This window comes from Misgurnus anguillicaudatus, chromosome 9, assembly GCF_027580225.2.
Source record: "Misgurnus anguillicaudatus chromosome 9, ASM2758022v2, whole genome shotgun sequence".
NCBI classification, from domain to species: domain Eukaryota; kingdom Metazoa; phylum Chordata; class Actinopteri; order Cypriniformes; family Cobitidae; genus Misgurnus; species Misgurnus anguillicaudatus.
The window spans coordinates 26669744-26958101 of NC_073345.2; the positions used below are offsets into that span (position 1 = coordinate 26669744).

The following is a 288358-nucleotide window of genomic DNA, read 5'->3' on the forward strand; positions in this document are numbered from 1 at the left end:
GCAGCCAGCCGCCGCCAGCTGCTCATTGGCTGCAGCCAGCCGCCGCCGGCTGCTCATTGGCTGCAGCATCTTGCTTTTATACTGTAGGCTCTCATTTTGCTGGCAGCAGTTAAAATCTCCGCGAAATATGCTGACGTTGTATTGTTTCTATTAATTTATCTAATTCATCTATATGCACAAAGACAATAGGACCTTTTTGTTTTATAGAGTTGACTAAGAGAGCGAAAGTTGCAGCAACCGCGAGGACAGTTGAAAGTGCAGGCATTGGCAGTCAGTCGCGTGAAGGAGTCAGATTGGTCGAGGGCACGCAAAGCACTTTGTTAAAAAAATACTTCTATACGTATTATATAAATTTATACGCATATGTACTTACTTAATTAATAAAAATATGATTAGTTCAGTAACTTCAGTTTGAAATTCCTTATTTTTATTATATTATTATATTATTATAATAAAATAAAGAAAACTATTATTGTATGAAGTATTATTGTATAAAGTATAAAATACTATACCCAGATAGCACACGTACGTCTCAGATACGTATCTGCGAGGTAATCACTCAGATTTCCATTCCGTCTGGAAAACGTATTATAAAGGTCGTTTGCCCATATGAATTACGTATCTGAGACGTACGAGCCCAGCCGTTTTGAAGACGCTTTTAAGATCTTTTCAAGACGCTTGATATTTAGAATGATGTTAGCAGATGTATCTAAGATATTTCCAAGATGTTTCTTAGATCTTTAAAAGATCTTTATAAGAGCTTTAATCGAGCTCTTTCTAAGATGTTTCTGAGAGCTTTAAAAGACGATTAAAGATCATTAAAAATAAATTGCTCTAAACTACATCTTCTACACAGTTATACACACATATTATTACAATATATCATTAACAACAATTAAAACAGTATTTTCAATAAAACAGGCAGTTGATTGCGTAAAATTTATTTAAATTAGACAAAAGAAAAACATTCATAACATGCATATTTACACGAGTGTATGCAAAAAAGCAACGTTTTTCTATAACATACAAAGAAACACAATATCTTTAAATTAATCAAATGCTTCCTCGGGCAAAGAACATCTTGGAAGGAATTTCCGCGTCTCCTTCAGTGGTAGACGGACGGATTCTTCTTCTGCAGCAGCTGCATTCTAAAAGAAACCATTACAAAAAATAAGGAAAAATTAATTTTACAAACTATGTCATATGTTTTCTTTGTTTCCTCAATATAACTCTGATTAGAATGTCAAACAAAGATAAAATCATCCGTATTAATCGTCAGTATCGTGTATATTATTAATATGAACGTCTTTGCGTTACATTCGTGCTTCACCATGCACTTATATCGACGTCGCAATGCAAAAGAAGAAGGGCAAGAAAGAAACCTGTCCTGGTCTGGCGATTTAAGGGAACATCTGTTTAAGGTATGTAGTAATAATACATTTTAATAATGCTGAGTGTGGGATCAGTTAACTAGAAATTTCGTTGATAATAAGCAATGTATGTACAGTAACTAGCTAGTTCACGTTAGATATTTTATTCACGTGTCTGTGGTTATTTTAGGTTTTTGATAGTTAATTTCACTGATAGTTTGAGCCCGTGTAAATTTCTTAAAAAGCTGTAATTATTATTTTATTTAACATTATTATGTTTGCTGTCAAGACTGATATTTATTTATATATATTTATTGACGTTGATATGTAAACTTAACCTACTCAGTTGTACTTGACTAATGCAATAATGAAAGGTCCACCTATTTAAGTAAATTGTGAAACATTTGAACATAACAACATTTGGACATAACATACACACATTGTTTCCGCCTGCATCAATTTAGTTGTATAGCTGCATTGCTGGTTAACACCTCTGGGCAGATTCTCCATGTTCTTCTTTTATGTGTAGCTGCTCACCTTAAACAGATACAGTACATTGAAGTAATGTTTAAAACAAATTAAGCCCTATAATATTGTTTATGTTTACAATAATTGGTAAAAAGTTTGATGGATAAAATGGTTCTTACCATTCTCTATATAAGCCCCTCTGTTAACTTTTGTTCAAGCCTGTCTAGATCTTTTATCAGTCTAGAAAGATGTTGGAGAAAAGACATCATCCTCTTCTATAATCTCCATCTGTAATTGGACTAACTGGACCAGTGAATGCAGGTGACTCCAAGATTGTCTCGTTTACAGCTGCAATATCAAAAAATAATTGAATTGAGGCTTTTTATATACATTTAGTATTTTTTATTAAAATTCATAATGAGCATATGTATACATTGATTTAAAACAGTACTCAAGACTGTAGATTTACTGTGAGGTTTTGAATGTTGGACAGATTATCAGACCTGCATCTGCCTCAGACATGTTGATGTTTAGCTAATGACGATTTTAAATACATTTATTTTTATTTTTTTTAGGCAACTTACTCTCCATTCGACCTTGCAGGTCACACCATGGTCTCAAGAGGGAAAATGAGTGCTCTATGGATTGAACAGAAAAGGTAGTATTAAACAGTGTTATATATTTAAATGCCATGAACAATGCGTTTATGTTTTCTTCCTAATTATGTCAACAAATGCTCTTTTACCTTGCATGGTACTTTAGGAGAATCAAAACTCCAACCATCTGTATGAGGGTCTGGATGGATAAAGGATGCCCACTGGAGCTGGAAATGATGGATCAGGTCATTTTCATTTGTCACATTTACAAAGAAGCACACTCTAAGGATTGCGTTACCCTGTCTGTGGCAAATACACTAGACAGAAGTATTGGGAGGCCTCATTCTGATGGACATGTTTATTTATTCCAGTGTTTCCAATCAAAACAAATATAAATGCTATACCCTATAATACAACTACAAAGAGTTTTGTTTTTTCATTTTTGTTGCAACAGTTTTGTAAGTGCCTTTTTCTGTTCCGAAATGACTACAGCTTCTTGTACAAGTCATTGATAGGTTTAGGTGATGAGTTTTGGGCTAAAAACCTTAAAGTTAAGTTAAGGTCTGGGCTTTATTCAGACCAGTCAAAGTTCTTCCACACCAGACTGAATCACTCATTTTCTGTTTGAACCTTACTTTGTTTGTAGGGTCATTCTTAAGTTGGTATTGAAAAGGGCCCTGCCAAAACCCTTTGCTATAAATTTAGCATCAAACGGTTTTTCTAGAATATCATATGCTGTAGCATTAAGATTTGTGCTCATGGAAATAAGTAAAGTATTTAAACCTGTTCATTAGAAGGAGGCGTCGCAATAGTTATGTCTATATAGTTTATGTTTAACAAGCCAAAATAACCAGGGCTGCTTCTTTTTAAGAACTTTTGGGTATTTTTAAATCAGACAGAGGAATAACAGTCCTTAAATGTGTAATGTACTGCCATAATTTTGATCAAAACGTGAGGTCAGATTCTTGTTAACCTACTGTGTTCTTTCTTGATGGTTAGCCGAGTGTCCCAGGACAGAAAACCTGTTTCGTATGGATCAGAGTCAGACATTAACATCTAATATGTAATATCTAGTGATATGTTTTCTTAGATAATGCTGTGAACAAATGCTCTTTTACCTTGAATATTAGGTGGATCCACACTTTAACCATCTGTAGGATGATCTGCACCCACTGGAGCTGTAAATGGTGGAGCAGGTAAGTTTCACAAGTAAACAAACTCAAATCCTATTCAGACCATTCATGATTCCAGCAATAACCAAGTTTTCTTCTCACAATAAGACTGCATTTACATTGCAAATCTTAATGCACAGATCAGATTTTTTTACTATATTCATTTTTTTTCCTGCTCTTTTTATATTTACATAAGACACGATTCATATCTGATAACTGTTACAATAATTGCCAAAACTACAGTTTATATTAGTGTCATGATTTGCACTTGAGTTTTGTATCGACAGGGCCACTGCCAATTTAGGCATGTTTTAATTATGACACTTAAACAATTGTATATGTACATCGATAAAAGTTTTTGCAATCATGGAAACATAAGTGAATTGCAGACAGCATTCTTGTTTTACGAATGTAAAATGGCTGGAGTAGTGATGTCACTAGCTAGATTAATTTTCATTTGACCTCCCCCACAGAAAGACACAGCACATCATTATATCGTTGGCTCCGCCCACTGGTGTTCAGTCTAAAGTAGTAGTTGTTGACAATCATAAAGTTGTAAAAACAGTAAGATTGTGATGTCAGACAAACATTGTGCTGTTGCTGGCTGTGGGAAATTAGTGTCTTTGTGAGGGTCGCAAATAATTTGAAAATATTTATGTTTCAAAATATTGCCCCCCTACCATGAACTAAACTGGACTGTCGCAGAGACCAAGTGTAGTAAGGTACGGAGCGCTCACACTAGTCACACCAAACTTTGGAGGTAAAACATACTTTGGTATGATACAGTATGCATAGTGTGAGTACCCCATAATTTTACTGTAAACCATGCCGCTCTTTAGAGCTTACTTCTATGTATATTTAAAACATTCTTCATTCTCTTGTGATTATTTTTGCAGGTTTCTGAATTGATGTCAGATGCAAAGCAGAAGTTTATTTTCTTCCAGTTTGGCTTCATTGTGGAAAAATGCTGGAAACTAAAATGCAGGTGACATTCTTTTGTTTATTGAAGCTATGACAAATAATTTGTCTCTTTAGTTAATGTTTTATACAATGTAACTGTTCCTAAACATTGTTCCTCGAGGTCCTCTGCTATTCACATTTTGTATGTCTTCCTTATTTAACACACCTTATTCAAATCATCAGCTCATTAGTAGAGATCTTCATGAACTGAACTGAGGCTGTGTCCAAATGTTCACACTTGTTGTCTTTGCACTAGACTACTATGACGTTTTTTTGTATTTGGCCTAAGTATTTTAGTGGGCGTGAAGATCCCAAGCGTGCATGTAGAATTAACATTCGATGGGACACACTTAGCATGCGTAAAAATTTAAATCCAGATAGTGCCAGCAATTTGCACCAAAACGTATTTGTGTTTTATTAACTACTTTAAATTTATATTTACCATTTTTAAGTTTTTCTGTAAATAAAATGAACACTCTGAAATGAACATTTGCTTATATCAAACTTTTAGATGCAGAATTCTTTGCTCCTGTAAAAAAGCTCTTGGTTTTGAGTATGTAGCTTTATTAAAGTGTATTATTTATTCAGTAGTCCCTAAATAAACGACACAATGTTGCAGTTGCAGATGTTTCACAAAATACATAACAATAATGCAGAAATGTAGAAATGTTAACATACAATTAAAAGTCTCATGCTTTACATCCAGAACATGATGCACGATGGGATGCACAAAGTGATATTTGGACGCAGCCTCAGTCTGTCAGATCAAAGAGACATACAGAATTCATAGAGCAGTGGGACTCCATGAACAGAGTTGAGAACCACTGGTGTAACTCATTATGCTTACCTGACTCATGCAGAATTCTGGCCTGGTGTTTGGTCCACCCTTTCTCTGGCTTGTGTCTCCGTCTCCATCATCATTATACTCTTGTCAGTGTTATAGTATTGTCGTCTGCGTACCAGGACTTTGTTTCTCAGCTGTCCCTTCTCCTTCAAGCTACATTTTTGTCAAGCTGCAACAAGTTGGAATACATAATTATTAACGTTTAAGGATTTTGATGTATGAAATATGTAACAAAAGCAAAAAATGTACAGACATTCTATTAAGAAATTACCTTTTTGTTGTTTGTTTACTGACCTTTCAACCATATTGCATTTAAAATTGATCATCATACCTTTGGTCTACTGTTAACAGACTACTGTAGAAAACTTTGAATAAAGTAAAAAAAAGAGAAAAAATTATAAATGCTGAATGTGTCTCATCTTAAATACATTGTTGTTGTTTTTTTTCATTGAATTTGGATGTTTTGATGATTTAAGGAAAATTTACGTAGCATATATATGGATGTTTTAATTCAGAGTTTGTTAATGACACTTAATCATTAACAAACATTTAAAAAGGTTTATTACAATACTAATTGATAATATTAAATTAATGTAATAATCTTGTTTTGTTACACCCTAAATCACTGAGCGCACAAACGCTACCCCAGTTACAAGCATGGATGGTTGACTTCATGCAGACATGCGCAGACATCGAAGTACCGCGAGAGTGATTCAAAAGCCCACGAAACAGTGTAATCACGCGGTCCTGTGACGTCATACTGGTTAACGCTAAGCCACGTGAAGCGCCCGGACACAAGGGCTGCACTAATCTTTGGGCTGGAGTAGCCTGTGGCTTACGTGTCTCGTCGCAGAACGATTTATTTCTCTTTTTCACCTCGATCTTTGGCCTCTTGTGATTTAACAAAACCAACATGTGAAGTTACAACGCTGACGAAGGAGTTTAATCAGTAACGTTAAAGGTAAGTAACCAACTTTATGTTATGCATGTAACGTTAGTGGATCTACAGATTGATTGTCGTATATGATCATTATTTTTTTGGTTTGTTTGTTTGTTTGTAACGTTTATCAATGCAAGCCAAAATCGAGCTGCAAATCCTAAAGGCAAGGCACGTTGAACATGTAACGTTAACCGCTTTTCTCAGCGGTTGTGGGGTAAACATTAGCTAAGTTAGCCTAGACCAGCCCCTGTTTAACTTAAAGTTACTTGAGTTATAAAATGTATCAATCTTTCCGCCCGACTTGCTTGGAGTAAGTTAACGTTATGTAAACGACCTGTAATCACAAGAAGCCTTAAAGTTTTATAGCGAAGTGGTTTGATAATTGAGTTAATATTTTATCAGTTGTATTAGCTATAAAGTTATTTATATCTGTGAATTAATTCGTATTTTTATCAGTTTCTAACAACACATACATGACAAAAGGCTGACGTAACGTTAATAACGTTAAGTTACTTACCAACACGAACAAACTGACAGACAAATTAACTTAAAGCCAACAATTACAAAAAAAAAAAAAACATTATAAATGAAAATAAACGTTATGTTTACGAATTATATTATTTATATGCTAATAATGATGTTAAATGCGAAGAAAATGTTGAAGTGTGCCTGAGGAAATAACGGTAAAATGATGAAAATGGCGCTCACATGACGTAGGAATGGCCTCGCGACCACTGTCTATGCTCGCGACCAGCTCGCGCTTGCGCGACAGAAGGGTTAACTTCCTGCTCCAACCTGCAATTTGAATGCAGGGATAATAACAAATAACCAAAGTTTAATAATATTGCTGGGTTTTTTATAATGCTTAATAAATGATACGTGTAAATTTACACACATTTATTACGTCACTGACATTGTTTTTTATTGCGTTTATTTCTTTTATATTGATTGAAAATTAAAACCTTATTTAATTTACCTAAAATTTGTTTGTGTTTAACACTGATTTATGTTTTTTTTCTGTTTAATATTAGTGTGTCCTGGTAAACGTGTGCTTGGAAACATGCAGATTACAGTATTTACAGAGCCGACCTTGAGGCTATTTTTTTTGCATGACATCCACTGATGGATAATCTGTTTACCTAAAAACAGGTAATGTATAAACATTGCAAATATGAATTCACAATTATATAACTTCACAAATATTAAATATTATTTACAATTATTATTAATGATGTACATATTAAATGACATGTTCAGTTGTTATGTTAAGTTATTTGAAGGATATGCATGGTAGATCAATTAGATTATCTTTCTCACTAGCTATAAGCAGCATGCTATATAAATGTTCCACTTAAAGGTTTAGCGGAGGATTTTCTCGAATTTTAGAAAAGAAACGCCGTCTCCGCTTTTTTTTGCGCAACACTCCAGATTGACAACAAGGAGGACCAATAGTCTTGATGATCCAACCGGAAAACCTAAATTCTCTGCAATACCTTTAATGTTTAATGCTCTTTTACCTTGATTGTTAGGGTGGTGTTCATACAAAGCAACTTATTGTTCATCTGCTTGAGAGAAAGTTACTGCTGGGGCTCTCCTGCTAAGGTTGTCTTAATTCTAAAAAGAAATTAAGTCATTTAGGCTTAGGTCATAGCAAGTTTTGAATGAATGACTTTACAATCTGTTTTAATAATGTTTATTTACAATGTATTTTATTCCACTTACCTGAATCGTGCAGAGGCTTGATGTTTAGTCCACCGGTTGTCTTCTCCAACCTCTGAGTAAAGCCACCACGAGTGGTCGTGTTAACCAATTTTTTTATCTTAGTGCACATTGTGTCTACATAGTCTAAACGCTTAATAAACTGATAACGTGTAAGGTCATTTAAATGCATAAAACGGTTTTCTTTTATAGGGTAAAGCCCATAAATGGCAAAAACTGATTGGCGCAGGTAGTTTTTTGCTCTTAACCCAGATTTTAGCGTCTTTTTGCCGTTTCGTATGTGCGTATGTCTCCACATGTGATAGATAAACTTCACAAATAAAAGTAAATTAAAACGCTTGAAACATGTTAATGTCATAAGCTGATTTTTATAATATCAGCTGTGAAAGTGCAGGCCAAAAATCTTCCTTCACATGTAGATAAGGTAATGAATTATTTGGTCACTGTTTCTGTCACTGGTGCAAAATAACTGCCCTAGAGAACATGAAGAATAGCCAAAACTGTGGTATTGCGCTAGCCCTAAAAATTTGAGAATCTTGATGTTTCTAACACTTGGTACAACCGCTTAGTAGGCATGGGCCGGTATAAGATTCTGGCGGTATGATTACCTTTAGCAAAAATACCACGGTTTTACAGTTTTGCTGTATTGCCATTGCTACACTAAAATTTGTTATTTTTAAATGCCAGGTAAAAATAAAGCCTTTAAATTATATTATATATAATATTTTCAAAATGTATATAACATGTAAACATCAAATCAATCACATGACTTAATGATTTAATGAATTTTGTATAAATACAGTTCATACCTTGGAGACGGTATCACAGACCATTTTAGTGGTTTTGTAACCTTGACTGTTTAAAACCTCGGTATACCTTAAAACCGGTAACCTACCGCATAGTACAGTGTTTCCCATACATTTATTTATTTGTGGTGGCCCACCACAGAATCAACACTGGCCCCCACAAATAGAATTTTCATGATTCCCATTTACATTTTTATTTCACTATTTAAAACAGCTTAATTCGGCTTAAAATATAATTTGATATATAATACAGATCAAATACAAATACAGATCAAAGAGTAGAAGTGAAACATATTTCAGGTGCCAACACTAGATCAAACGCAAACACGACATGATGGTGTCACATATATGCTAATTAGCAGGTGACGTCATCACCACCACAGTCTCTCAAAATCCTGTGGGAAACACTGCAGTGTCTATTATTTAGGTGGTTGACAGGTCTGTTTGCATGTTATTGTGTTGGTAATAATTTATTGTTTATAGTCCAATATTGATTGTGAGAATTATTTCAATTTCCTTAAAAATGTTCTAACATCTTTTTCCTTTCTTTTCTTAATGCAGCACTTCAGGAGAAACCTGCCTGTGATCTGCTAAGATGCACAGATTCAACTCTGGCCCATTGTCATCCCAACACCTTATCTGCCATCAGTTTCGTTTAGTGTCGATCTATTGCAAAAGTTCTTATAAACTTTAAATGAGACTTTGTGTTAAGCAGGGGTTTCCAAACTTTTAATTTCACAACATATTAAGCCCAGGATACACAGCAGGATTTTTGCAATCCAATAGACCTTATCACACTGTGTGACAAGAATTGTTTAAACTTTAGCAGTAGACTGTCGATGAAGACACCTATTGCATCTGAGGCTGCGACATCCGTCATCAGCATGCGCTAGTGGTAAACAAATACAGGTATGCAGGTCGTAGAAGCAAACACGTTGTTGATGTGCGTTGATCATGCTGAACTTCTTACACTGTCATAAAACTATCGTAGGTGTCTTTGGTCCCAGGACTGGGAAAAGAGGTCTTTAAACCTCTCACACTGTATGAGATAGGACCACCAATTAAGAGCCACGATCACAGAAATCTCCACGATTGTTTCACGATTGGTAATCTTTCATCTGGGACAGCCAAAAATCGTGCCGTGTATTATGGGCTTTAGACATGTGTAATCTTATAGTATATCAAAACCATTGCTAATAATTAATTGGACAAACCATCACTACAATGCAACACTCGCTATCTTACGGTGCGACCCACAAGTGGGTCTTCACCCACAGCTTAAAAACCCTGAGTATGAGTAAGAGTATGTTGTATTGTAATTAAAGTCACATCTAAGTGTTATGGAGCAGTTTGTCATTATATTCACAGTATTACATGGTTCTTTCAGCAGTTTCTACGTTACAATGCTCTTAAAGTGTCCTGATCAGCTTTGGGTCTTGTGAAGTAATGTAATGAGAATGTGATCAATAGCTTTGCAGTATTTTTGGTTAAACATTTTATTCAAATTTGGTAAACAATCTAGTCAATATAATTCATGCTGTGATGCTGGATTAAACCTGGTCAAATGAATGTGTATTGTGTTTTCAATTTTTTATGAGGTTTCTTCATCTATATATAAACATTAAAGTTAAAAGTTTCAACCTTAGATATATAACTGTTGACAAACACACTTAATATGAGTCACACCCAGTAATTATACTAAGCAGGAATTGCAGAAAGCATTAAAGCAGGGTCACCTTAAGATAATCAGCTTGTTGGCAATTGTTTTATTTATTTAAATGTATAACTTTTTTCATTTCAGACTGATACAACAGTCAGAGGGGCAGTGGCTGTTGGCAATGATGTTCCTGTGTGTTTTGTATTTGTTAATATTTTGTAGTCAGAAAGAGTATGAGATCACCTTTTCTTGTGCATGGTGCTTTATCTAAGTGCCTTTTTAACGTTTTGGACTAAACGCAAAATGTCTATATTGCTTTTTTGTTATACGTGATATGGGCTTTTATATTTAATTATATTTTTGCTTCAAAATTAATGCCAACCCTTAAAAACCCGTTAACTATATTTTTAAAACAATTAAACAAGACATTTATTTAAAAAATGAAATGAGTTGGAGGTCTTTGCTGATTCGTCTGCGTTTGATCGGATTCAAGACCAAACGGAGATGCATTGCAGGCAGGTAGGATTTAGAATTTTTTTAAGATCTTAAATACGTCTTGTAGAGATATGGAAGACGCATTATTTAAAGACGATCGTCAGCAGATGTAAAGATCTTTACAAGACGTATCTGAGACGTACGTGTGCTATCTGGGTATGTATTATATCAATTTATTTATAAGCATATGTACTTATATTAATATGATTGATTCAGTTTGAAATTCATTGTCTTTTATTATTAAATAAAATTAATAAATAAAACTATTATTGGATGACCCCCCCCCCGTTACGTCTGACCCCCCCCCCCCCACCCCGTCCCGAATTTCAGCCAATATCATCTGGTCACCCTAGCCACTTGTGTTTTAACACATGCATGCTGAAGTGTTCCACGCATTACTGTTCCCAGAATCATTTATTTATTTATTCATAATTCTCGTTATTATTGACATTATTTTATTCCAATTTACGATGATTGTTGTACATCTACAGCATTCACCTGGGTTTGTTTGTGTGTTCGGCTGCCTTTTGAATGGTTTAATGAACACAGCCGTGGTATTATTTATACACAAAGTGCGTTTCATTTTCCAATAAAGATCAACTGTGAGAAGGAACACTTTGTCTATTATTTCCTCATCTCTGCCAAGTTTGCGGTGCTTTGTGTTAGGTACAATTCTCATTAACTTTTAATCAGAGAGATAATGTACTAAAATATGAAGTAATTCCCTGGAGCCATGATTTGAATCCCATTTGAACAAACCGTTCATACACCATCTCTAACACTTATGATCATCTGGGTTGGTTCATTAGCTGCGAACAGGAGGTTTCTTGTGGTTTGTTATTCATCTGGTGTCAGAGCACATAGAAAATCATTACAGGTTTACAACACAGAGTAAAAACTACATTAAAAACAATGCATGATAGATGAGTAAAGTAAAATTGAAAATCTGGATTCATTTTTAATATGCTGACATTTTTTGTTTAGGTTGTGTTTGCATTACAAATCATTTCAAACAACAGCAGCATTAAAGTGAGATTTTTCATTATATTGTAATAAATAAAGCGTAACAATTTTGATGTTTTTGATTATTGCCATATCTATAAACATTACTGCTTCATGTGTGTTGTGGTAGAGTGAAGGTTTTGAATAATAATGTTTATCATTTTGAACGAATATTATGAATAATTACCTGTAAAACTGTGTAAATACATAGACCTCCTTAAAAAAGCACACCCAGGTATTTTTATTAGATGAGTTTGGGTGATGTTTTTTGAGACTGCTCCTAAATCTGGCTAAATGACACCTCAAAGTTGAAAGCCCATTTAGACAAGCATAAACCAGGTTAAGGTGCTTTGCTGGTCTTAGTAACGTGTTTTGGTCAGGTAAATATTTCTTCAAAGCATGGAATACCATGGTATTTTTTACGTGATGCTTTCTGACTGGGAATTTGTTCAGTGATGACTGATGGCCAAAGAGTTGAGCTTTTCAAAAGCCATTACATGGCTCCATCATGTGGCTGGTCATGGTATTACAAGATTACTTATATCATCTTGGAGTGAGTTAACTTTATTTTAGACATAAAAGTATCAGTAGTACAACTGCTGAAAAAAACAGCATAGACCAGCATGCTGGTTTTGTGCTGGTTTAGATGGTGGACACCAGCATATTAGCAACGCTGGTCTTGCTGGTATGACCAGCATGGGATGCTGGTGCTGGTATGCTAATTAATAATGACCACCAGTTAAACCAGCATCAAACCAGTATGGACTTGCATGGGAATTATGCTGCACCAAAACACCACATATGCTGGTCTTGCTGGTAAGTATGCTGGTTTTTCTAGCAGGGAACACAGTAAGGTTACACTAAGGTTTCAAACTACATCGTTTCAATTATGGTCTTTAACTAAGTGCTTTAACTAAGTGCGTTATTTGTGACCGCTTCAAATTCGAGTTTGGTATAGCTAGAAATATGTATATCCATGTATATTTGTTTAATAAGAAACTGTCTTGTTTTAAAAATGAATTTAGTCACCTTGAAACGGTTTAGTTGGCCAGCTCCCCTATGAAAATACGGTCGTGTTGACCACGTGAATGGTCTACATCTTTTGACCCCGCCTAATTCTACTTCCAGCCAATCACAACTTTGGATTCAGCGTCGTGTTGACTTTGACAACCAAGCCCCGCCCTCGACTCGCGTTTTATTTTTAATGCAGGACGGCTAATTAATCCAACTTATTCGTTGTTGCTTTTTCTGTTAAAGTTGAACTTTTGCCAGTTTAGAAGAAAAAGGACTAACCAACACTGCTTCGAGCTCGACTACTTTGAAATGAGCCTAAATAAAACTGGTAAAAGTCAGTTACAGAGATTTCGGATCGCGAGAGCAAAACAAAGCGCAGTATTCCTCACACGAAACGCGAGATGTTACATGCACTGAAAGCGACTTACATCTTAAAGTTGCATGTTTTTCACAAGAAGGTGGTAAGAAGTCCCTTTGTATCGTCGCTTGGTGATAAAGGGGCGGGTTGGTGGGGTTTGTGTGCGGTTCTCAAGGCAACGGTCTGAAGTTCATGCATTCATATGAAGAGCTCCGGGTACGCACTTATTTATGAGGTAAGTATACAACAATATTACATTTTGCTTCTTTGGAATCTTTAATAACTTATTCAACGTAACTAATATAGAAAAGAGTAGTGTAAGTAAGCGTTGACTCGTGTTCACCATTGACATGTAACTTAACTTATGAGTTACTACTACAACTTGTCAAAGGAGGTTTACGTTTGTCCTGATCAACAGGTTAAACCTCTCTGCAGGTCTTTCAGTCAGGCACAATATAATTTAGTATTTCACTACTTTGAGATAAGACAGTACAGCTAAAACACAATAGTAATACATATTTGAGTATTTATATTGCCTTGGCCCATAAGGAGCTTAGTGCAATGTCTGTCTAGTTAATCCATTTTAAAATCTGCATGTGTGTGTTTGCTCTGTTATATGGGTCAATGACAAAACTAAATGCGTATTGTAAAAATCTTTTAAGATATTTGCAATATTTTTGATATCAGGTGGTACAACCAATCATTGTTTGCCAGATAAGTTTTATGCAGTCCCTGTTTCATGCTGATTGTTTGTTTATTTGATAGTGGCATTTAAAATTATAATCCTAAACATTGTTTGAAGATTTCAAAACTATATATTTAAGAACAATCTTTTTTAAGTATAATAACAATTATAGACAACCTTAGCTTGCATTTAAAACTAAAATTATTAGCTAAATTATTAGCCTATTTAAATTATTTAGCTTAATGTTTTTTATTTATTTATTTCTATGGGCATTCTATGGGTGAAATCTACAAACTTTTCATTCAGCCATAAAGACCACATGGGGTTCACTGAATGATTTGATATCATGTGTTGTTAACTTCTTAATAAAATGTTTGCGGTTGTAGTCCCTTGACATTTAAGAACATACAAATTGTTGGACAAAAGTTTTTCAATTATCTTAAAATCCCAACAACTACGATATTTTTTTTTTAAATTTGTTTATAGGAAATGTTTTAAATGTAAAATAATGCCAAAGTATTTAGTTTTGAATTTTTAATAATTTAAACTCAATTTTTAACAATCATATGGCCAGATTTACTAAACGGGGCAAATTAGCGTGAAAGCGCAATTCCAAAAAAGCGCCGATGGGAGTGGTAATATCTGCTGGCTATTTACTAAATAGGCGCAAATTAAGGTAATTTCCATAATGACCAACGCAAACTGTCACATGTAAAAAAAAAATCCTCTGCCTTGCCCTTGTACAACGTGCTCTCTGATGCCTCTTCTATCAGCTACAATTTCAGCCATTTCAAGCGCAAAATGATTTAAAACATGCTTTTTTTCGGCGTTAAATAATGGCACACGCGCAAACATTAGTAAATCTCGTTGCATGAATCATTTAAATAATCTCCTCCCATAAATTTTGTGTGTAAAAGGGAAACTCCAAGAAATACATTTGCAAAAAGTTCTGTTGCAAATATAACTAGACCACACCTTCTCAGTGCTAATGATCCACTGCGCGCCTTTAGTAAATCCCAACCCAATCACGGCAAGTCGTGTTATAGTCACAAAATATTTGATTAATTTATTTGTGTTCATGGACACGATTTCTTTTTCGTCTCAGTCAGCACAAATTTCTATAAATAGTTTTTCGTGTTCGTGGCACGACTTTCTTTTTCGTGTCATTTTATGTATTGTTTTCCTCATTCTTTTTCCTGTTTTTAAATCATTGTCGCTTGGGGTTGGGGTTAGATTTGGGGTTTGGGTTAGGATGTAATTTTTTGTATTGGTTTCTACATGTTTTTCTTCCGATTTTAAAAGTATTTTTGCTTGGGATTGGGGTCAGAGTTGGGGTTTGGATTATTAAGATGTCTGAAATGTAACAAAAAGTCATTCTAACCCCAACCCCAAGCGACAATGGTAAAAAAATAGGAAAAAATTATGAGAAAACAATACATAAAATGACACAAAAAAGAAAGTCGTGCCACGAACACGAAAACTGTTTATGGAGATTCGTGTTGACTGACACGAGGGAGACATTCGTGCTCAATGCAACACGGGTGAATTAGTCAGATATTTCGTGACTGTGACACGACTTGCCGTGAGATTGGGTTTTAAATCCCGACAGTCGTTAAGTATTTAGGGCTGGGGGAAAAATCGATTTTCCGATTAATCGTTTTTTAAACGTGGTCGATTAAAAATCGATTCTCAAAGAGCAGAATCGTTTTTTTCTTTCATATTTATTTCCGCAAATATTGAACGTAAGATTAACTTTAATCTAATTACTAGTCTTCTTCAACGTTAGTGTTGTGGCTTTTAATTTTTTGTTATTAATTACCCACTTGTAAACTGCTGTTCACTGTTCTTTTTTATAAATATAGTATTTGTATTAAATCTATATTCATTGAGTTGATTCGAGAATCGATTATAAAAACCTACCCGAGAACCGGAATCGAAAATTTAATTGAGAATCGAAATCGAATCGATTTGATACCTTGTGAATCGAAATCGAATCGATCTGGAACATCTGAATTGATACCCAGCCCTAGTATATATTATTAGTAGGTTTAATAAAATAAAGTGACACGTCATAAATGTATCAAGCTATTTTTTTACACAATGCCCCCAGAGACAAAAATATGCATGTCATATGTATATATGTGTTGTTTTGGCTGAGCTCACTGAATGGATGCTGGAGATCTAGACAAGCGTTTAATTAGTGTATGTTACAGACAGCATTTCTGCTACACTCAGGAGACTCCCAGACTCCCTATGTGTGTTTGGATTGTATGCTGACAGATCCTTGCAGTGTGTGTCCCTGTGTGTCTCTATGGTATAGTTCCTCAAAACACAAACAGCAGGTACATCCACCTACAGTAAACATACAGCAAGCACACAATTATGCGTGTGTCCATGCTTACTGTACATTTGTGATTGTAACCTTAATTATATCATCCTATGGTCACTAGGGCTGTGTATTGCCAACAATTCCCCGATACGATACGTATCCCGATACAAGGGCCCCGATCCGATGCGCATCACGATACAAGACTATTTTGAATTACTTTTTGTTCAGAATTTAGTAACATTATTATTATATTTTTATTATTATCCGTTTATTGTACATTGAATAAGCATTGTTGTAACAGTTGTGTGTTTGCCATTCATTTATTAGCTATTAGAAATACTTAAAATCCCAGAGTAAGTACTTAACTTATGTTTTTATAAAAGCAGTTTTACAAAGATGGTGCCTTACTCTTCTCTCATTATTCTACATCTATGAATATATCTATAAACATGCAGTTCGAGTTAATACTATTTAATAGAAATCAGATTATTAATGTGACAGCTATAGTTTGAAGTAGCTCTTTATCTCTTCTCTAGACGTTCACTTTTCACATGTTTCTTCTCAAATGCGTTAATACTGTTTTATAAAAGCGTGGCTAATAAAGCCCTTTGCAGTAGTATAGGCTAAGATATCTGCGCCTTCATACTGAACTCATTGACTTAAATGCGCGCGCGCGAGAGAGAGAGCGCGAGTACGCGGCTCACTATGCAGACACGTGCGCCAGCGAGACAGACACGCAAAGTGAAAGTATACCCCGCTACCTTTAACTCTACGTACTCCGCGGGACACATAAGTCCTTTCCATATGGATTACGGATCAACAGCAATTCGTCACGTTACTTTCAAAAGTGCATCCGAATCGATACGGAAGGTGCTGTATCGATGCGCGCATCGTCAGGGGTCCATGACGATGTATCGTCGTATCGATATTTTGAACACAGCACTAATGGTCACCATTGCACCTTAAAAAGTGTCCTTTATTAATCCAAAATAATGAATTTGGGGTGGTTTAGTATTACAGTATACGTCATGTAAATCAGTTTCGGTTTACAAAAAGAGGATATATAAACTTATTACACGGCTCTCTGGAATGCTTGATTCTGATTGGTCAGTTGAGACATTTGCAGGTTCGTTCTTTTCAAATAATAACCGCTCCAAAGTAATAACGCATAGCCGGTACTACTTGTATGTTTTAAATCCCTCCGCGCCAACAAAGATTAGGCTACTGTTTGGCGCCATCTTGTGACAAACACTGGACAACCACAATTAAGAATGGAACATTTTGACATTCATTTTAACTTGTACTGAAAAAACTAAACATTTAAACAGTGGATAGAAGAACGAACAACGTCTAGACACAGAGAGCTTACTGAGACTGAACTTGACAAAATAGAGCATGACAGCTACAAAGCCAACACACAAAAAATACAGAATGGGCATTAAAACTTCTCAAAGTGGCTAAAAGGGAAAAAAATGGAGACAGACAAGTATGAAGCAGCGGATCTTAATAAGGTATTACGATCATTTTATGCATCTGTGCAAAGTTTTGCGGAAGGATAAAAATGTTAATTTAAAACAAATATGCCAATAAAATGTTTCAAATTCATATTCATGTCCAGTTTTTTTCTTATGTGGCAAGTAGCCGTGGTGTAATAAGCGGGATAATGTAGAGGCAGCCGGTAGTTATCGGGTAAATAAGCCCCTTCAGTGTGATACAAGACCCTTAATTCCCGATAACTACCGGCTGCCTCTACATTATCCCTTACATAGTCAAGTGGAAATTGTGTCTTTCGTTTTTTTTTAAAGATTATCTTCATTTTGCATGCATGAGTTATAGAGGTTGTCTCATTTAAAGATTTTTTTTGAAATGTAACATTTATGTCTCTTATCACTGTAATTTCTTTCTTCATTTTAAATGTAATGGTTGCATTTTTGATAAGACAGCATTGATGATGTATGGAGCTTTAAGGTTGCAGCCTTCAAAATGAGATGCCGTTTTTATCTCAACTCAGCTATTCATTTTCACTGTGTGTCAGTAATCTGAAAGCTTATTGGCTGGTTTTAGAATGATGCCGTGACCAGCACCACATGGACAATTTAATGTTATGTGGTCACCATGCAACCATTGGCCTGTGCTGTTTTTGTGTATTACATAGTTAAACCAACCCTATTTACCAATCACCACCAGAAACATCATAACTTATATGCACCGGACCTGCTATTTTGCTTTCCTAAATGAATATTCTGTCTCGATTGGAAAACATGATGCAGCACTCTACATAATTTTGAATTAAACATCAATATCTTCTGACTGGCTGTGGTTGTGCTTGTAACTGGAAACTTGTTGCGCTAAGCGTGGTTAAGACAAGTTGTTGCACGGTTATTTTTAATTCAGATGTTTTGGGATTCCACTTGGGATCAGATGTTTACAGACAAGCATTTGTGTTGCCTTTCATCATGCATCATTAACACTGTGCTACAGTACATAAATGATTGCACTAATTACACTTTTGTACAGAAACCATTTCTCTTTTAATGTCTATTCTTGTGGCTTAGATGTTTTTGAATATTTGTTTTGCTAAAAGACATTGGTTGCTATTTAAGTGCACTACTCTAAACCTTCTGGTCCTTCCTATTTCCACTGTCTTTCAGGTAGTTGTACATGAGTGTCAACCCCTGAGTGGATAATAATAAATTAGTAACTGGTCTGATAATCTCATATCTCATAATCAATATAGCTATGACCCTGAAAGATCTCATCATTGCTGCTGAGAAGGTGCGGGTGCTACAGGGGCTCAGGGTGAAGTGAGAGATAAAGAGGCAGCTGATGGAGCGGAACAAAGGTGGTACTGCAGGAGTTTTGGTGTGGACACCAGCCCCTGTATACTCCTCTCCCTCAAGCCCAGAGGGGTCGGACTATAGCTGGAATGATGAAGCAGAGGAGGACTTCCAGAGCCAGATGGATGAGAATGGCATTATTGGTCTGGCAGAAAGTCAAGGGCAGCTGGAGGTATCAGAGATCAGTTTGACTGATAACTTTAAAGTTAAACTGTTTACTAAGCACTGCTTTAAAAATACCACTTAACAACCCTATGTAAACGATAAGAAACAGCTTTTAGTCGTTGTATTGTAACACTTTAAAAGTTTATCTACAGTAGTTAAACTAAATGTTACAGGCCAAGGGTAAAATGTTGCTGCCAATGGTTGTTTGTTTGTTTGACTTGAAGTATTTAATTAGTGTGCCTTGATCAGGTGGAACATAGGGAAGAGGAAATGGCAGATGACATGTTGTGGGATGTGAAGACCCCAGAACCTGAAGATGGACCACCACCATCTGCACTTGAGGAGATAAGCTGTCATCTTAGTGAACTGCTAGACTCTGAACCTTTCTCTCAGCCCACTTATATGCGTAAGACCTTAATTTAGTACACATCTTCAACTGCATTTAATTGAAATCTTACAGTTGTTGTGTATTCAGAAATGCAACCAATATGGATAAATTTTGTTACTTACATCTTTTCTGATGATAAATTAGATGGACAACTGGATGATAAATAAGTTGTGCTATAGAGGTGTTATTGGGTCCAAAGAAATGTACCCAACCCCAAATGACCTGAATCACTTTTTACAGTACCTGAGTCCGACCCGACCAAGTGGCAATTTTTTTAAACCGACTGGACTTGAATGTAAACGGCACCAACGTGTGTGCAGTCTGCAGCCCCACACGCACCATTCAATAAGAAAATCTGACTCAACAAAAATTAATCTTCCCCAATCACACAATGTCGGAAGCTTTTTTGGCAAACTGAGGGAGGGTTGGAAAAGGACTCAATGCACACGGGTGATTCTTGCATTGAATCACCCGTGTGCATTCAATGTGTGGATTTCATAAGAATCATCCACACATGCAAGATAGTTTGTGTCTTCTCTGAAAAAACACATTCATTTTAAATTACCCGAGGCCACTAATATTATACTTGTGTTGACCCATGTCCGATGCACACGTGAAAATATCAGACTTGAACCCGCTCTGGTCGGACATCGGGTTTTCTGCTCTAAGTGGCGTGTTTATTGTGCTATTGGTTGCACAAGGAAATATGCCAAGGTTATGGTTTTATTTCCAGAGAACCCATTGACTACTAAAATTGCTATACCCAATTGCATAGATACCTCATCCACATTCCTTATTCAGATATTTTCTAAATGCACAAATGTAAATGTACACGCTGCAGCTTTAAGGGACACTCAACTGTTTTTGAACATATGCTCAAAGACTTTGCTGCTGTAACATGGCTGCAGCAGGCGTGGTTATATTACGCACTGCCCGAAAATAGTCCCCTTGGTTGCTTTCAAAAGCAGGGGACTATTTTTAGGCGCTGTGTAATATCACTACGCCTGCTGCAGCCATGTTACAGCACCAAAGTCCTTGATTATTACGCAAGAATGAGAGTATAGTTCCTAGCCATATCTGCCTAGAAAATCATAACTTTTAATTTTCCGTCTGTGTAAGTACACGATGTATCTACAGATTAACTCTAGGGAGCTGGAAAAAAGTGGAATGTACCTTTTAAAAGCCACAAAATCTTTATCTTTCTTTTTTTGTTCTTTAGAAGAACAGATTGCAGATGATGACCAAAGTGTTTTATTGGAGGACTGGACTGATGACGAAAACGAGGATGCCAGGATGCCAACAATCCACATAGAGGAATTTAACTCTTTCCCAGAGAGAGACAGAACATTAGACATGACAGATGAAGATCTAGAAGAAAACGACACAAGTGAAGACATTCAGAGACACACAGATCAGCCATGTCCTGTCACAGAAGAGATAGCACCTCACATCGACAGAATTAAGGGCCTTGATTTCAGTAATCGTAGGAACGAGGATTCCCAAAATATTTCAGATTTAGAAATTCCTGAGCATTTGGAAGAAAGTGATTGTGAGGTACTTAAGAAAAGCAGGGTGCGTTTTCCTCCAACCACACTTTTTTCCTCTCCAAATACTCTTCATACCTTTCCTCATTTGACCTCAGAGAAGCAGATATGTAACTGGGCGGTTGATGCTGAGACATTTCCAGATCGAGCTCTCCCCAGTAGCAGGGTGGAGTCATCTCTGAGCAGTCACCAAAACTCAGCCTCAAAAACTGTTATATCTAAGGAGGAAGGGCTTAAACCCAAGGTCACACCTCAGACTTTAGCGAAAAGTCCTGTAATGAAAAGCAGACTTGAAAAAACAATCCACGATGGTATGAGTGAAAAGGAATTAGAAAGAAGCGTGCACACTCCTTACCACAACCACCAGCTTCCATCTTCCTCTCCCAGAAAAACAAACTCAGATTCTCAGGAGGATCGTCAGGTTTCCAGTCATGCACAGTTGTTTTCTAAAGCAAGCATCTCCCACTCAAATTGCTCTCCAGTTCCTGTACCTCACCGTTCTTCAGCTAAAAATAACCCAAGAATGTCCAAAACCTCTTACACTGATCCAGATGATGTCAGGTGAGATTGACATCAGAGGTTCACAAAATGTGACAAAAAAACTCTATTCTCCAATGCTAATAAATATTCGGCGTAATAATCAAGGACTTTGCTGCGGTAACATGGCTGCAGCAGGCGCAATGATATTATGCAGTGCCCGAAAATAGTCCCCTGCTATTGAAAGTTACCAAGGGGACTATTTTCGGGCACTGCGTAATGTCATTGCGCCTGCCACTGCCATGGTACGGCAGCAAAGTCCTTGATTTTTAGGCCAGAATGAGAGTTTAGTTCCTCCTAGCCATATCGGCCTAGAAAATCGCAACTTTTAATTTTTTGTCTGCTTTGTACACGATGTAACTACAGAAGAGTCAAATTTAACACAGGAAAAAAATATCGAAACTCTTTGGTTATTTTTAAGCGCTGCTAATAGTCTAATCCAATTCAATGGATTCTGCTAACCTATGCTAAAAGTGGAGTGCCCTTTAAATGGCAGAAAAATGGTGGAAATTGGGGGAGTGAGCCAAAAAAAAATTTCTGAATCAGAAAGCATTTCATTGCCCTCAACATGTTTGGGTTCTTTATTTATTTAGCATTACCTCCACTGATTTTTCCTATGCATATTTTCTTAGGAAAGGGCAACTGAGCCACCCATTACCAGATTTCTCTAAAGTGGAGCCAAAGGTTCGTTTCCCAAAGGGTGGATACAAGCCCCCTAAAAGTCGTGCAGTTGCTTATAGCAAAACGTCACACACAGATCTTCCTATAGTGTTCAAATCTCCTGCCGAGATTGTGCGAGAGGTCCTGTTAAGCAGCACTGACGAACCTCCAGAAAGTCCAACATCCAGAAAGCATCTAAACAGTACGGTACCAGAGGAGTTTCGCTGCCCCCAACAGGCCAGCACACTTGTACAACAGCTACAGGTACTGAGACTGTTTTCACAGTTACTTTTTTACTAGTTTTGTTCATTTTGATTTCTTGTCAAAACTTTGAGGTGCAGAAAATCACCTTTTCCTAACGCAGATTCAATGCATAAATTTAATGTTGTTTCTAAAAAGTTCATGGACATGTTATATGTCAACTGCCCTCATGCTGGTATGTCTCTTACTCTTTAAGGAGGACTATAACAGGCTGCTGACCAAGTATGCAGATGCTGAAAACACGATTGACCGACTCCGTCTTGAAGCTAAGGTTGGCTTTTTCTGTTCACGCTGTTGTCTGTTGTGCACAGTAACATTTTGCACCTCCTAATGATTTTAAAAGCTTTCATCTGAAGGTTCAATTAAATTCACTGCCACGCACTCCCTTGTCTCCATCTGAGATATTTATAGACTCTTCTGGCTGAGTCTACACAAAATAAATTTACAATTCCGTTTGTGACACCCATAATCACAGCCCTCGGGTCAGCAACAGCACTGTTTGTCTCAAACCACTGATTCTGATGTTTCAGCTCAAATGAAAGGCCTGCAGAAGGGTTTACCTCAAAGCATATTGGATGCGTTAAAAAAAAGACGAGAGAACAAACACAAAGGAATAAACAATGCGTTTCTTCACTCCTATTGGTAGTCGCTTATCATTTGTATAAAGTTTGAACTTTTGTCAACTTTGTTGCCTAGGTGGCCACGCCGACTTTCTTTCTCCAATGGTCACTTAACCCATTTGCATTAAGCTTTGTATAGTTAGAACCCCAGTCATGTTTTTGAATGGTCATGCATCATTTCCTTAGTTTCCGCTGAGACAGGAGAAATACAGATTTCAGTGTTGCACTTCCTTCTTTCAATGATGTAAAAATCATCACTTGGCATCATTGAAAACAGAAAGTCCAGTATCTTTGTTGAGAGGGTGAGACTACAAACACCCCTTTTCTCGGTCAAATAGGCATAAATATTGGAAATGTATGTTACATTTCGACTACAAATATGATGCACTTTCAACAAAGATGAATGTTTCTTCAGGTGAAATGCTCCTTTAATAGTGAAAAAGAAAAATCTGACTTTTTTCATGTTTAAGTGCTATAAATGGGTCCACGGTGCTTCTATCAACCTAGAAAATATAAAAAAAACAACAACAACTCAGTAACTTCGTTTTGTTAAACCATTCTCTGCAAGCATGTGAAAAAAATTGTTTGAAAATGGAATTTGGCTCCCCTTGTGATATCAGAAGAGGATAGTACCACCCCTTAATCTGCACTATCCAACCACGGCACTGCTTTTTAGTGCAGAGATCAATCCATTTGCATTTAAAAGGGCACAGCATATTTTTGCTCACACCTACAAAGTGGTAATTATAAAATGCTATGATAAATTATCTGTGAGGTATTTACTAGAACTTCACATACATACACTGGGGACACCAAAGATTTATTTGACATCTTAAAAAAGTCTTGTGAAATGTTCCCCTTAAAACAGGATGTGGGGTCATGCATGTTGACTGATTATTAGATCACCAGTCCTGACATAATCTAAACTGATTTCAGCAATGCATCACAGCTTTTCAGTGATTTATACCCAGTAATATTGGTTTTATTTAAATGAGGCAAATTTTATACTGTTGTCATATTATTGTTTAGTTCTGCATCTACCTATGCATTTAGTTTAATAGTCATTAAGTGCAGCTTCCCCCACATGCACTGGCCATCTGTCTGTCCTTTGACAGACACAAAAGCCTAAGATAAAGAAGGTTTATTCACTAAGCCCTTATCTGGTCAATTTGTGACTTTCTTATGTATGGAGGTATAGGGGTTGGCAATGTGGTTAAACAATAAAACACTTTTCTAACACTTTTGTTGTCCCTCTGTCAAACATTAAGAAAAGAGATTACATTAGGTGTTTTCCCTAAATAACATCTGAATTATTTGTTATTAGTTAATAGATACAGATTATATGAGACTTTTATATAGATGTAGGGCTCTTTTACAATGTCTTATCTTGCAAATAATATTTTCTAAAAATACCTAATGATTTTTGATGGTAATGTTTTAATAATATGTTCTATAATTATCATAAACAGCCATTCAGAAGATCTTATGTGTGCTATGAAAGCACTACTATTGGGCAAATAATTCTAGGCTAACTGTAATAAGCCATGATAATAAAAAGAGAGAAGGCTAATTTCTTGTTTGCATAAAAATGCCACACAGATACCATTTTCAGACACTTTTATCCAAAGTGACTTACAGTGCCTGTAAAGGTGCATTGTATAACTTTTAGAAGTATCACTTGACAGAAATGCTATAATATACATAACTATATTTTTGGTTGTGTATAAAGACATTACATAATGAACTGTTTTTTTTATTACCTTAGGATGTAATTTTTTATCTACATACTAGTGTTGGGCGATTTGCTCCATTTTGCGTCAGCCTATGAGATCGCCGATACACGATAGAGACAGAGCGCAGTGCGTCATAACCTGAAAACCACGCCCACCGGGGGGGAAAACAATCCAACCGTCTCCAGTCTCCCTGGTGGGCGTGGTTTTCAAATTTGCATAACTGCACTCTGTCTCTATAGTATCGGTGGGCGGGGCAGTAGTTTACTTATTTATGTATTTGTTTGTATTTATGTAATTTTTTCACTTATTTATGACAAGTCACTTGGTAGACAAAAAAGAAGCAAGGGCAACACTGTCATAATCACAACCTTCTTAAAACTGATGCCATTAGTTCATCGGAGTCATTATATAACTCTCTCGCGCCAAGTAAAGCCCACAAACTCTCTCATGCGAGGAAAAGCATGCAATGCGCATGGTAATGTGAAACTATGATGATGATAATAATAATAACTATCGCCAACTATCATCATGAAAGCCCGCTATTGGCGATATGTCTGACGATCGTCGATACGCGATACTATTGTCTATCGGCACAACTTTACTACATGCATTGTGGGTCCCCTTACATTGAAGTCGCTAGTTCGCACCGCCATATTTCTACAGTAGCCCTAAACGGACAAACTGCCCTAGATTATGTTTTGTCACTACGTTTTCTCAGACAATGACATGTTTGTCCTGTGGCAGCTACTGTAGCTTCTCTATGCGTTTGGAAAGAGAGTGTGAGCTGTTGACAGAACGGGTGTGCCTCATACATCTTGAAAAGTAAAGCCGCTGGCTCTTTGATCGCCCCCCGGTGGCTGGCTGCAGTACAATTCATAAACCCTGCCCTTTCCATGCAAACAAACAGGACTCAGCTCCTAATAAAATGTTACACTTCTAATAAAATGTTGCGAAATATGGTTTTGGTCTTTTAAGGTAGTTGTTATCACGCTGATATGTTCAATTGTTCATTTTTGTGATCCGTTTCATTTTAGCTAGTAATCTGATGCTATGGAAACGGGGCGTGTCGTTATGATTGCCGTGGTTGAATTGGGCATGTAAGAGCTTGATACCGCGTCTCCGCCTCTGGCTCCACGGACGATATCTTCTGCGTATACCCTGGCTCCAAACTGACGTTTTTACGTAACATGGCAACGCTCATGGTCGGACATTTTTGGCTTCAATTCATTACAACGGAAAGAAGTAACATTGCGTCTCTTTTTTTTACAGTCTATGGACAGAGCCGTTGGTTGCATTCACTATCTCACCACTAGATGCCGCTAAATATCTACATAGTGGACCTTTAAGATATAAATATTTTATCGGTATTTGTGTTTTCTAGGAATTAAACCCTTGACCTTAGCGTTGCTAATGCAATGCTCTACCAATTGAGCTTAATGAATAGACTGCACGATTTACTGGTTTTGATCCACTAGTGTTGTAATAAAATATAAATAGGTGCTTTTTATTCAAGAGAATCAGGGGTCATGTAGAGGTTAGAGTCAGTATGATTTATTGTTCTGGGACTTATCGAGGAAGGATGGTCATTGAGTCTTCATTAGACTTCAGGCAGCATCCAAAGCCATCATAACACACCTACAGTATGTATCCTCATTAGTGTGTGTATTAAAGTGTATGAAGAAATCAGCCTAATGTTATTGTGAATTCAGTGTGTTTTTGCATGTTGTTATTAGATGTGAGCAAACCCAGTCTTATCAGCAAGCACAGATGTCTCTAGGCAGCAGTAAAAACACCCATTAAAGGGCAGGTTTTATGTGCTCACTATTGTATGTGAGTCTTCTTTATCCTCTATTGTAATTCAGTCACCAGACTGCAATAAATCTATGGAAAGGTGGGTGGGTTCTGATTGGCTACCTCTGCACTAATACTGACCGCAAAAAGTATTGGTGTGCTTGCCACTTAATGCTGGAAAAAAACTTGCTTATATATGATAATTGCCAAATGATATGACTTTTCAACATTGTGACATGCTATAACGGTATAGCTTTGAAAAAAGTTGCTTATTTGTTTGTCATATACTGGCCAGACGAATCACAAAGCCATGATTTTCATGTATGTGTTTGTCTGTTTTCAGGTAGGTCTTTATTCTGACTCTCCCAAACCCAGTACTGCTATCCTGTCAGGTGTCATTCAGGAGGGGTCAAAGGTCATGACCCTCAGCTTTCCTCAGGCACAGAGGGTAGTGTTTGGTGCAGATTCTGCTAATGTGACCCTGCAGAGAGATAACTCAGGTAAGCCACAATGAAAATCCACCGGGACATTGTGTACTACTGTATATAGTTGCATGTAAAAATCACGCTGCAGTTAAACCCAAAAAGTATTGCTAATATGCTATTCATCGTAGAGAATGTAACGATTATCGGTTTATTGGCTAACCATGATAAAAATGTCTAACGGTTAGTATCACCACGTCATTTTTTAATTACGTTTAACCGTGCCAGTGTCATGGCTTGAAAACCCCGTCCAGCAACAACCACTTAAAGCAATGAGACAGACAGATTCATTCATGTCTGCTCCCCATGTGTTTGTGATGACAGTGATTTCCTGACTGAATTTAAATCCAAAAAATTTTCACATTAAGGAAAATCGAGTTGTACTAACACATGTTTACGTAATATTTCTTAAGATGGATAAGTTTTTTCTATAGACTTTACATTAAATTATGTGATCTGATGAGTTTAAAGCTTATTTTTACTATGTTTTTACTATGTTTATTTTTATTATGTTTGTTTCTTCCTCGATTGCCGTGAGCGCAGGTGTCGTGCAGCTTACTCCTGGTTCATTAACTACACCCGATTTCTCACAACATACGCAGACAGATGACTTGCTGATTTGTCTTGCGTTTATATGAAAATCTGATTTACTCACTTGTATTTTATCTGAACTAGATTCGCATTTACCCCACGACCCCAAATGTGCCGTGATTAATGTTTATGTTATTTATTTGATGTTTATGCGAACAAAAGTGCACTTAAATCTAAAATTAATTTAAAATTTGATTTGCATCAGTACTTTTTTTACATTTCTAGAAATTGTTCGCAAAACCATGATAATATTCATAACCGTCGTGATTTTGGTCACTATAACCGTGATGTAAAATTTTCATACTGCTTCTTCTCTAATTCATTGTTATAGGAATATTCATCATGAAAATTGTAAATTTATGATCAGCTTGTTTCAATTTTAGTTATTAGTGTCTAATAACATTTTTGATAATAAATGTGGTTTTCAGTCAAGCAAGAAAGTCCTGGTCGTGCCTTAAAGGTGACATAGAATGATTGAATAGAGTAGACAAACTATTTTTTGTTTGGGTCTGTAATGCCTTAGAAGCTTCCTAAAAACCTCTCTCAGATAGCTCTATTCGGGTGGGGGATTTTAAACAAGTGGTTTTGCACCTATTTGGCTCCCCCTACTGGCTTAACTTGCAATCTCATTACTGATTGGCTGACTTTGCTGCCACTCAAAAAATGTAGCCAATTATTTTAAAGTGGAGGGGCAGTTAGATACCTGTGATGTCATAAGCATCAGTTTTTCAGATTGGGCTGTTTTCTGGCTGACATTTCTAAAGGAGGAATTTCTATGAGACTGAGATGTTTAGCATGTTTTGCACTTTTTGTATGTTTGTGAATGTAGGTAGACTACCATTATTCAACAAAGACAAAAATGGTTTTTTATTCTCTGTCCCCTTTAAATTCCTGAATTGCTTTGCTCACATTTTAGAAAACTCCAAAAAAGCCCCAACTCGCCCATCCTCCGTGAACTCTGTCTCCTCCAGGTGGTCTGGATCTATCGGTGTGACTGCAGAGCATCTAACAGAGACTCTGACCAACCAAACCTGCAGATTTCAGCTACAGGTAGCTTACTTTAAAGTTCCAATGAAATCAAAACTGATCATTCTTATTTTAAAATGTAATATTGCAGTGTTTATTATAAACAATTTATCCGTGTAAGTACTTTTGTTTTAATTCATGTGCCCTCATAAACTTCAATCAAAATCTGCAAATGAACGTCTGCCCTCTTGAGACGTTTATTCTCAGATGACGTCAGACTGCTCGTGCGGGAGCATTGGTTAACCCCGCCCCCTCAAACTGTCAGTCTGCTGCTAGTTCTATTTCTGAATGAAACGCTTACTTTTTTATATTCCAATCAAAGAACAGTGGAAAACACAAGCCACGCCCACTATTTTCCTTACGTTAAATTCTGTTTTACTCGGAAATATGTTATAACCCAGAAGTAAAGTCGGTCGCGACTTTCGGTTCATGGGGACTTTAAACTTTGTTATTATTATTATTGTGTATTCTTCTGTTCTTATACTATTTGCTTGAAATAAATAAATAAATAAAATTATTTACTTACCCAAATTACAAGCCCACATGACCCAACATTAAGCACCACTTATAGTGCTTTTGAGTCATACTACATAAAGATTAAAAGCTTCGTTCCTTATAGATAATGCATATAGATAATTGTCATTTGGGTTTCGAACATCCTAAGTGAGTAAATGATGGCAAAATTATCATGTACGTTAACTACTACTTAACTCAAATGAACAGCAGTCGTTCATATCCTGAATCATTTTGTTTCGTTTTGTTTCAGGTTGATTCTTTTGAGCAACTACTGAAAAATGGGAAACTGAAGCCCTGTGAACAGTTTAAGGTATTTTTTTTTTCCATTCACTTTGGTACTGAAAAAGTTCATCAATAAAAATTATGGTTTCTGAATCCTCTCCAGGGCCTGTCCACACTGGCTGAGGGACAGGAGTCTCTCGAGAGGGCTTACCTGGATGCACGAGCCCAGTTTCAGATGCTACAGCAACGTCAAAGCAGGCCTTTGACCTTTGACCCAGACAGGTGGCTGTATTTTTTAAATTGCTTGCTGAGCACATTTCCTTGCTGCATGTGTTTGTAATACTGTGTTTATGTGGGTATGAAACAGGGAACTAGAGGGTCAGATATTCAAATCAGGGATGCGATTGGAGGAACTGAGGGAGCGAGTAAAGCAAAACCAACCCACTTTTGAACCTCCTTCGACGCCGCCTCCTCAGTCGGACATGCTATCTTTGTCCATGCTGGAGACTGAACCATTACCCGAGGTAGGCCCCAAAATAAGTTGTTACCGTAATTAATGCAAGAACACCACAATGAGTCTTTCTCCTGGTTTTCCAGAGCCCACTGGCAGCCACACATCCTGAAGCTTGTGTTGGTGTGGAGGTGAGTTCAGTTAGTGGAGAAAGTGATGAAGACAGAGAGGAAGAAGAAGAGATGCTTCCATCCCATCTTCATCCTTTGTATGACAAACATCAGCGTGTGGAGAAGGACTTCGGTAACCTAATTGATTGGTGAGTGGCTGCAAACATCACCAAGCAGCTTTGCATGTATATCAGGACTTATGAATCTAAATCTCTTGTTGTCTTCTCATCCAGCTACCAAAGTTTTAAAGAGCTCCCAAAGCTGATGGACAGAAGTATCACTTTGATGAGCTGCGACTCAGTGGATTTTGAAGACTCTTTTTCTACCAGGAATGGGTGTTTAAAGGACAGACAGCGACACAGGGCAACCACTGAAAGAGAGAAAACGATATCTGCTCGCACGTAAGTTCAGAGCTGCTTTCTTATAATATTAAAGCAACTTTATGAGATTTAGAAGGATACAGGGTTCCCACAGGTCCTTGAAATCCTTGAAAGTTTGTGAATCTGGGAAGTTTTTGAAAATATACATACGTAGATACAGGTCATTGAAAGTGCTTGAATATATTTTATGCAAGAAGTTTTCTGGGAAAAAAAATCCATATTATTCCCTGTGTGTAGTGTAGGATATCATAACATTTCTAGCCTTTTAAGCACACATGCTAAACTGTTCGCTTTAAATGCTTATATCTTCTGTATGCGAATGTTGATTCATACCAAAATGCTTTTTGCATAGTTGCGATTGACACATGAAAACGTCTCGGGTTACGTATGTAACTGTTGTTCCCTGAGAAGGGAACGAGGCGCTGCGTCTCCCCTGCCATACTTCCTGCGTCCCTGTAACGCCTTCTTTGGCAATATTTCAGATAGAGATATACTTTCTGGCTCCCGCATCACCCTGTCTTTGTCGTTAAGCCTCACCATTGGTTGAATTTGATATACACATTCAGACGCACTTACCCCTGGAAGCGTCCCCAAAGTGTCATCGCAGTGACACAGCGCGAGTTCCCTCGAAAGGGAACTGTTACAATGTACCTTAAAAGGTAACACAATGTAACCTTGCTCTCAGCTGAAATGTGTCCCCACATTTAGTCCTTGAATTTGAGGGTTTATTGGACCTGGAAAGTCCTTGTATTTGAAGTTAACTAAGGTGTGGGCATCACACCATTGAGCATTATTTTGCTAGCGAGTGTTGATATCTGGTTCATGAAAGATGCAGAGGTGTTTATCTCTAGGTTGTGCTTGACAGCTCATGGCACATAAATAACATTTTATATGCCGTTTTTCCTTATTTAAATTGTTTACACACAAAATAGTAAAGAAAGTTGTTTTAAAACAGTTACCTAGAATAATTTTTTTTGTTTTACATGAATGAGATTTTTTTGGTGGGCATGTAGAAATCGCATGACAAGCCAATTCTCACAACTTTATTTTGGTAACACTGAAACAATGAGGATATTTGTGCACTTTTGATCCCAATAATCAGTTGTAGGTTGCCGTAGGTTATTGAAAAAAATGTTTAATCTACAGTATAGCTGAATGTGTGATATAGATATATCAAACATGTCACCATCTTACTCTCTTTGTATAGGCAGCCTGCAGCAGATTTTGGCCCTCCCTCTGGCCCATCCGTGAGGTCACAGGTGTGTGATGCTGTGGAAACTCGCCCCAAGGCTCTTTGCCACTCCTCTCTGTTGCCAGGGCGACCGGGCAGGAAGGCGAAAACAGCAGGAAATCGAAAAGATCTCAGCCGCAGCCTGACCAGCCTGCCCGAGAGCACAGAGACTGGAAATATGCTCTTAAAAGCAAAGCCCAAGACTGTTGTAGCACCCCCTCTGGTAGTTAAAATATGATATGAATCTCACACTATATATCATATGTAATGAATAAAGCATTTGTTCATAAATAATAAAGTGTTTCTGATACCATAGGATGGAGTTGTGTCTCCAGAGACAGACAGTGGTTTTATAGGCTCTGATAGCAGTCGACTCACTCCTGCAGTACACAGTCCTCTCCAGCAGAGGACAGTAGTAAGGTACAAAGCTCATTGTAGAAAATTTCTGCCTGAATTTTTGCACTATAACGTTGTGATGGGATATTTTTTGAAAGTCTAATTTAAGGTTTATTGTACATCTTAATACATTTGTGCCATCTAATTCTCTGTTTGGGGTCTTTTCCAGTTGTATGAAGCCATCTGGTCCAGACATAAAGGACACCGTAAAACCAGACTCTGCTCCTCCCACTAGGCAGACTTTGGTGTTTAACCCCTCTCGCTCCCGACCTTTTACGAATCACCCTGCAGAAAACATCAGTACAGGAGGATGTCCAGGTTCTGTTAGGAGGAGAGAAAGCGAGGAGAGATGTTCTGCTTCCAGCCTGGCTACCTCTGCCTCCCCTCTTCATTGGCCTGAAACCCCCCTCCAACCCTGGCCGACCAACCTCACCAGCCAATCGGAGAATTGGAGTGATCAGGGTATGTATCACATATAGAATAGCTGTGACACTTTTTAAATTTCATGGCACCTGACCCTAAATTTTCTTGCACCTATTTGATAAATAGGTCTGGAATCTGAGGGTGCAAAAAAGTCTAAATTATTATCGCCTTTAAATTAAGTCCTTAGCAACTGCATCAACTTACAAAAATAATGTTTTTATATATTTACGGTAGGATATTTACTTAATATCCTAATGACCGAAAATTCAATAATTTTGACCCATTCAATGTATTGTTGGATATTTCTACAAATGTATCAATGCAACTTAAAAGGCACATTTCACAAGACATTTTTAAGATGTCAAATAAATCTTTGGTGTCCCCAGAGTAAATATGTGAATGTTTTGCTCAATATAACATATAGATAATTTATTATAGCATGTTAAAATTGCCACTTTGTAGGTGTGAGCAAAAATGTGCCGTTTTGGGTGTGTCCTTATAAATGCAAATAAGCTGATATCTGCACTAAATGGTTGGATAGTGCAGATTAAAGGGTGGTATTATCCCCTTCTGACATTACAGGGGGAGGCATATTTCAATGATTTATTTTTTCACATGCTTGTAATAATAATAATATTAAGTATATGTTTAATTTTTATAGCGCCTTTCCCAAGCTCAAGGTCGCTTCACAAGTTACATAATTTCAACAAACGTAGACAATACAAATTCATATTCGTCGGACATTTGCCCAGGACGAGAGTTGTAGAAAATGGTTTACCAAAACTAAGTTACTGGGTTGTTATTTTTCAAATTTTCTAGGTTGATAGAAGTAATGGGGACCCAATTGTAGCACTTAAATATGAAAAAGTTAGATTTTAAGATTTTAATTTTTTTGTCACTTATAAAGTGCATTTGCATTCAAAAGGCTGCTTAAGACAAGATACATTTTCCTTATGTTGAGTAAGGGGGCGTGCATACCAAAGCTTTACCACCTGCGGCCGGCGCATTTTTTCAATTGTTTCCAATGGAAGCTCTGCGTTTTTCAAATAAGCCAGCAGCTAGTGGTTTTCTTCCGCGCTGAAAACCGGCGCCTGCCGGTTTTTCCACGCTCAACGCTAAGCGCCAAGAGTTGAAAAATATTCAACTTTGGATGAAAAGCTCCGCTCGTCAATGTCAGTTCTCACGCGGCCGTCCAATCACAGTGGAGGAGGGGCGGGACAAGTATCACAGCAACCAACCGTCTCACAACTGACGTATAAGAGCTACCAAAGCGCTTAGCTGATGAAAGCTGGCACTCAGCTGAAAAACAGCTGGCATTCCGCATTGTCCAGGCGTTTTCAGCCGCGTTTAAAAGTTTTGGTGTGCACAACCCCTAACACTGATAATGTAACACTAAATTAACCCTGACACTAAACTCTTCTTGTTCTCTTTTTTGTATACTGCTTTCACCCATCCTCGCTTGGTCCATTTTTTATTAGGAGAAGAAAAGGCACAAGAAAAACCATACCCACAAACAGCCCATCAGCAGCTCTGCTTTCAAAGAGGCCACTCCCGCCGTGTACCCCATCACCACGGTGACCTCAAAGCCCAAAGTTCTGTCCAGCTAACAAATCATCAGTGAGTTGCCTATAGGCTGACATAGCGACTGCACTAACACAGATTTATTGCTGCTGTTTTGAGCCGAGACTCTAAGAGCTCTGCTGTTGGAATAACTCCAGTATTGCAATAAACTCTGTCCCTATGTAATCATTTTTCACTGCACTACACTCCAACTTCCATCTGGATGATTAGATTGAATTTTCTTTTTTTATCTTTGCTTGTTTTTAGAAAGTTTCTCAAATAGACTAGATGAAGTGTAAGCGGTAGGTATTCGGCTCCGCATGATGAGATCAGCCTTAATAACCAATATCTATTAATACATAACGCTGTGTGTGTTTCTGGTGGTTTAAAAATACTCACCTACCCACATACACCTACCACAGTCAATGCCTGTATATCCTCAGTGAAATGATACTTTTTATAATTTAGGGTTTAAAATATCTATATAAAGACCATCATAATACCATAAGACTTTAGGTGACTTAAGACATTCAAATAAAGCATTCACCATTATTGTTAAATGGCAGCTGATATTTTAAACAGTAACAAAAAAGCTGACATACAGTATAAGCATGTTACTAGGTGGTTGCTTGCTCAACAAACCCTAGTGATGTTTGTTTAAAAAAGCAAAACTAATAAGCATGTTTGGGCATGGTTTGTTTCTGTAGAAATAAAGCCATAGTCCTTCTTGGTTTGCTATAATAAGCACTATTCTTATTTGTAAAAAGCACAGTTATTGATTTATTATTGATTTTTGTGGTATGTGTCATCTCTGTGTTTCAGAGAGGCCTTTCAGTCTCTACAGCAGGAAGTGAACAAACTAAAAGAAAGACTAGAGGGAAGTCTGAGTGTCTCCAAACCAGCAATCCCTGTAAGAGTGCCCTCTACCCTCACGAAGGACAGCAGGAATCACACATTTCCACAGACCGCCACACCTCAGTGGCTTGATTTAAGGTAGGCTCACTTAACTGTGTTAGATTGTAAACTGTCCTAAAAAGTTACTAAATTAACTCTTTCCCTGCCATTGACGTGTTATCTCGTCAATTAAGAGAAGATGCTTTCCTGCCAGTTTTTACGAGAAACTGTATTTCTGCTATTATCCGCCAGGCGGTGCTCTTACCCAATTTATAACTGAACCATACACTGATCCAAAAACAGTAAAAACTCCATGTATGTTTTGAATATTGCTTTTGATCTTAGAAGGAAAACACCACAGTTTTTCAGTATTTTACTATGTTCTTACCTCAACTTAGACAAATTAATACATACCTATCTTTATTTAATGGTGCGCTTAATCTTTGTACAGCGCGTCGTGAATGTTTTAGCTTTAGCCTAGCTCCATTCGTTGCTTAGAATCCAAACAGGGATGAATTTAGAAGTATGAAGGCACAACATAAAACGTGGTGATTTTTTAAGTGGATAAAAATGAGAACTATATTGTATGGCGGATAAGCTCAGCCCGAGGTCGAAGTGCTACAAACTAAGTGCTCTTCCGCCATACAATATAGTTCTTATTTTTTATCTGCTTTAAAAAATCGCCACGTTTTATTTTGTGCCTTCATACTTACTCGTGTAACTACTCATGTAACGGTCTTTAAATAGGGAAAACATGGAAGTGTTTGGTGGCTTCTAAATTAATTCGTGTTTGGATCCTATGGAATGAATGGGGCTAGGCTAAATGCTAACACATTCACAATGCGTTGTACAAAGATTGAGTGTACGCACTGAAAAAAGATAGGTATGTATTAATTCGTCTAAGTTGAGGTAAGAACATAGTAAAATATTGAAAAATGGTAGTGTTTTCTTTTAACAAAAGTCCTTTACAAAAATGCAATTTATCTCAGCTTTTTGCTTAAAATGTTTTTATTGTTTGAAAGCAGAGGGTCTGTTCTTTCATTTGATATATTGTATGTTTATATATTTAAAGAAAAACATTTTCGGCATTAAACTTTTTTAAAGTCATAAAAACTGCTGGCTCTGACTGTCAGCTTTAAAAAAAAAGGTGGTTGGGAAAGAGTTAAGATGTAAAAGGGGTCATATTTTCATAACTAAAATAATTAAGATAAAATGTGTATGTCTCTTATTATTTAGGACTTTAGAGAGAAAGGGAGGGCATATGCAGATGAGGAGAAACAAGGAGACAGAGGAAAATTTAAGAGGAAGCACATCACGACCAGCCCCCAGGAAGAGATCAGCATCTTTACCTAGAAACAGATCTGAATCCAATACAAGTATGTTCATCTGTAAGCATGCACATTTGTCTTAGTGACTCGAGTATACATATATTTGCAACAAAAATTTGATGTTATGAATAATTGAGGGAAAAAAGCATTTTGTGGAAACTTTTTTTATTTGAGTATACTCTGTAATATTGAGATACTGAATTATGCTTAATTTAATTGCACCCTTTTATCAACTACAGCAAGTGATTCTGAACGTGTTCAGTCTGAGCCGAGATCATCCACATTTAGTTATATCCCAGTGTCACCTACGACGTCAAGAGAAAGAAGACAAATCAGATCAAGATTCGGACCTCACACAGACTGTAATAGTGAGAAAAAAAATTTGTTCAATTTTACTGTGAATTGTAGCTTTAAATGAGACTCTCAAGGTAAATGTGTGGTCATTTTTAAGTGTGTTACTGCGTATAATATGGGATATCAATATTCATTATCATTAAAATTATTTAAATGGCTATAATTATGATGATTCTTTCACTTTTAAACTAGAAACAATTGCTAGTTCTTCTCTGTATGAGTAGTTTCAGACTGAAATAAAACTAGAAAATCTTATTCTGTTTTTAAGTACCCCATTCAGTGCTGTAATGTCTGCTTAATAGATTTAACAAAGCAAAACTGAAACCTTTTATTTAGTCAACCATAAAAAGTGCTATTCATGTCAGTCTTGTTCTTAATAATCTTTACATGAAATCATTTGTGTGTTTCAGCCCAGCATAATAGCACATCAGAGGGCGGATCTGATGATAATGATGAAACTGAGCCAAGCCGAGTCCCAGATCTGACCTGTCCACACTGCATGTCCAAGCGTACTGCTGCTTCTGCACGTAAGCATCTTCTCTCCATCATAATAACAGGCTCTGAAATTGAGCTCACTTTTTAACTTTGCTATATTTTTCTCCTTCTGTCTTTAACACCATTTAATACAGGTACAGTGAGAAGTTCTCCACGTCACGCCCAGTCCCATTGCAGCCATTGTCCATTGTGTGGTGCATCACAGTTCAGTCAATCAAGAATCCCTCAGTCAGGTTTGATGCTTCATTACCCACAGTATAACCTCACAGGACCCATAAATTATTGTAATATTTGTCCTCTGTAGAGGACGTTGGTTATTAGTGAATTTCAGTGAGATATGACATGCAGTTTTAGTTAGTGTAATTTTTTTACAGTATGATTTTAATTTCTAAAGATGTTTTAGTGCATATGTTTTCACATGCTGGTTACATTACAGTAGATGCCAACAAAACCTTTTCTTCTTTGCAAAATTGCATTGCATTATGCAGTCTTAAAATTTGCCCTACAGTTACAAATACTGTATATATAAGGCTGGCAACAAGATGCATATGAATGAAAATGAATTTATTATAATTTTGTACAACTTTCAAACATAAGTTTTATATTTTTGTTTACATTTCTTAAAGGGGACATATCATGAAAATCTGACTTTTTTCATGTTTATGAAATAGTATATTATATATATTATTATATATATGTATATTAAGTGCTATAATTGGGCCCCCAGTGCTTCTATCAACCTAGAAAATGTGAATAAAACAACCAAAAAACGTAGTTTGGGTAAACCATTCTCTGCAAGCATGTGAAAAAATAGGTAATTGAAATTTGGCAAGATCGCTCTAATCTGACGTTAGTACAATTTTCTTATTTTTTGGCTTAAAATTTGCACGTGTCTTTTCATACTTTACCTGACGTGCTATGTTGGCTCCCCTTGTGATGTCAGAAGGAGATAATGCCGCCCGTTAATCAGCACTATCCAACCACGGCACTCATTTGCACATACCACAAGTCAGAAAATCTGACTTTTTTCATGTTTAAGCGCTATAATTGGGTCCCCAGTGCTTCTATCAACCTAGAAAATGTGAATATAAACAACCCAAAACTTAGTTTGGGTAAACCATTCTCTGCAAGCATGTGAAAAAATAGGTCATTGAAATTTGGCTCCCCTTGTGATGTCAGAAGGGGATAATACGCCTGTTAATCAGCACTATCCAACCACGGCAATCATTTGCATTTATAAGGACACACCCAAAAAACGGCACATTTTCGCTCACACCTAGAAAGTGGCTATTTTACCATGCCATAATAAATTATCTATATGGTATTTTGAGCTAGAAAATCACATACACACTCTGGGGACACCAAAGATTTATTTTACATCTTAAAAAAGTCTTGTGAAATGTCCCCTTTAGGGCAAATCCACTTTTTGATTTCTTTTTTTACAGTAGCTCTCCACTTTTGGAGGTTTGTGTTAATGTGTAAACTGGTTTCTTCAAAATATGTCTAGTATACTAGTTTTATTACAAAGAATGATGTTGAACTATAAAAATCCTCTCCAGAAAATCAGGAATCAGTCCACACCCTCAGATGGAGTCAACCAATGAGGGCCTCACAGAGGAACAGAGTGGGTGTGAACATTCCAGTGGCTCCTCCCCTTACAGCGATGGGAAGTGTTCCAGTCGTCCCATATGTGCCAGTCTATCCTTCAACTTTGTAAGTAGTCAATAACTAAACATTAAATAAATAATGTACAGTGATTATATCATGATAATATGAAGTATTGACTTAAAGTAATTGATTACATTTACAAACGCAATATACTGCACAAAATGTGCACATACATTTGTGGGTCTTTTGGTTGAGCCTTACAGAAAAAATAAACCGTACTTTTACTTGTGCAACCGTAGGGTTTCATTACCCGACACAGTTTAAGCAGCATGTTCTCTCATTTTATTGTCCAGAATGAAATAAAAACATTATTTTATCCTCCTACAGTTACTTATCCAGCCCTGTAGCAACACAGGCCCACTCACAATCGTTTAACATCTTGCCAAGTCCCTCCAGAGATGAGAGGTCAGAGGTTAGGGGTCATCGGCGGCGTTCTCTTTCTATGGACCTTGAGGAGTCTTCTTTGAGCAGCTCTCTGACACGTGCCATCTCGGTAGCTAGAAACATGAGGCGGGTCTCGCGTCACATGACTCACTCTCTGGCCTCAGGACTGGAGAACATGAGTTACCTCGCTATGACCTACTGATGCCTTTGTTTACATGAACTCATTTAGCAGAGGCTTTATTCCAAAGTGACCTACCAATATGAGCAAAACTACAAAAGTGACACCTGTCTCTATTTCACAGCAGATGGAGCTCATTCATTTTCACCTAGATCATGCATGGCGCTAGTCATTTTTTGGAAACGAACTGATAAAACATTAAACATACTCATAGGTTGCTTTGGATAAAGTGTTTGCCAAATGCATTAAAGTTGTTATTTTTTTATTGGTTTACATATAAAGATTTCTTTGTGAAAGCAATTTGTGATGGGAAGACATGCAATCCGATAGATGATGATGTAAAATGTGAAATGTCTCAGGTAACACAGTAACACCATGTATGTAGCTCGTCATGTGTGTGGTTCGTAATTTCAAAATATGTGTTCTGCGCGTCAGGAGATCCTGTGTGCATCACGTGTCTTGTCACAATAAGTGCCTGCTGCAGACGCGTCTAAAGGGTTTATGATAGAAGAGACGCTCGCGTTTGCCAGATACTTGCATAATCTCACACATAATCAGAGTTTAGTGTTAAGGGAGTGTCTTGCGTGTATTTTGTGAACATAAGCGTCTCTTAATGGTTTTGACGCATGTGCACATGGTTCACATGACGCAACAAACACATTTTTTGAATTTGCGCCCCTCGGATGAGCAGACACGAGCCGCCACTGATCAAATGTATGTTTACACGTTTTTTTTTCAATTTTACATTTTGATTGTGAAGATGTTTTATCTTATAAATATGTCCGTGACAGATTTGTAAATTCAAAAAAAAAAATTAATGGTGAAAGAACAGTGCTGCTTTAAAATATGCTGATCTATTGTTTGTTTTATTTGTTATATGGTACCCTTTGACTTGTATTTGTTCACCTGCATATAGCAAATTTGAATCTGGATAATTGTTTTAAACTTGTGCCTTTACTGTACTTTTAACTTTACAGTCAACATCAGCAGATATTCAGTGCAGTGGAGTGTAGACAGTCCCAAAATACTTTGAGTCACAAGAGTTTGTAGCAGCATCAAGGTCAGTGTTCAAGGACCAGCATGCATTTCACTTTGTGAACCACAGTCTAGGGACTTTTTCTCAATATATATATATAAAAAAAATTGTAGTAGCCTACTTAATTATCATAAATGAACAATTGACTAGAGACTTGGGTCATTAGCTCAGTTTCCATCCAAACGTGAAGCGAATCTTTTCAAAATTCACAAACAAAAGAAATGCGAATTAGATGCGTTTCAATCAAGTTGTTTGAGCGAATGATGATGATATTGGTAACCTAGTAATCAACTGTAAACAAAACAATGTACGCGTGAAAAATGGAGACAGGACTGCATGTAGTCACAAATGGGGCAAGTTATTAATGTATTTGCCGTGCAGCTTGTAATTGCCAAACTGAATGCTGTGCACAGGGAAGGAATGCAGACTTATTACTGTATGAAGGCACTAGCTGCAAGGACATTGCGATGATGCCGAACCCCATATATAGTCAAGACGAAAACAGCTAGACAGTCAGTCCCGTTGGTTTAATGTTCGCTACATGAAAATTTATTCGGCAAATCCATTTCCATCTCACATTTTTCACATTTACTCTTTTTCACATAAATCAAAAACCACCTCAAACGAGCGTAAAAACTTTTTTGCGAATCAAGGGATTTTTATGTAAATTTGGCGTTTCCATCACTTGGGGTTTTCGATGATACTTTTTTATGCGATACCTCTAAATGCGCATAAGATGGTGATGGAAACATTGCTATTGATAAATTAGATTTTGAATGTCACTGACAGTGTTGGGGAAAGTTACTTTTAAAAGTAATGCATTACAATATTAAGTTACTCCCCAAAAAAGTTTTCTTTTACTTACTTACTTACTTTTCATGGAAAGTAATGCTTACGTTACTTTTAAGTTACTTTTGCATTACTTTTTCTTATTTTTCATGTGTTTTTTATGACTGAGAATTCTGCATTTAGAAATTGCATATTTCCATCGCAAAAATGTCAAGCTCTGGTCTGCCACACGGAAAAGAATGATTCATTCAATTTACTCAATTTTTTAAGGAAGGTGGTCGCAATTAATTTATTTAAGCTAAATTTAAACAAATAAAGAAAATAGAAAAACAAAACAAAAAACTTCTGTTTAAATTAAATGTAGTTTAAATAAAGTGATTGCGACCACTTACCTTAGAAAAGTTGGGTAAATTGAATGAATAATTTTTTTTAGTGCATCTCCATTTCTGACTGAAACTGTTCACGCATAGAGTGTGTAATTCTACGTTAATACGTTCAGTTTAATGCAGTACATTGTTTTTTTACATCTAATTAATTAAACTGAAAAGTAACTTTCATTACTTTTTTAAAAAAGTAACTCAAATATTAATGTGTACATTTATAAAGTTATGCGTTACTTTACTCGTTACTTCAGAAAAGTAATATTATTACAATATTTTGAATTTGCGCCCCTCGGTAGGGGTGCACCAAAATTTCGGTCGCCGAAAATTCCGGCCGAAAATGCCATTATCGGTTTCGGGCCGAAATAAAAAATCCAGCCGAAAATGTAAACCGAAAATGAATGTCAACCGCGCCCCTCCCATCTGTGCGCTATCGCTTGGGTTTCACTCACGGTGATCAGTCGACTGAAACTGTTCATGCATAGAGTGGTAATTCTACGTTAATACGTTCAGTTTAATGCAGTACATTGTTTTTTTTACATCTAATTAATTAAACTGAAAAGTAACTTGCATTACTTTTTTAAAAAAGTAACTCAAATATTAATGTGTACATTTATAAAGTAATGCGTTACTTTACTCGTTACTTCAGAAAAGTAATATTATTACGTAATGCACGTTACATGTAATGCGTTACCCCCAACACTGGTCACTGATATGCACGTTTATATTGTATTAGCTTTTAGCTAAAATTATGAGTAGTTATGAATAAGATGTGAGATTTTTTTAATCCTATAGGTTGTGCAATGAAGATTACATTTTCTTCTGAGGATTTAAAGACAGAGTTAGGGCAAGAAGGGAAAATGCTTTCTGAGGTAAATGTCAGAAACAATAATGTGTTTGATGTTTTATACTTATATAGTTGTAATTGTAGACATTTATTTATGATTATAAAATGAATCTAAAATATTTTACATGGTGTGTTGTCCTGTTTTCTGTTGCCCTGCCTCTGTTTGTCATTTTTTAAGATAAGGAACAGGATCTTTCATGTGGCTTCTTTCAAGCAATCATTGCTGCAGGTATTTGTTTGGAGGTAAATCAAACAGTCCATGCCAGCACTTACATTTTTAATTTAATTTCCATATTAATGGAATTCCTACATTACACTGCATTTAAAATGTATTTCTGAAGCATGCAGTTATGATAGATGAAGAAGATGCTTAAAGCATGCCACAAAATTACTAAATTCCATATTTGTAATGGAAGCCAATTTATTAGACAGCCTTAGTACATCGGTACACATGAAGTATACTTTAGTTTGTGCTTCAACACTCGCAAACATAGATTCCCACAGATTTAGGACGCACTACGTTCTTATTTATTGATATTCTTTGAAAAATAAATATAATAGAAATCAACCAAGTAGACACGGTTGAGTGCTTGACAGCAGCAAACCCAAAATAAGGTAATAAAAAGAGAGCAATAACCATAAGCATTTGCATCACAAAAACGTTTAGTGCAATATACATCCTGTCTGCCAGAACAGAGTATTAGAGGATAACAGAAATGTTTAAATTGGGGGTTGCGATCTTTGCAAAGCCATTCCACAGTGGAAGATATAACATTGTACCAGAAATAAACTATTAGACGTACAAACAAAAGATAGATAGTGCCTATTTTTCCCCAGTCTATCACTACAGCTACAGCTAACACATCACAAACACATTGGCTTCACATTGGCAAATAAATGTTTTACTATTTCACAGTCAGAAATTTGCACCAGTCAACAGTGAGACGAAAAACGGTAACATATGGCATATACAACAACACGCTACTCAGTGCATGGCCCGGTTAAACATTGTTACTAACCAAGGATAGGACTTAATCAGACGAGATACAATACTGAAATACAACTGGCCCTTTTTTTTTAATTCCTTAAACATTTGCAAGCAATGGCCTTCTTGACATTAAATCATGGAAGGAGACATAAAAAATAAAAGAGTAAATGCTCCCAGAATCGTGGTGGGGTTGACGTCTGCTATCTATGTACAATGTCCATTTCACTTTTACTCCTTTTTTTGGCTTCTTCACCACTGGAGTCCCAGAAGATAGTCATCGTTTCATTTTACACGTTTTTTAATTTTTTCTGTATTTTTAAACATGTCAAAAGGGGCCACATAGTAGCGTCCGTGGCATGCACATCTAAAAGGAGACAACACCTAACCCCCACACGTTTTTTTTAACTGGTCCATCAGCTTATGAAATGATATGCGTTATTTTACCTCACTGGTTCATTTTGCATATTAACCAGTCCCTCCCCAACCCACCATCAAACTATTAAAAAACACACCGAGTTAAATAAACAAATGCAAAATGATATACCATTTACACATTCTAGCAGGTTCCATAACATACAATATAACATTTGGTACTTATAAGGTTTTAAATGGCAATTAGAAATGAAAACTCATTTCGACAAAGTATTCATTTGCATCCATTGTAAAGCAGAAGAATACTTGCAATGATTCTTTAATTTCAATATACTATATATATATATATAGTATTTATAGACTTTATAACTTCACCGATCATTTTTTTCCTCTCAAGCAAGATGCATACACAATTTATATAGGAGCGGGTGAGACATCTGGAGTTATGGGAGAAGAAAGGTACAGTAACTGAGACATGGGGTTGGGGGGAGGAAGTTGCGATTTTAACTTGTCGGCTCCTCGTCGGGTTTGTTCATGGCCTTGAGGGCGTCAAGGAGCATCGTGGGGGAGACGATATGGGTCGAACCTGTAAAGGTGAGCACCATGGAGAAAAATTAAAAGAAATGCATTAGATATGAACATATACTTTTGAATACACTTAAATACACTTACTATTCACATGTGTTTTCAGCTGTCATATATATTCAAAAACTTTCCAATTTAAAAAATCTATATATCTTTATGATTAAAATATAAATTACATATATTACAACATACTGTAAGAGTTTTAAATGGAATATACACTGTAAGGGTCAAAAGTTTTGAAACACTTGAAATGTTAAAGGGACAGTTCACCCTAAAATGAAAATAATGTCATTAATGACTCATCCTCATGTCGTTCCAAACTCGTAAGACCTCCGTTTATCTTCAGAACACAGTTTAAGATGTTTTATATTTCGTCCGAGAGCTTGTTGAGCCGTCATTGAAAATCTACGTACAGTATACTGTCCGTGACCAGAAAGGTAATAAAAACATAATCAAAGTAGTCCATGTGACATCAGTGGGTCAGTTAGAATGTGTTGAAGCATCGAAAATACATTTTGGTCCAAAAACAAATAACAAAATTACGACTTTATTCAGCATTGTCTTCTCTTCCGCGTCTGTTGCGAAGCGCATGCACGAGACCAAAGTCACGCGACTGCAGTGACGCGGATAACGTGTTATCCTTAGACATTTTTGCGAAGTTTTTTTTTTTTAGATAACATGGCAGCCGCGTCGTACGTCATCCGCGCCACTGCAGTCACGTGACCCCAGTCCCGCGCATGCGCCCCACAACAGACGCAGAAAAGAAGACAATGCTGAACAAAGTCGTAATTTTTGTTATTTTTAATGATATTTTTATTACCTTACTGGACATGGACAGTATACCGTACGTAGATTTTCAATGAAGGGTCAACAAGCTCTCGGACTAAATATAAAACATCTTAAACTGTGTTACGAGTCTGGAACATCATTTTTGGGTGAACTATACATTTATCTATGATCTTAAAAAATCTTTTAATCTAAAGGTGTATGTTTAAGTTTATTATTATTCTGTAATGTCAAAAAATAAATAAATAAAGGACGAATGAGTTTTCGAAAACTTTTAACCGGTAGTGTACATTAAAAAGGCCACAAAAATGAAACAAATACAAAGGTTTATCTATAAATTGTACCTTGTAATGATGACATTAATTAAACAAGGAAAGAATTTGATTTAGATACTTGGCTGAAGACACATTTCCATCACACATTACGGACAAACTATCAAAAAAAAACTTTTGTGCCACAGGGCCACCAGAAAACCCCTTTTATGTGGTATAGTGGCCCTAATCCCAACATCTGATTGTTGGCACCCTGTGAAACAAATGTTGTATTCTGATCCCTGTTACAGCAAAACTACATTATGTTTAGCAAAGCTGCATGTTCATCATAATTCTGATTAATAAATTAGTTTTTATTAATCAGATAAATTTGTTCATATGTTACGAGGTGGCTAACTCGTATGAAATCATACAAAGTAAATTGTCCCAAAACAAATGAATTTTATTAGAAAAAATAATGACACCTGAGCACTAACCCCGCCCCTAAACCCAACATCAAATTGGTGAAATCGAATCGTACACAAACTTAAAAATTTGGTCGAATGAATTCATACAAATTAGCCACCTTGTAAAATACGAACGAATTTCTATGAAATTGTCTTTATTTGGGTCCCAGCTGATATGATTGCAGTGGGAAATAAACCTGCAGCTTTGCTAAGTACTACTGTAATACACAATGTGATTTATAGCTCACAAACTAGATGACCAGATCTAAACTAAACAACTAGAATGGAAACGAACCATATTTTTGTTCAGTAATGACTGAAGTAGTCAAAGAAGTGTTTAATGCTGCAGTATGGATTGGAGCCGGCATACTGCATGGTGATCATTTACAAACACAACAAATCAACAGAAAACAAAACACTTAAAAGGGATATTGCTTTAGAAAGCTTACACTTTGTATTTTTTATAGGTTCAAGCAATGATCATTACTGTTTCTTTATATTTGTAAGTACACTCTGTATTACAGGACCTTTTTTGTGCAGTTTATTGGGTTACATATTTTTATCTATTAAGGTGATTTATCTTTCAGGTATCGCAGTATTGGGAGTTGCTGCTCAGTTTAATGTGGAACAAGGCAAAGTCTGAAGGTAGGTTTCACAAATTAATATTAGTCATTTATAACACTTAAAGGCACAATATGTAAGATTTTTGCATGAAAATATCCAAAAATCACAGTTCACATGTGTACTTTCAATGTTTGAATTGAGAGAATTTGCAGATGTAACGCCCATTCATAGGGTCGCTTGTCAATGCCGTCATGTCCGGGTTATCCTCAGTTTCCACTAGGGATGTTAACAATTAATCGATCTTCGATTAATTGTTGATAAGAATTAAATCTATAAAACTTACTGATTGTCGAAAAAGCAAGCATGTGTGTGCGGCGCCTGCGCAAAGCACATACAGCCGGCGAAAAAATGAAACAAGCGCGCAGAAGTTAAACTAGCCATGATCACAATGATGCTCGATGCCAAACACACACCTGGGCTTTTTAACATCATGCGAGACGAGACTGGCTGCTAACGCAATGAAATGGCATCCGCAGTGGATCTTATTCGGGTCCATAACATTGAAATTAACATTAACCAATATTAATAAATGCTGTATAAGTGCAGTTCATTACTAGTTCACTAATGTTAACCAATGAACCTTATTGTAAAGTGTTACCAATGAAACTTTTATTTTTTATGGACGCACAGACTTTCATACAACTGTGCAGAGTGCCCATATGAGGCGGAGTTATACTGTGTCTATTAGTCATTATATTTCATTACGAGATTAAATTGATGATTTTTATCAAAACTTCAACTACATTGACTCATTTTACAATCCCACTAGCATGTTATTTAGACAAAATGAAATCTTTCAATTTGCGTGAGTAAGCACACTTTAAAGGCGGAGTCCACGATGTTTGAAAAACGCTTTGGAAAATTAGACGGGCCGACTACCAACACACACTTATAGCCAATCAAATCAAATCAAATGCCGGGTTGCGTATGTGTGGGGCGGGTCTATCAACAGAAGGTCCAGATTCTATTGGGGTAGGGGCGTGTTTGTTTAGGTGATTTCAAATATCAACATTGGCTTTCAAACATCATGGACTCCGCCTTTAATGTCCAATGGCTATATATGCCACTGCTGTGAAGGCTTATTGCACTATTAGAGTAGTCGATTCATTGATGGTTAATTTAAACGATCATCGAATATGGGAAATTGCATAAATTGACATACCTAGTTTCCACATTTGGTGCCATAGAAAACATGGATGTTTTCGACTTCATGTGGCATTGCGTAATTCAGTCGGTGTATGACATCAAAGTATGGCGAGAGCGATTCAAAAACAGTACTATTGAATCGCTCTTGTGATACTTTAATGCCATACGGCAGTCGATCTGCGCAACGTTGTATGCGCAAGTAGTACTTGCGTCTAGCACGTCACTTTGTTGCTGGTTTTATCAAGCTACACGGTGGGCTTATATTATAACGTAATGGTTAAAAAAAAATTCATTACATTATCCATGAACTTTTTATGTGAGTCCTGTCAGAATGATTCCTTTTGACAGTGTAAAGGTAAAAACTACAAATCCTGTTGTTCCACTACGTCATCAAGCTACGCTGTTGTTGTTGTTTAGCGACCTCTAGTAGTGAAACTAACATATTGTGCCTTTAATTTGGGGTATGAACTGTACATCTGCACAGGAATTATAGTGCTGTAATATAAAGTATACAATAACTTGCATAGTAAACTAAACATCATCCTTGCTTATGATTGGAGACCACAAATTGTATTTTTTTAAAGTGTGATGTTCTGGTCAGCTTCATAAGTAACAATTTTAGTAGAAAAAATACCTGTGGGATAATGTAAAGGTTGCATAACCAGGTTAGGTTAGTTTAGTTATGTTAGTGTTTTAGGGATTTTGTGGTGAAGCGTTAGTGCTAAAGCATATCTGAAGAACACCGCTACATTTCAAGCTTTGGCATCTGCAGAAGAATTATACAGACAAGAGCCAGGCGTTCTGGCAAAGGTCATTTTAACACATTCTTTGCAGACAGCCACTTGGTCATGTAGACGTGATGTGAGGTTGTTTGTTGAACTGGACTGGAAACAAAAGAGATCAGAAACCAAATTATCCTGCATTGAAATCCCACATCAAATCAATAACCTCTCCAAAGAGAAAAACGTTAATATGAGTGATTGCTTTGGATTGTTATTAGGAAATATGGTGAGTCGAAAGGGTAGATTAAATCTGCGGGGAAAAGTTTTTAAAGTGATATTTGTGAGAGAGCAAATAAAAGTAGCCCTTCCTCGTCCAAAAAAGAGGCACTATTGAATTAAAAGGTGCATATTGGGAAAATGCAGTTTAATCCACCCAGCTGAGAGAATGCGAAGTCAACAGGGATGTGGTCGGGACCACCACTGCATCTGTCACTCAAAAAGAGGCTCCACCCACCACAGTTCTAAATGAGTACTGGTAGAGGGCGGAGCCTGAGTGAGACTCGCAGGTTGGCCAGACTCTCATCCCTGAGACGTGGTGACACTGTAAAACGGTAGAAAGTGGTAACAGGAGCAAGAAGAAAAGAAATCCCTTGTGCTGTGGGGGTTCAGAAAGGGTTTCTTTGTTCGGCTTTGTTCTTTACTTTGTCAGAGTGTGATTTCTGTCTCCCTCCCTTCCCTGTTTCTTTCTCACTCGTCTGAGGGGTCAGGGTCCTCAAAGGACACCCTAGTGGATTCTCGGAAGTCGGGGTGCCGCAGGTCCATTAGAAATTTGGTTGGGGTGAGCATGTGAGTAGAACCTGCGGAGGAACAAAGGTGGCTTCACGCTCTGAATGAATCTCACACCGCACACTGCGCTCTTTCACCACCTTTCAAACGAGGGTTAAAGGTACACTTCACTTTTTTTGAAAATAGGCTAATTTTCCAGCTCCCCTAGAGTTAAACATTTCATTGAATTCATTCAGCTGATCTCCGGGTCTGGCGCTACTACTTTTAGTATAGCTTAGCACAATCCATTGAATCTGATTAGACCATTAGCATCGCACTAAAAATAACCAAAGAGTTTGGATATTTTTCCTATTTAAAACTTGACTCTTCTGTAGTTACATTGTGTACTAAGACCGACAGAAAATTATAAGTTTTGTGATTTTCTAGGCAGATATGGCTAGGAACTATACTCTCATTCTGGCGTAATAATCAAGGACTTTGCTGCCGTAACATGGCTGCAGGAGGTGCAATGATATGACCCAGCAGCCGAAAATAGTCCCCTTCGTAACTTTCAATGGCAGGGCACTGCGTAATATCACTATGCCTGCTGCAGCCATGTTACAGCAGCAAAGTAGTTGATTTAAAGTCCTTGATTATTATGCCAGAATGAGAATATAGTTCCTAGCCATATCTGCCTAGAAAATCACAACTTTTAATTTTCTGACGGTCTTAGTACACGATGTAACTACAGAAGAGTCCAATTTTAAATATATGCTAATGCAATGCTAATAGTCTAATCAGATTCAATGGATTATGCTAAGCTATGCTAAAAGTAGTAGCGCCAGACCTGGAGATCGGCCGAACGGATTCCAAAATGGCAAAAATCAAATATTTAACTCCAGGGGAGCCGGAAAACGAGCACATTTTCAAAAAAAAGTGGAGTGTCCCTGTAAACAACCATCTGCTGAACCTAAATTTTTCATTAAAGAAATATTCCACTTTCATCAAAAAATGTCTGATAATTTACTCACCCCCATGTCATCCAAGATGCTTTTGTCTTTCTTTGTTTAGTCGAGAAGAAATTCAATTTTTTTAAGAAAACATTCCAGGAATTTCTCCATACAGTGGAGCTCAACAGTTTACAGTTTCAATGAAGTTTAAAATTGCAGTTTCAATCCAGCCTCAAAGAGCTCTAAATGATCCCAACCAAGATATAAGGGCCTTATCTAGCAAAACGATCATAATTTTCGCAAAATAAAATAAAAAATATGTATTTTCAAACCGCAACTTTTCGTTTTGCACTAGCTGTGTGACGCGCCAGCGTGACCTTACGTATTACATAATCATGTCGAAAGGTCACGCATGATGTATACAAAACTACCACCCCAGTGTTTACAAGTGTGAAGAATGCTGTGGAGACTGTTCAGACGCTGTTGTATGTGGAATGATACTAATGAATGTCTTTGTGTCAATTGATTGTTTAAAGTGGGCTGCAAGTGTGCATTTCACATATGTAATGCGTCACCTTTCAACATGATTATGTAATACATAAGGTTGCACTGGTGGATCACAAGGCTAGTGCAAGACAAGAAGTTGTGGTTAAAAAGTATATATTTTTAATTTTTTGGTGAAAATGATGATCATAAGACCCTTTTGCGTCGGTTTGGATTGTTTAGAGCCCTTTGAAGCTGTATTGAAACTGTTGTGGTAAACTGTTCCACTATATGGAGAAAAATCATGTAACGTTTTCCTCAAAAAAACGTAACTTCCTCTCGACTGAACAAAAAAAAAGAAATAAACATCTTGGATGTTTTTAATGAAAGTGGAGTAATCCTTTAATATCATCCTAAAACTTAGGGTCGAAGTATCGACAACCAGCAAAGCGTCCTTTGGTTAACTCAGTGTCGTCATGTCAGAATACTGCAGTCGTATGGGAACATCTTACTAGAGCCTCGCTGAGCTCCAGTCATTTTAATTGCTGTGAGTGTGAACAGCCTTTCACGCTTCCGAATTGTCGTAAATAAAAAATCCTGGCAGCAAAATAAATGTGTATATCTTGTATAGTCTAACACACACACAACACGTACACACACACAGAAAACTTACGAACATAGACTTAAGAACACAGCAGAGGCTCACAACTGCAATTCAAAAGCAGTTAAAACAAGACAGCACAAAATACAAGACAAGAGCACAGGAAATGTTATACAAGACAGACTCCCAGTCTGGGATATAAACTGATATCATATGACAAAACAGAGCAACAATATTTATCTGGGGTTTTAAAGGGTGTTTGCGTAAAATTTTGAATACAATGAAACTATATAGTAAAGAGATCTTTTGCAGACTCACCAACGATGGCCTCCCATTTGCCACTGGCCTGTGTGACCTCATAGGCACAGCGCATCTCGCTGAAGGACGCCCCTCCAATGATGAAGACCATGACGCGAGGGCCTGTACGGTACTCTCCAGGGGTTTTGTTCTTGTGCCAGTGGCCATATCGGGCACTACCATAGGAAAAAAAAACATGAACAGGCAAGACACATTTACATCAGCTTTAAAGTAACACTCCACTTTTTTAAAAAATATGCTCATTTTCCAGCTCCCCTGGAGTTAAACATTTAATTCGTACAGTTTTGGAATCCATTCAGCCGATCTCCGGGTCCGGCGCTACCACTTTTAGCATAGCTTAGCACAATCCATTGCATCTGATTAGACTATTAGCATCACGCTCAAAAATAACCAAAGAGTTTCAATATTTTTCCTATTTGAAACTTGACTGTTCTGTAGTTACATCGTGTACTAAGACAGACTGAAATTAAAAAGTTGCTTTTTTTAGGCAGATATGGCTAGGAACTATACTCTTATTCTGGCGTAATAATAAAGGACTTTGCTGCCGTAACAAGGCTGCAGCAGGCGTAGTGATATTACGCAGTGCCTTAAAATAGTTCCCTGCTATTGAAAGTTACTAAGGGGACTATTTTCGGCTGCTGCGTAATATCATTGCGCAGTGATATATCATAGGAAAAATATCGAAACTCTTTGGGTTTTTTTTAGCGTGATGCTAATGGTCTAATCAGGTTGAATGGATTGTGCTAAGCTATGTTAAAAGTGGTAGCGCCAAACCCAGAGATCGGCTGAATGGATTCCCAAACGGTAAGAATCAAATGTTTAGCTCCGAGGAGCTGGAAAATGAGCATATATTCAAAAAAGTGCAGTGTCCCTTTAAAGTAAAATCTTCAAATTGTTAATATGAAGCAGAGAGTAACGTGAATGATGAACAATACAGAAAACATACAAATGAAAGATGAACGAAATAGACGATCTGAGACGTAAGGTGGGAGCAAAACATTCTCACATGAAAAACTATAGTAGATACCATAGTATTTACTATAGTAACTGTAGTAATATTTCATGAAAACCATTATACGTCATCGACCCAGAATGCACTATGCGCGAAACATAATGGTGGCCTTCACAGCTTGAAATGAGTATTACACCTTGGTTTTTTTTGAAGTAATGAAAATGTTTTATGTGTTTCTATCAATGGATTGTAGTAGTACAGGCAAATATAAAGTATTAAAGCATATATGTCTTTATAGTTGAGGATCTGTGCTGTTAATGCTTACAGTAGGTAGTAAGTAGAGATGCACCAATATATCGGCCAATAATCGGTATCGGACAATAAAAGCAATATTTCACAATATCGGCCAATAGTTTAAAACTGCCGATAGTCATGACCAATATCCTGTCAATCAAAAGAGAACAGGAAAATGCTATGAATTTGAGCTCTGTGCATAGAAAATGTAAAGAAACATCACTAGTTTAATGTTCAATATTAATGGTCGTTATATAATTGAATAACATTCAGAAAACGTAATCTTTTAGTCTGAATAATCGGGTATTGTATCGATGGGAAAATTTTATATTGGCGCATCTCTAGTTATAAGTATTATTGTCTGATACTATGGTACAATATAATTGCATTTGCATAATAAGAGAGGAAATCCTAAATCCAATCAATAACCCACAGTATGGGACCCAGCAGCTCCCAAATCTCCCCCAACATGGGACTTTCTGCTTTCTCTCATCTGCTGTTTACAGCCGCTATACAGGTTCAGGGATCATTACTGCTGACCCTGAAAAATAGCCCACTCTTTTGCACGTCGTTCACCCCCGCCTGACCACCAACCAATCTTGATATTGATCTGAATGTTCTCCCAACATCTCTACACAAATAATTATCAGTCCAGTGATTCTCTCTTTGGTTTGTGCAACACAAAAATGCATGCATACACCTGTGTATTAGGGAGCTGAATTAATGATACAATATTCAGTTTTGTGTGCATGTACCTGACTGCAGAAGTGCTGAAGGAAGAGGAAGAGCGTGTTGAGATGTACGGATAGTGTTTGGTGTCCAGCTTATCTTCAACAGCATCCTGCAAGGTAAGAATACACATTAGAAAGGATCTGCATGTGGTTAGTAGTAGTATTATGTAAGTATTACTATATAAACATTTACCTCCATGATATCCTTGATCAGTGGGGTCCAGCGAGAAAGCTGGTAGGTCTGCTCGCTCACACGCTCTTTACGATCGAGCTTTTTGCCCCGGCGGAGGGTGGACTGCAATACACAGAAGTAAAAAAGAAATTCTATGTGTCAGAGAAAATGAACTGTCCTTTAACTTTAACCTAGGGAAATTTGTTTAATAGTTGCTTACATCTGTGATGATGGGGATACCCAGGTTAGCCATATTAGTGATGATCTCGCTGTCCTCAGGAGGGATCTGGGCATGTTGGATCAGCTTGTTAAGGTTCTCCTCTGTGATTCCGTTTTTACGACATTCATAAGACACGTTACAAAATGGCCGCTCGGGGGGCGGGAACGCAAGCTGAGATGTAAAATGGCTGCCAAGGAACAGAACTGTTTCTCATACCGTTTTTGAGGAAAATGTAGAGCAGGATGATGCGGATCTTGTCGTAGGTGCTGACGTTGGCATCCAGCAAGATGGGCACGATTGCCCTCATGGGGTCTTTAATCTTTTCACCCTCTGCGTCTGTTCCCATAGCAAGATCCTGTGAAGTAACCAGATAGAATGCATTCAATTCGCCGACTATGCCCTAAAAGTATGTACTGTTTTTAAAGTATGGGACTAACAGAGATGGGACTGATGTTCATTATCACAAAACAGAGTCCTTTAGGTTGATACGAGACCTCTTTGCTTGTTTATTATCTGATAATGGCCCGATCACTGTAAATTTTTCTTTACTACAATGCCAAAAAGTCCAACAGTAAGTGTTTCTTGTGTAAAACCATGGTAAATATTCATAAAATGCTATCTTTTTACAGTAATATCTGGTGTGATCTGTACCTGTTCTACACGGCACAGCTTGTCCACGGTTCCCTGGTAATGCTTCATGCAGTCTTCGGCCAACTGCAGGTGAGTCGAGTACTAAACAGACAGATTATAAGAGTCAACAGTAAATATATGACGGCCTGTGGCGTATCTCTTGTACTTTGGGACATAAGGATTTTATTCACCTTGCTGAGCTCTTTCTGGTATTGTGGCATCTTCTTAAGCATTTGGGACAGGTCCCTCATGGTTGTCTAAATCACAGAATAAACATACAGTAGGTCAGATCGCACATTACTGCATGTCTGCTGGAATATAGTACATCACAGCAAAAATGTATGCATGTTTGTATACGATTGTGCTGCGTCAGTAATGTCAATCAATATACTAATCCTAGTCTAGCATCAGATTGATTTCAAATGATTTCAGCCATCACAGTTTGGATTCGGCTGCCAACACAATCTCATCTGCCAGGCTGTCCTACTCTACCCCCTTCCCAATCCGACTCCAGCATACCTTCTCCCCAGTGTTCATCCGTTTACTGGCTGAGAATTCCTTCAGGGATCGTGTGACCTCTCTGCGAGTAAGGGGAATAATAAAAACATCCATTTACAAAGAATATTCATGAAAGAGAAAGAGAGGGATTCATGAAAGAAAGCGGATCTAAAAATGATGAGGTTTTACTCACTGAGACACCTCGGCGATATGTTTGTGTCGTAATGCCACCCAGAGGTCATCGTCTTCATGCAACAGGACTTCCTTCTCACGAGAGTCACCTACTCCGGTGCTCTCATACCTAACATGCACAAACCAAACAAACGGTTTGAGTTTCCAACTTACAAACCAACTAACTAGTGATAAATCAATATATCGGTCCAGCCAATGTCTGGCTATTTTCAGTTTATAGGTTAATAACAATGGCTGCTTGGCAGATAAACAGAAGTGTTAGCACTTGCCTTGTTTCTAGTTTACTCTTGTTTTTTAATGTGACACTGTAGCATGGGTATATTTGTAGCAATAGCCAAAAATACATTGTAGGGGTTAAAATTAATACATTTTTATTGCCACAAATTATTTAGATATTAAAAGGATAGTTCACCCAAAAATGAAAATAATGTAATGTTGTTCCAAGCTCGTAGGACCTCCGTTCATCTTCGGAGCACAGTTTGAGATGTTTTATATTTGGTCCGAGAGCTTGTTGACCCTTCATTGAAAATCTAAATATGGTATACTGTCCATGTCCAGAAAGGTAATAAAAACATCATCAAAGTAGTCCATGTGACATTATTGGGTCAGTTAGAATGTGTTGAAGCATCGAAAATACATTTTGGTACAAAAAAAAACAAAAATTACGAACGACTTTATTCAGCATTGTCTTCTCTTCCACGTCTGTTGTGAAGCGCATGCGCAAGACTAAAGTCATGTGACTGCAGTGACGCGACTGACGTGTTATCCTCAGATATGTTTGCAATTTTTTTTTCAAACTTACAGCGTGCGTCTCCCTCAGACTGTAAACGAAGCCCGGCCGCACAAAAAAAAAAAAAAAACAGCTGGGGCGCACCAGATAACACGTCAGCCACGTCGTCCATTTAGACTTTAGTCTCGTGCATGTGCTTCACAACAGACGCGGAAGAGAAAACAATGCTGAACAAAGTCGCAATTTTTTGTTACTTTTTGACCAAAATGTATTTTTGATGCTTCAACACATTCTAACTGACCCACTGATGTCACATGGACTACTTTAATATGTTTTTATTACCTTTCTGGACATGGACAGTATACCATACGTAGATTTTCAATGAAGGGTCAACAAGCTATCAGACTAAATATAAAACATCTTAAACTGTGTTCCGAAGATGAACGGAGGTCTTACGAGTTTGGAACGACATGAGGGTGAGTCATTAATCACATTATTTTCATTTTTGTGTAAACTGTCCTTTTAAGTAAAGATCATGTTTGAAAAATATAATTTGTCAATTTCCTACCGTAAATATATAAAAATGTATCTATCATTAGTAATATGTGTTGCGAAGGACTTCAAAAACGTATATATTCAGCTTTCAGATTATCTAAATTTCAGAAAATTACCCTTATGACTGGTTTTGTGGTGCATATTATAACATATATTTTGTGTGGGTTGCATCAGCAGTCACCCATTTTGTGATACGCATACAAATGCTTGTTTTTTGGGCATGCGAATTTGTAGACTCACTTGTAGACATCATTCTCGATGGGCAGCAGGTCGTAAGCCATAGCCTGAAAGGTGAGCTCATGCAGGACGGGGGAGACGGGGTCGAAACCTCGATCCAGAATAATGAGCTGAGATCGGGCCTTGTCTGGACCCTGCAGAAAGATGTCGTAAAGATGTTCAGAAAGCATTTTTAGCTAAACAAATCTACTGTTCTGACAATGGACATGACTCATATGAATTGCCCAGCATAGTTTCTTTTTCTGCAGTGTAAGGTGAATAACTACAGTAAGAGATGTGCTGCTCACCTCTCCCATTGTGGGGTCATCTGCTTTATAAGCATCCAGTTTGTCTTGCAGCAACTGAGCCAGAGTTGCATTGTCTTTATACTCCCTAAGTACACAAAGAATCAGATTATTAAAAATGTAGACTTCATCTTGATCTTGAAAGTAGCTAAAATCCATTCCAGAGATAACTGCGTCTACTAAATCTGTGTACTTTTTTGATAACTAGGATGTAAGTAAAAGGAAACTGTTATCAAAAATGTAAGATAATCATACAAATTTAGCACAAAAAAACAAGAGGTTGTTGCTCTGTATTGGTTTCATTGGATTTTACAGCAAAAAGTAGCGGTACAGTAATGTGTGTCTTACCCTCGGTATCTCACAGCAGGATACTCCTTCAATGTGGCACACAGTGTGGCCAGCTGATCGGCCAGTCGCTCCATCACAGGGTTCTTCAGCTGTGTCTTATGGGGGCTGTAGAAACTCTGAAAGGCATCAGGGTTGTCCAAAGAGAAAACCTAAACACACATTCATATTGTTAGTGGAATAAATCAATAGGTTTTTATAAGTCATCATTCTGTGTATGTTGCAGTCAAAATTGTTAACTGTATGTGGGCATATACACTCACCTAAAGAATTATTAGGAACACTATACTAATACTGTGTTTGACCCCCTTTCGCCTTCAGAACTGCCTTAATTCTATGCGACATTGATTCAACAAGGTGCTGAAAGCATTCTTTAGAAATGTTGGCATATATTGATAGGATAGCATCTTGCATTTGATGGAGATATTTAGGATGCAAATCCAGGGCACGAAGCTCCCTTTCCACCACATCCCAAAGATGCTCTATTGGGTTGAGATCTGGTGACTGTGGGGGCCATTTTAGTACAGTGAACTCATTGTCAAGAAACCAATTTGAAATTATTTGAGCTTTGAGACATGGTGCATTATCATGCTGGAAGTAGTCATCAGAGGATGGGTACATGGTGGTCATAAAGGGATGGACATGGTCAGAAACAATGCTCAGGTAGGCCGTGGCATTTAAACGATGCCCAATTGGCACTAAGGGGCCTAAAGTGTGGCAAGAAAACATCCCCCACACCATAACACCACCTGTCCAGTGATAACAAGGCATGATGGATCCATGTTCTCATTTTGTTTACGCCAAATTCTGACTCTACCATCTGAATGTCTCAACAGAAATCGGGACTCATCAGACCAGGCAACATTTTTCCAGTCTTCAACTGTCCAATTTTTGTGAGCTCATGCAAATTGTAGCCTCTTTTTCCTATTTGTAGTAGAGATGAGTGGTACCCGGTAGGGTCTTTTGCTGTTGTAGCCCATGTGCCTCAAGGTTGTGCGTGTTGTGGCTTCACAAATGCTTTGCTGCATACCTCGGTTGTAACAAGTGGTTATTTCAGTCAAAGTTTCTCTTCTATCAGCTTGAATCAGTCGGCCCATTCTCCTCTGACCTCTAGCATCAACAAGGCATTTTCACCCACAGGACTGCCACATACTGGAGGTTTTTCCACACCTTTCTCCGTAAACCCTAGAAATGGTTGTGCGTGAAAATCCCAGTAACTGAGCAAATTGTGAAATACTCAGACTGGCCCGTCTGGCACCAACAACCATGCCACGCTCAAAATTGCTTAAATCACCTTTCTTTCCCATTCTGACATTCAGTTTGGAGTTCAGGAGATTGTCTTGACCAGGACCACACCCCTTAATGCATTGAAGCAACTGCCATGTGATTGGTTGATTAGATAATGGCATTAATGAGAAATTGAATAATCCTTTAGGTGAGTGTAGACGGTTTTAGCGGCAACAATAATTAACTTCCCAAATTAACTTCCGGTTGACTTTCGCATAGAATCAATAACACAAGAGTCTCTCTAGAGTAGATTATTTTAATATCAAGCAAAATAAATTAATTAAATATTTAACCAAAGGTCATGGGTTTGATTTTCAGGGAACACATACATTAACTCTTTCCCCGCCATTGAAGAGTTAACTCGTCAATTATGAGAAAACGCTTCCCTGCCAATGACGAGTATTTCCGGCTTTCTGCAATTCCGCAACTTATAAAACCCAATAAGGCACACAGCTGTATGTCCGTGTAAGTTTTTAAGGATCTCTCTGCATCTGATCTCTATCAAAAGTCCTTCAAAAAAATGCGATTATCTCAGGTTTTGCTCAAAATTTGGTGTTTTTGAAGAAACATCCACATATTTGAGAGTTGATAAAAAACTAATGAATGTAGGATGAAAATGTTTGTTTGTTTGAAAGCAGAGGGTCTGTTCTTTCATCTGATATATTGTATGTTTATATATTTAAAGAAGAACATATTCTGGGAGGCATTAAACTTTTGTGAAAATAATGAAACATGCTGGCGCTGGCTGTACACTTTGAATGCACTGAAGGTCACTTTGTGTCACATAGTTTATTTTAGTCATGTCTCCAGCATTTTCTTTCTATCACCATCTATCACCAATGTTCTTTTCTTTGGTTTAATTGCCTTCATGATTCACAGTATGAATCTGTCTTTCCCCTCCTATGGATCAGTGCTCAATCCCAGCCATCACCCCTCCCCACTCTCTATCTACACAAGGTCACATGATTATCCTTCTGCTTAGCAGATGGATGCTCAGTGTTTGCCCCCGCTCATAAAGTCCTCTGATTGGCTGCTGCTTTCTGTGGATGCTGTATCAGCCAATTATATGCTGCTGAACAAGGCACACTGAGCAGCACAGTAGGGGGAAGCACCGTGCTTCAGACTCTACTGAATTAATCATAGCAGACAGCATCAGCAGCAATGCATTATGGGCCGGACTGCAACATCCCCTCCACCCTCAGCCTCAGAGCTGTTCTCGTACACTCAGCTACGCTGACTGTATAACTCAGAGAGACGTTTCTGGAAGCTCTGTATGGATTTTGGTCGTTTTCCATTATTGTCATCTTTCTCTCGTTTTTCATTGTTTGTCTAATTTACTCACCTGGGACTCGTATGGCAGAAAAGCAATGTTGATCTCATTTAGGGTTTTAATGGTTTTAGATGCCCGGCTCTTCACCACCTCATTAAACAGGGGATCTGGGCAAGCTGTGAAAGATGCACACAGATTAAAAAATACATCAACGGTGACCTTTATCATATGTTATTATTTAGAATTATTATTCATCTGATGACTTATTACTTATCACTTATGAATTCGTATTACATGGAGATATGTGACCAGTAAAAAACCTATACGTCACAATGTGACCTTTCTCTGTACTGAAAAGCAAAAATGGGCAAAGCCAAAGAACTTATACTGACCATGTGCTCTCCGCCATATTCGCATTAGCATCCAAAAATATTTGCAATCTCAAATTCTAGTGTGATCGCTCCTTAACACTGTTTACTAAGTTTGTTAATTCATAGAAATCATCTGGCTGATTTTCTGTGTAGTAGTAGCTTAGTGAGTGTAACACTATCACTGCTGTAGTGTTAATGTATTAAGGTTGCAGGGCTCTTGTAGTACAGTCGAGTACCCTCACATACTCACAGTCAGTAAAGAACACATGAGCCGCTTTATATTTCCCAGAATGAGGATCTTTGAAGTCATTGATGAGAGTCTGCACAGACTGTGGAGAGAAAAATAACCACACTTAGATCAGATTGTGCAATATGTGCCTATTTTATGAGGTGGCTCATTCATATGAATTTATACAATCTCATTAGTAAGTTTTAGCACGATCTGCAAGTCACGATCTGGCGAAAATGCCCCAAATTTACAAAAATAAATCATTGCTTATTTTACAAAATGTAGCACGATAATAGTAAAACCTGAAATTACGTATATTGATATGGCCTGTTAACAGTTCCCACAGGGTAAACAGTTTAAAGTTTGTTCCTGTAGCTTAACTGGTACTGCATTGTGTTAGTAGTGCAAAAGGTTGCCGGTTCGCATCCAGGAGCACACATACAATTTATAGCTTGAATGCACTGTAAGTTACTTTGGATGAAAGTGTTTACCAAATGCCTGGATTTAAATGAACAGTAATGTAAAAACTGATATAAATTATGTTTTGGTGCAAATACTTTCAACGAGGATTAGGTTAAGGAGTATAGTCATGGGATAAAAAAATCTGACCCTGGACCATTTGAAAACCTGCATTCTGAGGGTGCAAAACATCAAAATATTGAGAAAATCACCAAATGAAATCCTTAGCAACACATATTACTTATGATAAATTAATTTTTGATATATTTATGGTAAGAAATTGCGTAACATGGATATTAAATGTTTAAACTAATGATTTATGGCATAAAAATGTATAATTATGACCCATACAATGTATTGTTGGCTATTGCTACAAATATGCCCGTGCTTCTCATTACTGGTTTTGTGTTACAGGGTCACAAATATCAGCTTAGTATAGACGGTTTCAGCAGTAACAACATAAACGAGCGGCTGTTGCGGTCTGCATGTAACTTCCGGTAAACTCTGCTAATAATAAATAACAACAAAGTACTTTAAACATAGTTTATTTATAAAACAAGCAAAAAAAAAAACAACACATAGATTACATAGGAAACCAAAACATTTGTTATTTTCGACGAGGCATTTGTTCAAGAGATCAGTTTAGCAACTAGTCAGACCATTAAAAAAACGAAACCGGAAGTTCGGATCCAGACGTGTATCACGTGCGTCTGATGAAACCGTCTATAAACCAGTACAATTCAACTACAATAGCAACTGCAGTGACCAATAGAAAAAGTGAGGGTTACAGCTGTCTGTGCAAGCTGAGTCAATACTGTTTGCTTATGTGTGTGTGTTAGTGAGTGACATATGTTTAGTGTACACTGCATAAGGGTTGTGCTGTGAGATGACAGTCTGTCTGGCTGAAGGTGTGTCACTGTATTAGCATCTTATGAAACCAGCGTGTTCCTTGCGTGTACCTTGTCAGTAGGAGTGATCAGGTAAATTGCCTCTAGTGAGGGTAAAGGCTCTCTGCGTTTGTTGATGTCTTCAACAACTGCAAAGATAAAGAGAAAACAGCAAGTCAGCCCAAAAACAGCTTCCAGAATAGCACATGTACATTGCCACAATGTCTCGGTCAACAAGAAATCAATACCATACCATCTTTTTGTGTTTATATGAGCAAACTAATGTTTTACTCATTTTTACATTGCTTAATGTACTATTATCATATATATCATACTATAATGCATAATGTACTATTAAAGCACATTTAGTTTGTAGTTTTTGTCTAAAAATGCTTTACAATAAGGTTGTACTTGTTAAAGGCGGGGTGCAGGATTTTTGAGAAATGCTTTTGTAAAGGGAGTCGGGCTGAGTACCACAACACACTTGTAGCCAATCAGCAGTAAGAGGCATTTCTACTAACCGACATCGTTGCCTGGATTGCGTATGTGTGGGGCGGGTCTATCAAAAGAAGGTCCAGATTCTATTGGGGTAGGGGCGTGTTTGTTTAGGTGATTTCAAATGTCAACATTGGCTTTCAGAGATTGTGCACGCCGCCTTTAACATTAGTAAATGCATTAGCTAACACAGTATAGTACAATATAGTTATAGTAATGGTAATTTTTTTATGTTTATTTTAAGTTCATTGTGCTTTAACTGATGTTAACAATTACAACTTTTAATTTTTAAAATGTATTAGTAAATGCTAAAATTAACATGCATTAAGATTAAATGATGTAGAAGTATTGTGCGTTGCTAGTTCATGTTAGCTAAAGCATTAATTAATGTTAAAGGGACACTCCACTTATTTTAAAATATGCTCATTTTAGAGCACCCTTAGAGTTAAGCATTACATTTTTACCGTTTTGGAATCCATTCAGCAGATCTCCGGGTCTGGGTGTACCACTTTTAGCATAGCTTAGCATAATCCATTGAATCTGATTAGACCATTAGCATCACGCTAAAAATAACCAAAGAGTTTTGATAGGAAAAATATTTAAAACTTGACCCCTCTGTAGTTACATCGTGTACTAAGACCGACAGAAAATTAAAAGTTGCAATTTTCTAGGCAGATATGGCAAGGAATTATACTCTCATTCTGGCGTAATAATCAAGGACTTTGCTGCTGTAACATGGCTGCAGGAGGCGCAAAAATATTAAGCACTGCCCGAAAATAGTCCCCTTGGTAACTTCAATAGCATGCTAAAAATGGTAGCACCAGACCCGGAGATCAGCTAAATGGATTTCAAAACGGTAAAAATCAAATGTTTAACTCTAGGCGAGATGGAAAAGGAGCATATTTTCAAAAACAGTGGAGTATCCCTTTAACAAAACAAACTTGTTGTAAATATAACATTACTCAACATATGCAGATCGTCTGTTTTTACCAAACTGACCCATTCAGGCAGATTAAGGGAATGATTGTGCACATGATGTTTTGTCATCTTTGGCAAATATATGGCAAATTACTGGTGTCACTTACTGGTGATACCCTCTGTCATGATATCAGTCATTTTGCAGCAGGATGATAGCATCCTCATGCTAAGCTGGTCCACTATAAGAGCCTACAGAGAGAGAAGAGATCAAATTAAGAGAGAGAGAGAGAGAGAGAGAGAGAGAGAGAGAGAGAGAGAGAGAGAGAGAGAGAGAGAGAGAGAGAGAGAGAGAAAGGATCAAGAAACACAATTCTAAGCAGTAAGGCCAGTTTAACTCATAAGCATCTTATAGGCCATCTCATGTTACTACATTTAGTATTTTTTAATAATATAAAATGTCAAACAAGCTTAACAAGTAAAGATTAAATTGTTAAGACTTAATCTGTGGTTCGGGATTCATTAAACTTTAAGACTGTAGTACCGTACCATAAGGATGATGCAGTTACTATGGCGATGAGGTAAATGAGTTCCCCTTACCTTCCATTCTCCCTTCTTCTTTACCTTCTTGATGACATCATTCATAATCTCTGCAGAGGAGAATAAATCTAGTTAGTAGCAAATCTTTTTCGTCTCCTGTCTCCAAATAGTAAAATACACCATAAATTGTTCACCATATGTCAGTATTCACAACATAAGCAACAGCTCTAACATCTCTTATAACAGCTCTAAATTCATCATAGATCCTAAAATTATTTGGCAATTAAGGGCAGCATATGTAGTATGTGGCAACAAAACAGCTTGTATGTTCACAAATGATGTTTAATGATGAGGGTTCCTGTAGCTCAACTGGAACCGAATGGTGTTGAAGGGCTCAATGCCAAGGTCATGGATTTGACTCCCAGCCTAGGAAACACATTATCTGATGAAATGTGTATGTAATATACTTTAATTGTCTGCCAAATGCATTAATTGAATTGTGTTAATACGTAACTGATGTGTGGGAGATAAACGAGCATCCGCAAATATTAAAAGGCATGAAGGCATTAGTGATGATGACAATGTTATGCCCTCTGTCACTCCCTCTATTATCTCACTATGGCTCACATACAAAAACACACCTGCTCACTAGTCATCATGGTAAAATGGATTATCTTTTTATAGTAATACTACAGTATTCTTTGAAGAACTTTGGAGTATCATGTCTGTACCATAGTGCATATTGAAGCAGCCCAGGAAGTGAAAATTGAATCTTCTTGTAAAACTATCATATCTGCTCTATGGTCTCTCTCTCTCTCTCTCTCTCTCTCTCTCTCTCTCTCTCTCTCTCTCTCTCTCTCTCTCTCTGTGATTTAGTCGAATGTAAGTAATCCCATCATGCAGGGATTGGGCGGAGGCTACCATGTTTGTATGTTAAGGCCAATATTAGCAAGATCGCAATGCTGGCCATCTGGTTATAGTGTTGGTATAAATGTACTCAGGGTGATCTAGTGGTTTTGGTGCAGGTGCAGTAGTAGAGTTAAGCCCCAGATGGATTACAGTATGTGTGTTTAAACAAACTGTATGTTTTAGTGAAGAGATTAGCAAACCGTTTAAAAGCTGAAAGAAGATTTACTTTGATTATATTCCCATTCATTCAATGTTACCATTTAGAGATAAAGTAAGAAGTGACCAAACACATCAACGTTTTTCCTATTTAAGACGAGTAGTTATACGAGCAAGTTTGGTGGTACAAAATAAAACGTAGCGCTTTTCTAAGTGGATTTAAAAGAGGAACTATATTTTATGGCGTAATAGCACTTTTGGGAGTACTTCGACTCGCCTGAAAAGTCCGCTCCCCTTCTCCCTCTCATAATGGGAGAGGGAGGGTGTTAAGGGCTCGTTATAGTCATGCGTAGGTCCTACGGCGTAGCAGCGACGGCGTAGGTTCCGCGTCGGTTTTCATTTATACTTTTGCGTCGTCCTCCGCGTCGACGTGCAAACACACGCGGAAACCGCTGGTAGGCAGTATCCACGCGTGTAACCACAGTAGCAGTGCGACCGTCGGAGAAGAAGCAGCTTGGCAAGTTAACCCACAACCGAAGAAGAAACAGCAACTTGTTGTGTATGATTTGAGAAGACCAGCAATGATGGAAGTAAATAAACAGCGACTTATGTTGCAGTTTGAGTTAAATCACTCCTCAACTTGGCTCATCTTTGTTTTCACCGTCTGAAACGGAAATACCTATGACGCAGTTTTTTTTACCTGACGGGAGAGGTTCTGGTGGACCAATCACAGCGCTTGCGGTCCGCGTAGAACTGACGCGCTGTTAAAAATTTTGCGAGGTGCGCGTCAGGCTACGCAGAGCTACGCACAGGCTACGGATAGTAGCTACGGCGTAGAACCTACGCACGACTATAAATCGCCCTTTACTGCGCCGAGTCGAAGTACTCCCAAAAGTGCTATTACGCCATAAAATATAGTTTCTCTTTTAAATTCGCTTAGAAAAGCGCTACGTTTTATTTTGTACCACCAAACTTGCTCGTATAACTACTCGTCTTAAATAGGAAAAACGTTGATGTGTTTGGTTACTTCTAACTTTATCTCTAAATGGTACAATTGAATGAATGGGGCTAAGCTAAATGCTATCGAAGCGTCGCAGCGCGCTCCGGCGCTTACGTGCACACACACAGATGATAGAGGGATGTATCAACAATTCTTAGTTAAGGTAATAACATATTTTAATATTGAAAATGAGTAGACTATTCCTTTAATCTGCACTATCCAACCACAGCACTGCCATTTAGTGCAGAGATCAGCTCATTTGCATTTTAAAGGACACACCCAAAAACTGCACATTTTTGCTTACACCACAGTGGCAATTTTAACTTGCTATAATAAATTATCTATATGATATTTTGAGCTAAAACTTCACATATGTACTCTGGAGACACCAAAGATTTATTTGACATCTTAAAAAAGGCTTGTGAATTGTTACCTTTACTATATTGTAATGTAGGCCTATACATTCTCAGGTACAAAAGCTGTCACGGGGGCAGTACCCTTTAAAAAGGTCGTAATATGTACCATTTAGGTATACATACATGTATACATTTGGTATCAGTGACAACCCACCAAATGACAATGCAGAAACGCTTTTAAAGAGCCCCAATTATGCTAATAAATTGGCACGTTAGCACGTTATTGCAATATCCCATAGTACATACATGTTATTAAAACTTGAACTAATGCACTGTGAGTCTTATAAATTGCTTACATACCTCACAGATTTCCCACTGTCTGAAAAACGCTCGGTTTAGTTCCTGTCTCCGCCTCCCAAAATGTCTAGTGTAATCGGATTGGTCAGATGACTACTCAACTGTTATTGGTCAGCTGGGTTCGTCGTGTGTTTGAAAGGTTACGCCCCCGACTACGTGTGGGTTGACACACGGTTCTGACTGAGAGTCACGGCCTCAGAGGCAACGTAAACAAGCGTTATATTTCTCTATAAACGATGGTGTCTGTACTGCCTTACCACTTCGAGCTCGATCCAGAGAGTTCAGAAGGCCGTTACGATATAAACGATCTCCGTCAATGAATGCGATTGGATTTAACTTTTTTAGGTGTCCTTAGCTCTGCCAGAATGCTAAACGAAGACGAAAATGTGTTGCAAAAACATCCAAAAGGTAATTATAACGTACTACATAACTATATGGAAACACCAAATGTAGCACATAGAAAGTATTTGTTGAAATGATTATTAAACGATTTCACTTGGTAATTTCTACATTATTTTACTATAGTAAAATGTATTATAAGACTGCTTACATACTATATTACTGTGCAAACTATATGGACACACCAAATGTAGCACATAGAAAGTATTTGTTGAAATGATTATTAAACGATTTCACTTGGTAATTTCTACATTATTTTACTATAGTAAACTTTATTATAAGACTGCTTACATACTATTTTATTGTGCAAACTATATGGAAACACCAAATGTAGCACAAAAAAAGTATTCATTGCAATGAATGTTAGTTCTACATTATTTTACTATGGTAAACTTTATTATGAAAGAGCTTACTTATAAGTGATATGTTTTTACTTATTAGGTTTTAAGGAGAATGCAACAGGTTCCAGGGCCTCTTACCTGCGTGATTCATCATCCAGGTTTTGCACAAATTGTCTAAATCCCTACACACAGAACATTTATTGTACCGACTATAAGCCTTTGAGGTTCAGGACTAGAGTAAGTTTTATTACATTTTTAAACCCATAACACTAAAGTATTATTATAGTAACAAAGTACCCAAAAGAACAAAAGATGTAACTTTAAAGAAAATATAGTAGTCAGTCAAAAGTTTTTTTTATTTATTACAAATATATATTTAAATGTTAAACAATATACAAATAAACATACTTTAGTAACCATATTGTGCTCTTCTCTCAAAAATTGTTCAATTCACTTCTTACAGCTATCTATTCAGATAAATGGCATATCAAAGCTTTGTCAGCTGGTGCTATTTAAGACGACACTTTAGGGTTATCATCCTGTTGTGTGTTGTTCTCCAGATATGCTTGGAGCTTCCTGATCGGAATGTTGGCTTCCGACGACCCCTGCACTGAAGATGGCATGCAATCACGTCCTCCTTTGAAGGTCTCTCAAACTGTGATGCCAGGTCCATTGGAATCGGGGTTTCCTTCAGCTTATCTTCAAATACCTCATCAAACACAAGCCTGATCACATCATCCACATAACTGTACAAATATTGCAGTCAATAAATATTTTGTTTTGATCATTTATTTCCCTGCTTCATACAGTAAGTTTTTAATTATGAATGTATTTGAAATAAAACATTACTGCTACAGTATGTCACTTGTGTGTTTTGGGAACATAGCCTTGTACTTTCCCTCTCCTGCTTTTGTTACGGCTTGGTGACGTTGTAATGGACGGCTGTAAGGTATAACCTGTAAAAATATAAATAAGCAATACATTTATTTTAAAAGTAAACACTACCGTACTTTATTTTAAGACAGTTACTAAAATACTTAAATACCTGCACAGCATTCCAATAAATGGGGAAGTCACATTTTTTGCTGCAAATCTGAAATCTCAGGCTACGGACGGCAAAGGCATCCACTGATGATGGTGATTGAAACATTGTGAAACGATGCTACTGCCTGGGTTCCTATGATTATGCAGAGAAAAAAACTTTGTCATCATCAGTTATACATTTAAGACTGGTAGTGGTTTCACTAGCTAAATATATCATATGTGTTACACACCTTTGCTCCTCATATGTCAGTCTGACTCCTTGTACTGTGTGTAATGATGTTGCATGTTTGCATACAGTGTAGAAGGATGTGTCCAGCTGCGAATCTAGGATATACACAAATAAAACAAACATGTATTTAGTCAAAAAGACATATTATAACAATAGAGTACAACGATTATAAATCGTTAGACTATTCATTAAAACGTTAATGTATTACATGGCCCAACATTAGCAACACACATTACGTGTTTACTTCGTTTCAAAATCTAAGAAAGCTTCAAGTAAAAACAACAGTAAAATACATATAACGTTAAACAAATCATCTGTACTTTGAGTTTCTTGAGTTTTATCATGAGAACAAACTTTACCGGTAACAGTTTAGCTGGAACAGCTTAGCAAGTTTGTAAACATGTCTAAATAAACATCGATAAAAACGATAGTCTGCATAATTCAACATACACGTGTGTAAATATGGTACGAAATATGTTTATGAAATACATTATTACAACACAAAACAATTAGCTTGCAAGCTTAGCTCTAAGTTACATATAGATCTATATCTGAGCTCTACAAGCACATAATGTTAAGCTCCGGTTACCGGTAACGTAACTTACAGTAAAGGCAAATAATAAACATGAATACTTACAGCCTGTGATCCAGAAGTGCACGGTAATCCAACTTTCAGGAGGAGACGTCGCGCAGCTTCGGTTCATGAGAAGCAGTTATTGTGAAAACTCCGTGAACAACTTCTGACTGGATTTTTCCGGAACCGTATTAAACATGATGTCCTCTGTGTAAGTCCATAAAGTGCTATTTTGCCCTTGCATCTAAAGAGACAGCGTCTACTCGAGAGATTTAATCGCTTAAATGATGAAACAAGAGTTTGCAAACAGAGTCAAAGCAGGGACTCACAACCTCCGCCATTTTAGCTCTCTTCTGACTCAGCGCTCTCCACCCCCGTCTTTGAGGGCGTACCCAAGCGAAGCAGAGAGGGCTGAACTATGATAATGTTGGTCTTCTCTACGTCACTAATCCCAGGAAGTAAACTGTTGCCTACAATCCGAGTGTTTTTTGTAGTCCTCGAACGTTAGAGACGATAACTCGCGTCATCGTTTTCTTTGAGGTATGTACTTTTTGAATATCGTTAGCATGTACTAATACACACTTACACATAAAAGGATGTTTAAAAACGTGTATCTCATAATAGGTGCTCTTTAAGAGGTTTGCACTGGACCCTTTCACTCCCCCAACCCAAACCTAGATGTCTCAAGGGGCTTTTATATCAGTCATGTGAGATCAGCACTTCCCCCATTAGCCCCGGTTCACTTTTGCCCAAGCCCAGTTTCTGGGACTGAGGTAAAAAAAAGTTTTACTGTACAAATACTGCTACAGAAGGGCACGATGAATGTCAAAAACAGCCTTAGGTAAGGCTTCTGCAGCATCTCTTAAAGCTAAACCGCTAATCACCATGCATTAAAAAAATCTGCAGCATCTTGTAAAATCTTATACAGTGACCATTCAATGTATGGATTTTACATCCTTGCTGAATTATAGCATCTTATTTGACATTTTTTTGCAAGAAAAATATACAAAGACCTAATATAGAAGAGTTGAATTCAAGACAAACCAAGACGCTTTATTAGAAGAATTATATTATACTGTACAGCCTAAGAAACAAACCTCTGTTTTATTTCATATAGGGTAATATATATATATATATATATTAATTGTTCAGAAATCTCGTTTTTTGGTTGTGCATTCCAATTAATTTCAATGCAACTGCAGTTGGTTTGTTTTGATTTAAACCTTCATGGCTTAAAAAATACAGCTAAGTAGCACCATAAAACAAAATAATAACATGATAACATAATAATAAACATGTTTTGACAAAAATGTAAAAAAAAATGAATTTATCTCGTTTTGCAACGAAACTCTTCATATATATTTACTGTTTATGGTAATAATATAATTAATTATTAATGTATTTTATTAAATGGTCCATTTTATGTGTTATATGTGTGGTAAATGTTTTTGCCTTCCTAGCTTAACTGGTAACTGGTGTGGTTAGCAATTCTAAGATCATGGGTTTGATATCCAAGATATGCATATGAAATGAATGTAAGTTGCTTCGGATAAAAGCGTCTGCCAAATGCAAATGTAATGCTAGAGGCCTGAATGGGCTTTTCCCTAAATTATAACGTGTACAAAAGTAATAGCCGTTACCATGGAGTCAAACTCTTAAGAGTTGAAAGGGGGTGTAAAATAAGTGTCACCAGAGCAGAAGTCAATAGGATGCGAAGATACCATTTTCTCTTCTAATAAAGTGATTTGCTTCAGTGTAAATACAAATGCACCAAACCTCAGAATTAAAGCATTTATCTACAACAAGGGCGATGACTCTTTCTGCCCCACAGCCCCCAGATTAATGATCCAAATCTGCTCACTAAAATTAAGTAGAAACTGTAGTTTGACATTTGGGTAAACTTGGGTATGTTTTGCTGTTGTAATCACACATACAGTAGCATTCGTAAAGATGTGTATATGATTTGTATAACCACTCACTGCTGTAGATTTAACCCTCTCTAGTCCAAGGATCCCGCAGGGCACTCTCATTTCATGACCCACTTTTACATTCAGGATTTTAACAGCCATTAAACTTAAAGAGACAGTCAGCTGTTTTTCTTATTTTGGTTAATATGTATCACTGTCAAAATTTGGGGGACTGGAGAAGCACCGCAAGTACGGCAACTGCAACAATTTGGCTGAAAATAGCAAAAGAAAAGCATCACACTGCTAAGTCCGACATTTTTTCTGCATTTATAAAGCGTGCCTCTTACCCTATAGGGGGTTGCTTTTTGATTTTTTTTTCATCAAAAACGTTATTGTTCTGTAAATATTTTCTGACTTTTAACTTATTCAGCCGAAAAATCCTTTTGTTTTGCTATTTTCAGCCAAATACTTTTAGTTGCTGAAACATTCGGTGCGTCCCTATCCTAATCCCCACTATAAAAGTTGATTATTCAAATTATTGCACTGACATAAACTTTACTTTTTTATAAAAAATGTGATTTAGTTTATAAAAAAAGATTTGATATTTTTAAGTTGAAACAAACCTGTTTTAAAATGAGTTATAGAGTTTTCATCAGGATTTCATCAGTAAGGCAAACACAGCTTTGCTAAATCTTAATGCTAATTTTTTTTTTTTATACACATTCTGCCTCTGCAATTCAACGCGTTAGGCTTTCTGGGATACCCTTTAAAATTATTTCCATTAAATTGTTGTATAAACCTGTCAATCATGAAGTTACGGCCATATATCAGTATGACTGTCTGCAGTCTAATGCCTGTGGCCGATGCTGATATTCATTCATGACGCACTTTAGCTTGTGTGATGTTACGTTTTTGTTTTTGTTTCTGACAGCCGTTCTGCTGAATCCCAACCAACGTCATTGAGTCCAAGGACAGAGCACCAACCCACACATACACGCATACACCGTGCTGTCCTGCTGGTATAGAGTTACAGCTGCTGCTGAGTCACTACACAACACTTCTTTGACTCGCCGAGCAGACCCATCCAATGACAGCCAAGTATTTTTGAAAGAGGAATGATGATGCGTTTGTCTATGTCCCTCATCCTCCACGGCAACCAAAAATCAGATGTTATCATGCAGAAACTACTAAGCTAGTAAGCCATTCATACTGTACAGGTAGGTTGACTTTGCTATGAATCATAATTACTACACTGGGTTATTTTAATTTTTTGCATTGGGTCAAAAAGGGATGAACCCATGTATGCTGGGTTGTTTCAACCCAAAATGTTGGGTTGTTAAAACCCATTGTTGCGTCAAATATAAACCTAAACTGGGCTTGACCCTTTTTTACCCAAAGCTGGATTAAAAATAACACAGCATTTTTAGAGTGTATGGCTCTATAAAACTTTGTTTTAATATCTTGACTATCCTGCATAAATTTAGGAATGATCAGATTAGCTGACCAGTGGCAGATGTGTTGGATGTCCAAAGCATCTTTTTGCCATTTGATAAGGTGATGCCATTGGTTGATAAATGACACACTTCACTTTAAAGTCTGTTTTGATTGCGCTATTTAGTCATTACTAATGAAATAACAAAAATAATTCAATTTTCGGTTGTTCATATATTGGTGGAATGAATGTTTACTGCATATGGCAAAAATCCACTCTCTGTATATACAATTATGCATTTGGCAAATGCTTTTTCCATACCATACTTCAGGGGCGGTTTACATTTCGCGTGTTTACACGAGAACGCTCGAGAGTGAAAACGTAAAAATATTTTATCGGATGCGGCTTTCGTTTACACGCCGACGGCGTTTTGGGGGCTTAAAAACGCAAAAAAAAAGTGAAAGTCTTTCCAGCAGTTGTACGAATTATTCACAGCAAGTATTACTGATCAGAGAAGGCGCATTAATTACCTCAGTGAAACTGTTGATGCGCCAATTTGTCAGAGGCAAACCAGACGGCTTTGGACGAGACCTGGGAGAACCAGGAAGAAGGTTGTACGCAGGCACATGGACTTGGTGTTGTTGCGTGTCAGTGCTTCACATTGCCACCTAGCCGCCTTGAGTGCATACTACATCGAATATCACACACTTTTGCGTCACCATATGCACGCAGATTTCCTCCTCAAAATGCTCGTATAAATACGGAATAAAAAGTGATAACGCAACACCACTTTTGCGGTTTCTTTTCAGATCGTTTCCATGTAAACGTAGCCTAAATCTGCGCGGAAAACGCGACCGGTGGTTGGTTCTTGTCACATGATCTGCGATGCGCTTGTGCAATTCTAGAAAGTAGAAATGTTTTAACTCAATGCGGGCGCATGGAAAAAACGAGCGCGTCGCACAGCGCGCGCGTCACTTCCATTATGAGCGCGCATACCGTGCGCCTACATTTAAAATAACGAGGTTGAGCCCCTTACAGTGCATTACAAGGCATACATTTTTTTACATTTTCTTATACTACATGTAAACATTTAACAGCTTCATCTGAGTGTTTTTTATCTTCTGTGAATTTCCATATTTTATGTGCAAACTTTAATAATTTTGTTAATTTCATATTGTAGTATATAGACTGTTTCATCGGACGCACATGCGGTGACACGATAAGCGTCTGGTCCGAACATTACTTTCGGTTTGTTTGTTTAATGGTCTGATTAGTTGCTGCCTCGTCGAAAATAACAAATGTTTTGTTTTGTAGGTAATCTATGTGTTTTTTTATTTTGCTTGTTATATAAATAAACTACTTTAAAAGGACTTTGTTGTTATTTATTCTTAGCAGAATTTACCGGATGTTACGTGTGTTGACCACGAAAGCCACTTGTTTATGTTGTTACTGCTGAAACCGTCTATACTGCAGTTGTTCGCTTAAGCTCTGTGCATGTCTGTCACAGTGGCTGCACAACAGGGACTTCTTTTTTATCCTAAAATTTGATTTATATGTCCTCAGAGCTCAATTTGGACTGTTTTCATTGGATTCTTATAGTCCCAGGCTGTGTGAGAGTTATTTTGGGTAATATATTCCCCACAGAGATGGCAGGGAGCTAGAAATAAGCATCATCTTTCTTGAACATTAACTTTAAAAAAAAGTGGGCAGAAACCCAACAGAGATAGAGGGGACGAACGGAGCTCGTACCAACGGTATGGTGAGATCGTAACAAGGGGGCGTGGTGAGCTTGAACCTGCTTACGTCACGCGGTACCGCAACATCCAATAGGAAAATTCAACTGCAGTAGCCACCGTTCAACCTGAAGAGGGCAGCACTCACGTTTTTACACCATATATTGTAGCATTGAAACATTTCATATCCAAATGTAAAAAAGTTACTCAAATCAATGAACAGCACTATTAAAGCCCCATTCTTACAGATCATTAACTAAAAAATTTTGGTTTAGGGTTTAGTTACTCTTTAATGACGGCGACATCCAAAGAAAAGAGCAAACCAAATCTGATCTAGCTATTAACAGGGTCATAGGTGATCTAAATATAAATGTATAATTCATGCAGAGATTAAAAACTTTGCATCCTTGCACAAAGCTGAGGCATTTACATTTATGGATCTGGCAGACGCTTTTTATCCAAAGAGACACGCAATGCATTACAAAGTATATATTTTATTAGTATGTGTGTTTCTTTTGCGATTATCTACCATTGAAGGAACTGTAAGACCGTGGTGCATTATAGACCTGGAACAAGCTATGCATTTGTACGCCACTACACAGGTTGATTTATGTCTTTAATGCAGTTTTATGGCTTTCCAAGACAGAGCTGGTCATACGTATAAGAACATGAGTGACTGTCAACTAGAATATTACAGAAGCATGTTTAATATAATCCTGTCCTTCTGTTTTATTGCTTTGTCATCACAAGTGCCTTGCAAACACCCCCAACATACTCTATGGGTCTGTTAGGATTGTATACGAGCATCGTTAACATTTCATCAGAAAATCAGTAAAAACCTGTTCACATTGATTCTTGTTTCAATTCTACTCTAACCATCATTTGACCCTTCTTTCACACTTTCTCTCATCCATTCGTATCATGGCTTGGACAGCACCGCCAGCCAACAGACAGGAAAGAATCTGACGCCAGAATTGATCATCATTATGTGCTATTTCAAGTTCCTGGTGTTCTTTATACACAAAATAAAGGAGGTTTGCTTCTCTGGTGGATTGGAAGTTAAAGGGGACATTTCTTTTTTGAGATGTCAAATAAATCTTTGGTGTCCCCAGAGTACGTATGTGAAGTATTAGCTCAAATATCGTATAGATAATTATAGCATGTTAAAATTGCCACTATGTAAGTCTGAACAAAATGTGCCGTTTTTGGTTGTGTCCTTTAAAATGCAAATGAGCAGATTAAGGGGCGGTATTATCTCCTTCTGACATCACAAAGGGAGCCAAATTTCAATGACCTATTTTTTCACATGCTTGCAGAGAATGGTTTACCAAAACTAAGTTACTGGGTTGTTCATTTACACATTTTATAGGTTGATAGAAGCATCGGGAACCCAATTGTAGCACTTAAACATGGAAAAAGTCAGATTTTCATGATATGTCCCCTTTAAAAGGGAAACCTTGATCAGTAGCCTAATACAGGACCACAGTTAAATAATCCTCTATACATTGGCATTAAAGTGACAGGGCTGTCTCTCCTCCAATAAAGGAGTTATAAATGTCCTCACTTTAAGTCAAGCATGACTTACACGCTTACAGTTTGCCTTGAGGCACACTGACTGTCCTCTCTTCACTTGCCATGCATGCACAAATTTACACTATGTCTGTGATTTAGAAATCTTGCATCAGCTCAACTGCTGTTGTTATGCCCTTGAATGCTGTTGAGAAAAATTATCGTCGTCATGTACCAGGTGTTGTGTCTGTGAAGGTGTATCTGAGTGAGTGTTATGAATACCATCTCTTTCCTTCTAGAAGTCATTGAGGGACATCAGTAGACTCAACTAAAGACATTTGTGACGCGCTGTTTTGGTAAATTATGCTGGGTGGGAGTCAGAATGATTTATCATAAAAATGAAATCATATTTTGACAATTTAATGAAATGTTTTGCTGTAAGCAATTCTGATATTGGATGTAACACGACTGAGCACTCCTATTACTTTGAACAGAGGACAATGCAATGCTCAATATTAGTGATGGGTCGTTCGCGAACGAGCCGTTCTAAGAGCTGATTCTTGTAGCGAACGAGCAGAGACGAATCTTCAGACGCAGGCAGGGGTGGGACCGTAAGAGCCGTCTCTTCTAAGGGAGCCGAGCCAGAAGAGCCGAATCTATGAAAAGAGCCAGACTGCCATCACTAAAATGTAGAGCCGGAGCTTGAGCCGAAAGAGCCGAATCAATGGAAAGAGCCAGACTGCCCATCACTACTCAATATGGCTGCTCTGGCTATAAAAGTCCCGCCTTCCAGTTAAAAAAACCAATCATCAGTAGATAAAGACTGATTATTGAGTTGCATGAGCCACTTGCCTGCCTTGATGTCCAAATCACATCTGGTTCTATGTGATTTGGATCGTCCAAATCACATCTGGTTCTATGTGATTTGGACAATGTCAAGTTACACCCCTTCTTCAGATTACGTCCCATCCTGTTACGCCCTGTCTTGCAGTCCACAGAACAACATGTGTTTTTAGTGAAATTTGAAGTTAACAAACAAAAGTTATGTTATAGATTTAATTTTTGGTCAGGAATATGACGTTAAATTGTGATTTCAGCACATCATTTTTGGTAGGGAAGAGTTCCAAGCCCCAGCTGTCCCCAATCGCCCCAACAAAATGGTAATCAAGTAGGCTTTAAGTTTAAGGGGCTGGACACACCAAAACTTTTAAACGCGGCTGAAAATGCTTTGAGGACACCGAATGCCAGCTGTTTTCCAGCCAAGCGCTTTGGTAGCTCTGATACTTGAGCTGTAAGCCGGTTGGTTGCTGTGGTAATATCCCGCCCCTCCTCCACTGTGATTGGATGGCCGTGTGAGAACTGACATTGACGAGCGGAGCTTTTCACCCAAAGTTGAATCTCTTTCAACTCTCGATGCTCAGTGCCGAGCACGGAAAAACCGCAGAGCGCAGGTTTTCAGCGTGAAAAAAAAACGCTAGCTGCGGCTTATTCGAAAAACACGGAGTTTCCATTGGAATCAATTGAAAACATGCGCCGGCTTAAAACATAACAGCATCAAACACTTTCAACAGAGAAAATAAACATGCAAATGTATTGCACTTTGCATGAAATAAGACTTTGTTCAAAAGTAAATAATGATAATGCAACGTTTTGGTTGATTAGGTCAGTGGTTCTCAAACTGGGGGCCTTCAGATGGTGCCGGGGGGGGCCCAGTTTTATGTCATTTTATAAAATGCATTAATTTATCATGAATTCTGTGTAATTAAACCTCAGAAAAATAAGGCTATGAACCAACAGCACTACATTGTATATTTTAATAAGTTTCGTTTAATTCAAATTTTTATGTTTAATGTCAGAAATTTTCTTTGGGGGGCCATGAAGGGCAGAAGTGGGGGTCACCGTACACAAGGGTAAACGCTGTGCATGCCGAAAAAGTTTAAGAAACACTGGATTAGGTCCACTGTCTATCTTGGTTTTCTCTGCTTCTTTTCACTCTGTGTAACAAACATATCCATTTTTAACTTTAATACCCGCTACAGCCTATTAATAGAGATCACAAACATGACAAAATTTCCTCCCGTTTGTCTCGCCCTCCAGTTTGTCACGTCCCGTTTGGCCCTCCCCACACTTTGAGAAACGCTGGCCTTAAAGGACTTTGGTATTGCCTAAAGCAGTGGTTTCCAACCAGAGGGCCGGGGCCCACAAGGGGGCATCAGCAGATTTCCAAGGGGGCCTCAAGATGACTTATAATGATTAAAAATTGGACGAAACAAGCATTAAAATAAGCTAAAACAAGCAAACATCAACATTTTTCTTATTTTGTTGCCTATTTTAGTAGCAAAGTCTAGTCATTCCAAGTTCTATTTAATTTCAAGTGGAAAAAATTGAGTGAGTGGGGGGCCTAAACTCACACAGGCCTAAACTCAATTCAAGAAAGTGGATCAATCATTCGAAAGACAGTCGAAATCTATCCAGATCCATACATTTATGCAAGGATGCATATTTGTCCAGACCAGTATTATATTATCCTGAAACATCACTATCTCCTATCGCTTTGCTCTGTACCGTGTTTGGATCTGTGTGATGGTACTGGATCTCTGGATCTAAAAACACAATAACCAGCATCTACACAGAAAGCGCATTAAACCACACCAAAAGCAATCCATCATGCCGTGTTAAGAGCAGAGGATTGAGAGCAGGTGCTCACAGCAGTTGTGTCTTTTCATCGATGTAACGATCAGATTTCAGTCAATATAGAGCACACACGTGTGTGCACACAGTCTTTACCTCTCATTTACACTGGACAATGCAACTGTCCATTACAAAATCAGTGACGTTTTTCATGTTTCTTTAGTGGTGACTGACATGTTACAAAATTACGAAAATAAAAATAGAGAGTGTTTAATGCGGTTTTTTCAAGATGTATGTAAAAACGAATAATAATAAATTATTATTATTTGTGACACATGTTATTATTAATAATATATAAAACATTGTTTAGCATTTTTATATCAAATTATAAGCATACGAGGCCCGACATTTATGTTTGAACAACCGTACAGAAGACACTTAAGTATCGTGCCGCATTAATAAAAAAAATGTAGGCCTATCTAAAATGAAAGCATCTTAAACCACCAACAATCTGATATTTCCTAAACACTATTCTGTCCCTAAAATGATCTTTCTGTTAAAACCGGCCAGTATGTTTTATGCATGACAAGACAAACATGGAAAGCGGAAATTACAGCTTCACAAGTGAATGATGCGCATTCGGTGCTCTCATTACCACTAACATGAATCACTCCGCCATTTAACCATCCATCTGGACATTCACAAGGATGCAACCCAGCTGCGTTCATGTTAAAACTATTGCTACTTCCTGTGCACATCAGATCACCGGCTGGAGTTTTACGCAATGTAATATATTACACTGACGATCAATCACAGGGGTGAGGCTTTGCCAAAAAGCATACATTAGATGCATCTTTAAATTTAGCAGGTGGAGTTATACAATCATCTTTTCAAATCTATCCTCATTAGTCATTAATATCAATCTGATACAATAAAATCGCAGTTTTCTGTCGAAACAGTTATGCGTAATTCAAATCATATCCATGTCCTACGTGCAGAATAAGGGCGTTCCTGTATTGGACCATCTTAACAGCAGTAATAAACCTTATTGGGGTGGTCTGATTTCATGCTACATGTTAGTGACTAAAATCCAAAAATGCATTTGGGATAAAAACGCATTTCTGTCGTATTCGACTCATGCACTATGCGCATCCGCAACGGCGCGTCCCCGAGAGCCATGTCCTCGCCGTACAGCACAATGGCAGGGTAACAACCAGCCGCATCCAGGGGGAACCAACGCAAACGAACAGTAAGGAAGCATGCAATGGGCCTACAATAAAACACCACGCACATTTGAATAAACCTGAAAGCAAGACTACGAAATTTTTGTAGTTGATGATTAACATGATCTTACTTTCGCCAACGACCGCCTTTAATCCAATTGGTGCCATGATGCTCCTGAGTGTTCGCCCGTGTGCTGTATCTTTTCCTCTCTCTCTCCTCCTGACTGTCTCTGGCAGCTAGATGGTGCGCACCTCACACAGCAGCCGACTGCGGAGATTTGCCCCTCCCTATTGCTACTACCGACCGAGCGCCCTTATATTCTGCGTATTTGTCAAGCGCGCAGACGCCGCAGATTTCCCATTGATTTTCAAACTACGGTGAACAATGATTAGTGATCTTAAAATATCCATTCTTTATCCATGATTTTTTTCTGAATGTCAACACCACAAGTTAATAGTCATCTGGGAAAAAAATAAATAATAATAATAATAATTCGCATGTAATTTTAATGTCACTATAACCGTTTTGCTGTAGTGTGTAGTAAAACAAAGCAATTGTAATTCATATTATTGATTTTAATTACAAATCTTAAATAAATGACCAAATATAATGTTTCATATTTCAGTCTTGTCAGTGTGATGATGATAAACGCTGGGTGTAATGCAGCATTAATGCTGCGTTCCACACAACTCGGATTTACGATATTTCCCACCTCAACCCGGAAATAATGTTTGGAACGGCGCTCTTTAATGTTACTAAACACTCTCAATGTTTTACTGTCACTAAATTATTTGTAACATTCATGTTTTAATGGTACTTTATCCAGACGTTATTTCTGGTTTTGATGTAGGGAAATATCCTAAATCCGAGTTGTCTGGAACGCAGCATTAGTCATTTGCCCAATATGTCCACTAGGCGGCGGTACAGGTCTAAACTTAAATGCTATGTTCTCATATAATACAATTTAAATATCATGCCATTTAAATTTGTATAAAATAATATTATTTTTGATTATTACGATCTTTTGTTTTAAAGCATTTATGTAGAACATAGCATATGAAATGTGTACTTATTAGTAAAGTTTGTAGAAATTATACCATATTAAATTATATTAAACTATAGGGTTATTAAAATGCATTTCTTTTTCTGACTTCATCATTTGGTCTCTTTTGCTAAAATAAAGAGAAGGAAGTTTTATATTTTGTATTACATATTTTTTTATTTTATATGAAATATCGACTGGTGATAAATAAACGAGAAAGACGAATTCCAATTCTGTATGCAAATGAACTAACTTTAGTATTATTTCATAAAAATGAAAGCCTAAAAAGTATTAAACATCAAAAATAAAAATCCCACAAAACAAAATAAAAAATATCTCCAAAACATTAGGCTTGTTCAACAAGAACCGACAGCCGGGTGACGTCAAAGTACCGCGAGAACGATTAGAGAAATCATACGATGTCTAATTTCGTCTTGCTCTCGCGGTACTTCGACGTCATCCGGCTGTCGGTTTTTGCGGCGCCGCATGAAGTCAAACAAGCCTCTTATTTGCAAAATTTGTGAAGTATAAGAATTAAATAGCGGGACTATAAATCTCAGCAAAACTTGATTCAAACGAAATCAAAGATTTTTATCAATCTAAAACGGGATTTTCTCTAAACAAGCATAAAAGCTATTTATGTCAAACATTTTCTAGATCATATTCGACTCTCTAAAGTGAACTGTGATTAAAAATACACCGAGAGTTTGGGTGTGTCATAGTGTCGGGCTATGTAAACCACACCCTCTTGACTGTCACTCATTTGACTGGGGAACTTAAAATGATCGGTTTCTCACTCGCAGGGCGTCACGAATAAGAAAGTGCAGGGGTTTGCGACTGTCGTTTTATAATCTCTTGTCAGTGCTGAAAGAGGACAGCATGCTGACATTATCACCGGTCTGATGGAGAGGCTTTTCTTAGACGCAAGGGACACATTTCTCCAGCGTTAACTTACCCAGCGTTTTTCTAAGTTTCACATCTCGAAGAAGTTTCCACTGTGATCCACGTTTAACTCACTCGCCATCATGGGTGATGTGATTTCCTCCAACCTGGACGAGGGCAAACGGGAGATGATTACAGGTGAGACACGAGATTACGAAAATTAACCTTTTTTATGTTTTATTTGTAGTACAGCATAGTAACCACATTTACCATGATATTTGTAGTAAAGCTTTGGTTTTACAAATGGTAATCAGTCCGCCAAAAATGTTTACCCAACTTTTACTTTACACATGTATATTTTTGGGATTTACTGTGCCGTACTAACAGCAGTACTTTAAACACCTTTTATGTGTGTTTAATCGGTATTGTTTTGTTGAAACGCATGTAAGACAACAACCCCAATTCATTATAAGTTATCATTTTATTCTTGGTAACGTAAAAGGTTTGATACAAAATGTGTTTGTACGCGTTCTGGCTTTCAGAAGCGCAATGATATTTACAAACAGACGCTTTTATCCGGGTTTTAAAAATATTTAATATTGGAGCAGAGTAATTTCAACCAGATACATTGTCACCTGATACAGTAAGGTGCACCGGTCGAAAAAATGTGTACATGACGCGTTGGCCAAAAAATGAACTTTATTCACAAACGCCCCTAAAACATCTAGTGTGGGTGTGTGACTTTCTGGGCGCCGCACTGAACATTAGCGTGTGATATTAAAGTATCGCGAGAGCCAACCGAAAGCGCAACTCTAAAATTGCTCTCGCGAGATTGCGATGTCATACGCTGATCGGTATGCGCAGGGCCCAGTGAAGTTGTGCACACGTTAGACTTTCAGGTTTAAGTGAACTGGTTTTAATGGAATGTGGAGTAACGCTTATCTGGCATCACTTTGATATCGTACTGCTTTGAATGTACTTATTCTCATGCCACTTAAATGTTTGTTTAACCCTCTGGCGAAACCCAAGTTTGTCAGCTGCACTTAACTTAGTTTGTTTTTGTGTCTCTCGCTCTCAATAGACTAACCTTACAAATATAGGGGCGGTTTCCCGGACATGGATTAGTTTAAGCCAAGACTATGCCTTAGTTAAATTAGGATGTTTAAGTCATTTTTAAAAGCATACTTTATAAATAAACATTACTGGTGTGCATCTTCAGACACAACACTCGCACTGATATATTTTAATTTTATCAGAGCATTTTTTTTTTGTCAAGGCAACACTAACATTAAAAATTAGTATGGGACTAGTCTTAAGCCCTGTCATAAGATCATAAGGAAAAATGCATACTGGTAAAATGTATAATTTGTACTGCACTATAAATCGCTTTGGATTAAAGCATATATCCATGTTATGCTTTTTGTTTTAAGCTTCTTTTAAAAGCAATTTTGGCTTTTAGTAGACAACTAATAATTGTCTTTTACCTGAAGATACAAGCTCCTAAAACAAGCACTGTATGTTTGTTTCTCTTTTGGGCATCTTTATGTTAGATGAGAGACATGCACAATCCCACAATTTTGTAAGACAAAGTTCACTTTTGTTTCATCAGCCTTTTGGAGTTTTCCTAGACATTCCGAATTATACCGTGCCAAGAGGTGGAAAACGAAATGTTTCCAACCCATAATTTGTGACGTCAACGGTGGTTACAGGGTTTTGGAGCTGTGGCTTTATTTCCTCGTGTCAATCGTAGAAAGTATTTCTAGACGAAAAAAATTACTTGACAAATATAGCTCAAGCGTTCCTCAGAGTAATTTTCTGTTGTTGAAAAGCCTGTTTCAGTTTGAGATATTTTCAAGATGAGTGTAATCTTCTTATGATTGTAATCTATAAAACGGTTTATATATATGTATTATATAGAGACTAAATTTAGTCAATATATGACGACAACTCTATGTTTTGGGAAACAGAAATTGCATCCCAGAATTCAGGGAAGACAATTTGATTGGAAATTCAAAATGAACAACACACAGATACTCTTGGATCAAGTTGAGACTGGTTAACAAATACAGGTTTCGTTGTTGTTGTTGTGTTTGAAGTATCAGTCACAGTCAGATTTATGTCCGTTGAAGGGTTGCCACTTCATGAGACTTTTCATGATCTCATTCTGAGTTGGTTTCTCAGAAGCGTTTTAATGCAAGTGGATTGTGTCGGACCCCACGCTCCAAAAATGCTGAACTTGTCTGGTGACTCAGCCCTGAGGGATGACAACTTAAAATCCACTCCCGGTTCGAAATTAATAAAGGGAGAGTCTGTGTGGGTGGTTGTGTATTCTGGAGCTTAGGGCGGTTGTGAAGATGCTTGTGGTAGATGTATAGGAGGTCAGAAGGTTTGGCGTTTTAAATGCTGAAAATTCCTCAATATTTTGACCTCCCTTGTGAAATATTTGACTGTTAGAGCAACACGTTGCTGAAGGAGTGAGAGCAGGTATGGACATGTTTCGAAAGATGAAGGCAGTGTCTTCTCAAGGTGTCCTCATGCTCTCGTACTTTCTGTCTGTCTGTCTGTTTCCTCATTTTTATGGACAGTAAGACTAATCTGCTGACTTTGCATATATGATTGGCCATTGTCAGCTTTTTGTTCAATGTGGTGCAATATTAGGGTCATTCAAAGATTATGGGTTCAAGTCCCACCAAAGTCTCAGATTTTGATGGGTCTTGTCGCATTGATACATGGAAAGGTGTAGTTTTGAGTACCTTAAAGGGTTAAATGAATAAATGACTGCCTGACCAAAATAGGTCTACTAAATGACTGTTTACTATCCTATGTGGCTTTTGTCAGTTCTTTCCTTTATACTGTCAGATCTGATAAAACGGTCTCTTGCACACCTGTTTGTGTCTTAAGTCTTTCCTTGTAATACTTAGTTTGGCAGGTGTCCCTTATGTTTTTCCTACCTTGAAGTTGAGCCCATCTTAAGATGTGATCAGAGATAAACGCCCATATGCTGGATTCAGTCTTAAGCTTTTTGTAGGCATTTATAGAAGTTTCTAGTTAACCCACCCAGCCACCCAACTGTTTCGGTCTGTGTGCCAATTGAGCGTCAAAAAAGTGTTTCTGTACATAAACATGGGAATGGATACTGTGCAACAGTGAGCACTTCGACAAGGCAAACTGAGACTACAAGTTATTCTAGTTTAATACAATAGTGGGGCTGTTAAAGAATGGCCTTCCTGACAGACGCATCGACTGCCGCATTCACGCAAACACAATAACATGCTTTTCATGTGAAAATGTCCCGTAACGAGGCTGTAAATCTGATGGAGTGCTTAAAGAAATAGTTCAGCCAAAAATGAATTTGCTGTCTTTCCGCATCCGGTCCAAACCTGTTATTGTTTCTGATTCCCATACAGTGGCAGTACATCAGTCTGTGAAGCTCCAATATTATAGAAGTACCACAAATGTAGTTTACTGTTATGTTAACATTTATTTCGGTAAATGCTTTAATCCGAAGCAACTTACAGTCCATTCAAGTTATATATTTTATCAGTATGTGTTCCTTGGAACCAAGGAACCGAATCTAACGCAATGCTCTTTGAGTTGAGTTACAGGAAGAGTTTTTTCAGAGCCAATGACTTTTAATGTTATTGACCTAGACTGACCTTTTTGGGTGTGTCCCTTAAATGCAAATGAGCTGATCTCTGCACTAAATGTTAGTGCTGTGTTTGGATAGTGCAGATTAAGGGGTGCTATTATCCCCTTCTGACATCACAAGAGGAGCCAAATTTCAATGAGCTATTTTTTCGCATCATTGCAGCGAATGGTTTACCAAAACTAAGTTACTGGGTTTTTCTTTTTTACATTTTCTATGTTAATAGAAACACTGGGGACCCAATTATTGCACTTAACAGGGTTCCCACCGGTTCTTGAAATCCTTGAAAGTTTGTGAATCTGGGGGAAAAAACTCAAGGCCCTGGGAAGTTTTTGAAAATATGCATGCATAGATACAGGTCATTAAAGTGCTTGAATCATTTTATGCAAGAAGTTTTCTGGGAAAAATCTATATTATTCCCTGTGTAGTGTAGGATAATATCCTAAAATTTCTAGCCTTTTCATCACACGTGCTAAACTGTTCACTTTAAATGCTTATATCTTCTGTATGCGAATGTTGATTCATACCAAAATGTTTTTTACATAGTTGTGTTTGACACATGAAAACATCTTGGGTTACGTATGTAACTGTTGTTCCCTAAGAAGGGAACCAGACGCTGTGTCTCCCTTGCCATTTTTCCTGCGTCTCTGTAATGCTGTCTTTGGCAATATTTCAGATAGCGATATACTTCCCGGCTCCCGCGTCACCATGTCTTTGTCGTTTAGCCTCATCACCGGTTGAATTTGATATACACATTTAGACGCACTTGCCCCTTGAGGCATCCCCAAAGTGTCACCGCAGTGACGCAGCGCAAGTTCTTAAAAGGTAACACAATGTACCCTTGCTCTCACTTGAAATGTGTCCCCACATTTAGTCCTTGAATTTGAAGGTATTAGACCTGGAAAGTCCTTGAAAGGTCCATGAATTTGAAGTTAACTTAGGTGTGGGAACCCTGACTTAAACATGGAAAAAGTCAGGTTTTCATTATATGTCACCTGTAAGAAGTAAGGGATGCCTAAGAGGTGGAGTTTTTAGTGTTGATTTCGATTTTGCTTAAATATTTCCATAGAAAAAGTTTTGTTTACAATAAATGTGTTGGAATGCTAAGCTCTCCTCTTATGTTGTGTTTTATTATACGATGCAGTAAACCGGAATACCCAGAAAGCCATGTGTACTGTACTGTTAAGAGTTTTGTACTTTTAATTCACGTGAGATGATGTCACGATCTTAGATATGGCCTTTGTTCTTTTCCGTTCTTGGTTTGCCTTCCTGTTTCTACCTTCTCTGACTTTTGCATAGCAACTTTTTCTCTGATATAGCTCATGTACCCTAAAACTCAATAAAGGCCAGATGACTAGAGACCCTGTTAGTCTCTTAAAGATTAGGGCTGTGTATCGGCAAGTCTTACGATACTTATCATTGCAGTTAGGGGTGTCACGATTCTCCAAATCCTCAATTTGATTGCATTTCCGATTCTAAGGTCGCGATTCGATTCTCAATTTTTACTTATTTTGCTCTGTTCTAATTGAGTTCAGCTAAGGGCTGGAGGCGCTTGCTGTTTGTTTGTTTCCCATGTAAAGAGCAGCTCGCGTGGTGTCTCCTGCATCTGCCATGCTATCTTTAACTGGCTGTAGCTAGCCAAGTTAGAGGAGGTTGACTCGCGGCACTCAACATATGTTTTTTTTCCCGCTTGGCAAGCCGACCGGCCGTGACATGGGGGCTTGGCAGCATCGACGATTCCATTTTTAATTCGAAGTTCAAGTTGTGACTTAATTTCTATCGATTTTGATTTAAAATCGAAATCGTGATACCCTTAAACAATATATTGGGATATTATATAATAGGATATCATTTTAGCCAAGCTTTCATTAAGAACACACCACCATATGCAAACCTCAGCAAAAATATGTCATGCCCCTATGCTAGTACTTCCTGTCACTGTTTAAGTTCAGAGATAAGAAGAATGCTATCTAGTGGTTGGGACATAAACTCCAAATGAAACAACTGTCATGAATTGTGTATGATTTTTATATTTAAAATATCGATATTGTTTCCCATTTCTTATTTTGGGGGAATCCATATAGCCGATATAATCGTTTGCCAAACAAAACATCACGCTCCTCACATGTTGATGTGTTTTTTTTTTGCACCCCTATTAAAGATACAGATCACTGAAATATGAAATGTAGCACATTCTGTAAAATTATAATCTTGATATCTTTAATATTGACTGAGTAAAGTCATGTCAAAGATTAAAACGAATGTAAAATCAATGATAAAAATCAAACTTTCTCCTAGTAGAATTTTTAGACTTTAGCCTGGATTTGTTCATTTCACAAACAGGGTCACATGTACACCCGTGTACTGTATTTTGCTTGATCCATTGAGGGAACATAATGAGAGGGTTTTTATGTTTTAGCTGTACTTTTAAATGTTAAATGATGTGGACATCCCTTTGCAGTAAAACTAGACCGCAAGACGATTTAAATGTGGTATTCAAATGTGATGGCCTCTTATCATTTTTTTCCTATATTAAATTTCTCTCTATAAACACATTTTCTTCATAGCACTTTCTTGTTTCCACAATGCCTTCAAAAGACTACAGGTTTGCTTTCTTTCTTCATTACAAAGCAATAGGAGGATGTATGGGAGGTATGGGGAGGGCAGTGATCTCATAGACTTCCATTGAAGCAGGGACTTGACCCATGTCAAGAGACCACCTGGATGTGGGTTGTTTGGACTTGACCAGCCACCTCACAACCACTCAAAACCCTGTATCACCCACATAACAACCACCCGCAGTGCTTTTGCGTGAAGCCCGTCTCATTTTTCCGCATGAGTGTTGATGTACTGGTGACCACACTGTCGGCAGAATGTGCAAACTAAGACTTTAGCGACTCCTTTGAATGCCTTTCTAAAACACAAATACACACACAGACTGATGATGAAGGGTTGGCAGTAGACCATAAGCCATTTTATTTCACACACTAGTACTAGCCAAGTAAAAATTTTGGATCGGGTTACAGTTGATTGTATTGTTTGGCAGTGCGAGAGTGTGGGTTTTAACAGTATGTTACTGTTAGTTTGCTTGATTGCTATCGGTAACAATTCACAATCAAATGACTCAGACTAACTAAACCGGTTTATGACCGTATTAATATTTTGTGCTTTTTAAGTGTTTGTACTGACTTCAGTACTATAGGCCATTAACACATAAAGGCAGTGATTTGTTAAGCAGCTATAAAGTGATTTTTCTGTGGTGTGGTTCATAAAAATCTAACATTCCCATGTCTCTTGTTTCAACCAGCCCATACCAGGGCCGTGATGAAGGAGTTTGGCAAGGTTTACGAAGAGCAGTATGCCGTGGCTCTCTTCAACAGCGTACGATTTGAGATCGAAGGTGGTGGGACCCCACAGACGCAACTATTACACAGAAAGGTACACATTTTCAACCAATTTGTCATCTCTAGAGGTCCAAGAAAACATCAAGATGTCAACATTGTAAAAGAGTATGAAGTGGAAATGTCACCACAAGATTATGTCACCCTGGAGCACAAAAACAGTCATAAGTAGCACAGATATATATGTAGAAATAGCCAAAAATTCGTTGTATGGGTCAAAATTATAGATTTTTTTATTCCAAAAATCATAAATATATTAAGTAAAAAGTAAAGTTCAATGTGCAATTAAAGTAACACTCCACATTTTTTGAAAATATGCTCATTTTCCAGCTCCCCTAGAGTTAAACATTTGATTTTTACCATTTTGGAATCCATTCAGCTGATCTCCGGGTCTGGCGGTACCACTTTTAGGATAGCTTAGCATAATCAATTGAATCTGATTAGACCATTAGCATCACGCTAAAAAATAACCAAAGAGTTTGGATACTTTTCCTATTTAAAACTTGACTCTTCTGTAGTTACATTGTGTACTAAGATCGACAGAAAATTAAAAGTTGCGATTTTCTAAGCAGATATGACTAGGAACTATACTCTCATTCTGGCGTAATAATCAAGGACTTTGCTGCTGTAACATGGCTGCAGGAGATGCAATGATTTTACACAGCAGCCAAAGATAGTCCCTTGTTATTGATAGTTACTAAGTGGACTATTTGTCTGGAAAATTGCAATTTTCTTTTAATTTTCTGTCGGTCTTAGTACACGATGTAACTACAGAAGAGTCAAGTTTTAAATAGGAAAAATAGTGAAACTCTTTGGTTATTTTTGAGCGTGATGCTAATGGTTTAATCAGATTCGAGGATTATGCTAAGCTATGCTAATGCTGCGTTCACACCAGCCGCGGTAGAGGCGTCAAGCGAGAGTGATTTCAATGTTAAGTCAATGTGAAGAAGTGTACCTGGAGGTCTCTCGGCGCTAATGAGGCGTTTAGCGCGTCGCGGTATATGCGAATCCGCCTCATTTGCGCGTCTAGCGCGAATTGAGCGTTGCCGTGGGAAACGCGAGAGTTGAAAAATGTGAACTTTGGCGGAAAAATGCGCCGCGTCAACCATCAGGAGCTTGCTCTACTAGTTACGTGATTACAGGAAGCGAGCAGAGTCGCAGAGCCCCTCTCATGACGTGAATTTCCGCGTGAAAGTCTCGATGACTAGAATTTCACGCGCGAATGAAGTGAGTAAACTCAAAATGTTTAAGTGGCAAACTAGACACGGTAGACGCGAATTTGACACCTCAAACACGGCTGGTGTGAATCCACGGTAAAAGTAGTATAGCAAGACCCAGAGATCGGCTGAATGGATTCCAAAACGGTAAAAATCAAATAAAAATTCAAAACAAGAATATTGAGGTAAAACAATTATTTTGCAATTAAAGTATAAATTGCGTGTTGCTGGACCGATGTGTTTGTAAGGCACTTCGAAGGCACCACTGCTTTGACACGTTTAGGCTGTTGTAACACTAGCTTAATAAAACGGTTAATGAAAATGCATGTTTTAAAGACACTGAGTAATTGTGTTAAATAATATATATATATCATTAGTATTATGTGTTGCTAAAAACTTCTTCATTTGGGCAATTTCAAAAGCCATTTTCTCAATGTTTATTTTTTTGCAGCCTCAGATTTCAGAATTGACCCTTATGGCTGATTTTGTGGTCCAGGGTCACAAATAATTACTTTACTTGATAGCTATATGTCTAAAGTCTTTTTCGGTCTTCTACACAAGACCGTTTCCCTCTTAATATCGAAAGCTTTGTGCAGTCATGCTTATTGCCGCAAATTCATCAAAGAGGAAATGAAACTCATTTCACAAGTTAAATAACTGTAACGAAGGCCTATACAGTAATAAACACAGTGAAACAAACCAAGATCTCGGGCACAAAATAGGTTTCGACTTGGCTTAAGAATAGTGCACGTTCGCTTTTGAAGTTCCTCTATTGTTGTTAGCCAAGACGGATCTGAAAATATGTGTGTGTGTTTATTAATATTTGATCTTTTAAAGATTAACCGATTAACTGTGTTCAAAGCTCACCAACGTTAAATATCAAACCACACAAAGTTGTGGTCTTGACTGTATACATAATAGTAGCTGAATGTCTTTTATGTACCACCCATTTTTTTTTTAAATCGCTTTCAAGTATTTGTGTTATTCCAAGCTATTGGGAATGTTTCACGTGGGTCTAAATTGTTTTATTTGTCATGCTTTCATTTCGTAAAACAAGTGTTCATTCCTCCGCAGGACCCTCTGAAGAACAAGTCCATCTTTTCTGGAGGTCTCTTTAACTATCTGGAGGAGAGCAAGAAATGGAGGAGTCGGTTTTTGTATGTGGGCGACACTTACAACATCAGCTTGTACGAGAGCAAGGCAGTAAGTGTGAAACGCACATACAAACACGCCCGGCTTTGATAATTAAACATAAACAAAAGCGAAACATGCTTGAGGCCTGGAATTTTAATTTTGAATTTTTGAAACTAACTTTGTTGTGGTGTTTCTAAACAAAATGGCTTTACACTTTTTTTTCTGCAGCATATGATCGAGGTATCCAGAGTAAAGGGACTATTAATTGTGCCGGGTACAGAGCCTTGACCTCTATGGAGGAATACTTGGGACTCCTTAACAACAGCCCGAGTGGTGAGAAATGAAAATGTCTTATAGTTATAAAACTAAACCAGTTTAGTAGTCATTTCATTGAATTTAAGTGTAATTTGGTCATTTGTGATCCGTTCCCTGCATGTGTGTATCTTGAACGCCGTGTATTGTCTGGTGTGTTGCTTTAGATGCCAAGGCCAAAGGTGGCACTGCACAATTTCTAAAGTGTCCTACACAGTATCCCCTCATCCTGTGGCACCCGTACGCCCGCCATCACTACTTCTGCGTCATGACGGAAAAAGAACAGCAGAAGTGGCATGCCGTCTTCCAGGATTGTGTTAGACACACCAACAACGGTCTGTCACAATCACAAAGACCAAAAAAACATACTGTTTATAGATTTACGTCACGTCCGTTTCCCTTCATGCATGTCTGGTTTAGGTTTAAAGTAACAGCCTTTTTGTTCATTCGCACATTATTTTGTCACTATGTTTCAACACAATCCATGCGTTCAGAAATCTTTGCATGCCTTTTAAAAAATATTCACGGTATTATGTTATCATCTCCACCTTTTTGAATCACTCGTCTTATCTGTCACTGACATATTTCACATCACCAAACAGGGTGTGTGTTTGTGTGTCGAAAATGTGTTTCTGTCACAGCATGAAATGTTGAATGCCATTCAAATGACTTAAAGGTGTGGAAGACTTTGACATTTCAACTGTTTGTTTTTTATGACATTTTTAATTTTTCGTATTGTCTTTTAGGAAGTCATATAATGTTTTTCAAAATTAAGCTAATATGTTGTTTAAAAATGAATCTCTTAGCTGCATTTCGATTACATTTTTGCGCAAAACTTATGCTTTTTTTACTTTTGTAAAAATAATGGCGTTTCCACTAAACGATTATATGCGACTAAAACATAGTCGTTCCTCTTGTGATAAGTCACTCCAAATATCACGTTGACTGATGTCGGTAGGTTTACAAATATCACATCCACCGCACAAGCCATTTTTTTTATCGAATTAGGAGGGTTATCATAACATTAATGCTAAGGAAAGCCCTTTATACTCAGGAGCGGCAATATATGAGGTGTTTCTTGGAGGTAATAGTACATTATTTTAAATATAAAGAGATGTAGGACGGTATTTAAACATTGTTTGCAAGGAAAGCATCTTATATTTGGTAACAGACACGTATGAGGTGTTTCTGGGAGGTTTTAGTACATACCGTGTCATCTTCAAACAATAATTACTATATGTGACTTGCATACATCAGGTGACCTCAATTTTGCGTAATACGCCTTTTCCGAATTGCCTGAAAGCAACCTCATGCCCGCATAAAAACTTTTTTGTGATATATGAGAGTTTTCCGTATTTTCGAGTTTTTCGAAAGTTTGCCATATTTTTCGACAGGCCGACATTTACATGTCAATTTGCGCAATTTGAAGGGTACTTGAAATGCAGCTAGTGTCAAACACATTTATGCACTTATGAACGTGCATGAAAGAATTTTACAATGCAAACGGCACGACAAAGGTTTTTTGTTCGTCTGTGTATACAATTTGCCTTGATATTCCCTCTATGGAATATCTAACATTCTTTAAATAGTTTTGAACTGTTGAACACTGTTACGTTTCTTTGCGATTAAGTTTAGAGCAAACCTATTTAGTATTTGGAGAAATTATATTTATTAGTCAAATTGGAATTGCACACCCTAACTTGCAAAACAGCATAGCTCCCACATCAAGCTTTAATTGGACATTCTCTGACCTTTACGTCAACACCTTCCCATGATGCCCTGGGGTTGATGAGAAGCAGTCTTAACTGGGCTTGTCAAGGCATGACGGCTAATTATTGGCTCAATGGATTACAAATGATAATGACAAACTAGATAACATGCAATTTATGCAGATGTAGATGATTTGATCCTCTCTGTCTGTTTTGGGCTTTATTACCTATCTGTCCATGTTAAGGAAAGTCAGTCCTCCCTGCCCTCCACCGGTATTGATCTTTTTAAGGTGGAATATTGAGGTTACTTATTAGTCAAGGGCTGCAGGCATTCATCTTTCCAGATGACGTCCATGCAGAAGTTGTGCAATATTTTTTTAGTTATTTTCCTTGTCTTGATTCAGCCTCACGCTAAGGTCAGGATTTTTCATTCTTTAGTTTGATGAATTTATGGATGACACAAGACCTTTAGTTCAAAATGTTGGGCAGGGATATATGTTATCAAGGAGTTGATTGGCTCATGAAAGTAGATGTTTCTTACCGTATCAAAGCTAGAACTACATACAAGTTTGCAGTTTAAAGTTGAAGTGTGCAGCTTTGTTCAATAGAGTGCCGCAGGGATGACATAATTTGTAGGCCAACCCGAAAGTTAGCGGACACTGGTTCCCTTGAAAAAAAGCCCATTAATGTTTCCCATTGACTTTTGGATTATTAAAAAACAAGCTCTGTGTTTAACAAAAGATTGACACCTAAGGTAATCTTCACAGATGAACAAAACTTTTATGAATTTTGAAGTGTAAATGCGTTTATTAGAATTAAAACGCTTACCTTAACTCTTTCACTGCCATTGACGAGTTAACTCCTCAATTAAAGGAATAGTCTACTCATTTTCAATATTAAAATATGTTATTACCTTAACTAAGACCTGTTGATACATCCCTCTATCATCTGTGTGCGTGCACGTAAGCGCTGGAGCGCGCTGCGACGCTTCGATAGCATTTAGCTTAGCCCCATTCATTCAATTGTACCATTTAGAGATAAAGTTAGAAGTGACCAAACACATCAACGTTTTTCCTATTTAAGACGAGTAGTTATACGAGCAAGTTTGGTGGTACAAAATAAAACGTAGCGCTTTTCTAAGCGGATTTAAAAGAGGAACGATATTTTATGGCGTAATAGCACTTTTGGGAGTACTTCGACTCGCCTGAAAAGTCCGCTCCCCTTCTCACTCTCATAATGGGAGAGGGAGGGTGTTACTGCGCCGAGTCGAAGTACTCCCAAAAGTGCTATTACGCCATAAAATATAGTTCCTCTTTTAAAAACGCTTTTCCTGTCAGAGTTTTTCTGGCAATCCGTATTTGCACTCTTAACCACCAGGTGGCGCTCTTACCCAAATTCTAAAACCCAGAAGTATCCCCTTAGGGCAAACAGTTCAAACTCTGTGTATGTTTTGATCATCGCTCTCAATCTGATCTCTTTTAAAAGTCCATCAAAAAACCACAATTATCTAAGCTTTTTGCTCAAATTTTTTTATTTTTGATGAAACCTACTCCTATTTGAGAGGCGATGATAGAGAGAACAAATAAAGCTGCCTTAGATTTTGGGTAAAGCCATCATTTCCTTTTTTTAAAGGACAACGTAATCGGACTAAAAGACTTCTATTTTGATTTTGTGCGAAATAACATGCATTAATGAATCATGCGCAAGAATGTGAATGTGTCCGTTTTGCCTGTTTATTGACTAAAATTAGCATGTTCATCATCCTCAACCTGTTTCGCATATTGATCTACGATTAAAATATAACACGCCGCTTGGTCCCTAGTCAATATCTACAGCAAACATTGGGATGTTATCTTAATGTCTTTAGGCCTTTTGAACCTTAGAGCAACATGACTCAGACATCTCATGAGTTATTGAAGTTACACAGCGCACACCATTTGCCTTTGAGGCAGCAGGGAAGGGCTCTATAAAATCCCTAAGATCCAGTCGTGGGCTTGAATAGCACAATGACTGGAAATAGTTGCTCTGCAAACGTGGGAGCAAAGCTTTGGCTTCTGGCTGGAGGGCTTCCAGAGGATGAGAACATCAACCACATGCAAAGCTGTGGTATTACAGCAGGTGCTCAAAGCACTCGCTTTTATCGTCGCAATAGAACGAGATCCAGGAGGATTACACACAATCGCACACAAACACAAGTCGGCCTTTCATATGGGCGAGATAAAGCAAACCACACAGTGCATACTATTTTAACTATTTGAAGTTGAATTAAGGCTGTTTAAGAGGTATGCCGATGAAGAGGGAAACAGTTCAGTTGATATTTTGCATTCTGAGCATTTTTATTCATTTAACAGTTGCTGTTTTGACAGTCTGTGGTGGTTAGTCATTGTTTTGTTGTAGTCTTAATCCATTTCGTTGGTAGTCATTCATACCACACCCACTGTGACATCATTGTACGGGAGATGCATGACCAAAAACAGGTTTAAAATGAATCCTTCACATTTCTCTTCTCAATTTGGCGGTGTCTAAAACCTAAGGCAGCTGACTTGATGCCTTGCTGCCACATGAGGCAATAACTTTTGCCAGTGTTGGGGGTAACGCATTACAATTAACGTGCATTACGTAATAATTAGGGCTGGGCATAGATTAATCTAGATTAATCTCATACAAAATAAAATAAATTTTTTGCATAGTATATAAGTTTGTGCTGTGTGTAAATATTATGTATATTTAAACGCACGCACGTACGTACATACGTGCATACGTACGTATGTATGTATGTTTTTTTATTTATATATAATATAGAATTTATAAAAATATAGAAATGTAAATGCACATGTAGATGTTTCTTAAATACATACATGAATGCGTGTGTATTTATATATACATAATAATTACACACAGCACAAACTCGGATGTTATGCAAAAAATTACTTTTATTTTTTATGAGATTAATCTATGCCCAGCCCTAGTAATAATATTACTTTTCTAAAGTAACGATTAAAGTAACGCATTCCTTTTTAAATGTACACATTAATATTTAAGTTACTTTTTCAAAAAAGTAATGCAAGTTACTTTTTTAGTTTCATTTATTTGAAAAAATAAAACGTACTGAATTAAACGTAGTCACATTATGCAGTCTATGCATACACGCCTGTGTGGGAACAGTTTGAGTCAGAAACAGAGATGGCCAGAGTTCGACATTTTTGTGATGAAATATGCAATTTCTGAATGCAGAACTTTTCAGTTATATAAAACACCTGCAAGGCCTGAAAGAAATTAAGCCTCAGCCAAGAAAAAGTAACGCAAAAGTAACTAAAAAGTAATGTAAGCATTACTTTCCATGAAAAGTAACTTAGTAATGCATTACTTTAAAAGGTAACTTTCCCCAACACTGATTTTGGCAGCAGCTCCAGGAAACGCATTCGGACAGCCTTTATAGGCAGCGTAATGAAATATAAAATCAAATATAAACAAGAGAGCACCTTTTGTGATAACTAATTCCATATTTAAAAACTGCAATACTGATTTCTCGCAAGAAATGCAATCAAAATGTGTAAAAATCTATATTTATTTACACTACATTTGTGATCCAGCCGCTTTCTTGGCCGCCATTTTAATTTTTTCGACCAATCTCATTCCCCGCAAGCACACGCACGCATATAATTGTGGGACAAGACGATGAAGTTATCTCAGTAAGGAAGTAAAGCAAACATTGGATTCGGACGTGCCTTGATGCCTTTCTGCTTTGGAATGCTGCCTACGAATGCTAGCTTGTTTTGTTTTTAATTGGGTTTCATTATCGAGACATTTCTTTCGAGTATCGAATCCCACCTAATTTGTGATGTCCTGAAGCATTGAGCCGGAATGGAAATGCTACAGTGAATGAAACTATATCAGGAACCGCACACACACACACGTAGTGGCGGAGGAGCCCTGGGAACCGGCCATCCCAGGAGTCTCAGCTAACCACCACACAGTCATGTGCCAGAAGCGGCCCACGTTAAACTTTACCATATGCACTATTTATTGCACGAACGTTGGTGTTTTTCAGGCCTGACAGTTTTCCAGAGCTGCTTTCTGATCCTTGAAAGACTTCTTTTCCACCAAACACAGACTGAATAAAGTCCTTTGAGTCAAGCTGAGTATTATTGGAGAGAGCGCTCCTATTTAAGGGACGTGAAGCTTATTTTCGGTTAATGTGTTTTATTGAGCACTAAGCTCCTAGCAGACTGCTGACAAATGCAACTTGTGTGTTGTGTTTCTCATGGGGGTTTATGCCAAGAAAAATTTATTTTCTGGCTTTCTCTGAAAATGGATGCTGAGGGGGTTTCCTGTTCCTGACAGACTCTTACACACTCCATGCCCTTCGTCTCTCACTGCAGACTTCCTCTCTTTGTCCAAGTCTCTCGAACACAACCAGTCACAACATACATGCACAGATACACACTCTCTCCGTCACCACCGGTCGTGTGTGTGTGTGTGTGTGTGTGTGTGTGTGTGTGTGTGTGTGTGCAGCTTGCCTATGCTCTCACCGTCTACGTGTTTGTCTTTCCATGTCTGTCTATATGGCCTCATGAATCACACACTTCCTGTTGGCAACAGGAAAGCCACTCCAAAAGGTTATCTTAGTCCCAAAAAAAACAGCTGAAATCACCCAAGATAAAAGCCTTTCTTTTATTGCAAGAGCTTTTTTTATCAATAAAAGATAATCATATCTTCATTTAGGTCTCTTTAGGTCTCTTTTCTTAAAAAAACAGGGTATACTGTCTGAATTAAATTCAGATTACCAGAATGATCGCAGCCAATAGCTTCCACAGATTCTCACCAAGCTGATTTTGTCGTCGTCTTTCTCCTTGCTGGGAAAAACAGATCATGCCAGCTTAATGCCAACATGAAGTAAATATTGATCAGCCATGTTTACTTGCTTAATACATGTTCTTGTTTGCGTTATTCATTAGTGCACGCTATTTCAAATACAAAAATATTTGTCATTATGTCACATCTGAACTTTTGTTTTAGATGGTAACACCTTGGTATGGTAAATAGTTTGAATCAATAGCAAAATAGCTGTTTAGAGCAAAAAAGTAACAGAAATTATTGTACATCTGTCTTAGAAATGTTACACTGCAATACATTGATACGTGAACTTTGACCTACAGTTACAAGTGGATGTCTAGCTTTTCCATTTGAGCAACCATCCTAAACCAGCTTTGATCCTCTGACCATTAAAGGGATAGTTCACCCAAAAATGAAAATAATGTCATAAATGACTCGCCCTCATTTCGTTCCAAACATGTAAGACCTCCGTTCATCTTCGGAACACAGTTTAAGATGTTTTATATTTAGTCGGAGAGCTTGTTGACCCTTCATTGAAAATCTATGTACGGTTTACTGTCCATGTCCAGAAAAGTAATAAAAACATCATTAAAGTAGTCCATGTGACATCAGTGGGTCAGTTAGAATGTGTTGAGGCATCAAAAATACATTTTGGTCCAAAAATCCACTCTTCTGCGTCTGTTGTGAAGCGCATGCAAGTCACGTGATTGCAGTACAACGCGGCTGACGTGTTATCTGGTGCGCCCCTGCTGTTTTTTTTTACCCGGGCTTTGTTTACAGTCTGAGGGAGACGCACGCTGTAAGTTAAAAAAAAACTTTGCAAACTTGTCTGAGGATAACACATCATCCACGTTACTGCAGTCACGTGACTTTAGTCTCACGCATGCGCTTGACAACAGATGCGGAAAAGAAGACAATGCTGAATAAAGTCGTAATTTTTGTTATTTTAGGACCAAAATGTATTTTCGATGCTTCAACACATTCTAGCTGACCCACTGATGTCACATGGACTACTTTGATGTTTTTATTACCTTTTTGGACATGGACATTAAACCGTACATATATTTTCAATGGAGGGTCAACAAGCTCTCGGACTAAATATAAAACATCTTTAACTATGCTCCGAAGATAAACGGAGGTCTTACGAGTTTGGAACGAAATGAGGGTGAGTCATTAATGACATTATTTTCATTTTTGGGTGAACTATCCCTTTAAGGGCCATTCACATTATAACGATAATTGCAACCATAACTATATTTAGCATCCATGGCACAGTACTTACGAAAATCATTTACCTTCAATGGCATTAACTAATATCGCATATTTCCTTTAATATTTCCTCTTGCTATTGTTCACATGTCATAAATGTATAAATATGTTGTTCTTGTTGCATTTAGCATTGATTGGCTGTCATTGGTTTATCGTTTATTAGCTGAAGAAAAAAAGCTCGAAGTGATCCCAATGATATTTTTCATTGTATCGTTATCATTATAGTTTGGTGTGAACTCTGCAATTCTCTTTGAAATTAAACTATTTTTAAACTATTTTTTGTAGTAATCGTTATAACGTGAACGGCCCTTTACTTATCTGCTTGATCCAGCTAGAAACCATGTCAAACCAAATACCCTCTGCATCTTGGTTTAGCTGAATTTTCCATCAGGAATGATCATTTTCCCTCATGTCTGTCTTGAACTCAAAACATGGCTAATCTCTTTTTGTTAGCGTGAGGTTTTTGAGGTTCAGTTAAACAGATGGTCGGGATGGGGGAACTTTTCAGAAAACGTTTCAGTTTCACGTGTTTCCACAACAGCTAAGACGTCTGAATTTGTCATTTCTTAACTTTCCAGGTCTGTCAGAAGAGTGCAAGGTCGCAACGCCAGCTTTCACAGACGCCCTTCGTCTATACAGACAGGCCAAGGGTCATTATGGCACATGGGACATGATGTGTGGAAACCAAGCACAGGTCAGTAAAGATCATTAATGTTTGTTCAGCTGAGATGAATCAAACCGCATCTGACAGCCATCAGAGATAGATCATTCATCATTCAAAACAATCTGTGGGCTGCTTTGAATATAAAATATCATTCCAATAATCATGATTTAAGTCATTCTTGCTGCTGATAATACAATGTATCTGGTGATCTTAAATAGTTCACCCAAAAATTATAATTTACTCACCCTCAAGCTGAACACAAAGGAAGATATTTTGAAGAGTGTTTGTTACAAAGCAGATCTGGGGCACCATTGTCTTCTATAGTAGCAAAAACAATACTATGAAAGTGAATGGTGCCCCAGATCTGTTTGGTTATTAACATTCTTCAAAATATCTTACTTTTTGTACAGCAGAACAAATAAATGAATACAGGTTAGTAACAACTTGAGGATGAGTAAATGATGACAGAATTTTAATTTTGGGGTGAACTATCCCTCTAACATCGCCCTTTAAAGCTTTAGTGTACCCAAAAATATTCAACTTTCTTTCAACAAAGGGATGTGAATAAAGTCACAATTTTCATGTTTTGGTTGATAATTTCTTTAAAGGGATCCTTTGTGCTTGTAATGCATTGTAAGGATAGCAGGCCTTAAATACTTGCTTTCAGGATTGGGAACGGGCGAGTTATCAGAGACTCCTTGAAATGGAGAGAAGGGACAGAAAGAACAGTTAAGACAGCATTTGTCTTGGGTTTCCTCCTAGTGTCCTCAATTCAGTTTTATCCTGTGCCCCAGACCTCAAACTTTGGATCGGGTCCGGCTAATACTCTTAAAGGAGCCGTGAAGTCTTTTTATAATATTAATCAAGCTCTCTGACCCTTAAGAGAGTAAAGGTAAGCAATAAAGTGCGAGAGGCTGTGCTTTGCATTGTGTCTTGACTTCTTACACATTAATGCACACCCTCTCATACTTTAGTGCTGTATTACCACACAACACAATTATTAAAATGAAAAAATAAGTACCAACTCAACATTTAGGAAGTAAAATCACTAAAAGCCTTCCTTCCACTAGAAAAAATTGTCCCCGACTGACAGCAACTGAATGTTTCACATATTTTTACAATGCTAAGGGTTCAGTGCAGTGATATAGCCAGGGTGCGATTTGCCGGGGGGGATGCGTGGGATTTCCCTCTTTCTGGTCAATGTATCCCTGCCTCTGCTTAATTATTTTGATCCCCGGTGGGGATAAATGTATCCCCCCCTAAAAGTGATCAGTGCTACTACACTAGTGGCGAGACTGATCACAAAACTAATCACGGATCCATGGTTTGATTAAAGTCAATTTTGTTTTAAAATGCGCTACTTTGGCTGGCTCTGATACAGCTGCCGCGCAGCCTTTCTGTATTCACTACTCTGCAGACTTGCTCAATGTCCCGCCCGCGGCGCTATCTGATTGTTTACACACCCGGTTACATCTCACGAGTAATAGCCTATCAACACTTGCGAGATGGTTATGGAGCTGTGTGTCGAAACGATGAAATGCAGCATATTCAGCCGCATATTAATAAAGCGGGAATAAACATAACAATCTGATTATCTGTTTATGATGACAAGCAGAGTTAGTGTCCCAGTCACACCACTGAGAATGGCCGAAGTTACACATGATACATGCCGATGAGGCGTTTAGCGAGGAGCGGGCGCGTCCAGTTTGCGCATATGAGACTAAGTGACTAACACATAATGCATCAGATTTTTCTATCATTTCACTGTAGCTCAGCATCGCGGTGTAAAGTTAATGTTATTACTTTAAAAGCAGCATTAAAACTGTTTCTACTGTAATGGTTTAACTTTGCAATCAATACATTGTTCATATTTATGTTTAAGTTGACACTACCTTGTGCCATATAGTTTTGCCATTCAAGATTTAATTCTTGCGTGTTTTTCGTTGTGCATGATCACAGTTCATATGTGTGGGCAAAGATAAGCTATTAGAGTAAAAATATTGCGTTAGGCTGCTTCATAAGTTAATAAGAAAAAATATTTTACAATTCCTGCAAATGCAGTGATGAGTTCATGTTCTCATGATTTATTTTTATGAATTAAAATGTTTTGAAATGTGCTGTGGACAGAGACGCATTATGTCAAGAATTATAAAAAAAATCGTCAATAAGCTCATAATTTGTGCTAAAATAGTATAAATGTTTAGTTTTAAAACCATTTTGAAAAGCTGGTTATATTTTTATGTTTCTGCGCAAGTTCAGCAGACAGTGAGGTTCGGGTTTGTTCCGATCCAACCCAATATATATAGGGTTGTCCGATCAGAGGTCGTGAGCGTAGAGCGCATTTCTGAATATTAGAAATATTTTAATTACAAATATATAAAATAATAATAATAATATAATAATGTATTTTTGTTAGGTCGGACAATGATTACCAAATTTCTCTCTCATATTGCTCTTCATAACCACTGAAAACAGTCAAAAAAGTTAAAACTAATGGTGGGTACAAAATGACTCATGACGAAATATGGTGGTGGGTACCCACCGTTGCCGAAATCGATGCCTATGAAAACATCCCCCCCTCTGTTTTTTTCACAAATCGCACCCTGGATATAGCTGTGTCTTATCATAAATTAAAAGCAGCTATTGACCAATCAGAATCAAGGACTAGAACTAACTGTTTTATGATAAATAAATCTTTTCTTCCCTATTCAGTTTAAAGGCGGAGTCCATGATGTTTGAAAGCCAGTGTTGATATTTGAAATCACCTAAACAAACACGCCCCTACCCCAATAGAATCCGGACCTTCTGTTGATAGACCCGCCCCACACATACGCAACCCGGCGATTGATTTGATTTTATTGGCTATAAGTGTGTTTTGGTAGTCGGCCCGTCTCCTTTCCCAACGCGTTTTTCAAACATCGTGGACTCCGCCTTTAAACAGCCGTTTTGTGCTGTTGTCTACTGTACCTTTTAAGGCTTTGACATTATTTGTACTATAAGTTATCCACAGAACAGACAGACAGCTTGGGGGTTTGTCATTATAGAGATGAGTTAACTTAAGGTCACATCTTATTTTCAATATAATGCAGAGGAAATAACCATTCATTTTTTAATAGCTTTGTGAACGTCCATCTTGGTCACTTTCTCACACACATATTTTTAATAAAATGCAAACAGGCAATCATTAAAATTAGCTGGCTGGCTCTCTCTCTTTCTCGCTCTCGCTCTTTGCTGAACATATTCCATTCAAACACTACAGCCTTTTCTCGTGTAGATGTGCAGTAACAACATCAGTGGAGTCACATCACTATGGTGATGGCTTGGTTGTATGGTTATTGTTTAGGTTTACTTGAAACTGCTAGCATGCACTTACAATTACTGTGTTGAGGGCCGATTACACGAAATGCGTTTATGGCGGTTGTATGCGCCTTTTTTAATGATTTTCTATGGGAAGTGAGTGTTATGCGTGCTGTTTGTGCATACCGAATGCTTGCGTTTTTTCCGCCTGCCGCTGCACTCATTTTTTAAGGAGTGCTGAGAGCAGGAAAGCGGCCAACATCGCTTGCATCTTTCTATTGTCCAATCGGATGAAGGGGAGAGACGGGCCTTCCGTTGTGGTGATGGAAGTTTACAGTTGTTTGAAACATCTGGACTGGTCTCCTGTGTGTTTGTGCGCCTTTCACCCTCGATTAAGGTCAGAGCAAGCGTCCTTTTTTAAAGTAATTTTTTTGGACCATTTTTGCCTTTATTCGTTAGATAGTCATTAAGGAGATGACAGGAAAGTTTAGGGTGAAGAGAGGGGTATGAGATTGGCAAAGGACCTCGAGCCGGGATTCGAACTCGGGTCGCCAGAAGTGCGTCTGCACCATGTGTCCACTACACCATCGGCTCCGACAAGCGTCCTCTTTTTAAAGTTTCTGCTAATATGATGGTTAACAGCAAAAAATTCAATATTTTGACAAAACTGCTGCATCGGTGGTTTCCTAGCAATATAAAAAGCCGTGCCGCATTGCTCTTTTTTTTTTAAAGTGACAAAAGAAGTGACAGAAATAATCCCCTTGGAAACTTTCAATAGCAGTGGACTATTTTCGGGCACTGTGTAATATCGTTGCTCCTCCTGCAGCCATGGTACGGAAGTAAAGTCCTTTATTATTACGCCAGAATGAGAGCTTAGTTCCTAGCCATATCGGGCTAAAAATCGCAACTTTTAATTTTCTGTCGGTCTTAGTACACGATGCAACTACAGAAGAGTCAAGTCCTAAACAGGAAAAACATCGAAACTCTTTGGTTATTTTTTTTGCGCGATGCTAATGGTCTAATCAGATTCAATGGATCGTGCTAAGCTATGCTAAAAGTGTTAGCGCCAGACCCGGATATCAACTGAATAGATTCCAAAACTATAAGAATTAAATGTTTAACTAGGGGAGCTGGAAAATGAGCCTATTTTCAAAAAAAGTGGAGTGTCCCTTTAAGAGGTTATAAGTTTATTCTTATTAATTGCGGGACAAGATCTAAGGACACAACCTGAGCTTATCACATTACCTAAACCTTCCTACACCATACTAAATTTCTTGTTGCACTTTTGCAATTTTTCAGTTTAATCAACTTGAATTTACGATGAATTTAAACTTTCTTGACTAGTGAAGAGTTGCTATAAATTATAAAAAATAAATTGAAATAGCTTAAGCTAATTTTATAACTTTAGCATTAAAGTGTTTTTTTAGACATTAAACTATTTTCTTCAGTCAGGATACGCCCTGGAAATGTTTCTTATAAATGAGCTTTCTGTGTATTTATGTATATAGTAGTTGGCACAACTATTTATACACTCTTAACAGGAGAATAGACTACTAAAGTTGGACATAAAGAGGTTATTGATTTTTGTGTTTGTGACATGGTCATTATTTATGAGCTTTGGATTGCGGCTCCTCTTACAGCTTTATGTTTTGGGCGGTCTGGAAACAGTGTGGGTTGTTATTACTACTGGGTGTGGGCTTTGTGTTTATTTTCCAATGAGGGGTCTGTATGGTGGTACTGTCCACCTGGCCCCAATGTTGCCATGGAAACAGGGCGAGTTAAAGGGTGTGAACGATGCTGTACTATTTATTGCCTGATAGCAGGGCTCATAAATTTAAGAGGAATCCAGGAAGTGATTAATACAGGTCAGTTAGGGAAGCCTATAGTGTTAAATGGAACAATTTGATTTGCCTTTGACTGCATTTGAGCTTAGTTTACGTTTACAATTTTTTTTTTTCATTTTTACAAGGTAATTTTTTTATCAGTATGTGTATCCTGGGTTTAAACACACAACGTTTTGTACAGTTTGCATTGATAATGGTTTACAATAAGCCCCGAATATGTCACCACAGCATCACAGGCAGATTGTAAAGAAGCTCCACCCAGTGACCTCATGACATCTTTCACCATCAATTTTTTACAATATTTTGGACAAGAAATATTGTTACATGTTCCCCTGGTCAGACAAGGCTTAAAGCTAGTCCAATACTAAAACACATGTTTGAGCTGTCTCAACTGACAATATCTTGCATTGATAGATCTTAAAATATGCCATTGCCATTTGATTTATCTCAAATCAGTAATGTCTTTTTGTAAGGCATGTTTGCAAAAGACCTAGTCCTGGCTTTAGCTAAGCCTTTTCTGTGAAACCAACTCTTAACTTAAAAATACATAAAACAAGTACACACTCTTCAGAACTTCAGGTTTCCCACATTAATGATTGTTCTTGATGGTTTAAACGCACTTTAATAAAACGATAAATCTGTCTTATTTGTTACTTACTCAAAATGATTAAATACAGTCACATGTAGGGCTGCATAACAAATAATCGCAACTAATAGTTTGCAGAATAAAACTGTGAATGTCTTTAAAAGAATAAATGTTTTTACATCATGTGTGTGTGTAATAATAATAATAATATTATTATTATTATTATTATTATTATTATTATTATTAATAGTTATGTATATATAAATACACACACATGCATGTAAAATTTTTAGAAAACAATGTGTATATATTAAATACTCATATTTATATATAAATTATACAAAAATGTGTATTTTAATAAATTTTGTATATTCACATATTCACAATTATTATACACAATACACAGACATGTATGATGTAAACAAAAGCTTTTATTCTGCAAACGATTAGATGTTATGCAGCCCTAGTTACATAAAGCTATAATGATTTTAAAGGTTTACCTTTTTACGTGCATCTTGGCATAACTTGTATTTTTGTGCTTGTTTCTAGATTCTTGCTAACCTTGTGATGGAGACGTTGCAACCAGAGTTGAAAAATATGATTGTACCGCGTTTGAAAGGGAAGCCGCAGCAGAGACAAAAGGACTGGATGTTGGTCTGTTCATATATAATCATCTTAAGCTTTAAACATTTCATATGTCCAGCAACTTTTACATTTGAATAAACAATCTGTAATTCAAAGATTTGCATGCCTAAAATATATATAAATTATTATGGTAAAAATATTATTTCACGTGAATTTTTATAAATTAAAAGTCCACATCATCCACCTCATCAGTAAAAGGGACAGTTCACCCAAAAAAGAAAATTCAGTGATTATTTACTCGCCCTCAAGTTGTTACAAACCTGTATACATTTCTTTGTTCTGCTAAACATAAAGGATGATATTTGTGAGCAAGCAGAAAACAGGAGCACCATTGACTTCCATAGTATGAAAAACAAATGGTATGGAAGTGAATGCTGCTCATAAACACTTTGGTTACAGACACTGCCCAAAATATCTTCCTTTGTGAAACAGCTATGGCATGACGTTTTATTTTTTGGGGAAAATATTTCACCTCACTTTTTGGGAGCTTTGGGTGTCATGTCACTGATAAAATATCTATCATAAAATGTATCCTCTTACCACCCTTGATCCAGAATTAGTTTTGTTTCCACAGGGCAACGTTGTGCTATATTTTCCACATTTTCATATAAACATATAAACCAACAAGTGCGTGCGTGTGTGTTATGCATAATTTTGGCACAATATTGCCTAAACAAAAGTGGTCTAACTGCACAATGTTGCCAATATAACTAATTAGTTATGTTTGTGATACTGGAATCATTTGTGATTGTTGTTTATTACAGTTAAACTGCCTAATGCATAAATTGCTTCTTACTTTACCGGTATGTAACTTTTCAGATAGAAAACTTTGGTGTTTTAGTACCCTTATAGCACAATGCTGCTCTGGGGCAACAAACAAAAAACACGGTCTAAGTATGAAAAGACAATCAAACGTACTTCTTTACATATTAATGCACACACGCACATTTTTTTCTGTACAGTTAGTTCAATTTAAACATGTTTAACACTGATATTTATCCTGCATCCTATATGGCTTTGCTTCCAAAAAGCATTGTTTCACCCCCATACAAAAGGTCACAACCACTTCAGCCCCTCATTTCATTGGACCGACATATCAGATGATAGATACATACATACATACATACAGAATTTTCATTTTTGGGTGAACTATCTCTTTAACTTACATTACATTTTAATAGAAAAATCATTGTTGATTCTCAAATATCAGTAAAATATCAGAAAGCAGTATGTGTCTGTCAAACTGCAGAAGATTGAAGTATTGTATATGTTTTGTCAGATCTCAGATGCGGTGTACAGACAGGTGCTGTTGCAGACACGAAGTCAGCACGAGGCTCTGGTGCAGTCATGTGAGGTGCAGCACCCCCGTCTGGATGCGGCTCTTCGTACAGACATGGACCAAATCATCACATCCAAAGAACATGTTACCGGAAAGATTCGTGGTAAGAACAGATTTAAACAGAATGGACAGCACTAATTTTACATTAAATGTGGTGTGGGGTCAATGACGTATGACGAGTAAAAGATCTTACGGTCTGATGATTTTTTTTGCGTTTTCATGATTCATCAGCGCTTGACTGTATCTTAATATGATATAAAGATAATGATGCAATTATTCTTAAAAACGTTTTAAATTTTTATTATTTATTAAATCCACCTTGACCTTAGGCAGTCAGTATTAAAGATATCAAGGTTGTATTGTCACAGAATCTTCTTTATACTAAATCACCAAATAATGACTTTAGCTGTTATTCATATGTGAGCCATAATATATAATGTAATAAATGTAATAAAAATCCAGCATACATATAAATATAAAAATATAAAAATATATAAATAAATAAATATATTCCTGGCCAGCCTTTTATTGATTTTGCTGTGTTTTGGAGTTTATAACTCTCTATATTTGAGTCCATTTGTGTGTTGGTGGGTGGGGATAAAGATGTGCCTTATTCTTTTTTGAATAATAGTAGTGCTTGTTTTGACGCACCGAACAGGTGCTTTCCCAGAAACACCTGTTTGCAGACACAATTGTGTGCCCTTGACTCAGTAAATAATAGATTTTAATTGGGCCTTTCAGCTTTTATAATTCTGTGTCACTACTAAAACAAGTCCTAAAACATTGGTGTTGAGTGAACAATTAAACGGAAATCAATGTGTCATTTAAGGACATAAGGAGTGGCGGCTCATGACTTATTAAAAATAAGTGTTCGAGTGTCATGTGTGTTGCTTGTGTTTTCAAAATGTGTGTTTGTTGCGTCATGTGATGTGTATCGCGTGTTTTGTCAGGATGGGTGCCTGCTGCATACGCGTCAAAACCGTTTGATAAGAGACGCTCACGTTCACAAAATACACACAAGACGCTCCCTAAACAGTAAACTTTGATTACGCATGAGATTATGCGAGTATCTGGCAAACGCGAGCGTCTCTTTTATCATGAACCCTTTGGGCGCATCTGCAGCAGGCACTTGTTTTGACAAGACACGTGATACACATATCACTCAACGCGCAAAACATATATTTTGAAATTATGAAGCACACACATGACGGGCTACATACATGTTGTGACGAACTTCGCATTAAGCGCCCTCGAAAAAAGAAGTCACCGGCTGCCACTGGACATAAGTGAGACATAACAGAGAATGCGAGCAAATGCTATGATGTCTCCTTAAGCGATACTCCAGCTAAATATGAAAATTACCCCACGATTTACTCACCCTCAAGACATCCGAGATACACGTCCATCATCTTTCAGACACATTTGGATTTATTTGAGTAAATGTTCTTGCTCTTCCAAGCTTTATAACGGTGGAAAACCCCAAAAAAGTGCATCCATTTTTCACAGAAGTAATTTGCACGGCTCCAAGGGGTTAATAAAGGTCTTTTGTGGGTAATCAAAGCAGTTTTTGTACGAAAAATGTCCATATTTCAAACTTTATAAACTATAATAACTAGCTTCCGGTAACGATGCCATCTTAGATTGACGCAATACACAAAATGGGTTTAGCGTAGTGAGCGTTGGTTGCCATGGGTACTTTGAGTCCAAGATGGCGTTGTTTCCAGAAGCTAGTTATTATGATAGTTTTTATAGATATTTTCGCATCGATTAACCGCAGAAGATCTTTTATAAACACTTGGAGCCATGTGTATTCAAGGAAATTGACTTAAATGACCCCAAATGTGTTCATCTGAAAGATAATGGATTGCTTGAGCTGAGTAAATCATGGGTTAATTTTGATATCTGGCTTAACTGTCCCTTTTAATATTCTGAATAATATGTTGAGTAAGTCTCTTAAAACCCTTGAATGCAAAAATACATGTGAGTTTTACATGTGATCCTACTGTTTCACTTTTCCCAGTATGGTTTTAATGGAGTGCTAATGTTCTCCTGATCTTCTTGAAGCTTTTGTGTTGCCACGTGCAAATCAGCTTTTGAGTAGCAGCGTTCAACCCTACATCAACTCCATTCTGGAAGCCCTCATGGAGCCAACCAGCAGAGGATTCGCTGAGGTGAGGGAGATCCTCTTTCGGGAGCTGGTGGAGGTCAGCAAGAACGTGATGAATGACAGCAGCAAGGAGAAACTGGTAGAGGTGAGGAATGATATATGTACATTATTTCATGTCTCCTTGCGTCTTATAAATGTCACATTTAAATGTAACCCATCTCCCCTCTTATTCCCAGCATATGGAAAAGATTTCCATGTTGGCGTTCCACCCTGTAAAGATGCAGAGCTGTTACGAGAAGATGGAGATGTTGAACCTGGAGGGGCTCCAGCAAAGATTTGACGTTTCCAGCCCATCTGTGTTCATCCAGAGAGCTCAGATTCTTATGAGACAGGTGTGTCAAGTAGATTATCTAACATTGAGAAGTTTCACAATACTTGGCACCAGCACTTAACATTGAATTTATGATTTATTGTATAGCCTGCATTCATTTCACAAGTGCCAGCTGTGGACCACAAAAATGGAAAAACTGTATTTACTGTAGCATTGATTCAACAATAAGGGCCAAGATCTTAAATCAATGAAGAATGTTTAAACGGCAAACTGCAGCAGTCCATGGTAACACTATTATTGTTAATGAGCGCCACCCTGTGGCCACTTCAATTGTAGGTATAATGACACACTGAGGTGTTCAAGAGCAGCTGAGACTTGTTGTTTATGCCAAATAGATAATTGTAAACTGTCAGAACATTGACACGCGGATTTATACACATGCACAATATTTAAGTAATCATTTAATAAGTGTGGACTTATAAATGACCACATTTAAAGGGACAGATCACCCCAAAATGAAGATTTTGTTATGATTTACTCACCCTCATGTTGTTGAGAACCTGTGTTGATTTCTTTGTTTTGCTGAACACACAAAAAAAGATATTTTAAAGCAGCATTGGCAACCAAACCGTTTTGAGCACCATTGACTTCCATAGTAGTATTTTTCCTACTATGGAAGTCAGTGGTGCTTTTGTTTTTTGCTTCCATACATATCTTCCTTTGTTTTCAGCAGAACAAAGAAATTTGTGCAGGTTTGTAACAACATGAGGGTAAGTACATGTCAGAATTTTCATTTTTGGGTAAACTATCCCTTTAATCCAAGTTTGGGATATTAGAGTTAACTAATTTGGCTTTGTACATGGAGTTAGATTAAGTTTTTTTGGATGGAAGTACATTTCACATGTATAATAACTGTTATGATCACCCCATCATTCCTTTAATATGCATGTTAATTTAGCGAATAACCTGTATTTTCTGATATAAGCATGCATTTTCTGTAAATAAGCTTTGAAGAAATAGACCTTTTGCATGCAAACAGAGATGCCGTTTTTTGTGGGCGGAGCCCAACTGGCGGCAGAAAGTGACTGCTCTGCAATAGCGGTATGAAGTGTTTTAGGGTTAAACTGTGATTTTTATGGATCCGGTGTTCTGACGAAGTCTGTTTCCCCATGTTTCTCTTCAGCGTAATGTTTCTTATAGCATTTTCACCACGTTTATTTTTTAGATAAATTAAAAGTTTAAATGACTTTGTGTGTGTGTGTGTGTGTGCGTGCGTGCGTGCGCGTGTGTGTGTATTGTTGTTTATTGGTAAATTAATTATTTTTACAGTATGAATCGCTAAAGTACATATAAGAGCCATACTATATCATGTGTTCTATATAATACCATTCATTAAATATTTCATTATTTTCCTGTTTTCTATTATTTCTTCCTTATATTTATAGCCTACGTGTTTGTTCTGAAACTACTATAAAACTATTCCGTTTATAAATTAATAACACTTTATATCGTGTGTGTGTGCTATATTTATAAATTTATTAAGTATGTAAACATAATAATTTTAGAACAAACAGGAAGAAGACATAGATATAAAGTAAAAAGAAGTAATAGAAAACAGAAAAATTATGAAATATTTCATAAAGGGTGATATTATTGATATTATGAACTCATTCAAATCTTATATCCTTCTAAATAAATTATAAATGTAAAGTAATGAAAATGCTATAAGAAACGCATAGAGGGATCAGACTTCGACAGAACACCGGACATCTTCTCAAATTATTTTCTATTCTAATTATTAAAAGATTTCCGAATGATTTTATCACTCCAGTCTGTCCGTTTAAGTGCTTATTGCAACCATAAACTCCTACGTTTATCTTCAATGGTGTCTTTGACGATGGTATACTATATAAATAAAAGGTCATCTTTTTTGGCCTTCCTATTCTGACACTCAACAGCACAAGAAGACATTTTCTAGTGAGTTATCTTGCTTGTTTCACTCGTGTATAATTCATTTCCACTGTTTTTCTGCCACCACATTGTGCGCGCAGCTTGCAGTGACGTAACTGTGACGTCTACTCGCAAAAGGTCCATATGCATTGTGAAAAGCGCATTCAGAAAAATGTGCATTAAGGGAATTCTTCTGTAAAAATCCTGCCTTTTATTTGATTGGTTGGAATTCCTGCTCGGCTCTGTCATTTTATTTTCTGGAATTTGCGCCCTTGACCGCGCACTTGTCAAACTGCGACTGGTACATCTCTGCTGTTTCAAATCTATTCAGATAAGAAGGTGTGGAGCTTAAGCTCCATACTGACAGAAAGTCAGTCTTATAAGCAGATAGTATATTTTCTTATGGCTGGCTTGTTATGTGGCATAAGATTTATTTTGGTAGAGCGTTAAGAGAGAGCCCCAAAGCGTGTCTCGCGCCAAATGCATAAGAGTTGGCAACCCTGGTTATATTGATGTTTGGTTGTATAATATGAATGAAAATTAAAACGGCTGATATTTTTCTTCTAATGGATGTAGCAAATGGACAATGGAGTGTACACGTTTGAACAGCTGGTACATCAGAGTCTACAGGAACACAGCGGAGAAGATCTGTGCAAGACCATCCAGCGCTGTCAGGATCGCGTGCTTAAGGTGAGTGCAGTGCATTGATGTGTCATTATTTACTCATCCTCATGTGGTACAAATGCCTGATTTGTGAACAAATTTTAAGCGCTTCACTGTTCATGTAATAGAGTAAGTCCACTCCCTGATTTTAACCGTTTAATACCCTCAGAAATACGACTATGACAGCAGCTCGGTGAGAAAGAAGTTCTTTAGGGAGGCTTTGTTACAGATCATCATACCATATATGCTGAAACAACTCTCTCCGTCCTGTTCACCGGTTTGTAAAAGTTTGCCTTTGTGTGGAGTGTCCTGTTTTTTTTTATTGACATTTCATACCCACTCACATTAAAAGCAAGTTTGCTTGTCCTACAATGCCACAACATCATTTGCTTTTACTGCAGCAGACTTTTGTAAAATAGCTTTTGTCTGTGACTTCTAGGATCTGCCCAAGTTTAAAGAGCTCATCTTTGAGGACTTTTCTAGATTTATATTAGTCGAAAACATATATGAGGAAGTGGTCCTGCAGTCCATCACCAAAGACATCATGATGGGTGAGTCAGTGTTCATATTTAGGATTGGAGTTGTCGTTACCAGACATGCAAACCTTTTAAAGGAAAACACCACCGTTTTTTAACATTTTACTATGTTCTTACCTCAACTTAGATGAATTAATACATACCTATCTTTTTTCAATGTGTGCACTTTTAATCTTTTTACAGAGCTTCTTGAATGTGTTAGCATTTAGCCTAGCTCCATTCATTCATATGGCTCCAAACAAAAGTTTTATTTTCTGCCACCATACTTACTCGTGTAACTACTTATGTAACAGTCTTTAATTAGAGAAAACATGGAAGTGTTTGGTGGCTTCTAAATTAATCCCTGTTTGGATCCTAAGGAATGAATGGGGCTAGGCTAAATGCTAACACATTCACGAGGCGCTGTACAAAGATTAAAAGTGCACTCACTGAAAAAAGATAGATGTGTATTAGTTCGTATAAGTTTAGGTAAGAACATGGTAAAATATTGAAAAACAGAGATGTTTTTCTATGAAGTCATTTATACCAGCTTAAGTTTAACAAGTTGTTTTAAAGTCATTTTAGGGGATTTGTAAAGTCAGGTCCTCTAAAGTTTGCAAAGGTGTTGATTTTTTTTTTAACCTTACCATAGTAAATATTAAAGCATACTACATTATTTTCTACAATTAATTGATTCACTATAGTTTAGACTACACATTCACTGCAAAAATGACTTTCCTACTTATATTTTTGTCTTGTTTTTAGTAGAAATATCTAAAAAATTCTTAAAGCAAGATTTATTTTCTTGATGAGCAAAATTACCTAAGAAAATAAGACCAAATATATACAATTTAAGTAAATTTGTGCGTAAAACAAGCAAAAAATATCTGCCAATGGGTTGAGAAAATTTAGCTTGAAGTAAGTGTTTAAGAAAAACTAAAACTTATTTCAAGTTTTTTTTCTCACCCCATTGGCAGATTTTTTGCTTGTTTATAGCACAAATTCACTTAAATTGTATATTTTTTTTGTCTAAAAATTATATTTATTTTCTTAGGTAATTTTGCACATCAAGAAAATAAATCTTGATTTAAGAATTTTTAGATATCTCTACTGAAAACAAGACAAAAATACTAAGTAGGAAAGTCATTTTTTGCAGTGTTGTAAATGTATACTACAATATTCAGCAGTAATTAATTTGTAAAATATATACTACAATTTACTATAGTGTACTATAGTAAATACTAAAGTATACTATATATTAAAAATCATAGTCCTTGCAAAAAATGATCTTCAAGAAAAAAATCTTAGTTTTTTTGTCTTGTTTTCAGTAAAAATATTTAAAAAATCTTAAATTAAGATGCTTTTTCTTGATTAGCAAAACAACCCAAGAAAATAAGTCTAGTTTTTAGACCAAAAATATGAAATTGAAGTGATTTTGTGCATAAACCAGGCAAAAAATCTGCCAATGCTGTAAGCAATTTTTTCTTGAATTTTTCTTGAATTCAGTGTTTGAGGAAAATGTTTGGGATTTTTTTGTTTACCCCATTAGCAGATTTTTTTTGCTTGTTTTATGCACAAAATCACTTAGATTTGATATGTTTGGTCTAAAAACTAGACTTATTTTCTTGGGTCGTTTTGCTCATCAAGAAAAAGCATCTTAATTTAAGAATTTTTAGATATTTTTACTGAAAACAAGACAAAAATACTAAGAAATTTATTTCTTGAAGACCATTTTTATAATTGAAAGTTTTTTTTTTTTTTTGTAAAAATGTGTACTTGTATACTTTCAAATGTTTATTTTTTTTCTATCAAATGCAGTACATTCCTACATTAAGTGTAAATTTGGCTTAAATTCCTTAGCAGGTCATTGTATATTTGCATACTTTAGTTATAAAGTTAGCGTATTTCGTGATTAAACTTGATTACATCACTTCCTCTGTTTCTCCACAGCTGTAAAAGAGGCTGCAGTCCAGAGAAGACATAACCTGTACAGGGACAGCGTGGTACTGACCAACAGTGACCCCAATCTGCATCTGCTGGGAGAGGACGCCATCGACTGGGCTGGTCAGATTGAAGGAGCTAAAGAAGGTGAAAAGCAGGGCGGTGAAGCAGCCAAAAGGAGACGTAAACAGATAGTCTCCATGATCCATCTAGAAGGTATGCCTCCACTGCCCTACGAGTCTTGTCAGGAGGTGCCAGGTGTGGATAATATCCCAGAGGAGAAAGAGGGCTGGGAGAAATTGGAATCTCAGAAATTGGAAGAGTCAAAATTGGAAGCATCAAAATCAGAACCCCCAGAATCGGAACCTTCTGAGGTGGAATCTTCAAAATTGGAACCCTTGGAATTGGAGTCTTTAAAATCGGAACCTCCAAAGCCAGAATCTCCAAAACCAGAGGGACAGGTGGCCGTGAAGACAGACCCGGGGTCTCCTGACAGCATAGGCCAAATCCGTCACCTCATCAACCCTGTGCTGGAGGTTGTTGGCCTTGCTTCTGAAGAAGACAAGTCTCAGTTGACCAATGGGGTGTTTCCTCTAGAGGAGTGTGATGAGGTGAAGCACGTCGTCACAGTAACTGAAACGGTGCAAAGGCAATCGCCAATCGGCAAAGGTTTAATTGATGAAACAAAAGATGAAACGCATGCGGAAGTTGATGGAAGGTCGGATGCGGCAGGGAAAGATCAGACTTCAGATACAGACCTCTCAGAAGACCAGCAGGCTGTGTCGGCCATCGAGAGCGCCATTCAACAGATCGTGAACGCCGTTCGGGAAGATTCTGATGATGAATTCCCCCAATCATCATCTACCAACTCCAGCCCTAACCACCATGATGACAGCGGCTTTCAGTCTCCAGCCAATGAGAATGTAGAAGGAGAGCCTCAACCAATCACAGTGGACGCGGAGCAGGTGACGTTAACTCTGGTGGAGGAAGCGAAAACACCTCCTTGTTGATTTTGGTCCTTGAGAACTTTCGGTCGCAGGACAGAAATCGAAAATTAATGCCGCTTGCTTTGAGATTGAAACGCAGGCCACATGAAAACACAACTTGTTTTATAACTGAGCTGAGACACTTTTGATATGTATTTGTCTCTGCACATCCCTTTTTATGGTTGATATTTCAGCCATGTTGAGTTTTTTATGTTATTTTATTTCTTACATTTGCAGTTAATTTCGATTCTTTCTTTCGGGGATGCAATCTGTGTGTATATATTGAATATTCTCATATATACATTTATATGAACTTTAGTATCTTAAACTTATGACTCCCACAGTAAATATTATTTGTGGTTGTTTTTCTGTTCCTGTTCTCTTCAACTACTTCTGCACGACTAAGCAGATCTTCACATTTGGTTACACGTGACTTAACCACAACATCCCATTACATCTGCGAGGGTTTTAGTATTATTTGTGTTACCGTCATGAGGAGATAACCAAACTAATGCAGATATACATTAAAGTGGCTTGGTGCATTAGACAGGATCTCGGAGTTGCAGTAAACTACAGTGATATTTTATAGGGGCAAGCTGACATGTTAACAGTGGGTGTTGTTTGTTTTAGTTCTGTGATCTATTTAAACACTAATGTATTAATGTTGCATAATTGTGCACTTATAATTATAATTATGCAAATGAATTCATAATAAATTTAACATTGCTTTTAATGTCGGTAGTTATCACTTTTGTTTTTAAAAAAAATACAAAATGACTTTATTACTACAGAATGCATTCACAGTGACCATTTACATGTGCATGTGTATATAGCGCACAGATGCAAGAGTTTGAGCTTTTGCATATTGAGGTCAGAGGATTGGGGTTATTATTACAGCTTTTAGTTGGTTTTGTTATGAACTAAAAAGCCTCAAATACACCTACACATGAGGAACTTTGACTCTAATGGATGGATTTATGTTGGTCAGGTGGGCAAACGTGCGCTGGCATTTTGGTGTGGGATTTACTAATGGACAAATTTATGTTGCCTTGTTTTATAAAGACACATTTTTGTTGCTTTATCTTAACATTTTTATTCCATTTACATAAATTTCAGCTGTCATATCTTTATTTATTTAGTGTGTTTGTTCTATTTTCTACAGCCTGTTATTTCTTTGTAAGGCAATTGTGGATTAATAAATTACAAATTATTTTGAAATAGTATGTGTGTTGTATAAATGTATAATATAAAATTATGCTGTTGGTAATTTTAAATGTAAAGTAAAAAATAAACTACTAAACTCTAAAAGCGTAATAGTCATTATATGTAACCTTGGACCACAAAAACAGTCATAAGGGTGATTTTTTTATACATCATCTGAAAGCTGAATAAACAAGCTTACCATTGATGTATGGTTCGTTAGGATATGATTATTTGGAAATCTGAAATCTTGAGGGTGCAAAAAATCGAAATATCAAGAAAATCGCCCTTAAAGTTGTCCAATGAAGTCCTTCGCTGCACATATTAGCAATGATATTTTTTTTTATATATTTACAGTAGTCAATTTACAAAATATCTTCATGGAACATTATCTTTGTTTAATATCCTAATGATTTTTGGAAGAACAAAACAATAATTCTGACCCATTTGCTATTGCTACAAATATACCCATGTGACTTAAGACTGGTTTTGTGGTCAAGGGACACATATATTAGTCTAAACGTATATAATGTAACATTTAAAAAGTAATAATTTCTTTTTTTTCCCCGATTAATCAGGTTTTTTTACGTGGTCGGTTCAAAATCGATTTTTCCCCCAATATTTATTTCTGCAGACATTGAACATAATATTAACGTTAATCTAATTACTAGTCTTCTCCACTATATTCATTCAGTCTATATTCTAATATAATAATCTATATTCATTGAGTTGAATTGAGAATAGAGTATAAAAATAGGTCCGAGATCCGAACCAAGAATCGAATCGATTTGATAGCTTGTGAATTGAAATCGAATCGATCTGTAACATCTGAATCGATACCCAGCCCTAATTTTTTTTTAGACTCCATAAAGCCCAAATTACATTTTTTTTTCTGACTGATTATAAACATCTGTGCAGAAACCACGTGAATAAAAAAATGTTTTTTTTTGTAAATGGCTATGACTTTGCATATTGATGCTTAGACCATGTTCAGACAAACCAAACAGTTTAGACAAGCTTTAAAGCCATTTTAATAAAACACATCATGCCTAAAAACAAATAATTGCACAAGCCTTGGAAGCAAAACAATTATTGCCTTGTTTTATTAATATCGAGTTGAAAAGTGGTGAGGATTGTAAGTTTTCCACAAGTGCAATAATTTTCTCCAAATAATTATATGAAATCAAATCTCACCTTCTGTGTTATGCTTGAATTTCTGCTCTCACTAACCTCTCTGTACAGCTACAGAATATTAACTCAAGCCACATGATTTGTATCTCTTTAAATTTAAACCAGTGACTTTTGTTCCCTATTCAGCTGTAATGCCCAATGTGATCTTGATGCACTCGTGGTTCAAAATTGATGCAATTCCACAAAATAAGAGCAAAACCCCAGCAAATCTCACAGTACAATTTAAACATTCCTAACAGAAATGAGCTTATTAGTTAAATCAGTCAATACAGTATACAGCCATTTAGTACAGTGCTGAAACGAACTGTTTAAATGGGAGATCATGTGATCACATTACAGCATCATGACAGGTTTCATAACCTCATATATGAAATCACATGCTGTGATATATTACACCCTCTCAATGAGGTATAAAATCACTTCTACAGCACGTCTTTACAAACAAGAATGCTGCCCCACTTTACCTCGAGTAAATTTCAATTTCAAGCATGATCTTTAAAATATTCTCTTTAAAAAGTAAAAAATTACGAATTATCCAAAACAATAAACCTCTCGCACAGCTTATTGTTTAAAATAATAACTCTAACCAGCTTGCCATCATAAATGTAATTTTAAAAAACAGTTCCCCATCGCTCATGAACTGGAGGTTTCAGTGAGACCACAGGCATTTAGGGCCGTCGCATCTTCTTTTCCATCTTTTCTTCCTCTCAGACGTGATTCAGAAGAGGGAAAGCCAAAAAGTATCCCAAGACGGAGCCCATGATGACCCCCAGAAAGATCCACACGTTGTAAGACATGACGCAGAGCATCAACAAGTAGCCTAGCGTCACTTGCAGGATGTGTATGACTGTCTGGATGCTGTGAATGAGCCAGCTGGACACAAAAAGAGAAAAACAGACATTTAAGGATCTTTGCAATTTATGGTAAACACAAATAAACTGCACTTGATTTTTACGCATTGGGTATGCACCAATACAAAATTTCTGTGCCTATACTGATATTCAGTTACTGCAATGCTATCTCACGAGAACTCATACATATTTTACAAGTTTGCTAACAAGTTTGATATTTACATTTGTACATTTTGGTATGATTTGCCTTGACCCCTTTGGTTCGGTTTTGTTTCTCATAAAAATAAAAGTTTTTTGCACGATTAACTTTGTATGAATTCATACGAATTAGCCAACTCGTAAATATGTAAAAATTCTCGTGAGATCAGGCTGGTTATTTGCAATAACATTTGTAGATATAACGATAATTGTGCTTGTTACACCTTTTATTAAATTATTTTTGTTAAAGTCACCCAATCCAAAATAATCCCACAGAATATAGCATCAAGTTCTGCCCTGTTTTTTTTTTTAACAGCATTGTTTGCCTGGATATAATCAGCACTAAACATATTTCATTTTAAACAATTTGCCCATACCAAAGTAATCAAAAAATAGCTTTTATCTGCAAGTACAGATTTTATCGGTGCCGATACATTGCTGCATCCCCCTAATACTCCATTTTAAAGTGATCCTCCAGCCAAATATCAAAATGACCCAATGATTTACTCACCCAAGCAATCTGAGATACATAAGGGTGATTCTCACGAAATCCAGACTTGGGTGTCCAGCATCAGATTTTTTGCACATATAATATTAAGGTCTGAACTTACTATAACCATTATTTTTAGAGGATTTAAAAATTTCCTATAGAATTGTCATTATCAAAAATTATAATTACAGCAACATGATATTACATTAAATACATGCATTTACAAACTCATGTTTCGGTAATGAGAACTAAAAAGTTGTCTAGGTACTATGACACACACAAAATTTTGACTTTTATCTGGAGAGAAAAAATAAGAACTGCTTACCTGGTAGCCTTCTTGAGTGTCACAGTCAATTATATCCCTTCCAACAATTTTTTTTTGAAAATGTTAGTTTTTTTGAGGGCTTAAACAATGATTGAAAATTGTTGCGGAGGATGAGAAACTTTTTCTTGGATACACTTATATTCCTTATTATTGTCTCTACATTTACCAATGATCACCAAATACCAAATGTTTCTTTACTGTAAATGTTTATATAGTTTAACATGCACTGAAGCTTTTTTAGATTTTTTAATTATAAATTTTCCATGTCAAAGAACCCAAATAAAGTCATGGACACGTTGCGGTAATAAAAATTTCCCCCTTAAATGTGGAAAAAACAACAAAATTGGTTTGTATGATGTCATTTGAAATCATGTGCAAAATAGTACATGAAGAGATGTTTGTAACTGTATGCTTCTTATTTTGATACTCTTATTTTCCATTTACTTTTTTTATAAAAAACTTTCATGACACCTCATATGTCTAATTTTGCGTGAATCACCCATAAATCTATCATCTTTCAGATGAACATTTTTGAAGTTATTTTAGTAAATTATGCTCTTCCAAGCTATATAATGATAGAAAACAGGGATCAGTGCACAACTTCTGACTTTAAACCCTAAAACAGTGCATTCATCCTTTACAGAGGTAATTCAAACGGCTCCAATGGGTTGTTAAAGGTCTCAATGCAATTTTGCAAGAAAAATATCCTTATTTTAAACTTCATAAACTACAATAACTAGCTTCTGTTAGCGACGCCATATTGTAATTCACATGAGAGTTTAAGTTTTGAGGATGAGTACATCATGAGGGGTAATTTTGATATTTGGCTAGAGTATTGCTTAAATGACAAAATGCATCTTGGGCCACTGTATATCCACACAACTCAATGTTTGTTTTTATACCCGTCATGATGTAACTAAGTGCCTAACAGTTCTCAGAAAGCGCTGTCTCAGTTGTTTACAGAAATTGCTTGAGCATTACCTCTTAGTCCTTGTTGTGGAGCCAGCAGTTTCAACCGTATGCTCAGTGGGAGCTAATGAGATCTCTGAGGGACTGCTGGCCAGATCAGAGCTTCCACCATGACACTCGGTGACAGGAGCGAAGCAGGAAGAGTTGGTTGTGAACGACACCGGATTAGAAGAATGTGCGATGGGAGATTGCATCCGTTTTTCCAATGTGATCTTCCACACTTTTAGAAGCTCGTATAACATGGTGAGCAGTAAAACCACAAAGACCGACAACACCATTCCTGCATAGAGAAAGAGAGAGATGGACCTCATTTAATAAACCTGTTGGTAGTTTTGTAAATGATTTACATAAAGCTTTGCTATGCAATCAATGACATGGCTGGGTTAAGCTAGTAAACTATTGTCAAACCCTGTCATTTCAATCCGCTCTGATGTATTTCTTATTGAAGCCTGTAATAAGTCTAATGAAGAATGAAGAAAACAAACATGTTGATTCTGGGATTCACACAATTATGTAACCTGAGAACTTTCGTCTATTGCGAAGCACTTCTATGACAAAGTGCCTAATGTTAAAACTGTGTGAACCGATTATCCTTATTTTCTGCTGCTGTAATCATATAGCTCACCACTGTACACTGCAAAAAATGATTTTCAAGAAAACATTTTCCTAGTATTTTTGTCTTGTTTTCAGTAAAAAAAATCAAAAATTCTTAAATTAAGATGCTTTTTCTTGATGAGCAAAATGACCCAAGAAAATAAGTCTAGTTTTTAGACCATTAATATCAAATTCAAGTGATTTTATGCATAAAACAAGCAAAAAAATCTGCCAATGGGGTAAGCAAATATTTCTTGAATTTTTCTTGAATTTAGTGTTTAAGAAAAATGTTCAAGACTTTTTTGCTTACCCCACTGGCAGATTTTTTTGAAGTCTAGTTTTTAGACCAAAAATATCAAATTTAAGTGATTTTGTGCATAAAACAAGCAAAAAAATCTGCCAATGGGGTATGCACAAAATCACTTAAATTTAATATTTTTGGTCTAAAAACTAGACTTATTTTCTTGGGTCATTTTGCTCGTCAAGAAAAAGCATCTTAATTTAAGAATTTTTAGATATCTTTACTAAAAACAAGACAAAAATACTAAGAATTTTTTTTTTATATATTTTTTTGCAGTGTACTACATTGTGCACCTGCTGTGCATATTTCACTAGTAAACCATGCATGCAAGCAGGCTAAGCAATTGATTCAGAGTGATATAAATGCCAAGAGATAGCTTTGCAGAGTCATACTGTAGACATATGCATATTGTATGCCATGATCATGCCAGGTCTTGTTTGTAATTCCCATGTACCTGCAGGCCCGTGCACGTTCCAGAAATCAAACAAGAGAGTGACGCTAGTGGATCCTTCAAAGTGCATCTGTTAAGAGCAAAGAACAAAGGACAGACTTGTAATTATCAACCCATTTCCACAAACTCAACTTTAAGCACCTGCTGAAGCGATGTGGTTTCCCACCAACGACCAAGCAGACTGTAAATGGGTATCAAAATAAGCGTCATCCTACCCATCTATGTGTGTGGCCTTTGCTGTCAAAAGTTTGCAATAACCACTTAGATTATCCAAGTGACAAGAGTTTGTGCAGCAAACATGACCTCATATAGTTTTTGCTTGATTTGCTTATATTATGCTAAAGGTTTTAGTAAGTTCCAGAGCTCCTTTTTGTGTATGCAAACTTTTTTTTCTCATTTTCTATGTAAAGCACTTTGAATTATTTCTGTGTATGAAATGTGCTATATAAATAAACATGCCTTGTCTGGATCAGAATGGTGCGATGACTTCTGCATGGGCTACCAATAGAAATATTTGTGACCCTCCCTGTGAAAACCCAGCTAAAGTCATTTTTTGTGCAATCAATGTAAAAAACATTCTGTCACTATATAACCTTGATATCTTTATTATTGGAATCAATGTGAGATCAATGAATATTCAAACTTTGATGTTCCTGATCTCATAAATAGATTATGAAACTTAAGCCTGAATTTCATTTCACAGACACGGTCGCATATGAAATCTGGTCCTGGAAGACTGGTATGTAAACTTGTAATGACAAATGTAGACAAAACAAAGTAGACAAGGAAGGTCCTGTTAAGTCTACCGTTCAAAAGCATTCCATGTTCTGCCATAATCAAGATCACATCTGCAGTCCTGTCTTCAGGAGTAACATTTCACAATCCCATCACATCTTTTCCCATTACTGAAGAATTCCATTATATGCCAATGGAGAACTCTACACGTTGTCTCTTGTACAGCAAATCCTCTGTTCTCTACATAGTATTGCATTGGCCAACCGTAGACAAACGCCTTTTGATACCTCGCTACCATATCAAGAAATTCTCAGTGTTATCTCAGAGCAGCTGTTTAAACTCTCCAATGAATCATGCATTGTCCTCATTATAAATGAATATTTTAGCCACAAAACAGCCACAGTTCATAGTAAAAAGGTAATTAAAATGGCCAAAACATAGATAACATTGATTCTGTCAAACATTCATGAGGAAGTACTAAATGAACAGCTGCTCGTTCACACAAGAAAAAAATACTGTACTATTGTATATCATAGTAATTACCACACTTTGTTAACATACTGTATTCCGCAGTATGCACTAAACATTGTAGCATACTTTAGTATTTACTATAGTAAACTGTAGTGAATTCCCTAAAGTGAATTTATAAACTTGTAAATACTAGTGTGTATACTTTAATATACTATGGTGATGTTTATAAACACTATCATATTAAGGAATTTTACTACAGTAAATATTGAAGCATACTACAGTATGTTTTCAGGTCGGCACGAAATTAAAATGAAAGCAAAGTGAAATCTAAAGCAAAACCAAAATATCAAAAATGGTTTCGTATATTGCATCAGGATTTACAACTTAAAGCAAGCATTGTTTTAACTGCAAGGAAAGTATAACACACTTTAAAATAAATTCAATTTGTAAATGTAATAAACTTGCACATAAAGCAGTTTGACAGTGAGCGCTGACATGTGCGGAACTTACATTCATGGTGAATTCGCTTACGCGCAGCCCTCTTAACACAAGCTTGTGAAATGTTAGCTTCCTTCAAAAATAGAGAAGAAATGTCCTTTATGGTGCGGACACAATTCAGTTTCCACCTTTACCTCAAAAGACAACTTCGCCGCATTTTCATTCGCCTTTTAAACCGAACAGCTGAGAATCTCGCAGCCCCAACAAAAGAGTGCCGTTACATCACGAGGGCTGAATCCCAAACCGCCTACTTCCATACTATATAGTATGTAAAAAGCGCTACTTTGCGTACTATATAGTATGGAAGTAGGCGGTTTGGGATTCAGCCGAGGATTTATTTATATTTGCCGCAGAGGATTCTGGGAGTTGAAGTCTTCTCCCTCGAGTGACGCGTAAATTACTACTTTTTTCTTTTGGTTATTATTGACGGTTGACACTACTAGGTTTATTCACTCGATTACTTTTAAATTTTTTTGCAAATTTAAGTGTATTCAATCATAATATACACATTGTTAAATGAAAAAGCGTATTTGACAAGCTGGATGGCCTCTGTTCTCCATAAGACACGTAAAACTCGTTTATTTAGTTGGCTCTGCATTTACATATGACATGGTTCATAGGTTGTGCTCTTAACCATAACCACAAAATGCTGAGAATATAAATATGTTTAATCAGATAAATTAGTGGGAGTTGAAAACCTGTTTTCATTGAGTTTATTTTCTAAGAGTTCATAGTTTTACATCCATCCAGTTTTAACGTCTATTAATTAAAACATAAACAGTTAATATACATTTAATCTACAATTAAAACTTTTTATTGAAGCTCAAACTTTACATACAAACAGGTATCGGAGAAATACAGAATACAATAATGAATACAAAATGTATATATTATATTGAACATTACCATAAAATATGTGACAACAGAATTTTTTTTATGAAATGTGTAAGAAAAAAAAACAAAATAGCAAATAAATGAAAAACAGATGCTAGACGGCTCTTGGTGATGGCGTCATCAGCTCGCGCCCAACTGAGCGTTGGTCAGTCAGGTAAACAGAACGGAATGGGGAATGTTAAAAAATCTTGATGAGATGGAGATTTTTCGGAACTGGACGCCGTCGATTCTCCAGGATATATGTGCAGAAATTTCAAGAGGGACTAAAGAGACCATAAATACTACTAACAAGTACATTTGTGCGCTAATGCGGTAGTTAGCCGGATGGCTAAACAGTGCGACTGGTAGACAAACTTAGTGTTGTAAATAAGGAAATAGTCAGACTTTTCAATCCAAAGTACGGATGAACTTGATTCGTCGTTTATGTGAAGAGCTGTGCAAACCTTTAAAGCAGAATGTTAATTCAACAGTAAGTAAATACATAGGATAAAGGGATCTACAGTCTCTTTAAGTTAAAAAATTATATAGGCGGTTGTTTATTTTTAAGAGGCTACAAAAATCTGTCCTCTTAAAAATATTTCAAATGGGGAGAAACTGGATCAGAAGACAAGCAAGTTGTGGTTTTGTCATGGTGCTGGCAACTGTGATCTTCTCCTGCTTTTTGATTGGAGTCACTGGTCAAGATGGACAGGCCATGTCTGCAGAGGAGAAGTCCAAAATCAGGTAACTAAGCGTTACTTTTTATTAACATACGCTGACTGATATGTTTTTTTGTTGGTTAGGGTTAGCATTGAGGTTGTCAGTGTACGTAGATGCTGGCATCTGAAGACTAATATGGCAGTAGGGCCAAACCACCATTACCATACAGAAACTTGGGGATGATGACAGCTTGTAATTTTTGTCAGAGATAAAGATGAGCTGTTGGCAATGGTAGACATGACCAAAATACTAATGCCATTTTTGTTTTGTCCACCACTAATGATGTTGTCTTTGTGTATTTTCAATCAGCAGTTGACTTCATTGTTTCTTTAGTTGTGTGTGTGTTGAATTGGCAGAGGATTGCTTCACAAAACGATGACGTAACAAACATTAAGTCAAGCTAAGGGTTGGGCTTTTGGTGTAGTTGGCTGATTCATTCTAATACCCGTTTTAAACAAATGAGGTGTTGTCTGTCCAAAAATAATATGTCCCTATTATCAGGGTGTCGACATAAAAAGCTGCTGAGGACATTCTAGAAAAGTGACACTAGGGCTTGGCTGCTGTATTAAACTGTATGTTGAATGTAAATTAAACTTGATCTTTCTTCAGGTCCACCTGAATTTCTGAACTTGAACACCAACATGTACACAAATAGCTGCATAAACAATGTATTTAAATAGACATAATGTAAAGGTTTACAAGTCAAATTTAGTATTTCTGCATGAGGCTTTTACCAGAGCAGTATCAAACAATTAGTGCTAGTACTCACTGTAAAAATAATTTCAAATCAACATATATTTTTATTACATATATACTTATTTGCATTGATATATATAAATATGTATAAAATCGTACCTATTATATAATATATTATCCTGTATAGAATCAGCTATGTCTGGCTTGCTCTCAAGAGTTTTTTCTCCTAGGGTTTTTGTTCAACTCCTGGGGAGTCAGCTGACATTGGATTAACTTAGCACCCTCTTTTATACGTTACATTATTACTACGTTCACTAGTACAGTTGTACTCTGCTGCTTATGTTGTGTATGATTTTTTTGTGTTTTCTCCTAGATCTATTAATTTAAAGCTGCTTTGAAACAATTATACAATTGTAAAAAGCGCTATATAAATAAATTTAATTGAATGTTACCTTAAAGGATTAATCCATTTTCTTTAAAAAACATATCCAGATAATTTACTCACCACCATGTCATTCAAAATGTTGATGTCTTTCTTTGTTCATTCGAGAAGAAATTATGTTTTTTGAGGAAAACATTCCAGGATTTTTCTCACTTTAGTGGATTTTAACTCTTTCACCGCCAGTGTTTTTAAAAAAGTTGCCAGCCAGCAGCAGCGTTTTTCATGATTTTCACCAAAGTTTAATGCCTTCAAGAAAATGTTCTTCTTCAAATATATAAACATACAATATACCAAACGAATAAACAGACCCTCTGCTTTCAAACAAAAAAAAAAAACGTTTCATCCTACCTTCAGTCAGTGGTTCTTTTGTAATCAGCTTTTGAATATGGGTAGGTTTCTGCAAAAACACCACATTTTGAGCAAAAAGCAGAGATAATTCCATTTTTGTGACGGCCTTTTCATAGAGATCCCATTCAGAGCGATTTTTAAAACAAACACAGACATGCAGCCCCTTGCCATAGGGCAATACTTCCGGGTTTAAAAAGTTGCGGAAGGGCGCCACCTGGTGGATAATAGCGCTATTGCGGAAAGACGGAAAATCTCGTCATTGGCGGGGAAGCGTTTTCTCTTAATTGATGAGATATCTCGTCAATGGCGGTGAAAGAGTTAATAGACCCCAACACTTATCATTCGACATACAACAATGTCGGAACGGTCCTCTTTCTCGATACGTCATCCGTGACCTCTTGACGTGATGGCGTATTACGTGAGGTCACGCTGGCGCGTCACATGACTGGAAGACGACGAGAAGTTGTGGTTTAAAGAGATCGTTTGGAGTCCTTTGAAACTGCAATTTAAAACTGCATTCAAACTACATGTTGGGGTCCAAGTTCATTAAAATGTGAAAAATCCTAGAATGTTTTCCTCAAAAAACATAATTTCTTCTCGACTGAACAAAGGAAGACATCAACATTTTGGATGACGTGGTGGTGAGTAAATTATCTGGATTTCTTTTTTTAAGAAAATTGACTAATCCTTTACCTTAACCATTTAAGTTAAACAATTTCAACTTGTGTTTCTAAGTTATGTCAACTTATCACAAGTCAAAACTAAAAATAGTAGGTTGAATTGACTCACAGTCGACTCACTGTTATTTTTTGTTTTAGGGACCAGATTTTGGAAATGTTTGATCATGCCTATAACAGTTACATGGTGAGCAATTCCGCATATTACTGGCTTTAATTCTGAAATTATACGTTTTTTTTAAAATATGCATGTTGGACCACAAGACATCAAATGTTATTGTTTATAAATATAAAATAAGTAATAGAATTAGTGTCCTTAAGTTTTGTACTTTGTTACATAGCTACTTCTACATACGTTTGATCAGTGAATTGTTTAAAGACTAACTGAGATTATGTATTATTCCATTATCTGTCATCTATCAGAAATATGCCTACCCAGCAGATGAATTAATGCCCCTCAGCTGTAAGGGAAGGGTGAGAGGGCTGGAACCAAATCGAGGGGACATTGATGACTCTCTAGGAAAGTGAGTCTAAACATCTCTCTCTTTGTAACTTTCTTTACCCCTCTTTTCTCCTTAACTTCTTCTTTTGCCATATGCTTTGTTAAAAAAAACTAAGGAGCTGTAAAGTAATTTTTGTCCCATATGACTTTTTTCGCAAGTTGTTTTGTTAAAATGTATTATGCTATTTTTAAAAAGTGCTATTTTTAGTTGCACAAGTGAACTATTAAAAATTGAGGATGTTTTTTTTCAGCGTTTTCTTCTTTGGGTCTCTAATGAAAAATCTTTGTCTATTTTCAAAGGTTCTCTTTAACGTTAATCGACTCTTTGGATACTCTTGTGGTGAGTTAAACCTCTGTCAAATACCATTCTGGGTAGTATTTGACACCTGTCATGTTAGCGGATGCTTAAAACTGTTGTTTCATGTGTTCCTGGGCAGCTGCTTAACAAACTGGATGAGTTTGAGGAGGGTGTGAAGAAGACGATCAGTGATGTGAGATTCGACAATGACATCGTCGTCTCTGTTTTTGAAACCAATATCCGTGTGCTTGGGTACGGTGAAGTTTCATTATAACGTTTCACTTACTTTATACATAAATAGCATTAAATGGCAAGCTACGTTTTAGTTGATAGGATTATGCAGTATTTTGTAAAGCCACATTTTTGCAAACAATATCTCTGGTTGTTAAAGTTAAAGTTCACCAAGACAATAAATGATCATATGCACCTATTCATTTGACCCTGTTCCCATGCGATTGGATTTCACTGAGGATAAAAGTTTGATACATTTATTTTGCAGAGTTGTGTTTTGTAGTTTTATAACAACAACAACAACTGGTTGTTGACTGTAATCCCTCCCTTAATTATATATAATGTGCCATTATTACATAATCACATATACATGCATTCAAAACACACAATGAACCATAACAGCCATATACAGCCAATAAACATCTCACTCTAGTAATAACTACAACAAACTATATTACATACAAATTAGAACTTGAAATTTGTGTGTTAAATATAACTCAAACATCATTTAGAAAAATTCAAGTAATGCTTTTCCTCTTCCTTCAGTGGCTTGTTGGGTGCACACGTGATGGCAGATGTTTTAAAGCAGCGAGGAGAAAAGATGCAATGGTACAGAGATGAACTGCTGCACATGGCCAAAGAACTGGGCTACCGCCTCTTACCTGCCTTTAACACCACCAGTGGCCTTCCTTACCCTCGGGTAACTCCAGTATTAACTCATCTTTAAATAGTAGGAATTTAACTTGTTGCAACCAATGATCTTAACTAAAATATTCTCATTAGGTAAATCTGCGCTATGGAGTAGTCGGCCCTCTTTCCCGTACGGGCACCGAGTCGGACACCTGCACTGCTTGCGCAGGGACTATGATCCTGGAGTTTGCAGCTCTTAGTCGTCTGTCTGGGGACACGATATTTGAGGTAAACACCAAGGGGGGAGTTTTGTTAACACCAGTAAAGACTAGTTAGCACAACTGCAATTCACAAGTCGTTTCCTCTCTTCGCTGTAGGATCACGCTCGGAAAGCTTTGGATGTTCTCTGGGAGAAAAGGCAAAGAGGAAGTGACCTTGTTGGCACGGTGATCAACATCCACAATGGAGACTGGGTTCGCAGGGGTGAGGCTTTGCATTGGATCTGCTGTTGTCACTTGTTGTGCTTGTTACATAAGTTAAAATAGATTCGGGGTGTAAACCAGTAGAGGTATCTTTAGCATCTAATTTTCTCAGAGATTATATTCCCATTAATGTCTTGTATTTCCCATTACAGATAGTGGTGTCGGTGCTGGTATTGACTCTTATTATGAATACTTGATGAAAGCTTATATTCTTCTTGGGGACAAAGTTTACCTTGAGAGATTTAACACAGTAAGGGTTTTTATTCTCTGAATATAATAAGGAACTTCCTGTAGGGCTGATTTACAGTTACAGTACACAACTTTTAAAGGATTAGTTCTAGGATTCCAGGATTTTTCTCATTTTAATGGACTTTAATGGACCCCAACACTTGGTAGTTTTAATGCAGTTTGGAGTGGCAGTTTCGGGGGACTCTGGGCGATCCCGGACGAGGCATGGGGGTCTTGTCTGGTGAAACGATTGTCATTTTTGACAAGAAAAATAAAAAATATGCACTTTTGAACCACAACTTCTCGTCTATCTCTGGTCCTGTGACGCGCCAGCGCGACCTCACGTAATTCCGTAATGCCGTGGAAAGGTTACTTGTTACATAATGAAACGCACATTTGCGGACCATTTTAAACAATAAACTGACACAAAGACATTAATTAGTATCATTCGACATACAACAACGTCGGAACGGTCCTCTTTCTCCACATTTGTAAACACTGGGGCGTAGTTTCGCATACGTCATCCGTGACCACATAACATCATGACATATTGCATGAGGTCACAGAACCGGAGATGGATGAGTCGTTGTGTTTTAAAAGTGCATATTTTTTATTTTTCTTGTCAATAATGACAATTGTTTCGCTAGATAAGACCCTTATGCCTCGTTTTGGATCGTTTAGAGTCCTTTGAAACTCAGCTGAAACTGCAATTTTAAACTGCATTAAAAGTGTTACAGGTTAGGGTCCATTAAAGTCCATTAAAATGAGAAAAATCCTGCAATGTTTTCCTAAAAAACATAATTTGTTCTCGACTGAACAAAGAAAGACATCAACATTTTGGATGACATGGTGGTGAGTAAATTATCTGGATTTTTTTTTTTTTAAATGGACTAATCCTTTAACATCACCCTGCGACTGAGGATTACACACAACACATGACGCTTGTCAGTTTTTTTACAAACACAACAAACCTCCCAGCTAATCTTCATTATCACGTGTAGTTTTTCATTGTCTGGGCCAGCTTATGACGTGGAATGGAGGTTCATACACCACAAAATTCTCTTTAAAGTTTGCCTAATATATCAAACATGTCCTCATACTATAAAATCATAATCTGAAGATAAAACATTTAAGAGTCATTTTGCAACAAACATTACACCGTTTTCTGACTAGAGACCAACAATCTTGGGTAAAGTTGTGTAGAGTAATTCAATCTTTAATCACACAAATCTCATTTTACCTCACTTAAATTGTCACATGATTTGTTTTCCTCTGTTGTGACAGCACTACAGTGCCATTATGAAGTACATCAGCCAGCCTCCTCTACTGCTCAACGTGCACATGCACAACCCCACCGTGCACGTGCGCAGTTGGATGGATTCATTACTCGCCTTCTTCCCTGGACTGCAGGTTCAGCTATTTGTTCTCATTATAAAAAAATCTTACGTTTATTTTTTTTAAGAAATAAAAGTAATTGAGTTTTGTCTAAACACATTTAGGTTCTGAGAGGAGATTTAAAACCTGCCATTGAGACTCATGAAATGCTGTACCAAGTGACAAAACAGCACAAATTCCTCCCTGAAGTAATACATGAACAAACCACACAGTACATTAACATTAGCCAACAAAAAACTCGATCCACAAAGTGTCTTTGATTACAATTTTGATCAATGATTTTAAATGATCTGTTGTCTAACAGGCCTTTACCAGCGAGTTCAGAGTTCACTGGGGGCAGCACCCTTTAAGACCAGAGTTTGCTGAAAGCACATACTTTCTTTATAAGGTAAACACGACCTTCTATACACTTTGTTTGACTTGTACAGTTATGTCAATGTGTATTTTTTGTCTGTTAAATAAAGTTAACTGCCTCATTTTCAGGCCACAGGTGATCCGTACTACTTGAAAGTAGGCCAGTCTATAGTTGAGAAGTTGAACACTCATACGCGGGTTCCATGTGGCTTTGCTGCGGTACAGGACGTGAGGACAGGCTCGCACGAGGACAGGTAAGAGCTATTTGATCTACATATTACCAAATATTAAAGGGGTCATAGCGTGAAAATCTGACTTTTTAATTTAAGTGCTATAATTTGATCCCCATTGCTTCTATCAACCTAGAAAACTTGAAAAAGAACAACCCAGTTACTTTGTTTTGGTAAACCATTTTCTACAAACATGTGAAAAATTAGGTCATTCAGATTTCGCCTCTTTTGTGATGTAGAAAGCAAGTCTTATTACAAAAATACTGCCCCTTAATCTGCACTCTCCAACCACGACACTGCCATTTAGTGCAGAGAGAGAGCGAGAGAAAAATTGACTTCACAATTCAGTTTCAATTTCAACAAACCATCATTATGGCGATTAGTGCTTGCATTTTATCAGCTCATTTGCATTTTAAAGGACACACCCAAAAACACATTATTGCTCGAGTCGCACCTACAAAGTGGCAATTTTATAATAAATTATCTGTGGAGTAATTTAAGCTAAAACTTCACGTACATACTCTGGGGGCACGAAAGATTTATTTTACATCTTTAAAGAAATCTCATATGACCCCTTTAAGAACTTTTAAGGATTTATCACATATCTAAAGGGATTTATCATAGTAAATTGATTTTTATGTTTGGTTTATTCAAGGATGGATTCCTTCTTCCTGGCTGAGATGTTTAAGTACCTCTACCTTCTCTTTTCTGAGAAGAGTCAACTGCCAATAGACATTGATGATTATATTTTCACTACTGAGGCTCACTTGCTCCCAGTGTCTCTGTCCAAGGCCCAGCCCCCCTGTCATAGCAACAATACAGTAAGAGCCTGCCATTTTTTTTCAAACAGGAATTAATGTCAAAGATGCTTTTTAAGGATGAACACAACTATTGGTCACTTTTAGGGTTAGACTTTTTTAAAAATTAAAGCAACCAAGTCATATATAGGGACCAGATCATTCAGTGAACACCCAAAATTTACAACCATAGTTAGCCAACAGTGCTTTTCTGGAAACACCCCTGGACACCACAACATGGTGGCAAGCCATGCACAGGCAAACACTTCTTACATTTTCTAGTTTTTTTATTCCCACGGGTCCTTGAAATCCTTGAAAGTTCGTGAATCTGGGGGGAAATTCAAGACCCTGGGAAGTTTTTGAAAATATACATACATAGATACAGGTCATTGAAAGTGCTTGAATCTATTTTATGCAAGACGTTTTCTGGGAAAAAAATCCATATTATTCCCTGTGTAGTGTAGAATAATATCATTAAAATGTTAGACTTTTTAAGCACACGTGCTTAACTCTTCACTTTAAATGCTTATATCTTCTGTATGCGAATGTTGATTCATACCAAAAAGCTTTTTTGCATATTTGTGTTTGACACATAAAAACGTCTCTGGTTACTTATGTAACTGTTGTTCCTTGAGAAGGGAACGAGACGCTGCGTCTACCTTGCCATACTTCCAGCATCCCTGTAACGCCGTCTTTGACAATATTTCAGATAGCGATATACTTCCTGGCTCCCGCGTCACCCTGTCTTTGTCGTTAAGTCTCACCATTGGTTAAATTTGCAAAACACATTCAGACGCACTTACCCTTGGAGCCGTCCCCAAAGTGTCACCGCAGTGACGTAGCGCGAGTTCCCTCCAAAGGGACCTGTAACAATGTATCTTAAAAGGTAACACAATGTAACCTTGCTCTCACTTGAAATGTGTCGCCACATTAAGTCCCTGAATTTGAGGGTATTGGATCTGGAAGGTCCTTGAAAGGTCCTTGATTTTGAAGTTCACTAAGGTGTGTGAACCCTGTTTTAAAGTTGCATCTAATATCAGTCATTTGCTTTCCAAGTCTTATATTTCCACAGTGTGACCATCTCTATTTGTCATCTTTCTGTGGTATTACTGTTTATATTCATATTATTTACTACTACTTATAATCACAGTGATAGCTAAGTTTTGTGTTTCTTTCAGGAATCTCAAGCATCACGTGAAGATGATTTGTTTTTATACTCCTGTCCCAGCGCTCAGACTCTGTTCCCCAACAACCCCACTTTTGCCAAGACTATTAGGGACGGCTACAAATACCTCACGGGTGTTGGCAGATCTCAGCAGACTGCACCTATCAGGTGAGTAATAATTGGTGCTGATATTATTAATATTTACAGTAAACCCAATTGTTAAGACTGTGTAAGAGGACAACATGTACCGGACAAGAGTAAATAATAAATACTCAATATTGTACACCAACATTTAAAAGTTTCAATTTTAATAAATTTTTTATCTGAAGGCAGATGTCTGAATGTTTATAAGTAACGGAGAATAATACACTAGCACAAACATATCAATTTCTTTCATTACAAAACTGAAATTAGTTTCTAATAGATGACTTTATCCAAATAAAAAAGCAGCAAATAAGAGCCCAGAGTAGATGGGAACTCCTTTAAGACAGTTTAGAAAGAATCCCAGGTTTTGTAAAGTATCACATAAGAAATGAGTGATGGAAATGCCAAATTGCAAAAAAAAAATTGCAAAACCTCTTTTATGCTTTCCTGATGTGGTTTTTGACTAATGCAAAAAAAGAGTAAATGCTAATAATGTGAGATGTTAATGCATTTGTCGAATAAATTCTGACGTAGCTGCACTGCTAGAAAATGTATAACTTGCCAAATCGTAACTAAATGCAGTACTGTCCCATTTTTTAAATGTGCCTTGTTTTATTTATATATCGGTTTAGAGCTGCCTAACGATTTGTCGCGACTGCAGAATAAAAGTTTTTGTTTACATATTTAATGTGTGTGTAATGTGTATAATAATTATGTATATATAAATGCGCACACATGCATGTATTTATAATATTTAATATATATATATTTATATATGCATTTGTAATTTACATATAATTTATATCATATATAAATATAAATATTTATTATATCAATGTATTTTTTCCTTAAAATTATACATACATATGTTTGTATTTTTATATACATAACATTTGTTGATGTACTGTGTATAATAATTATGTAAACAAAAACTTTTATTCTGCAAACGTGGAAGTGCACCTAATTCGCATTTCTTTGTTTTTTTTGTTTGAAAAGGTTTGTTTGTGTTTATTATAGTTATGTGTTTATCATATCATCATTCTGTTCACATAGTGGGATTGAGCTGCCTCTTCATGACACAGGCCTGGAACCTCTGGAGTTTCTGAAAAGCATTGGTATCTCTTTAGCGCCTCTCACTGAATTGGGCTCCTCCATCCGAGCATCAGCAACCCAGGTGAGCATGCAGTGAATGATTGTTGATTGTCTTTAAATCCTTTCCTGTATGGCTATTGATAAAGCTGTATCCATCCACAGGACTCTCAGAAAGGTGTGTACAAGTTGAAGCTGGTCGCGGAGGTGAGCCAAGCCCCCGAGCAGGAAGAAGTGACACCGCTAATTGTGCAGCTCATTTCCCCTCCATTTTTGGGTAGGACTGTACTTACAGCTGGACCAGCGAAGTTTGGAATGGACCTTACCAAACAAGAGCACGGGGTAAGGATGTTGGGGTGAATGATTTCGAAACAGCAATTAAGTTATCATTATATGTACATTTATATATTCTTTATGTATGTGTTGCTGTCAATTGTGCATTTAGATGTGTGTCTCACTTTCCATAGAGAATAAATATGTCAGCTCAATGCCAATAACATAACACAATTAATTCTAATAAACTTTATTTCTCTAAGGTGAAGGGCAGTATTGCAAAAAGTGATCCATACACGGCGTGCGGGCCCATTCAAAACGCTGTAGAGCTACAGGGACACATAGCACTGGCATTGAGGGGAGACTGCATGTTTGCTGTCAAAGCTCGACACCTGCAGGAAGCCGGAGCAGTCGGGGTGATCTTCATTGGTAAACCAAATAAAAACCAACCATCTTCTTTGTATTTTAAAAGAATTTTGTGAATAATTTTTCATTTGGTTTGAAATGTTCTCACAGATCACAGAGAGGGCACCAGCAGTGTTGAGACTCCGCTCTTCCAGATGGTTGGAGATGGAGACTCCACAGATGACATCACAGTTCCCCTGGTGTTCCTCTTCAGCAAAGAGGGAGCTACACTGACTGCCGCTCTACACGAACATCACAATGTAGACGTTCTCCTACTGCCCAAAGAGAAGCAACTGGGTAAAGGTAACACTGATCATATAAAACACATTGCAGATATCATAGACCCTCATCAGTCTTATTAGAATTAGGCACAAAGCAAACTGTTTGTATTCCCATCAGGGTTCCCACGGGTCCTTGAAATCCTTGAAAGTTTGGAATTCAAGGCCCTGGGCCCCAGGTTTTTGAAAATGAAGAGTTTCGTTGCAAACATGTTTAGAATTATGTTATCATGTTATTATTTTGTTTTATGGTGCACTTAGCTGTATTTTTTAAGTTATGAAGGTTTAAATCAAACTGCAGTTGAATTGATATTATTTGGAATGCACAACCAAAAAATGAGATTTCTGAAAAATAAAAAAAACGAAGATATCCTGTTTTGCAACGAAACTCTTTAAATATACATACATAGATACAGGTCATTGAAAGTGCTTGAATGTATTTTATGCAAGAAGTTTTCTGAAGAAAAAAAATTGAATTCCCTGTGTAGTGTAGGATAATATCATAAAAATTCTAGACTTTTTAAGCACACATGCTAAACTGTTCGCTTTAAATGCTTATATCTTCTGTATGCGAATGTTGATTTGTACCAAAATGCTTTTTTGCATAGTTGTGTTTGACACATAAAAACGTCTCGGGTTACGTATGTAACTGTTGTTCCCTGAGAAGGGAACGAGACGCTGCGTCTCCCTTGCCATACTTCCTGTGTCCCTGTAACGCCGTCTTTGGCAATATTTCAGATAGCGATATACTTCCTGGCTCCCGCGTCACCCTGTCTTTGTCGTTAAGCCTCACCATTGGTTAAATTTGATATACACATTCCGACGCACTTACCCATTGAGGCGTTCCCAAAGTGTCACCGCAGTGACGCAGTGCGAGTTCCCTCGAAAGGGAACTGTAACAATGTATCAACCCTGTACCGGGTCCAGAATTATCTTATTTTGACTTAATATAAAATATTCCTTTAATTTATAATGGTCTGTCATGGACCCAGTACCACATATGAGATACTGTTTGAAAGCTTAGACTCTCTACTTTCTGCAGATATGCATCACTTTGAGATATGTTTTACTGTAAGAAAGTTAGTTACACTTAATTTACACTATCACCCCCCCCCCATATTTTTTAATATCATTTAATATTCACATATTTCATATTTTTCAAGTATGACAAACATGGGCAAGTCTTATATCAAATGAAAGCTCTCACTCTCAGGAATAAGGCTGCAGTGTTATTTTTGTCCTATTATTATCACATATCCAACAATCGTCGAATGAATAATGATGTAAAAAATCGTCTTTTGTAAACATATGGGAAACTTGAGTGTGGACTGCCTCAGATAGCACAGATAGCCACAAATGATACACCATCTTTTCTCTTAGGTCCTACTCTAAAAAATGAGTCCATTCACAGCATTTTCTTAGGTTGTGTGCATAATTAATCCCTTGCTTTTTATTATATGTGCAAAACAAAAAATGTATATTTATATGAAAAATGTTTTTTCGCACACTTCAGTAAAATGAGAATAACTTTTGAATGTGACTTGCTAAAGAGTTCATTCTTTTTTGGGGTGTTTACTGTCTGCTGCTGCTAACAACCAGAACTTTCTGCAGTCTGCTAGAGCACCCAGAACCAGAGTTATACACTATCAGAGACAGTATTTACAACATAAAAAAAGAAAATTTGGTGTTTTATCATATGAAAAACCACATAAATAACAATATTTGTCACAAACAGCAGCTTTTTATGTAACATCAAAGGGTTTTCTGCAAAATGATATAAAGATATTGCATTTATTCCACTGTATGTGGTTATGGTAGCACTTCAAATGTTTTTTGGCAGAAATTGTACACCATAAGCGTATTATTCCTCCCATCAGTTGGAGTAATATAACTTTTGCATTTATTATGATAGAAAAAAAAATTCCTTTTTCCTCTGTAAGCTTGCAATTGCAGGAATCAAACAAAACTGTCTGCAGGTTTCGTTACCACTCAGGGCCAGAGTTATACACTTTTAAATACAGACTTTAGAAAAAAAACATCAAAAAGCGCCTATTTATTTTTGTGTTTATTAGAGGACTGACAACACATACAACCATGTTGAACACTTTCAACAGTGTTTTATGCAATGTCAAAGGGTTTCCTGTAAAATGATACCAAACTTTTGTATGTGCACCTCTGCTTATGGGTATGAGAAGCTTTTGAAATTGGGTAGGCCAAATCCAGGCGAAAATCCCCAAAATAGCCTCACAGTGTAAGAGGTTAAAAGGTAACACGATGTAACCTTGCTCTCACTTTAAATGTTTCCCCACATTTAGTCCTTGAATTTGAGGGTATTAGACCTGGAAAGTCCTTGAAAGGTCCTTGAATTGGAAGTTAACTAAGGTTTGGGAACCCTGTCCCATATTTTCTTTTTTTTTTAAACAGTATACCCAAAAATAAAAATGTTGTCAGTTTATTGACCCTCAAGCCATCCCAAATGTATATGACTTATTTTCATCCTTAATTAATCCAAATGAATCCTATGGGTTCATAAATGTCTTCTGAAGTTAAGTGATATCTTTGTGAGAGAAAACTATTAATATTTTGCACTTATTTTGCTGTCTCTGAATAATTGATTATTCCTCAAAATCTGTATCTTCGTCTGATACAGGCTCAAATATAAGGTCTGTTTGCACACACACAGAACTACTGAAATGAGCCGCTCTAAGAAACAGCCAATCAGAGCAGAGCTCAACATTATTATTCATGACCCTTTTAAAATAGGATAATAACAGACCATTTAATTCTGGGGACAAATCCTGAGGTTTGTAAGTGGACATTTAAAACCATGTCTGGATCATTTTTGCACTTAATAAAGTCACATACCTTCTATGTATCAGAAAACAATGTAACATATTGTATCAATGCATTTTTTTTGCACCTTTACACTGAAAATTTGCTTGGCTCAACAGACATGGTCTAAAGGTCACACAACTAAGTTGCTTAATTTAGATTAGTTTTACATTTCTTTAAAATGATTTTTTTTCTCCTTATAGAGAAACCTGAGAAGTTGAACATAAAGTTTCGTCTGACCAAGGAGGGAGAGTTTGGTGAAGGGGAGGTGGAGAGCACTACAATCAAGTTCGTGCTGGAGCAAAGTGAAGTGACTACAGAGACTGATGCTGAAGGAAAAGACGCTGCTGCTGCTTCCTCAACAGGGACCTGCACCCCTCCACAGAAAGACCCTGAACTCAACCCCTGACAAAAGGATCAACCTCGGACCATGATTTCCTTTACAGAACACAGAGCTGTTGCTCCCTGACCTCAGATCAGAAAACACAGGAGAACCTCTTTCTCCTACGCTTTGACTGTACCTCCTTACAGGGGAGGTCAAATGTCCAAACTCTTGCTTTTCTCTGTGAATATGTAAAGAGGGTCTTACTTTGTATAGTTTCTAGATTGAGAGGGTTAGACATGCAAATACTGTCTGATATCGTGCTACTGTTGTTGCAGGATGTTTTGTACTGTTGAGATGTTCAAGACGGCAGGATGATAAAATAATGTTTTCTCAAACCAGTTATTCTAAATCATAGTTTATTTAATGTTTAATTCTTATTTTAAGCATCTCGAAGTCTTTATAACTTCCTTAAAGAGACGGTTCATCCAGAAATGAAAAACTTTTCATTATATACTCACTCTCTTATCGCTTCAAACCTTTAAGACTTTCTAATTCTTTTTATGATTATATGTTTTATTTCATGTTTTTCTTTATAGCAGGGATTCTATGACCAAACCCCAAAAAACAGTGTTATAATCTATATATAACAGATAGTGTTTAATGAGGGAGAATGGAGCAATATAGTTTTTATATACAGTTTATAGACCGAAATATCAGGGACATGAAACACCTATGACTTGAATATGTTTGCATGTGTGTGTGTTGGAGATGTGAGGTAGCGTTGGTCATTGTTACAGACTGTGCATTTTAACATACGCCAATATGAAATCTGTGTGTTTGTTTATGTGTGTGTGTACAAATAATCAGCTGATGTGTTTGTCCTCTACACAAAGGAGATTTTGCCTTGCTACATCATCTACCCTGAACACAACATTGCCTACAGTATCTCCCACATTTGAAGCTTTCCCCGTCTCTTTTATGACAGAGCGGGACACGCAACACATCAAACTATCATGAGGTTTACATGATGATATTTATTTGTGCAATGATAGACATTTCATCTGTATAGTGTGTGTACTACTCTATGTACAGTCTTACAATCAAGACAGAAAACACATGCTTTATTGCCATGACATAGATCAGACTGCAATGTCTTACTAGATGTCAAACATAACTGTTATTTATGGTCCAGTGTCAAAAGGATGTAATCTTTACCTCTTATTTTACAAGGGCTTATGACCAATTCACTTGCGTGGGGACCGTGGGTACATAGTACAAATCAGATGGCATTATATTTATTAAGATATTTTCTGTACATTACTTGAGATTGTAATTGTTTATGCAGGACCAAAGTCATGAAATGTTTAAGTGCGGTGAAGGTGTGAGATTTTAATGGTGTCTTTTAGGAGCTGTTTTTGTATGACTGATAAAAGAATGATCGAGCCCTGCCATTAAAATCAAGTTATCGAAACTGTATGACCCTTCAATTTTTTGTCATTTACAGTTATTTTTATTATTTACAATAATATTACAACTCCTTAAATAATCACACCCACTAATAATAATGAATTCAGATTTATATTTTAATGCTTATTTAGATAATACAGTTGTAGCATTGGTTACGGCATTTTATAAAAATGATAACAATAGGCTTGTTCAACTTCATGCTGCGACGCAAGAATCGACAGCCTGATGACGTCAAAGTACCGCGAGAGCGATTCGCGAAATCATACGGAGGAGTTTGCTTTAAAATCCCTCTCGCGGAACTTTGACGTCTCCGGCAATCGGTTCTTGCATGAAGTCGAAAAAGCCTATTGTTTTGACGGCATTCAAACGTATCGACATCGACATAGCGTCGCGAGTAGTTTTGTGGTGTTGGATATAATTTCAAACGTTTTATTTTTTTATAAATTCCGAAATGAGTCGATTTCAAAAAGTTTGCGGAGGTGATGGGTCGCTGGACCACATTATTTGTCAGGTTTTGAAGATTCATCACCCCAGTCTGAGCCGGGTAAGGATTTGATCAGTTTTGTGTGTGCATAACTTGTTTGAAATCAAACATTAGATTAAAAACTGTGGCAACAGTGCCCCACTAAAAGGTAAAAACGGATGTGGCTATTTTAATGAGATTCATTTTGTCAGGTTGTGGTGTTACATAACTTTCTAATTGAGTTATTAAATGTTGATAACTGTGTTTTATATGATTTCACGGGCAACGCTGCTTTAATGCTTTTCAGGGTAACGTTTAATATTTAGGTAATTTTCCAAGTTAAATAGTTGTAAAATGAAATATTTTGCAGTTGACATCTCTCAGGACGGTCAACAGATGGCGCCCCGCCCCAAAGAATCATTTTGACCTTTTGCGGATGCGCGCGCCCCCTGCCGCGGATTCCTCTGTTAAAAGTGTTGATGCCTCGAGAGGTGAGTGAGCTCCACATGAGAGACATATTTCTTAGGTAAATAATATTTTTTCTAAACCAAACATTGTTTGATACCGTAGTACCTCATTGCATCTTGTAAGATTTCAGAGGTCCACCTACTGGAGATGGTCAATTCATTTTATTGTCTTAAATCTGTTTGGTTTTCTGTGTCACTTCCACGTTTGGGGAGCTTCCCACCCTCCATCATTAAAAGGCAGCCTGAGCAAAAGGTGAATTTTATTTTTCATAAAATATAAAATTTCTGCCTAAACTTTGTATTTGATTCAATAAACTGAATTGTGCAGGTTCAGTTTATGTATTCGTATAACTATTGTGCTTTCGCAGTTTAGATCTTCCATGGTCAACAGAGGGCAAAAAGTTCAGTTTGAACCTCTGTTCACCCATGTGCAACCATATACCGGGACTTCAGGTCTGAGTACCTCTGTGAGTCTTTTAACTTCAGTTTAAAGTATAGCACCTTAATGTATCTAATCAGTTTTCACATCAAATTTTGAGGTCTGCTTGCTGCAAATGGACGAATAATTTAATTGTCTTGAATCTTGTGGTTTTGCAGTATCCCTTCCACTTCTGGGTAGCTTAAAGCCCCCCAGACGTCGGCAACCTCGTCCACCCTTGACAATACCAAAGAAGACTCTCAGTACTGAAGTATGTACAGTACCTCAAGTTCTCACTACCAACATTACATTTGAATTATGTTTGTCATGAACGTTTCAGACCTAAAATATATGATGGTGGTATAACTTTTTATATTTGTGTCAGCATTCAGGCAAGCACCTCGGTCTCTCTGTGATCAACAGACTAGCCACATAGAGGATCCGATTGCAAGAGAAAAATATTTTTATTTGTGCAGAAATAGAAACTGTGCAAAAGAAAAATCTGTATATATGTTAAAAGAAAAAAGTTTAAACATACTTTTTTGTAATAATAATAAAATGTATTGTACTAAAACAGTGGTTCTCAAACTTTTTCCGCGTGCGGCCCCCCTTTGTGTACGGTGCATTCCTTCGCGCCCCCCCCCCCCCCAAGAAAATTTATGACAAAAACTGTTCTAAAATTTATTTTTTAATTAAACAAAACATATTAAGTTATACAAAGTAGTGCTGTTGGTTAGTAGCCTTATTTTTGTTAGGTTTAATTACACAGAATTCATGATAAATGAATGCATTTTATAAAATGTCATAAAACTTCGGCCCCCCTGGCACCATCTCGCGGCCCCCCTGGGGGCCCCGGACCCCAGTTTGAGAACCACTGTACTAAAAGATAGGTACTGTGTGTGTGTTTTGTTTTTTTAAATGCCATATAAGTTACATACAGCATAATTTGTTAGAAATCATCCACAGCAAGTCAAATTTTGTGGCTCCTATGAACGGTCTCTGCTTTCTACATTTCTGAACTGTTCTTTAGTGGAATATGCTTAAACAGGATCCACTATGCTCTAGATCAGTGATTCTCAAATGTTTTCAGCCCCCCTTGTGTACGGTGCATTCCTTCGCGGCCCCCCAAAGAAAATCTGTAACAAAAACTGTTCTAAAAAAAATGAAACTATACAAAAAAGTAGTGCTTTTGGTTAGTAGACTTATTTTTTTAGGTTTAATTACACAGAATTCATGATAAATTAATCTATTTCATAAAATGTCATAAAACTGGGCCCCCCCTGGCACCATCTTGCGGCCCCCCTTTGAAAACCACTGCTCTAGATGTCACACGCTTTTAGTTTCCAATTTTTAAAAACACTGGTGGGACTTGCATTTTTGTTAGATATATCATATTGTGTAAAGCAACCTTATCAGAACTTTTGTGTTTAAAGAGCACCTATTACATTGCTAAAAACAATGTTATTTTGTGTATTTGGTATAATGAAATGTGTTGGTTCAACAAACACATTATTCAATTCAATTCACTCAATTTGTCATTGTTTACTTTGGGGTATGTAAAGGATGTGTAAAATCATGAATCGTAAAACAGGTGCTCCTTAAATGTATTAGAAAGTAACTGTGTACAGGAAAGGGAAGTTATTGGTCATATTTTAAACAAAAAATACAGGTTTGGGTGTGACAGGTGTGAACTGTAAGTGTGCAATATTTCCAAGAGGAAAACTAAAATATGTTTTAACTGTAACAATGTAAAACTTCAAATCAATCTATTTTTGTTACTTTAACTTAAGAAATTAAGTTAAACAATTTTAACTTGTTTTATAAGTTATGTCAACTTATCACAAGTTAAAACTTAAAACAGTAGGTTGAATTGACCAAAACCAAGTTGTTTTAACAAGCTGCATTTTTATACATTTTAAAAGGTTTATTTTAAGGTTTATCTTTACCAACTTCTCACTCTGTGAATAAAGTATACTATATATAATATTTTTTAATACATTTTTTGTTTCTTTACATAGGCCTACTAAATAGACATTATTAAGTATCCAATGTGATTTAGATTAGACCTATTGCAACAAATAAACCCTGTGGTTATGTGTATTGTAAGGATGATAGTTTAATATAGTATAACTTATATCGTTTTTACATTTATTACACGTCTCCCTCACATTGTGCAATGTCTGTGTCATTGTAGCTTAACAGGTTTAAATCACACATTAACATTTTGGTACAATCTTACAGGTTTATTCACGTCAGGGGTTGATCACATCCACCCATAACGGTCGGCCACACAAGAAACGGGCGAGTAACAGACACATCTTGACGCCTTTACGGTAAGCAAACTATTGCTGACTTACAATTAGCGCCAATATTACATTGTAACAAATATTATTTTGTAATAGTACTTACTCCTGTTTTATTTTGTAATTGTTGTTTCCCTTAAACCAGGCAAAATATTATCATGTTTCCACTGCGTCTATTCTCAGGTAAGTTAAAATGTCTATACTTTATATAGAATACATTACTGTAAATACAATGTATTTGTTTATTCAAATATATTATTTATACAATATGTGTTAAATTGGCAAAATATTGTAGTTATGCTTTGTGGTAATAAACTTAACTTGTACCCTGCCAGGGTTTATGACCCTCGCCTTATGTGCCTCACGTCAGTATGTCTTTGTGAATGAGAACAAGACATGGACAGAAGCTCAGAGTTACTGTAGAGAGAAATACACTGATCTGGCAACCCTTGAAAATGAACAAGAGACGATCCAGTTACTCAACATGATGGATGACCACAATGATCTGGCCTGGATTGGACTTTATGATGATATAAACAGTTGGAAATGGACTCTAGAGGACACAGATTTCTTTAAAGAGGCAGATAAACAGTTCAGAAACTGGCATAACCCGGGACCAGGAAATTACGGAGGACAAAATCTCTGTGTGTATATTGAAAATGGGATATGGATTGAAATAAGATGCAGTCTACAGCTTCCTTTCATTTGCTATGATGGTAAGCATCTGACAAAACAAACTTTTCCTTTAAAAATAATAAATACACACCCTTTGTCTAAAGTTGAATATTTTATCAATATCTTTTAGGAGGAGTAAATGCTAGTTCTAGTTATGTCAGTGTTTATCAGTACAAAAACTGGACCGAAGCTCAGAGTTACTGCAGAGAGCATCACACAGACCTTGTCAGTATCAGGAATGAGACTGAAAACCAGAAGATACAAATTTTATGGCAGAACATTGGTCCTGCTTGGATTGGTCTGTACAGAAGCAGATCTTGGTCAGATCAAAGTAACTCTTCATTCAGTAACTGGATGCCAGGACAGCCAGATAATGCTGTAGGCAGTGAATACTGCACCGTTGTGTCATTGGGGGACTCTGGGAAATGGACAGATGAAAACTGCCTTCATAGGTTTCCTTTCCTTTGCTACAGTGGTGAGTACATATCTGTTAAACTGATATCTTTTAAAACTTCAAACGGGGGTGCTCCGATAAATGCCGATATGCATTAATGATACGTGGCCGATAACTATTCTGAATCCCACAGCCGATATTTTTCACAGCTATTTCATGTACTACAGCTTTTGATCAGTAAGTCCTTATCGATCTGAAATCACTATTAAACGACTAGTTGATTCATTTGTTTTTTTAAATGTCCCTTTACAATACCATTTTGGAATGAAATTTCAAGGTTGATCTTTACATTCTTTAATGAACTTATTGACTTCACTTAAGAAATAGTCTTGTTTTTGTCATGTAACACTGGTTCTGTTCCTTTAAACAATACTATAAATATTCTTTCCTTGCTTGGAAAAGGTCATATTCATAAGTGTAAAGTTACAATCTCAAATCCTAATTTTATTGTATTTTGCTCCGAATTAAAAAGTTTAACTGAATCCCTATGTAAATTAAAGCAAAAAAAAAAAACATACCAGATTTTAAATAATGTTTTGAATCACCTGCATGTTTTTCTGATCTTATGTAACTTAAAGTGACACCATGTAATTTTTCAACCTTCATAATAAATTTTCAAGACCCTTGTGATAGTACATCGACTTTAAATAGGTTGAATGACATGTCTACCATAGCCTGACGGGGTCTGTATCACTTTTACTCGTATTTTAAAACTTAGGGTTTCTGGTAGTAACCAGAGCACCAAAAAAACTACAAAATTCGACTGCTTTAAGGCATACGTCACTTCCTCCACACAATTTGTTTTTAACGTGAATTTTGCTGGAGGCTACTTAAGGAGTGTAGAGAGCAACTTATAGCATGTGACTCCGTGGCACAGTTTTAGTGTCACGGACCTATAACACGGGCGGCCCGGGTTCGATTCCCCTTTAAGGCAATTTTTTTATATAAACTCACGATCTTGATTCATACATAAATACGATCTTCTTTATAAATGACGGCGATTATCTTGCTTATAGTTCGCTGTATTCAGATGCTGTGTTCACGTATTTACCTTTCTTTTACTGTGTCTATGGTATTTACATTACAATCCAGGATGCTACAGCAGTCAAACTTGCTCACAGTGTAAAACCAAACCCTACTCATTCACCAATCAGATCCGAGCGTTTCTCTCTTCTCTCTTCCTCATTTGCTGCGTTCCGCTGTCACTCGCGTGACGTATTACAAAGCGGCAGACTTTAGGTCTGCTTGGATCACATCGGTTTACTTGGATTTGGAGCAACAATTTTCACACAAAAGAGAGAAAAAACGAGCGCCATTGCGGAAAATCCTGGTGGCGAGGGAGAGAGAGAGACGATGCAACAATATTTGTTTGGAAAAAGGCAAGGAAATATTTCTGGTCGTTTCTCAATTGGAAGGCTGCAGCCTCCGGAGGTCAAATATGGAGGCTGACCACGTCATCAAGCCTGGTTTATTAAGGTAAACTGAGCATTACATTCGCAAGTCATAAGCATACTGCAACAATTTACGATTAACTAAGTACAATAGTCAACTTTATAATTGTTAATATTGTGAAATAAGAGTCTTGATGACGTATGCAGCTTAGAAATACAACATTCGGAGGCTGCAACCTTCAGACTGAGAAATGGCTTCTGCCACGACAAGTTCATCATCAGAAAGTTGTAACATGACTGCGTTTCTCCCTGTTGTCTCAAAATGTTGATCGTTTAGCGTTTTAAATGTTTAGTTTTTAGTTTAGTTTTAAGGTTGGCCAGTTCCTTTCCTTTGCGACAGTGCTGCGGCGCTTGTGGCCTCTAGGGGCGCTAGGCGTGAAAAATACATGTCTAGCACCCCCTAGTGGCCAAAAAGTTTCATGGTGTGCCTTTTATTCATTTGAGTAACATCAACTTAAACCATTTAAGGCAATCAGTTTCCTCAAACCATTTGAGTAGCTATATAGTTGGGTGAACTTATTCATTTGAGTTAAATCAACTTAAACCATTTAAGGCAATCAGTTTCCTCAAACCATTTGAGTAGCTATATAGTTGGGTGAACTTATTCATTTGAGTTAAATCAACTTAAACCATTTAAGGCAATCGGTTTCCTCAAACCATTTGAGTAGCTATATAGTTGTATGAACTAAATAAAATGTATTAAGTGAACTTAAACCATTTGAGTGGTATAAACTTAAGCAAACTTAATATATTTGAGGAAAGGTAACTCAAACATTTTTAGTCATGCACTTATAATTTACAGTTTACAGTACTCATATGTATGCGTTTTAAAACCTAAATGGTTTAAGGCAATCGGTTTCCTCAAACGGTTTAAGTTGAGTTAACTTATCGGGTTTTACAGTGTGTAAATTGAGATAAAATCTTTAGATTAACTTTTCTACCCCCTACTTGAGTAAAAAAATACTTATTTATTAATAATTTTTTGTCTATGTATGTATTTTTTTATTCTAAATCCCTCATAACAGAATGTTTGTTCTTATTCATTTTATACTAATATGTTTTCAAATGTCAAATGTTACTAGCATAATGTTAAAAAAGCATAATCTGCCGATCGATCGGAGCATCCCTACTTCAAACATGTAAAATTTGTCACTTTTTTGCAGTGTCATCTTTGGCATCATCCCGTCAGTATCACTTTATATCTGTGAATAATAGCTGGTCTCAAGCTCAGACATACTGCAGAGAGAAATACATTGATCTGGCAACCATTGATAACATGGATGAAATGAACAGTCTGATGAACACAGTTAATGGGAGTTATAATGGATCAGCGTGGATTGGACTGTATGATGATCTGAATAGCTGGAGATGGTCACTGGAAAACAATGATTTCTATCAGGAAGGAGAGAAAAACTTCAGAAACTGGTATCATCAACCAGATAATAATGGGGGGAATGAATTATGTGTTTATATGAAGACAGATGATGGGACCTGGTTTGATTCAATATGTGACATCATGCTGTCATTTATTTGCTATGATGGTAAGAACATTTTACTTACATACTTTTTTTAGGTGCTTTTACTGTTACAGTTACTCAACATATATTTCATTCTCTCAGGTAGAGAGAATGCCACACAGAGATACATCACAATCACTGAGAAGAAGACTTGGACAGAAGCTCGGAGATACTGCAAAGAACATTACACAGATCTGGTCGGAATAAGAAACCGAACCGAGAATCGGAGATTGCTTCAAGGCGCAGATGCTATGATCTGGATCGGCCTGTACAGAAACAGGATTTGGTCAGACCGACGTATTTCCAATTATCAGAACTGGAGACCAGGAAGTCACAGACGTGAGATGTCAAGAGCACTTGGGCCGAAGAGTGGTTTTCAGACGTGTACTGCTGTTTCACTTGGCCAGTTGGGTCAATGGACATATGAGAGTTGTGTATCCATCAAGCCTTTCTTTTGCTACAGTAAAGGTACAGTAAGTCCCCATCAGTATCACTTTATATCTGAGTCTAAGAGCTGGTTTGAAGCTCAGCGATACTGCAGAGAGAATTACATTGATCTGGCCACCATTGAAAACAAAGCGGAAATGAACAAGCTCCTTAAAACAGTTCGGGGGATTTACTCTGGTTCGGCGTGGATTGGACTGTATGATGATATGAACAGCTGGAGATGGTCACTGGGAAACACAGAGTTAGGAGGAGGTTTTAAAAGTTGGAATGTCCGACAGCCACAGAACTGGTATGGACAGAGTCTATGCGTGTTAATGTCATACCAGGCAATATGGTATGAAACCATTTGCTCCAATGAGGCTCCTTTTATTTGCTATGATGGTAAGAACAGTCTTTTAAAGTAATAAATTAGAACGAAATATGTGTCATACCACCTGAAAACATGTTTAAATTGTCTCCCGCAGCAAGACAGAATGCCGGCGCGAGTTATGTGTATGTTTATGATGCCAAAAACTGGACAGAAGCTCAGAGTTACTGCAGAGAGCACCACACAGATCTTGTCAGTATCAGGAACGAGACTGAAAACCAGAAGATCCTAACTTTTTTTGAGAGTTATCAAATGGTTTGGATTGGTTTGTACAGACGGAGATCTTGGTCAGATCAGAGTAACTCTACATTCAGTAACTGGATAGAAGGAGAGCCAAATAATGTTGAAAACTCTGAAGGCTGCACTGTTGTGTCATTTAGTGACTCTGGGAAATGGGCAGATGAAAACTGCTATCATCGGTTACCTTTCCTTTGCTACAATGGTGAGTAGATCTTGCTCTTATTAAATTGTCCTTCATATAAATTGTGTCTTTACATCATTTCTTACCATGTCAACAGTAGCATCATCCTTTCAGTATCACTTTATATCTGTGAATAAGACTTGGACTGAAGCTCAGAGATACTGCAGAGAGAATTACATTGATCTGGCCACCATTGATAACATGGATGAAATGAACAGACTGATGAACACAGTTAATGGGAGTTACAGTGGATCAGCGTGGATTGGACTGTATGATGATGTGAACAGCTGGAGATGGTCACTGGAAAACAATGATTTCTATCAGGAAGGAGAGAGAGAATTCAGAAACTGGTATCATCAACCAGACAATTATTTGGGGAATGAGCTGTGTGTTTATATGGATGCAAATGATGGAACCTGGTTTGATGTCTCATGTGACAGTTTTTTCACATTTGTTTGTTATGATGGTAAGTTATACCAGTATGATGGTATAAGTTATAATTATATGATTATTGAAGTAAGTATTTATGAGGAGCTCTGATGGAAAAGAAGCTAAACGCAACTTCATCAAAAATGAGATAATGATATTAACCGAATGCTTTCGGCATGTATTATATGTTCAATCTCGCCTTCAGGTCATTCAGAAATACTGCTTAGTTGACATGCAATGTCCATATCCATAAAAATGCACATTCTTCAAGAAAACATGTCAGATGCACTTAGAGGGTTTTGCATCTTCATATGTAGTCTCAAATTTTTGGTATCCACTGTATTTAAAAATTTGTAGCTCTTTTTATTAAAATCTTAATAAATTAATCAAAATGAATTCTGTTGTCTCTATAAGACAGGGAAAACGCCTCTCAGAAGTATGTGTTGGTGTATCAGGAAAAGACCTGGAGTGAAGCTCGGAGATACTGCAGAGAGTTTTACACAGATCTGGCCAGCGTGAGAAATGAAACCGAGCATAAAGAGATACTTAGCATTAAATTGTTCCTTGAAATTACAGAGGGTCGTAATGATAATAATTTGTGGATTGGTCTGCACAGAAAAAAACTGTGGTCAGATCAAAGCAACTCCTCCTTCACATACTCGATGCTATGGACAACAAATCTGGCTCCAGAACCAGATAATGGTTTATCTGTAGGTCTGGCTGGGATTCAACATTGCACTGCTGTGTCTTTAGAGTATTTTGGGTACTGGACAGATGAGCGATGCTCTGACCGTTTGCCTTTCTTCTGTTACAATGGTGAGAAATGTATAGATAGTAAGAAAGTATTTATAATGAAGTAATTTTTTCTAATACTAGCTCTATTCTGTTTTTCTTTCTGGTTATGATGATGACCATAACATGGACTTCAGATAACTATGGTATGTTTTGCTTAGGTTACACCCTATAAACTGCTGGGCTATTTTTTTAACCCATGTTGGGTCAAAAAGATACGAACCCAGCCATTGGATTAAATTAACCAAGAGAATGTTTACATTTCACCCAACAATGAGTTAAAACCCAACGAATTGGGTTTGTCCATTATTGACCCAACATGTTGAAAACATCCCAGCGTTTAGAGTTTTTTTTGTTCCCCTAAAATGCCATTAAAGGAATATTCCATTTTCTTAAAAGAAAAATCCATATAATTTATTTACCACCATGTCATCCAAAATGTTGATGTCTTTCTTTGTTCAGTCGAGAAGAAATTATGTTTTTTGAGGAAAACATTGCAGGATTTTTCTCATTTTAATGGACTTTAATAGACACCAACAATTAACACTTAACTCAACACGTAACAGTTTTTTTCAACGGATTTTCAAAGGACTATAAACAATCCGAAACGAGACATAAGGGTCTTATCTAGTGAAACGATTGTCATTTTTGACAAGAAAAATAAAAAATATGCTCTTTTAAACCACAACTTTTCGTCTAGGTCTCCGGTCCAGCGCAACCTAACGTAAATGCGTAGTGATGTAGGGATGGTCACGTGTTACGTATATAAAACGCACATTTGCGGACCATTGTAAACAATAAACTGACACAAAGACATTAATTAGTATCAGTTGACATACAACAACGTAGGAACGGTCCTCTTTCAACACACTTGTAAACACTGGGGCGGAGTTTCGCGTTCGTCTTCTGTGACCTCTTCACGTCATGACGTATTGCGTGGGGTCACCTGGGACATCACAACCAGATCTAGATGAGAAGTTGTGCTTTAAAAGTGTATATTTGTTATTTTTCTTGTCAAAAATGACAATCGTTTTGCTAGATAAGACCCTTATGCCTCGTTTGGGATTGTTTATAGTCCTTTGAAACTCCATTGAAAAAAACTGTTACGTGTGGAGTTAAGTGTTAATTGTTGGTGTCTATTAAAGTCCATTAAAATGAGAAAGATCCTGCAATGTTTTCCTCAAAAAACATAATTTCTTCTCGACTGAACAAAGAAAGACATCAACATTTTGGATGACATGGTGGTGAGTAAATTATCTGGATTTTTCTTTTAAGAAAATTGAATATTCCTTTAACACACATTCTGTTATTTCTAAAGTATTTTATATTTTGTAATGTAAATGTACAAAAAACATATTCTGAAGTTGGAGATAACCCATTATTTTCTATTTCTCCAGTGGCTGGATTGAGATTGAAGTTTACGAGCAACGAAAATTTGTCTGAGTCTCAGATTAAAGAGTTGGTGATTGATAAAGTAAGTAAATATGTGTCAGAAATTACTAAAGAGATTGGCATGTAAAAATTAACCTAAACATATCTTTTCAGTTAAAACAGGAGCTGATCAGACGAGGACTCCCCAACAACTTCAGCATGCGCTTGAGAAACTATCATGAAATTAGTTCATCAATTATTTCATCAGTTAGTTCATCAGGTTACAAGCCTGTGGTTTCAATAAAATAATAGCAAATGAATTTGGCTGGTCTTTGAAGAAGTCCTGACTCCTGAGACTCCTGGGCTTGAGCTCCAAGCTTACTCCCTGGACAACGGAATTGGATAAAGTTAACTTATTTTGGGTGGATGAGGAATGCTGGAAGAATTGTCAAAGGGGAAAGGTCCGTGCTCGGTGGCCAGTGGGCAGTTGCTTATATACACTTAAAAAAAGACTTTTATGTTATTGTTTTAAATTGTTGTATACTGTATGTGTTATTAATTTTTCAATTTCATTTAGCTTAAAGAACTGTTTTAAAGAAAAAAACTAAACCACTTTATTTTTGTGGTGTATTTTCTGTAATTCTCATTAAAGACATTTGAATCAATTGACTCCCAACATATTTCTTTAAACATTTATAGTTGATCAATGGCAGTATTTTATTAGCTTCAACCAGTAGGGCATTAACTTGCATTGGCTTCGTCAAACTTGTTTGCCCATAGCTGTAGTGGACTTTATTCAGGCTTCTTAGTGATTGTACGCAGCTGGATGTGTAATGAAGCTTAGTGACACGTGATGGATGGCACAGTCATGTCTCTGGATTTGGGTGTCCAAAAACAATAATTAAATCCAACAAGTCAAAAAAGTCAGGTTTATGGATTATAAAATATTTTTTATATTTTAAGATATTTTGTGTATATTATTTGTCTTAATGTCCACATAAAATTTAGAAAATAAATTTTTAAAATTACTAAATAAATGTATAGGCCTAATACATTTATAATAGCCTGATTTATATTTTGCACGATTAAGCCGAAAATGTTAGTTTGGCATCATTTGACTTCAAGGCCAGCTTCAAATTCACCATTTTTTTCCTGCTTATTATAGACCTATTTTTTTTGTTATATTTTTGTATTTATGATTATTGTCTTAATTATTAATTATGTGACTGGCAATAAGAAAAAGTACATAAAGTAACCTGTGATTTATGGGTTGCGGGCTTTGTGACAGAATGGGTGACAGACAGACCTCACCTGAAACAAACAAAAAATAACGTCACACGTCAATTGCGTCACTGCATTACGAACCCATTCATCCACGCGCTGTAATCGGTCCTCTTGTCTGCAGAAAACTTTGTGCGGCGTTGCGCAGACTAACCGGCCTATGACATTAAAGTATCGCGAGAGCGAGTGGAACGCACAGCTTTCGAATGGTCCTCGCGGTACGATGATATCATACCTCAATCTATGTGCACAGTGACGAACGTAGTCAAACACACGTTTAATCTACCAGCGGGGATCCTCCTCTTCCTCCTCCTCTCCCACCTCCTCCCTGCAGCGAATCTCTCTCTCCTCTATCTTTAGCTCTGTACCACAGGAACAGTCAGCGGCTTATCATCGATTGCCCCAGGCTGCCATACGCGCTATTTGAGTCGCTCCAATCTTAATTCGGGCCGGTTCGCCCCTCTCCATCTTCTAATCTAACTTACTCGACCTAACCAACGCAGAGGAAATGACAGCCAGGAGCTTTTATATGCTGTCCTGGACCTGAGAAACGGTGAAGGATGTTGTTTTTCCTGAGAGCCCGGGCATCTCTCTGGCTGCCCGGGGTCCTGCTCTACGTCTGCGCAATCCTCGCGGCCGTCGGTGCGAGTATTCCAGGTGCGAGTTTTTATTTCTCTGACATATGGTAACACTTGTGTGATTTTTTTTTTTAAATCTTATTTAATATATTCCCATATCATACTATAAGCAATCATATAAAAACACTTTCTGTAAGTGATTGGTGTTTTGTTATGGATAACTTTTGTTGTGATCATGTTGTACGTTTAAAGCTGAAAGTAAATTTAAACCTTTATATTTATAAATTCAGTAACAGTTAGGTTGGACAGGTTATTTTATTAGTTGTGGGTATGTCAAGTTTAACAAAATAAAAGCAGCAGGATCTGTCAATGTATAAACTTGAATCCGGGTGAACAAGTGGAGGTAAAACACACAAGGAGGAATATTCAAAGAGTTTCCTTATTGTAGGCTACTGTTCTCTGCTTTCCAAATGTTCCTGGTCCTTGCACATTATGATGTTGCTTTTATTCTTTAATATTTAATTGTTTTGATTTCATAATTTATTTAGCTGATGCTTTTATCAAAAAAGCAAATGAAGACTTGGAGTCAATTAGATGTTGTTAATAGCTTGTGAAGCTGTTTTTTATTTGAGCTGAGAACTCTAGTGGGGAATTGAATAAGAAATATTTAAATTCATATTACTATATCTCACTTTTTTGTGCCTTTTGGTGTTTTGAAAAATCTGAGTATAGTGAGACATTGTTGAGATCTCTTTTAAACTGGAGAGGAGATGTGTGAATTATTTTTTCCAGGGGAGAAACATCTGAGAAGCATCTTAAACAAAAGTTTTATCTCATTTTGGTCCAGGAGGAACAACTGAGACATTGTTATATTTTTGAATTTATGATTATTGATTATAATGTGACTGGCAATAAGAAAAAGAAGGCTATGGAGTAACCTGAGATGGCAAATGTGGCAATATGAAAGCAAAAGTATACAAAAATACTGAAACAAAAATATAGCATCACGCGTCAATTTATGGTATTTTTTTTAAAAGATGCTAAGTTAAAAATAATAAAAGAGTCATCATATTTAATCCTGTACAATGCAATACTAAGTTCTTGGCTCATGATGCTTTATTGATCTTATTTGCTGGAAATAATCTGATCGATGACTTACATTTTAGACTTGGAGGTTCATTGTGTGCTTTGTGAGCTATGAACTGTGGGATGTGAGAGCGGTAGTAATGGTGTTTTGACTTCTTTTATAGATGTTTGTGGGAAATAAGACAGCTGGAGATTGGCACGCTTAGTCTCTTACTCTCTTTAAGCTATAGTTCGGGCAAAAATCATATTAAACCCATTATTTACTCACCCTCAAGCCGTCCAAGATGCATAATGTTTCAGATTTTCAGTTATTTTAGAAAATGTTTTAGATCTTTCAGTTAATCAAATGTAAAGTTACAGGGTCCACTCCTTCAAGTTCAAAAAATGTGCATCCATCCTTCACAAAGTAAATCCAAATGGCTCCAGGATGATAAACAAAGGTTTTCTGAGGGTAACTGCGCCGTTTTGTTGTAGAAATATCCATATTTAAAACTTTATATATATAAATAATATAATTAACTAGCTTCCGGTAACGCCACCATCTTAGACTTCTCTTTATTCAGGAGAGAGTATCAGCGTAGTGTTTGCACTTTTTTTAGTGAAGTATGACAAATTCGGAGGGCGGGGGCACAGAGCAGCAGCAGAGAAATCTCCGTAAACTGCGTACGCTCTCGTCTTAAATGCGGACACGACTAAGATGGCGGCGTTATCGGAGGCTGGTTGTTTTCATTTATGGGGTTTTAAATATGGATATTTCTACAACGACACTGCGCGGATTGCCCTCAGAAAACCTTTGTTTATCATTCTGGAGCCGTTTGGATTTATTTTGTGAAGGATGGATGCACATTTTTTGGACTTTAAGGAGTAGACCCTGTAACTTTACATGTGATTAACTGAAAGATCTAAAACATTTTCTAAAATAACTGAAAATGTGTTTGTCTAAAAAAATGGACATATGCATCTCGGATAGCTTGGGGGTGAGCAAATCGTGGGTTTAATATCATTTTTGGCCTAACTATCTCTTTAAGATCACTTTTGCACCTGTCCATTTTTGAGAATCTTACTTGTTATCACTAAACTTATTATGGCTCCATCACCAAGCTTCTATGTAACTTTAGACCTTGTTTTTTATTTAGTCTAAACATCTGAACAGCAGAAATTACTCTTACATTCAAAACATGTATCACATCAATTGCATTGTAGGTCAATTTGTGCAGTTCTGTTTTTTTATTATACCACCGAATTGTATTATGTGTATAACAGCTATTGGCCACCTTGCTTTCTGTATATTTGTTTAAGTCATTGGAGAAAAACCCAAATCACTTGACTGCCAGCGCCAACAGAGGTTCTTATCTTATCCTAGGTAGGGATGCACTGATATGGAAATTTGGCCGATACGATAACTCTTTATATTTGGGGGCCGATAACGGATATATAGACGGTTTCATCGGACGCACGTGACACGTCTGGTTCCGAACCTTACTTCCGGTTTCGTTTTTTTAATGGTCTGACTAGTTGCTAAACTGATCTCTTGAACAAATGCCTCGTCGAAAATAACAAATGTTTTGGTTTCCTAGGTGATCTATGTGTTGTTTTTTGCTTGTTATATAAATAAACTATGTTTAAAGAACTTTGTTGTTATTTATTCTTAGCGGAGTTTGCCGGAAGTTCGGAACGTGCGGACCTCGACAGCCGCTTGTTTATGTTGTTACTACTGAAACGGTCTATATAGGCCGATAAGTATTCATATTATTTTCGCAATGAAAAACTCCCAGACCGCGGACATCTTGTCTTTGCGCTAGACTAGCATACTCTTCTTAAGCCCGCAACACGCATCATCTTCGTGCTATGTCACAAAAAGCACCAATCAAAACTTCACATGGCCAGCAATGAGCAAGTGAAGTGGTTCAACAAACCAAAATAATCCATCATTTATCGGCTTTCATTTATCGGCCTGATTTTGCTATCAGACCGATAACCGATAATATTAAAAATAAGCAGTTATCGGCCGAAAACAATATGTCGGCCGATATATCGTGCATCCCTAATCCTAGGTCTCTGTAAACCAGTTTTAAAGTTATTTGCATATAACACAAATATTATTATTAGTAAGTAAAACGGGTAAAACAAACTTTTACCCTACATATACACTCTAAAAACAAACGGTGCTAAATAGCACTAAAAGTGGTTCTTGGCTCGTAATCATAGAGGAACCATTTTAAGTGCCATATAGCACCGATGTAGCACCGGTGTAGAACCATATTGCGCTATGTAGAACCATATGTGGTGCTAGACGTGCTTCATAGGTGCTATATAGCACTAAAATGGGTTCTCTATGATTACGAGCCAAGAACCACTTTTAGTGCTATTAAGCACCCTTTGTTTTTTGACTCTAGCTTTATGGACTTATAGATCAACAGGTGTTTTTAAAGAATTTCAGTGTAGCATAACAGAGTTCATACTGAGCTGTGGAGAGATTGTCTCACTCTTTCTCTTATCTCATCTTCCAGTGCTGTTTTATGTGTGTTTATGCATGTTTTCCATTGTAAAGTAGATTGTTTGCTGTTCCCTGTTGTGTCACTCCTGTAAAGAGTTTCCGCTTTTGGTGTGAACCTCCCTGAGGCTGTTGTTTATCTCATCATGATCGTAGACTTTATTTTCAGCTCAAAAAGAAAGGCCCGCGTTTAGAGCCGCTGGCTATCCAGTCATTTCACAGATGGTGACCAGGATAATTAAGTCTGTTTTGCACAGGTGAACAAAGCCACCTGGAGAGTATAAAAAATGTGAAATTGATTCTAGTTTAAAAACATTTTACACACTATTTCATCCATATTTTTCATTATTTTTTTACTTATTTAATATATTGACAAGCCTTTGAAGCTCAAAATAAGACTCCCTATCTATGATTTTCAACAGTGTTTTTATTTTTTCAAAGCCGGCCTACAGTCACGCAGTTAAGAGAATAGAAATGTTTTATGTTTTAAGAGTCTCTACGGGAAATTCTATGTTCTCTGCCCTCTTTTGTTTCGTATTGCAAACGGTTTTAATCCCAATAGTTTCTCATTCTAGTCCATCAACAGACTGAGGTCTCAGTTTTCACCTGCATTTTAAAGCAGCATTGGCATTTTCATTAGGTAGTAATGAGTGTAAGCTCACACACAATAGCAAATAAAAAAAATAAAACTTCACTAGTTTTAAAGCTTTTCGGACTACTTGAATGGCACCTCAACCTTAGTTAGCCGAGTGCAGAATGAACCCTGCCATTTTAGATGGAAGGAAGGATCCTTTTATTACGTGGCAATTCTTGCTTTGTAATCCACTTACATAAGATTTGTGTGGATACTGTGAGTTGTAGTCTCGGAGATGCCTTCCTCTCTTCGGATGTGATGGAGTGAATTGAGAAAAGGTTAGCGGCGTTGCTGTGGCAACTGTGTGGAATTGGACCCGGCACTTGTCCTCTCAGGGGATCGTGAGGATCTAGGGCTCTACAGAGCTTGTTGTGACACAATCATTGATTGGAAACATTGATAGCGGTGGCTTATTTAGAAAGTACTGAATCATTCGTACTGCTGTATGTGTGAGAACTAAACAGCTGCGGCAAAACCAAACGTATGGGTAACTGCCCACTGTTTCGTGGCCTTGGTTTAATATGTTATTTTCCCATTCATCTGATTTGAAATGTATTTGAGAATCTAACAAATAGATTGCATTGAGATTTTTTGGCAACTTTGTTACGTAATGGAATCTAAAACAGTGATACAATAAAAGTATTTAATTAAATCGTTCATGTTTAGGTATATAAACTTAATATTTAAGTGTATTTTCTATATACATAAAAAGTGTACTTTAATTTAAAGCGTACATTTACATTTAGGCATTTGGCAGATGCAAACTGATGTACAAAATTAGGGATGCACCGATATGGAAATTTTGGCCAATACCGATAACCGATAACTCTTTATATTTGGGGACCGATAACCTATATATATATATATATATATATATATATATATATATATATATATATATATATATATATATATATATATATATATATATATATATATATATATATATATATATATATATATATATATATATATATATATATATATATATATATATATATATATGCAGAAAAATATTCATATTATTTTCACAATGAAAAACTTCCAGACCGCAGACATCTTGTCTTTGCGCTAGACTAGCATACTCTTCTTAAGCCCGCAACACGTGTCATCTTCGTGCTATGTCACAAAAAGCACCAATCAAAACTTCACATGGCCAGCAATGAGCAAGTGAAGTGGTTCAACAAAACAAAATAATCCATCATCTATAGGCTTTCATTTATCGGCATAATTTAGCTATCAGACCGATAACAGATAATATTAAAAATAATCAGTTATCGGCAGATAACGATATGTCAGGCGATATATCGTGCATCCCTATATAAAATGGATTAATTTATCCAAAGTAATTTACATAACATTTAAGCATGGTACCAGATGAATAGAGCATGTTAGCAAAGCAAAGGCCATGGGTTCGATCACACATACTGATAGAAAACTGAATGCATTGTAATTCGCTTTGGATGAAAGCACCAGCCAAATGAGTATTTTTTTCCTTTTATCAATAAATGTGTTCCTTGGTAATTAAACCTACAACCTTTGAGCTACTAACTCTTCTTGTAGCTTTATCACTGGTGGTCACTGATTGGTTCTCTCCCTTTTAGGATTATACCACACTGTAAAATGCAGCATGAAGTTTAAACAACTTAGTTTTGCAAGTAAATTCAACCTACTTTTAAAAGTTTTGACTTTTGATAAGGTGACATAATTTATAAAAACAAGTTGAAATTGTTTAACTTAAAGTAACATATAATATATGTTGATTTGACTAAAATGCTGCATTTTTACCGTGTTTAGTTTATTTACTAGACAAATTTGGAACTCAATTGTCACCTTATTTGCTCTTACTGCTTGCTTAAAGCGTGTCCTCCTAAAATATATAACCTCCTAATACCTGACCTTTTGGTTTGTCTTTTTTTCAGATTTTCCAGCTATTTGGGGTTAGGAAGAACCAATAAATATAATAACCAAATATTTTTTTTAACATGAAGCAGTGTAATTGTCCACGTTTTTATGGTATTATGGTGCAAAAAAAAAAAAGTGATGTCCACGTATATAGACATCCAGGACTTAGGAGGTTAAGACAAAACCAAACATACATGTTTAAATATTACCTCTCTAATCCAAGCACACCCTTGGGTGTTCAGTAACACTCACAGCAAACACACTAAATACACACATTGTTTACCAACTGGGTTGCGGATAGGTTTATATAGATCATTCAGATATGATAAAGTTTCGGTTCTTATCAAAAGCATATTAAAGAAACGCATTATAACACAGACAGCAGTTTTCATCAGTGAGCCATCTGATTGGGTCATCTTGAAAGGTGTGGGTGTTGATATGTGGTGTTATTTTAGTTCAGTGCTTTTTTCTCTCTCTCTAATGAGGATTTGTGTCATTATTGAGTTTTTGTTGTTAATGATAATCAGTAGCTCAGACAGACTAGTAGAGAGCCTTAAACAAAGCTTAGCCCTGTTAACTTGAACCATTTTAAAGGGTCATTCAACTTTTTTTTTTAAATATGCTGATTTTTCAGCTCCCCTAAACATTTGATTCTTACCGTTTTGGAATCCATTCAGCTGATCTCCGGGTCTGGTGCTAGCACTTTTAGCATAGCTTAGCACAATCCACACAAAACAAAGAGTTTCAATATTTTACCTATTTAAAACTTGACTCTTCTGTAGTTACATTGTCTACTAAGACCGACAGGAAATTAAAAGTTTTCTAGGCAGATATGGTTAGGAACTATACTCTCATTCTTGCGTAATAATCAAGGACTTTTCTGATGTAACATGGCTGCAACGGGCGTAGTGATATTAAGCACTGCCCGAAAATAGTCCCCTGCCATTGAAAGTAACCAAGGGATAAGTAACTTACATAGCATCCAACCAACGTTAGCCAACTCCGTTTGCCATAAGTCCTGGAAAAGCATGTAAACCATGATACCATGATAATTTCCTGCTGCTCAATCTGGTCCAATCTCCTTAATTCTTTATTTATTCTTCAACTGAACGCCTTGGGTGATTTTGTAAGCATAAATTTATATTTTCTTTCATCTCAAGGTATTTCACTTACTTTCACTGATCAGTACTGTATCTAGCAGTTACATGGCAATCTGCAAAGTGGTTATGAGAGGTTATGCTTACAACATAAGTGGGAGGGTTTGGGGCTCACAGTTCTGCGCCCCAGGACGGATCCAAAACCAGCCAATTAGAGCTCAGCCTCAGGTCACATGTTTTTACCCTTTTTACTGACCTACATAGACACTTATTGGGGTGCACCCCAGACACACAAACATGGCACACACACAACAAACTCAGTTTTTATTTTTTTTATTTTTTAAATTAATGATTACTTGACTAACAGTGAAATAGTACAACTAAACAATTTATTTTGTATTAATTTGCATTCTATATTTAACTTTTTTGTAACATGTTAAAGTAGCTTTCTTCTTTGGCCAACTTTGGGGCGACGCCCCAGCGCCCCCTAGTAACCAGCCGCCAGTGGTCATCATGTGATTCATTTTATTTACGGCTAAATTATTTTTCATTAAAGGGGCCATGGCACAAGACTTTTTTAAGATGTCAATAAAATCTTTGGTGTCTCCAGAGCGCACATGTGAAGTTTTCGCTCAAAATACCATATAAATAATTTATTATAGCATGTTTAAATCACCACTTTGTAGGTGTGTGCAAAAATGTGCCGTTTTGGGTGTGTCCTTTAAAAAGCAAATAAGCTGATGAAATTCAAACACTGATCACAATGATGGTGGTTTGTTGCAATTAAAATTTAATTGTGCTTTTCTCTGCACTAAATGGCAGTGTTGTGGTGGGATTGTGCAGATTAAGGAGTGGTATTATTATAATAAGAGCTCCTTATGACATGACATTAGGACAGCCAAATTTCAACGACCCATTTTTTCATGTGCTTGTAGAGAATGGTTTACCAAAACTAAGTTACTGGGTTGATCTTTTTCACATTTTCTAGGTTGATAGAAGCACTGGGGACCCAATCATAGCACTTAAACATGGAAAAAGTCAGATTTTCATGCCATGGCCCCTTTAATCTAACTAATAATTAGATTGAGCAGGCCTTTACAAAAGGGCATTTAATTACAAAAAGTGCCTTGAAAGGGCACTTTGGTTATCCAGGGATAAAGGGGCAGGTGCTCGGGTGCCCTCCGCCCCCCCTCTGCACGTGCCTGTAACCGAGTCACCTAAACCCAAGTTATATTACTCTTGTGTCTCAAGAAATTTCACTTGTTAGGCATGATTGTTGTTCAGTACTAACTACCAGTAGTTATAATTGCATTCGCTTTCAACACCTAAACTTCTGGGTGTTAGCTGGAAAGTTGGGTTTCCATAACAGCAGGCGTTCCAGCCCATTATTCCCATGAAGTTAATGAGTAATTAGAGTGAGAAAGAGCCAAATTAACAGAAACTGGATAGTTTAATAGACCATATAGCTAGATGATGTTATCTGAATAATTTTTAACTTTGATTATGTGACCCTGAACTGCAAAACCAGTCTGATCTATTTTATGCCAAAATGATTAGAATATTAAGTAAAGATATTTTGTAAATTTCCTACCATAAATATATAAAAATGTATTTATTATTAGTGATATGTGTTGCTAAAGACTTCATTTGGACAACTTTAAAGGCGATTTTCTCAATATTTTATTTTTTGACACCATCAGATTCCAGATTTTCAAATAGTTGTATCTCTACCAAATATTGTCTATACTAACAATTAATACATCAATGGAATGGGTATTTATCTTAATTCATTGTGATTGTATAAATCTTAATTTCTAAAAATTACCCTTTTTATGATTGGTTTTGTGCACCAGGGTCACATATGACAAGCTTCAACCTCAGAAGATATGGTTTTTTACACGGCATACACTACCTCTGTCACATATTAAAGACATATCATGATGGTTGAATACTTAAATGAAATAGCTTTGTGAGTTTGGGTAGTTTATTTTTAATATTTGTTTTATTTTTAGCTGTTGCAGTACTTAATTCAAGTGCTGATAGTGTGAAATGCTTTAGATGTCAGACAGTTTTCACACAAACCCCTCCTAGAAAATTTGCTTTTAAAATTGATGGCACTTGAAGTGAATATGGCACACGTTCAAAGGGGTTTGTAATAAAACCGCTGCATTCTGTCCTCTTCCGTTTCACTGATTTGGAAACAAAAATGTGTTTTTTGTAAACGCTCCCTAATAAATTTGTCTGGCAAGATTAGATAAACCAGCTAATTCGTATATACAGAGCTTTCATCAGACTGATTAGTCTATATATATTATGTGCATTCATTTTCTGTGTAAAGAATAGCACTTGCTTTAGTTTAACAATACTGAATTTAGGATAAATATTTTAGGATGATAAAAATGTTTGTATTTGCAAGAGATTTTTGCACAGGCCAAAAAGCTGGTACACTTTGCTTATGCTTGGAGTTTCAAGCAACAGGAAATCCACACAATGGGAGTTTACCCTTATCCTTCCCCAATTTCCTGTTCATCACTCGGCACTAAAGCAAAATGGCCAGTTATCGTCCTGTTAAGCTGTAACATTTCCTTAACAGATTTTTAACATTTGTTCCCAATTATGATTCATATCCTACCCTTGCTAAGTAAACGGACACTTCAAACACTGCCACGTAAGTGTGTACCTGTTCCTGTGCTGTAATGCTCTGCTGGTGTTGGCTTTCATTCTGGAGCAGATGGGTAGAATATATTTTTTTTATCCTGATTATAATATTATGATCTTTGTTATGTAATCGGGTGCCATTTTCCTTGGTACGGCAAATGGCAAGCCATGTTTTAGCAAATCCTCACAAGCTTTTTGAGTGGATCTGACCCATCAGAGCTGTGGCAGTCTGAGGTGTTATTGGGCATTCCAAACGGTACACGGCAGTCGCGAATGCCAAGTAAATTTTCATTAAACGACATGCGGGACAGTTTCACCAGTGGAGCGGAGGTGGTAAGCACGCAGTGCTCGTGCACCCAAAATCCTGCCCCTTTTCTTGGGTACAGCTGAAGATATAAATATTTGCACTAAATCCTACACAAAAAAAGCTTTCCAACACTTGCTGCATACCGTGTGAAATGCCCATCATGAATTTAAAAGCCCAAAACTTCTTAATACATAAAACTTCTTGTGTATTGTTGTGTTGTCTCATTGTATGAGTAATGCAAATGTATTATGGCCAAACAGGAATCTTTTCGGCTTGGTTTTTAAAGAGACACTCCACTTTTTTTGAAAATATGCTCATTTTCCAGCTCCCCTAGAGTTAAACATTTAATTTCTTACCATTTTGAAATCCATTCAGCTGATCTTCGGGTCTGGCGCTAGCACTTTAGCATAGCTTAGCACAATCCATTGAATCTGATTAGACCATTAGCATCGCACCTTAAAAAAGAGTTTGGATAGTTTTCCTATTTAAAACTTGACTCTTTTGTAGTTACATTGTGTACTAAGACCGACAGAAAATTAAAAGTTGTGATTTTCTAGGCAGATATGGCTAGGAATTATACTCTCATTCTGGCGTAATAATCAAGGACTTTGCTGCCGTAACATGGCTGCAGGAGGCGCAAAGATACCATGCAGCACCCGAAAATAGTCCCCTTAGTATCTTTCAATAGCAGGGGACTATTTTCAGGCACTACGTAATATCATTGCGCCGCCTGCAGCCATGTTACGCCAGTCCTTGATTATTCACCATTATTCAGTGGTGAAAAAACTTTTATGACATTTAGTTACATTTGCATTTATGCAGATGACTTAACATCTTATCAGTGTGTATGTTCCCTGGGATCGAACCCACAAGGTTTTACACCATTTAGCACAATGCTGTTTTACCACTGAGCTACAGGAAAGTTTATTTTTTTATAATGGACGCTTTTCTTCAAGGTTTTGCATAGCTGCCACATGTACACTACATGCTTGGTCCTTTGTCATGATTTCAAAGAGCTGGAATATGATTATAAGTGATCTGTCAGATTTGACTTTGATCAGTTTTTCATCATTGATGTTGCGTTGAGTAAAGATGGACTGACTGATCCACTCATCAAAGCATTTCCTCCAACCAGATACACTACTGTACAGATAAATAGTCGACTGAAAAGACGGATCTGATCTCTAATCTGATTGGCTGGCTTTACACAAATCCTGTTAGAAATAAGAAATAAGGGCACGTCAGATTTTCTTTAACAATCTGCTAGGAAAGTGTTAAGGAGAGCTTTAGATAGACAAATTGATTTGTTTATTCAAATTAATGGTTTTTAGTTGTTGCAGGATAAGTTTTATTTGAAGCACATCATGAGTAGAATTGCAAATTTTTCTCAATTATATCTATCAAACAGTCAGTAGCTATTACTTTACAAACAGAAACTTTTTAATGTATTATTGAAAGTCACATAGTTCAATGAAAAGTCTTTAGTAGATGCTTTGTTACGTGACCACATGAGTTTTGCAGTCATATTTGCGTTTGCTTGTGTCTGTCACCCTGTCAGTCATTCTGACCGTCTGGAGGTGGGCGGCCCAGTTGGGTGTTTAGAGGAGCGTGCAGCTCTCACATTCACTTACAGTAACATTCACATGAGATGTACAGTATGTACAGTCTCTGTATTGTTATTTTATCATTCTGAATGTTTTATGAAGGAATGATGAAGTCTATAACATGTCAGACAGATTACGCTTTCTGTTGAAGGGGTAAGTTCTTGGCCAATTTATGGTCCAAAAAATTGTCTTGTCAGAGTTATGGCAAGCAAGACTCTGTGGATCACAGCCCAAACATGGATCGCAGGATTATTTAAAGGACAAGTTCGGTATTTTACACTTAAAGCCCTGTTTTCAGATTGTTTATGATGAAATAGAACGGTTTTGACTGAAATTTGGACATATGATGCTGGCCTGAGAATTTTCGGGTGTTTGTTCTATCACCTCCCACCTCAAGAATGGCTGTATAGGTGCACAGGAACAATCCTTTCTAAAATGCATTAAACTTTCGACTAAAGACGTGAAACTCACCGAGTGGTCAGGGGTGTTCACTGATATGCTCACAAAAAAAGATGCTTTCCAACAGGTTTTATCATAGTTTTTGTCCAACTCCATTGACTTGTATGAGATGTGCTGTGAGGTACGGTATTACTCCGCGCCGGGAACTTTGTTTGTATTCTTGCAATTGGCAAAAGATGGATTATCGCCACCAACTGGGCTGGAGTGTCTTATTCAAGCTCTCAACAGAAGAATATACGGGTGTGAGGCGTTTGGAAAAATAGGTCCACAAGTTTACAACGAATGCTACAACACCTGTTGGAAAGCATCTTTTGCAGCGATTTTGGGTGAGCATATCAGTGAACACCCCCGACCAATCGGTGAGTTTCACGTCTTTGTAAACGAAAGTCTAATGCATTTTGGGAAGGATTGTTCCAGTGCACCTATGGACCCATTCTAGAGGTGGGAGGTGAAACGCAAACGCCCGAAAATTCTCTGGCCATCATCATATGTCCAAATTTCAGTCAAAATCATTCTATTTCATCATAACCAATCTGAAAACAGGGATTTAAGTGTAAAATACTGAACTTGTCCTTTAATAAAGCAGTGACAAGTGATTGTAAAATAAACTTTGGATGTACTTGAGCCAATGCAGTTCATGACTGGGATGCAAGTCGATGCTGTACTTGGTTAAGTTCTTTTCAGAAATTATTGTTTTATTTGAATTATTGTTGTTGTTTCCTTAAATATCTGTTAAAACACTGTATGTTGCCGCTGCAACTGCTCTTTAAAAGAGTATTGTTGCATACATGTCACCCTCAGTGAGACGTTGTGAATAAAGTCACTGTTAAAAAAATCATAACCCTTTCATTTAAAAATGTTGTCCTATTACGCAACAGGTCAGACTGTGTATGTGTGTGTGTTAATGGACTAAATTACACAAATTATGTATCCCTTAAGCTTTAATATTTACAGTCTTGTTGTAATATTAGCCCCAGTTTCCATTAAGAACGAGCTGTTCTTAACTTCATACTCTTTTGAATTGTTTAAAAGGTTCAGGATGGATCATTATGCGTCATTAGGATGATACACAGCGGTGGGCTCATACTGACGTCAACCAGATGATGTCAGTGAGAAAAGCTAGTCGAAAGATAATGTAAAATTATAGAATACAAGTACTATGTTAACAATGGTGCTGAAGTCACTTTAACCATGGCAACAGAGCTCTTCATTGAACACCCATTCTTTTTTTTGCTGATGGGTTTAAGCTATTTTATGCATTCTGGCTTATTAACACTGTTTAAGTTGTTGGATTTCTCTTGCTTAAACATTGGCAAAGTGTCAAAAAGCAGTTGGACGTATGACGGAGTATTTCGTACGAACTGAGGGTTCGTGCAAGTTTCTGAAAGTTTTCTTCGAACATAAAAAGATTCAACAATCTTTACCTTTTTTTTTTAGTTGAAATGAGTCACCAATTGAAAGTAAAACTGCATCAAATGTCGGTGTTTTGTTGACAATCAGCACGTAAGTGCATATACATATTTTACGGACTATAAGTCACGTTTTTTCATAATTTGGCTGGTACCGCGTCTTAATCCGCCTTTCCACTGCACACGACATATGGAAACGACAGTCGGAGTTCTCCCCCTAGTGGCAGTCGTAATGAAGTTTCAATTTAATCGTATATGGGAGAGAAGCTCATTCCAGCGCAAGAGGCTTGTTACTAATATGTTTACCATGGTGGAATAAATAAATGAACGCAAATAAATGAAACAATAAACAGCTATGCATATATGACAAAGATTGCCAATATTTTTGGAGAGAACATATAAAGACAAGATTAAAATAATAACATACACAAATTAAATTATTAATGTATTACTTATCAGTAATCAAAAGTGTGTTTTTTTTTAGGAATCAAGTGTTACTAATAAAGTTAAACCAAAAGGATTAATCATTTTCACCTCACACAGTGTTTGTGATTGGAATACAATGAAATACATAACTTCCGGTCGGTATATCGCATGCGGTTTAGTCGCACAAGTTCAAATTTTTTAACGGATCCAACCGTCAAAACGGATCTGATATTTATGCATCCGCAGACGGTCGGCACCTCACGCAACCCCTTTGCGACTCTCCATAGGAAATGTATGACTTTCGGCTTATCGGTCGACGTTTATCGTGTGCAGTGGAAAGCCGCCTTTATAGTCAGATGTGCCTTGTAAGTTAGTATGAATTAATTTTTCATTACCGTCTACAGCCACAAGAGTCCGCCATATGCTGCTCCTGTATTTATGTAATTTAATGAATTCAGTGATGTGGAATAAAAAGTGCTAACTTCATGCTCATTGGTAATTTTTTGCCTATTCAGCCCTCCAGGTATGTTCTGTATGCTATTGTGTATCGTGTAAATAACTGTTTGTATTATGTTAACTTATGGACACCTATTCAGCCTGCTGTTCTGTCTGCTATTGTTTAGTTGAATAACTTGCCTTTCCAGATTAAATGTCTGATCTTCGTCTTGGATTTTGTGAAATAATTTTCTAAATAAATGCGACGTATAGTCCACTGCGTATATATATTATTTCGTCTTGATGCATTTTTTAATGATGCGACTTATACTCCGGTGCGGCTTATAGTCCGGAAAATACAGTAATGTAAACGACACAAACATGTAGTGACTCATAAGTTATCCAGAGATATTGGGATAATGTTTTGTGTGTGTTACCTGCTCATGACTCACTCCGCCCACAAGATTAACATGAGATAAGAAGAAAACAGCATGTGGTTTGTGTAAGCTTTAATCTAGTTATATAAAGCAATAATGCTTTGATGTATTTTATTTGGTTTATTTGCACAAATACAAAAATATATACAATAAAAAATAAAAGTGGGTTTTTATATAAAAAGGGCTTATTTAAAGCCTCCACCTAAACAACAAAAAAACTAAACTAAATATAAAATTTGAAGAAAGAAAGAGAAAATAATAATAATAATAAAATACTTCAAAACTATATAAGTACATGAAATACATAAAACAATGAACAAAAGCACAATTACAAAGCAGCAAAAAAAATTCTTTATACATCTTTTATTTCTTTTTAAAGAACATTTTTCTGCTAAATAATTTAATACCCCTAAATCGTATAGAGTAATGACCTCTACAAGTAAGAATTTTCCTTAAGTAATCATGTAGAAGATGTAATCTTCCTAAAATGTTTCATATTGTATTTTGATCATTTACAGCTTTAGATAATAGTTTATTTCTTCACAAAATAATTAATGTACTGTACATAGACTACTTTTTCAGCATTGGTTGTGCTAAGCTGCCATTATCCGCAATAAAATACTTTGTAAGGTTTGAAAGTGCCGTCACAACATAGTCACGCACCTGCTATTGACCCAGTTTTCTTTTTTACCCTCCATAGAAAGCCGAGCATTCCAACAAAGAAACAAGAAAATTGAAAGATTTAGAAAACATTAGGAAAGAAGAATGAATAAAGTAGAGTTATATATTATTATAGCTGATAAACCCAAGAATTCATGAATGAGCAGTGATTTGAGGCATTCATGTGTGTTTATGTCTTTTATTGATGATAGAATCACTCAAGTGAATCAGATTCAGTCAAGGACATCAGGCGCATTGAATTTTTCAATAGCGATGATGTCACAGACTCCTTCTATTATATCTTGAATTATAGGCTGGCTTTAGCCCTTCAAGGAATGTTCTGGATCAATGCAAGTTAAATCTTTATTGACAACATCTGTATTATAGAAACATGTCACATAACTTTCTGGTGTCCTTGTGCATGAGTTGCTGCTTTGCTGGCTTTACATGGCAATGGTAGGTTAAAATATTGAATATATAATATTGAAAGGACCTGCGTCATAGCTTTGAAAAAATATGAATGTCCTAAAAGACATAGTTTACCTGAACAAAACCAAGAACCATAGCATGTGGATGAATGCAGGTGGTGCTTAAAAAAAAAAAAAAAAAAAAAATATATATATATATATATATATATATATATATATATATATATATATATATATATATATATATATATATATATATATATATATATATATATATATATAATATAATATAATATAATATAATAATATTCATATTATATTATATTATATTTTATATATATATATATATATATATATATATATATACAAAGTTATATTATATATTATATAATATAATATGCTATAGAAAAATGTAGGAAAAAAATATATATATATATATACATTTATATAGTATGATAATATATTCTAATATATTATCATCTTATATAAATGTGTGAATATATATAAAGTTATATTATATATTATGTTATAGAACATTTTAGAAAAAAATACGATTTTTAAAACCAAAAATATAATTATATAAATATATATATATAAAAGTACTGTAGGGCTGTGCCGGTTTCAGAATTGGTGATGACGGTTATGACGTGAGTCAAATGTGACGGTTCGTCACATAACCGTCCGGGGGGGAATTTGCTTGTTTAAATGCTCGTGGATTGACGCGAAAGTGTCATTTTACCATAAAATCATGAATGTGATGCCAATGTGTTTTAAACAATGACTTTGAGAAACTTATCAGAAAGCAATTAAATATTTAAAAAACACACTGTTGCCAGAAGACTGCGCTGTCACTCTTTGCCCAGCATAAATGAATCCTCTATCTATCATTATCTTAATAATCTTCAGAGAAACAGATTTGTGCCATGGGCTTTTAATGTCTATAATTGTGTCTATATCTGTCATTACACGGACCAGAACAGCACGAAAACAATGTGGAGTAAAAAGCGTCTTGAAGAGGTTTTGCACATTAATGCATGTAAAATAAAGTAATGTGAACTTGAGATTGTTATACTGTTATTAAACTGCGCCATATGCGCTGCAAACGCAGCCGATGTAAAAGCACAGTGGCCACGCGCGGCAAAGCTCTCCGCATATGCGCTGCTCAGTGCTCATGCTTGCGATGTGAAACCAGCATTTGAATAAACTAGACACTGATTAGCTACTTGCGTTACGTTTATTTACAATTAACAGCAAGACAACTAGCAGTGAATGTGCTTTCAGGAGAGTTAGATTAACATGGGAGGATTTGAACTTGAAAAGCGGGGCGGAGGCTTTCCGCGGATAAAACATATTATGGTCGTTCATGTTTATTTGATTCTATAAATTAAATAGAAGGAAGAGATGATTTGAAAGGTGAGACTTTGTTTAATATGTTTAATCTCAAAAGTACCCAAAAAGTGTCCTGGTCTCTCCTGTATGTCAGCACGTTGTCAGTGTCTGCTCCGCTCTGTATTTTTCATTGCGTGATGTGATAACATAGTGGAGCGTGTAAGTTAACACATACTGTTGACAATTGTTTTTAATTCGTTTTAAAACATTCTTTAGGATATATATTTTTTTATATTTTAATAACACGGTTTTGTCGGTTATAGAGTTCTAATGACGGTGTTCAACTATAACCGTCGGTCTCACGGTTATATAATAACCGTCACACCCCTACTGTTTATATCTATATATACATTTATATAATTATATTTTGGTTTTAAAAATCTTATTTTTTTCTAAAATAACAAGCCTTTTTTAAATATATAAATCTTATATGTTTTGTTTTTTATTCCAGCTAAGAAGTGCCCTGACCACATAGACTGTGCCAGAATGGGGCGTCACTTCTGCAAGCCTGGCTCCTCCCACTGTGGCGCCTGCCTCTCCCCATTGGAGGAAGATGAAGTGGGACACTGTGTTGCTCGTAGGAGACACAAACAGCACCACCTTGGTATGAATGCTTTTCACATGCCCACTGTATTAGCATTTCTTAAAAACCTACACACAGATGCTCCCAAAAATGTCACAGTTACCCCCACACAGTCGTGTCGATGCCTAATAACTCATGAGTAATGATCCCTTTAGCTAACGTGTCATGTTTTATTTAGCACCTATTGTCTAATCTAACGCTGTCTTCATCGGTCAACAGTCATGTCAGGCTGTATTTTGAAGCCAAAAGCTGTGCATTCATTTTTAGAGCTCTGTGCCCACGACTAATGCCATCATGAAATACGATATAATGATGTTGGTGACCCAGACACAGATCCTACTTGTCAGCTTTGCTCTCATTCGTCACTCTCTCATCCTCTCTCACTCTTGATCCAGGTTTGGGGGCGAGTACGACGTTTAATCTCTCTTCTCGCGTTGCATAGACACATGACCGAATTTAATCAGTTGAAGTGTAAGCATGCATACATCTGTTTGTGTATTTTCTGGTTTAGTGTAATTCATTGTGATGTCTGCCTTAGCATAATGTTCCTTATTTACTTGTCTATTGCCAAATACATGCTAGTAGCATGGTTTTGTCAACACAAGCCAGTTTCGTGTAGGTGTGGTTAAATAGTCTCTGGCTGGAGCCTTGAAGGAAGTTTAAAGAGCACTATCTAAGCAGAAGTTTGTTAGATTAGGGCGTTACTTGCGGTGCAAGAGTTTACAATGCAAATACTGTCTGTGTTGATGCTATGCTAAAACCACATGGGCTGGTTTAGTAAAATTAGATTTTAGATTATTTCATGTTAAAAGAACAGTATGTAAGAAATGTATATCAATTAATCATAAAATGGCCCTGATATGTCACTAGACATTAAGAAATCATTTTCATTTCAAATACTTATATCACTGACAACAGTTGTCCGGCCAGGATATTGTCATTTAAAAAGTGAAGTTGCAGCCCTCAACTGATGTTTATGTTGTCATGTTGTGTATTGGCCACCAGTTGTGAGATTGCAGTACCAGTTTTAGCCACAAGTTTTGTGATTGCAGTACCAGTTTTGACCAAAATCCTACATACGGTTCCTTTAACTCTTTGTGTAGATTTTAAAAATGTTTAACTCTTTCCCCGTCATTGACAAGTTGTCTCGTCAATTAAGGAAAAACATTTGCATAAAAAAGTGTTCCTGATGAGGTTTTATGTTAATCTGTAATACCGCGATTATCCACTAGATTGCGCACTTACACAATTTATAAAAAACTGAAGCAATTTTTTTACTAATTTTAAACTCTGTGTATGTTTTGATAATCATTCTGAGTGATCTCTAACAAAATTCCTTAACAAAAATGCAATTATTCCAGCTTTTTGCTAAAAAAAATAATTTTTTTTAAAGAAAAATACCCATATTTAAGAGTTTTGAAGCAGAGAAAAAAATATAGATAGGATGAAACGTTTTTTCCCCCATTTTGTTTGTTTGTTTGTTTGAAAGCAGAGGGTCTGTTCTTCCATTTGATATATTTGTATGTTTATATATTTTAGAAGAAAATTTTCCTGGAAGGCATTTTGTAAAACTTTTGTGAAAAATAGAAAAAATGGCTGACGGGGAATGAGTTAAAATTCTTAATCGTTTTTCCAACTTTTTATTTGGGCCATTTTTGGGCGCAGATAATTATCCATCTATGTAGGTCGGAAAATTCATGCGTGTGTCACAGAATTGAGAGAGAGAGAGAGAGAGAGAGAGAGAGGGAGGAGAGAAAGAAACAAGTCAAAGTGCTCGACATCTGTTTGACAATATATTTCAGTATTCACTAAAATATGTCACACGTAATCTGTGCACGTTTGTGCCCATCCTGTTTTAAAATCTACCTCATCAGTGTTATCAGCTCTTAATTGTCTGTCAATTAAAAGGTATGAAACATTTTTGCTGATGTGCTTACCTGAAATCACCACTAGATGGCAGAACAATTGTTTCCAAAACTAATTTTAACAGCACTAATCCTTAATAATCCTCTTTAGTGCGAAAGAGCAACACCAGTCATGCAGAACTGTTTGTTTGTTTTTCAGAGTTGAGTCCAACACATATTATCACACTAATATCAGCAAATTATAGATGTAACTTATATTTTAAAAACAGCTGAGAAAAAGCTTTTTTAAAGTAAAGCAGTTTGTTTTTAGAAGGTATTATAATACACTATTACACAATTATTAGTATGCACATTTATATTAAGTTGTTTGCCTTATGCATATTGTATGAGGTCACTGTTGTTGGAAAAAAAATGGTCAAAATGCATACTTTTTACTAATTTAAAAAGGTCCTTTAAAAAGGTCCTAATATGTGGTACCAATAGGTACCTTTAAAGGGACACTCCACTTCAGCTCCCCTAGAGTTAAACATTTAATTTTAACCGTTTTGGAACCCATTCAGTCGATCTCCGGGTCCGGCGGTACCACTTTTAGCATAGTTTAGCATAATCCATTGAATCTGATTAGTCCTCGATTATTATGCCGGAATGAGAGTATAGTTCCTAGCCATATCTGCCTAGAAAATCGCAACTTTAAATTTTCTGTCCGTCTTGACACGATGTAACTAAAGAAGAGTCAAGTTTTAAATAGGAAAAATATCAAAACTCTTTGGTTACTTTTTGCGCGATGCTAATGGTCTAATCAGATTTAATGGATTATGCTAAGCTATGCTAAAAGTGGTAGCGCCAGACCAAAACGAGGCGTTTTGCGCAGCGCGGTACATGCAATTCCGCCTTATTCGCACTTCTAGTTCGCACAAATTGAGCGTTGCCGCGGGAACTTTGAAAATTTATACTTTGGCGGGAAAACGCGCCTTGTTAACAGGATCAGGAGCTTGCTCTAGTAGTGACGTGATTACAGGAAGAGAGCAGAAGCCCCTCCCATGACGCAAATTTCCGTGTGAATGTCTCGATGACTAGAATTTCACGTGCGAATGAAGCGACAAAATGTTCCAGCGGCAAACTAAACGCGGTAGACACGAATTTGACGCCCCAAACGCGGCTGGTGCGAACCCACAGTAACTCAGGGGGAGCTAGAAAATGAGCATATTTTCAAAAAAAAGTGGAGTGTCCCTTTAAGATACTAATATGTATCTTTGGGGTTCCAATAGCTTTCTTTGGTACCAATATACAGTGAACCAATATATAAATATTTTTATTTATGAAAATAAATTATGAACCACAGGCTTATATTGATTATTCGGGGTATTAAGCTATTTCTTGTAACCGATGAAATAAAATATGTATGGAAATGTTACCAGTCCTACTCGCACCCACCCTGAGCGAGATTCGAGACATGTCTCATTCTCAAAAGTAATATTTCTTGGATTTGTTTTGTAACAGTCCTGTAAAATACGACGATATGCTGCTTGAAATCCTTTCATTTATTATTTGGCTGTTTTCGTGCTGACTATTGGTGCTTGGCGACATTTGGAAAATCCGGGCATGGATTTTAAAACCTAGACGCGATGTCACCTATAGTCACAGAAGCGGAAGTGCTGACAGTAATACTCCATTCCTGATTTTACTGTGTTTTGTACTATTACGTGGCAGCGTTTTTAATTATATTAAATAATTTTTATTTTAGGCCGTTTGTATGGCCGTTTGATGACAATAAATCATTGAGGGATAAAAATTATTCATCAGAGGCAGGGATATAAAGACAAGAGGGGGGATAATCACCCCCAGTCCCCCCAGCAAATCGCACTCTGCTTCTATCTCTACAGTGCTAATATTAACTTTTTAGGTGCAAATCTGTACTTTTTGAAAGGGTACTGCCCCAATGACAGCTAGGGGAATCTAATATCGAAATAATGTGACATTTGTCAGCTCTATCAAGGGTTGCTGCTTAAGATGCAGTGATAGTTTGGAATGCAAATGTAGTCCGGGTGCTAGGGAAAAACGCTTCGTTACTTTCGTCCCGCGTTACCCCGGTCCCCCCTATTATTAGAATAGTTGCCTTTTCTGTTGAAATTGTGAGTGGTTTACTGGTATAATACTGATGTGTAGCTAGGGTGTGGCTCAACAGTACAGGGGTGTAATATATATCGGAATTACCACAATATTGCAATAAGTTGCTGATGAGACGAGATAGCAGAGAGACTGCCTAGATAGAGAAAGTGATGCTTTCTTTTCACAGGAAAAAAATTTAAATTTATATCAGTTACGCAGTATTCAGTTTTTAAATATTATTTAATCATAATTTAAATAAATTGTACAAACCTAAATTGTGCATTACCGTATCGCGCATCGTGCATCGTACCGTTTACATCACATATTGTGCAGCCCTACAGTAATATTGGTCCCTAGACATGGTATGGGTCTGGTTTTTAAAGACAAAAATGGTACATTGTGTGCATTGCTCAGAGAAGTAATACAAAGTCATTATTTAACAAAAGCATCTACCACCAATTTCACAATGCACGCCCCAGTAAGATTTGACTCATCATTTGATTTCATAATCCTTTGAATATTCAATCGGCCAGGGTTTAGTCAGCATGCACGCTTTGTTGTCTGAACACGATCTTAATGGGTGTATCACACACAGATCCACTTGTCATTTCCATCACCCCCTCCCTCCCAAAGTACAGATGGTTTGCCCCGCCTCTTTTGACACCTGCTGTGGTGGACATAATACAGCTTGTGCTGTGGGGGTGTTTAGACAGTAACAAAGCAGACACTGATATGTGCTGTTATGTCACATTAACCTTGTCCCAGTAGGCAGATGGCCAGTCATCTGTAAAGCACAAACACACGTTCCTGACAGTAAACTTTCCCTTTTAACAGATCTGGCACCACTTTAAAAGGAATACCTATTTATTTTGTATAAACCTTCATAATCAAGATACAGATTCTCTGTATTCCTTACATTTTCTGTATTTTGTTTTCCTGTAGCACAGTTTGTCTTAGTAGCACAAAAAACTTTATATAAAAATTGAAGGTCGAATTTCAACCTAGATGTGCCATCGAAATGTTCCCACTTTTGTAATCTATTACAAAACTGTAAGCATACCAATTTTACCTTTATTTTTAAGAATGTAGGCAAAGTTTGCCCCCCACTTCATCATTTCCTCCAATGGCCACACACACACAAATACACACAGAGTCAGGCTGGTTACCGAGGTGAAGGTCCACCGTAGTCTTGGAATGCAGCGTACTGTCTGGCCAACCATACCATTAAACCATGAGCTGTCTTTGTTTTTTTGTTTTAAGCGTGTCAAACAAACAACGCTCTGGCACACTCTCACTCTCTCAGGACACACGGCTTAAATCCTCCAACTGTTTTGATCTCATAGACTTTTTTTACAAGAGTTTTCATAAACATGTTGTTATTTTGTCAGAAGTCCAAAAAATTCAGTGTTTCCCATACATTGATTTATTTGTGGTGGCCCACCACAGAATCAACACTGGCCCCCACAAATAGAATTTTCATGATTCACGTTTACATTTTTATTTCACTATTTAAAACAGCTTAATTCGGCTTAAAATATAATATGATATATAATACAGATCAAATACAGATACAGATCAAAGAGTAAAAGTGAAATATATTTCAGGTGCCAACACTAGATCAAACGCAAACACGACACGATGACGTCACATATATGCTAATTGGCGTGTGATGTCATCACCACCACAGTCTCTCAAAATCCTGTGGGAAACACTGAAATTTGATACTTTAAATGGTTTTTAAGGAGTGCTGCAAGATATTTAAGTATTGCAAATGTGTATATTGCAGTATACGTATCACTATAGTTTTAACTAATAATAACTAATTTTAAAGTTTCTTATAGTCAAAGAGTTAGTAGTCAAAAAGGAGTATAGTCTGTTTTTTACGTGTGTGTGTGTAAACGTACAGGCACGGCCTAAATAGGCATGGACCGGTATGAGATTTTGATGGTATGCTAACCTTAAACAAAACTACCACGGTTTCATGATGTTGCGGTACTGCCATTGCAACACTAAAATGTTTTATTTTCAAACGTCTGTGTATACAAACAACTTTTCAACTGGACACAATACATTTTGTTTTTAAGCAACATTCAACATGTATGCCAGGTTAAAATGAAGTCGTTAAATTATAATATTTGTTTAAAAAGAATTTTTAAACATTAAATCAATTACATGACGATTTAATTATTTTTGTGTAAACACAGCTCATACCTTGGAAATTGTATCACAGAAAATGTTAGTGGTTTTGAAACATTGAGTCTTTAAAACCTCGGTATAACTTGAAACCGGTCACAGGCCCATGCCTAGGACGAATGCACAGCTTTGCAAAGTATAGTGTATTTGACTCATACGTCTAGACACGTTCGACGCGTGCGCATTGCGACAAAAATGCTATGCATCCCCTAGGCTACATACTACATTCTCCTGTAGGCATATGCGCACATTGTATGTGGGGTTTCAGAAAAGTAGCTATCGTGACTGGCCTAGATGTATGCTGGTTATATAATTTGCAAATAATGTGCAACGTTTGTGTTAGTTTGTGTTTTTCACACTTATTTTTCTTTAATATCATGCAGCTTTAATTGAAAGCTAACTAATGTGTATTGTCATTTTTTAACACAGTTATCATGATGTTGTAGCAATGAAATGTTTTCATTGTTAGTCTTTTTTTGGAGTATGCAAATTGCATAGCATTAAAATGTTAATCATACCATAACACAGTGTATTTCAAATTATCATCTGATGCCACCACTCATAAGAATATCCAATTTTGTTCTTTCCTTATGTAAAGAATTGTCTCGCACTGAGGTTGACGAAGAAATCGACTTTCTGTCCTCTGTCATCGCCAAGCAGCAAACCTCAAAAGTCAAACCATCAGGTAAGAAGTAACGGTTAACATGCCAGCAAAGTGGTCATAGTAAACAACCTTACTAACTCATCTGTGTCAGTTTTAGTTTCAATGTAAATGTTGTTTGCGTTAATGCTGTGACTCATAATGGTAGGTTTGTGTGGCCAAAGCATTAACGCCTTATGTGCTATCAATGGAAAAAACACTGCATAACAAAGGCGAGTAACACTATAAAAGAAACTAAATAATTGTACATAAAGTTCTGTCCTAAAGGTCAAAGAGAGGGTGGAAAATTAAACTCTCATGATTATGAGATACTATGACTGCTTGATGAAAACATGCTTAAAGGAATATTCCATTTTCTTAAAATAAAAATCCAGATAATTTACTCACCACCATGTCATCCAAAATGTTGATGTCTTTCTTTGTTCAGTCCAGAAGAAATTATGTTGTTTGAGGAAAACATTGCAGGATTTTTCTCATTTTAATGGACTTTAATAGAGCCCAACATTTAATACTTAACCCAACACTTAACAGTTTTTTTCAACGGAGTTTCAAAGGACTATAAACGATCCCAAGCGAGGCATGAGGGTCTTATCTAGCAAAACGATTGTCATTTTTGACAAGAAAAATTAAAATATGCTCTTTTAAACCACAACTTTTCGCCTAGGTCCGGTCCAGCGCGACCTAACGTAAATGCGTAGTGACGAAGGGAGGTCACGTGTTACATATATGAAACGCAGATTTGAGGGCCATTGTAAACAATAAACTGCCACAATGACATTAATTAGTATCAGTTGACATACAACAACGTCGGAACGGTCCTCTTTCTCAACACTTTCACAAACACTGGGGCGGAGTTTTGCGGTCGTCCTCTGTGACCTCTTGACGTCATGACGTATTGCGTGGGGTCACGCTGGCGCATCACGGCCGCATCTAGACGAGAAGTTGTGGTTTAAAAGAGCATATTTTTTATTTTTCTTGTCAAAAATGACAATCGTTTCGCTAGATAAGACCATAATGCCTCGTTTGGGATCGTTTATAGTCCTTTGAAACTCCTTTGAAAAAAACTGTTCAGTGTTGAGTTAAGTATTAAATGTTGGGCTCTATTAAAGTCCATTAAAATGAGAAAAATCCTGCAATGTTTTCCTCAAAAAAACATAATTTCTTCTCGACTGAACAAAGAAAGACATCAACATTTTGGATGACATGGTGGTGGGTAAATTGTCTGGATTTTTCTTTTGGGTAGATTAAATATTCCTTTAAGTTGGGCCTTGGTCACCTTAAAAAAATATGGTATGACCCCTTTAAAGGCCAATAATATATATATGGCTTGTAATGCATCTAAAGTCACATTGGATAAAAGCATCTGCCAAATGCATAAATGTAAATGTATTCCTTCACTGTTAGATGACTTTTATTTTTTTCCAGGTTCAGATTTACAAAACCCATCAGAATCAAGACCAAACAATGGGTCTCACTTCACTACTGCAAAACCAACACAACAGACCCTGAAACCACCAAAGTCTCTCACAGACTCATCCAACCGCCATGGGCCAATCGTCAGCCCAAATTCTTCCAGAGACGGCATGCTAGTCTGTACGTTTCTCAATCAGATAACATTATATTGTTTATTTGCTGATCCTGTAGATCAACTAGTAAAGCATGGTGCCAGCAACACCAAAGTTATAGGTTTAATTCCCAGGAAACACAAACACACAAACTAATGTATACCTCGAATGCATTGTAAGTCGCTTTGGATATGTGCTTTCTTGGTGCAAGTTAAAGGATTAGTCCATTTTCTTTTAAAAAATCCAGATCATTTACTCACCACCATGTCATCTAAAATGTTGATGTCTTTCTTTGTTCAGTCGAGAAAAAACATTCCAGAATTTTTTTACATTTTAATGGACTTTAATGGACCCCAAAACTTATTAGTTTTAATGCAGTTTAAAATTGCAGTTTCAAAGGACTCTAAACGATCTCAAACGAGGCGTGGGGGTCATATCTAGCGAAGCCATTGTCATTTTTGTCAAGAAAGATACAAGGGGTGCACTTTTGTACAGCAACTTCTCATCTATCTCCGGTCTTGTGACGCGCCAGCACGACCTCACGTAATTGCGTAATGACGTGGAAAGGTCACGCGTTACATATATGAAATGCACATTTGCGGACCATTCTAAACAATAAACTGACACAAAGACATTAATTAGTATCATTTGACATACAACAACGTTGGAACGGTCCTCTTTCTCCATACTTTAAACACTGGGGCGTAGTTTCGCATACGTCCTCCGTGTGACCTCCTGACCTTATGACGTGTTATGTGGGGTCGCGCTGGTGCGTCACAGGACCGGAGGAAGATGAGAGGTTGTGGTTTAAAGGTGCATGTTTTTTGTTTTTCTTGCCAAAAATGACAATGGTTAGCTAGATAAGACTCTTATGCCTCTCGTTTAGAGTCCTTTGAAACTGCAATTTTAAACTGCATTAAAACTGTTAAGTGTTGGGGTTCATTAAAGTCCATTAAAATGAGAAAAATCGTGGAGTGTTTTCCTCAGGAGGCATAGTTTCTTCTCGACTGAGCAGGGAAAGACAACATTTTGGATGACATGGTGGTGAGTAAATTATCTGGATTTTTTTAAACAAAATGGACTAATCCTTTAAAGAAATTTAATGATCATACAGTAGTTTTCTCAGTTCAACTGAAGACTTAACCTTAACATAATTTTCATTTATTTTACCAACCGGATCGGCTGGCCCACATCCCAGACAGAGATGCCATTATAACTGCAGACATATCATATGATGTTTTATCATTCATGACCACTAAATATAATTTATGGTTTGTACTTTAATGTAAGAGCACTTTTTATCCTCTATCAAAACCAATTTACATGGTTGATGCTCATTAAAATGCCATTGAGTTTGTTTCTCATAACCTTGCAACTGTCTCAGCATGAACTTGTTTTGATGATACAAAATGTCTTTGCTTTGACCAGCCACTTATCATTTTTCTTCCTATTATGTGTGTGTTTGTTTCAATGGGAGCAGTAATGATCTCCTTAACCGTCATTTTGGGGACTATTGCTTTCATCCTCGCTGCTGTCTGCTGGGTCCGGTAAGATCAATCTCCTTCTTACCTATCAGCGATTGGACCATTTGCAGTACAAACTATTGTGCAGTTGTTAAAACATACAGTTTGCCCAAAAATGATTGTTTGTTTACATACGTGACCCTGTCTGTGAAAACCAGGCATAACAAGCCTCAAAGTTGTATTTCACATTGATTTCAATCTTTGAGATGATCTTACTCAGTAAATATTAAAGCGACACTCCACTTTCTTTGAAAATATACTCATTTTCCAGCTCCCCTAGAGTTAAACATTTGATTTTTAACGTTTTGGATTCCATTCAGTCGATGTCTGGCGCTAGCGCTTTTAGCATAGCTTAGCACAATCCATTGAATCTGATTAGATCATTAGCATTACGCTAGAAAATAACAAAAGACTTTCAATATTTTTCCTATTTAAAACTTGACTCTTCTGTAGTTACATCGTGTACTAAGACTGACAGAAAATTAAAAGTTGCGATTTTAGTCCTAGTCATATCTGCCTAGAAAATTGCAACTTTTAATTTTCTGTTAAAGTTAAAAATCAAATGTTTAAGTCTAGGGGAGCTGGAAAATGATTATATTTTCAAAAAAAGTGGAGTGTCCCTTTAAAGATAGCAATGTTATATTTTCACAGAATGTTCTTTAACATAATGTAGGATGATTTTTAGGTAAAACAAAATGATAAATCACAAAAAATCTGGGTTTTCATAGATGCAGATACATGTGGTAATTTAAACCTCAGTGTTTCCTGTTGAAGCATATATTCACATAATAAATATATTATGTGAATATTCACATAATATATTATGCGAATATATAATAATAAAAAATATGGTTAAGTAAGTAAATTATGACAGTGTAAGGAGATTTATTGGAAATTAGCAAATGGCACACATACAGTACTGTGCAAAAGTCTTAGGCCACCATGCCAGAATTAGATTTAGGTTGTTTTTGCAATGTTATAGTGATCGTATATAATTGTTTCTCAGTCTCTTTATTAGAATACATACAGAAAATACAGGAAATGTGTATGTAGTATTAAAAACTGTATAAAAATGTAAACTGATGTGTCAAGTTTTTAGGGTAAACTCCCCTTCCACTTGAGCAATAGCAGGAAACTGCAGGATCTCTTAAATCTAAATAAAATTAAATCCTAATTTCTAATTTTAAAGAAATTCGTCTTTTTGCTATATTCTGCTCAAAAACGTTCAAGATGTGTTTAGTGCCAAGAGAGGTCACACTAAACACATTTAGACGATGCCTAAAGAAGACATTTAGTCCTGAATTTTTTTTTTTTTCCAGTATTTTCTGTTTGTATGTTAATAAAATAGATTGAAAAGTAAATATGGATGGACATTAAAACTTCTAAAACAACATGTCTGGTGGTGGTGGCCTAAGATTTTGCACAGTACTGTATGTGACCCTGTCTATGAAATCCATTCATGCTAAAGTCTCATAGTCATAATCTAATAATAAGATTAGGAGCATAACATTTATTTTAATCTTTGACATGGCCTTACTCAGTCAATAATCTTCAATTAGCTTGAATTTTATTTTGAACATTCCTTACATTATGTAGGATGATTTTATGTAGAAAACAGTTAATCACAAAAAATGATCAGGTTTCCACAAAAAAGGTCCCATATATAGAAATCTAAACCTCAGTGTTTCTTGTTGATCTTTGATCGCTCTTTACAGATCACAGAAAGAAACCTATCTGGCTCAGAAGGTTGACTACCCTGCGTTTCAGACGACGGGCGCCAATAATAATCACCCCTCTGTAAGCACTTCACATTTATGTCATAAAATCTCTTAACTATTAGTAACATCAAGCAAGAGCTAACTTTAACATGTAATATATCTCCAAAAAAAAGTACCTGCTGTAATGTATTTTACTTTAAACAATTTAAGAGGTTTAGAAGTGAATGTGTATTCACAGTGTCTCTCTCTCTCTCTCTCTCTCTCTCTCTCTCTCTCTCTCTCTCTCTCTCTCTCTCTCTCTCACTTTTTTGTCTGTGTTTAAGTCTGGGGATAATACTTTGGCTCACAGCGCTCAGATGTATCATTACCAGCATCAGAAACAGCAGATGATGTCAATGGAGAGGTAAGCATGATAGTTTAGTACAAGCAGATTATTAAATAACACATTTTTTTTCACAATCACTGCTTTTTTCTTATTTGTTTATTCCTATAAAGTGTTAGATATTATTAGCATACAATCATTACAGAAATGATTCATAGAATCATGGAGCCGTAGCCTCATGTGTGGCAGTGTATTGATCTGCTCCTTTACTGATCTGGTTCCCCTCTCTCCTCCCCTTTCCTTTCCTGGCTGTGTTATACGGTAATTTGAAAAGGCTTAAAATATCACCTTAAAAAAGAAATTTGTGTATCTAAATGTGTTTTCTTATTTTGACCACAGAAAAAAATCAGAGCCTAAAGTCTCAGAGTCTGGAGCTACATCAGATGAAGAGAATGAAGAGGGAGATTTCACTGTGTACGAGTGTCCTGGACTGGCACCGGTATGTAGACATTATACTTTCTCTTATTCTTTTTCATTGTCTTACTATTGTAGTTTGATCCTATACCGCTTATCCGCCTCCAATTCCTTTACCACCCATTTGGCCTTTCCTTTTGTCATATACAATTGATATAAAAACGGTTCTTAGACACAAAAGACTCAAAAATTGATATTAATAAATGAATAAGGTTAATCAGTAGTCGATTAAGCCCCAAAATATATTAGGGCTGCAAAAACCAAACGAATTTCATTATCGATTAGTTGTTTTTGAAGTTTTAATGTCCATCCATATTTATTTTTAATCTATTTTATTAAGATAGAAACAGAAAATACAGGAAATATGTACAAAAAAAAATTAAAATAAAATTTTCAGGACTAAATGTCATCTTTAGGCATCGTCGAGTTTAGTGTGACCTCTCTTGGCACTAAACACATCTTGAGCGTTTTTGAGCAGAATGAAGTAAAAAGACAAAATCCTTTAAAATTATAAATTAGGATTTAATTTTATTTAGGTTTAAGAGATCCTGCAGTTTCCTGCTATTGCTCAAGTGGAAGGGGAGTTTATCCTAAAAACTTGACACATCAGTTTACATTTTTATATAGTTTTTAATTCTATATACACATTTCCTGTATTTTCTGGTTGTATTTTATTAAAAAGACTGAGAAACAATTATATATGATCACTATTACATTGCAAAAACAACAAATCTAATTCTGGCATGGTGGCCTAAGACTTTTGCACAGTACTGTATGTCCCCTTAATACAGCGCAAGCTGTGCGCTTATAATTAAAGGCACTTTTTATTCATACAATGTGAGCTGCACGTTTATCAGGCGCTTTTTCTTCTCACCGCGCAACCAACTTGGTTAAGCAAGGCAACGTTGCCAAGTCCTCTGCCTTTTGTCAGAGTTTTTAACTGGCCGCTGGTTAATGTTTTTTGCGTGTTAGATATGGAAGGATTTGGTTAATTGGGATGCGTTTGGACTCATTTTGAATGGCCATTAGGCTGGTTTTGTTACACGGATCTGGCAACCTGACAGTACAATGTTGGAAGCAAATGCGTAAAAGAACGCTGGTTAATAAAAGTTTCATTTCGTCCTTTAAGTGAGTTTGTATTTGTTTAATTGTTTGTGGGTTTTTATAATAATAATAGGATTGAACCACAGCATCTGTTTTGAAATAAGGGGGAAACCAAGTTTTTATTAGCCTACATGGCACATTTATCACCTTCATTTCATATGGATTATTTAATTTGTTAATAACGAATAATGTTAAAGGAATATTCCATTTTCTTAAAAGAAAAATCCAGATAATTTACTCCCCACCATGTCATCCAAAATGTTGATGTCTTTCTTTGTTCAGTCGAGAAGAAATTATTTTTTTGAGGAAAACATTGCAGGATTTTTCTCATTTTAATGGACTTTAATAGACACCAACAATTAACACTTAACTCAACACTTAACAGTTTTTTTCAACGGAGTTTCAAAGGACTATAAACAATCCCAAACGAGGCATAAGGGTCTTATCTAGTGAAACGATTGTCATTTTTGACAAGAAAAATAACAAATATACACTTTTAAAGCACAACTTCTCGTCTAGATCCGGTCTAGCGCGACCTAGCGTAAATGCGTGGTGACGTAGGGAGGTCATGTGTTACATATATAAAACGCACATTTGCGGACCATTGTAAACAATAAACTGACACAAAGACATTAATTAGTATCAGTTGACATACAACAACGTCGGAACGGTCCTCTTTCAACACACTTGTAAACACTGGGTGGAGTTTCGCGTTCGTCTTCTGTGACCTCTTGACGTCATGACGTATTGCGTGGGGTCACGCTGGCGCATCACGACCAGATCTAGACGAGAAGTTGTGCTTTAAAAGTGTATATTTGTTATTTTTCTTGTCAAAAATGACAATCGTTTTGCTGGATGGGACCCTTATGCCTCGTTTGGGATTGTTTATAGTCATTTGAAACTCTGTTAAGTGTTAAGTATTAATTGTTGGTGTCTATTAAAGTCCACTAAAATGAGGAAAATCCTGCAATGTTTTCCTCAAAAAACATAATTTCTTCTTGACTGAACAAATAAAGACATCAACATTTTGGATGACATAGTGGTGAGTAAATTATCCGGATTTTTCTTTTAAGAAAATGGAATATTCCTTTAATGCTCATCAAGGTCTAAAGTTGAAAATTAAAATGAGTTAATTAATCTGGCAAAATTTCCTCAGCAGCATATTCCTGAAGACTTATTTTGTTTATTTATATTTTGACATTTAAAAGTGTTTTACTATTTAAAAGCTACACAAAGTTTTTTTTTTTAAATATCAAAATCTAAAAGATTATATTAGTAAAACTCTGTAGTAGTGTGTGGCTTTTGCACTCTAATGCTGCGTTCACACCAGCCGTGGTAGAGGCGTCAAGTGCGAGTGATTTCAATGTTAAGTTAATGTAAAGACACGTTGACGCGCGTCTGGACGTCTCGCGGTTCGAATTTAACGTTGCCGCGGGAAACGCGCGACTTGAAAATTTTGAACTTTGGCAGCTAAACATGCTATGTTAACCAATCAGGAACTTGCTGTAGTAGTGACGTGATTACAGGAAGTGAGCCGAGTGGCTGAAGCCCCTCCCATGATGCGAATATCCGCGTGAATGTCTCGATTACTAGAATTTCATGCGCGGCTTTTACGCACGAATGAAGCGAGTACACTTAAAATGTTCAAGCGTACAACTACGCACGGTAGACATGAATGTGACGCCTCAAACGCATCTGGTGTGAACCCACAGTAAAAGTGCACTTCTACACGTGAACACCCTAATTTAGCGCCTTATTTAGCTATAATAAGTTAAAAATCTGTGCGAGTAGTGAGTAAATATTTAGGTTTTTATCCGATTAGTTGATTAATCGGAAAAAAATAAAATAATAATAATAATCGCCTGATTAATCGAATATAGAAAATAATCACTAGTTGCAGCACTAAAATATAATATTAAACACAAGAGATGTCATGAATTAAGGCATCTTCTATAAAATTGCGAATGATTAATAACCTGTGCTTAGTTAGTACCAACAAAAATGTAACAATTGTAAAGCTGCAGTTTGCTAAACATATAAGCATAAAAATTAAGCTTATATTAACCTAAACACTGCTTGATAAATCAGAGCATTAAAAATGTATTGATTTAGTCTCTTTCCCTGTTTTCATAGACTGGAGAGATGGAGGTGAAGAACCCTCTGTTTGATGACTCCACCTTAAACTCCCAGAGAAATCACAAGTGACCTGGATCCACACAAACACACACCTGCATACTTTTACAATACGCACCTAACACACCTAAAGCATTCCTCCATAGGGTGACTCCCTGATTCTGGAAAAATCTCAGTTAACACCTCTCACACCGCCCCTCAAAACAAACCGAGGAGGAAATATACCTAAACTATTAAAGAAAGAGATATGTATTAAATGCAGCAGTAGTTCAGAGTTTTTCATTAAGATGCAGAAATCTGAACGAGTGCTAACACTGGAAACTTCAACTTGATTGTTTGTTCCACGTCTTGCTTTCACTTTTTATGACACATTCCAGTCCTCTCTAGGGTTTTGCTATGGAAAGCTTGTTTGGTTAGATGTTTTATTTTTGTTAAATCAGTGTTTTTGTGACGCTGCCTCTTAAAGCACCCCTTTACATTTTATATAGCGTGATTATTGTGTATAACCAACAAATACACAGTGGTCTCTATCACATTTACTTATTTGTCTTTCCCATTCGTCAGCCTTTGGTTGTATTTATCAATGCTGGACTTAAAGGACATAAAATATTCAATTTTATTTGAATATTAGCATATAACTAATTTCCTGTTTTTCACTTTAGTTCTGTAATTGTCCTTTCTGTTTGTATGTCATTTAATGAAATATGAAAAAAATGTATCTGATATATTTTCTGTCTATCCCTCAGTAAATATCAAAAACATTTTGTATAATGTTTAACACAATGTATTATGGTTGTGGAAAACTTTTTAAAATGAAACTCTTGTGCTAAGTCACTTTAGTGTAAATAAATCAAATAAATCAACATAAACAGTATAATATAGTGTTTAATTTTAATTTATAGGACACACACTGAGCTATTGTCTGGTGTGGTGGTAATGGCGTAATTGCATATGAGCTATAAAACAATACAATTAAATCATACCAGCTTTACTTAAGTAACCTAAATGTTATAATTCAATTGTGATACTATGCTTTATATTGTTTTTCTTTTTTCTAATTGAATCTAAATTGAATGCATATATAAATAATGTAAATAAAATATTTTAAAAGTGGTTAAGATGGTATATGGCAATTGAATGAATATATTTCACATACTTTCTGAAGCAGACGATAAAATTATTATAGATTTCAATTATTACATTTATATTTATTTTACAGTATGTGTGTTATAAGGCTTTTATTTTAATATATATTTACACAAAGCTGCTTTTAATAGACAACCAAAACTATTTTGTTAAAAGTGACATTACGAAATAAAGTACATTTTAATGCATGTGCAAAATAAAGCAAAAATGGATGTAGTATAGAGTTGCATTAACTATAAAATATTAAAATAAAACTTAAATTTTATGTGGTATATATTTTCATAAATTGCCTCCTGAAATGCATCCAATTGAATTTATTTTACTACACATTTCAAAACACGAATTATTTGATCATTGCCTAAATGTTTGGGTCTCCGCTCTTACTTATCCAGCTAAACAAAATGAGACAACCTCCCCCAGTAAAAACAGTTTTCTGCAATGGGCCACTTAACTGCCCCATAAGGTGTGGTTCAGAAGGAGCCCATCACAGATCCAACCTCAATGAGGTGCCTATGGGGGAGAGCCATTAAGAGCCATTGTAACAGTGAATGGTGAGGAAGGCAGCCGTAGGCCACCCGATCAAGATATGTGGGGAGAGAGGTAGTGGTCGTCAGCAGGGTGTCAAAAGCAATCAAAAGGCCATTGGACATGTTGTATAAAGTGAATGGGGCGCAGGGAAGAGAGGTTCCATACCTGTATTTCAGCTAGGCCTACTATATAGGATTCGTTTTATAAAAACATTTTTACTGATTGTCATTACCCAAACTTTAAGTAAACATGTTTTGCTTGTTATTTTTGCATTAAATGAAGCACTATTTTAATTTGTACTTTTAATAAGTGCACGCCAAAAAATGCTGGGTTGTTTTTAACCCATGGTTGCAAGAAATGGTCCCTCGCTGTCACTTGGGTGGTTTTCTTTTAGACAGTACACCATTGCACATAAAGAGTATTACCTCAGAGGTACATATTGGTACCTGTACCGAAATGGTAAATATTAAGACCTTATTAGGGTACTGCCCCAGTTACAGCTATGGAACTTTTTAAACAATTTTTGCACCAAAATTCAGAATTAAATGCATTTTATAAATGCATGCAAGAATAATTGTATAGATGCATGCAGGAGTTTTGCAAAATGCCTTTTTAGATACCTGTTTCCTTCCACTTTAGATTATAATCTTGAAGGACTATGCACTTCAAACAAGCACTGAATGTAAACAAGGGTAGTGTTATGCTTTCTTTCTATATATATATATATATATATATATATATATATATATATATATATATATATATATATATATATATTTATTTATATATATATATATATTTATTTATTTATTTATATTTATTTTTATATATATATATATATTTATTTATTTATATTTTTTATATATATATATATATATATATATATATATTATATATATAAAATTCTCCTACACTGAAAAAAATGATTAATTGAATTTAATCAATTTTTTTAAGGTAAGTGGTTGCAATCAATTTATTTAAGCTACATTTAAACAAAAGTTTTATTTTTTATTTTACGTTACTAATCTTTTTTGTTTAAATGTAGCTTAAATAAATTGATTGCAACCACTTACATTAAAAAAATGTATTAAATTCAATGAATCATTTTTTTCAGTGTATCAACCTCTCAATGGCGCACGGGATATTTAACCCTTGTATTGTGTTCGATTTTTGTGACAATTTTGATGGAGCGGGTCAAATTGGATTCAATGCAATTCCTTAAATATCACATTATGAAAAACAATAAGGAATTAGGTATGAACAGAACCATTTTAGTATCAGTCTTTGTCACACATTACAAACACTTAAAATTAAAAAGTATGATTTTTAAAAATGCATTTAACCACAATTTTTAACATGTTTGTTTTAACAAATGTTGCACAAAAACTGTTGCAACATTTAACATTTTAAATTTTAATTCAACATGTTTTTTTTTTTAACATACCTATGTTTAAAACATCCTAAATGAACAATTTAATATCGCTGTGAAATTAAATGAAGTTTTTCGTTTTCTAAATAAGCTCATCTTTTGTTCTTGAGGCTCATTGTACAATTTCAAAAAATCACTATTTACATGTTGTGCACACATCAAGCATGTGCTTTCTGACTTCTTGCATTTTACACAAATGGTGCTTATTTTGGTGTCATGTTTTGTGGGGCACAGCTGGCATCACCTGTATTCACCTCTGGATTTTCTGTGGGTCTGAATTAATCTGCTTTACATAGTATTTTATATACATTGAAATTAGAAATGACAGTTCACATTTACTTTTCTGTGTCTGAGGAAGTCTTTATCAGTACTAAAAATAGTGAGGAAAAGCTCACTTTTTCCTTTCCAGGGTAGTAAAACACCAACATATACGCAATAAATGTATTTAATTTGTGTCTATACAGTTGCCTTGGAACAAACAAATATGGGTCAAATTGACCCGCGAACATCAAAATCGTAACAAAAATCATTATTTGTGCTAAAAAACTTCAAAACACATCAGTGTATCCTAACTTCGGATGCATGTTCACGGCCCTAAATTAAAAAGTGACAAAATGTCTGGAAGAAAACGGTAGTATTTCATATAGATTGTCAATAGAAATGATAGCTAACTTTTACCATCTGTGTCTGTAAAAGTCTTTTTCAGTACTCAAAAGAGTGAGGAGAAGCATTTTTACTCATATTTCAGGATAGTAAAACACCACTAAAAATATATATTTAGGTCTATACAGTTGCTTTGGAACAAAACAAAATGCGGGTCAAATTGACCCGCGAACCTCAAAATCGTTACAAAATTATTTTGGTGCACTTCAAAACATATCAGCATGTCCAGACTTTGCATGCCTGTTCATTGCCATAAATGAGAAAAAGTCACAAAAATTCAAGAATAAAATCACAGGTTTATCCGACAGCTTAAAAATCAAAACGGGTCAAATTGACCTGGAACAAAATATGAGGGAAGAGACATTTATATAATTCTCCTAACCCCTCAATGGCACACGGGACATTTAAATAGACACCCAAAAGCAACCTGCACTTGTTTTGGGCCTAATCCTGATTCAACTGCTTCTGACTGCACACCCCACCGGCCAGTGACATCACTTTCTCCTCATGTCTGTACTTTACATGACAATTCCCACCCAAGTCCATGGGCCAGCACAATGCCTGGAGCAGTGGTTTGATGTCTTTTAAAACCTTTGACTGTCCCCCAAGGCCTCCTGTGTGTCTTTTCCTCAGCTTTGTAACCGGTAGAGCTGGAGACCTCAGTTGTGACCTATAGCTTTCGGTCTGCCGGAGTGTGTTTGAAGGCAGGGGGTTGATTGTTGAAGATTTGAGTTGGCTGTTTTTTACTAATGCTGCTTGGTGGGTGTGGATGTGATGCCCTGGGTGGGTGGTTGTGGCCTTCAGAGGGATTAGACATTACATTACACATGCATCTGGAAGATTCTTTTATCCAAAGCAGCTTACAGTGCATTACAAGGTATACATTTTATCAGTATGTGTGTTCCGTGGGGAATAAAAAATGGGGATGGGTATAATGCAGAGAAATGTATATGCATTACAGGTACACTTATAAAAAATAAAGGTCTTTAAAGGTTAATTGGTTGGGCTGTATAGTTGCATAAAGAACCAAAAATGGTTAACTTTCCCTAAAAATGGCATTTTTTATTTTTAGGTAACAAATTCAGTACATCTGTAAGCTACTCAACTAGAGACTGACTCTCGTTATAGAAACTTTGGCACAGCGTATCACTGAAACTTTGCTGTTTGTTTCAGAGGGAGGGGGTAGGGGTTGAATCAAAGGGTTGCGACTTATTGTTCAGTATTGAAAGGCAGCTAATGGCCGGCCATCGCAACTCTGGATCTGGAAGCAGCGGGGTGCCCGGGGCTCTTCTTGCACAATACCTCCCCCATCTACTGTCCTGCGGCGCGTCTTCCTGCCGCAATCTGCACTGATCGCCTCTGTCGGGGGGCGCGCAGCTGTATCGATGCGTCTGCGCCTCTTCTCCAAACTCTAAACAATTCCTAATGAAATAAAACGATTACCCATTTTAACCCCTTAAGTGGATGAGCCAAGCATACACACTTAAAATGCAGGGTTGATTTTTTTTTTAACCATGGTTGGGTAAAATATGGACAAATCCAACCGTGGGGTTTACATTGACCTATGCTGGTTTGCTGGGTCAAATATGGACATTTTTGTTGAATTTAAACCCGCACTCGGGGTTGTCCATATTTTAATAAGCCATTAAAAGCATTTTTTAGTTTGTGCGATGCATTGGCACCGTTGAAAATAATATTGCAGTGCTTGCGTAACTGTAAAGCTTATGCGTATTAGACATAGGCTACAAGCACAGCAATTGAATTAAAATGTAAAACATACACATTGTAGATATATTTTACAAAAATGTGATTGCAAATAATTTTTTTCATTATATTTTTTTCAGGTAAAATAAGCTTTTAATGCCAGCAATTTTGTTGCGCATTTCATATATACCGTTTAAACACTTCAACTTTAAACTGTTTAAACTTCATTCGTCAAAATTGTGTTTTGTTTTCCTATAGGGTGAAAACAAAGGTTATTTCACACTACAATAGTAGGCTAGTACAATCTTTTTGTAAATAGGTAGGCTACTCTTTCGTGTGTACACGGTGGTCCCATCAGTGACTCGTGTAAGTGGGATATGTGACGCTTGTAATCCAATTGCTTATCAGCAACAACTGCGATATCAAAGACAAACATTTCACCTCATCACACTTACAGCCAAATAAAACACTGTTGATCAATGAAAAGCTGGAATGGCTTTGTGTAAAAATACATATTTTAAACAATTGAACGTTTTTATGATCTAATTTGTTTGTTTACAACACAGTACATTTACAAAGAAACAAATAAGAGTACACAGTTTACTGTATTTTCATGTAATCTATATTTATTCGACAACTGAATGATTCAAATAAAAATGTTAAACCTTTTTTTATTGAATTTTTTAAACTGAACCCGATTGCTTTTTCACAATAAACGTTATTTTACGGATGTCAAATCATTTCAATATCAAGAAGAGCTCATTAAGTGGATATTACTGAAACAACGTTTACTTAATGTGACATGAATATAAAACACAAACAGCCTACTTTGAATATTTATCAACTACATCCCTATTTGAATTGTAAATACTACGAAATGACTTAACATACATAACACATCCCATATGACATAACTTGATGATATTTAAAAATGTGTGGACGGCTGGACGTATACTTATTATGACTTTTTAAAGAAAAAATAGTTATTATTTGTGCACTTTTAGAAAATACCCATAGTGCGAAAATACGTAGACACCCCACATTCCCAAACGCGCCCTCCTCACCCAATAGGAAAACCAAGTTCATTCACAAATTCACCGTCAGCTGTGGCTTATTGTCTCAGGTGACCAATAGGAGAGGAGATGGTTAAGACCCCAGCCTCCTACTTCAATTGATTAGGAAAACCTGTGTGGGACAGGGCCAGATTTGAGGTTTCGAAGTTGTTTGTAAGGTGGGTGTTGGTGATCTACTGACCCATTCTGCGGGCCTAATTGATGGCCATCACAGGCGCACCAGCAAGCTTTGCGCACGTATCCACATAGGCTAATAATACTAAGGCGCACAAACTGATTTTGCGCAAAACTGAAGATTGCTTTTGGATAATTTACAAGTGCGTCTTGGCATGGAGCTACTGATCACCGTTTATTGAGTACCAGACCAGCATCCACGTGTTCTTGCCTGAAGTCTCAAGAGATTTGTGAGAAAATGACGGAGAGACACCAGAGCTCGAATGGAGGAGACTGCAACAGCCGAGCGTACGAGATTAACAGGGCCATGTATTCTCAAACCACGGGCCTGGATGGACTTGGCGGTGCGTCGTTGCAGTTTGCGCACGGCGTGCTTCAGGATCCGAGTCTGATTTTTAACAAGGCACATTTCAATGGGATCAACCCTCCACCAACGCAAAGTTTTTTCCCATTTTCAGGCGATTTTAAGTCTAATGATTTACAAAGCGGTGATTTTGTGCAACCCAGACACTGGTACCCTTTTGCGGCACCCGAGTTCACGGGGCAGGTCGCGGGGGCGACCGCAACCGCCCAGCCTGCAAACATCAGCCCACCAATCGCTGAAACCAGGGAGCAGATCAAGATGCCTTCTGAAGTGAAAACTGAGAAAGATGTTGATGAGTACGCCAGCGAGGAAAACAAACCTCAATCACAATTTAACCACATCCCTGGGACATCATCTGTGGCCACCGGGATGTATTATTCCACACCGTGGAACCCTAACTTTTGGCCCGGCCTATCTCACATCACGGCCCCCGCTAATATTTCTCAAGCTCCCCCGACACCAACCGCATCCTCACCCTCGTTATCACCCTCCCCACCGGGGAATGGCTTCGGAAGTCCTGGATTTTTCAACGGGGGCTCTGCGCAAAACATGCAGTCTGGTCAGGCGCAAACCGCTCCGAGAAGCAGTGGGTCGTCCAGTGGAGGATGCAGTGATTCTGAAGAAGAGGTAAGATGTTAGTTTTAAATGGATTATCTGTTATTTTATTATATTTGATGTCTATCACTGAGTATAATTGTATTGTTTTGATTTTTTTAGGAGAATCTGACCACGGAGAATTTGGAGCAGTTTGCTAAAGAGCTGAAGCACAAGCGCATTACTCTGGGTTTTACGCAGGCAGATGTTGGGCTCGCTCTGGGAAATCTGTATGGTAGGTTTGGTGCATTTAACCATGTTATACTCCATATGTGCATAAATGTAAAATTTACATTTATTCCAATGTTCCCACGTGTTTAAATGTTGCTACTTTGTTTTTAGGAAAAATGTTCAGCCAAACAACCATCTGTCGTTTTGAGGCGCTTCAACTTAGTTTCAAGAATATGTGCAAACTGAAACCATTACTACAGAGGTGGTTGAATGAGGCTGAGAACTCTGAAAATCCACAGGATGTAAGTACATTGCACAATGTTCCCAAGACGCTGTGAAAGTGGACAACCATATGCAAATGACCAACTTGCACAATTTTTACATTAGTGTTACTTCATCACCAGTGTTTCAAAGGGTGTTGCCGGCAAACATGCTGTTGAAATAGTTTTATCTTAACACTTAGCTAATATTTTAACAATGATCTTGTCAGATCACCCAAAATTCAATATTGTTCACCAATGATGTCACCAAAAAAGCTACTTTGTATTGACATACATGCTTATTAGGGAAATACTGAATGTCACCAATTTGCACTAATAGGAGCTCATTTTTTCTCTTTGATGTTCATTGCTTATTAGATTGCTTGTTTCACATCCCACTTTTTAATAATTTCCAGATGTACAAGATTGAACGGGTTTTTGTTGACACGCGAAAAAGAAAAAGGAGAACGAGTTTGGAAGGCACCGTCCGTTCTGCTCTCGAGTCGTACTTTGTGAAGTGCCCCAAACCCAACACTCTAGAGATTACGCACATATCTGATGACCTAGGCCTGGAAAGAGATGTAAGTGTGCTTCAAAGTCATTTTGTTACATCGCAATAAAAAATGCTTGGACCTGACCCTAAACGTTTTCATGTTTGTTTTAGGTGGTGCGTGTGTGGTTCTGCAATCGACGACAAAAGGGAAAACGCCTGGCGTTGCCCTTTGATGATGACTGCCTTGATGGTCAATACTATGAGCAGAGCCCACCACCTCCTCCTCACATGGGTGGCACAGCCCTTCCGGTGCAAGGCTATCCTGGACCAGCCCATCCTGGAGGAGCCCCTGCCCTATACATGCCACCCCTCCATCGACCGGAGGTTTTTAAAAACGCCCTGCACCCTGGACTGGTGGGTCATCTCACCAGTTAACCTGACCAGGTGATGCGCTCCGTTTCCCAAACCATCCTACTACTTTGTCTGAACACCTGGGTCACATTTATTGGTCGGAGTGGGACGATGACCTTACAGGTGCAAGGCAAATTTTAATCGATGTTTATAAAATACCAAATCACGGATTTATTTTTATGTAAATTGCATGTTACTTGGTCCTTTTTTAATGTGCCTTGGGATGCTCTACATTTATGGTGTCTCCTTTCGGCTTCAGCCTGATGCGTCACTGTTTAATGGATTATTTGATGAATTAATGCGTTTGCACATCATGGGTTCAAATTATAATTTTATAGTTGTTTTAATAACTTGTTTATAGGGGTGGGCGATAAATCGCCTGCGATTCTCATGCGTATCTCATCAGTAAAGCCAGTTTCGTGATTAGTAGTAAATCGCCATCACCTGCTTTCAAATGGAGCGGCATTTACTACACAAAGCTGTATTTCACTGAGAAGCTCGGCAAAATCGCATACATTATCGGAGGCTATTTGTCCACGATTTTGCCGAGCTTCTCAGTGAAATACGGCTTTGTGTAGTAAATGCCGCTCCATTTGAAAGCAGGTGATGGCGATTTATTACTAATCACGAAACTGGCTTTACTGATGAGATGCGCATGAGATTCGCCTGCGATTTGTCGCACACCCCTACTCGTTTACTGCTTTGCTCATGTAACGGTTTTAATGTACATATGTTTGTCTCTAGTTCAATATTTGCTGACTTCAAAGTTTTCACATGTCTTTGTGATTTCTAGTCAAATCGCTCAAATCTCAACTGGCTGCAAATTTGGGACCAAGTTTATATTTTGTCTAATGAGATGGATTTTTTTTCTTTTATCATTTGGAGGAGATCTTTTCAGACGATCCCCAAAGAACATCAGTCACTGTTCTTCTCTAAATGCCTGCACTCTCCTCCAATCTCAATTGAAAAGAATTGTGAATGCAAATGTTTATCAGGGTGATGTAGATACAATTTGCTGCCAGTTACTAAGTCTGTAGAGCTTTAATGTGCCTTATTCTATGTCTATCATTCCCTATGCATGTAAATGGAAGCCATATTTGATAAATTATTGAAATGCTGCTCTATTGCAATCAACACGTACAGTTTCTCACTGTGTAGCAATTAAACCAAATTTCATTTGACAGTCATTTCTGTGTTTGTGTTTTAGTGTGAGTCAAACTAGTATTGTAACTTGTTTTTACAAACATGGTTTTGATATAGGATGATTGACCAAAGTGCTTTACAAGGTTAAGAGAGACACAAAAATGACACCCTAACAAAATTAAAAACTAGAGAAACGATAAAAAAAACTAAAGCTAATAACAAAAGATGGTAATACGAATAGGATATTGAAAGCCCCATATCCCCAGATCTAAACTGAGAAAGCGGATGTAGTGGTTCAGATAGGTGCCTGGTTCTGCAAAGACTGAAAAGCAAATCGCAACTTCAATTCTCATTTTGATATTTGACAGGCAAGCAATAAAGTGAAATCAGAACCAGTGTAAAGTGATCACTTTCACACTTCCCTTTGAGAAGCCGGTCTGGGGCATTTTGAGCTAACTGGAAGTGTGTGATTCAAGTCTGAGAGGTTACAATATGCCTAGTCGATATGATACAAATTCATGCATGACAGTTTCAAGATTCTTATCAGACAAAAAGGGCTTAACCTTTACTGCTAAGAGACGAAGTTGATAGAAACAAGACTTAACCACAGCACATACAGTTGTTCAAAAAATACAACCGTATACTAATAAAAGCGGAAAAAGTACAGAAATTTTATAAATAGGTTTCCTTATTTCAAAAGAATTGAAAACATTACACATTTGATTTCAAATCAAAGCATTAACAAAATTTTACACGTCTGTCTTGTCCTTTAAAAGGGAAGCAAAGAAAATAATAATTGAATATTAAGATGTTAAAAAAGGTGTTTCTCTTTAGATTTAAAGATTTGAATTACTAATATTTAGTTGCATAACCCTTAGCACATCTGTGTCAAGTCGAGTCAACCTGGCACCTAGAAATGAGTATTTCATCCAGTTCCTGATCAAATTTAGGGTTTGCTTCAGCAACAGCATTTTTAATCCCACCCCACATGTTTTTAATGGGGTAGAGATCAGAGACTGAGCTCCATAACCTCAGTCCTTTCTGGGTAATTCTCACAAAATCCAGATTTAGGTGTCCAGCATCAGAATTTTTTAAAAGACCTTGAAGCCAATTTTTTTGGACATATAGCAAGTTCAGACCTTAATCTTGTACACTGTAAAAAAAATCCGTAGAAATTTGCAGAATGCTTTGCATGAGGCTGTTATTGAATAGTTTTATTCTGTATAGACTTGTTAATATTTAAAAATGTATTTATCTTTGAACAAACTCTTGCCAGTAAATAACATAAATTTAAATCTACGGTAATTTACCGGCAACCCAGCTGCAATACCATTGTAATTTCTACGGATTTTTTTACACTGTAACCATTATTTTCAGAGGATTGAAAAAAATTCCTATAAAATTATTTACATTTTTTAGATTATCATTACTGCAACATGATGTTACATTAAATGCATTTACAAACTCATGTTTTGGAAATGAGAACTAAAACGTTGTTCAACTTTTATCTGGAGAGAAAAAATAAGAACTTCTTACCTGGTAGCCATCTTGAGTGTCGCAGTCAATTATGTCCCTTCCAACTATTTTTTTGTTGTTGTTGAAAATGTTAGTTCCTTGAGGGCTTAAACAATGATTGAAAATTGTTGCGGAGGATGAGAAAATTGGCCTTGGACACATTTATAATCCTTATTATTGTCTACAATGATCACCAAATATTACCACATGTTTCTGAAGTGTAAATGTTTATAGCATAACATGCACTGAAGCTTTTTATTTTTTAGATTTTTTAATTATAAATATTTCCATGTCAAAGAACCCAAATCCAGTCATGGACACGTTGCGGTAATGAAAATTTTCCCCTTAAATGTGAAAAAAAATTGGTTTGTATGATGTCATTTGAAATCATGTGCAATATAGTATATGAAAAGATGTTTGTAACTGTATGTTTCTTATTTTGATAGCATGAACACAAAAGAAGATATTTTATGAAATGATGGTAAACACACAGGAGTAAGTGACCATTGACTTCCATAGTAGGAAGCAAATATTTTGGAAGTACTGTGATAAATGATGAAGAAAATATTTTGATAAATTATGGTAAGCACATAGTTAACAGTACCCATTAAATTCCATTATATTTTTATTCCTACTTTGGAAGTCAATGGTCACTATCTGCTGTGTGTCATTTCTCAAAATATCTTCTTTTGTGTTTATCAGAAAAAAGAAATTCATACAGGTTTAGAACAACATGAGGATGAGTAAATGATGACAGAATTTTAATTTTAAGGTGAACTGTCCCTTTAAGACATCTCTGTGAAAAAAGGCCTTAAAGGGACAGTTCAGCAAAAAATGCAAAATAGCCCCTGAATTTACTTGCTATCAAGCCAGTCGAGATACATGTGTGCATCATCTTTCAGACAAAGACAATTTGAGTTATCTTAGATAAAATTCTGGTTCTTCCAAGCTTTATTATAATTGAAAACAGGGTCCATGACTTTCATGCCCAAAAAAGTACATCCAACCTTCACAGAAGTAATTCACAAAAATAAAATGAAGGCCTTCTGAGGGCAATTTTTCTTAAGAAAAATATGTGTATTCAAAACTTTATAAGCTAAAATAACTATTTTCCAGTAGCGACCAATACGCATTTACCAGATCAGCGTGCGATGCCTAGTGACGAAAGCAGAGACACAAAGGGAAGACCAAAACAATGCCAGTCACAAATAAGAAGTCTTAACCACACTGTAAAAAATACTTTACTGCCCCAAAATATCTCGTTAAATCAACTCAGATTTACAAGTCATTTCAACAGAGATGAGTTGTCACAACTTATAAAATATAGTTGAGAAAAGTCAACTCAATCCCATAAGTTGTAACAACTCACATGTAGTTATAACAACTCATCTCTAGTCAAGATAAATAATAGTAAGTTGAAATGACTTGTAAATCCGAGCCGACTCAACAAAAAACCTTAAGGCAGCAAAGTATCTTCTACAGTGCAAGGATGTTAAAAAAAGGGGGAGGATTTCGATATGACACAAGAGGATATTGCTTTTACATTTATTTTAGTCTAGGACTAGTCTAATCCCTGTCTGGGAAACTGCCCCAGATTTAATAGATATTTTCAAGTTTATTTAACTCACATTTTAAAGGCACCAGGTAAAATTTCTAGGTTTAACCAGCTTGAAATGTTTTACACATGAATGAATTCATTCAGAAATACTACATGCACATTGTTTTCTTTTATTTTAGAAATGTCATGCATGTATGGTCTGCTGCATGATTATTTGCATTAAATTTTTTTATCTAGCCTAGACATGCAAGCAGCTTTTGAATCACAGTTCAAAAACCACAGTTGCAAATCGGTTACTCTAAAATAACTAACATGGTCACACCCTTTAAAGATATATAGGCCTGTTGATGAGAGGAAACAGGTTTGCTGGTTGTGGTCTTAGTTCACACCAGGGCCTCAGACTCACATTTTTACACTAGTGCTTCTTCATACCCATATAAGTGCACATCAGCACTTTGTGCTTTAATGACACATACACTCTTAACAATGCTACATGATGCCACAGAAGAACCACACCTTTGTTTTAGACGCACAAACTGCAAAGACATTATGTGCAAACATTAAAGATTGTGTTATATAGATCATTTATTATATCATGTTAAAATCGCCACTTTGTAGTTGTGAGCAAAAATGTGCTGTTTTTGGGTGTGTCCTGTTAAATGGAAATGAGATGATCTCTGCACTAAATGACCAAAAAAGGGGCAATATTATCCCTTTCTGAAATCACAAGGGTAGCCAGATTTCAATGAAGTATTTTTTCACATGCTTGCAGAGAATGGTTTACCAAATCTAAGTTACTGGGTTGTTCTTTTTCACATTTTCTAGGTTGATAGAAGCGACCCATTCATAGCACTTAAACTGGAAAAAGTCACATTATGTCCCTTTTAAAGGCGCTAGCACTTTTAGCACAGCTCAGCACAATCCATTGAATCTGATTAGACCACTAGCACTGCGCCAAAAAATAACCAAATAGCCTCGATTTTCCTCTCATTTAAATCTTGACTCTTCCCAAAAATAGTCCCTTCAATGGCAGTGGACTATTTTCAGGCACTGTGTAATATCACTGCGCCTGCTGCAACCATGTTACATCAGCAAAGTCCTTGATTATTACGGCAGATTGAGAGTATTGTTCCTAGCCATATCTGTCTAGAAAATCGCAACTTGTAATTTTCCGTCAGTCTTAGTACACAATGTAACTACAGAAGAGTCAAGTTTTAAATAGGAAAGATATCGAAACTCTTTGGTCACCTTCCAGCGCAATGCCAATGGTCCAATCAGATTCAACGGATTATGCCAAGCTATGCCAAAAGTGCTACTGCCAGACCCGGAGATCAGCTGAATGGATTCCAAAAAGGTAAGAATCAAATGTTTAACTTTAGGGGAGCTGGAAAATGAGCATAATTTTTTTCAAAGTGGAATGTCACTTTAAATATCACACTAGTGTGAGAGTAGCATTCTGCTCCTTCACAATTACCGCAATTGTTTAAAGTGCTCAAAAAGTTAAAATTATTCAAGCAAAATGTTATTCTACCACTTCGTCCAAGTTCCTAAATCCTTGTAAATCTTTTTAATTGGAAATCGTTCATATAAGGGACAGATATTGCAAAGTCTTTCTCTCCAATCTGTGTACAGCTTGACTGTGTAGTTTTGTCGCCAGGTAAAGTATGCGTTATACTTTTCTGGATCTTTTGTTAGGCTTCTGAGATACTTAGCCAGTTCCTCTGTAGAATTAAAGTCATTCACATGAATAAAGGATTTCGGAGGTGCGACTTCCTCATAATCTCCTCGTGGCGGACCCAGCACCACAGGCACGGCCCCAGCCAGGAATGCATTTCTCCAGAGTTTTTCTGTTATGTAGTGACGAGACTCTGTATTTTCAAAGGCCAGATAGAAATAACACTGCGAAATCGTCGGCAGCAAAGCCGCCATCCGTAGTGGCCGTTTGACGAAATATCCGTACACCTGCACATTAATGTTTTGCCTCAGCTTTTGGTACACGGCGCTCCTGCTTTGCCATTTCTGGTAGTTGCTGACCACCCAGCAAACTTCATGACTCTTGTTCTTTGGGATAACAAAGTCTTGACTTGGTCTCTCCTTGACTATCAACTTCCCATAGGGCACAGTGATGTCAGCTTGTGGGTGATATGACATCGTGAGGTTGAAGAGGTTTTTGTACGCTGCCAAGTTACCGTTATAAGCTTCCAAAGAGAGCCACACCCACCTCTGAGAGGCTGGCCGAGGGAGATCCAGAGGCAGGTGCTCTTTTCGATACTTCAGCTCAGCATTATGAAAGACCACCAAGTTGGCGCTCTCCATCAGTGATCGATTGTCTATTAAATGACATCCGGCGATGCCATAGTCCTTTAGACATACATCTCCTGCCAGGCTGTACTGGATGCCAAACGGCCAGTGCCACAACAATATTGTAATGTTGGTTTTTAAGGAGCCATTGCTGAAGTGGTGATTTTGCTCATTGAGCATAAACAACCAACCATAGATTAAGCTGATGATCATGAATAATATAAGAAGAGTGAGTGGTAAAGGCCTTGTCATAATTCTTTAAGGGCGCTGTGGAAGTATCAGAAGTGGAAGTTTATTAGTTTCATTATTATGTAAAAAGCATTCAAGATAGTCTGTCTGTCTTTTTTGACCTGTCTCTCTCTCTATCTCACTTGATCACTCTCTCATTCTTTTGATCTGCCTATCTCTTTGTCTGTTTTTTTGTCATCGTCTGTATTTTTTGTCTGTCTGTCTGTCTGTCTGTCTCGACATCTCTCTCTCCCCTCGCTCACTCTGTCTCACTCACCTGCCATTCTATCTATTTATCTACAGTGAGGAAAATATGTATTTGAACATCCTGCTATTTTGCGAGTTCTCCCACTTAGAAATCATGGAGGGGTCTGAAATTGTCATCGGAGGTGCATGTCCACTGTGAGAGACATAATCTAAAAAAAATCCAAAAAAATCCTCAAAGACCTGTTAGTCTGCTTTTAAAATGTCCACCTGCACTCCATTTATTATCCTAAATTAGATGCACCTGTTTGAGGTCTTTAGCTGCATAAAGACACCTGTCCACCCCATACAATCAGTAAAAAACTACTAACATGGCCAAGACCAAAGAGCAATCCAAAGACACTAGGGACAAAATTGTACACCTCCACAAGGCTGAAAAGGGCTACGGGAAATTGCCAAGCAGCTTGGTGAAAAAAGGTCCACTGTTGGAGCAATCATTAGAAAATGGAAGAAGCTAAACATGACTGTCAATCTCCCTCGGACTGGTGCTCCATGCAAGATCTCACCTTGTGGGGTCTCAATGATCCTAAGAAAGGTGAGATATCAGCCCAGAACTACACGGGAGGAGCGGGTCAATGACCTGAAAAGAGCTGGGACCACCGTTTCCAAGGTTACTGTTGGTAATACACTAAGTCGTCATGGTTTGAAATCATGCATGGCACGGAAGGTTCCCCTGCTTAAACCAGCACATGTCCAGGCCCGTCTTAAGTTTGCCAATGACCATTTGGATGATTCAGAGGAGCCATGGGAGAAAGTCATGTGGTCAGATGAGACCAAAATAGAACTTTTTGGTCATAATTCCACTAAATGTGTTTGGAGGAAAAGAATGATAAGTACCATCCCAAGAACACCATCCCTCCTGTGAAGCATGGGGGTGGTAGCATCATGCTTTGGGGGTGTTTTCTGCACATGGGACAGGGAAACTGCACTGTATTAAGGAGAGGATGACCGGGGCCATGTAATGCGAGATTTTGGGGAACAACCACCTTCCCTCTGTGAGACCATTGAAGATGGGTTAAGGCTGGGTCTTCCAACATGACAATGACCCGAAGCACACAGCCAGGATAACAAAGGAGTGGCTCTGTAAGAAGCATATCAAGGTTCTGGCCTGGCATAGCCAGTCTCCAGACCTAAACCCAATAGAGAATCTTTGGAGGGAGCTTAAACCTCGTGTTTCTTAGCGGCAGGCCAGAAACCTGACTGATCTAAAGAAGATCTGAGTGGAGGAGTGGGCCAAATCCCTCCTGCAGTGTGTGCATAGCTGGTGAAAAAACTACAGGAAACGTTTGACCTCTGTAATTGCAAATAAAGGCTACTGTACCAAATATTAACATTGATTTTCTCAGGTGTTCAAATACTTATTTGCAGTTGTATCATACAAATAAATACTTAAAAAATAATACATTGTGCTTTCTGGATTTTTTTTAGGTTATGTCTCTCACAGTGGACATGCACCTACGATGACAATTTCAGACCCCTCCATGATTTCTAAGTGGGAGAACTTGCAAAATCACTCTATCTATCTATCTATCTATCTATCTATCTATCTATCTATCTATCTATCTATCTATCTATCTATCTATCTATCTATCTATCTATCTATCTATCTATCTATCTATCTATCTATCTATCCCTATGTATCTTCTCGCTCTTGCTCTCTCTGTCTCGCTGTGGCTGTACAATTGCACAATAGATAAAGTTTAGATAAAAATAGACTGAGTTTTTCACAGTTGCTTTGGTGCATTTCTCACATCACTATTTACATTCGCACAACAGTTAGTTCAACCTCCACAACATTTAGTCAGTTGAGCAGCCCAAAGAACATATTGTCACCTTCCTAAAATAATTGCCTAAGTCATTTTTCAGGTTTCTCAGAAAACACAAATAAATGGAAATAACTTCAGAGGTTGAGTAGATTGGTGTTCTTCTTGATGCAGCTGCCATTTTGAAAACCTCACCAAGATCTGACTTTCTTGCATTGGAAAACATTTATAGAATAAACTGTTATAACGAAAACATGACAAAGCCATTTGACCAGCTTGTTCATAAACAATGGTGTCAGGACTTTTCATCTCGATGACACTGACACTTTCTTTTGCATGAATACTTGGTTATTGAGGAATGACCTATCTATTTTAACACGCTTCTATTTTACGGTTTTTCTCAGTCGCTTTGGTACATTTCTCGAATCATACTCACAATTTGCAAAACAGTAAGTGCATTTCTCACAACAATTTGTACAAATAGCAAAACATCATGGATAACCTGGAAAAGCCACTCTTTTACTCAAAATACTTAGTTCATCTCTCAAAATTAAATATCTGTGTCAATGAACATGTCAGTGCCATCAGAATAACAAGTCCTTGTGTCATTGTGTACGGATAAGACAGTCAAATTGTTTAGTCATGTTGTCAATATAACAGTTTACTCTGAAGTGATGTTCTGATGTAAACTATGGCTAAAGTTTTGACGACAAGTATTGCAAATTGTAAGTTACACCTTAGTCTAAGTTATGTGGGAGTTTGATTGCAAGAGACTTGACAAAATTTACATTTACGCTTTTACTGTTTGTACTGTAATTCGTTGAAAGACCATGTCATTGCCATAAAGAAAGATAAAGACAGCACTGCAAGCACTCCATAGCATAGCATAAAAAAAAAAAGTAGAAAAGTGAACATGATAGATGTCTAAAAGATGTCTAACCATAGCCCAAGAATAGATGATGCATATACTTTTAGAACATGTAAAAGAAATGAAAGCAAACACCTTGAACACACTTTGCTTACATGTTGGAATATCATACATCTTCAAGTTATTTTGGCAAAAATGGCATGTAACCAAATTCGAGGTTATTTAGGGTAGAAGTGGGTTACTCATAGCCAGACTATATTGGGTCAATAGTTAGCAGTCATTTCAACGTCTCGGTTTTTGCTTGCTGGGGACGTTTCTGTCTGTTAGAGAAAGTCAAGATTCACCTGGGAGCAATTTACCAATTCACGACAGATTTAGAAAAAATGTCTAATGGAAATGTATAGAAATATGTTTGACTATATCCTGTTTTTTGACAACATGTTCAACCATTTTGCATGTAAAGACTTATACTATGAACTAATGCCTAAATATTGTAGGGGGTTAGACTATTCAACAGAGACCCATTATAATACATTTTGATCAACATGACATAAGCAACTGATAATGTAGGAAAAAGCAGAGAATTGTACATAATCATTTGCATGGATGTACCAAAGCATTTGCAACTTGTTCAAAGAAATGAGAAACTGCTTTTTTGATGTGCACAAGTGACACAATGATGTGAGAATTGAACAAGCAGTTTTGAGAATTTCTATTCTGATCTGAGAAATGTACCAAAGCGACTGAGAAAAACTGTAACATCCTATCCAAGTGACACGCTTTTGCAGGTTATCAAGTTGCAGGTTTTGCAGTTTGTACTAATTTTTATGAGAACTGCATTAACTGTTGTGCAAATGTAAATAGTGATGTAATGCACCAAAGCGACTGAGAAAATTGAAGCTGCTTTTTCCAGCAAGCTGGTTGAAGCAAGTAAAGCTGTGTGTCATGTTATTGATTACCACAGAGAATTATTTTGCATATTCATAATAGCACAGTTACATTCTGCTCAAGTTTTTCAATCACAGTTTTTCTCAGTCGCTTTGGCTCAATTCTCGAATTCATTTTTCAAAACACTTCCACATCATCATGTCAGCTGTGCACAACATAAAAGCAAATTCTCATTGTTTTGGACAAATTGCAAATGGTTGGATACAGTCATACAGTTGATTATGTACAATAGTCTGCTGTTTTCTACATTTTCAATTGCTTATGTTATTTTCATCAAAATACATTATACTGGTTTCTGCTGAATTGTCTTACAACATAAACATTTTCGCTTAAGTCATGACATGCAGAATGGTTGACCTTTATGTCATAATATATTTTTTCATTTTGTTTCTATTTTTTAGACTTTTGTAAATTAAACTGAATTGATAAATTGCTGAAGGGGAATGAATGTGTAAAGTTTTAGATCACCGTATAAGACATACTGAGTGATTATTTGCTACATTGCATCGAAATACGGTATATTTGTTGTGATGTGATGAGAATCTGCCTGACAGCCTGGAAAATCGGGAGAAAATCTCTTGAGATTAAGATAAAAAAATTTTTACATTATACAATTAACCTTTCTATTCACAATGTGTGTAACTTTTTTACAGAAAAAAAGTAAATGTGAATTCTGTCCAATCTCTTATAATCAATATTTCACATACACTGTTAAGTAACTTCACATCAGAAAATACTGACACCTATAATTGTGTACTCTTATTATATTGACAACATGGTTAAACATTTTGACTGTCTTGATCATGAGCTGAGTTTCCATCCAAACGTGAAGCGAATCTTATCTAAAAATTGGCAAAAAAGTAAAACAAAGAAATGCAAATTAGGTGCGTTTCCATCAAGTTTGAGCGGATGATATTGGTAACCTAGTAACCTAGTACCAAAACAAGGCACACTTGAAAAATGGAGACAGGACTGTATGTAGTCATAGTGTGGTAAGTTATAAATGTACTTGCTGTGCAGCTTGTAATTGTCCAACTGAATGCTGTGCACAGAAGAAGGAATGCAGCATTTTTGATGCAGGCACTAACAGCAAGGGCATTTAGACAACGTCGAGTCCCATATATAGTAAAGACAAGCTAGACGGTCAGTCCAGTGGGCTTTAATGTTTGCTACGACAAAAAAGGTCAACCATTCTGCATGTCATGACTTATGCGATGAACTAACTTCTAAATGTTTTGAGGTGTAAGACTCAACACATAAATGAGTGTATTTGGATGAAAATGACATAAGCAATTGGAAATGTAGCACACAGCAGACATTTGTACATTATCAACTGCATGATTGTATCAAGCATTTGCAATTTGTCCAAAACGATGAGAATTTGCTTTTATTTTGTGCATAACTGACTTCATGATGTGAAGGTTGAACAAAGTGTTTTAAAAATTAATTTCTAATCTGAGAAATGCTCCAAAGCGACTAAGAAATAAAAATACTGTATAAGCAGAAATATTCCTATTTTCTTTTCTATGTACTACAGTATTGACTCTTCTTAACAAATATCGATTTGTAAAAACCCTTACAGTAATATAAGTTGACGGTCATGGTAAAAAACAACACCACAATTTGAACAGTGTGGCTTATACAATGACAAAAACACTTTGGGGTGGTTTCCTAGACAGGGTTTAGGTTAATCCAGGACTAGGCGTTATTTATAAAAAGTTTTGATTAACATGCCTTACGAAAAACACTATAGGTGCATGTGCATCGACAAAACAATGTCACCGATATATGTTATTAAATTAGTGAGGACAAGGTGTTTTTATATTAAAGCAGTTCAAACATGCATTTTAGTCTGGGACTAGATTACGCCCTGTCCAGGAAACTGCCCTTTATATTCTGGTGGCCTTGGCATAATAACTGACACAAAAACTAGGTTTTGAAGCATGAATAAAATATGTTTTTGGTGAGTAAATACATTTCGCGGACATGCAATGAAGCTCCAGCAAACAGTTGTGACATTTACAGCCACAGTTTAGAGAATGTTTAGAAAATGTGCCAAAGCAATTAAATAAACTATAAAACCTTAAATGAAATACCACAGACATTAAAATGACTTATTGTCATATAAAACATTCCTTAATTATTTATTCCCAACTTCTCAAGTACTGATTTTAAGTTTGTGACAAACCAACAGTAGACTTTTAACAGTAGATTGAGTAGATTCTTACCCAAGTCTTGGTATTGCAGCTTGTGATTGGCAGACTTCAGCTGAACAAGGAAGTAACATAAATTAAAGGTGGTCTGTTTTAAAAGATAAACATTATTTATGCAAAAAAAAAAAAAGGGTGTGCAAGTATGTGAGTCCAATCTCAGAATGTTTCAGCAAGTTGTTAGGTGTGTCCCCAGAAATAAACGCTTCCTGTCTAAAACACACATCTTTGTTTTCCCACCATAAGATGTTTATCTTTTAATGATGTCTTTCTGCATTGCCCCTGACCATTAAAACTCCTCCAACATGTCACAGCGACTGAACAACACAGATGAATTATAAAACACACAGAGTTCCCAGCAATATTACAACATACCTTCTGATGTGCAAACTTTCATCACATGAGAGTGTCTTCGTCGAAATATCATTGTCCTTTAAAATGGTTAGTAAGTTTTTGCCACAAACCACAAGATAGAAACAAGAAATGCTGGCTGCACACATGCTGTGTAAAGTATTGCAGTGGTTTAAAGATGTGTCAATACATGCATCATGTATCTGAACACAGCCTGTGTGGTTGCGGCTGAAGAACTTCTGTGTAGGCAGCACAGAATCACTGAAAGGAAGTGAATGTTTTTGAAACTGTTGACTTCTGTCACACAGGTTCATCTTGCTGCAAGTAAAATGCCACACTAAAAGGTGTACATATCCATGAAGTGCAGCGGTTACGCTGCGGCTTTATTCACATGATTGTCAGATTCATAATGCCCTGCCCTTATGTTTCACCATGTATGTTTAGTGTTTTAATACTTAGTGTGATGTACACTTTAAAAAGGATGTGTTTTCTTTTTTTTAGCACATTTTTTGTGTTAATGTATTTATCACATAGAGAAGTTTCCAGGACAGGGTTTAGATTAATCCAAGGCTAGTCATTGGTTATATTAGGACATTTAAAGGAAAACACCACTGTTTTTTAATATTTTACTATGTTCTTACCACAACTTAGACGAATTAATACATACCTATCTTTTTTCAATGCGTGCACTTCATCTATGCACAGCGTGTCGTGAATGTGTTAGCATTGAATGGGGCTAGGCTAAATGCTAACACATTCACAACGCGCAATGCAAAGATGAAATGCACGCATTGAAAAAAGATAGGTATGTATTAATTCTTCTAAGTTGAGGTAAGAACATAGTAAAATATTAAAAAACGGTGGTGTTTTCCTTTAAATCGTTTTTACAAACAAACCTTACAAAAACAGTATTGGTGTGCATCTTGATACAAAACAATGGCACTGATACTGTATATGTTAAGCTATGTAAATGCAAGGTGTTTTTAAATTAATTCAGTTAAAACATGAATAGGATAAGCCCTGTCCGGAAACAGCCCCATTATGTGTCACTTTGTGTTGATTTTATGTTAAAATAAATAAAAGTGACACCAAGCTGTGGCACAAAATGTGTTGTTCCAATAATAATGCAGAGACGTGTTTGGGACAACGCCTTTAGTGTGTTGTCCCAAAAATATCACTGATTGTGTTTTTATTACACATTTGTGTTCAAGTGGTTTTTAGCATGGTGCATGCAGTTGTTGAGGTGTTACAATCTGCCTCTAGAGAATAAACACCCATTGTTTGCTTGAAATTTATTGTAGCTCCAACACAAGAACCAGGAACATGATTTCCCATTTGGCAAAACCACACTGACACTTGACCTACAGACAAACGTTAAATACATTAAATAATTCACATCTACATTTATGTGTTTCACAGATACTTTTAACCAAATCAACCTACAGTGCATTATTATACAAGCTATACTTTTTATCAGTATGTGTGGTCCCTGGAAATCGAACGATCTTTTGCACTACTAACACAATGCTCTCACTGTCAGATAAGGTCCTTTGCCGGGGTGGTACCCTAAGGTTTCGTTTTGTACTTTTACGTGAATAGAAAACACACAAAACACCTTAAGACCTACTGTGTATTTTTAAAGGTACAGTTAAATGTTTTGTACCCCTAATAACCGGTACAAAATTGGTTCTTAAAAGGTACACATGTCCATAGGGTATTGATAGATTGTAGGATTTGAGCTTCTTAAAAGTTTGTGTGTATTTAAGAGGTGACTCGAGAGTATAGATCTGCGTTGTATTTTATTTAACTTCTTTACTAGTTTTTATATATTTCGTTTATTAGTTATATATTCATTTCATTCTAGTTATTCTATTTTACATTACTTTCCTTAAAATTGTTTAAATCTTTAAATACAGCTGACACTGTCTTCACAAGTAGATATGGGTTTTCAATGGTCTCCATCTCAAGGTTTTTATTTACGTCATGACTCATGAGAATGTTGCTAACAGTACATTTCCACGGTCTGTGTTTGGTATACCACCTGCTAAAAATGCTTCTAGTCAGACGAAGTTAGTCTGACCATTGACAAAGTTAGTCAGACCATTGACAAAGCTAAACTGAGCATTGAATGCAACTAAGATTATTCAACAAATTCTTTATCATTTTATTCAACACTTCGTCTCCTGCTTGCTGTATAATTTCTTTGTCTCTGTATCTGCCTCATGGTTGATTTGAAGTATTAACTCACAACAGAGTTGATATTTAAGCATGGTCCTATAATATCTGCAAGCCATATCTATTGTGAGATCTATCCATTTCTATCCAAAAGGTACAACATTTCAATGTGTTATATACCGATAATAGTACAAAAATGAACTTTTGAGGGTACCAAAATGTTAAATGAAGTGAAACAAAAACTTTAATGTGGAGGCGGTATAGACGGTAGCAGACAACGGACAAGTTTGTGACACAGAAAGAAAACTGGAGATTCGGCACCAAAAAAAACAAGACAGACACGTCAGAAACACATCACTCTAAGAAAGGACGTGTTAATTATTTAATTATTCAAATAAATAAAAGGGACAATGTGCTAAACAACACAAAGTGTGCAGGGGTGTCATACACCATTTTTTTAAGGGGGCACAGTGTGCACACAACTCACAGAAATTTGTACACAGACAAACGAAATATTATAGAGCTTTCAGTCTTTTCCATGGCACTTACATTTCTAACAATCTGAACACCACTGCTTTCATGCTAAAACCTCCAAAATAAAAGTGTTGACTAACCTTCATATCAAATACTATTCAATTAAAATAATGACATATTGATATCATATTTACATCTGAAATGGCATGTTTTATTTATTTAAGTTTTAATAAACGACTTGTTTAATTGTGACAATAACTGCATTATCCTACAAAATTAGTGTAATTTTAAATGACATAAGCTATAGCCACGTTATTGACTTTAATGTTCAATAATGATTTAATTTTTTTTTTAGATAAAATTATTAGAGGAACGCATTATTGCATCAAATTTTACCTAATATGTGAACATGTGTTATTCCGCGAACTTTGGCGTTGTACCAGAATCTAGAAATCTACTAATATAACGCCGAGACTGTCACATTTTAAACAATACATTTTCTACACAGAGGAGGTTAACTGCACATTACCGTACTGGGGTTTATAAATGTTGTGAGCGTTTCTTACACGTTTTAATTCCTCAGATAGCAAAATGCAGCAGCAACAGCAAAGAGCCCGTGAGCGCGCTCAGACGATGATGACGTCTGCGACTGCGCTGTCTGCAGCGCCTGCCGCCAGAATAAAGTAATGTAACACGATCTAAACACAATTAAAACGGCGAAAATCTTCGAAAAGTGACAAGGATGCAGCACAGAATTTATAATATTGTGAATATGAAACAAATTAAAAGTCAAATAACAGATTAATGGACGCTTATTTGATTTTGAGGTTGCATGCAAATCCATTTGGGTAAAAAAAAACAAGGGGGCTGAAAGTGTGTTTAACGAAGACATGTGTTGTTTTAACACATTCGTTTCTAGAGTTGCATTATTATTATTATTTACCTTAAATAAAGTCTTATTTTATGCAAAGTGATAATACATTTTTTATATGTTTATATTCTCTACTGAAAGTGTCAGGGTTTTAAAATGATGCATTTAAATACATTTCAGCAGTTAAACTTAAAGGGGACATTTCACAAGACTTTTTTAAGATGTCAAATAAATCTTTGCTGTCCCCAGAGTACATATGTGAAGTTTTAGCTCAAAATATAATATAGATAATTTATTATAGCAAGTTATAACTTTGTAGGTGTGTAGAAAAAAAGTGTCATTTTGGATGTGTCCTTTAAAATGCAAATGAGCTGATATCTGTACTAAATGGCAGTGCCGTGGTTGGATAGTTCAGATTAAGAGGGGGTATTATCCCCTTCTGACATCACAAGGGGAGCCAAATTTCAATTTCAAATGTTCACATGCTTGTAAAGAATGGTTTACCATAACTAAGTTACTGGGTTGATCTTATTTACATTTTCTGGGTTGATAAAAGCAGTGGAGTCCCAATTATAGCACTTAAACATGAAAAAAATCAAATTTTCATGGTATGTCCCCTTTAAAGCCTAGTTGATTACCATTTTGTTGGGGCGATTGAGGACAGGTGGGGGAATGGTAGACATTACAAGGTTGAGAAACACTGAGCTAGAGGAACACGCCAAAATCCAAAGTAAACACTAGATGGCACTAAATGGCTCTTTTTCCAATTCAAAATAAACAGGTTTTGTAGTTATCTTCATTCAGAAGATACTTTGCCTTTGCACGTTATTCTAAAATAGAAAAACAGCTATTTAAAGCTACAGAGGAACCATACATATACATACATATTATGCATGCTTTTTTATTTATTATGTATAGAAAAAAATATGTTTGAAGTTAGATCTTTACTTGGATATATAAAATTAGCCTATGCTAGACTATTGTGGACAGTTTTGAATATATTAGCTGTAATTTTGGTGTCGGTGATACATATAACTGACATATGTGACCCTGCCTATGAAGACTAAAGTCTAAAGTCAGTTTTGTAATTTACTGTTTTCTGCATAAAATCATACCACGTAACGTTCAAAGGCCATGTGTATGATTGAAATCAATGTAAAATCAAGTGAGATCAAACTTTTCTACTATTGAAGTCAATAGGTATACCGCAAAACTCATATACCTTTATAACAACGTTAGGGTGAGTAAATGATGACAACATTTTTGGGTGAACTATCCCTTTAATGGCAGACCTGTTCTAGAGATTTTCTAATAATAGCCTACATGTATGTAATGTGTTATTTTATAATAACATTTGATGTAAGGTAATGTTTTCAAAGTTATTTATTTACAAAAAATGGCCTTTGGCTTACATTCGATTGCAACTCTAAATGAATGCTGTCTACAAAGCAGAGAAATATTTACAATTCCTAGTAAAAAAGTGTTGTTATGGTTACAATGTACTAGGCAAACTAAAACAACAATGAATAAAACAATATTTATAATTAATGATTTGTCATGCACAGGCAAATTCCAGACTTCGGATGTCACGTATAGACGTCACACCTCATAGCTTCAGAGGTTTGCTCTCTCCCAACTCATTTTTCACTGGAGTATCCTGATGTCACAGAAATTCTAGATCGATGAGCCGGCAATAAAATTTCTTCAGGATTGCGTCAGGAATTTATTGCCACACTTTTGATAGAACAAGAAACCACATTCTTAGAAAGAAACGCATAGTATCTTTGGCAGACTATGTGTAACAAATACTTTTATATGTGTAATGCAAGCAAACATATATTCTGTCACTGGATATTTCCATTTTTGTGAAGTTTTCTTCCACAGAACACACAAAACAATTGTAATATGTTACCATTGCTTTCACTGTGTCTTTTTGACAGCCTCTGGTTAACAATGTCCTCATTGTAAATGTAATCATCCTTATTCTCTCACTTTTTGTTGCCTATGGAAAAAGAAAATCATAGGACCGCGTATGTGACTGTAGTGTACACTGCCAAAAAGTTTGATGGCAGACGGCGAGCAGTGTAGAGAGAAACTCATTATGACTAAAGCAGCAGGGAATGAAGGAAGATACAGGTCAGACAGGTTGGGCCAGTGGGCTGGTATTCCGAACACTCGAGACCAATGGGGTGTGGTGGGAGATTGGCCTCTGAAAGGAAATTACAGAAACTACAGCTGGGAGAGGAACAAGGAAAGGCTCAGCTTAAGGTAGCCCATCGATTTGGTTGAAACTTTGGAAAGCAGAGATAAAAGCAAAATCAGATCCAGGTGTGAACACGCGAGTCGAGGAGATTTCTGTGGTGGTTCTCAGGTGATTTTTATGTTAAGAGTCCTCATCCTCCCGAGCCAGCGAGAGACTGTTGGTGACACCAAGTAAAAGTTTGGAGGAGAAGATATGGCGGAGGCACCAAAGGTTGAACTTTTTGTCAAGGTTAGTGATTGTTTGCTATTTTATATATATAATGTGAGAATAAATTACTTGGTTTGTGCCATGTGATGTAACCTCTGTTCCTGTTGATCAGTTGTAAACATAATTACCTGTGGCCCTTACGAAATTTTGTACTACTGATAAGATCTCTTAAAAAATAAGTCAGAGTAAAAGCGAAATTGTTGTGTAAGTGAAAAACATCTTTTCACCTGTCGGTGTTTAAGTATGTTGAGGAAGTAGTAACCCTAATCTTGTTTCACAATGCATTATTATGTCTTTTTGAATGATAAGGTTTTAAATTAACAAGATTTTTTTTTATCAAGGCAAGCGACGATGGAGAAAGTGTTGGTAACTGTCCGTTCTGTCAGCGGCTCTTTATGATACTTTGGCTGAAAGGGGTCAACTTTACCCTTACCACAGTGGATATGAAGAGGTGAGAGATATGCCAGCATCCGGATACAATACACCTGCTTTGCTACATGTCTGTTCTGCATGAGTGGCCGTCTGTGGGGTTTGATGTGTACACTGATTCTGGTTCAGTATGACAACAATGGCCACTTTAATGCATGTGTATGTGAAAAGTGTAATGTCATGTATGCTACATATTTTATGCTTTCAAACCCACCAAATTGGGCCTTGAATAAAGGGGATTACCAAAATGTATATAGTACATGTATTTATGAAATAATTGAATATTTTCTTTTTTTTTTCAGAGCACCCGAGGTACTAAAGGACCTGGCTCCGGGTTCTCAACCCCCGTTTCTCATCTACAACGGAGAGGTGCGCACTGACACCAACAAAATCGAAGAGTTTCTGGAAGAGACCCTCGCACCCCCACAGTGAGTATGCACTCGTACCACCCTGCAGCTAACTTGCTGTATCTTCAAGAGACAAAAATACCTTAGACTTAATGGACAATAAACACTGGCTGAACAGTGCTTGACTTTGTCATGTCAAATGTGTTTTCTCTCAGCTATCCCAAATTATGCTGCCGATACAAGGAGTCTAACACAGCCGGAGATGATATCTTCCACAAATTTTCAGCATACATTAAAAATCCCAATCCTGGACTTAATGACAGTAAGTCACTTTTTATTCTGTAAGACTTTTATTTTGTAAGTCTGTAACTGATGGCATGGCAGTAAAATTCAAACCTGAGCTTCAGGTTTCTTCAGCACTTGAAAAGATTAATCTTAAAAACATTTGACGCCTTCATACCTGTACAGTATCATTTTAAACCTATCCATGTGGCATACCTACCTTCAGTGTGGTATCTCATTGGTTGTGAATTTTTTTATCTTTTTAGTGTTGGAGAAGAAATTTCTAAAGAGCTTAATGATGTTGGATCAGTATCTGTTGACCCCTCTTCCCTACGAACTGGACAAAAATCCAAACTCGGCAAAGTCACAAAGGACCTACCTGGACGGAAATGCACTCTCTCTTGCAGACTGCAACCTTCTACCAAAACTGCACATTGTTAAGGTGCTCATGTCTTTTTCTTATTTACCATAAAAATGCTGTAAAATAAGAAAATTTAAGTATATGTAAAATACTTAAATGTTAAATAGGATTATTAGGAGGCTCTACACAATCTTTAAGATGATCAAGATGGGTTTTCATTTTGTTTTGTGTACATGTATTCATCTGTTTAACCATTTTGTTTACATCATAGGTGGTGTGCAAGAAATACCGTGGTTTTGAGATCCCACCAGCACTAAAGGGCCTGACAAAATATTTAGAAAAAGCATACCAAGAGGATGTGTTTAGCCTTACCTGTCCAAAAGAAAAGGAGATCCTGCTTGCCTACCATTCAGTGGCTAAATATCTCAACAAGTAAAACTGGACTTCAAAGGGGAAGGAGAAAAAATGGGTCAAAAATTGCTTGGAATGTGTTTATGCGTTCAAGATGTCTAATGTATAACCTGTATTGTAAATCACGTTTTATTGATATGGGACTTGATATGGTATGAACCGGTGGAGGTTTTTATTATATCTTTTTTATTATTTAGAAACCACATTTGTGAATATCAGTTTTCCTGCCTTATCATGCCATTTTTAGTATTTAAATGTATGTCATTTTTTTGTCCCTGCTTTAAATGTATGCCTTCTGTTTGATGTGCACTCTCATGAAATAGTATGCTTTTACTAAGACTGTGTGAAATGAGATGTAATTTGAAAATCTACCCCGTGAGAACAAAACAGAAAAAAGCACTACCGTAGACTACTAATGAGATGTTACCGATGTCAAAAGACATTTAATGCTTGTAAGGAAAAACTTTTGAAATGTTTAATATGTAACTACTAAAACAAACAGCTTGCGAACAAATAAAGTCCTTATGGGAAAATGTGTAAGGTTTGATTCCATTTGTGCGAAACTTCAACTTAATTTTCATTACAAATCCACCTGTCATACTGTCAACAAGCGTCAAGTAATAGCCAACAACAACCATTCTGATTGGCCGGACGGGGTTGCATGTAGCCAATCAAAATGCAGAACACTGCCACCCGAAGGACTACCCAGGCAACGGTAGAGATTTGATTTCATGGGACGGAGAAGGAGCTGCCAAAGTTTACGATGCAGTCAAATTTGTATAAAAATTCAAATAAAGTTGGCCAGCAAGCAGTTGTAGGATAAATTATCTCATTTAAACTGGATAATTTGAGCGCGGTCCTCATTTTCGCTGTGTTTTAACAGTAAGTGCTAGCTTGTTAGCTTATTAGCATATTATCTGTCAGTTATAAAAACCTACTAGTTAATTGTTACATTTTGAGTTTTTCTTAAATATACGTATTACAGTTGTACTGTTGTGTAATTGGTGTTTCCTAAAGGACATTGTGACCCTTTCTGCTAGATGACGTTTTGTTTACACCTGCAACACCCATAACATTAGTGCATGTTGTCGCTGCTTGTAACACCTAACAGCATAAACACCAGATCCCATTAAAATGACAGTTTGACATGCTTAATTCTCATCACCTAATGCTGGTTTGCGAATATGTGTTATGTTGCTTTTTAACACGTTACAGAGAAATTTTCAGTTCAGCTAAGCACTTGTTGATTTTTTTTAGGCTTAAGACACACAATAAGCATACAATATGTAAGACAACAAAATGCCGCCTTTATAAATCGAGTTAATGTGCTTTTTTAGGAATGGGGGAAAGTGACGATGGTAACAAGTGTATGTATCCCGTAAGTATCAGTCTGAGGTTTGTCATGCTACCATTGTAATTTTTCACGAGAATCTTCTGTGTTTTGTTTGCTTACTGTTTACAGTATTAACATTGCAAGTTCTTTATGTCCAACTGTGGTTGATAGGTTACACTTAGCATTTGGCAATAAGAAAGGTGGAACTTAAAAGTTGGAAAAAACAGATTCCTGTTACCGAGGCTGCAAAGCAACCATTCTCCGTGTTGTTGTGTAAGATAGGAAGGAAATTGGCTGAATAAGCACTGGCCCCTTTTAAAGTTTAGCTGAACAATCAGACATGTTTCTTTGAAACATGATTTCAAAGAAATCCCACATTAATTGTCTTTTTCGAATGTGCATTTTAAAAGTAGACTGGAAACCTGGGACAAACAGATGAAAAATGATTGACATGATCAAAGATGAATACATTTTAAAATACATTTTTCCCCAGTTGCTTCGTTCCAGAAACAGTATTTTAACATTTCCGGTTTCTGGTTCAACCCTAAAATTGATGTTCCTGAACCGGTTAGAACAAAAAATAAAGTTTCGAACCAATTAATAACGTTCCATGTCAGCTGTGGGACATACAAATAAGTAGGCTGATCATTAGGACATTAAACTTAAATTATTAATCTACATAATTTTCCTTAAGTCTCTATCTTGTCACCAAACATTAAAAAAAGGCTATGTAAGCGGCATAACTATAATTCTGACATGCCTAAATTTGTTTCAGCAATTTACAGGAATTATGACAAGGACAATTTCTGCCATGTCGTTTATTGGCTAACAACTTTAACAAATATTTTTATTAGAAAAAAATACTGTGGTATTTTGAGTTCATTTTGTATGTATGTGTCCTTTTTTAAGATCAGAAAGATTGTTTGCTTGCTTTTTAAAATGCGTCTCTCTGTGTATGCACTTTTGAGTGCACTTAAACACGTGCACACACACAGATGGAGGACGAATTCCAAACGCCGCTTTGGGAAGAAGATGCAGCATAAACAGTCGCTCCACATAAAGTGAAAATTATGTTATTTTTCAGTGCTTTATTCGCCAAAAGTATTTTAATAGACTACAGTATGAGACTCAGTAGCGCAACTCTCTCTTAAGTTTATACGTCAAGAGTTCTGATCTTTGAAGGGCATAGGGGCAATCACGTTTGATTGGAGTTGGACCGTACACATTCAACCGCATATGGTTCTGTGCGTACAGAAAATGCTCACTTGAGCGACTTTTTGCGGTTAAATTGTTTTAAATCATTTAAGTGTTAACAAAGCCTTGCAAGCCTTTGAAACGTGCAAATGATCAATTTTCACCCTATTTAAATTTGCTTATTAATCCGCACATCGCATGCGAGCCGAACCGTGGGTCGTGATATGTACGGATCACAGATCATGCGATCCGTTACTCCACTAATTAGTATAAAAAAAAACATCTTGAAATACTTGGTAGCCTATAACATTTACCTTTTATGATTGAGCATTAGAGACTTGGCCTTGAGTAGGATACTTGTTGGTGGCAAGTAGGGATGCTCCGATCGATCGGCCGCCGATCGGTATCGGCCGATAATGGCATGAAATGACTCGATCGGTGCTCGCTAAATCTGCCGATCTCATAAACCGATCTTTCTGTTTACTTTTGTCATCAAAAGGATCCTGAATGCGGCGGCAATTAAAGACATTTTTTACGTAGCACGAGCATTTTTACAACCCTTTGCTCATGTGCTGCCTGCAGATTTGTATGTCTCTCTTTGCCTTTACAGAGATATGCGTATTTACCGGAGGACGCGCTCCGGTAAACAGCGCGAGGCGTCTTCACATCCCCATCAAACAGCGTATACAACACAAATCTATCACGGACAATTGCATCCTCATGCCAAAAGTTTCTTATTTGCATGCGTCTTAAAGTTTTGAGCGTTTAAACTTTTATTTTCCTCACAGCTGCTTGTCTGCGTTCAGCCGCCGCCCACACACAGCAGCCTGTCATCAGTGCACGTGAACAGAGCGATCTCTCTCTCACGTCTTAAAGCTGCAGTAACCTAATTCATCTCTCAATAAAATTACTCTCTGCTCTTGACTAAAGAATTTTTATACTTCATACGAATGCGTGTATATTTAATTAATACAGTAAAGTCTATGAAGTGTTTTATTTTCAGTACTTTTAGGAGACATAAGCCTTTTTAAAGCCATATTAATGTTCTCTATGCAGAAGAAATATTTGTTGTGCTTATTTATTTGAGTCTCTATTAAAACAATAATATACCTAATTACTGCAAGTAATATAACAAAGGCAACATCCGTGGTATTATTTTTGTAACAGTTACAGTCATCAAAGAGCTTGCATATCAGCTTTAAAAAAAATCGGAATCGGTATCGGCCGATCACGAAGATTACAAATCGGTGATCGGTATCGGCTGCAAAAATCCTGATCGGAGCATCCCTAGTGGCAAGCTTCTCATTTCTCCGATGAGTCAACGACGACCGGAAGTAAACTTCACCGAGTCATATTGCACAGAATTCTTGTCAAAGAACAAAAAAAATACGGTATGGTTACCATTATTTTAAATGAACGATTCTGTTTCGGAACATATTTTTTAAAAAGTTTTTGGTTTCGTTTCTGTTCCTTGCAAAACATCAAAAAATTCTGTTTTTTGTTTTTGTTCCGTGAACCGGTTTAAAACCTTGATTTTTAAATACAAAAAAAACAAAAACATTTTTGATCCAGACTGGGGGTGTTTTTGTTAAAAGAGAAATATATTGGTTTAATAGTGATATACATACAAGGTTTGTGTCTCTGTTTACCTGTTGGACCTTATGTAAATTGATGTGTATTTTCATTAGGCAATTGGGGTTGAAATTCGTTCCCGTCTGCAGCAGTTTGTGGAGGAAAGGATGCAGACCACCATGGTATAAAACCTTATTCATATCTTTCTTAAATTATTTTTGAATGATTTGCACCCGGTTCTCATGTAAAGAAAAACACTTTGAATCAACTCTGAAAAGCTCACAGAGGTATAGATACTTTGGTTTTTCATGTTTAGGTATACATGGGTTAATGTTTCAGGCATCATGTCTAGCAATTTTGTTTAAATGAAAGGGAAATTTTAGAGGAGTATTTTTATATAGATCTTTTACTTTCTCTGTAAAATCAGATAATTCTCTTACGGGTTTGTCATCGTTGTGTCTTACAGCTGACAGGTGTATTGATTGGCGCTGTGGTGGCTGTGTTTCTGATAGGGATCTCTGTGCTTTTTATCTATCGCAGATACAAACTGGCAAGTAAGTTTCACTTCTCTGTCTATATACATAGGTCAAAGGGATGATGTAATAATAGCTTAAGGAACTTGTTGTTAACAGCATATTTCTCAGCTTTGGTGCTTGAATAACAGAGTCCTCTGGTCATGAAATGAAGGATTGTTATTTATGTTTCATATATAAACCCTCAAACGAAGAAGAAACAGCAGCTTGTGTATGTTTTGAGAAGACCAGCAGTGATGGAAGTAAATACAGGGTTCCCACGGGTCCTTGAAATCCTTGAAAGTTTGTGAATCTTTGGGGAAAATTCAAGGCCCTGGGAAGTGTTTGAAAATGTACATACATAGATACAGGTCATTGAAAGTGCTTGAATCTATTTTATGTAAGAAGTTTACTGAAAAAAATCCATATTATTCCCTGTGTAGTGTAGGATAATATCATAAAAATTCTAGACTTTAAGCACACATGCTAAACTGTTCGCTTTAAATGCTTATATCTTCTGCATGCGAATATGAATTCATACCAAAATGCTTTTTTGCATAGTTGCGATTGACACATGAAAATGTCTCTGGTTACGTATGTAACTGTTGTCCCCTAAGAAGGGAACGAGACGCTGCGTCTCCCTTGCCATACTTCCTGCTTCCCTGTAATGCTGTCTTTGGCAATATTTTAGATAGCGATACACTTCCTGGCTCCCGCTTCACCCTGTCTTTGTCGTTAAGTCTCACCATTGGTTAAAGTTAATATACACATTCAGACGCACTTACCACTGGAGGCGTCCCCAAAGTGTCTCCTCAGTGACGCAGCGCGAGTTCCCTCGAAAGGGAACTGTAAAAATGTATCTTAAAAGGTAAAACAATGTAACCTTACTCTCACTTGAAATGTGTCCCCACATTTAGCCCTTGAATTTGAGAGTATTGAACCTGGAAAGTCTTTGAAAGGTCCTTTAATTTTAAGTTAACTATGGTGTGGGATCACTGTAAATAAACAGCGACTTTTGTTGAAGTTTCAGCTAAATCACTCCTCAACTTGGCTCATCTTTGTTCTCACCTTCGCAAACGGAAATACCTATGGCACAGTTTTTTTTAACCTGATGGGAGGGGTTCTAGTGGACCAATCACAGATGTGGTCCGTGTAGAACTGACGCGATGTTAAAAATTTGGCGCAGAGGCTATGGATAACCTACGCCGTAGACCTTACACACGACTACAAATTGGACTTTTTCTGTGATTACATTTTTAGATTTATTCTTATAATTTTTTTTGACGAATAAAAAAGGATTTTTTGCATTTCTTATTCATTTTCAATTGGGGTCATATTGACCACCAAGGGCCTCTTTTGTAAAAAAATAAATAAAAATATTATGCATCTTCAGAACTACCGACTCAAGCCCTGTTTTTTATTTAAATATTGACATATAATGCAGAAAAGTCACAAAATCTTATTCCACTGAGATGAAAGGACATTTTTTTAGGGATGCTTCGATCAGGTTTTTTGCAGCCCATACCGTTTACCGTTTTTTTCTCTCTTCGTGATTGCCCGATACAGATTTTTTTTTTAAGCTGATATGTCCGCGATAGATATGTGTTGTATACGCTGTTTGATGGGGATGTAAAGACGCATCGCGTTGTTGACCGGAGCACGTCCTCATAGAAAATACACTTATCTCTGTAAAGGCAAAAAGAGAAATCCAAATCTACGTAAAACGTAAAAATTGTCTCTAACTGCAGCCGCATTCAAGATCCCTATGATGACAAAAAGTAAACAGAAAGATCGGTTCACGAGATCGACAAATTTAGCGAGTACCGATCGAGTCATTTAATGCCATTATTGGCCGATACCAATCGGCGGCCGATCAATCGGAGCATTTTTTTTATTTAAATATTGACAGATAATGTAGAAAACTCACAAAATCTTATTCCACTGAGATGAAAGGAACCATTTTTTTAACTTAAGAAAAGTGGCTTGTGGGTCATTTTGACCCCAAGGGACATATAAGGGTTATACAAAATGTATAATTTTTTCTATCTGTATTCACTTAAATGTTGACAAGGCAAGTCAAATGTGATTGTTAGTGATGTGCTATGAGGTTATGTTTGTTTGTAGATGTTAAAGCATTTTTGCATGTTTCAAGGTCAACAGGCTGGTGTCCCTCGCTATCGCTTCAGAAAAAGAGATAAAGTTCTCTTCTACGGCAGGAAAATTATGAGAAAGGTTAGTCACACTTGGCTGGAACTGGTAGGATTTGTTCCCTGTTTTTCAATTGGTAATTATTAATCATATTAAAGTGACTTGTTTGCCTTCAAGCTATAAGATAAATGGCCCACTGCACCGACTTGCTTTACAAATGCTCATAGGTTTAATTAAAACGTATCATCAAATTAAACTTTACTCTTCCTACACTAGAGGGCAGCATACAGTCTACCAAACAGATCATTCTGCATGTATTGCACTACACACATTTAGGAGACTAACAGCCAGATCTATTCATTTAATCTACGTCCTTCCATTTGTTTGTCTATTCGTATCTTTCAGGTCCAGACATTGTCCTCTACACCATCCTCCACTTCAGTTTCTAAACAACGCTCACGAAAGAGGCCTAAAGTTTTAACCATTGCTCGAAGGTGTGTCCCTTTGTAATTATTTTCCTAATTCTCATCCCAAATTCTAGGATTGTGTCTATAATTCGGTTTTAATCACAGCCCTTTTGCTTGATTTTCCATGATGTCATAAAGGATCCTACGGATCAGAAAGGAGCCACCCACCATACAGCCCAAAGAGCCCCCTCCCGCCCTCCTGGAGGCAGACCTTACTGAGTTTGATGTGCAGAACTCAAACCTGCCCTCTGAGGTGCTGTACATGCTGAAAAACGTCAGGTGAGCAAGATTGTAGGGTCACGTAGTCAAAGCTGCATGCAAATTACAAAAAAATTTTCAGACCTAAAGTTAAATTAAACAAAGCATGTGCATGTCCTTATGCTAAATACTGTGTGTTTGTGGGTGCATCTTAGGGTACTTGGTCATTTCGAAAAGCCCTTGTTTCTGGAGCTGTGTCGGCACATGGTGTTTGTGGAACTGCAAGAAGGGGAGGGGTTGTTCAAACCAGGAGATGATGATGACAGCATTTATGTGGTTCAGGATGGACAGCTGGAGCTTACCATCCAAGAGCTGGTAAGGATGAGCTAGAATATTTTCCTTTTAGATTGACTGCCTTAAAGCAGACGTTTAGGGTTTAATTCGGTTATCAAGCCAGTGCAGATTCACGCTTTTCACACTACAGTATGCTTTGCTCTCGTCTTTTTAAACCATCCTTTGCTTATAGCCACTTTTACCCAAGTCTAGCCAGCACTTGACACTTTTTGGGCTTTTTAGTTTGTCGCCATAGAATGTTGAAGAGTGACTAAGCACTTTGCAAGTTATTTTTACAATTTTAGCAACATTTTCATAGATGAACAAGTAATTATTAAAACAGTTTGAGAGCTCATAAACATGGAAAAATGTGCAGCACTTTCAAGTGTGAAAAACCAATTAACATTTGAAATAAATGAAATTGTGTTTGATCAAACCCCACAAGCCCTTGATTCACGAACAGCCATAGTCACGTCCTTATATTTTACTATCTTACCTCAAATTAGACAAATTAATCTTTTTTCAATGTGTGCAATTTTAATCTTTGTACAGCGCCTCGTGAATGTGTTAGCATTTAGCCTAACCCCATTCATTCCTATGGCTCCAAACAGGGATGAATTTAGAAGCCACCAAACACTTCCATGTTTTCCCTATTCAAAGGATTAGTACATTTTCTTAAAAAAAAAATCCAGATAATTTACTCACCACCATGTCATCCAAAATGTTAATGTCTGTCTTTGTTCAGTCGAGAAGAAATTATGTTTTTCGAGGAAAACATTCCAGGACTTTTCTCATTTTAATGGACTTTAATGGACCCCAACACCTAACAATTCCAATGCAGTTCAAAACTGCAGCCTCAAGGACTCCAAACGATCTCAAACGAGGCATAAGGGTCCTATCTAGTGACACAATTGTCATTTTTGGCAAGAAAAATAAAAAATATGCACTTTTAAACCACAACTTCTCGTCTTCCTCCGGTCCTGTGACGCGCCAGCGCGACCTCACGTAATACGTCTCACGTCAAGATCACGGATGACGTATGCGAAACTACGCCCCAGTGTTTACAAGTGTGGAGAAAGAGGACCGTTCCGACGTTGTTGTATGTCGAATGATACTAATTATTGTCCTTGTGTCAGTTTATTGTATAAAATGGTCCGCCAATGTGCATTTCATATATGTAACATGTGACCTTTCGACGCCATTAAGCTATTACGTGAATTCGCGCTGGCTCGTCACATAGCTGGAGGAAGACGAGAAGTTGTGGTTTAAAAGTGCATACTTTTTATTTTTCTTGCCAAAAAGGACAATCATTTCGCTAGATAAGACCCTTATGCCTTGTTTGGGATTGTTTAGAGTCCTTTGAAACTGCAATTTTAAACTGCATTAAAACTGTTAAGTGTTGGCGTCCATTAAAGTTCATTAAAATGAGAAAAAATCTTGAATGTTTTCCTCAAAAAAACACAATTTCTTCTCGACTGAACTAAGGAAGACATCAACATTTTGGATGACATGGTGATGAAAATGGACTAATCCTTTAAAGACTGTTACATGAATAGTTACAAGAGAAGTATGGTGGCACAAAATACAACTTTTGTTTGGAGCCATAGGAATGAATGGGGCTAGGCTAAATGCTAACACATTCACGAAGCTCTGTACAAAGATTAAAATTGCACGCATTGTAAAAAGATAGGTATGTATTAATTCATCTAAGTTGAGGTAAGAACATAGTAAAATATTATAAAAACGGTGATGTTTTCCTTTAATCTAGACATTTAATATCTAATACATTAATATAGGTTGCTCCAGGGTTGCCATCACACTATTAATTGTACCAAAGCTTAGATTGGATAAGACTGAGGTATCAGCTAAATAACAATTATGTAAATGAAGCAGTGTTCCCCTGCAGTTTTTCCTTCTGTGCATCTATGTGTGTGTGTGTATTTCAGGATGGCACAGAGCCTGTGGTGAAGGACGTGTTGCCCGGGGACAGCGTTCACAGTCTGCTCAGCATTCTAGACATCATTACGGTATGTTATTTTTGACTTCTTATCCAGCTCCAGTGCATAGAGATAAATTCTTTATTCCGATCTCTGTCTCGTTCTCCAGGGTTATCCTGCTCCGTATAAGACCGTGGCTGCTCGTGCAGCGGTCAGGTCTACCATATTGCGACTGCCTGCCTCAGCTTTCCAGTCTGTGTTTGAGAAATACCCAGAGACACTCGTGAGAGTCATACAGGTACAAGCGGGCCTAAAATCTCCTGTGGATGCGTCAAAGTGACCTTAGACATTAAATATCTTTCTTATTCATGCTGCAGAATGTGTATAAAAGTATTGAACTCTTTTATCGCTTTTTCACAATCCACACTTTTTTTTGTTTAGCATGGTTCTTTAGAGCAGTGGTTCTCAATTCCAGTCCTCGGGACCACCCTCCCAGAATGTTTTAGATGTCTCCTTATATGAAACACCTGATTTCACTCATCAGGCTCCTTAATTAAAGGGGGGTTAAATGGTATTTCAAGCATTCTGACTTATTAACATAGTTATAGAGTTGTTTCCTCATGCTAAACGTAGGGAAAGTGTCAAAAAAGCAGTTGGACATGTTACAGAGTATTTCTGTGCCGAATGCACTTCGCCAGGGTTTCGGAAAGTTTTTTTCGATTACAGGTCCAACTGACGTTTCAGGGTTTTTTTATACGTATCACTTCTTTATATGGGCACTTCCCCCGGAAAACCCCGCCCACCCGTCAATCAGCGGGAGACGCTAGAGCTTGCGAACATCTTATCACGCCACTCAGCTTTGTTTAATTTCAAAACTCAACAATGGCACGAAAGAAGAAGTGTGTTTTTGGATGTAAGGAGAAGACATCCAGCCTTATGAAAACAATGGATATAGTTTATTATCCGGGGTAGCAGTGGAGTTTTGCTTGTGTGTTTGATGCGGTGGATTTTCCCAACCGGGTCATGACGAGTTGCACGCGGTAAGTAAGACTTCTGTCTTATGTTGAGATATAAAGGATGTCATACTACTCTATAGGTACTCCAGATTAACTTCAGAAATGCAGAAATAGTGTGTGTTACGTGAGCTTTAACACACTAACAGGCTGATGAACTGAATCAGGTGTTTATATATATATATATATATATATATAGATACATCTAAATTGATCTGGGAGGGGGGTCCCGAGGACTGGAATTGAGAACCACTGCTTTAGAGGTATAGTTACCCCAAAAATGAACATTATGTCATCAGCAAGATATTTTGAGGAATGTTCATAATCAAACCGTTCACGAGCCCCATTCACTTCCATAGTATTCATTTTTCCTACTATGGAAAGTGAATGGGGCTCACGAATGGTTTGGTTACAAACATTCCTCAAAATATCATCCTTTGTGTTAATCAGAACAAAGAAATGTATACAGGTTTGTAACAACATGAGAGTGAGTAAATGATGACAGAATTTACATTTTTGGGTGAACTATCCTTTTAACAGTGTAGATCTTTACAATGAGTGCGTTTACATGCACAAAATGGTTTTCTTTAATCGGGGAAACCTCATAAACGGCGTAAGCAAAAACTGATCGGCGCAGGTAGTTTTTTTGCTCATTACCCCGATTTTGCGTGGCATGTAAACACCTTAACTGGCTTTCTCACGGTTTTGTCCATGTGCGCATGTCTCTGCGTGTGAAAGATAAACGTCAGACGTGGAAGTAAGCGCAAAGTAACGCATAAAAGTCTCTGCTCTACAAAAGCGGTTGCCAGAGAAACTGCGAAAATAAAAACTGATGTTATATTTACAAATTCTGGAGACACGAAAAGAGATAAAACAATATAGCTTAAAACAGATATGCTTTTTGATAGATTATTATGTACTATAGGTGATGACGTCACTACCTGCTAGAAACCTGACAAATCTCCAAGTTCCATGTAAACGCAGTTGTCTGCATAGCCGGTTTATTGATTTGCATGTAAACGCATAAAAACAGTTTTTTATAATAAGCAGATTTTTGATCGTTATCCGCTTATTCTGTGCATGTAAACTTTCTCAATGTAATGCAAATTGGATTGGAGTAATTTGGTTTGAGCTGTTTTCTATTTCTAGATTGAGAACCCCTGGCATAGATGCTTGTTTTATTTGCCATTAATTTACAACAGCATAATTTACATAAATTTGGGTACATTTGTGGCTGAACTTTATCTGTTTGTGGCCATTTAGATAATCATGGTTCGTCTGCAGAGAGTCACTTTCCTGGCACTCCACAATTACCTGGGACTGACAACAGAGCTTTTTAATCAGGTTTGATAGACCACACACACACACACACTCTGTGTTATTTAATGCTACGTTAACCCCCATCGTCATAATCACTCTTGTCTTGAGCCGTAAAACTCAGCCAGATTAAATAACATGGATCATAAGACCTCGAGTCTCATTTTAAGGACACCGACTTTAACGCGCTACTGGTCGAAAATCTCCCATCAGCCTTCAGTGCATGGCACAGCACAACCCTATACATGTGAAAATCACATGAGTCACACATCATTCTTCCTTTCATCGCAGGACCACAGGCAGGCTGAGGGAGTCGTTTCGGTTTTGATTTAAAGAGTACTTTTGGTTTGTGCTGCGTATTTCACTTTTCAAAGTCACTTCAACAGAATACAACCTGTCAAGTCTTTAAAGGGGACATATCATGAAAATCAGACTTTTTCCATGTTTAAGTGCTATAATTGGGTCCCCAGTACTTCTATAAACCTAGAAAATGTAAAAAAGATCAACCCAGTAACTTAGTTTGGGTAAACCATTTTCTGCAAGCATGTGAAAAAATATGTGATTGAAATGTGGCTCCCCTTGTGATGTCAAAAGGGGATAATACAGCCCTTTAATCTGCACTATCCAACCATGACACTGCAATTTAGTGCAGAAATCAGCTCATTTAAAAGGAGGACACACCCAAAAATTTTAACATGCTATAATAAATTATCTATATGGTATTTTGAGCTAGAATTTCACATATGTACTCTGGGGACATCAAAGATTTATCTTAAAAAAGTCTTGTGAAATGTCCACTATATATACTTAATTGTTATAATTAGCTGTGTATATTAATAGTATATAGTAATTAGTAAGTTGTTTATTAACTTGATCTACCTAGGGAGCAAGACGTCAGACAATCAATGTTGAATCGCTTTGTACACCAGATGCTTGAAAGTGTCTGAGGATGTGTTTTCATGTGTGTTTAGGAAAAACAAACAGTGCCTCTCATTGCAGTCAACAGTGTGCTCGCAGAGGGAAGTCCCAGCAGAGTCCCGCGCAGACCCCACGCTCAGTCAGCACCAGACGATGAGCATCTGCAGAGCTCTGGAGACCAATTTACTGATACAGGTATACACAGACACACACGCAGCATTTTACTCTTTAAACAAACACTGATTTATGGTAAAATTACACAAAGTATATGTTTCTCTTCATTCAGATGGCGGGCAAGCGGGCTCTTTTGAAAACGCATCTGATGTTGTGCGGCGGTCTCGCTCCCTGTCAATGCCTGTAGACACCACAGGTAGACAGCTCACTGTCATGTTATCCATCTTTCTCATTCATGCAGTGTCTGATCTAGAATTAAGCTTCTTATGGTTGTAAACAGCTGGATTTATAAAGAGAAAAAATGTGATTTCACAAGCCTGGAAAGTAAGAATTTTCTTCCATGTGCTCTAAAATTAAATTTAAAAATCTATCCCAGTAATCTTTATATGATTAAATTATTTAAAACCAATCACATGATGATACAAATTTGGCTCTGGATGAAAATTTACAGATCAACAATTAATCTATTTAAAGAGACACTCCACTATTTTTTTTTAAATATACTAATTTTCCAGCTGCCCTAGAGTTAAACGTTTGATTTTTAACATTTTGGAATTCATTCAGCCGATCTCCGGGTCTGGCGGTACCACTTTTAGCATAGTTTAGCACAATCCATTGAATCTGATTAGACCATAGCATCGCGCTAAAAATATCGGAAGAGTTTGGATATTTTTCCTATTTAAAACTTGACTCATATGTAGTTACATTGTGTACAGACGGAAATTTAAAAGTTGCGATTTTCTAGCCAGATATGGCTAGGAACTATACTCTCATTCTGGATTAATAATCAAGGATTTTGCTGCTGTAACATGGCTGCGGCAGGTGTAGTAATGTTACGCACTGCCCGAAAATAGTCCCCTGCTATTGAAAGTTACTAAGGGGCTGCTGCGTAGTGTCATTGCGCCTCCTGCAGCCATGTTGCAGCGGCGGAGTCCTTGATTGTTGCACCAGAGTGAGAGTGTGGTTCCTGGCCGTGTCTGCCTGGAAAATCGCAACTTTTGATTTTCAGTTAGTCTTAGTGCACAGTGTGGCTGCGGAAGAGTCAAGTTTTAAATAGGAAAAATATCCAAACTCTTCGGTTATTTTTTAGCGCAATGCTAATGGTCTAATCAGATTCAATGGATTGTGCTAAACTATGCTAAAAAGGGTACCACCAGATCAGCTGAATGGATTCCAAAAAGGTAAGAATCAAATGTTTTAAGGAACACGCCCACATTTTGGGAATTTAGCTTATTCACCGTATCCCCCAGAGTTAGATAAGTCCATACATACCTCTCTCATCTCCGTGCGTGCTGTAACTCTGTCTGACGCAGCCCCCGCTAGCTTAGCTTAGCACAAAGACTGGAAGTGGGTGGCTTTAGCTAGCATACTGCTCCCAATAAGTGACAAAATAACGCGATCATTTTCCTATTTATGTGTTGTGATTTGTATAGTCAAACCGTGTACAAATAACAAGGTGATATGAGACACAGCGATCTTTTAACAGTATACATACTGAGAACTATATTCTCTGAAGACGAAGCACTGCCGCATGGGCGGAGTGATTTGCACAATTCTGACCGAACTCTCTGCTCCTCACCAGGGGCTTCTCGTGTGCTGCGAGCAGATCACTCCGCCCATGCGGCAGTGCTTCGTCTTCAGAGAATATAGTTCTCAGTATGTATACTGTTAAAAGATCGCTGTGTCTCATATCACCTTGTTATTTGTACACGGTTTGACTATACAAATCACAACACATAAATAGGAAAATGATCGCGTTATTTTGTCACTTATTGGGAGCAGTATGCTAGCTAAAGCCACCCACTTCCAGTCTTTGTGCTAAGCTAAGCTAGCGGGGGCTGCGTCAGACAGAGTTACAGCACGCACGGAGATGAGAGAGGTATGTATGGACTTATCTAACTCTGGGGGATACGGTGAATAAGCTAAATTCCCAAAATGTGGGCGTGTTCCTTTAACTCTAGGGGAACTGGAAAATTGGCATATTTTCAAAAAAAGTGGAGTGTCCCTTTAATAATATATTTTATACAACAGTTCTTTCTGGTTGTGGAATCTGATTGGCTGATAGCTGTGATATATTCTACTAGTATCGTAACATTAACCGCTTCACCATTTCCATGGTTTACGTATCCACCACTGCTCGCACATTCAGTTGTACAAATGCAATAAAGACAATTATCTCTTTATCTGGAGCGTGCATCCATAATCCGAAGTGCCCTTGAAAGGGAGCAAAAACGCAACTTGGAATGAACCCAGTATACAGGGGCTCGGGCACTGTTAAGGACACTTGACTCACTACATCGGGACACTTAATGACTTATTTTCCAGTAACGTTAGTGTTAAAACACGAGACGACACCATAAGCATCACACAGAATTATCATCTCTCTGACAATTTTTAAAAAACTGGTTAAGACACTCCGTTATTGTTTTCTAGTTTTGTTTTTCAAACTTGTGCCATCGAACTGTTGTATAAAAGCAGTATCGCTCTCAGACTCGTGTGATGTGGCTCTGTATCATGACGGCTGCGAGTACCTCCGGCACTCGGCCTGTGGCCTCTGGCCTAATCACAGCCGTAATGAGATCGAGCTGTGTCACACTCCTATTTGAGTGATTTAGCTTGAGTGGATACTAAGTATGTGCTGCAAAGCCACATCCATTTTCAGATTTTAAATTATGAAATCACATTGGTTAAAAATTGTGCATTGTGGTTGGTTTGCATGTGTGCAGGGTTGGCTGGAAATGACCTAAACATGGCCTACGAACGGGCCCGTGTCACCATAGATGATCCTCCCTCCAGTCCAGTCGTGTATAAGGTCTTCATTCCCCTCCATTTCATCTCATTGCTCTCCAGATACTTTCAAAATATCTTTATATAGTATAACATTACAACCTTTTATCCATTTTTTGTAATTTCTCTCATTCTCCAGTCCATTCTGAAGAAGAGCGTGACTATGCAGCATGCTCCCTCCACCGTGATTCATTACACAGACAGCGCACCACACTCTGATGTGCCACCCAGTAAAGTGGGGGCCATATTTCAGGCTGCCAAGAAAGACCTGCTGGGGTTAATTCAGCTGCAGGTCAAAACATACATTCATCACTGTGACATGTTATCATGTTTGATGTATCATTTATATGCTTGATTATTTATATGTATGTCTTTGGCTTTTCTTTTAACTGCGTGTTAGGACCCCAGTTTGCTGGAGGGTAGAGTGACACTGCATCAGGTTAAGGCTGGATCTGTTGTTGCTCGACAAGGCGATCAGGTCAGACATCTTATAGGAATTGCAATTAAAATAGCTGTGAATCCAAGTTGAATAGCCATCTGCTGCCGTTTGTCATCTTAAACAAAATGGTGATTGATTTGAAAGGCTTTTCATAGGTGGAAACTTTATTAAACAGTTATGTCTTATACATACAATGTTTAAACTTTAACTCCTATCCCAACTAAAGTAGGTATGCCATGAGTTACCACCTATTAAGTTTGTCAAAACTTTGCAAATGTGGCGGGCAGCACAAAAATATTCCTTTGAGCTTCCTTACCAATTTTACACATCAACGTTAGCTCAGCCAGTGGTGTCACTTTGCCGCAAAAATGTCTGTTTTGACCACTAGTCAATTCACCTGTTTATCTTACACTGACATACTGCCACATGAATCTATATTTGTCCCTTCAGGACGTGAGTGTGCAGTTTGTGATCTGTGGCACACTGCATGTGTATCAGCGGATGATCGATAGAGAGGAGGAGACCTGTCTGTTTGTGGCTCACCCAGGAGAGCTGGTGGGTCAGTTGGCAGTGCTGACAGGGGAGCCGTTGATTTTTACTGTAAAGGCGCAACGGGACTGCAGCTTTCTAGCCATCAGCAAAACGCACTTCTACGAGTACGTCACACTCCTAAATACTGCAGCAGCAGGGGATTTCTAAGTGGGCTATTGACACAAAATTTCCACCAGATGTAGCCATCAAGCCAAATATTGAATTCATACAAAGAATCAGAACATTTAAGTATACAAGTTGAGTCATAATAAATAAAGTGAAATGACACAGGGAATAAGTATTGAACACGCTTTATTTAATACTTTGTAGAAAAGCCTTTGTTGGTGATTACAGCTTCTAGACGCCTCTTGTATGGCTGGCGAGACCAGTCGTCTGCATTGCTGCATGGGCCTCTTTTATGCACTTTGATCATCAGTTCTCGCTATAGATTTTTTATGGGATTTAGGTCAGGTGATTGTCTGTCTTTGAAACCACTTCATTGTTTCCTTGGCCTTGTGTTTGTCCACCCTCTTTTCATTTTCAGCTTTCTGGTAGATGGCAGCAGATTTTTATCCAGAATGTCCTGGTACATTTCTCCATTCATCCTGCCTTCAATAATATGAAGTCTGCCAGTACTCCTTGCTAAAAAGCCGCCCCAAACCATGATGCTTCCACCCCCAAACTAAACTGTTGGTATGGTGTTCTTGGGGTGGTGGGCAGTGCCATTTCTTCTCCAAACATGGTGTATAGAATGACTGCCAAAATGTTCAATTTTGCTTTCATCTGACCATAATATAGTTTCCCAATAATCCACAGGCTTCTTCAAATGCTCTTTCGCAAACTTATACCGAGCCTGAACATGCCTTTTGTTCAGCAATGGAGTCTTGCGTGGTGAGCGTGCGTGGATGCCATGGCGGTTCAGTGCATTGCTTATAGTTTTCTTTGAAACAACAGTACCTGCTTTCCTGTGTGCCTTCTGGATAATGAGAAGCCTTTATAGGCCATCAATTAGGACTAATAATAATAATAATAAACTTTATTTTAAATAGCGCATTTAAATTTGCATCTCAAAGCGCTTTACAGAATCATAGAAAATACATTATAAAATACACATACATCAAATTTAAGAACATATAAAAGAAGATGCATCCAAAAAATAAAATCACTTATAAGCTAACCTAAAAAAATAAGTTTTAAGTGTGGATTTAAAAGTACTCAGAGAGTCGGCCTGTCGAATCTCAATGGGAAGAGTATTCAAGAGCCTGGGAGCAAACAAAGAAAATGCAGCTGACTAAAGCAGCTGATATTAATTAGTACTGATAGAGGGCAGGGTTTCTCTCTCAATACTGGCAGATTTCAGGTGATCTCCTGGCTTTCTATGCCATTTTGCACCTTGTTCTCTTCATGTGTTCAATACTTATTCCCTGTGTCATTTCATTTTATTTATTATGACTCAACCTGTATACTTAAATGTTCTGATTTCTTCATATGAATTCAACATTTGGCTTGATGGCTACATCTGGTTGAAATTTTGTGTCAATAGCCCACTTAGAAATTCCCTTACTGATAAAAATGCTGATGTGTCAAATACTTATTTTCCCCACTGTATATGTGTGTATATTTTTGTCAGGATCATGAGAGCTGAGCCCACAGTAGTTCTGAATGTAGCTCATACTGTCGTCAGAAGGATGTCACCGTTCGTCAGACAAATTGACTTTGCCCTTGACTGGATGGCTGTGGAGGCAGGCAGAGCTGTTTACAGGTCTAATTCATTTCTTTTTCCCATTATTAGTATAAACACTGCACATTGATTAGCATGTATTAGTATTAAGCATAATCTGTCCAGTGTTCTTGGCTTGGCCCAGAGCAGACCCAGATAGACTCTATTGTTAAGTTATTTCTCTCCTATAATTTCCTCAGTAAGAGATTTGGACAGAATACAATCTAATAAACTTGACAATTTCTTCTTCAGTACAGGCCTCTGGGTTAGAAAGATAAGCTCTCGCAGCATTTTATAAATCTTTTATGAAAAATGACGCCATCCAATCTTTCTCCTCTCTTTTCTTTCTTACATTCTCTCTCTTTCTCTCTCTCAGGCAGGGTGATAAGTCGGACAGTACTTTTATAGTGCTCAGTGGCCGTCTACGTTCCGTCATCATGAAGGATGATGGGAAAAAAGAGCTGACTGGAGAATACGGCAGAGGAGATCTCATTGGAGTGGTGAGCTTTTGCTCATGCACAACATATGCAGACATATATTGTAAATCACAACATATACAGGCCTAGTGTAAATCTATTTATTGCAACCACTTTTTGCATCCATAAAGTTATAATGTAAATATAGTCACAGCCAGCACAGCCTCAAGTGCCTTAAAGCGGTAGTTCACCCAAAAATGAAAATCACCCTCATGTTGTTACAAACCTGTAAAAAATTGAACACAAAGAAAGATATTTTGAGGAATGCTTGTAACCAAACCGATCAGAAGCCTCATTGACTTCCATAGTACTTCATTTTTCCTACTATGGAAGTCAATGGGGCTTTTGATCGGTTTGGTTGCAAACATTTCTCACAATGTCTTCCTTTTTATTCTCATGAGCATGGATCAGCTTCTGCATGTAGGCAAGAATGCGCATCCTGGTAAATTTCAGAAGTTAGACGAGCTGCAGCGGGCAGGCATAAGATTTATAAAAACACATTTGAGAAAAAAGTCGCAGCAACTCAGACTTGCGTGTTTCCCAATTACTCTTAAAACCATAATGGCAATTTCGATCTCTGTTTTCCGAAGCTAGTGGAGGCGTGGAGCATCATACACAGTTCAAGGTATAGCGGAAGATTTTCACGAATTTTAGAAAAGAACCGCCCTTTCCACTTTAAAAAAAAAATGCAATTGCGCAACACTCTACCTGATCCTGAGAGGAGTGCACAAGTGCATGAGAGAGCATGCACGAGCCTAGTTCCTCTCGTGCACGCCCTGTTTACAAGTTGCTGTTGGCATGGCTCATACATTGTTTACCGTGTCTGCGCGGTTCGTGACTTGTGCCAGGGCTAGCATCATAGCTTACATCAACTTTTACTAGCAGTGATTTTCAAATAGCATGCCAAACTTTACCTGTCGAGTAGAAACTTCGCGACTGAGAAATATTCCCCCAAAACACTCTGGTCTTGTTTCTTTCGTTAGAGGCCTTTCACTTTTTGTCATACAATTCGTAGACACTTTATCTTTTGCGACCCTCAGACATTTTGAAAAAACACGGTGAGAACGCGAGCTTCAATGAATGGCTGAAACCGTAGCCCACCACACATATACACCTGAAAGTCCACATGTGCAGAAAGTGAACCTAGGGACGAGCATGTACGATGGCCTTACGTAAACATATCACCAGAATGATTGACAACTAGGATGACCAATAGTCTTGATGATCCTCCCCTCTTTCTTTAACTTATGTGTGATCTACCAGCATTGCCTTTGCGATCGACTGGTTGATCGCGATCGACGTATTGGGCACCCCGCTCTAACAGCAACATTACACACTAACTAAAGTTTGAAAAATGGGATCAGGAAGAACGAGACCTTTAATTTTATATCTATTTTGTATATTTCTCATTTAGAGTTGCTCAGCTTTCATAACCTCTAATAACTTTATTTGTATTAGGATGACTCAACAGTGATTAAGGTTATGTTTCTATGCTTCCGTTTTCATTCATTGTTGCATATTGTTGTAGTGAATGTGCTCATTATATGTGCAGTATTACCCATTACTGGCATCATTTATACTTCAGCAATCACATTTCACCTAATCATATGTGCACCAGAAAGAGCAGAATTGCTTTATATCTCTCAGGAGATTCCTTCATTTCGTCATTTACAATTGCTCATTGTGATTGGCTGACGTCTTTTGCGCCTCAGTGATGCATTTGCTTCTAAGAATACCTGGCCATGCCGATGCCATGGTTACCTGCGCTGGAGAACACTTGTGATGCATTGTCCATTGCGTGAGTGATGACAATGAAAGCCTGATTTCATGATCCAAATTTAGTCTCCATCTACGTCACCTAATGACCATTTGTATTTCTTGATATTCGAGTGTCATTGACAATGATCTGTGCTCTTATGTGAAATGTATTATAGGTGTTTGTGAATGGTTATTACATTTTTTATACAATAACAGTTCTGTCATTATTCACCCTTGGTTTCTGGTGATGTTAAAAACGTATCAAAAGCATCCATGTGACTAATATTCAATATTAACTGTGTTAGGAACAAACTTAAAGGGACATTCCACTTTTTTAAAAATATACTCATTTTCCAGCTCCCCTCGAGTTAAACATTTGATTTTTACCGTTTTGGAATCCATTCAGCTGATCTCCGGGTCTGGCACTATCACTTTTAGCATAGCTTAGCACAATCCAGTGAATCTGATTAGACCATTAGCATCTTGCAAAAAAATTACCAAAGAGTTTTGATATTTTTCCTATTTAAAACTTGACTCTTCTGTAGTTACATCGTGTACTAAGACTGACAGAAAATCAAAAGTTGCGATTTTCTAGGCAGATATGGTTGGGAACTATACTCTCATTCTGGCGTAATAATCAAAAACTTTGCAACTGTAACATGGCTGCAGGAGGCGCAATGATATTACACACTGCCCGAAAATAGTCCCCTGCCATTGAAAGTTACTAAGGGGACTATTTTCGGCTGCTGCATAATATCATTACACCTCCTGCAGCCATGTTACAGACCCGGAGATCAGCTGAATGGATTCCAAAACGGTAAAAAAACAAATGTTTAACTCTAGGGGAGCTGGAAAATGAGTATATTTAAAAAAAAAAAAGTGCATTGTCCCATTAAATGCAAGTTATGGCATTGTATAATCATGCGTATGTGTGTGAATTCAGGTGGAGGCTCTGACCCATCAGAACAGAGCGACTACTGTTCATGCTGTTCGAGATTCAGAACTAGCCAAACTTCCTGAGGGAGCTCTCAGCTCTATCAAGAGGAAATTCCCACAGGTGTGTCCACCTTACTACCAGAAAACACATCGATGAGTTTGTTAGACCGTATCCTATAACATCACTTCTGGTCCTTCTTATCAGGTAGTCACAAGACTTATTCACCTGCTCGGACAGAAGATCCTCCAACAGGTTAATGGTCCTTTGACAGGTGTGTGTATATCTACATAAATATTCTTCAGTGTTTCTTCTTTACAGTTTCAAGACTATAGATAAGCCTCAGTGATGCATAATAACTATCTGAATCTATCATAACATCTAGCACGCAGCCTCGCTTTGCACACCCCTGGCAGTAAATGGGACGCAGGGAACCCAGCTTCAAATCTCTCCACCATCACTGTGCTCCCCGTGTCAGAAGAGGTTCCTCTGACCGCGTTCACCCTGGAGCTCCAGCACGCCCTTCTGGCTATTGGTGAGGACCATTTTATCCTGTAGATTAAGAAAACAAGCATTTGTATAGTAAGTTTATTGGCTGCTGTATAGTTCGGTAGTAGGACATTGCATTGACACACACAAAAGTCTTAAAGGGGACATATCATGACTTTTCTATGTTTAAGTGCTATAATTTGGTCCCCAGTGCTTCTATCGACCTAGAAAATGTGATAAAGAACAACCCAGTAACTTAGTTTTGATAAACCATTTTCTGCAAGCATGAGAAAAATAGGTCATTAAAATTTGGCTCCCTTTGTGAGGTCAGAAGGGGATAATACCATACCTTAATCTGCTCTATCCAACCATGACACTGCAATTTAGTGCAGAGATCAGCTCATTTGCATTTAAAAGGACACACCCAAAACTGCTAATTTTTGCTCACACCTACAAAGTGGCAATTTTAACATGCCATATACATAATTTATTATAGTATTTTGAGCTTGAACTTCACATACGTACTCTGGGGACACCAAATATTTATTTGACATCTTAAAAAAGTCTTGTGAAATGTCCCCTTAATATAAATGTACATAATTATTTCCTGTTCGGCTTCTAGGACCCACTCTTCTTTTGACTAGTGACATCATCAAACAGCGCCTCGGCGCTGCAGCCTTAGACAGGTGAGCCATCAAAGTGTCATCAAATAATAGCTTGTTGTCAAAGTTTTTTGTATCAAAAGAGAGATAGGTAACCTCCATATTTATACTATTTGAGAAAGTGCAACGGCAGCCAATGATACATCTATGCTGCCTTAAAAAATCGATCAGATGAATGTATCTTAGGAGACAGGAAGTAAATCAAACGTTGGATTCGGGTGTGCCTTGATGCCTTGGAATACAGCCTCCGAAAGCATCATTTTATAGCTTTCGGGCGCAGCCATGGACTGACTGTGGTGTCTTTCTGTTTGTTTAATTCACATAACTCTGAAGTGACAACACTGGCCTTGTTTTGGTCAGGATTATTGACAAGCTCTCATGTTTATTTGACATTTTAACAGTGGCAGATCTACATAGACAAGGAAAAACATCAGATGGCATCGAAAAAATGCCAATACCAAGCCACAGAAAATACCAATGCCTAAAATCTAGTCTCAAACTTTTTTCTCAGCATGTTTGTCTCAAATATAATTTGGCGTAATTGGGTTTACAAGTATAATGTTAATGGTTTCAATACATTTACATTCTTAACATTTTCTTTTAACCCCTTAGGTGTTACCGCACGCTATTGAGTGAAATCTACACTTTTCAAACGATAAGCTTTCAAACAATATAAAGTTTTTCATGATTAGATAAGAATTCACATCCAAAACACCGAAGTAAACGTAGGCGTCCCGCTGACAATACAATGACATTTAGCAGTACTAACCTAAAGGATTATTAGGAACACCATACTAATAGTGTGATTGACCCTCTTTCGCCTTCAGAACTGCCTTAAAGGAATAGTCAATTTTCTTTAAAAAAAATCCAGATCATTTACTGACCACCATGTCATCCAAAATGTTGATGTCTTTCTTTGTTCAGTCGAGAAGAAATCAAGCCCAACATTTAATACTTAACTCAACACTGAACAGGTTTTTTCAACGGAGTTTCAAAGGACTCTAAACGATCCCAAACGAGGCATAAGGGTCTTATCTAGCAAAACGATTATCATTTTTGACAAGAAAAATAAAAAATATGCACTTTTAAACCAGAACTTCTTGTGTAGGGGCTTTCCTGCGTGACCTAACGTAAATGCGTAGTGACGTAGGGAGGTCACGTGTTACATATATGAAACGCACATTTGCGGACCATTTTAAACAATAAACTGACACAAAGACATTAATTAGTATCAGTTGACATACAACAACGTAGGAACGGTCCTCTTTCAACACACTTGTAAACACTGTGGCGGAGTTTTGCGTTCGTCCTCTGTGACCTCTTGACGTCATGACGTATTGCGTGGGGTCACCCTGGCGCATCACGACCGGATCTAGACGAGAAGTTGTGGTTTAAAAGTGCATATTTGTTATTTTTCCTGCCAAAAATGACAATCGTTTCGCTAGACAAGACACCCATGCCCCGTTTGGGACCGTCCATAGTCCTCCGAAACTCCGCCGAAAAAAACCGTTAAGTGTTGAGTCAAGTATTAAATGTTGGGCTCTATTACAGTCCATTAAAATGAGAAAAATCCTGCAATGTTTTCCTCAAAAAACATAATTTCTTCTTGACTGAACAAAGAAAGACATCAACATTCTGGATGATATGGTGAGTAAATTATCTGGATTTTTCTTTTAAGAAAATGGACTATTCCTTTAATTCTACGTGGCATTGATTCAACAAGGTGCTGAAAGCATTCTTTAGAAATGTTGGCCCATATTGATTGGATAGGATCTTGCAGTTGATTGAGATTTGTGGGATGCACATCCAGGGCACAAAGCTCCCTTTCCACCACATCCCTAAGATGCTCTATTGGGTTAAGATCTGGTGACTGTGGGGGCCATTTTAGTACAGTAAACTCATTGTAATGTTCATGAAACCAATTTGAAATGATTTGAGCTTTGTGACATGGTGCATTATCCTGCTGGAAGAAGCCGTCAGAGGATGGGTACATGGTGATCATAAAGGGATGGACATGGTCAGAAACAATGCTCAGGTAGGCTGTGGAATTTAAACGATACCCAATTGGCACTAAGGGGCCTAAAGTGTGCCAAGAAAACATCCCCCACACCATTACACCATTGCATTAATGAGAAATTGAACAGGTGTTCCTAATAATCCTTTAGGTGAGTGTATTTTAGGTAAAATGTTTTGAGGCACACTCTCTTCATAAATGAATCAATTACTCTCCCTACATAATTTATTTTATAAAACATTGTTGAAATGTCTATTCTAGAGGCTTAGAACTTTCCAACGATATATATGGTTTGTAGTGATAGATTAAATTCACATCAACAATACTGAAGTAAACTAAAATGTCCCGTATTCAGAACGGCGGTGCTTAACGGGTAAATACCTTTATAAGTACACTGTCTCTCTCCCTCTCTATCCCAGCGTGCATGAATACAGATTGTCGAGTTGGTTAGGTCAACAGGAAGACATCCACCGCATTGTCCTGTATCAGACAGATGTGTCCCTCACCCCTTGGACTCAGCGCTGTATCAGACAAGCAGATTGCATCATCATCGTGGGACTGGGTGAGCAGGACCCAGCCGTGGGAGAGGTATGTCGTCACAACATCTTACTGTATAAACAGGTGTTGCTGGACTACGTTAATAAAGTTAGATTAAACCAATATCATGCTCCATATTACACATTGGCTACTTACTGGAAATGGAAAAGTTCATATAAAAATGTGCCTATAATTTATCATTCCCTCAGGACGGCAGGCACTTTTATAGGTTTACCCCAAATAAAATGAAGTTATGTGAACCATAGCGCATTGAGCTAAATAAACTGCTCCAAAGCTTTACCGAACAAGAAGAGTTTTTCTTCCGTACTGTAGGTCATTACAGGACCGCTCACGGGCAGAGTACACAACAGTAATAGATGTTATGAGACCACAGGTCCTGCTTCCTTTCCTAGAGAGTGAGAGATTAATCATTTACACCTAGCAGGGAGAGAGGTTTTTTGTTAGCCAGGCGATGTTTGGCGGGCCATTACGTGTGTTTGAAGTCAGATCAGTGGTCTGAGTGGTCATTGATCATGTATTCAGCAGACTTTATTATCAACCGCTGCTGTTGCTCATTGAACGAGATATTTATAGCTCACATTTGGTAAATGGGCTTGAAATGGGTATTTGTATTCACATGAAAAGAAGTAAGAGACAACATGGGTGTTATCTTCAATGCACGCCAGCCCATCTGAATATTAGATCAATAAGTATTATAAATGAATGGTACTTCTAAACACACAAATGGATGTGTTTCTGCTATATTTATGGGTACGCATGTTCATTACGGACATTTGTATTAATTTGATGCATTTAGTCTTTTAAAATATAATATTCCTATCCTCTGTCTTTCTTCTTTATCTGCTCTCTCTCTCTCTCATATTCAGCTGGAGCGTATGTTAGAGGGGAGCGCAGTGAGGGCACAAAAACAGCTGGTTCTGTTGCACCGCGAGGACGGCCCTCCTCCCAAAGGAACAGCTGAATGGCTGAATATGCGAAGCTGGATCTCCAGACACCTTCACCTGTCCTGCCCCCGCAGGGTTTTCTCTAAGAGGAGTCTGCCAAAACTGGTACACACACACATATACACACACAGTGTATCAAACATTCAATAATACATTAGGAATGATACCCAGAAAGCTCTAGGAATTAAAGCATGTGTTTCAATCACATTGAGACACATAATAAAGGTTCAACTCTGACCTAAGCTGCCATGATTTCTTTCGCTTTCTTTATTTGTTTTATGTCACACCCAATGGGAATTGAACGATTTGCGCGAGTAGATTTTATACAAAGTCAAAGCAAAGATGTGAATAGACGTCTCAAATGCGTAATCTAGAGCAAGGAGCTCGATGCTTCACATTTGGTGTATAGACGGTTTCATCAGATGCACGTGCGGTGACGCGAAACACATCTGGTTCGAACTTTACTTCCGGTTTCAGTCTTTTTAAAGGTCTGACTAGTTGCCTCGTCGAAAAGAACAAAGGTTTTGGTTTCCAAGGTAATCTATGTGTTGTTTATTTTGCTTGTTATATAAATAAACTACTTTAAACGAACTTTGTTGTTATTTATTCATAGCGGAGATTACCGGAAGTTACGTATTGACCACGAAAGCTACTACCCAACATTATGAGGCGTACACATATAATGCGAATTCAACAATTTGCGTGAGTAGATTAGATACAAAGTCAATGCTAAAACGTGAGTAGACGCAAACTCGAGTGGGACGATACAAATGACACAAATTAGGCAGCACGAATGCCGCAAAAACACGCCGTATTTGCCATAAAAGCGTCTTTGCACAAGTTGAAAATATTCAACTCAAGTGAAAAATTCGCATGACACGAAAATAAATCCTACGAATATTCTGGAGCGAGAAGCGCAATGCTTCGCATTTGGTGTGTACGTAGCATTATGGGGCATACACATTAAATGAGAATTCAACAATTTGGGTGAGTAGATTACATACTATGTCAATGCAATAGACGTAACTCACACGGGGTGATGCGAATGACGCGAATCGGGCAGCGCTATTACAGCGAAAACACATGCTATTCGCCTCATATAGTTGAAAATATTGAACTCAATAGGAGCGTGTACCCAAGCATTATGGGGTGTAACATGAAATTTAAATTTAACAATTTGTGTGAGTGGATTACATACAAAAGCACTATTCGGACGGGATTAGTTTTCCAAACGACGTTTGAGTTTCAGCGTGTCCCCCAGGACGTCTGTGATTTTATGTACCGATTCGGATGGGATTAAAATGATGCAGGCTATTCCAGAGATGGGAGTGTCTGTTTCATGCATTTGGGCGTTGCAGTAGCACGTGCTCTGGATACGTGTGTTTGTAATGTTAAATATTTTGCTTTAAATGTAAAATCATGACAGAACATGTAATTTATTAATTTAATTTTAACAAATCAAAATAAAATATACAAATCCTACTAAAGTAATGTTAGCCTACGTGTTTTATATAACTGTCTGCTTATAACAAACACAAAGAAATGAAGAAATAATGATTAATAAAATTTAATATCTTTATTAATTAACATTACCATTCCGGAGTTGATCAACTTGGAACGGAGTTTCTTATAATGTCAATGATATTACAGTGTTTAGTCTTAACAGTGTATGATATTCAGCTCGTCTTGATTTAATTACTTTATTTTTCCGAATGCGAAAAAACATTCATATCTGAAAGAATGGGACAAGAGTCCATGCTAAAACGTGAGTAGGCGCGAACTCGAGTGGGACGATAAAAATGCCATAAATTAGGCAGCATGAATGCCGCAAAACACACTGTTTTCGCCTAAAATGTGTCTTCGCACAAGTTGAAAATATTCAACACAAGGGCAAAAATTAGTATGGCACAAAGTTAAATCATGTGAGTTATCTAGAGCGAGGAGCGTGTACCCAGCATTATGGGGTGTGAACATAAAATTCTAATTTTACAATTTGCATGAGTGGATTACATACAAAGTCAATGCAAAAACGCGAATAGACGCAAACCCGAGGGGGACGATACAAATTACACGAATTAGGCAGCACAAATGCTGCAAAAACATGCACTATTCCCCTCAAAAATATTCAACTAAAAAAAAATTGCCTCAAATAGTTAAAAAATATTGAACTCAAGGGAAAAATTAGCATGACACAAAGTTAAATCCTGTGAGTAATCTAGAGCGAGGAGCGTGTATCCAGCATTATGGGGCGTAAAGATGAAATTCAAATTTAACAATTTGCGTGAGTAGAGTACATGGGTGATTCTCACGAAACCATTGTAACACCACGGCACTAATGATTTTAGCTGTAAAATGTGTAATATAGTAACATTAAAAAGCATCAGAATCAACACAATACTGTGTTCTACCTTGCACAATGTGTGACTTTAACATAAGAATTTATAATTGGAAATTTTTGTCTAATTTTCTGCTAAAAATTCTCATTACCGCAATGTGTCCGGCTGTGTTTGAACATGCGTTATGTTGTAATTTAATCAAATTAACACAAAAATATTAAGAAAAAAATGAATGGATGTTTTGCTAGACTACTTTAGATGACAGAAAAAATATTTACTGAATATTCATGTATAATAATAATGAAGAAAAATTAGGAAAATGATGTGTCCATGCCTGATGTTCTCATCCTCCGCAACACTTTTTGAGAACAGTTTAAGCACACATACAGAATTTTAATAAAGTTTGATTTTGAGTGACCAAGCACATGGATCAGTTACTTCAAGATGGCTACCAGGTAAGATAATTTTTTTACAGTTAATTTGAAATATTGTCTTGTCAGAATGCTTACACGACATTTTGATTATCATTACCGCAACAGATGCTTATTAAATGTTAATTTAATTAATAGTAGCATAATACTTTGATTTTAAATGCATGTGCAGAATCTCCAAATTATGTTCTTTCAGGTTTGTCATGTCATTTTGAAAATATGTCAGTGTTGATGTTTTCTGAGTGTTGCGGTGATGAGATTTTTTAGGACTAATTTTTTAAATTATGTTACAAAAAGTGTTAAATGATAAGTAAAGTTTTTAAATTAATGTTCCCATTTACTCCAGACTTTGTTTTTCAATGTCTGGTGGGGAAAAAAGTAAATTTAAGCAATTTTTACATTTTCATGCTTGACATTTTTAAAACCAAGTTTTCGTGAGAATCACCCACATAGAAAGTCAATGAAAAAACGCGAATAGAGGCGAACTCGAGTGGGGCGATACAAATGACATGAATTAGGCAGCATGAATGCTGAAAAACACGCCGTATTCGCCTCAAACGTGTCTTCGCGCAAGTTGAAAATATTCAACTCAAGCAAAAAATTTGCATGACACGAAGTAAAATCCATTATAGGGCATACACATCAAATGAGAATTCAGCAATTTGCTTGAGTAGATTATATACAATGTCAATGCAATAGACGTGAACTTGCACGGGGTGATGCGAATGACGCAAATTGCCTCAAATAGTTGAAAATATTAAACTCAAGTGAAAAATTCGCATGACACAAAGTTAAATCATGTGAGTAATCTAGAGCGAGAAGCGCGTACCCAGCATTATGGGGTGTAAACATGGAATTCAAATTTAACAATTTGCGTGAGTAAATTACATACAAAATCAATACAAAAACACGAATAGATGCAAACTCGAGTGGGACGATATAAATGACACGAATTAGACAGTACGAATGCTGCAAAAACACGCCGTATTCGCGAGTCTTTGCACAAGTTGAAAATATTCAACTCGAGCGAAAAAATCTAATGACACGAAAATAAATCCCACGTGCAATGCTTCGTGTCATGCAAATTTTTCCCATTTCTGGGTTTCCTTCATTTCATTTGGTGTGTTGTGTGATTTTTTTTCCCCACCAGATAGAGATGTATCAGCGTGTATTCCAGAAATCCGCCGACCGCCACTCTGATTTTTCTCGCCTGGCCCGCGTTTTAACGGGCAACACCATCGCCCTGGTGCTGGGGGGAGGAGGAGCCAGGTACACATCGATTATACCTTTTCAAAATCAGAAATAGTTCGGCCAAAAAAGAAAATTACTCACCCTGAAGCCATCCACGATGCATATGTCCATCATTTTTCAGACAAACACATTTTCAGTTATTTTCGAAATGTCCACAGTGTCTTGTTAACCTAACAGTATTTTCCTTTGAAAGCCCTTTACTACCTCCTCTAAGTCTTTTTGACCTTCACTCTCTGTCTCTTTCTACTTTATTTTTCCTGATTGCCTCTATTTGTCTTTTGTGGTTGGCAGGAGGGGTTTTAAGGTTGGTTGCTATTTTCTCCCTTGGTTCCTTTGCGCAGTAAACTGTGATTAATTCTGTATAGTGTTAATGATGTCCTGCCTCTCTTAGGATAGAAAGACTCACTAGTTTTATTTAAAGATAAAGCAACACGGTGCTATTTATGTCTTACAGCTGACTGACAGAGTTGTAATTCCAACTGTTGTTGGTTTTATTGAAGACATCTTTGTGCAGCATTATATTTTTTTGGTCACATTCCAAGCCCAACAATATAGTATAGTAATTTTGTTATAAGACGATTTTTTGATAGTTATTACTACTAACGGTCCGTTTTTTCTCCTTTCAGGGGTTGTTCTCAAGTGGGCATCATCCGAGCATTGAGTGAAGCTGGAATCCCTATTGATTTGGTGGGTGGCACTTCTATCGGCTCTATGATGGGCGCTCTATACGCAGAGGACAGGAGTTATAGCCGGATGAAGATCAGGGCTAGAGGGTGGGCCATGGTGAGAGACCACTATTTACCACCCTTAAAACACAACCTTTCCTTAAAACACATCATTCTAACTTAAATTTGAACAATTTCAGGAAATGACATCTGTGTTTAAGAAAGTGCTGGACTTGACCTACCCCGTCACTTCAATGTTTTCTGGAGCTTCATTCAACTCTAGCATTAATGGTGTCTTCAAGGATAAACAGATTGAGGTGAGACTAACGGGCTGAAGTGTTTCCTGGGAGACCACAATCAGCACATTTAGAGGTAAAACATGTTTGGCTTTTCTACAGGATCTCTGGATCCCATATTTCAACATTACCACGGACATCACCGCCTCCGCGATGAGAGTGCACACTGACGGTAATGCCAAATATGTCACTTGCATTTTTAAACTTTTGCCTAACCAAGACAAATGCCTGATAGTTCCTGTTTCTCGATTCCAGGCTCTCTCTGGAGGTATGTACGGTCCAGCATGTCTCTTTCTGGGTACCTGCCACCACTGTGTGATCCAAAAGACGGACACCTGCTCATGGACGGAGGCTACATTAATAACCTGCCGGGTGTGTAGTAGGTCATTAGCTCCCTCCAGTTTGTAAATATGGCATGATATGCCAAAAAACACAGACCTGGTTGTATGTAAAAGTGAAGAAGTATGTGTTGGATGGCATTGGTTTTGGTTTGTGATGGTGATTGATTGGTGCTGCGGGTATCATCATCATTTCCCACCCCCCTTTCTAGCGGATGTGGCGCGTTCTATGGGTGCCAAGGTTGTGATTGCCATAGATGTGGGCAGTCAAGATGAAACCAACCTCACCAACTACGGTGATGCCCTCTCGGGCTGGTGGCTGCTATGGAAACGCCTCAACCCACTGGCTGAGAAGGTCAAGGTGAGCATACTTGGTAACTAGTATTGACTTGGTAGATGATATAACACGTTAAAAAGGATGAGTCAGACCATATCTAAGACCTTGATGTTGGGCTCTTGTGACATGAGCCAGTATGCAACCACATTGTGGGCCATTAACCACATAGGATGACCCACCCAGAACCCATTTCTTGTGAAAATTTAAGAATTTTTACGGTTTGTGTGATGATTTCTCAGGTGTTGAACATGACTGAGATCCAGGCACGGCTGGCGTACGTATGCTCTGTGAGACAACTCGAATCTGTCAAGAATAGCGACTACTGTGAATATATCAGACCTCCAATCGACAGATACCGCACGCTCGAGTTTGGCAAGTTTGATGAGATCAGCGTGAGTCTGTTTTTATCTTGCATCCTAAAAAGCTCGATCTGTTTTTACTTTGTTTTCACATTTGCAGTTTTTGTGGACTTACACTCCCTTTCACGCTCGGCAGGGATTTGTTTTGGTTAACCACGTGTGTCTATGTGTCACAGCGAAGTGGGCTACCAGCACGGGAAGACAGTGTTTGACGTGTGGTGCAGAAGTGGGGTGGTAGAAAAGATGATGAAGGATAGACATCAAGAGGAATTTCACAAAACACAGAACAACGTGAGGCAGAGATTAACCAAGCAATTGATTTTAATCTGGAGATTTGACTTGTTGAACCAGTTCTTCCCTTTCGTTTATTGTGGTTCCCACAGGTGGTGACCTGTCCAAATGCGTCCTTCACCGATCTGGCTGAGATTGTCTCGCGGATCGAACCAGTTAAACCTGCTGTCATGGATGGTAAATGATTTTGAAAGCTTTGTAAATTTACTTAAGTTTTTAACTGGATGTTGGCAGTCAGTTTCAGAGATTTTTGGCAGGTTTCCTTTTGACGATTCAATTCCCAGCATATTGATCTCTCTTTGGCTGCTTCTTAGCTGGCTGTCATTTAGTGTTTGCATGTTTTGAGTACAAGCATCGTTAGGCTAATGTTTTGGAAATCCCACGCTCCCTTCTCTCTTACAGATGAATCTGATTATCATACAGACTATGAAGAGGAGATAGCAGAAAGTGCTCTGTCAGATATGGAGCTCTACTCCCATCACGGCGAGCACACAGAGGAGGAGCTGACAGCAGATACGGTGAGTGTAACACGCATATTTAAAGTCGAATTTTACGTCCATTTATAATGTTGGCCCTGTTTTCTTCCACTTAAAACGGATATACCGTAAAACTTCAAATAATAGCCCGGGCTTTTATTTTCCCAAACCTATCATCACACCAGGCGTCTAAAAGAGACAGGCGTCTATAAGAGACAGGCTTTTAATTTAATTGTTCCAGCATGACAGCAGGAGGTTACCACATATTACGTTTTATTTTTAATTTGAATGTGTTTAACAAATTAGTTCGTGTAATAACAACAGTCTTACATTATTGGCAGTATAAATAAAGCAAACAAGGATATGTTTTTTTATTGGTTGTTGCGTGAAATCTTACCCAGATACAACAGTGCTATTTTCTGATTGGCTATTGTGTAGCCTCTTTCTCTTTTTTTGTATAGGCTCGCTCGACTAGAACTCTAGGGAAGACGGGCTTGATAGAGAGAGAGAGCAGTGCGGCCAGATACATTTTGGGCGCTGCAGCATATTAAATATGATAAATAGTGTTTCCGCGCGAGAAATACAATGTGTGGCGGGAGTCCATGCATGACAAAAGACTGAAAGCCCGGCTATTATCAGCGGCCCAAAACACTACCGGCCCACCGGGAAAAGTCCCGTCTCTCCCGATTGCCACGTCGCTACTGTCATCATCACCTCAATCCTGGCGACGAAGCTTGTTGTGTTGTCATAGTGATGAGTAACGGAAAGACTGCGTCTGTCACGTGACATCTACCGGTAAGCAAAAAAAACTTTAGCGTGTTCAATCTGCACCAAAGAACTGTCTTAAACAGACTATCTGACGGGTTTTAGAAGATTAAATACAACCCGAAACTTAAAAACAGACCAGGCCTTTATTTGAGACAGGCGTTTATTTACCCAAACCTGTCGTCACACCAGGCGTCTAAAAGAGACAGGCGTCTATTTGTTGACACTTGGCAGATTAAAACAAAGTCTAGTACTATTGTATAGGTGGTGCTGGTCATTTGAGTAATTGTGAACGCTGTCATCCGAATTAGGGGGTGTCCGATATAACGATATTTGATCGTGAATGAATTAGTACTGCAACTATTAATCGTGTGTCCCATTAAAAATGCCTCTGAAATCGATTTAGAATCGATTCTGTGTTTCATGCACTGCTTGTGCATGTGCTATGGCATTTGGTCAGTAGGAAGTCCTTATCAATCTAAAATCATTATGAATCGGAGTCGTTTATAACGTGCATTTAAAAAAGCAACACTCGTTAAACAAAATCGTTCAAAATATTCTTTATTATCATGAAAATACCTGAATCAATTTGAAGGACAGCAATATAAATATTCCTATAGACATTTCCTGGAATAGCGTTTGTAATGCTACTTCTTCTGTGGTACAAAGGGGGTTTCTGCATGAGAGCGCCCCCAGGGTTTGGTATGTGCCAGGATTTCACCGTAATTCATTAAAATTCATTAATTGAGAAATTTTGCACGATTAATAGTTGCAGCCCTGGAATGATTACAAATGTCTCCACGATCCACTTTTTCGGAAATATCGGCCGGGTATACTTTTTTCCGCGTACTGCTCGTGCGCGTTTGACATATACGCACTACAGAGGATTTTTTTATTCAAATTATTACTCTACCAGATCATCAGGGCAGCACTGATTCACAACATTTACAGTACATTAAAACAATTATGATACATGAAGGAAAATAGCGGATCCACCATTCCAAACAAACACTGTAAAAAATCCATAGAAATTACAATGGTATTGCAGCTGGGTTGCCGGTAGGTTGCCGTGGATTTGGATTTATGTTATTTACTGGCGGGAGTTTGTTCGGGGTTGAATGAATTTTGAATATTGGCAGGTCTTTGTCTTTACAGAATAAAACTTTAAAGTAAAAGTCTCATGCACAGCATTCTGGGAACCAGAAATCATCATCAAACTTTTTCTGTTTTTTGCTTCAGATTTTGTTTCCCAGAATGTTTTGCTTGATTCTGTTTTTTTTTTGTTTTGTTCTGTAAAGACAAAGACTTGTAACTGTTTAATGTTCATTTAACTTTGAACAAAATGTTGCCAGTAATAACATAAATTTAAATCTACGGTAAGTTACCGGCAACCCAGCTGCAATTTTTTTTACAGTGAAGTTTAGAACAAACATCAAGAAAACAAAGAGGAATCAAACATAATGGTGACAAAAATGCTCCACAGCTTTCTGTTGTTGGAAAAAGTGAAGATAAAAGAAGAAAAAACGAAGGTGTGTGTACAAACCCTGTCTATTGCCTTTGTGTAATTGTTGGTAGTGTACTGTACTGTCTCAACATTTTCACACGCATGCGCTGTCGTACGTGGATTTGCAGTGGCATTAAATCTACACTTAATTAAAATATGCTTGAAAATGTACTTTCGCCTAAATTGTATGTCTTTCCCCCTTTAAAGGTGCAGTGTATAAATTTTAGCGGCATCTAGTGGTGAGGTTGTAAATTGCAACCAACGGCTCAGTCCACTGCTCACCTCTCGCTTTTGAAACACATAGAAAGCTACTGTAGCCACCACAGGACAAACATGTCATCATCGGAGACAAATTAGTAAAAAAATGTGTCCGTTAAGGGCTTCTGTAGAAACATGGCGGCCCAAAATGGCGACTTCCATGTATGTAGATAAAAACGTCTCATTCTAATGTAATAAACACATAACGGTTCATTAAGAAAGGTCTTTATACACCCTTGATAATATAGTTTTATATATTATTTTGCATTTCTGTCAAAAGATCCTTCTAAAAATTACACATTGCACCTTTAATATTTTGTTACCTTGTACTGCGTTTTTAAATGAAGGCATTAGTATGGCTGTATTAAGGCTCAGTAATGGCAGAATAGTCTATAAAAAACCAACATGAAAGAAAACCGTGCTAAGACTTTCCCCATATCGTGCTAAGATTTTCCCCATATCCCCAATCATATACTGAAAGCTTCATTTTTAACACTTCAGTTACTGTATAATATGTATATGAATTTGTTTGAATTTCTATTGAATTGCAATTCTGCTTCCTTTAATTCAAATCGAATTGAAATTCTAGATCCTGTTTTTGACATCAATTCAAATTCAAGAATTGAATTGGAATTAAGGAGTCATTCTCAATTCAATTCAAAGCCTGATGTGACCGCAACGCGGATCAAAGCCATCTAAACTTTTTTCAAATGTTTTTGTCAACCGAACCCCCTTTACTTGAAGTACCCCCTGAGATTTTAAGTAAATATTTAATAGCACAATTGCATGTTCAAATGTATTTTTATTTTTAATTTATTTGAACTTTTTAATTTATTTATTTTTCATCTCTTCATCTGGAGTATTTTATGTTATAATTACCTTCATCTGAAAATGTTTTGTAGTGTTGTGTAATGGTCACATGACATGCAGATTAAACAAATAAAAAAAATTTTTGTTAGTCTAAAATTTATTTTAAAAATCATTTAGTTGCGTCTTGTAATTTAATTGTAAGTAATGAATAAAAATTTTTGTCAACTCACAAACCCCCTGCAATTCCCCCATAAACCACTAGTTTGGAAAACTAAACTCATAGAGAATGAGACCACATTCTCATTTTCTCGTATTTGAGGCGTGGTTTACGATTGCCCAGAGCTGTTTATTAGGCGCTACGAATGTCTATCAAATGCCTCTGTATGTAGCTCATAGCCAATCGTTTCAATTATACCAGATGACTTATGTAGAGTGACATAAATTCAAATGTAAACAACTTTTGTCGTCTAAGTGTGCACACAGCTGAAAGCTATGCAACTAAACCGGTAGCTGTATATTGATATTAAAAAGCAACACAACTTAGTGGCACCGTGACAACCACAGTACAGGCATAATGACAATATGATATAAATAAATAACACTTACCATTTAAAAGTTAATTGTACTACGTCGACTACGATGCCTAGCAGGTGGGCTCTATAAATTTCCGTGGCTATAATGTGTTGCAATATTCAAACATCCTTCCTGGATATGAAATTGTTTAACGCCAAAAGTTGCTCTTTTTTTATAAAATTGCGTTCAAAACTACTAAGAACACTATCTAAGGCTGCATTGAAAAATAACTTCACGTCTGCTGCAGTGTTGGATTAACAAAACTGCTTCGGTGTGTCGCATAGACGTCGTCATCTTCTTGCTGCCACGCCCCCGTTCTGTGATTGGTTCCCTATTTTAGGGGCAAAATTGGTCCATAGTTTCCATGATAGACTTGCAGCGTGAATAAATTGGCGTGCAAGGCAACATGGGGAAACCCAGGCTACATCTAAACGACAAAAAACTGAAAGTGATAACAAGATGCGTTTCCTATGCGCAAGAAGCGCTTATCTTTCGCTCGCGTATATAACTGGAATTCCTGGAGCTGTTTTGACTCTTAAACATGTAAGTGCTGATTTTATGTTTATTTTTATGTTTTTACAAGTAAAATACTTTCATATGTACACACAAACAATAAGTGCATTTGGCACACAGCATTGTTTTGGATGGTCTGCAAAATATACGTTGTAAAAGCTGACCAATCAGGTTGTGACCTTATCATTGTGCCTTTAGGTTTGCAGTTAAAAATACCATTGTGAAGTTGAACACTAGGTGAACCGGGATTTTGTTTTTCTTTTTTGGTCCGGACAAGCTACAAGTGTGAACACGCCCATAGTATACATAACCATTTTCCATCATCTCTCTGGCCATTAGAATCAAACAGGTTGTTTTTGCTACTGTACCAGTTTGTTATTATTTTCTAACACATTTGAAAATGATTGTTTGCTGCGGCAGACTAAGTTGCTAAAATACAGTAGGTGTTATGTAAATGTGTGTGAAGACTTGCTAATTATTTTTCTCTAGGATGAAGAGTTAGAGAGGACTCACAGACAGCGTGTGCGCTCTGACACGGAAAAGGAGGCGCGTGTCCTCGCAAACTCTGCAAACCTCAAGCCCCTCCAGCCCTCCAAATCAGAAAAGCACATGGCCAAAAAACACTCCTGACCCTTGATCCCTTTCAGAGTATTAACACTGACACTCCCAAGATTCGGGATTAAAACCTCACATTCCAAGTTCTTCCTGAGGTTGGGAAGCAAAACCGTTTGTATTTGCAATGGCTTTTTCCATATTCTAATGCGAAGGAATTCAAAGAAAAAGTCTGACTTTCACAGCACTGTTTAAGACGGATATGCCAAGTAACGTGGCATGAGGTTGTAAATCAAGACTATCCCAGTGTATCATCTTTGGAGTCCCTGACTGTGAACTCTGCTGGAAAACATTCGGATTGCAGTGTCAACTTTACTTAGTCCTGAATTACAGATGGAGGAGGAATTCACATGAGGAAGACAATCAATTTCAATGTTGTATTTATAAATTGTGTAGATCGGATTGCTTGAACCGCATTTCTTTCCACCATAAAAACAGCAAAAGAAAAGAGTAAGGACAAGTAAGTCGTCAAAAAAGAAAAAGAATGTGATGTTGACTGATGCTTGTATTTATAAGCTCCAATGACTGATGTTGTTTTTGTTTAATCATCTCCGCAACATCCTGACAAGTCGATTTGTATAGCTTGTCTATTTCACACAGACGATGCTTTACTGAAGAAGACTTTGTCTGATGTGGACTGTAGGCAGCTTGGTGACAGATCTAATCTAACCAGCATCATTTATAACGCAGAATGTTTCAGATGAATAACTACTCTTACCCTTCAGCAGTGTGTGATCAGACAAATACAGCTCATGAAAGCAGAAAGACTTTAAAATCACGTCATTGTTAAATGTTAACCGTAGTGCCTTTTTGTCTTTAATAACATCAGAGAATAATATTCTCAAACACTAATCATAATGCCAGTATTGATTTATGTGCAAGTGTGTTAAGCACGTGTTGATTGTAGATTATGTTTGAGCATGATGTCATTTTTTATTATGTCACCTTGACTAACAAAGTGCATGTGGAGATTTCTGGTTCATTCATTTTTGATTGTTTGTGTGCCAACATTTATGTATAAATATGTTATAACAATATGCTAATAATAAAGCTTTCTGACATCAAGTTGATCTCTGTTGGGTCTTTTTGGGTCCAAAGCCAACCAAATTAGTTACTGCCAAACAAGAATATGCAATTGTTTCCAATTGACTGCACAATCTTGTGCCATTTGTCATCTTATTAAAATGCTAATCTGAAGTGTATTTTCCAAATTGTTATATTCTGAGACTGCTGAGCATTTTAAATATGTTTGCTTGTTTAATAACGCCGGGAGGCTCAAGCTTAAACTGCCTGCCGTACAGTGCACTCCAGGAAACGCGTGGACTCCGCAATTATGAGGATGAATTATTGTATTTGACTGTAAGTCTATGGTTTTTATGCCTAATGGAGACTCTACAATCTTCAATCACTGCTCGGTGTGAACTCTGTGCAAAACAGCCTCAGCAGGGCACTACACGTGAGATTTACTGAATACGATATTGAATAAAGCCAAAAGACTTTTGTGTAGTGGGAACCATGGGACTGATCACAGTTAATGAATTAATGCGTGTGCATCACGTGCGCTTAATCTACTCTGACACATGCGAGATTCAATGCGTTTTTTTCCATGCAGATTTTAAAGAGCACTTGGATGAAGAGTATAATCAACTGGGATTTGCTAGTTAATAGATATTAGAGACTGTTCTATGTATTATTTTATTCTATTCATACGGCTGTTTTTTATTGTTTAGTTGTTTTGCATGACAGGAACACTTTAGATCTGAAGTTGGGGGAGGGTGATAAAAATCTTAAAATGTAAGTCAAACTGCCGCTTTAGAAAACACAACTCGCATTTACTTTAAAGGTCACCTAATATGAGAAATTTAGGTCTAAAAGTTTGGCGTGTGCTTTGGACACGGCTGCTGTGGAGGTTAGCACACCATCTACTGGCCGTCCTTCAATGTGATGCCTGACCAACGACCACCGGTGGAACCTGTTTAATCTCCTTATTTGTTTACATCATATATACATATGTATCTCTTAAGGGTTTTTTCCTCCTAGGACTTTTTTCCTCTTAGGCTTAAAAAGTCGGGGGGTTTTCAACCCCGGGGAATCTGCCGACGTACATACACACCGGCGCAGACTTGAGCTTCCAAAGAAGTACGGTCAAAAAGTACGGGGAAGCTTGTTGATGCTTTGGCCTCTCTGAAGTCTGTTTTCTTGGAACTTTGGTTTGAAGGTTTTGGTTTACATCGTATGCGAAGAAGGAAGAAGCGAAGAACGTTTAGGCTATATTCGGATTGGTTGCTGGTGTTTTGCCGCTGAACCGCGTCATAGCTCATTACTATAAAGTTGAGCTTCTTTCAACTTTCTAAATGACGCTCTGATCGCTTAAGATGCCCAAAACGCAACGCCGATGGATTTGACGCTCCTTGCAGCTGACAGAAGCCAGCTTCCATTGTAAATGACAGACTTCCGGTAACTTTGGAAGCTCAAATCTGCTGTGGTGTGTACTTACACTAAGCACCCTCTTCTATACGTTACATCATTATTATGCTCGTTTTTAAAGTTTATTTATAGCTGCTGTATTTTGCTACTTATGTTGTCTGTCGATTTTTCTGTTTTCCCCTGCTTCTATTAATGTAAAGCTGCTTTGAAACCATTACCAATTGTGAAAAGCGCTATATAAACAAAATTTTATAGAATAGATTTGGTCGGGTATAGTGTAAAATTAGCAGCCTTGAGTTTTGAGTAATTAAAATGTGTTTTCGCACAACGTACCTGAACTATTGCGTGTGTGCATTGAGTCCTTTTTCAACCCCCCTCTCTTTGCCAAGAGCACTTGCGACACGGTTAGGGTGGCCAATCATGCCAGTTCCGCCGGACACGTCCCGAACATGTTTTCGGGTTCATTCTCCGGAAGTCGTGTTGGTCGACAGCATACGTCATCAAGGTTTAATATTTCGGGTTTAATTAAAGAAAAGCAACCGTTACATTTCAAGGTAAGAATGAAACTACAATGATTGTATGTCTTAAAAGGAATAAATCTTAATTTTCGAATGTATTGAGAACCTCGATGACGTATGCTGTCGAGCAACGCGACTTCCGGAGAACGAACCCGAAAACATGTTCGGGATGGTCTGGAGGAACTGGCACGAATGGCCACCCTGTGTGTCCGAAGGTTGGTTAATTTTCGTTGAGCCAGAGTGATCAATCAATTTTATATGCACATTTTAGCATTTATCTTGGTGGCGTCGTCAGATAACAAATGAAAATAAATGGAGCAGCGACCAAAATTGGTTGCGAGGGCATCAATTCAATTCAATTCAATTTTATTTATATAGCGCTTTTCACAATTTGGTAATTGTATCAAAGCAGCTTTACATAATAGATGCAGTGAAAAGCACAGAAAATCGACAGATAGCACAACATAATAAACGATAGCACAAGCAGTTAAATTTGCTACGGCTATAAATCAACATTATAAACAAACGTATTACTAATGTAACGTATAGAAGTTAAGCCCAAAAAGGCTGCCTCCCCGGGTTGAAAAACCATCAGGGTTTCTTTCTGTCTGACTGATGCGTGCCGGGCTGTAGACACGTCGGTGCCATTTACATTCAGTTCCAGTTGGGTTTAGAAAATTGCAAGGTCAGGTCAGACCTGGATCTTATTTTTCAGATTTAAGACCCGGGTCCGGTCTTTCTTTAAAAAAAAAAGATGCATGTCGGGTTCATGTAAAAAGTGTTTTGTACCATTTCGTGTCAGGTACATTTCTTTGGACCAGAGAAGACCTCCAGTGTACGCGACCACCCTGTAATAATAAAAATCTGCCCATTCATATTTTTTTCTAAATTCCTGTAAAAACCTTAAAGACACAAAAGTGGAAAGCAGGCAAGTTTTCATAGTACTACTATTAGTAGAACTGGACCCACTAGAGGGAAAAGTAGTCGGTGATCCACTTTTTTCTCCTTAAAGACTGGGTTTTACGACTCGACAGCTTATAAAAACTTGTTTCTGTGTTTTTTGACTTGTTAGCTGTACATCTTGTCACACAGCAGCTTTTAGGCATTATTTTGTTTTTGTTATAAGCCAGAAATGACAAGGAGGCGGCCTCTCGCAATACAAATTCAATGGTGACGGTTGGATTTTTTTTTCCCCGGTGGGCATGGTTTTCAAATTAGCATAACTGCGCTCTGTCTCTATGGGACAAATTGTGTTTTCTGAGCAAACTGACATCATTGTGCAGGCCCCGCCCACAACCGTCCAAAGACCATAGTTGGGTAATAATTTCTATTTCAAATCTTCTTTACATAATTCATCACCGCATATTCATTATGAATAATAAAGTACTGTGATTGTCTTATTAAAAATAATGTATGTTTTCAGTGCAGATAGAGACAGAGCGCAGCGCGTCATAACCTGAAAACCACGCCCACCGGGGGGGAAAGCAATCCAACCGTCTCCATTGACTTTGTGTTGCGAGAAGCCGCCTCCTTGTCATTTCTGGCTTATAACAAAGAACTGAATAATGCCTAAAAGCTGCTGTGTGACAATATGTACAGCTAACAAGCCAAAGAACCCAGAAATAAGTTTTTATAAGCTGTCGAGCCGTAAAACCCAGCCTTTTAAGCAGAATAACATGGATCGCCGACTACGTTTCCCCCTAGTGGACGCAGTTCTACTAATAGAAGTACTATGAAAAGTTACCTGTATCCATTTTTGTGTCTTTAAACGCTCGTTTTTTGAAGTCGACAGCTTATAAAAACTTTTTTTTTTTTTGGCGTGTTAGATGTTGTCACACAGCAGCTTTTAGGTATTATTCTGTTTTTAAGTTTAATCTGTAAATAAGTTTTTATAAGCTGTCGACCCCAAAAAACGAGCGTTTAAAGACACAAAAATGGATACAGGCAACTTTTCATAGTACTACTATTAGTAGAACTGCGTCCAATAGGGGGAAACGTAGTCGGCGATCCACTTTATTCTCCTTAAAGACTGGGTTTTACGGCTCGACAGCTTATAAAAACTTATTTCTGGGTTCTTTGGCTTGTTAGCTGTACATATTGTCACACAGCAGCTTTTAGGCATTATTCAGTTTTTTGTTATTAGCCAGAAATGACAAGGAGGCGGCTTCTCGCAATACAAAGTCAATGGAGACGGTTGGATTGCTTTCCCCCCGGTGGGCGTGGTTTTCAAATTTGCATAACTGCGCTCTGTCTCTATAACAGTAAATGGGGAGGGAAGCAGCAGCAGCTCATTTGCATTTAAAGAGACACACAAAAAACAGCACTTTTTCCTGCACACCAAAAAAGGGGGCCTTTTCTACATGTTATAAAATGTATCTATAGGTTATTTGGACATTAAACTTATAATAGTCTAATATTACACCTTGATAGATTTTCCTTTTTTTAAAGGTCACATATTAAGTAAAAAATCTTTCTGCCGTCTAATTCTCAAAGCAGTCCGCTGTTATTGTTGCAGTTGCTTTGGAATAAAATTGTATGTTAGGACTACTGTAAAAAGTTCTTTACATTTTACATATAATTGAATATAAAGTCCTCTGAACTAAAAATTACAGCTTAAAGCCATTTTCTGTCTGCCTTGTCACTGCATCAGCCTGCACCTGCTCTGCATCTCACTGGCATTGCTGTAGCTGTCAGTTATTCAAACAGCTGTGTTGTTTAATAGGGTGTGATTCATGCAGCCTTCATAGGTAGCCTACCATCTCTTTGTCACATGTGGTCTGCAAGTCACAAAGTGCCATCTCGACAAATGGGATATTATAATAGATGCTGTGTGTCTACCAAAACAGCAAGGAAAAATAAATGTGACTCATGGTTTCTCAGGCAATAGGTTTTGTTATTTCTAGTTGTACATCTTAAAGCATGCTAAACTGTATCTGATCCCTTTTATTATTCTCTTTTACTTTAGTTGTGGTAAACACTTAATTGGATAAGTTATATGTTTATCAGAAATGCCTTTTAGTTATGTTTGGTTAAGTCATCCAAAAAACAAAGCATCTTTAAAACTGTAGTGCTTTTTCCCATTTTCACGGGCTGAGCAGATATTGTGAGCCTGCAGAAGTGCTAATAAGATTATGAGAGATGACACAGTTCGGGCAAAAGGTGAAGAATGTGACTGGATGTATGCGAGAGAAGCTATTAAAGGTGATCTTTATTTAAGCAGTCAAAACTAAGGGAAGGTTCAGTGCCGTGGCACTGTGAATAACAGTTTGGTAATTATGCAGGCTTCTATACTAATCTGCGGGGAAGAAAATGACAGAAAGGTTATTTGTATTCACCTTTTGTTTCTTTTGTATTTCACACTGCTTGCAAAGGGCGAGCAGCTCTGCATGCTGTATTATACTTAATTTTCTTCAATTCATTTCAAACCAATATGGACCAAACTGGGTAATTTTAGCAATAGGTGTGCTTTTTACTTGTAGTTGGCCATTATGTATTGCTCCAAACCTCTTAAAGTCTAAAGCTTAAAAGGACACTCCACCTTTTTTTGAAAATAGGCTTATTTTTCAGCTCCACTAGAGTTAAACAATTGAGTTTTACCATTTTGGAATCCATTCAGCCGATCTCCGATTCTGGGGGTACCACTTTTATCATAGCTTAGCATAATCCATTGAATCTGGTTAGACATTAGCATTGCGCTCAAAAATAACCAAAAACTTCAATATTTTTCCTAAAACTTGACTCTTCGATTCTCTAGGCCGTTATGGACTATACTCTCATTCCGGCGTAATATTCAGGACTTGCTGCTTTACAATGGGTGCAGCAGGTGCAATAATATTACGCAGTGCGTGAAAATAGTCCCCTTGGTAACTATTAATAGCTGGGGACTATTTTCGGGCATTGCACAATTTTATTGCGCCTGCTGCACAGGCTGAATGGATTCCAAAACCGTAAAACTCAATTGTTTAACTCTAGGGGAGCTGGAAAATAAGCATATTTTCAAAAATGTGGAGTGTCCCATTAAAGACCCATTGAAGTGCCTTTAAATGTGCAGCTTTGTTCGATGCATTAGGGTGATTCTCGCGAAACTAGACTTATGAGGTGTTGAGAAACATTTTGATGTAAGTAAATGCAAAATCAGGAAGCATACATTTACAAACATCTCATCATGTACTATTTTGCACATGATTTCAAATGACATCATACAAACCAATTTTTTTTCCACATTTAAGGGGAACATTTTCATTACCACAACGTGTCCATGACTGGATTTGGGTTCTTTGACATGGAAATATTTATAATTAAAAAATCAAAAAAATAAAAGACTTCAGTACATGTTCAACTATAAACATTTACAGTAAAGAAACATGTGGTATTTGGTGATCATTGGTAAATGTAGAGACTATAATAAGGAATATAAATGTGTCCAAGAAAAATTTTCTCATCCTCCGCAACAATTTTTAATCATTGTTTAAGGCCTCAAGGAACTAACATTTTCAAAAAAAAAAAATAGTTGGAAGGGACATAATTGACTGTGATACTCAAGATGACTACCAGGTAAGCAGTTCATATTTTTTCTCTCCAGATAAAAGTTGAAATTTTGTTTGTCATAGTGTTTTAGTTCTCATTACCGAAACATGAGTTTATAAATGCATATATTTAATGTAATATCATGTTGTGGAAATGATAATGTTTGATAATTATTATAATCTAAAAAATGTAAATTATTCTATAGGAAATATTTTTTAAATCCTATAAAATAGATAGTTGTAGTAAGTTCAGACCTTAATCTTATATGTGTAAAAAAATGGCTATAAGGGCTTTTAAAAAAGGGCGGGGCATATTGAGTGGCCACTCCCCATTTAAAATTGCCAGTTTAGTGTTATTTACCTCAGCACAGAATGATGTCATAAATTTTATGATTCATCTTGGCGAAAGTGAGAGAATTTGTTTTAAATGCATCTAATTTTGTCAGTGTTTTGGAGCACACACGTTTAAAGACATCTTTAAGGCTGACATATTTATATTAAAAGTCGAAACCGCTCTTTAGTTTTAATTTTAAATAGGGACCTTAAGACTAGCATTCACACGTAAAAGACTTATTTTAATTTTAATGGATGCAATAACACCGGCCTGTCTTTGCATAATACATCGTATTTCTTTCAAAAAAGAAAAAGGTTTCTCTCTGAAATAGCAGTTATTTTTTTTACACTTTTAGACTTTTTAAAGTAGATTTAGATTTTGTTAGTCTTGGCTGTTTCACATCATGACGCTGCAGAACTGTATGCGCCTCACTTCCTGTATCAGCCGCTAAGTGGCGTCGCGTGGCAGCGGTATTTCAGCTCTATTTGTGTGGTGATTATAAGCAGGTAAAGAACAGTTATTTACAGTTATTTACTCTGTTGTTTAGCTCATGTCAGGATGACAGACGAGGTGGCGCCCGTGACCTTTCTGCAGCGGGCCATACTTTGCCCGCCTGCTAATTCATTGTCTTGTTTTCCCTCGAGAATGGGCACAAGCGTCGTCTGTAATGAATGAGCTTGAGGAGAAATATGGGTCATGGGTTGTAAGCGAGTATTTAAAGAGAGAGACTAGTTAGTTAACTATATTTTGCTTTATAACAGCACATAATTTTCAAAGTGAAAGTGATTGTATTCTGTTAAAAGGCGGTTTGCAATGGAGGTTTTGCCCAAATTAGTAAACATAGTGCAACCAACTATAATAAACGCTATATTAGATTGTTTTAAACATGGATACTAATGAACAAAATGTCTGTTTTATATTTATGTTTGAGTATTGCTGTGTTTGAATATTGTAATGTTGTTGTTTTGTTTAAATTAAAATTTAATTAGCTTATAACAAAAGACAGACGGTCATTCTACCCTGCTTAAAAAAACAGCATACCAGCAAGACCAGCATATGTTGTGTTTTGGTGCTGGTTTGCTAGTGAACACCAGCTAAACCAGCATCAGCACCAGCATTAGCACCAGCTAAACCAAACCCAAACCAGCATTAGCACCAGCTATACAGCACCAAACCAGCATTAGCACCAGCATCCCATGCTGGTCATACCAGCAAGACCAGCATATGTTGTGTTTTGGTGCTGGTATGCTGGTGACCACCAGCTAAACCAGCATAGACCAGCATAATTCCCATTGTTTTTTTCAGCAGGGTAAACGTCACATATAGGGCGATGTAATGGCTTGAAGGCCAATATGATGGGAGAAATAGTTGATATAATGAATGACATAATTTCCGACCACTTAATAAGTTTTGTTTGCTTCTTTATAACAAATTTTGTTTCATATAGTTTCAGTCAGTTTTAATATGCTTCCCTACATCAGCGTTGACATTTTCAAACACTGTTTCACTATAGTGAGACTATTTCATAGACTTCAATTGATTTATATCAGGCTAACCTATCCCTAATAACTCTACTTCTAAACCTAACCTTTAAAGGTGCAGTGTGTAATTTTTAGAAGGATCTTTTGACAGAAATGCAAAATAATATACAAAACTATATTATCAGTGGTGTATAAAGACCTTTCATAATGAACCCTTATGTGTTTATTACCTTAGAACAAGACCTTTTTATCTACATACACAGAGGGTCCCCTTACATGGAAGTTGCCATTTAGTGCTGCCATTTTTCTACAAAAGCCCTTAACGGACTATTTTTTTTACTAAGTTGTCTCCGACGATGACATGTTTGTCCGGTGGCGGCTACTGTAGCTTCTCTATAGACTATGTGTTTCAAAAGCGAGGGGTGAGCCGTGGACTAAGCCGTTGGTTGCAATTCGCAACCTCACCACTAGATGCCGCTAAAATTTACACACTGCACCTTTAAAGAAATGTGGAGAACCTTACAATAAATATTTGGCTGATTTATGAGCCTTTTTTGTTTAGTAAGGACTAGGGATGGGCATTCGATTAAATTCTTTTAGTCGATTGTTGGGAGAATTAACGATCGACTATCGATTAATCATTAATATTTTTATAATAAAAATAATTATTTAACTTTTATAATTCAAAAATGTTGAATACAAAAATACAGCGCGTTTTCCTCCATGAGACCTTTATTACAAGATCAACTTGTGGCAAACAGTTAAACTACATTTAGTTAGACAAATGGAACATATATGCGCTTGAATATGCGGTGCTCTAAAGCAGCGGAACCTGCAGCTGCGAGCCACATTCTTAAAAAGAGACCTCATTTGTTCCAAAAAATCATGACCTCTTCAAAGGAAGGTCACAGATAACGGAGTATGGTGTCAAATACTGCACCCTGGTGGTAAAATGTTGAATTGCTGCCACACAGTGAAATTCATTTAATTGCTTCAAGACACACGCTACGCTAGGCAACGCAACCTGCATTAGATAAAAAAAGTATTCGATTAATCAATAACAAATTAACTTAACCGACTAAATTCTTAACGATCAATTATCGATCGTCGATTAATCATGCCCATCCCTAGTAAGGACCAGTAAAACGTACTCACAAGTTGGTTTTCATTTTTAGTGTCTAAGTGAGGACATTTGGCAACTATTAACAAAAGCAAAATCACAGATGAGATCTCTTTAATATCTTAATATTATTTTGCCTTTACAATCCACATTCATTTTACATACTATAAACTTTAAGGAAAAGTCCTACTAAAGTCCCTACTAAAAAACAGCTAAAACCAGCCTAAACTGGTGAGCTGGTTTTAGTCACTTTTTAAGCTGGTCAAGCTGGACTTAGCTGGTCAGGCTGGAAGACCACCAGACCCACCAGCTTGACCAGCTTTGTCAGACTGAGAGGACCAGTTTAAACCAGCTAGTGCCACCTTTTTTATCAGAGAGAGACTAAATTGATGCAGTTTTCGAAATCACGGTAATCAAACACGGTGTAATGATAATTACATTTTAAACGATATTACTAATCGTCAGGATATTTTATCGTGGTTAATCATGAAACCGGTAATCGTCCCATCCCTAGTAGGTAATACCATGCTTTGTAACTAAATTATGGCAACAGGTTCATGTGAGGGCAGTAAGGGACCAGGGGACCATTAGTCTGTTATGGAAATAACACCTATGAGATGTTCTCAATCTCAATAATACAATGAAACAAATCTGTGTATGGGGGAGAGAGTGGTGTTGGATCATCTTTCTGAATCAAACAGCTATAAAAGATAATAGGGATAAGGATAGAGAGAACAGTGCGTTCATGTTTGTGTTGATCGAGAGCATGTTTGGCCTGCATGAAAGTAAAACACAAACAAAACAAGAGAGAACAATACTGCACATTTTGGGACTTGCATAGAGACTGATCACATAGTCCTAATGATACTGACAAATGTGCTGCTGTGTCGTACGTTTAACTGTAATTGCCTTTCTGCTACGCTGACATACTGTTTCAGTCTGGTGCTCTATCTCTCTTTCGTTTTCTTACTCGCTCTTTTCCTCATTCATCTTCTGTCTTTAAAAAGCAATTTGGGTTACAACAGGTAAGTGGGTCAAAATTCAGATCTCCTTCCAGCTCTGAAGCACATGTGCACTAACACACTCCTTTACCTCCTGTCCCGTGGGTACGGTGGGTACACAAGCTCTTTTAGGATTAACAAAACCCTGTGGGGTTTGATGACAGTGAGTAGGCAGCGTGAAAAAAGAGCTCACGTGATTGTTGACTGCAGTAACAGCGTTTATGAGAGGGGAATAAATGACCTCTTATTTCTTCATTAAATGAGTCTACATTATGCGCACACCTCATTAAGACAAACCCATTGAGTTTTATTTAGTTCATTATTTAATGCAAACAAGTAATTGTACTTCATTAAACATTCTAGGCCTTTATTTGAAACTTTTAATCGGTTTTGCTGTTGTGCAATTCCTATAAGTAATCTGCAAAATCTGAAAAGTAAATTGCTGGGTGTGCACATAATACTGTGTTTGTTGTGCTGTTGTTTGTAATGTTTTAGAGGCTAAACATCTGTAGGATTAACATTTATGCATTTGGCTGATGCTTTTTCCCAAAGCGACTAAAAAGGTTAATAGTCAGTAATTGAAATGCCTTTTTTTCATGTCATTTCATTGGTATTTACATGTAAAGGGACATATCATGAAAATCTCACTTTTCCATGCATCTTTAAGTGCTATAATTGGGTCCCCAGTGCTTTTATCAACCTAAAAAATGTGAAAAAAGAAAAAACCCAGTTCTTCTTTCATGCACTTAGAGCACTTTGCTGAAAAATCATTGTGGCGTTTAATAGATTTTGCCAAAAAATAAACGCTATTTCTGAATGGCCGGAGGCTGGTATTAGGCGGATTTGAAGCGAAAGTATTTTACGAACGTATAATACGTGCAGAGAGCATTTTGTCAATGTCACTATCTATTTTTTGAACACCAAAATCATTATAATCATCCCTAATATAAATTAAGAGTTTGTTTCCAAAACGCCATAAATCCATTTTGACTAATTTCGGTAGAAATGTGTTTTCTATACCAAAAAAAGTGACAAGATGAAAAACACTATTTTCTGTAACGCACTTTTACATAGCATCTTTAGGTTATAAAAACATACAAAAATTCAAATCCATAATTTGATTTTTAAAGATTTATTATAAAAACTGATTATTTTTTCCACAAAATGCAATAAATCCATAAGAAGTTTTATTTTTTCAAAATGCTATAAATCTATTAAATCAACATATAAATGTGCGTTCATCTTTGCCAGGTTATATTCATTGAGATGACTAGTGATAATCAATGATTAAAAAATAAACATTTATTTTGTCATATTAAGAACACTGTCATTGCTGCTGTTACTTGGGACGTCGTCACTGAACTTTTTTGACAGCGATTAGCAGTAAAATGTTTTGGTCCTGCTGGATTTTCATTGGCTTCGAGTAAAATAATGAAAAGTTTTTCATAAGATCCCCTGGGGTCAATGTGTTAGCATGACAGAAGCTTCATGTTGTCGTGTGAGAACAAACAACAGCCGGCATTTTTCCATCTCTCGAGTGCCTCTCACGTAAATAATTCGATTTTGATGGCTTACGTTTCTTCCCCGTCACAGAAAACCACCACAGGTTTAGCAATGCGATTATTAGTATTTTTTTTTTTTTGTTAGTTGATCACGAAGTACAAAGTAGATGAGAAAAACTAGGATTGTGTATTTACGTGCCACCGTTGTTGTCTACAGTGCATGGAATGGTGCGTTGTGATTTGTTGAGCGGATTTATTGCATTTTTCAGAGAAGGAGGACTGGCGTTTATTGCATTTTGGGAAAAAAGGGGAAAAAGATGACAGAATAACATGGCGGATCTTGTATTTTGTGTAAAATGAAGAATTTACTTTTTAATACTGACTTGATACAATACTGATTTTGGTGGAACAAATTTTTTTTTAATGGCGTTTATTGCGTTTTGGAACCAAACTCTTCAAATATTCATCCGTAGTGTGATAAAATTTTTAAATACTTAATTTTAATTTCTTTAATATCCTATATAAAATATGTTACATAGAGAATTGGACTATTTATTTACATAGATGAAACAATTAAAGTAATGCATCAGAATGCAGTTGATAGACTTAAATTGTATGTGTGTTAAAGAGCACCTATGGTCCAATTCACGTTTTTACATTTGCTTTGCTGTGTAAGTGTGTATTAGTACATGTTAACGATATGCAAAAGTACATACCCAAAAGTAAACGAAACGATTATGCAAATTATCATCTCCAACGTAAATCTCTTTTCTTGGACTACAACAAACACACGGATTGTAGGCAACAGTTTACTTCCTGGTGTTTATGATGTAGTATAGACCGACATTATCATAATTCCTCCCGCTTTAGACTGAGATTGTAAGTTAACTCCTGTTAGCATTGCATTGTGAGTGAATCTTTCAAACATGGTAAGAAGCGTCACATTTCCGGTTGACGTCAAAGGTAATTCAAACCAATCACAATGTACAGATTAGCTGGCCAATCAGGGACACAGCATTTTTTTTAAATCAATGAATTTTGTACAAAATCAGTGTGTTTCAGGAAGACAGTATATCTGGTGCTACAAAAATGTATGGTATGTGGAAAATAATGTGGTTTGAACCATAAACCACGCAAACACATTGCATTACACCAAATACACAAAATAAGGTTGTTTTTTAGCAATGAAATAGTTGCACTTTAACAAGGCTTTGTCTGTTAACCAAAATTATCAATGCTGTTTATATCAAGCATAACTTGTTTTAAACCCTGTAACATTGGCTTAGGTTAGAAGCGCATGAGGAATGTTAACTACTTAATGGTGAACGGTAGGAGAGAAAATCTCATGGTTATGTAATGGTTAAGCGCCCTCAGTGAGATCTACAGGCCATAAAGAGCAATTTAGTTGAAAATGCGTGAGTTGTCTTTACTTCTTCTGCTTCAGGATTAGTGAGAAACTCATTTCATTTCCAAACCAATGCATCATTACATCCTTTTATATAAGAGTTTGACATAAGCAGAAATCTTTAGATAACTTCAGTTCAATCAAAACAAAATTATCTTTCCTTTACAGTTTTCCAAAAAAAAAAATAGTGTTTTTTTCTGAGCTGAAAGAATTTGCTTTCTTAGTAGCGTGTCTAATAAAATGTGTGACTGATGTTTGGCTTTTGTGTGTGTGTGCACAAAAGTGGTCAAACCCAGCCGCTGGGATAAATTAACCCAGGAAATTTGTATATTTGACCCAACAAATGGGTTTAAACCTAGCATTTTGGGTTGAAACAACCCAAATTAAAATGTTACCCTACAGGTTGGGTTTGTCCCTTTTTAACCCAATTCTGATTGCAACAAAATGGTCTTGGTTCTTCATTGAAGTGGTTGAACTACTATAGGTAATTGATTCCTTTGAAATGGACTGCTTCGGCTTTTGTGGTCACTATGCCCTGGTTTTTGCTCCATTGGTTCCACTGTAAATCCAGTTAATCGAAATGTTTCAGATTAGCGGTCTGCCTGTTGTTGTTATGGTATGTGTTCACAGAAAAATGCATCACTATATGGGCGTTTACACCCGTGAAAGGATTTGCTGCTGGCTTGACACTTTGTATGCAAAATTGTTTGTTCCTAAAATGGGGGTATTGGCCCGTGCACTGCATCATTATTAGTGTGGTCTCTCTCTTACTCAAACACATGACCCAGAATCATTTCCACACTCATTTCTGCACTATTTATGACTTGCTCACCTCTGTGTAGGTAAATTATAGTAATTAGCATTTGTTGAAAACTGGGACAGGTGTTGTGTATACATTTTTGACCAAATGTTCTCAGTTTTTCTGTATAGCTTTGCTATTTCCCATGTGATCACTCTGACTAATAGATCTGATTTTGCGTGATTGTTTTTATTATTGATGTTTTCGGGTTATTTTTACAGCTGCTGGTTTTGCTTAAGGCATTGTTCATGTTCTGCCATGATGCATTTCAGCAGGTTTTGTTTATTTGTGGTATATACTGTCAGAAATATTTATTTAGGAAATGGTTTTCATTATGTAGAAAGCTTTGATTTGTTAAAGTTGCTAGCTGTAGTGAAAGTATAGTGTTTTAGATGCATGGATGCACAGATTATATATATTCATACATGACTTTCTCCCATGACTCCTCTGGTTCATCCAAATGGTCATTGGCAAACTTAAGACGGGCCTGGACATGTGCTGGTTTAAGCAGGGAAACCTTCCGTGCCATGCATGATTTCAAACCATGACGTCTTAGTGTATTACCAACAGTAACCTTAAAAACGGTTGTCCCAGCTCTTTTCAGGTCATTGACCAGCTCCTCCCGTGTAGTTCTGGGCTGATTTCTCATCTTTCTTAGGATCATTGAGACCCCACAAGGTGAGATCTTGCATGGAGCCCCAGTCCGAGGAAGATTGACTGTCATGTTTAGCTTCTTTCATTTTCTAATGATTGCTCCAACAGTGGACCTTTTTTCACCAAGCTGCTTGGCAGTTTCCCCGTAGCCCTTTCCAGTCTTGTGGAGGTGTACAATTCTGTCTCTAGTGTCTTTGGACAGCTCTTTGGTCTTGGCCATGTTAGTAGTTGAATTCTTACTGATTGTATGGGGTGGACAGGTGTCTTTATGCAGCTAACGACCTCACACAGGTGCATAATTTGGGATAATAAATGGATTGGAGGTGGACATTTTAACTATAATACTAACAGGTCTTTAAAGCAACACTATGTAGTTTCCATGTAAAAATGACTTACAGCTCCCCCATGCGGTTGAAAAGCGCAACAGTGCCTGGTATCAGACACTCTTCTGCAGGCAGAGGGAGGGGCGGGGCTGTTTTTCCTACCCTCCACCGGCACTTTCAGAGTGCTTGGAGCAGCTAGGAGGCTGCTCAGGTTGCAGCAACAGTAAAATTTGTCCAGTTAAAAGTTGTTCTATCATTGAAATAATTTTAGAGACATTATTTAAAGGTAAGAAAAAACTACATAGTCTTGCTTTGAGGGTCAGAATTCTAGCTGATAGACAGGTGTTCAAATACTTATTTGCAGCTGTATCATACAAATAAATAGATAAAAAAAATCATATATTGTGATTTCTTCTTTTTTAGATTATGTCTCTCACAGTGGACATGCATCTACGATGACAATTTCAGACCCCTCCATGATTCCTAAGTGGGAGAACTTGCAAAATAGCAGCGTGTTTAAATGCATATATAATTTTTTGTAACATTGATGATGATGTACATCATGTTTGAATCAATAGAGGTAACATCAACAGGTCCAAGGTCTTTAAAATCTTTGTGCTACATGACCCTATGTGAAGAATAGCAACCTCAGCTCCTAAGTCTTTGCCGAGTTAAGCAGAACAAGTTTGGTTCTCTCACAGCTTTAAGCTTTGATAAATGACCTAAATTATAATTACAATTAGGAAAAGGGTAATGCTTCCCCCATTCCCCGGTGTCTATACTGAAGAACAGATGTTCTGTGAACATTTCTGAAGGCGTGTTAATGTAAGTAATAATAAGTTGGTTGCATGCACTTCCTGACTTTGGGAAGCGTTTAGGAATAAAAACATATTTAAATAGATATTATTTTGCTCTAAGCTATAAGACCTAAGATAACAGGTTTTAAATAATACCATATATATTTTTGAAATTCCTTGGAGTATCTTGCTGTATGAATATGGAACTTTTTCAGTTATTAATACACCATTTAGTCATCATCACAGTGCTGCTACAGTGCTGTTGTGTAATAAAAATGTCATAATGTATACGTTTGCAAAATCGTTCTCTCTAGTATTTTTTTTGTATTTTAAGAAATATTTTTACACCCTGCTTGATGCAGATACTTTGAGTCCTCCCTCTCTCTCGCTACTCTCCCTTGTGTGTTTAGTCACGACTATCTATACATATCCATTTGTGTGCATCTAGGGAATATAAAGAATGGATTCATTTTACTTTAAAGGTTGAAACATCAGCACTATGGTTCACACCTACAGATGTAATCAGACACCAGGCTCTATTTTCGCAGGTCTGAGACTATTTCTGTAGATTGCGAGCCTTGTGAAAGTGCGTCACCCTGCGCATAAAGATGCTAAAAACGGATCCACTACGCACGTGGCACCACATGCAGACAAACACACACACACCACACCGCAGCTCCTTTGCTAAGAGAAACTGCTGTAAATACACCAGACTTTTTTTTAGACTGAAATGAATCTGACATCATTGTTAACAATCAGTCATGATTCTTTCGTGACGACATTATCAGTTTGCTTTTTGTTTTAGTCAAATATTCGGAAACATGACTCTTCCGTATATTAATATGACCATCATTTACATTAAGTAAGACATCCACATCATTATTCATTTCTTCAGCTGACTTGTCTTCATTCCTCATCTCCTCGCCGTGCCCGCAGAGTTTCAAGTCCTTGGTCAGAGGTGATTTTGAATGATTTATTATGTTTGGGTAAACAGTTTGCCTACATATTGGCTAATATTCTGAAATTATTATTGATGTTTGTCTGGTAATTTTGCCACATTTCATCACAGTTCAGCTGTGGCATTATTAACACCTCTTTCTTTTTAATTCTATCAAGATGTTTTATTAATTTAATACAGTGCATACAGAAAGAATTCAGACCCCCTTCACATTTTTGTGCAAAGTTTGTTGCGTCCAAAGGTGCTTTAAGTATTGTAAGTAAAATACATGAAAAGTTGTGTAAAAGTCATATTCATTTTATTATTTTTATTAAAATTACAGACATTTCTGAAATTCTGTTTTAACTTTGTCATTATTGGTTACCGAGTGTAGATTAATGAGAAAAAAATTATTTAAATGTTTTATTAAGGCTGCAACATAACAAAATGTAAAAAAAAATGGCTTCTGAATGCACTGTAGATTTTCTCCATTCACTTAAGATTTTCAGTAATAATGAATTAAATTTGCTATGTTTTTAGCTGATCTTAACATTTTGCATTTCAGCATGGATTTCTTTGGAAACCTGTCACAATGGCATGAAAAGAGGATGATTTTGAAAAATGGGACAGCCCACGAGTTACAGTATACTGGACAGGACGGTAACCCTGCTTGCAGGTAAGCATTGTTACTTATTTCACATTGAAAAAGGTTGTTAAGCAGCATAACAAATAAGGCCTGTTTAAAGCCACAATATGTAGATTTTCACTACAAGAGGACGCTATTACACAATAAGAGGCCGTTCACATATCGGGTCTTCTGCGCGCTCAACTTCGTTATAATAACGGACGCAACGTGGTCACGACACGCACACGGTGCGACACGCTTGTTTTTTCCAGGCGCATCGAGTTTAAAAACATCTCAACTTTTCAGAATGCCTCAAGCGCACCGCAGGTCATGTGACAAAAACCAACCAATCAGCCTTCTCACCTTTTCCGTTACTTTGAAACCCCAGCAGAAAAATTTAGGAGCAGCTCATAATTGCGGTTCAATGACAGACGCCTCAGGAGCGCAACTGCCCGAGCACTTTGGAAAGAAGGAGAAAGCAGCACGCCTAGCGTTTTCCACGCATTTTAGGCACGACGTGAACGGTCCCTAGCACACTTAAGATGACAAAGGCGACGCTTAATGTTATGAAGGAGAGTGGAATGATGTCGTTTTTACCATCCCAAAGCCTTATGGAATTGGCTAATAATGTTCATGGATGAGGTAATGAATTCGTTTTTTACGGGAATGTTTGATCAAATAATTTTATTCCATCATAATGAATATGCTACTAGGGATGCACCGAATTGGGTTCGACCGAATACCGAATCCACTGCTTAAGATGCAGCCGAAACCGAATCCTATTCGCATCCTTATTCCATTAACGCAGTAAAGCACATCAATGAAGTAAACAACGTCCACAGCAGTGTATTTTTCATTTTATTTAATTTTAACTGCAAAAAAAAGGATAGGCAACATAATGTCAGGATGACAAGTGGGAAAAACTATTTTGACAATTACCATAAGCCTATGCATAATGAAAACGATGCGGTGCGACACGCTCACGTCCTCGAAATGTGAACCGCCCCTAAGGCTCACCGAAAGAAAAAGCTTATCTCCACGTCAGCACCTGATGTGTGTAATCAACGGCCGCGTGACGTCGACCAGCGTAGTGCAAGCCTAGGGTTCGGTTCAGTGGAAAGAAATCTAGGATTCGGCCGAACCCGAACCCCGTCAAAAAGCCCAGTATTCGGCCGAATCCAAATCCTGGATTCGGTGCATCCCTATTAGCTACAAGGTAAAACATGTTGTATAACCACCGCTTCCAGGTTTGTCCACTCGTGTTGCCAAAGGTTTGCAATCGTAAACTAGGGATAGAGAACAATTTCAAGGGAGACAAGGGGCCAAACATTATTAAAAACAGGAATTTCTCTGGATTTGCAAATCCTTGGCAACTTTGGAAATCATTTAAATACATAACTGCATTAAATGTATCACACTGTGCAAGTAGTTTTTGGATATTTTATTACAAAAATCGTACATATTGTGGCTTTAATTTAAAAACCACAATATTATTATTTTTTTGGTAACAATTTAACACGTTTTATTGTTAGGGCCCAAGCACAGAGGAACCTATTGTTCTTCAAGGAATTATTTTTTATTTTCCATTTTTGTTTCTGTTTCTCAACTTCTGTCTATATCTGGAGATTGTTTGTCTGTCACGTATTGTTTTCCAAACACTGCGCTGTCCGGATCTCTCTCAATCTCCCTGTGGCGTATTGAAGTGGATGTGCCATGCCTCAACTTGTTCAGCGAGAGGCAGCAATTTATTACCGCCAATCCTTTTTCCTCAACCATTCACTAAAAACCTTCATTTTGCTGTTGTGGAGCTCTGAGGGTGCATCTCTTACTCAAGTTTATTGAAGAGAGGGGACGTCAGAGCCTTGGGGCCATATGATGGATAAATAAAATCAATGTATCAAAGGTTGTTCTGTCAAAAGCTTGGCCTGTTGTTCTTGAACATTTTAAATTGGTTGTTTTTATTTGGCATTGTTAGATGCTTTCTGTGGCAACCTTGGGTTGCCACCTGCCATCTGTAAATTGTTTGCTAATCAGCAGAATTGGTGTAATGGGAGTTTATCGCGTTAATTTTACTTGACGTGTATGCAGACATCACCATGCAGAACTAATCATGTCACCGTCAGCCTGTTATATTGTTTGTGGCATCTTGAACAAAGCACTATGAAATTATATTTAGCTTTTGTTTATTCAAAACCACTTACTACAGGGACAATCCATCATTATGTTTTTATTATGTATAATAATCTTGTGGAGACGTTGCCACAGTTTATATGGATTTAGGCTGTCTCTGTTTAAAAGTATAGTTTGCCAGTCATTATTTATTCATCCTCAAGTTATTACAAACCTGTATATATTTCTTTGTTTTGCTAGACAAAAGCAGGAAACAAAAGCACCGTTGACTTCCATAGTAGGAAATTAAAGTACTATGGAAGTCAATGGTGCTTTAAAACGCTTTGGATACAAACAAAATTTTGTAAAAAAAATTATACAGGTTTGTAACGACTTGAAGATGAGTAAATGATGACATAATTGTTATTTTTGGGTGAACTATCCCTTTAATAGTTGAACTATCACTAGCTTTCTCCTCTGACTTGCCTTGGTGATAAAGAACCGAAGAAAGATCATGAAGTTCTGCCCTTTCGTCTGAGCGATGAGTTGGGATTTCAGGTGTGATCTGATTATCGTGGCCTTTGTTAGCGTCTGTACTGCTGTGCTGTACCGGGGGAATATGGGCCATCACGGATGCACATCATATCCTGTTCCCTGTTAACTGCAGGAGACATGACACACAACCGTTCTCAGTAACAAGAGTCCATACATACAAACACACACCTACACAACTGGACATAAAAAGCACACTGTGATCCCAACTGCCAGCAAGCCCCCATGTGTGCATTAAAGTTTGTGTATATGTAAGTGGGAAATCTAGAAAGACTTACTGTTCACTTACAGTATCTATGTGTGGGTGTTTAATTAGTGCCTGGCATATCCAAAAAGGCTGGACTGGGGCTAGTTGTCACACTGGTGAATATACTCTGAAGTGCTTCACAATGTTTTTGTCTGAATGTTTTATAAGGAACCTTTAACATCCGAAGAACCTTTCTGTGCCACAAAAGGTCCTATTTTAACGATCTAAGCGCATTGTCTAAAGCGCACGGTCTAAACGGGTGTGTCCGATTCCACTTTTGCTAATTTAACGACGGGAAAAATAGTTTATGCGGCAAGCGCACGTCCTAAATGGGTTGTTCCTATTCCCCTAATGAGTAATGGGTGTGTTTTGGGCTAAAAGTGCAATAAACCAATGAGAGTCTCAGCTTTCATCCCCTTTAAAAGCAAGTTGTGCCTGGTGCCATGCCTAATCCCTATTTAGGAAGCGGAATTTAAGTAAGTTAAACCATAAGTTAAAGATTGATATAAAAATATTGTGTTGTTTTCATTTGTATTGAAACTGTTATTTTTTGGTATTAAAACCTTTAAAAGTCGTTTTCTTTGAGTCATGGAAGTAAAATTAGCAGGCTTTTAATTGCTGTAAATGAATGGATAGCCTACATCAGGGGTGGGCAACTCCTGGTCCTGAGGGCCAGTGTCCCTGCAGAGTTTAGCTCCAACCCTAATCAAACACAGCTGAAAAATCTAATTGAAGTCTTCAGGACTGTTTGGAAATGACATTCAGGTGTGTTCGACCAAGGCCGAAGCCAAACTCTGCAGGACTGTGGCCCTTGATGCCCACCCCTGGCCTACATGATCTGTGTTATCTCAAAAAATGATTTACAAATATGCAAAAAAGGTTTGTACTCTAAAAATACTTTATTTGTAACAAACAAAAACGTTTCAGCACTCGAACAGCGCCGTGAGTGTTTTGAAAGGCATTACTTAAAAAATTTTCTCATCTCATCATATCCACCAGTACAGAGTCATCATATACAATAAATCCGTGGGTAGCATTTAAAAATACATTAAAAAATATATGCAATATTTGCATTTGTTTAAAGCAAAACATTTAATTACTTACCAGGCTACAGGTGAATCTGCTCTTTATGCCTTCTAACGTCTTATAATCAATCCTCATTTATGTCCAAGAGACTCAATAATAATCTTTTACATTTTAATCCTTTGATTTTTTCATTTTAAAGGCACACCGCAGAACTTTTTGGTCACTAGGGGGTGTTAGACATGTATTTTTCACGTCTAGCTCCCCTAGAGACCACAAGCGCCGCAGAACTGTCGCAAAGGAAAAGAAGACAACTCTTTAGGTCACAAAGTGTGCCTTCCAGCATGTCATATGAATATAATTTCATGGATTTCATTTTATTTCAAACCCCAAAAGATCGCATAGCTCACGTTTTTAAGCCAGTTGTAACGGTGGTCGCTTGGTTAAAGTTTATATAAAAAAATTGCCTTAAAGGGGAATCAAACCAAGCTCGCCCAGGTCGTAGGTCCATGATGCTACCACGGCGCCACAGAGTTATGCAATATAAGTCTCTCTTTACACTCCACAAGTAGCCTCCAGCAAAATTCACGTAAAAAACAGTTCGGGAGCCAGACAGGACTTAAATTATATATGCAAGCAATATAACATTACTTACTAGTCCAAAGGCATGCCAAGTCAGCATCGGTCAGCGAGCAAACACTGGCCCAATATAATTGATCCTCGTCCTTCTTTTTAATCTGTCACTCTTCCGTTTTCTCTTTCTGGTCTCCTCCGATAAAACCTTGGGTTTCTTATTCTTAGTTGCTGCTTCGGCCATGACAAAAACATCATAGTAGTTGCGATCTAACGTCCAAATTTGAGGAAGTGGAGGAAGTGACGTATGCCGTAAAGCAGATTTTTGTAGTTTTCTTTTTGTGCTCGGGTTACTACCCGAAAACCCAAGTTTAAACTTACGAGTAAAAGCAATACAGACCCCGTCAGGCTACGATAGACATGTCATTCAACCTATTTTAAGTTGATGTACCATCACAAGGGGCTTGAAAAATATATTATAAAGGTTGAAAAACTACAAAGTGTCACTTTAATGTCCTGCTGCGCATCCAGCAAACGTGCGTTGTCGTCCCGTTTATAGGCGCATATTACTAACACACTCATTAAATAACAAAACGGTCTATTTTAGTTGCTTCAAAATAGCAACACGCCAACAATACGCCCGGACACACCTCACTTTCAGACCAGAATGCCCATGGGCGCAAATGCATTTGCTATTTAAACAACGTGGTGCTAAACGTGAAAATTATAATTGCGCCGGGTTAAAACTAGCAAAAGACACTTGTGTCGCGCATTGCGCTCCATTGCGCCGCATTGCGCCGGGAGTATGATAGATCCCTAAATTTTTTTTAAAGAAACATTTACTTTGTCAGTTAAACATGTGGGGTAAGTTGTCACAATGCAATCTAAATGAAAATGATTTTAGAATTTTAGTAAGGCCATGTAATGTTTTAATACAAATATGCAAAACCACTGCTAGAGAAAAACTTGACTTATAACTCTCATGACAAGTTCCCAGTGTGACAGCTAGTCCAGGTGTGAAAAAGCGTGACAGGTCTTGATGACATCATTAGTGCGGGTTTCTGAGTGAATCCAGCTGTGTGCACTGAGGCAGCTTTTTGCCTTAGCAGAGGTGCGCTGAGTTTTCCCTCCATTCCTTCCCATCATGAAGGAGCACACCGAGACTTCTCGTTTGGGTAAACAGAGCTCAATAATTCATCTGTCAGCATACAGGAGAGCCGCCAGGCTTTCATTTACTCCCCGCGCTTGACTGAAGCAGCACACTCGTCTCTGAGCCCTGCCTGCAAAGTTGGATTTAGACAGATGAGCATTGGCCCGTCCCAGTGCTCTGACAGGAAACTGTAAAAACATTGAAAGAGATGAAAGAGACTAAGGATGAGATAGAAGCAGGGTAAATATTTAAGGACAGGTAGAGGCATAAGGTCAGACTCCAGAATAAAGAATCTATTTTAGGTAATGCATGTTTTCAAGGCTGTGACTTAAAAAGTAAATGTATAGTGTCAGAAAAAAGGTCAAAAATGGTCCCTGTGGTGGTACCCTTTCTAAAAGTACACCTTTGAACCTAAAGAGTTCTTATTACTACCTCAAAGATCCATTTTTGTACCAAATGTAAACATATCTGTCAGGGCCGGTTTTTGCTATGGGCAATGTGGGCGAACGCCCAGGGCGCAATCTCTGTGAGGGCGCACGAGCGCCCTAAAAAAAAAAATTATATCAAAACTACCGCTCATTTCCATGTCAAGTTTGTGCTGAGATACACAGGTTGTGTGCATGTCAGAAGAGGCACGGGGGAGGGGGGCGACTGCAAGTGGGGGCGAGCGAGGGATTGACTGATCCCAGGCCAAAGGCCACATAACACAAACTGCTGCTTCTGCTTACAAATACATTTTATTTTTCATTCCTAAAATGAACATGTAATTAATTGGGTTATGTGAAAAAAAATCTGTAGAGTCATCTACGTGACTCCGGTTGATTGACGGGCGAACAGACGTTGTTGTTGGCAAAATGTAATGCAAAGTTAATGATGTCGAGTCTTCATCTTCATCATCATGGATCAAATTAAAAGACCAAAGAAGCCATCAGTTGCCCAGTTCAGAAAAAGAAGAAAAGAAGATGAGGAGAAACGGGCAAAAGATAATGGTATGCCGATTTCTATGAGTGATGACGTGAGTGACAGTAGGCAATAGCCTCGCTATTTAAAAAATTTATATTAGCCTCACCCTCTTGCTAATATGTTGCTATACTATTAGCCACAGAATACGACTGTATTTGGTTTTAGTGATGCTGAACTAGCAACTATTAGAATTGAGGCATCATGTCATGCAACTAAATTCACCCATAGGCAACAGTTTGTGTTTGCAACACAAAAAGTGCAAATTCACACAGACCTCCCGACTGTGTAATTTTTTATTGCTTTACGCTATATGTTAACTTATATAACTTCTAATATACATTGACATGGCATTTTGTAAGCTACAGTGATATAGCTTTTTAAATAATTTGTAGTGTGTTATGCTTAGTTTATAGGATGTTAACAAATGCTAATAAAATGTGTGTTATTGTCATTTTAATTGGGTAACTGATGCATGTGTGAAGTAAGTGTATCTAACATAGTGTATCTTAATTGTAAATTCAGGGGCACTTCTGAAATATTTTGGAGCTAGAGCACCCACTGGCCAAAATGAGGAGTCAGATACTTCCACAGCAGCAACAGACATGGTTGTGGGGTCTGATGTGGAGCCATCTACCTCTGCAGCCACACAGGCTTCTTCAAGGATGGTCCTGGAGCCATCTACCTCCTCAGCAACATAATCCTTGCAGGATTTCACAGGTGTGTATCTGTGTGCGCATGCATGTGTGTGCGTGCGTGTGTGCATGAGTGGGTGTTTATACTGTATTACATGTTTTTCTCTGTTCTTGTTACCTTTTTGTATTTAAGATTATATATAATAAAATAATACATGTTGGTGGCGGGGTTTGGGGGTAATTCTTTTTTTTCTGGGGGGGGGCAACGGATGGTTCGCCCAGGGCGTAAATCTAGCCAGGACCGCTACTGATATCTGTATCTAAATATTAGGATCTTTTTAAAGGGTACTACCCCAGTGACACCTTGGGTCACAGTGCATAAAAAAATTGCATTCAGTGACTAGATTGTATTCTGAAACATGCATTTTTTTGGCCATTTGCATGGTGGGTGACTGTAGATGATAACTTAAACTGATAAAAACCTCACTAAAAATGGCCAATCAGGGTTGAGCTTCTGATTTCAGACAGCTTTTGTCATTTGGTGTGCAGTATCGAATTAGCACATGTTTATCTAATGGGGTCTGAGACTCTCATGACCACACTGTGAATTTTGAAGGCCTAAAGGTGGATATCAATTATATCCAGTGGCGGCTCGTTTCTGCTCATCCAAGGGGCGCTAATTCAAAATAAGTGTTCGAAGTGTCGTGTGTTGCTTGCGTTTTCAAAATGTGTTTGTTGCGTCATGTAAACCATGTGCATCACGTGTTTTGTCAAAATAAGCGCCTGCTGCACACGCATCAAAACCGTTTATGATAAAATAGACGCTCAGGTTCACGTGAGGGTCTCTTTTATCATAAACCCTTTAGACGCGTCTGCAGCAGGCACTTATTTTGACAAGACACGTGATGCACATAGGATCACTCGATGCACATAGGATCACTTTTTTTGAAAAAAGGAACCACACACATGACGGGCTACATACATGTTGTTGTGACGAACTTTGCATCAAGCGCCCTCGAAAAAAGAAGCCACCGACCTCCACTGACTATATCTGATATAAATATCACAGCAGAAACTACATCTAATTCAGTTTTTCATAACCCTGGTCCTGGCAACCCACATTTACTGCCCATTTTAAATGTCTCCTTTATTCAACACAGCTAATTTAATTCATCAGCTCATTAGCAGAGCGATCCATAAATTGAAATTTGTGTGACAAATACAAATTATGAGCTCTGGGTCCCCAGCACTGGAAATAAAAGCCAGCGTTCGGTTTTATCAAACTGCATTTAACAAAACTTCACTTTTTTATTCAATTGTTCCCTCTCCCAGCGTGTCTCCCCACCCCTCCGGCATGAATCAGGCCACGTGGACGCAGCCAACAGCAGACAGGGGTGAGAGAGTGTAAGGTAATAATCTCCTCGCACCATGAATCATTCTCCTACGACTTCACGTCAGGTTGAGATACAGTCAGATACGGGCATACGAGTACTCGCATGGGAATCACACACACATCATGCCGTTGCTTGTCACCCATCTAACGTTCCCAGCTAATGCGGTATGTGCCAAGGTGAAACAAGGAGCTGATAGATATGAGGCTCACGTACGGAGCGAGGGCTCCCTCTCTCTGGCAGGATAATCCAGCTAACGGTGCCCGTCCTGCCGCTGCAGAAATGATGACATTGCCGGAGTTTGTCATAAGGGGAAAAAATGCTTGGCTCGTTCGGTGATGAATGTTTGACCTTTGGGGCTTTGGCACGATGTGGAGGGCTGGTGTACATAGATGCGTACTGTACTGTATGTGGATGTAAACATGTTAGAGGGTAAACCCGAGCCAACTAAAACCCGTGTTGGGTGTGAGTGACCCATATTTTGCATTTTAATTAAAATAATGAATCATGCACATTATTTTCAAACCTTTATTTTTGGGTTAACTCACTCAGAGAGAGAATAAAGAGGTTTATACATGTAGACTTCACATAGACATCAAGGTTACCCTTAAACATGTCAGAATATTATTACATTTTAGATACATAATACCAAACCAAACATCAATATATATACCACACATCCTCTCTTTTACTTGCAATTGATTTTAAACAACTGGTTTACTAAGTTATTATTAGTGCATGTATGAACAAATTTCTTTTAGAAAAAAAATTCTAAATATGTACCCCAGCAGTCACCTGGGCAGTACCCTTTAAAAAGGTCCTAATGTGTACCATTAGGTACAGATATGTATGCTATATTTGGTACCAATACTATAAACTCTTTTAGGTGCAAATGTGTACTTTTTGAAAGGGTACAGCCCCAGTGACAGCTGGGCTACATTGACCATTTTCTTTCTGACAATGTAGCCCAGGGTGTGGTTTATTACATTAAAGGACACATATTAAACAAAATCCACTTTGGAAATAAATGTGTGTTGGCAGTGTGTGAACACAACAACTCTACAGTGAAAAAATCCTTTTTTTTATCCCCATTGAACCAAAGCAGTCTCATAGACATGGTGTTTTGATTCTCTTGTTAATGTGATGTCACACTGACAAAGCCCCGCCCATGGCTACTCACAAAGCAATTCTAAATGCGTTTTTTACTACGCTGTAGTGCTAATGTGGCTAAAGATACTATTCTCTCAGACTGTATTCACAGGAATCAGATCTATTTTTAACCAGAAGCGCTCACTGTCTGTTGGTAAGGGAGTGATAAGCTAAAGCTCGTTTTTATTTAAAGGTACACACATTAAACCAGCACTTTTTTGCTCCCACCAAAATAGGGGCATTTTGCACATGCTATAACAATAATGATCTGTGGGGTATTTTGAGCTAAATTTTACAGACACACCTGAGATTTATATTACATCTTGTAAAAATGGGCATAACACTTTAACTCTGGACTGACAATCCTGAGGTTCAAATAATTTTTGTCTTACATGTGCACAATGTAACCTTTTGTGTGTTTGCTGAAAACTGTGTTTGTGCTTTATTGCTTTAAAAAAATGCCACTTGGCTTAATACTTTATACTTTGTTATATAATGCAAAGACATTCATTCCTTTATAAGAGTGGTCTATTGGTGCCCGAATACTTTTGTATGTGTATAGTAAAAGAAAAAGAAAAAAAGCTCAAATTGAATTTGTTTCAAGCTGGCCCAGCCTTTAGCCCTAAAGGTCTCGTTCTTTCTGTATTTTGGAAGCTTTGATTGTATTTACAGTGCGCAATATAACATGTGTTCATGTTTCACGTGTAAAAAACACAGTATTTTTCACACAATTTACTTATCTGTATACCGCTGTTTTCACTCTCCTAAAAACGAGCTGATGTCTTCCTTGTTCTATGAAGTCCCTCCTTCAGAAATACGTTTCGAGTTCTGATTGTGTAGTTTTAGTGTGTTGTGATTCGACAGCAGCTTAGGTTAGCAGAGCCATTTGAGCCAAAGCTGGTTGCTGACGTATTCATGTGGGCGGAGTTTAGACAAAAACTGTTTTATTGACGCCATTCAATCGGGAAGTAGAGGGCTGTAGTCCAACCTGGCCGTTCGCTGTAGGCTTTGAAAGGGGAATTATGTTAAAGAAAATATATCGCCTGGCAGTGAACTTTGAGCTTTATCATTTTGCAGGTATTATTTATGCTCTAACAGCAACATTTCTCACTAACTAAAGTTTAAAAAATGGGATCAGGAAGAACATGACCTTTAAAAAATGAAGTGGCTATGCTACTAGATTCTCATTTAAATGTGCTGAACTGTAGTGAAAGTCCCTATAACTGTTGCAATAAATCTGAAGAAAGTATTGACTATTTGATGTGTAGTTAGGGTTGCCAAAGAAAATAAGAGAGGTTCTCAATTTGCTTTTAGGAAAATAACCTACCTTCGATTTGTTTTTAGGCCCAATGTGTGACGATAGTAGGCAATGTCAAACTGATTTCAATGTAATAAATCCTAACGTTGTTCGAGTTAAATAAACTGCATCCTACGAGGATTTAACACACAAAGCAATTCTTCTCAAATAAATGCAGGTCGATTTTACACTAACACTATGCTGGAAAGCTAACAAACTCATTTATGTGTTTGTGTGCTTTGCTTATTTTGAATCAGCCTGATGAAGTTCAGTGTATTTGAGTATTTGACCTTTGCTGAAGAAGTCATTATATTTTTGTCTGTTTTGTTCTTGCTTTCAAGTGATCTCATATGGCGCACTCTTTTGCAAAATGCCGTAGAGATATTATGTGCTATTATCAGGTAAAGCTACTTTAAAAAAATAAAGGTTCCTCAGGATCATGGGCATCAGAACTATTATATGTCCACTTTTTAAGACAAATGATATTGGACCCACTAACTTTTTCTCTAATTTAGCGCATATCAGTCCCTCCAGAAAAACGCGATTGTGCAATCACACGATTTATTGCATAATCAGCCAAAGTCCCCTGTTGCCATGGGAACGTTATGACGTGACGTGATTATGTGACGTGAACATCATTGCAGCTTTTGCAAGTTTCCACAGTTTTGGCAAGTTCCGCAATTTTCGCAAATTCCTGCAATTCCATTGCATAAATTGCATAAATATCCTGCATATTCCATCGCATATTTTAAGAAAACATGCCGCAAAATCGAGGATTTTTGCCAGTGGCAAAAGACAGAGCGGCAGAAAACTGTAAGTAGGATTTTAAGTGTTTTATTAATCAAAATCAATGTCTTTATTCATGAATATGTCCTTGTTGGTGTCAGATGACCTCTGCCAGTGATCTGGCTTTTCTTTGTAAGCTTAGAATTTCTCCTCTTTACTTACATTGGACGGGTAAGTCCAAGGAGGCATCCATATCGTTCTGCTGTATTGATAAACTATAGCAGAGAGGGACAAAAAGCACTAGCCTACCAACGCGTCACAATGCATTTTCATTCAGAACACGTGAACCAGCTGAAACAGACAAGGAGATCAGTGATTACATAACAGCTACCATAGTTGCAACACGCATTTGGAAAGGCGAGGTGCTAGAGAGCACTGTTCATTTGAATGCAAAATACAATTTCACCACTAGATGGGGGTAAATCCTACTTATTGCCCCTTTAATAACAATTCTGAGCTATTGTTTTACAGACCAAAAGGAGAAGTAAATAGATCGTTCATGGCAACGTCCACAGACCACAGGTGCGTTGACAAGTTGCTTTATTTTGATAATTGTCAGTTACTGTATACTGACATTTTTGCGGCCGCCGCTAGAACAGCCGGCCATTTTGATGAATGTTTTGACACTCAAATGAGAAGTAAATCAGTAGCAGCCATATGTCAGGTATGTAAAATTTTGGAAAAAATCTTGTAAAAATACACCAATTAATAATCTTGATCTGTGTAATTGCAAAGTTGTGTCAGTGAGTCTTCATTACAATACATCCATTATGATGAGCCTTGTTCTACAAAGGTGGGATGGTTTAATAGTGTTAGGCAAGACAAACATACAGTATATGTCAGCAAAAGCAATGTCTGGCCATATGCCAATGTCCAGACTACTGGTTGTTTGGCAAGTTGTTAGGGTCACTGTTAAGGCCAACTAAATTTGATTTAAGCTTATAATAGTCAGTTTTACTTGCGTTTTTTGCAGCAGCCGCTATGAAAACCAGCCATTTTGTTGAACGTTTTGCCACTCAACAGGGCGAGCTCCGGCGTGGTCACGTGGAAAAGTGACGTCAATGCATACCCTCTATTCCCTTGTCAGAGCGCCATCAATGAAATCCATTCTACTAAAGGAATGCCCTAATAAATTAAACTGCAAACTGCAAGCCTTGACTTTCACGCTGCTGCTTCCTCAAATCCATTCCACTTTCCCAATTTCGAGTTCATATAATTTAAAGCAACACTATGTAGTTTCCATTTAAAAATGACTTACAGCTCCCCCATGTGGTTGAAAAGCGCAACAGTACCTGGTATCAGACACTCTTCTGCAGGCAGGGGGAGGG

At 37.1% G+C, this 288358-nt stretch overlaps 12 protein-coding genes and 5 long non-coding RNA genes across 38 annotated transcripts in view; 12 read left to right on the top strand and 5 right to left on the bottom strand.

Moving 5' to 3' along the window:
• Positions 1-906: 906 nt before the first annotated feature.
• Positions 907-9283, bottom strand: LOC129454530 (uncharacterized). 7 transcript variants are annotated; one of them, XR_012371175.1, is made up of 10 exons: positions 8073-9283; positions 7059-7964; positions 5414-5775; positions 3553-3612; positions 3412-3456; positions 2584-2661; positions 2423-2476; positions 2018-2186; positions 1806-1907; positions 907-1148 (listed from the first exon to the last, which is right to left on the bottom strand). It is a non-coding gene; the product is annotated as an uncharacterized lncRNA (long non-coding RNA). The 7 variants fall into 7 exon arrangements; XR_012371179.1 differs by having other exon boundaries at positions 5414-5579; positions 5682-5775; positions 7868-9269; XR_012371178.1 differs by having other exon boundaries at positions 5414-5579; positions 5705-5775; positions 7868-9268.
• Positions 1142-5563, top strand: LOC141366124 (uncharacterized). Of its 2 annotated transcripts, XR_012371182.1 has the most exons (7): positions 1142-1421; positions 2057-2159; positions 2414-2496; positions 2601-2679; positions 3565-3630; positions 4503-4591; positions 5427-5563. It is a non-coding gene; the product is annotated as an uncharacterized lncRNA (long non-coding RNA). The 2 variants fall into 2 exon arrangements; XR_012371181.1 differs by lacking the exon at positions 1142-1421 and having other exon boundaries at positions 2020-2159.
• On the top strand, positions 6223-10444 carry LOC129434308 (uncharacterized). Its single transcript, XR_012371180.1, has 3 exons — positions 6223-6371; positions 7382-7499; positions 9437-10444. It is a non-coding gene; the product is annotated as an uncharacterized lncRNA (long non-coding RNA).
• A 2747-nt stretch (positions 10445-13191) lies between these two features.
• Positions 13192-43067, top strand: akna (AT-hook transcription factor). Of its 7 annotated transcripts, XR_012371187.1 has the most exons (27): positions 13192-13636; positions 19153-19424; positions 19667-19823; positions 21025-21910; positions 22519-22810; positions 23004-23078; positions 27295-27451; positions 28941-29074; positions 29817-29876; positions 29952-30070; positions 30156-30312; positions 30386-30558; positions 30643-30810; positions 31997-32243; positions 32337-32440; positions 32586-32878; positions 34318-34456; positions 35222-35392; positions 36530-36681; positions 36861-36989; positions 37386-37502; positions 37605-37703; positions 39030-39183; positions 39466-39631; positions 40678-40760; positions 42701-42777; positions 42931-43067. XR_012371187.1 is itself a non-coding variant. In XM_073871377.1 (26 exons), the coding sequence occupies exons 2-25, from the start codon at positions 19242-19244 to the stop codon at positions 40711-40713; spliced, it is 4368 nt and encodes a 1455-aa protein (XP_073727478.1). In that variant the 5' UTR covers positions 13192-13636; positions 19153-19241; the 3' UTR covers positions 40714-40760; positions 42701-42871. The 7 variants fall into 7 exon arrangements, 5 of the variants coding, with proteins under 5 accessions (XP_073727478.1, XP_073727476.1, XP_073727477.1 ...); XR_012371186.1 differs by having other exon boundaries at positions 39466-40760; XM_073871377.1 differs by lacking the exon at positions 42931-43067 and having other exon boundaries at positions 42701-42871.
• Positions 43068-43155: 88 nt separating this feature from the next.
• stxbp1a (syntaxin binding protein 1a) lies at positions 43156-80192 on the bottom strand. 2 transcript variants are annotated; one of them, XM_073871378.1, is made up of 20 exons: positions 80035-80192; positions 64164-64213; positions 63734-63815; positions 62226-62302; positions 60829-60907; positions 60280-60383; positions 57654-57802; positions 57309-57393; positions 57025-57155; positions 55501-55608; positions 55329-55389; positions 55001-55066; positions 54831-54911; positions 54395-54534; positions 54180-54288; positions 53981-54082; positions 53812-53897; positions 51811-51965; positions 49395-49550; positions 43156-44698 (listed from the first exon to the last, which is right to left on the bottom strand). In XM_073871378.1, the coding sequence occupies exons 1-19, from the start codon at positions 80069-80071 to the stop codon at positions 49441-49443; spliced, it is 1812 nt and encodes a 603-aa protein (XP_073727479.1). In that variant the 5' UTR covers positions 80072-80192; the 3' UTR covers positions 43156-44698; positions 49395-49440. The 2 variants fall into 2 exon arrangements, with proteins under 2 accessions (XP_073727479.1, XP_073727480.1); XM_073871379.1 differs by lacking the exon at positions 49395-49550.
• LOC141366125 (uncharacterized) lies at positions 66872-68412 on the top strand. The gene is made up of 3 exons (XR_012371183.1): positions 66872-67289; positions 67722-67858; positions 68182-68412. It is a non-coding gene; the product is annotated as an uncharacterized lncRNA (long non-coding RNA).
• On the bottom strand, positions 67954-70075 carry LOC129454279 (uncharacterized). Its single transcript, XR_012371184.1, has 5 exons — positions 69532-70075; positions 68896-68989; positions 68667-68798; positions 68477-68577; positions 67954-68367 (listed from the first exon to the last, which is right to left on the bottom strand). It is a non-coding gene; the product is annotated as an uncharacterized lncRNA (long non-coding RNA).
• Positions 80193-81708: 1516 nt separating the features above from the next.
• On the top strand, positions 81709-117528 carry niban2a (niban apoptosis regulator 2a). The gene is made up of 14 exons (XM_073871380.1): positions 81709-82026; positions 88782-88912; positions 91167-91292; positions 91451-91559; positions 91706-91873; positions 99931-100046; positions 106293-106397; positions 107668-107830; positions 109792-109979; positions 110071-110226; positions 112692-112805; positions 112948-113055; positions 113218-113329; positions 115244-117528. Exons 1-14 carry the CDS (start codon positions 81972-81974, stop codon positions 116242-116244), a joined length of 2652 nt encoding a protein of 883 aa, XP_073727481.1. The 5' UTR covers positions 81709-81971; the 3' UTR covers positions 116245-117528.
• A 966-nt stretch (positions 117529-118494) lies between these two features.
• On the bottom strand, positions 118495-124718 carry slc31a2 (solute carrier family 31 member 2). 2 transcript variants are annotated; one of them, XM_055179803.2, is made up of 4 exons: positions 124507-124718; positions 122794-122860; positions 121457-121724; positions 118495-119484 (listed from the first exon to the last, which is right to left on the bottom strand). In XM_055179803.2, the coding sequence occupies exons 1-4, from the start codon at positions 124510-124512 to the stop codon at positions 119319-119321; spliced, it is 507 nt and encodes a 168-aa protein (XP_055035778.2). In that variant the 5' UTR covers positions 124513-124718; the 3' UTR covers positions 118495-119318. The 2 variants fall into 2 exon arrangements, with proteins under 2 accessions (XP_055035778.2, XP_055035779.2); XM_055179804.2 differs by having other exon boundaries at positions 124629-124715.
• A 779-nt stretch (positions 124719-125497) lies between these two features.
• On the top strand, positions 125498-141382 carry LOC129423501 (ER degradation-enhancing alpha-mannosidase-like protein 3). 2 transcript variants are annotated; one of them, XM_073871381.1, is made up of 20 exons: positions 125498-126111; positions 128392-128437; positions 128674-128774; positions 129053-129092; positions 129190-129302; positions 129828-129981; positions 130065-130199; positions 130289-130394; positions 130546-130643; positions 131906-132031; positions 132121-132204; positions 132321-132404; positions 132500-132624; positions 133256-133421; positions 134576-134730; positions 135760-135880; positions 135961-136137; positions 136332-136497; positions 136585-136770; positions 139787-141382. In XM_073871381.1, exons 1-20 carry the CDS (start codon positions 125972-125974, stop codon positions 139990-139992), a joined length of 2529 nt encoding a protein of 842 aa, XP_073727482.1. In that variant the 5' UTR covers positions 125498-125971; the 3' UTR covers positions 139993-141382. The 2 variants fall into 2 exon arrangements, with proteins under 2 accessions (XP_073727482.1, XP_055035777.2); XM_055179802.2 differs by having other exon boundaries at positions 125499-126111; positions 136585-136776.
• Positions 141383-141826: 444 nt separating this feature from the next.
• On the top strand, positions 141827-151611 carry LOC129423499 (C-type mannose receptor 2). The gene is made up of 13 exons (XM_073870995.1): positions 141827-141919; positions 142674-142758; positions 142903-142994; positions 144965-145056; positions 145172-145209; positions 145362-145742; positions 145832-146176; positions 148770-149147; positions 149226-149951; positions 150035-150379; positions 150456-150824; positions 151202-151302; positions 151404-151611. The coding sequence occupies exons 1-13, from the start codon at positions 141827-141829 to the stop codon at positions 151485-151487; spliced, it is 3129 nt and encodes a 1042-aa protein (XP_073727096.1). The 3' UTR covers positions 151488-151611.
• Positions 151612-154530: 2919 nt separating this feature from the next.
• On the top strand, positions 154531-189605 carry npdc1a (neural proliferation, differentiation and control, 1a). Its single transcript, XM_073871382.1, has 9 exons — positions 154531-154888; positions 172689-172841; positions 179586-179672; positions 181074-181241; positions 182694-182760; positions 184452-184533; positions 184778-184857; positions 185176-185275; positions 188488-189605. The coding sequence occupies exons 1-9, from the start codon at positions 154792-154794 to the stop codon at positions 188557-188559; spliced, it is 906 nt and encodes a 301-aa protein (XP_073727483.1). The 5' UTR covers positions 154531-154791; the 3' UTR covers positions 188560-189605.
• A 5529-nt stretch (positions 189606-195134) lies between these two features.
• Positions 195135-197792, top strand: pou5f3 (POU domain, class 5, transcription factor 3). Its single transcript, XM_055180932.2, has 5 exons — positions 195135-196195; positions 196286-196397; positions 196505-196635; positions 197010-197174; positions 197258-197792. Exons 1-5 carry the CDS (start codon positions 195443-195445, stop codon positions 197519-197521), a joined length of 1425 nt encoding a protein of 474 aa, XP_055036907.1. The 5' UTR covers positions 195135-195442; the 3' UTR covers positions 197522-197792.
• Positions 197793-201619: 3827 nt separating this feature from the next.
• fut7 (fucosyltransferase 7 (alpha (1,3) fucosyltransferase)) lies at positions 201620-211143 on the bottom strand. The gene is made up of 3 exons (XM_055181094.2): positions 210671-211143; positions 210314-210353; positions 201620-204281 (listed from the first exon to the last, which is right to left on the bottom strand). Exon 3 carries the CDS (start codon positions 204264-204266, stop codon positions 203241-203243), a length of 1026 nt encoding a protein of 341 aa, XP_055037069.2. The 5' UTR covers positions 204267-204281; positions 210314-210353; positions 210671-211143; the 3' UTR covers positions 201620-203240.
• A 5187-nt stretch (positions 211144-216330) lies between these two features.
• Positions 216331-219006, top strand: clic3 (chloride intracellular channel 3). Its single transcript, XM_055179758.2, has 6 exons — positions 216331-216657; positions 216978-217087; positions 217368-217493; positions 217628-217734; positions 217961-218136; positions 218327-219006. The coding sequence occupies exons 1-6, from the start codon at positions 216622-216624 to the stop codon at positions 218489-218491; spliced, it is 720 nt and encodes a 239-aa protein (XP_055035733.1). The 5' UTR covers positions 216331-216621; the 3' UTR covers positions 218492-219006.
• Positions 219007-219147: 141 nt separating this feature from the next.
• Positions 219148-257774, top strand: pnpla7a (patatin-like phospholipase domain containing 7a). The gene is made up of 38 exons (XM_073871383.1): positions 219148-219348; positions 219804-219844; positions 221328-221356; positions 222284-222384; positions 222682-222747; positions 223032-223119; positions 225230-225309; positions 225631-225719; positions 225831-225971; positions 226106-226265; positions 228170-228250; positions 228330-228458; positions 230437-230517; positions 231462-231603; positions 231695-231778; positions 234309-234394; positions 234509-234661; positions 234770-234847; positions 235259-235464; positions 236970-237101; positions 237436-237559; positions 240237-240350; positions 240435-240501; positions 240613-240762; positions 241339-241402; positions 243812-243980; positions 244817-244999; positions 248812-248930; positions 249539-249695; positions 249778-249894; positions 249976-250045; positions 250129-250245; positions 250424-250572; positions 250788-250944; positions 251089-251198; positions 251291-251375; positions 251601-251716; positions 256587-257774. Exons 2-38 carry the CDS (start codon positions 219822-219824, stop codon positions 256725-256727), a joined length of 4158 nt encoding a protein of 1385 aa, XP_073727484.1. The 5' UTR covers positions 219148-219348; positions 219804-219821; the 3' UTR covers positions 256728-257774.
• A 6872-nt stretch (positions 257775-264646) lies between these two features.
• Positions 264647-288358, top strand: part of nsmfa (NMDA receptor synaptonuclear signaling and neuronal migration factor a) — a 72671-nt gene continuing 48959 nt past the window's right edge. For 3 of the 6 annotated variants that reach the window (XM_073871384.1, XM_073871386.1, XM_073871388.1), the window contains exons 1-2: positions 264908-265020; positions 275099-275209. In XM_073871384.1, coding sequence (XP_073727485.1) covers positions 275100-275209 — 110 coding nt within the window. In that variant the 5' untranslated portion in view covers positions 264908-265020; position 275099. Of the gene's footprint in view, positions 265021-274491; positions 274555-275098; positions 275210-288358 lie in introns of all 6 variants that reach the window. The other 3 variants (XM_073871390.1, XM_073871391.1, XM_073871385.1) reach the window with 2 other exon arrangements.

Coding starts and splice junctions, on each gene's coding strand:
- akna (XM_073871375.1), top strand. CDS start 19,242: ATGGAGCGGAACAAAGGTGGTACTGCAGGAGTTTTGGTGTGGACACCA. Junction 30,811..31,996: donor AAAACGATATCTGCTCGCAC/GTAAGTTCAGAG, acceptor CTCTTTGTATAG/GCAGCCTGCAGCAGATTTTG. Junction 39,184..39,465: donor CCAGTCTATCCTTCAACTTT/GTAAGTAGTCAA, acceptor ATCCTCCTACAG/TTACTTATCCAGCCCTGTAG.
- stxbp1a (XM_073871378.1), bottom strand. CDS start 80,071: ATGGCACCAATTGGATTAAAGGCGGTCGTTGGCGAAA. Junction 53,898..53,980: donor TGATCAAGGATATCATGGAG/GTAAATGTTTAT, acceptor CTTACCTTGCAG/GATGCTGTTGAAGATAAGCT. Junction 49,551..51,810: donor CAAATGGGAGGCCATCGTTG/GTGAGTCTGCAA, acceptor GTTCCTCCGCAG/GTTCTACTCACATGCTCACC.
- niban2a (XM_073871380.1), top strand. CDS start 81,972: ATGGGTGATGTGATTTCCTCCAACCTGGACGAGGGCAAACGGGAGATG. Junction 91,293..91,450: donor TCAGCTTGTACGAGAGCAAG/GCAGTAAGTGTG, acceptor ACTTTTTTTTCT/GCAGCATATGATCGAGGTAT. Junction 100,047..106,292: donor TGTGTGGAAACCAAGCACAG/GTCAGTAAAGAT, acceptor GCTTGTTTCTAG/ATTCTTGCTAACCTTGTGAT.
- slc31a2 (XM_055179803.2), bottom strand. Junction 121,725..122,793: donor GAACGTGCACGGGCCTGCAG/GTACATGGGAAT, acceptor TTCTCTATGCAG/GAATGGTGTTGTCGGTCTTT. Junction 119,485..121,456: donor TCCACAACAAGGACTAAGAG/GTAATGCTCAAG, acceptor TTTTGTGTCCAG/CTGGCTCATTCACAGCATCC.
- LOC129423501 (XM_055179802.2), top strand. CDS start 125,972: ATGGGGAGAAACTGGATCAGAAGACAAGCAAGTTGTGGTTTTGTCATG. Junction 128,775..129,052: donor ATTGATGACTCTCTAGGAAA/GTGAGTCTAAAC, acceptor CTATTTTCAAAG/GTTCTCTTTAACGTTAATCG. Junction 132,405..132,499: donor GCACATACTTTCTTTATAAG/GTAAACACGACC, acceptor CCTCATTTTCAG/GCCACAGGTGATCCGTACTA.
- LOC129423499 (XM_073870995.1), top strand. CDS start 141,827: ATGAGTCGATTTCAAAAAGTTTGCGGAGGTGATGGGTCGCTGGACCAC. Junction 146,177..148,769: donor TCCTTTCCTTTGCTACAGTG/GTGAGTACATAT, acceptor ACTTTTTTGCAG/TGTCATCTTTGGCATCATCC. Junction 151,303..151,403: donor TTTACACAGATCTGGCCAGC/GTGAGAAATGAA, acceptor TGGTCTGCACAG/AAAAAAACTGTGGTCAGATC.
- npdc1a (XM_073871382.1), top strand. CDS start 154,792: ATGTTGTTTTTCCTGAGAGCCCGGGCATCTCTCTGGCTGCCCGGGGTC. Junction 154,889..172,688: donor CGTCGGTGCGAGTATTCCAG/GTGCGAGTTTTT, acceptor TTTTTATTCCAG/CTAAGAAGTGCCCTGACCAC. Junction 185,276..188,487: donor AGTGTCCTGGACTGGCACCG/GTATGTAGACAT, acceptor CTGTTTTCATAG/ACTGGAGAGATGGAGGTGAA.
- pou5f3 (XM_055180932.2), top strand. CDS start 195,443: ATGACGGAGAGACACCAGAGCTCGAATGGAGGAGACTGCAACAGCCGA. Junction 196,398..196,504: donor CGCTCTGGGAAATCTGTATG/GTAGGTTTGGTG, acceptor CTTTGTTTTTAG/GAAAAATGTTCAGCCAAACA. Junction 197,175..197,257: donor ACCTAGGCCTGGAAAGAGAT/GTAAGTGTGCTT, acceptor TGTTTGTTTTAG/GTGGTGCGTGTGTGGTTCTG.
- fut7 (XM_055181094.2), bottom strand. CDS start 204,266: ATGACAAGGCCTTTACCACTCACTCTTCTTATATTATTCATGATCATC.
- clic3 (XM_055179758.2), top strand. CDS start 216,622: ATGGCGGAGGCACCAAAGGTTGAACTTTTTGTCAAG. Junction 217,494..217,627: donor GAGACCCTCGCACCCCCACA/GTGAGTATGCAC, acceptor GTTTTCTCTCAG/CTATCCCAAATTATGCTGCC. Junction 218,137..218,326: donor CAAAACTGCACATTGTTAAG/GTGCTCATGTCT, acceptor TTTACATCATAG/GTGGTGTGCAAGAAATACCG.
- pnpla7a (XM_073871383.1), top strand. CDS start 219,822: ATGGTAACAAGTGTATGTATCCC. Junction 222,748..223,031: donor AAAGGATGCAGACCACCATG/GTATAAAACCTT, acceptor TGTGTCTTACAG/CTGACAGGTGTATTGATTGG. Junction 241,403..243,811: donor GGCGCTGCAGCCTTAGACAG/GTGAGCCATCAA, acceptor TCTCTATCCCAG/CGTGCATGAATACAGATTGT.